Source organism: Callorhinus ursinus, unplaced genomic scaffold (assembly GCF_003265705.2).
Source record: "Callorhinus ursinus isolate GAN/ISIS: 27379988/994484 unplaced genomic scaffold, GSC_fseal_2.0 scaffold109, whole genome shotgun sequence".
NCBI classification, from domain to species: domain Eukaryota; kingdom Metazoa; phylum Chordata; class Mammalia; order Carnivora; family Otariidae; genus Callorhinus; species Callorhinus ursinus.
In genome coordinates, this window is record NW_027397171.1 from 90,467 (window position 1) to 336,783 (window position 246,317).

Here is a 246,317-nt window from a genome sequence, read left to right on the forward strand (position 1 = left end):
TCACATGCTCTATCAACTGAGCCAGCCAGGTGCCCCCAACATAATATTTCTAACATTCATTCACATTATTCATCTATCAGTAGCTTCTTTTTATTTCTGATTAGTATACATTGTAAGAACATAACACTATTTGATTCTCTATTCTCCTACTGATGAACACTTGGGTTTTTCCAATTTGGGTCTATTATCAATAGAGGTGCTATGGCCTTATGTTTTCATATCTCTTAAGTAAATGCCTAGAAGAGAGATTGGTGGGTCATAATGCAGGCATTATTTAACTTCATTAAAAATTTCCAGTTGTTCAAACTAGCATACCATTTTACATTTGAACTAGCAGTGAATAAGAGTTCCAGTTGCTTCATATACTCACCAGCACTTGGTGCTGTCAGTCATTTTAATTTTAGCCATTCTAATGGATATGTAGTGGTTTTAATGTTTTATTGTGATTTTAATGTTATATTTCCTTATATGTTGTTGAGTACCTTTTCATGTGCTTATTGGCCATTCAAATATCTTCTTTTGTAGAGTGTGTGCTCAAATCTTTTGCCTACTTATGTTAGTTACTCTTCTTATGATCGAGTTGTATGTGTTCTTTACATATTCTGCATACCAGTTATCAGAAATATATATTCCAAATATTTTCCAGTCTGTAGCTTTCTCTTTTCACTTTCTTAAAGGTGTTTTTTTATTGAGCAAAAGATTTAAATTTTGATGAAGTCAAATTTAGCAGTTTTATCTGTTATCATTAGTGCCTTTTGAGAAATCTTTCCTTAGGTCATGACACTATTTTACTTCTAAAATACCTGTGTGTACAACTTTGATTTAAAAAAATTATTTTTGTAATGTAAAAAAAAGAAACTGAGAGCAGATTTCTAGTCTTTTGCCAGCTACCTCCAGTTACCATCCCATCTGGGAGACAAGAGCTATGAGGTAAGGAGCAAAAATAAGTGTCTTGAAGGATTCTAGAAACATTGTAACTTCTCGGTGTTTAGTGTTATTTGTTTCAATTTTAATGATTGCATAAAAAAAAGCCTAAAAACTACTAAGATTTGGTTCTCATGGGTGGACAAAATATTTTCAGGTTTGGGTTGATAACTGGATAGAAACATTGGCGGGGGCTATTGATGTGAAAATGTTGGGGTTTGGGAGTGAATGGTCACAAAAGAATTCTTGAGATGTCTTTGGTGCAAAAAGGTGGTTTTACTAAAGCACGGGACAGGACCCTTGGGCAGGAAGAGCTGCACCGGGGTTGTGAGGAGTGACCCATTATATACTTTCAAGTTGGGAAGGGGATTAGGAATAGCATACGTCTCTAAGGAATTTTGTTTTTGTTTTTTAAAAAGATTTTATTTATTTATTTATTAATTATTTATTTATTTATTTATTTATTTATTTATTTATTTATTTATTTGAAAGAGAGAGAGTAAGTGAGAGAGCATGAGCAGGGGGAAGGGAAGAAGCAGACTCCCCTGCTGAGCAGGGAGCCTGATGTGGGGCTCAATCCCAGGACCAAAGGCAGTCAGTTTAACTGACTGAGGCACCCAAGTGCCCCTCTAAGGAATTTTGGAAGCAGGGTTCCCAGGACCTGGAGGGGCTAGCTGTTGTTAGAAAAGGTCATTTGTTACTGTCTAGTAAATCCTTAGTCATGAGACCCTTCAGATGTATATCAGTGGGCCCAATGCTTGGAGGATGATTGCTAACATATCTCTTGGGTGGGTAGAGAGAAAGGAAGTTTCCCAAGGGATTTTTTTATAGGATCCTGGAAGTCAGGCTAATGTCAAGCTAAGGTTGCCTTTTGCTTCTAGCAAAGTATTAACACTGTGGCAGCTGAGCTCCTTGAGGACGGTCACCCTGCCTGTCTCAAGTACTTGTCAGTGGGCTGTAAGTTGGAAGGACGTTTAATTTTTTTTTCTTTTGCCTTTGTTCTCCACATCAGCTATCAGCAGGAACAGATACAGAGGGGAAATTAAGCTGAAGATTGGAGGGGCATCTGAGAAAATAAGTGGGTGGTTAGGAAAGGTGCTGAAGGAATAAAAATGGGGAGGGGAGGCAAAACAACACAAATAAGACATTTTCCTCAACCCCCACCCCCCAAATCCTATTTAGTCTGAAAAGTTAAAACTTTAACACAACGGAGATATAAAGTGTGCACTAACACCTAAGTAGGTGACTAATGTCAGCCTTCTGTGATCATCTCAAGTGACCTCAAAGAGATCCCCAAACAGGAAGAACCAGAAAACCAGTGAAGCACAGGCCTGCAAGGCACTAGTTTTGAACAATCCAATATAATAGAAACATAATGCATTAAGATGATGTGTAAATTAAGATTTATGTCTGTGGAAATCAGTAAATCTTAATTTTTACAACCGAACAAATTATACCTTCTGAGTCAAGGATTTGGAGAGCTGCTGGCTAGCATGCATACTCTTCCCGTTTTTGCATACAAAGCTAACAAGCTTGAGAGCAGTTCTTCAGAGCCATCTGAAACACTGTCTCCTTGGCAAGAGTCCTCAGTAACCTACTGAGATCATATATCTGCTTCCCCAACTTAGTGGTGTGAAAACTAGGGTCTACTAGCGAAGCGTCCCTCACAAATTGAGCATTCAAAAAGCTCAGCCGCAAAGCAGGTTTTGTAAGAGGTTGCAATTCAGTAGGATAGGAAAGGGCTGAACACATGTAATGATTCGCTGGGAATTTATACTCAATCACCATGATTTTTTTAACAAGACTATTACTCGGTGCCAAAGGGGATTCCAAAGGCTATGAACTGTGGCTGGCAGGAATTCCTCAAGCAACTGGCAGTCTATGCAGAAGCCCTGGAGGACAGCAAAGTGCCGGGGTCTCCAAGCGCTTGCAGGACCCGAGCCTGCACCCACCTTCCCCCTCCCGCCCGCGGACAGAGCGGCGCGCAGGCGCCGGCGACCCGGAGCCCTCAGCCGGCTGACCATAGAGCTTCCAGACCTCCAGGATTCCTAGAGAGCTTCCGGAAGTGCCTCGAGACAAGATGCGCGTTGGTCCATGTTGCGCCTCCGCGGGTTTGGAAGTTAGGGGCTGGAGGTCCCGGTCGGCTTGCCGCTGTCTGCGGGTTTCCTCCCCGCCCTTCCCCCGGGCGCGTCCGTCCTCTGCAGCCCGCCTTCCCCACCCCGGGCCGCCCCTGGAGCTCGCGGTGAGTAACGGTTCGGGCTCCGGGCGGAGGAGGGGAGCGCTTTGTGGCCAGACTAGGCCGCCGCTGGGGACGGGCCGGAGGGTCTGCAGAGGGGCCCAGACGCGGTGCGCCGCGGGCTGCAGGGGCGCCGGGGGTTGGACCCCCGCGGGCGCAGGCCTAGGCCGCGGCCCCAGACTCTCTACCAGGACTCGCTCCTGGGGGTTCGCTTTCTTCATCCCGCTGCTCTTTTTGTGCTGTTATCTGTCTTAAAATGGGAAACCGCCCCCACGTTATCGTTTATCCAGCTGCTTCCACCGCCTGAACTGTTTTTACTTAGCAATTTTGCATTTCCTTCAAAATACGATTTTCTCTTTTTTTTTTTCTTTAATATTTTGCTTTTGGAAGCCCTAATTATCCTTGGAAACCTACTTTTGCTCCTCTGCTCTTTGTAGTGTATTCAGAAAATGGTGGTGTATTGACTGGATAATTGTACAAAACACAGTTTTCACAATTTGGGGGTAATATGGAATTCAGCCTTACTCTAAATACTTACCTTGTTTAGGAAGGGTTACTGAGGTAGGTGCCTGGGAACTTCTGGAGGGGCCCCGTTTCCAAAACTCAAGTCACTCACGAGTCATTCTGTCGGGCCACAGGAAGACTGCCACTACCACCTCCGAGAACAATCCGGATTTCTGTGGTTTGGTTAGTTCAGTTAAGTGTATTTATGCAGTAATCATAGTTTTTACAAATGCATAAGTATTTTGAATTTGTGCTGTGGTTGAGTGTGAAATGTGGTCGATATTAAAACCGGCTTCTGCTCTTTGAGATAACTCTAAAGGACAATTTTTGCTTCATTTATTTTTTCTTGATCTTTAAAGCCTGAAAAATCACTTTCTTGTTTTATTTTCAGTTCCCAGACATCCCAGAGTAGACTTACTTAGTCCTAAGGAAGAAAACATTCCTTCTTACCTCTTAAAAAAATAATGCTTTAAAATATCTGAGTTGTGGGGCACCTGGGTGGCTCAGTGGGTTAAGCCTCGGACTCTTTTTTTTTTTTAAGATTTGATTAATTTATTTGTCAGAGAGAGCCCACAAGTAGGGGGAGCCGCAGGCAGGGGGAGAAGCAGGGAGCCGGATGCAGGACTCAATCCCAGGACCCTGGGATCATGACCTGAGCTGAAGGCAGACGCTTAACCACTGAGCCACCCAGGCGCCCCGAGAATTATTTATTTATAAAGATTTTATTTATTTATTTATTTGAGAGAGAGGGAGAGTGTTTGTGCGCACACACAAGCAGCGGGGAGGGGCAGAGGGAGAGAGAGAGAAGCAGACTCCCTGCTGAGCAGAGAGCCCTTTGTGGGGATCATGACCTGAGCTGAGGGCAGATGCTTAACTGACTGGGCTACCCAAGCACCCCTATTTATTTATTTGAGAGAGAGAGCTCATGGAGGAGGGGCAGAGAGAGAATCTCAAGCAGACTCTATGCTGAGTGCAGAGCCCTCCCCAGGCTCAATCTCTCCACCCCTGAGATCAGGAGTCCCACACTTAACTGAGCCACCCGGGTGCCCCTTGACCTGGTATTCTTAAAAGAGGATGTAAGAAGCAGTCCTTACCCATAAGGTGCTTACCAATTTAATGCAGATGTGTATACATGAAACTGAGAGGAAGGTAAATAATAGACTAATTTTTGTAGTCTGTATCTTTGTACTTGATTAGTTATAGGTTGTAATTGTCAAAAACTTGATTGGAGAGGGAAGAGACTAAAAAGTGGAAAAAGAGCTACTAAAAAGAATAATCAGGGTGGGGAATGGACAAGACTGGTTGGCTGATTTGGTGTAAATTATGAACAAAGCTGGTAATTAGATGACTTCTATCGGTCTCACTATTGAGACTATTTAATATCATTTAATATGTTAATTATTTAATATCTTAATATAAAGTTCTTGAATGGTGCACACTTAACATTGAAGTATTTTTTAGCTAGTGTTGATAAGGATTGATTATAAGACGGAAGATGGCCAGTTTTTCAGTAAAGATGAACGTTGGCTTTAAGGAAATTCAGACAACATGGGGAAACTATGCAGCATCACATTCTAAACAATTAGAACTTAAAATTAATGTCCCATGGTAATGATCTTTTAAGTTTTTAAAACATAAGTAGCTATTTTAAGAACATTTAAGAATTTATTAAATTTTAATTGACTTAAAAAATAAATTAATTTAAAACCATGGATATTGGGCGCCTGGGTGGCTCAGTTGGTTAAGCCACTGCCGTAGGCTCAGGTCATGATCCTGGAGTCCCGGGATCAAGTCCCACTTCTCCCTCTGACCCTATCCCCTCTCATGTGCTCGCTCTCTCTCTCATTCTCTCTCTCAAATAAATAAATAAAATCTTTTAAAAAAAAATAAAACCGTGGATATTAATCCTGGCTGTTCAAAACAAAATTGATTACCCCTTGTCTCAAACTCTCCAAAAAATCTCAACTTCTTGCCCAGATTCACTCTTCCCTCAACTCTCACTATTCCAGGAAATTTCCCCACTTCTCTACAAAATTGCAGATATTTTTCACATGGTCCAAATATAGGACTTACCACACTATGTAGAGTACTGTAAATGTGTGCCCATGGCCATGGTTTTCTTGCAAATGTTTGTGGCAGTGACCTTTTCCTCTGTATGTCTTTTTTTTTTTTTAAGATTTTATTTATTTGACAAAGAGGGAGCGCACAAGGGGGAGCAGGAAAGGGAGATGCAGGCTCCCTGTCGAGTAGGGGTCCCAACGCAGGGCTCTATCCCAGGACCCTGAGATGACTTGAGCCAAAGGCAGCCACTTAACTATCTGAGCCACCCAGGCGCCCCCCTCTGTATGTCTTTTTAAGCAAGAAAGTTGCATTACTTATATGTATTCCAGAAAGATCACAATGGCAGCCCTGCAGACGGTGGAAAAGAGCACAACCAAAGGCAGCTTATCCCAAAGCAGTTGGCAAGAGACATGCAAGATAAAACCACAGACCTATGGTCTACAAAGAAAGAGGAGAGACAGGCCCTTAGAAGGAAAATCAGAGTACATCTATATACTTCCTGACATAAGTCTTCAAAGCAGTGGCTTTTTCAGGAGTATATTTTTTTCTGGAGGAGGGGAAGGGTGGGGTAGGGTTTCTGCGATCACATGAAAACAGAATTTCTCTCTAGAAAAAAGTCCATAGACACAAAAGTTTATAGTCAATTTCAGCAGAGTTCACAGACCTGACACCCATCCAATAACTTCAGGAACATTAAGAACCCTTACTTAGAGGGGGGCGCCTGGGTGGCCCAGTCGTTAGGCGTCTGCCTTCGGCTCAGGCCATGATCCCAGGGTCCTGGGATCGAGCCCCGCATCAGGTTCCCTGCTCCACAGAAAGCCTGCTTCTCCCTCTCCCACTCCCCCTGCTTGTGTTCTCTCTCTCGCCGTGTCTTTCTCTGTCAAGTAAATAAATAAAATCTTTAAAAAAAAAAAAAGAACCCTTACTTAGAGGGGTGCTTGGCTGGCTCAGTGGGAAGAGCATGAGACCCCTGATCTCTGTATTGTGAGTTTGAGCCCCATGTTGGGTGTAGAGATTACTAAAAAAATAAATAGAAACTTAAAAACAAAAACAAACCCTTACTTAGAGAGTGTGGACAGAAGAGGAAGAAAATTTCTTTAAAATTAGACAAGGCTGGGCGTCTGGGTGGCTCAGTTGGTTAAGCGACTGCCTTCGGCTCAGGTCATGATCCTGGAGTCCCGGGATCGAGTCCCGTGTCAGGCTCCCTGCTCAGCGGGGAGTCTGCTTCTCTCTCTGACCCTCTTCCCTCTCGTGCTCTCTATCTCTTCTTCTCTCTCTCAAATAAATAAATAAAATCTTTAAAAATAAATAAATAAAATTAGACAAGGCTGGGGGTTGCCTGGGGGGCCCAGTTGGTTAAGCTTCTGCCTTTGGCTCAGGTCCTGATCCCGGGGTCCTGGGATCAAGTCCGCATCAGGCTCCTTGCTCAGTAGGGAGCCTGCTTCTCCCTCTGCTTGCCTCTCCCCCTACTTGTGCTTACTCTTTCCCCCACCCTCTCTCTCTGACAAATAAAATATTTTTTTAAAAAAGAGCCTGCTTCTCCCTCGGCCTGCCGCTCCCCCTGCTCATCCTCTCTCACTCTCTCTGACAAATAAAATCTTAAAACATATATATATATTTTGGTAGCACCTTAATCTGCTTGGGGTGGTGGAGTACAGAGTGGGGGTGATAGGGAAGACCTCATGAAAAAGGAACTAGGTAAGCTCAGACTTTTAAGTTAGAGTTGAATAGTCTCAACTAGACCAGGATTTATCAACCTTGGCATTGACACGGAGCCAAATCATCCTTTGTGGGGGGGGGGGGGTCTCTGTTATGCATTGGAAGATGTTCAGTAGCATCTCTGGCCTCTACCCACTGGATACTAATAGCGTACCTTCCCTTCAGTTGTAACGTGTTTTCAGACATTGTCAAATATCCCTGGGAGAAGGGAGCAAAATTGCCCCCTGTTGAGAACCACTGAGCTAGAGTAAAGAGCTCTGTAGCAGAATGGAGGTTTAAGAAAGCCATGTTTGGAAAAAGCTATGGGAAGGTGAGCTTATAGCAGATAAAGGTAGGCAGGTTTACGTACCATAAAGGGCCTTGCATATTGTGCTGAAGAGTTGGGTTCCCAGTTGAAAGATTTTAAAGTGATGAGTTGTATTACATATTTGTTAAAACAGTCTCTCTAGCAGAGTATTAATTTCATAGGGTAACATACTATATAACAAAGTATCACAAGCTTGGTGGCTTAACAGCAGAAATCTATTCTCTCTCAGTTATGGAGGCCAAAAGTCCAAAGTCAGGGTGTTGACAGGGCCACGCTCTCCTGGCTTCTGGTTGTTACTGGCATTCCTTGGCTTGTGGCTTTGTAACTCCTGATCTCTGCCTCTGTAGTCACATAGCTCTCTTCTGTGTCTGTCTTCACATGACTCTCTCTTTGTCTCAGTTTCTGTGTCTCTTCTCTTCTTAAAAGTACACCAGTCATACCGTATGAAGCCCTGCTCTACTGCAGTGTAACCTCATCTTCACTTGATTACATCTGCAAAGACCCTACTTCTAAATGAGGTCACATTCACAGGTATCAGGGGTTAGGACCTCAGCATATCTTTTGGGAGGATGCAGTTCAACCCACAACAGGCAGCAATGTGGAACACAAATGGGATACAAGAATAACCAAAGGCAGGGAGACACTTAACCACTGCAAGTGCAGGCAAGAGGTGATGTCTGTGACCAAAGATAAAGGCCACAGGACTTATCCCACAAAGAAATAGGACCCTGTTACTGAACTCTTTGGACCTCCAGGTTTATCTAAACCTTGCTCTTTAGCAAATACAGATATATTCTGTGTTAGGTATTATAAATAATAGTTTTTGAATGTTCGTCAATTCCATCAATAAAATAAAAGACATAGATCTATACTCATGGGGAACATACAGTTAAGTTAGGAAGTCAAAACTTCTTTGCAACTAATAATATGTAACTACAGGAAAAGTATCATTAATAAACACTTTAAAAAAACAAGTTATAAATCTTTTGTTCTATGAATATGGTGAAATGAGAGAATACATTTTCCAATTTTGTATTAGCATTATATTCCTAAAATAAAAATCACTTGAACATCACAAATAAAGTGATAAGCATTTATGCAACAGAGATATAGAGTAAGAGGGCAGTCACTTCCAAATGGAGTCATCAGAAAAGGATTTTACTTTTTACTTTTTTTTTTAAGTAAGCTCTACACCCAGTTTTGTGCTTGAACTCACGACCCTGACATCAAGAGTCACGCGCTCTTCCGACTGAGCCAGCCAGGCTCAGTCGGAATCCTAAGAAAGGATTTTCAAGGAGAAAACATTTTATTTTGTCCTTTAAGAATAGATAGTAAAAGGCGAAGATTTATATGATCTGAAGAGAAAGAATAGGTAGTTTGGGCACTAATGAAAGCAATCAGAGAAGACTTGAATAAATGGAGAGACAGATTGTGTTTATAGAATGGAAATTAAAATGTCAGTGAGCTATAGATTCAGCACAAATCCTGTTCCAGGGTTTCTTTTTGTAGGAATTTATATCAAAAGTCAATGGAATTATAAAAATCAAAACAATTTTGATAATATACCATAAAGTTTCAGGGCTCTTAGTACTTGATTTCAAGATTTTGAAAGCCACAATAATCAAGACAGTTTTGTTTTGGTGAAAGGATAAAGGTATAGATCAATGGAACAGAATAGAGGTTCCAGAAATAGACCCACACATATATGGTCAATTGATTTTTGACAAAGATGGGCAAAGATAATTCAGTGGGTAAAGAGTAACCTTTTCTGCAAACAGTGCTGGAACATTTTGGTATCTTTGTGCAAAAAAAAAAATGAACCTCTGTCCACACTTCAAACTCTGTGCAAAAATTAACTCAAAATTTGGGGTGCCTGCCTGGCTGACTCAGCAGGCGAAGCATGCGACTCTTGATCTTGGGGTCATGAGTTTGAGCCTCAGGTTGGGTGTAGAGTTTACTTAAAAAAAAAACAAACCTCAAAATGGATCATAGATCTAAGGTAAGACTAAAACTATAAAACTTTTAGAAGAAAACAGGAGAAAATCTTTGTGACCGTGGATTAAGCAAAGGTTTCTTAGATATGACACCAAAAGCACAATCCCTAAAAGAAACAAATTGACAAATTCTATTTCAAAAACATTATGAATTTCTATTCTTTGAAAGGCACTTCATTTCTGTTATGAAGAGGAGGAAATATTTGCTAATCATATATCTTATGAAGGCCTTGTATCTAGAATATGTAAGGAATCCTCAAACTCAAAATAGAATCTAATTTTTTTTTTTTAAGATTTTATTTTTTTATTTGACAGACACAGCGAGAGAGGGAACAGAAGCGGGGGGGGGGGGGGGGGGGGGGGGAGAAGCAGGCTCCCCGCCGAGCAGGGAGACCAATGCCAGGCTGATCCCAGGACCCTGGGATCATGACCTGAGCCGAAGGCAGACACTTAACGACTGAGCCACCCAGGTGCCCAAAATAGAATCAATTTTGAAAACAGGCAGAAGTTTTGAGCAGATACTTCACCAAAGATCTACGGATGGCAAATAAACATGTGAAAGGATGCTCAACATTATTGGACAGAAGGAAAATGCAAATTAAAACCATAGTGAGAGAGCAGAGAGTGGTTAAAAATAAAAGCAAATAAATAATAAAACCATAGTGAGATACCATTACACATTCAGATATCTAAAATTAAAAATAAAACAATATTAAATGCTTGTCAGGAAATGGAGTAAGAAGCAATTCTCACATATTACTAGTGGAATGCAAAGTGTTACACCCACTTTAGAAAACAGTTTTGTAGTTTCTTATAAAGTTATACATATACCTACCATATGACCCAGCAATTTTACTTTTAGACATTTATCCAGGTAAAATGAAAACATGTTCAAACAAAAACTCATATGCAGATGTTCATAGTGGCTTTGCTTGTAATCATCAAAAACTGAAAACGATTTGAGATATCTCTCAACTGAGAATGGATAAACATACATCCATATAAAGAATAAACTACTGATACATGCAACAACATTGATGACCTCATGTATTATGCTAAGTGAAAGATGCCAGACTCAAAAGACTACCTACTGTATGATTTTATTTATAAAACACTGTGGAAGGTCATTAGTGTGTGGGAATAGACTTTGGGGTTGCAGGTGTGGTTAGGGCATTTAGGTTCCTTGGAGAGGCAGGATCAGTGCTCCAAAGAGAGTTGTAGAGGGAGGTAAGGTGCACAGTGGAAGTGATTAGCCTTGAGACAGGAGGGAAGATGGAGAGCACAGTAGGATAATGACTTACGTGGAGAAGAGCCTTTGGTGTTAGGACAGTTCTGGACAATACCTTGAACTAGATTATATAGAAATTAGTCTCAGGGCACCTGGGTGGCTCAGTCGGTTAAGCATCTGCTTTGGCTCAGGTCATGATCCCAGAGTCCTGGGATTGAGCCCTGCATCAGGCTCTCTGCTTGGCCGGGAGCCTGCTTCTCCCTCTCCCTCTGCCCCCTGCCCCCCAGCTTGTGCTCTCTCTGTGTCAAATAAATAAATAAAATCTTTAAAAAAAAAAAAAAAAAAAGAAAAAGAAATTAGTCTCTGTTGAGTGTGAGGGTTAGGTTGAGAGCTGAAGTGTGTAGAAACAGTATAGATGGTGTAGCAAATGCTGAAAGAGTTAAATCAGCATCACTGAGGGCCAGCTGAGGTTAAATGCAGAACTTTAGTTAGACCCGGTCTACATGGTTTCTTGACTTTGTGTGCTGTATTCCACATCCCCAAGGAGAGGAAGCAGAAGGAAGGGAATATTCCCCAGATGGGGGTTTGGCAGAAAGCTAAGGAGGTAAGGAGTTACTTCTGGAACAGTGGAGAGGATCACTTAAATGATTTGAGCCATGAGGTACATGTTGTGGTAAGGAGTTTGTTAAGATGTCGTAATGTATTACTATGATCTTTGACTTGCTTTAATATTGTTTGACAGTTTCTCTACCCCAAGAATTGCCCTTATTGAAGGCTCCGTGGAAGGTTCTTAAGAAGATAAAGAAGGTAGTGGAAACAAGCCTCCTGAGCTTTTCCAGCCCTAAATGGCAGCAGAATCAAGAAAGTCGTTAGCCCCATCCCCACCTGACCAAGCTCCTGAAGAAGACCTTGTAATTGTCAAGGTAGAGGAAGATCATGGCTGGGACCAGGAATCTAGTCTGCATGAAAATAACCCTCCTGGCCAAGAGCTGTTCCGCCTGCGCTTTAGGAAGTTATGCTACCAGGAGACATTAGGACCCCGAGAAGCTCTGATCCAGCTCCGCGCACTTTGCCATCAGTGGCTAAGGCCAGATTTGAACACCAAGGAGCAGATCTTGGAGTTGCTAGTGCTAGAGCAGTTCTTGACCATCCTGCCTGAGGAGCTCCAGACTCTGGTGAGGGAACATCAGCTAGAGAACGGAGAGGAGGTGGTGACCCTGCTGGAGGATTTGGAAAGGCAGATTGACATATTAGGACGGCCAGTAAGTAGAAGGAGGTGTGCGTGCTGTGACTGGGAGGTCTGGAAGCGGGCTGGAGGGACACTAGCACCACAGCAGAATAAATTCTGGGCGTCCGTTTCTGTTGTAGGAGGATGAACATAGTTCTAGTGCACTGTGGCTTGTATTTGTGGAGTTCTTTTTCCGTGAAGGCTGGGTGTACGTTTTTTATCCTAATAACATCCTTTGCAGCTATTACTGTTCCTGTTTGCCAGATGGGAAACCAATATGTAGAGAGCTTAAGTTACTTGAATTACTCTCAGCACTCATAATTAAAGGTAGATCTGAAACCAGAGCTCAGGTTTCTTCAGTGTTACCAAAGTTTTTTCTACCAAATAGCACTGCTTTAAGTTTCTGTTTATCATTCTTCCCATGCCTTGCGAGTGCAAAATGGCAGGAAGGGCATCAGCAGAAATGATGCCTTTCTGTTCTGTGCTAATGAGCTCATTTGTGTTCTCACTGCCTGTGGGAAGTAGATGAAATTCTACTTCTTCCTTTTAACAAGCACATATCCCTAGAGATGTGCTCTTGATCTTAATGTTGTTTGCTTCCTTTCATGAAGGAGTTTCTTGTAATGCATCTGTCCCATTGTTTTCAGGTCTCAGCCCGTGCACATGGACATGGACGTGGACTCTGGGAGGAGGTGGTGCATTCAGAGTCTGCACCAGAGCTTCCAAATACTCCGCTCCGACCTGGGGCAACCCAGCACAGATCTCCAGTGCCCCAGGGGCCACAAGAGAGAGGTGAGGGGCCAGATTTCATTGATGAGGAGGGAGAAGGAGAAAAGAAAGTGCCTGTTGAGTTCCTGGAGAACTAGGAAGTAGAATTTCTGTTACAGACCAGTCCTAAGATCTGCGTTTGAATGTTTAGGCTTCAGATACAGACTGTCCGTCCCATTGGTAAATTCACGAACAAATTAAAGACTTTGGGGATTTTTACATCTTCACACATTTCTGTTATCCCAGTGTAGTAACAACATAGGCGTTTTTGAGGTTTTGCTGGTATCATGCCACTTTGTAACTTTCAGTACATAATTCCTCACACAAGAACATTTTCTTGGATAGCCACAATAAATGCATCACAATTAGGAAATGTAATGCTGATACAGAAATACTCTGGTCCACAGTTCATATTTCTGTTTTGCCAGTTGTCCCAGTAATGCTCTTCCAGAGTCCAGTCCAAGATTACCCTCTGCAGTCAGTTGTCATGTTTCTTTAGACTCCTTTAATTTGGAATAGTTCCTCAGCCTTTCTTTGCCTCTCATGACTTTGACATTTTTGGTGAGTACAGGTTGGTTATTTTATAGAATGGCTGCAATTTGGGTTTGTGTAATGTTTCCTTATGTGTAAATTCCAGTTGTGCACGTGTGGCAGGAGCACCCCAGAAGTGCTGTTGCCTCCTCCGCCGTGCCAGAGGAATTTGTCCTGTTACTGGTGTTGGTATCTTTGATGACTTGGTTAAGGTTATTCTTGCTAGGTTGATCACTGTAAAGTTATACTGTTTTTCCCTTTATAATTAATAAGTAATTTGTGGAGAGATACTCTTGAGTGTGTTTATTATTGTTTATTTATTTTTTTTAAAGATTTTATTTATTTGACAGAGAGATAGCAAGAGAGGGGAACACAAGCAGGGGGAGTGGGAGAGGGAGAAGCAGGCTCCCCGCCGAGCAGGGAGCCCAGTGTGGGGCTCGATTCCAGGACCCTGGGATCATGACCTGAGCTGAAGGCAGACGCTTAACGACTGAGCCACCCAGGCACCCCTTGAGTGTGTTTAAATATCTGGTCCTCATCAAACTTCTGTTGCTAAAACACTGTTTTGTTGTTTTTTTTTTTTAAGATTTTATTTATTTATTTGACAGAGACACAGTGAGAGAGGGAACACAAGCACAGGGAGTGGGAAAGGGAGAAGCAGGCTTCCTGCTGAGCAGGGAGCTCGACGCGGGGCTCGATCCCAGGACCCTGGGATCACGACCTGAGTCGAAGGCAGACGCTTAACGACTGAGCCACCCAGGCGCCCCTAAAACACTAGTTTTAATATTCATTGATGCTTCTTGACTGATTCAGTGATTACTAAGACAAAATGATGATTTTCTGTGTCATGCCTTCTACATTTATTTGTTATAATAGAGAGTGTTCCCTCCTCCCCATTTTATTAATTTGTCAGTATGGACTCATAAGTCCAGAAATAAAATATCTGTATCTGTCTTTATTTTGTTACCATCTTTATTTTGGTGCTTAAATTGTCTCCGATTTGGTCAGAGGAGGCTCCTTCAGTTTGGCTCCTCCGTCCTTTTGACATTTCCCCATAATTTTTTGAGAACTTCTTACCTTCTTGCAGAACAAGGTGTTCTAGCCTCATCTCGTACTTGCTCTGCATTTATTTATTTTTTTCACTTATGTGGTTTATAGCAGTTTGTTCCATATAAATGGATTTTTAATATTTCTAAAGAAGAAGCATAGAAACAGTTTCGGTTAGTAATAGGATTCTTGTCTAAAGTTCTAAAGCCTATTGTTAATTTTGGTATTGCAATGTCTGGTATTTGTAGGAAGCAGATAGTGGCAGTCATGGTAGACACTTCAGAAAGGTAATAGAGTTAATAGATATAAATTGGTTCTCATACTCCATTTGCCAAGAGATCAGGACCTAAAGAAACACCGTACAGAAGCACAAGGATTGAATGTAGCTTTGGTGGGAGAGAAAAAAATTGTAAAGCAATTCCTGTTAGGAAACCAGTACTCTATTTTTGACATGTAACTTCAGGCTGAGCAGGACATCAAAGTGCAGATGTCTTGTGGGCAGCCATAGTTATAGACCCAGAGCCCTCCCCCTGCCAAAAAAAGATTTTTTAAAAAGTTTGTTTAAGCAACCTCTGTACCCAACGTTTGAACACACGACCCTGAGATCTAGAGCTGCATACTCCACCTACCAAGCCAGCCAGGGGCCCTTCAGCATCTTATGTGCAAAATCTCTGAAATGCATATGTTCTGAAATACAAGCGTCTTTGGAATGGGTTAGTGCTGGCTGCTGCAACTGTGGGACAGGGCTAGTCTCACTCAGCTCCTTTCTCCTCTCTCAGCCATCTCTGCTTCTCAGAGTCCTACCCCTTCCCAGAAGGGAAGTCCTGGAGACCAGGAGATGACAGCAACACTTCTCACAGCAGGGTTCCAGGTGAGTTGTACTGCTGCTCGCTGAAACCCCGTGGCCCTGCTTGGCAGTGTGGGTGGCATCCCCCTTTATGTCTGGACTCTCTGTAGCAGTACTGGCCAAGAACTTGCTCCAAATTCTTTTTGCATGATTCTTGATTATCCCCCAGTAAATCTGGTGCATTTCCGTCTTCTTCCCAGCTTCTTTAGATCCCTTTACACAGTACGTTCCCCCCTCTCAATCCTCTCCAACCCTGGCAGATCTCTGGCACTGTGGGCTGGAGCTGTGGAACAGTCCCAGTCCCACGTGGGGATTTTGTTTTGTTTCAGACTTTGGAGAAGATCGAAGACATGGCTGTGTCCCTAATTCGAGAGGAGTGGCTTCTTGATCCATCACAGAAGGATCCCAGCAGAGACAATAGGCCAGAGAATTACAGAAACATGTTCTCCCTGGGTAAGGAGAGCTCTGGTTATTGTTATCAGTTAAGGTGTTTCATTTGTTATGTGATAGTAGCTCTGAACTTTCTGAAAGACATTGTTGAGTTTAAACTCAGGAACTAACAGAGAGAAACAGTGCTATAAAATGGACTTCAAACTTCCAGTCCAGGACTTACTTTGGGTACTATTCTGTATGCAGTTGGAGTCATTTCTTCTGCTCCCGGTCCCATGGGATCTTTACCTAGATGTTATCCTATTAGGCCTTTTGTGCTCCGCCCTTTTAGTGACTGCGGCTTTTTTCATTTCTGTCCCATTAGGTCCCTCAGCAGTTCCATATTCCTTCCCACTTCCCTGCTTCTTGTCAGGTGATCCCTTCCTTGCTTTAGTGCCCTCCCAACATCCCTCTTTCTTCATGGCACTTCTTCCCCATTTGGCCTGTGGTACTTCTGCTTGACCCTGCTTTCATCTCTCTCTCTATTATGGCAGTATTTGGAGACAGATGGAAGTTTTGTGTTTACTGCTAGTTTTCCATGTATATTTCCCTTATGTTCAATTTCTTTTTAACATAGAGAATGGAAAGTGACATTGGCTTAATGATTCTCACATTTTCATTTCAGCTGGTGAGACCAGGAATGAGAACAGGGAATTATCTTCGAAACAGGTAATATCTCCTGGAATCCAACCACATGGAGAGACAGCTGCCAAATGCAACGGGGATGTTATCGGGGGTCTTGAGCATGGAGAAGCCCGAGATCTTCTGGGCAGATTAGAAAGGCAGCGGGGAAATCCCACCCAGGAGAGACGACATAAATGTGATGAATGTGGGAAGAGTTTTGCTCAGAGCTCAGGCCTTGTTCGCCACTGGAGAATCCACACTGGGGAGAAACCCTATCAATGTAATGTGTGTGGTAAAGCCTTCAGTTACAGGTCAGCCCTTCTTTCCCATCAGGATATCCACAACAAAGTAAAACGCTATCACTGTAAGGAGTGTGGTAAAGCCTTCAGTCAAAACACAGGCCTGATCCTGCATCAGAGAATCCATACTGGGGAGAAGCCGTATCAGTGCAATCAGTGTGGGAAGGCTTTCAGTCAGAGTGCGGGCCTTATTCTGCACCAGAGAATCCACAGTGGGGAGAGACCCTATGAATGTAATGAGTGTGGGAAAGCTTTCAGTCATAGCTCTCACCTCATTGGACATCAGAGAATCCACACTGGGGAGAAGCCCTATGAGTGTGATGAGTGTGGGAAAACCTTCAGGCGGAGCTCACATCTTATTGGCCATCAGAGGAGCCACACTGGGGAGAAACCCTACAAATGCAATGAGTGTGGGAGGGCCTTCAGTCAGAAGTCAGGCCTTATTGAACATCAGAGAATCCACACTGGAGAAAGACCCTATAAATGTAAAGAATGTGGGAAAGCTTTCAATGGGAACACTGGCCTCATACAGCATCTGAGAATTCACACTGGGGAGAAGCCCTATCAATGTAATGAGTGTGGGAAAGCCTTTATTCAGAGGTCAAGTCTCATTCGGCATCAGAGAATCCACAGTGGAGAAAAATCTGAATCCATAGGAGTTTAGGAAAAAAACCACAATCATAGTTTGGGCATTATCCAACTTTAGAGAAACCACATGCTGGTGAGAGGTCTTTCAGTGTAGTAGAAAGTTTGTCATCATTGCAACCTCACTAGGGTCAGAATCGATAGTGGTGGTGGAGTTAGAATAGCTCTTCAGTAGTTTGGGCCAGTGCCTTGATGCAGGTGGATTAGCTTGACTGTCTTGGGAGGTGTCTGATGGAGTGGAGCTCCTGATGGTTTAATGTATCCTTTAGAAATAAAATAGCATTAGAGCAAGTTGCTTGTCGTGGAGGCACTTAATTTTGTCTTTTGGGTGAGTAGCTGTAGGTTTGAGAGAGGCTACTCCTCCTAGTTCCTCTGCTTCTTCCCATCTCCTGTGACCCTCTTCCCCCATTCATTCCCCTGAGGGTCACTTGTGCTCCAAATGTGATTTGAGAAGCTACTTTAGAGTTTGAAGCAGCCTCTGTGTGAGACTTATTTTGTATTTAGCTTTCTAAGAACCTAGTTATAGGGAAATTTTTAGACACTTAATGTATTTATGCTTAAGTGTGTGTTTTGTTTTATTCTAATGTTCCTGATAGTCAGTGGAAAACCGTATTCCCACGCAAACTCAGAATGCTATATTTTTAACAGCACTCCAGCATTTTTCTTCATATATCACCTTCACTGACTCCACTGAGTCATTGAACATCCATACGTATCCTTCACCACCCCCAGCCCCAGTACCTGTGTCAGCAAAGGAAGTGATGGTTGTGGGAATGAAGCAGAGAAAGAGGTGAGTGGAGACTCAGCCTGGCTGCTCTTGAGCTCGGGTGGTTGTATGTTCTGGTGACTTCTGGCTCTCCTTTCCACCTTCCCACTGAACACTGTGGTGGCACAGAGGTGGTAACATTATCCCAGTTACAGCATCACGTGGGAGAAAGGGGAGACAGGGGTGCTTGAAGAAGACCTAAAAATCCTTACAAAGAATGTATACGCAGCCCTCTGGCCCATTATAGTACTGCCCTCTCAGGTTCTTACCAGTCTGCGCAAACCCCTGACCAGATGGTCTGTCACTCTTGTCATTACCCTGGTCCCACCTTGTTAGATGGCCTTAGCACCTCACCCTTCATTCCTCATCTGTTTCTTGCCATGAGCTTTCTGTGTCCACAGTGGTAATCCGTCCAGTACTTCACCTCACAGCTCCTCATCCTTCTGAATTCTGGTGTGCTCCATCTGTAATCCAGCAGAGACACAGTATTAACTCGTCATCGCTGGGCACTATCTTTCTTGGAGGCTTTCAGTATACCAAGGGATATTATTATATAAGGTGATGAGGCTGGTTTAAGGAACACACCAGAATTTATGCATCCAGACATGGTTTGTCCTTTAAATTCGGCACTTCTGGTTATTCCATTAGTGCTACTGCTCCTCCAAATATTTGGAAGACTTTTACCCTTGAATAACATCTCATTTTTGACTATTACCCACTTGTTCATCACATTTGGAATGGAGTTACTTTTGGCTTTTTTCCAAAATCAGCTTTCAAAATTGGAATTGATTCCATTAATCCTGTTCAGAAGAATAGGATACATGCCAAGAGAAGTTACACAATTTCACACTGTTCTAAACAGGAACAACAATTAACACGTATTGATGGTTTTCAAAAGGTCATAAAATCTTTTAGCATAAAGGTCTGCCTTTTGGATCATAAATTCCTTCTCTGTAAAATCCCTTCTCTGCCCCACTGTGGCCCACCCTGATCACTAACAACATCAAAGTTACTACCCCTGTTTCATTGAGTCATTAATACCCACCTATCATTTGCCATCCTGGTTTCCTTGGTTAACTTTTTCAAAACAGTGCTTTCCATTATCTTTTGTTTTCTTACTCTCTCTCTTTTTTTCTTTTGGCCTGTAGATTCCCTTGTACTCAAAGGGAATTCCATTCTTCATTCCCTTGTACTTGAAAGTTCAAGAAACCAGAAACAAATCTGGTTGTCTCCAGATCCTTGCTCTCTGCTTCAGTTGTGCCTTACCCTCTGTAAGGTACCAGTTCTGCCTGAGGCCAGTGCTGCCTGTGTGCAGATACTATATATGATGGGTACATCGTCAGAGGGAAAATATGTGCACACATACACATAGTCCTCCCATGTAGTTCCGAGGAACACTTGTCTTCTATTCCAGTGGAAGCTCTCAGAGCAACATGTGAAAATGACTATAAGTATACCAGCTAACATCTCTCTACTCACGGTAATGTGTAGCCACATTACTTAAATCTATAATTACTGAGCATCTGGCAGAAATTCAAAGAAAATAATATATGCCCAGAAAGATTAGTGTGATCCTGGGATGAATGAGGAAAGACCGTGACTTGAAAGAACTATCGAGGTTAGTTCAGCCCACATGTAGAAATAGCCACGTAGTGTAAGAGTAGAAAAGGCTGTTGTTTCTTTGGGGGCCTACGTAGAAGTCCATTCTTGGTCTCCACTTCTCACTCTTTGCACTAGAGTGTTATTGATCCATCTTTATGACCTTGAGCTCCTGACTGAGTGATGTGTGCTAAGTTCCTTTATATCCTGCAGACTCTGTTTTTATGCTCTTAATCTGAAATGAACTGTTCACCAGTACTTTCTCCTCCCATCATGATCTCATTTTAGGGCCCAGCATGATAAAGTGGTTCTTCTGTAACTCTGCTGCCATCCAACTTAGTCCTAGAAGACGCATCTTAGGTTTCAAAGATTTCCGCCATTGAGCAAGGTGGCAGCGCTAGAATGTGGTGGATGATTCCCACACAGAGCAGTTAGCTTTACTCTTGGTCCTGAGACTCTAAATAGTAATAGCTGACATTTATTAAGCACTTACTGTGTGCCAAGCCCTATGCTAAGCATTTTTCATGGTTTGATAGATAGTATATCCCGCATTTTATAGATGAGGAAATAGGCTTAGAGGGGTGAGTGAGTTGACCAAGGTTCTGGAGCTGGGAAGTGACAGAGCAGGGACTCTGCCCTACAGGGTCAGATTCTCGAGCCTGTGCTGCTGACCCGTGTGCTACCATGTCTCTAATGAACACCCTGACCCTGGCCAGCCATCTGGAAATTCTGAATCCCTGGCCATAAGAGCTACTGGGGAAGGGAGTGCACAGTATAATATAGTACAGATCCATTGCAACTATTGGATAATTGGTTGAAAATGTTATTTTAGTTGATACTTTTGATGCTCTGTAGTACTAGAAAGCTAAATGGTACAAGTAAAACATGTTTAAAAGAGTAACTGAGAGGATAAAGCAATAATGTACAGATTCAAGTACATTTCTCTCTAAAAACTGCCCCAGGGAACTAGAATTGTGGAGGGAAATGAAATATCCATGTGCCGTGCCAGGCCAGGCATATGGTCAGTTGGGATGACAGTAAAATTTACCTACAGCATAAAATGTGGAAACCCTTCAGCTTCACTGCCCATTCCCAACTGCCATTCTGTTTTTCTTCCGTCATTCATGGTTTTTCAAATGTACCATCCATCGCTCCATCCCATTTTCTCATTACTATACTCTTGAAACTTCTTACTGGCTTTTGTACTCAGTATTCCACTGAAGTGTCCTGTGGATCAATATCAATGCCTTTTCTTAGTTCTTGTCCTTGATCTGTATTTCACCCTGTTGAGTTGACCCTGCAACTCAGGAATTCTCTTCTTTGGCTTGTGGGATCCTTTTTGGTCATTTTCCTCCCAGTTTCTAGCTTTATTGGTCTTTTTCCTCCTCTCCACGGAAAATAACCTTCATGTCTTGATTTTTCCAGTATTTTTTCTGTACTCACTTCTATTCATTTTGATTGTTTATGCTTCACTGTATTTCAGTAACTTATTTCCCACCCTGGGGTCAGACACCGACACGACTTGGTATTCGAAAACAGACCTCATCACTCTTGTCCCCCAGCTGCCATTTTCCTTTTAAATAGGCATTATTGCTTAACTTCTTTACCCTGAATAGACTCACTGCCCTTCAGATTTCTTTTTTTTTTTTTAAGTGGGCTCCATGCCCAATGTGGGGCTCAATCTCAGGACCCCAAGATCGAGTCCTGAGCTCTCCTGACTGAACCAGCCGGGCGCCCTGTCCTTCATATTTCTTATTCCCGTCTTGTAGTTGTCTTTGTCTTTTTCTGCTCTCCACTTGACATTCCAGGTCTTAGTTTTCTCCATGAGGCTGGATCTTTTACATTTCTGCCAACCCCTTATAGCCTTCTGCAGATCCATATCATCCGACGCCCAGGAAATTGTAATTTCTGTTTTCCTTGCTTTCAAGATCCCCATCCTGTAATGCTTCTAAGGTGATCCTCCTCAGAATCCATTTTTAGTCCAGAACACTCAGCAGATGATTCTTATCAGAGCACTGGTATTCCAAGTTCTCTCATTATTTTGCCCTTCATGCTTAATCTGCCTCTGCCTCGTTCTCTGGCGTATTCACCTCGACTCATCTTCCTCACACTGTTGTCTTACAAGCCCTTGCCTCTGTGCCTTTCTCATGCAGCATCTTTTGCTTAGATTGTTTTTGGCCCCAGCTCTTGTTCATCACTCCCTTCAAGCCTAGCTTCTTTGTATCTTCTGAGTGAGCTCTCTCTGACTTCACTTCACACTGAGACCTCCCTTGTTCTGTGCTGCCTCAGCACTTATCCTTTGAGTTTGTACTGTGGTCCATGCACTTACTAATATGTTGCTTGTAATTATTTTCTAGCACTCTGTATTGTAGTTCACATTTGTATTTATTTCCAAAATTAAATTGTAAGCTCCTTGAGGGCAGGAATAATGACTTCTCCATTTGTATCTCTGCACCCCCTAGTGCCTAGTACAGTGCTGAGCACACAGTAGGTGTTTAATAAATGCTTGTCGAATCATTGTGTGGATTATTTATGGAGTTACCTACAGAAAATTTTAAGCTGTCTTCAAGGCTTATATGTTTCTTACCACTTTGTATGCAGATCTGTTTCTGTAGTACAGCTATAACTGCCTGTTCCTCAAACTAAGAATAAAAAAATCCAACTTCAGGGGCACCTGGGTGGCTCAGTTGGTTAAGCATCTGATTTTGGCCCAGGTCATGATCTCGGCGTCCATGGAATCAAGCCCCGCATCCATTGCAGCATTGGGCTCTGCGCTAAGTGGGGAATCTGCATCTCCCTTTCTCTCTCCATCTGCCCCTCCCCCTGCTCGCTCTCAGGCTCTCTCCAATAAATAAAAAAATTTTTTTAAAGGTTTTGTTTATTCATTAGAGAGAGAGACAGAGAGGAAACAAGCAGGGGGGAGTAGAAGAGGGAGAAGCAGGCTTCCCACTGAGGAGGGAGCCCGATGCGGGGCTTGATCCCAGGATCCTGGGATCATGACCCGAGCTGAAGGCAGACGCCTAACAACTGAGCCACCCAGGCACCCCTCCAATAAATAAAATCTTAAAAAAAAAAAAATCCCAACTTTAGGAGAATATATGCAAAAACTGAAATATGAAGCTCTCCATTTATTTGGCCAAATGTATTTATTCATTAAGGAAGAAAATAGGAATAAGAAACTAGAGACTACTGTGTTAAGATTATCATTGCAAAAGTGCTTGAGAATAGGCTTTTGTAACTGAGGCTTTTATATCTGAGGTTATATCCAGTGGTTCTCAACTGGAGAAAATTGGCAACCTCTGGAGATATTTTTGGTTGTACCATCAGTGGACAGTTGGGATGCTACTGACATCTAGCAGATAGAGGCTAGGGATGCTGCTAAATATCCTGCATGCCCAAACAGCCCTCACAACAAAAGACCTATCTGGCTCCGTATGTTTAATAGTGCCATGAGAAACCCTGGTCTAGATATATTTAAGGTATACAGGAGAAAGAAAAGAGATGAATACCAGCAGTGCGATCAGAAAAGTTAACTGGCAAACTTTAAAAGAGCCCTGTGTATATGTTTTATAGTATGTAAGATTAGAAAAGAAAAAGCCTTAAATGATGGGAGTTCACAGCAATATACAGGTTGGGGTGATGGTAAACCATAAAATGGTTGATGACGTTCTAAGGTTGCTTTCAGCATCAGATCTGCCTCCACTGTTGTTCCATCATTCTACCAAGTGAGTGTTCTAGGACTACAAGTCTAGTGCTAGCCTTCCCCATCTTGGTTCATTACATAGAACCAAAGATAAAATTTCGGCAGGGGGCCTCTAACTTATAAACGATTTAGCTTTGGGGACAACACAATCTTCAACAGCCCCTTGGGCAGTCCCTCTAGATAGAATTAACTATTCCAAGGAAGCCACAAGCCAGAAAGAGTTTGCCAAGTAAAACACCCACTTACAAAGGTTTTAGCAGACTGTTAAGGAGAAAATGTGATTTCCTATGGTTTAAAGGATCAAGAATATTCATCTTTTGTAGCTCTTTGGCACCTAAACAGGTTTGAAAAGGATCAACTTGAGATAGTTGGTTTCAGTGTGTAACACACCAAAGAAATAACTGCGTTTCTCTGTTGTGTTGAATTATTCATGGTCTATAGAATGCTAGGCTTGGAAGTGACTTGAAATTCTGTAAATGGAGATCCAGAGGGGCCTGTGGCTTGCACTGGGTCACCCGTTCAAGTTAGTGGTACAGATAGAGAATCTAGGCTTCCTGATGCTTTGCCCATTTCTTTTCCGGCTGTTTATACCCTCAGGTCTGACCCTTGTAATATGTTCTTAATTTGTACTCTGCCATGGGATGGATTCAGACTTAGTGCCTCCAACTGTAATGTTTCGTTTTAGGAACTACTTTTACCAGCTTGTATGTCCATACAAGTATGCTGACTGGTGTCTTGAGTTAAATTCTTCCAGAAATGGCTAGTTCGAGGGAGTTTGCGGTGTTATCACGGTCAAGTTTTGAAAGCCCTGGTCCCTCATCTTAAAGCACAGAAGATTTGCAGCTCTGGCTTTCCGAGCTCCTGCGGTCCCGCGTGTCGGTTTTAGGGATCCTGTTGGGCCCACCTCGAGATGTTCCAAAATTCAAAAGTCGTCCGTCCTACACTGGCAAAATCAGGACGCCCAAAGCTCGTTAAGGAGAGGCGCCACACAGGTGCCCGAGGCCGGAACCAGGTTGGGGCAGCTAGAGGGCCCGCCCGGAAGTTTTCGGGGGGCCGCCCCGGAAGTGCCGGGACTTCCGGTCCGTGTGCGGCGGCGTGGCGGGCGCTGCGCGGCGGGCACCTGCAGGCTGCCTCCCTCTCTCCGGGACCCAGTACGCGGGGGCCGGGCCGGCGGTCTTTGGGGCCGCGGGTGACGCCCAGGTGCGGCTGGCCAGAGGGGTTTTCTCGCGGTTCGGAGCTGCTTCCTCTCGGGGTGGTAAGCCTGGGCTTTGCTACGGCCTCCCGAGCTTTATTGAGTCCCCGCAGCACCGTGCCTTCCTGGTAGACCCTCAGCTCGCCTTTCCGGACGGAAGGGGGACGCGGCGGACGACTCGAAATGAGTATAGGAGGGGCTTCCCCTCCACTTGGCGTGCCCAGGGCGAGTCCTTCCGAATGCGGAGCACACGTCTCTTGCAGCCTGGCGGTAGTCAATCGCCCGTGCCCTTGAGCAGCCACCTCTCCGTCCACTGCCGCGCTGCCCTCCTCCCGGCGCGGGAGTGCAGTGGGACGCTGTCGGGGGAGAGTCCGTGGCACAGGCCACGCGGGCTACCCGGCCGGCGCTGTCACAGCCTTCTTAGCAAATTAGCGCCCCGTTTGCCTTCTCTCCCATCCCTTCGGCACTTTGTGTAACACCTATGGCAGTCTTTGCCTTTTCTGAGTAAAATAACGTTTCTTTCACAGAAGAAGGGTAACGGAAAAAGAGGCCCTTAAGAGGAATCTTACCGGCTTGCAGACTCCAAAACTGTGTGGCAGAAGTAGAGGGCTTGTTTTTGCTGGTTTTAAGAATTCTGTTACCAGAAAACTCCTGTCTCTCAGCTGGCTCCAGCAGCCCGGTTGACAGTGGCTGAGGCCAGTTTCTAACCATTAGGCCTGAGGTGGGCCAGGCGGCTCTGGGAGAGGGGCCAGCGTGGGGGCGGGTCGTCGCCGAGAACGTGGCTGAGTTGGATGAACCCAGACAGCAGCAGGGGAAGGGAGAGGTATTAAGTCCTCATAAAACGTTTAGTCTCTTACGTATGTGTCTTCTTTTTCTTCTATTTTTTGGGACATGTACGTCTAAACCTGTGATTGTGGCCAAATCATTTTAATCTCTCTGTGCCTGCATTTCCTCGAATGTAAACGAGGATGATAAAAAGCACCTGCCTAGAATTGTTATCAAGATTACATGAACAGTTTGTGATACATAAGTAGTATCTAAATATTTGTTGTCATTATTTCTTTTTCTCCATATCTCCCTGGGATGGGTCTGCTCTCTTGATTGCTTTGTTTATACAGTGATATATTCATGATTTCATGTGTTTAATTTTTTTCCAGGTCCCAGCTCTTGCATGCATTTAAGAAGTAATCTATCAAGAAATACCAGCCCCGGGAGCAAAGGGAGAACCACTGTCCCTCCAGCTCCTACCCAGGAATACACCATTGAAATATCAACTACAGGGACTCTTTACCCCGCAGGAGGGTAGTAAGTGTTAAACTTTGACATTCTGTGGTCTTCTGAAGGCTCTAGAAGTAAGGGACCTCGGGAGAAATTTTTTTTTTTTTTTAACTTATATAACAAGATCAGGGTAAGGGTGTTGTTATGAATTCAGAATCTGATTCAAAGTGAGGGTGGAGCAAGAGGGCACCCAGTGCACTGCTGCCATTTCCACAGTATGTTATTGTTCGAGAGTTCCATGTTTACTGCCTGTTGTCTGAGACATAAGTTGTGTATGTGTGCTCCATTTTTTACTTACCTTTGACTGCTTGTGGTGGTTTGTTTGTTTTTTTATCTTGCAGGAATTTTGATTCTCTGTATGGACCCCCAATGTATCAATCTTTTCATTCATTGCCTCTGGATTTGGGTTCATAATTAGAAAGGCTTTCTTATACTGAGGGTTTAAAAGACCTCCCACATTTTACCTCCCACATTTTCCTCTGGTACTTTTTATAGTTTACATTTTAACACAACTTCAATTTATTTGGAATATTTGCCTGAGTATAGACCAAGGAAGAAATCCAGTTTAACATTTTTCCAGATGATTACCTAGTTCTCACCATACATTTATTGAGGAGTCTCCTCATCTTTTTCTTACTGATTTAGTACCTTTATTCTATGCTAAGTTTCTCCCTCTGAGTGCATCTATTTCTGGACTTTCTATTCTGTACCATTTGTGTGTCTCCCTCACAGTAGGACACTGTACCACTGAGACTTTATAATCTGTTAAAGATCATTTAGAACAAGTGCTCCTTCATTACCCTCCTTTTTCAGTTTTCCCAGAGTCTTGCTTGTTTACTTATCTGTGTGAGTGTTAAAATCTACTTCTAAAAAAGTTTGTATTTTTATTGGAATAGTGTTAAATTTACAAATTAAGAAGTAATTTCTGAGTGCTAAGTGGAAGGATTTGGGAGTGCATAGATCTAGGTTCAGATTTCCTCTCTGCTGTGTGGTTACTTGTCCAACCTCGAAAAATCTGTCTCCTTTTCAGTTTTCATATATGTGAGAGAAGGACTGTAACGTCATCTTTGCGGGAGTAAAGGAGATAGGTATACAATGCCTTGTTTGAAGTCAACAGAACCCCGTCCGGTGCCCGGCTCAGGAACCACCGAGAGGGAACCTGCGGGGCCCTAGAGCGGCCCGTCCGGTGCGCGGCGCGGGTGTCTCTGTTCCCGCCCCGACGTCCGTGCTCCCAGAGCCTGGAAGGTGCAGGTGGCGCGTCGTCTCGTCCTTGCTCTCGGGTTTTGGGTGCGCCCTGAGGCAGCCCCGTTGGCTCAGCCGCGTGTCCTTTGCCGCCTCCGCCCGCTCCTCCTCGGCTCGGGGAAGGGGGGGTGCGCGTCCCGGCGACGTCCCCACGCCCCCGGCCGCCGCTCCTCTGGGGCAGCCGACCCTGCTTGCCCCTCTCACGGGGCTGAATTGAGGGTGCGGGGGGGGGGTGTCCTCAGGGGCCGTCCAGTGCGTGACAGCCCTCATAGCCGAGGGGCACTTGGCAGTTCTCTTGAGGTGTTCTTGAAAACTCTTTTTGCCTCAAAGAAAAAAGTTAGCTGAAACGCCTTTCTTTCGCATTTTTGGTGCATTTTCCCTCGCCCCGCGCGGCCCCTTTCTTCCGTTGAAAAGATGAGCGCAAACGCCTCTCCTTCTCGATAGCTTTTCTTCGGAGCTAAAAATGTTAACCCAAAGCTATCTGGTAACGGAAGGGTATTTGACACACATCTTTAGCTTAAGGTCATTTATTCAGAGAAAAAAATATGTTTGTGCTTTGTAGTTGCCTGAAGTGTCCGCAGTTTGGAGCTGGGAGGGGAAGAGGAGGCACCTGGCGGCGGGGCCGGGAGCCGGTAACTCCGGTGTGAGAAGCGGCAGGCCCCCGGGGCTGTGGGGAGGACCAGGGGTTCTGCACGTTTTGCTGATGATAGCAGCTTAGCCACGTGCCTCCCCGGTACCATGTCTTCCGGATTCTGGGCCAGAGTCCGAGTGTGTGAGCCCGACAGCAGCGAGGCCTTTGTCCGGGTTGCCCGGAAGCCGCTGTTCAGGGGACGTGACCCGGCAGCGTCACTGAGAAACGGTTCAGCCCCTACGCCGCGGAGGGCGGGGTGCGTGCGCCACACTTGTGGGGAAACCTCCCTACCCGCCCACGACGGGAAGGCAGCCAGACGCTTAAAAAATACTCGTTTGCGTAAAGAAACATTCGGAGACACAACCAACGAGTAAAAGTGCTTCCTTCCGGGGGTGGGAATCAGGAGGGTCATGGTGGAAATAAGACTTCCTGTTTGTCTTTTTAGAGAATTTTGACTTTTCAGTTGTATATTACCTATTCAAAAACAGACTCATTTTTTAATTTTTATTTTTTAACTCTTATTTAAATTCCAGCTAATTAACATACAGTGTTATAATTTGATACTCATCATGACAAATGCACTCTTTAATCCCCATCACCTATTTAACCCATTCCCCACGCCCCTCCTCTCTGGGTTCTTTGTAATTAAGGGTCTGTTTCTCGATTTGTCTCTTTCTCTTTTTTTCCCTTTGTTTTATTTCTTAACTTCCACCTATGAGTGAAATCCTATGGTATTTGTATTTCTGTAACTTACTTCACTTAGCATAGTACACTCTAGCTCCATCCCTGTCTTTACAAATGGCAAGATTTTGTTCTTTTTCTAGCTGAGTAATATTCCATTGTGTATATATGCACACACCATTTCTTCTTTACCCATTCATCAGTCAACGGATATTTGGGCTCCATAGTTTGGCTATTGTAGATAATGCTGCCATAAACATCAGGGTGCATGTATCTCTTTGACTCGGTGTTTTTATATTCCCCAGGTAAATACATAGTGCAATTGCTGGATCATAGGGTAACTCTGTTTTTAACTTTCTGAGGAACTACCATACTGTTTTCCAGAGTGGCTGCACCAGCTTGCATTCCCACCAACAGTGTAGGAGGGTTCCCCTTTCTCCATATCCTCATTAACATTTCTTGTTTCCTGACTTGTTAATTTTAGCCATTCTGACTGGTGTGAGGTGGTATCTCACCGTGGTTTTGATTTGAGTTTCCCTGATGATGAGTGATATTGAGCATCTTTTTTTTTTTTTAAGATTTATTTGTTTATTTTAGAGTGACAGCACAAGCAGGAGGGGCAGAGGGAGACGGAGCGAGAACTTAAGCAGACTCCACGTTGAGCAAGGAGCCTGACCCGGAGCTCAATCTCATGATACTGAGATCAGGACCTGAACCAAAACCAAGAGTCAGACGCTTAACTGACTGCGCCACCCAGGAGCCCCTTGAGCATCTTTTCATGTGTCTGTTGGCCACATGTGTTTGTTTTTTTTTTAAGTTTTAATTTTTTAAGATTTTATGAAGAGAGCAGGAGCTGGTGGGGAGGCAAAGGGGGAGGGAGAAGCAGGCTCCCCAGTGAGCAGGGAGCCTGATGTGGGTCTTAATCCCAGGACCCTGGGATCATGACCTGAGCCAAAGGCAGATGCTTAACTGACTGAGCCACCCAGGTGCCCCATAGACAAATTTTTTAAAGTTGTTTTTTTTTTTTAATTTTTTTTAAAGATTTTATTTATTCATCAGAGAGAGTGTATAAGCAGGGGGAGAGGCAGAGGGAGAAGCAGGCTCCCCGCTGAGCAAGGAACCCGATGTGGGGCTCGATCCCAGGATCCTGGGATCATGGCCTGAGCTGAAGGCAGACGCCCAACTGACTGAGCCACCCAGGCGTCCCTGAAGTTTATTTTATTTTTTAAAAGATCTTACTTATTTGAGAGAGCACAAGGAGTGGGGAGAGGGAGAAGCAGGCTGCCCCCTCAGCCAGGAGCCCGACATGGGCCCAAGCTGAAGGCAGACACTAACCCACTTAGCCATCCAGGTGCCCCTTAAGTTTATTTAAAGTAATCTCTACACCCAACATGACCCCAAGATCAAGAGTCGCATGCTCTTGTGACTGAGCCAGCCAGGCTCCTGGCATAGACAGATTTTTAAATAAAATTTTTAGAATAGTTTCTGGGTACTCTGGACATTTTAGAGTTATAGAAAGATTTTGAAGATAGTACAGAGAGTTCCTATATACCCCACACCCAGTTTCCCGTATTAATACCTTACATTAGTTTAATATACTTATAAATACTGAATTACTGTTGATTATTATTAAAATCCATACTTTATTCATATTTTCCTCATTTTTATCTAATGTCCTTTTTCTGTTCCAGGATCCCATGTAGGATAGCGTATTACTTTTAATTGTCACATCTCCTTAGGCTCCTCTTGGGTGTGATGGTTTCTCAGACTTCACTTGTCTTTGAGGACCTTGACAGTTTTGAGGAGTCCGGTTTTTTTGTAGAATGCCACTCATTTGGGATTTGACCGATGTTTTTCTCATTATTATACTGCCATTAAAGGTTTTGGGGAGGAAGACCTCAAAGATGAAGTGCCATTCTCATCATATCAAGGGTACATACGGTCCACTTGCTACTGCTGAGACATAAAACAATTTGTAAAATGAAAGAGGCAGAGAGGAGATAATTTATGTAATTTGAGTTTGCGGCAGAAGTTTTATCAAGTTTGGAGACAATTGGGTTTGTTCCCAGGGGTAAGAGAGAGGTCACAATCCACCAAGCTTCTGCATGTTGGTCTGAACTGTAAATATGGAACGGGCCAAAGGAGCCCCGTTCTTTGGAGAGGTGAGGGGTCTGTTGTGTCACAGTTCCACGGGAGACAGAGCATCCCTGCTGGCCAGGTGTTGTCCTGCCCCATCAGCTACAGCCGTGGTGTAGCAGGTGGAGCTGCTTTTACCCCCGGTTTCTCTGACAGCCTGCATAGTTGGACTTCCGTGAGTGGTAAAAACACAGCTGTCAGCGATGTTACCAACTTATTATCTGTTGGATTTCTGCTGCTTTTGCTTTCTCTATCCTTCATCTGCTCTACTGTCTACAGATCTCTTCAGTTCCTGTCTTGTGTCCCAATTTAGTTAAATATGATAAAAAGTCTGTCTAAGTAGGAACTATGTATTATTTTTATATTCACTTATATTTCAGATTCTGTGCTTTAGATACCTTTATGAAGGGTAAATTTTAAATAGTTTGAGTCAGATGTTCATTCTGTTAGTTTTGTGATATGTTACGGTATAGAGACTAAATAAAACATTTGATCTGGCTGTCATACAAGTGGTGTGTCCTGGGTTTATCAAACATGTTTGAGAGTTCTAGTTAAGTCTGTATCCTGCCCTGTTGCTTTAGCAGCAGGGAATAAATTACAGTTGAAAGTTTGTTCGTTATTATTTCAGGAATCAAGGCCAGAGGTATGAATAAGGTGGCGATTCTGAAGGGAAGATTTTTGTAAGGATGGACCCACACCAGCAGATTGCCAGCATATATAAGAGGGATACATTTCAGATTCCCAAGTATGAAAAAACCTCTCAGTATATGAACCAGGTACAAAGGCCTGAGGACAGGCCCACAGACGAAAGACGGTATACATGTAGTGAATGTGGAAAGAAGTTTGCTCAGAGCTCAGGCCTTGTTCGACATCGGAGAATCCACACTGGAGAGAAACCCTATGAGTGTCATCACTGCGGAAAAGCCTTCAGTGTGCGCTCAACCCTCACTGTGCATGAAAGAATCCACACTGGTGAGAAGCCCTATACTTGTAATGAATGTAGGAAAGGCTTCAGTGTGAGGGCACACCTGATCATCCATCAGAGAATCCACAATGGAGAGAAACCCTATGAGTGTAATGAATGTGGCAAAGCCTTTAGCGTGAGCTCAGACCTTATCAAACATCAGAGAATACACTCTGGTGAAAAGCCCTATGAGTGTGACAAGTGTGGGAAAGCCTTCAGCGTGAGCTCAGCCCTCATCAAACATCAGAGAATCCACACAGGAGAGAAGCCGTATGAGTGTAAGGAGTGTGGGAAGGCCTTCTACGTGAACTCCGCCCTTATTAATCATCAGAGGATTCACTCTGGAGAAAAGCCCTATGAGTGTGGAGAATGCAGGAAAGCATTCAGCCAAATCTCCACCCTTATCCATCACCAGAGAATCCACACTGGAGAGAAACCGTATGAGTGTGATGAGTGTGGGAAAGCTTTCCGTGGGAGTTCAAATCTTACCAAACACCAGAAAATACATGCCAAAGGAAAGTGTCTTCAGTGATTTATGTGGTGAAGATATTCCAAAGGCCTTTTTTGTATCAGAAGTTAACACCAAAAGAAGGGTATGGTAAAAGTTAGTGTTTTAATTGATACTTGGTCCCTTAGAATATTGAAGAAGTGAGAAGTCAATGAAAATGACTCCAGAATGGTGACTAGTTAAAGTTCTAAAATCACATCTACTGAGAATGCCACTTTACAACTCATAAGGTAAAGCCATTTAAATATATACTATAATGTAGTTTGTTTTGGTTTAGTAAGAGCAAACGTCAGTAATTCAAGCATTGTTTTTATTTTTCTCATGTACAAGCCTTTTGTTTTTGCTGCCAGTATTATGGGTGAAACCTATTAAGTTTTGAAATCAGAAGTAGTGTTGATTGGTGGGACAGGAACCACATATTCTCATTGTTTCTGGAAATACTAACCAATTGGTTTTCCTTTTTTTGCCTTGGATGTACCTCTGTTCTCTCAGGAGTGATTAGATAGTTGGGTTAGTAACTTCCTTGGCAGAGGGTACACTGCCTCTTTTTAGGTAGGAATCCAGTAGGTAATTCTTCAGGGTCATTCTTGCTTTGCCAACAAAATCCCAGGCATTTTGACTTACTGATCCAAAAAACCCCTACACTTGACGGAGCTTTCTGAACTAAAAACAAAAACAAAAAGCCTTTCTAAAAGCTTCAGGTGCTCCAAACCCTTGCATTTGGTGTTTCTCAAAGTGCAGTGTGGCATCTGCAGATTCAAGAGGGTATGAGGATGGGACTAACTTGGAAACTGTTGAGTTGGCATTGGTTTTAGGATGACTTTCAAGGATCTATTTGAGTGACTCCTTGAAGCTTGATGCCTCGTATCAACCAAGAGTGTGGTAGATTCGAGAAGTGGTAGAAAGTTATTGAGTTTACTTTGGAAAATGTCTTTTTTATGTCTGTGGAAATCCCAGAAGAGCTGTTCATCAAACTATACCCTAGCTTTCTAACCCCATCCCCAGGCCTAAAACCCAGAAGTTATATATGCACATATGAAACTCAGGAAAGAGATCTGGACTTTAAAATTACTTTGTTACTATTTTTTTATATTAATAGTGATTTCTAACTCCTGGGTAACAGGCCTGAAATTCTTTTGGTCCCTGAAACTAAATCCCTCGAGGTTGAAGATGAATACCAAATTGATGGAAAATGCAGATTGATTTGGTCCACAGTGTGGATAGGCAGAAGGAAACATTCTCTGGGAAGGTGAAATGATGTTCACTCCTCAGAGTAGGATGACTCTGTGTTGTAAAGGGATGCACAGTTCCCAGGATTTCTCACTTCAGTCCAGTCAGCCCATAGATACACTGGGGTCCATGAAGCTTTGCACCAACTTGTGCCATCAATCACTGAGGTCCAAGATGCATGTGGAAAAGCACATCACAAAGTCTCTGGTATTGAGATAGTGCTTAACCCCTCTGCCCGGGTAACTGTAGACATGGACATGGGGGCTGAACACAGAAGGTCATGGTTATGGCGCTCAAATTGAGGAAACAGGACCTCACCTGGGGCATGGGGCATGCTAGAGAGAGTGAGGCACATACCTAAAGGCAGAAATTGAGGGCCTCAGCAAAACTCTAGGAAATTGTCTTTGCTATGCTGGATTGAAAGTGTGAATTCCTTTGCCCTGCTTCTTTCTGCCTTTTGACAGTTGAAGGAGACTGGTTGCTCCTTGCTCTGCCCTAGAGAGAGTTCCCTGCCACCCTGTTTCTGTATTGTTATCATTAGTGTTTTTAGTGTTTACCTCTTTGGCCCCAAATGTCTTGGTTTGTCCCTAGGGTGGAGGTTTGCAGACAGACTCTTCAGGGATCAGCACTGAAGAGATGCTATATCCCACCCCAAACCAGCACAGCTGAATCCTAAGCAATAAGTGGTGAGTATTCTGAAGACTTTGAAGGAGCAGATATTCTGGAGAAAAAAAAAAATTTCTTTTACTGAAGAATATAGTGTTAGGAGATCAGGATGCATGTAACATGGTTATTTCTTGTGAGCTCAAATTAAGGTGTTAATGATCATCTGTTGTGGGTTGGGCCTTGTGCCAGGCACTAGGAATACAAAGATAAATGAAAAAATCACCCTGCTGTCCCAGGGCTTACAGTCGGTTTGGGGACAGGGGGAAGGGAGCAGATAGGAAACAGTAATTACAGTGATAAAGCCACTAGGTTTGTACAGAGGGCTTGGCACTGAAGGTGTAACAACCACTGGTGGAAGGGTTGAAAAGTCCTCAGAGAAGGGAAGAAATCTTAGAGGAAGAGTGAGTTCTTCAGCCACAGGAAAAGGGACAGGAAGATACATTGGGAATCACATGCTAAAAGGTACGTGTGTGTGGGCACCTGCGTGGCTCAGTCGGTTGAGCGTCTGCCTTCAGCTCGGGTCATAATCCTGGGGCCCTGGGATCGAGCCCCGCACAGGGCTCCCTGCTCAGTGGGGAGTCTGCTTCTCCCTCTCCCTCTGCTCCTACCCCCGCTTATGCGGTCTCTCTCTCTCTCAAATAAATAAATAAAATCTTAAAAAAAAAAAGGTATGTGGGGGGAAATGAGGGAGGTTTTCACTGATTATAGAATACAGTAGGGAAATAGTGACAGATCACACTGAAGACAGCTGGGGGCCAGACTGTGAGATTCCTTGTTATCTATGCTTGAAAGTGTGAAACATCCTCTCTGGGCTAGTGTTGAAATGTAGTGAGAAGTGCATTTTACCTTGTAACTCTATGCCATTGTTGGGAGGAGACAGCCCTTGTTGGGCCTCTTGCACTCCTGCATGTCCTGCTGGCTAGCACGGCAGGACCCTGGCCACACTCTTACCCAGGCCGCTTGTTCGTATTGTTTATGCCCCTGCTAGCCTTGAGAGATGAGGTCATCTCTCTTGGACAAAAAGTAGATAAGCTCACTGTGTGCTTATTGGTTGGTTGGTGTTCTTTATGGAAAATTCATGGATAGATGCCTATACATGTTGTAGGAATTATTTACATATTCTTAATGAGAGTCCCTTTCACAGAAAATACAAATACCCTTTTCAACTCTATGGCTTGCCTTTTAATTTTCTTAATAATGATGCCTTTTGATGAGCATTAGTTTTTTAAATTTATTAGTCCAGTTTATCTTTTTCTTTGTATCTTTTTGTTTGGTGTATCTTTTGAAGAATTCTTTCTCTGCTTGCGATCATGAGGCTGATCTATATTTACTCCTTAAAAGTCTTACAGTTTTGGGGCACCTGGGTGGCTCAGCTGATTAAGCGTCTGCCTTCAGCTCAGGTCATGATCTCAGGGTCCTGGGATCGAGCCCCATGTAGGGCTCCCTGCTCAATGGGGAGTCTGCTTCTCCCTCTACCTCTGCCTCTCCCCCCTACTCATGCTCTCTCTCACTCTCTTGCTCTCAAATAAATAAAATCTTTAAAAAAAAAAAAAAAGTCTTAGTTTTGCTTTTCCATTTATATCTATAACCCATTTAAAATTGATTTAAAAAAATTTTTAATTCATTGTAGTTAACATGCAGTGTTCTATTTGTTCCAGATGTACAATATAGTGATTTGGCTGAAATTGATTTTATGTATGAATGAGGTAGTTAAATTTCATTCTTTTCCCATGTGAATATCCAGTTTATCTTGCATCACTTATAGGAAAGACTCTCTTTTTCCCCCACTGTTGTACAGTGCTCGTTTGTCATATATCAATAGTCCATATATGCGTAGATCTGTTTCTGGTTTCCCTGTTATGTTCCATTGGTTTATTTGCCTTTCCTTGCATGAATACCACTTTTTCCTAATTATTGTACCTTTACATTATGTTTAGGTATTCAGTGGAACAAATCATCTTACCTGAGGAGTCTAGCTTCATTTCTGTGTGTGATTTTTTAGACCTGATTATAGGCAATTATAAATGCTTTACCCCTCGTAAGGGGAAAGCTGCCCTCCCACACTAGTCTTTGAGGCACAGCTAATGCATGCAGTCTGAGTTGCACGCAAGGATTCAAGACTGCCTGGACAGTAGTGCTCTTAGACATCTCTGTCTAGCCCAGGCACCTCCATCTGGAGGCCTATCACTGGGGGCCTTGCCTAAGCAACTCTGCCAAGACTCCCTTATTGGGGTAAAGGGAACTTGAAGACACTTTTCCCTACTCGGACTCAGTAGTCAGTACTTTTCCATTCCCAGCCTTTTCCCCTCTTCTTCCTCCTGGCCCCCAGGTCCATAAAATGACTGGACCCTTTTGTTTAGTGCTCTCTTGGCAGTGAGACAGTCCCCACACCTGTGCTGATTCACCTAACCCTCGCCTGGCACTGTTCATGGATTAAGAAGGGAACACTGCAGCTGCCAGCACTTTGTCTTGTGGAGCGTCTTGCTAACACCAGTGCAGTAAGTCATGAAAGGCTTAGCTGTTACTTTCCTGTTTGCCTGTGTTAACTGACCACTGCGACACCTGGCAGCTGGTGCGCCGAAGTGCTGTGAAATGGTACAAGTTGACTTAGGCTACTTATGACCAACTAGATTTGTATTATGTTACCAAAACTGCCTCCCCACCCTGCCCTGTTACTGCCCCAAATCTCAGTTACTTACAGTACAAAACATTTTCTTGTTTATGTTGTGTGTCAGCTATGGGTCAGTTGCAGCTCTGCAATACATTCTCTCCACTCCGGGATCCAGGCTTAAGGAGGGAAAGAAAAACAATGGTAGGGCCACACAATGGCTTCTACAGCATATACTCAGGAGGAGTGTATGTTGTTTCCACTTATAGTTCATTAGCCAAAGCAGGTCAAATGACCAAGCTTCTTAACTATATGGTGGGGGAAAAAGATCCTTACAAAGATGGCAATAAGTAACTAAGAAAATCTTCCATGGAGATAGTATATCTACCATGATGGCCAATATTTATGGAATACTTTCTATGCCAGGGCTTTTTCTGAGTGCCTTATATGTATTTTTTTCTCAATAAAAAACAATGATATGAGATACATACTACTATACTCCCATTTCACAGCTGAAGAAATGGAGGAACAGTGACATTAAAAACTTGGTCATTCAGCTAGGCAATGATCGAACCAGGAATTGAAACTGGAAGTCTAACCTGACAATCTGTTCTCTTAACTACTAACTGTAAAATGAGAGTTTTAATATGAAGGTTGTTTATGTACCACATTGGGCTCTAAGAGCCAGTGTCTTACACTGGTAAAAACTTTAAAGGTGAGATCCAAGAGCCCCGTGAGATCTAAGAGCCCTTGGTCTCAACCTGTTTTTAACCTCTAAGTAACTGTATTATACTAGACAAACACCACCTAGCTAGGCCTCAGTTTCTATATATAAAGGAGACAGGCTAAATAGTCTCTGATATCCCTTCCAGCTTTGAGACTTCTATAATCTCTCCAGAGAGAAAGTAAAATGCTTTGTTGATGTGATGGCCTCTCTAATCTGCTTTATATGTTGTTATGTTCACAGGGGGTCTTGAATAAGTGTTGCGTCTCCTTCCCAGTCCCTTCCTCCTATTTTACTTCTCCTGTTTTACATTAGTGATATCATACTAACAGTAATAGCTTCCATTTATTGAGACCTAGTCTGTGCCAGGTACTTTTTTAAGCTTCTTAGGTTAATTATTTCATTTAAAAAATATAGATGCTATATTTAGAAAAGAACAAAAGCTGAAGAAAATGCTGTAAACATCCATTTTTGAGAACTTTTAAAAAAGCACAGGAAAGGGGCTCCTGGCTGGCTCAGAGGAGCATGCGACCCTTGATCTTGGGGTCATGAGTTCTACCCCCATCTTGGGTGTAGAGATTACTTTAAAAAATTAAAAAAAAAAAAAAGAACAGGAAAATAACCCAAAGAAAGGAAAAAGAAGAAAATACTAAAGAGTAGAAATTAATGAAAAAGCAAGTATATACTCTTATTTAGAACTTCCACATATAAAAAGCCATGTTTTAGGTGATTTCTCTCTGTAGGCTGCTCTCATTTGTTACATTTGACTTCGTTCTGCCTCTAGGGAAAAAGATGCTAATTTCATGATCAACCGGTTCTTTCAGATGGTGACTCCTGGCCCTAAACAAGGAGTCCATTTCAAAGCAGAGTTTTGCAGAATTCCACCGCCAAGTGAGGGAGAAGCCCCTTGAGGAATCAGCTTACGGTGCTTCAAGCCAAGCCAGAGTATCTCTCTGATAAAGGGACCTAAGACACTTGGGAGAATTTGCCCTGGAATTCACTTCTGTCACTGCTCTGGGAGTGGGAAATATTCCCTTACCTTGTGTACAATTTCTACTTGTAATAAACTAATAAAAGAAGCAGCTGCTCAGTCTAAAATGAGTGATCTAAAAATATCTCTCCCTAATAAACCATGGAACACCAGTGGTCCTGACTAAGCACCAGCATGTCCAGACTTGAGGAAATCCTATGAGTATTCTCAGCCTGAAAAGACCTTCAGTGTAAACCTAAGGCCCATTACACTACACAACAGAGAAGCCATTCCTGAAGAAGAGTCCCACCAGAGTAAAGAATGTGGCAAAGCCTTCAGATACTGGACTGGTCTTGTCAGATAGCAGAGAACTGTTGGGGATATCTTCAGTGTCATAAACATTCCATGTGAGCTCAAGTCTCATTAAACATAGATTCCCTTTGGATAGGAGCAAGTAGGGAGGTCTTCATTTGGAAGCAGTGCTTATTACCAGAAAACCCATAAATATAAAAAAAGTGGGAAGGCCTTCACTAAAATCAGTCTTCTGTATCGGTAAATCCACATTGCAGCAAAACCCTGTATGTGTGACTGCTTTGGGGACACTTTCAGCATTACCTCAATTCTTAAAGTGTATTAAAGATTCCATACAGAGAAAAGCTCTTTGAGTGTAAGTGATTTGGAAAAGCCTCCAGTCAAAGTTCAGATCTTACCAAACATCAGTCTGCATTGGAGAGGAGCCTTATTCCTGGGACAGGTGTGGGAAAACCTTTCAATGAACTCATCTCTTACCCGACATCAGAGGATACAGAACAAATAAAAACCTCAATTGTGAAATAATGTGGTAAAGGTACAGGACTTTTTCAACATAAAGCATCACCATTAAGAAAAAACTCAATTGGGGCACCTGGCTGTCTCTATTGGAAAAGCATTTGATTCTTGATCTCAGGGTCGTGAGTTCGAGTCCCACATTGGGTATAGAGATTACTAAAAAAAAAAAAAAATTGCATCAATCATTTTAGCATTATTTTATGGAATTACAGATAAGTGCTATTAGAGACTGTCAGGTCACTTCATGGGCAAAGTTGAAACATATCTATGACAGATCTCCATGGGATTTAACTGTCTTTGTCACAGCTTTCATTTTCTGTAGTAAAGGTAGAGAATAGGGAGAAGTCTTTATAACTATTCACAACCTTTGGTGATTGAAACATTATTTATTACATTTATTTTCAGTTTGGAATTTATGATGCTAATTAAAATAGTTTTTCTACAAATGATTTTGACATTGATTCCTCTGATGCATCAAGTATACCATTTGTACCAGACTTATTCCCTTTCATTTTTATAGTGTTCATAGATCTAGGAAATGCTGCAAATATCTGTGGTTAGGTAAATCGTTTCACAGAATTTCCTACCCCTTTGGGAAGAAAAAAGAGAAGTGTGGGTGGGCCACGTGAACTTATTTGCTAAATAATGGACTATATTTACCTCGTTTGCTTTTGCATGTCTAATATATGGAATAGTGACCGATACGGAGAAGGCTTGGAACATATGCTCCTTGAAGGACGCCTTGAAGTGGGTGGTTATCAAGTCAACCTGAAGAGGGAGCTCTAATAGTTGGTCATAGGATCTGCCCCCTTCCCAGGCCTGGTCCACAGATAAGCTTGGGTACTCATTATGGATTTGTTATGAACTCAGTTCGTGGTGCATCATAATCATTGGTCTGTGTATGGCCTTTCGTTTTTATACATTTTACTTTTATCTCTACTCACATTCCAATCCCATTTCTCCCAGTTTCCTCCACTCACCCTTATTTAAAAAACTGGTGTGTTCTATTTCATTCTGTGGCCATTCTGCTTTTTGAAATCACTTAATTATGAATTCATTAATTACTATATGCAGATCTAATCCTTTAACTGCTCTGTAGTGCTTACTTAGTCATTTGTTCATTCTTTTAATGAAAGCTATTTAGGGTTTTAACCAACTTCGGCTCTGAACACCTTTGGGGGTGTTTTTTCTGGGAAACAGGAGTGAAATTGCTGGGCCACAGGTTATGCACAGTGTAAATCTCACTAGCATGTATTGATTCCTGTTCCTTGTGAACTAAGGGACTTATCTGGCATCTTAATCTGATCGTGATATCACCTTTTCCACATGGGTTTTCAAGAGCTGCAGACTTCCAAACCAGGTAGGCACCTTCTCATCTGGTGGCAGCTTGGGCTGAGGCAGATTTCCAAAATAGGAATAAAATGAAATTTCAACTTCAAAAATAATACCTGACTTCTCAGGATCTGGTGATGCAAAACTTGATTCTGCTACTTAAAATACAGTGTAATCAAAAGAGCTACATACCAGACCATGCTATGGGCAAAGGGGAAATAAAATCTTTTCTATCTAAGAACATCCCAGAAAGGGAGTGTAGGAGATGCAAAGGTGCTGACATATTGGAGGAACAGCTCGGCTGATAAGAACAAGAAGAAACATGGGCAGAGATAAAGAGAGGGCCTATAGCAATGAACTTGTAGGCCAATTTATAGACTTTGGTTTTTACCCTGAGTGAATTGGAAGGCTTATTGCAGGATTTTGAGCAAAGATGTGGCATAATCTGTCTTAGGCTTTGAAAGGATTCCTCTAGCTGCCTTGTGAAGAGTATACAGGGACAAGAGTGGGAACTAGAACAGTTAGGAGCTATCAAGGTAATCTAGGCAGAAACTGTGTCTTTGGACAAAGGTTTAGATAAGCAGAGGTGGTGAGAAGTGATGGATCCTGATTACACATTGAAGATCATGCCACGAGGATTTTGTGAATGGATAAGATCAAGGGAAAGAAGAAACAAGAATGACAAATGGGATTGGACAACTGGAAGAAGGGAGTGGTCTTAGCAGTGATGAGTAATTACCACTTAATTTTTGAACCAATTAAGTTTGGGGTATATATTAGTACCTCCCAGAAATTTTGATGTTTGAGAAAAGAGGAGGAACATTCTCAGCACAGTCTGCCTCTCAGCCCAGATCAATCTTCAGCCACACATGGCTGAGTCCCAGGTGAAAGCCTTTTATCATAGGCAGTTCCCCTCTCCTTCCATCCAGACACTCCTAAAGACCAAGGGCTTAAGAAAGCAGTATTTTCTCACCCACATTTTAGAAAGGACTTAGACTTAAATTGCTGAATGACAGACATCCTGAAGTTGTCTGATTTAAACCTATAGCATGAGATAAACTACCAGCCTCAGAGTTATGGCAGATCAGTTCTAACCTCCAAGTCCATGGTTTCTTAGGAAATATTACCTGTGGTATATTCTTGTCTTTTTGAAGGACATTTAATCAAATTAGTTATATGTAAATGTTCTCTTAAGTTAGAATGTTAAAATAGGAGTTGGAATGGAAATCACCTAACAACTATTCACCCTGCAAAAACATGCACGCAGAATTCTGCTTCCAGTAATGGTGGACAAAGTAATATAGACCTATTCTCCCAACTGAGAAGTGGGAAAGCTGGGCAAAATGCTTTTTTTTTTTTTTTTAACATTGTATTTATTTATTTGAAAGAGTGTCAGAGAGATAGCGAGAGAGAGCACCAGTGCGGGGGGTGGGGGGGGGGAAGCTTAACCGACTGAGTTGTCTGCCTTCAGCTCAGGTCATGGTCCTAGGGTCCTGGGATTGAGCCCCACATCGGGCTCCCTGCTCAGCAGGAGGCCTGCTTCTCCCTCTGCCTGTTCTGCTGGCAGCTCTCCCTGCTTCTGCTCTCTCTGACAAATAAAATCTTAAAAAAAAAAAATCTAAAGACATCAAAGAACTAATTTGAGAGTAAAATTATGGGCAAGAAGATATAGATTGAAGGAGATTATCCCTTCTTTGGGCATCTTGATTCTGCAAGGGGTACCTGAGAGGGTGAGTCATACTTTTGATAGGTTCACAGAGGAAAAAAAAATTGGATTCTGGGTACTGCCAAGGTGGGGGTTAGTGCTGGCAAATGCGCTCACTCTCGTGTGTGGGACCCCTAGAGACTGCACTCAAATTATAACCCCACAGGGGGCTGCTGCTCTGCTCTGAATCTTAATCTATACAGTGGATTTAAGTGATTCCATAGTGCCAGTGCCCTCAGGTACCAAGAAGTCCTCTCTATAAGGACATGATATTCTCTTTGCTCTCAAATTATTTCTACAAGCAATTGTACAAAAACAATTTAAAAAACCAGGCACATGAGAAGAAAAATGACACAAAGAAAATCCAAGAGAAGCAATTGCTAGTAGAAACACATCTGGGAGTCCAGATGGACTGGACAGAGATTTTAAAATGACAATGCATACAATGTTCAAACATGAAAGATAAGATTAAGAATTTTAACAAAAAATGGGGGACAATGAAAAAGAACCATAACAATTCTGAAATTGAAAAACAATAGCCGAAATGGATACATATAACAGATAAAACATAGCTGAAGAAAAAATTAGTGAAGTACATAGTTGAGAAGAAAATATCTTGAATAAAGCATAAAGGGACAGAAAGAATGGTCTACATAGGAAAAGGTTGAGAGAGAAAACAGAGATCCAAAATATTTGTAAGTAAGTTTGAAGGAGACATGAGTAAAAGTGGGGGAAGACAGTATTTAAAGAGATAGTAGGTAAGAACTTCCTAAAATGTAATATCAAACACAGATTCAAGAACCATATGAAACTCAAAAAGGATAAATGAAAATACTATTTATATACATCATAGTAAAACTGCTAAAACTAAAGACAAGTATCTTAAAGGTAGCAAGAGGGAAAAAAAGAATCTTAAAGGAGCAACAATAGCTTATTTCTCAACAAAAGGATTTGAAGCCAGAAGACACTGAAATGACATCTTCAAAGAGCCGAAAGTAAAAAAAAATGCTACATAGATGTCTCTGCTTAGCAAAAAGTTCATTCAAGAATAAAGGTAAAAGACATTTTCAGAACAAACAGAAGCTGAGAGGAGTCATCCTGACAGGCCCTTATAAAGAAAATATTCGAGAAAGTTCTTTAGGCAGAAGGAAAATATTCCTCCTTGAAGGGTTGAAGATGCAGAAGTAATCAAGAACAAGAAAATGGTAACTATGGGTAAAGCTAAACAAGTACTGACTGTATGAAACAAAAATATAATGTCTTGCAGTATTAAAAACTAAAGTATACCAGAAGAAAGGTTTTTTGTTTTTTTTTTTATGTTGAGAGAATAAAGGACTTAAATATCCCTAAGGTTCTTACATTAACTGGATAACTATAAAATTACCAATTAATATTTTTTAAAGATTTTATTTATTTATTTGAGAGAGAGCACATGAGAGGGGGGAAGGTCAGAGGGAGAGGCAGACTCCCTGCCGAGGAGGGAGCCTGATGCAGGACTTGATCCTGGGAATCCAGGATCATGACCTGAGCCGAAGGCAGTTGCCCAACCAACTGAGCCACCCAGGCACCCTTACCAATTAATTTTAGATTAGTCAGTAATGCATGCTGTGATCTCAAGGTAACCACTACAAGAACAGCCAGGGAATATGTAGAGAAAGCAATAAAGCAAAGAGAAACAGAGCAACTAAGTCAAAAAAAAAAAAAACATTTAGTAAATGGTAGGTTTAAACTGTAATATTAAATGTATATGGACTAAATGCTCCAGTCAGAAGATAATTGTCAGGTTGGCTTTTTAAAAAATCCTGCTTGTACGAGGCACATATAAAACATAAGGATATAGAAACTTTGAAAGTAAAAAGCTATATCATGTAAACACTATTTCAGTATCAGATAAAGTAGACTTTAATGACCTAAATTTATTTGGTCATTAAATGCCAAAACTGACAGAAAAAAGCAAAATAAATGATCATTTGTGGAGGAAAATCTTTCCACACCTCTCTTGCTGACATAAAAAATAGAAAAAAATTTTTAAAAATCACTAAGTATTGTTTCAGGGTTCTCCAGAGAGAACCCACAAAGATATACATATATATATATACATCCAAGAACGAGGAGCTTCAGTGTCCAAGGGCAGGAAAAGGATATTCCAGTTCTAGGAGAGAGAATTTGCCCTTTTCCTTTTTCTGCTCAGGACCTCAATGGAATCTGGACGATGTTTGCCTACATTGGTGAGGGCATATCTTTTTTGTTCAGTCTGCTGATTCAAATGCTAATCTCTTCCAGAAACATCCAGACACATCCAGAAAGGATACCTTACTAGGTAGCTGTGCATTGCTTAGCCCAATCAGGTTGACCCATGAAATTAACCATGGATGGCTCAGTTGGTTAAGCATCTGCCTCAGGTCATGATCCTGGGGTCCTGGGATCGAGCCCCATGTCAGGCTCCCTGCTGCCTGCTTCTCCCTCCGCTCCCCTGCTCCTGCTCTCTCACTTGCTCTCTATCTCAAATAAAGTCTAAAAAAGAAAAGAAAAGAAATTAACCATCACAAATATATATTTGAAAAACACCATTAACAGACTTGCCCTGATGGAGAGAGGGAGGGGGGATATAACTCTGCAGTGAACAGCAGCAGGATACGCATTCTTTCCAATTACAACTGAAAAATGCACAAAGCCATATACTAGGCCATAAAGCATATGTTGATAAATTTCAAAGGATGGAAATAATACAGAATAAGTTCTCTGACCACAGTGCAATTAAGTGAGAAATTAATGACAATAAGGTAACTAGGAAAAAAAAATTATGTGGAATTTAAGAAATATCCTTCTAAATAACCTAGTCTCAAAGAAGAAATCACAATGGAAACTAGAAAATACATTGAATTGCAATTTGTGCTTCTGACAAAGATGGAGTAATTGGAACTGGATTTACTCTCCCACCAGGAAAAAAAAAAAAAAAACTGGAACCAAATTAATAACCTTTTTTTAAAAAAAAAAGATTTTATTTATCCGACAGTGAGAGACACAGCAAGAGAGGGAACACAAGCAGGGGGAGCGGGAGAGGGAGAAGCAGGCCCCCCACGGAGCGGGGAGCCTGATGCAGGGCTCGATCCCAGGACCCCGGGATCATGACCTGAGCCGAAGGCAGACGCTTAACGACTGAGCCACCCAGGCGCCCCAATAACCATTTTTAAGACATTTTATTTCAAGCAATGAAGGATGGTGGTGATTTAAAGTGGGAAACAAATGAAATGAGTGCTAGGATTGCCCCAGAGAAAGAGAATTTTGACTGTTGCACAGGGACAGGGAACCAGGTAGAGCTGGCAGATTCTCTGAGTTGAGGGATACAGTTGAGCATGGGAAGAGACCAACGTGGCTGCAGTTCACAGGGCAGAATAATGGAAAGGAAAGTGCTGTACAGAGAACTCTGGAGATAGGCAGAGTCCGTCTCCTATCTTTAGAAGTTGAGGAGCATGCACTAAAGAAGGTACCCTCAGGGAAAGAACCATCCGAAAGAATTAAAGGGAAAGGTACACAGCATTACACAAGGCCAAGAACAGTACCTCTTCCCACCAACAAGACTGAAAAATGTTGGAATTCACAAAGCATTAGGTGAAGTACTAAGAAGGAGTCGGCCTCAGTAGTGAGGAATAGTTAGCTATATATAAATAGTTTTCTGTTGCTGCTGTAACAAGTACCACAAACACAGAAGCTTAAAACAACAGAAATTTATCATTTTATAGCTCTGGAAGACAGAAGTCCAAAATGAGCCCCATTGTTCTAAACCAGATGTCAGCAGAGCTGCATACCTTTTTGAAGGCTGACAGGGAGATTTGTCCATTTCCTTGCCTTTTCCACTTGTAGAGGTCACCCATATTCCTCAGGTTCTGGCCCCATTTCTCCATCTTCCAAGCCAAAATCAGGTTGAGTCCTTTTCATATTATATCACTCCAACTTCAGCTTCCCTCTTCCGCCTTTTTTTAAAAATTTTTATTGTTATGTTAATCACCATACATTACATCATTAGTTTTTTATGTAGTGTTCCATGATTCATTGTTTGCGTATAACACCCAGTGCTCCACGCAGAACGTGCCTTCTTTAATACCCATCACCAGGCTAACCCATCCCCCCACCCCCTCCCCCCCTTCCACTTTTAAGGACCCTTGTGATTACATTAGTCTCATACAGACAATACAGGATAATCTTCCTATTTTAAGGTCAGCTAATTAGGAACCTTAATTTCATCTGCAACCTGAATTCCTCTTTGCCATGTAGCCTAACATATTCATATATTTTAGGGATAGATATCTTTGGGTAGGGAGGAGAGATTTTTACCTACCACATTAGTCTATGCTAAATGTTGCTTGGCTCGCACCTAACAAATACTAAAAACAATACCTGAAAGGGGCACCTGGGTGGCTCAGTTGGTTAAGCACCCGACTCTTGATTTTAGCTCAGGTCATTTTCTCAAGGTCGTGAGACTGAGCCCAACTTTGGGCTCTGTGTGGTCGTGGAACCTACTTAAGATTCTCTCACTCCCTCTGTCCCTCCCCCACCTCGCTCAAAAAAAAAACACAAAAAATAAAAAAATACCCGAGTGGAACTGAATTCTGTTGTCAACCAATGAACTTGGAGGAGTCGTCCAAGCATAAGATGAGAACTGCAGCCCTGGACAATACTTTGATTGTACCTTGATAAGATTCTAAACAGGGCGCCTGGGTGGCTCAGTCGTTAAGCGTCTGCCTTCGGCTCGGGTCATGGTCCCAGGGTCCTGGGATTGAGCCCTGCATCGGACTCCCTGCTCAGCAGGAAGCCTGCTTCTCAAACTCTCCCACTCCCCCTGCTTGTGTTCCCTCTTTCACTGTCTCTCTCTGTCAAATAAATAAATAAAATCTTTTAAAAAATAAAAAATTTAATAAAATTTAATAAAATTTAATAAAAATTTAAAAAAAGATTCTAAACAGAGGGTCGAGCCACACTGTGCCCAATTTGTCATCTATGGAAACTGTGAGATTATAAATAAGCATTGTGTTTAAGTAACTAGGTTTTAAGTAAGTTTTGAGTTGGCTGCAATAGAATACTATTGACAAAGACACCAATAGGGTAAAAGCATGGAAAAACATGTGCCATGCTCACATAAATAGGTTTCAGTGGCTATATTAATACTGGACAAGGAAGATTTCACAGGTAAGAATGTTACCAGTAGTAAAGTTCTTTCATAATGATAAAGCAATTCCTGGAAAGGACACAGTTCTTAACATTGAGGCACCTAATAACATACCTTCAAAATGTCTGAAGCAAAAACCATTGTAACTTCATGGAGAAACGGAAAAATCCATAATGTCAGAGATTTTACTACCACCCAATAATTTAAAAAGTAGACAGAAAATTAGTAAAGATATAGAAGATTTGAAGAACACTCTCAACCAATTTGACCTAATTGACATTTCTAGAACACTCTATCCAATAATAGTAAAACATATTTTTTTTAAAGTTTTTATTTATTTAAGTAATCTCTACACCCAACATGGGGCTCGAACCCACAACCCTAAGATGGAAAGTTACATAATCCTCTGACTGAGCCAGCCAGGTGCCCCAGTAAAATATACTTTTAAAAAATCTATTCACAAATTTAGAGAAAACCTGAGATGTTAGAAAGTATTTTGAACCAAATGATCATGAAAACACAATATATCAGAATTTGTGGACACCACTAAAGCATTAGTTAGAGGGAAATTTGTAGCACTAAACATCTATATTAGAAAAGGGTCTCAAATATAGCTTCCACCTTAAGAAACTAGAAAAAGATAAGGAAATTAAACACAAACTAAGCAGAAGAATTAAAGAACAAAAAATAGATGAAATAGAAGAAAAATAAACAACATAAAACTAAAAACTGGTTCTTTGAGAACAGCCATAATATAGATGAGCTGTTAGCCAAATCTGGAAAAACAAAGGAAGGACTCAAGTAATGAATATCAGGAATGAAGGAAGGGGGTACCTGGCTGTCTCAGTTGATGGAGCATGCAACTCTTGATCTCGAGGTTGTGAGCTTGAACCCTACCTCGGGCATAGAGTTTACTTAAGAGGAAAAAAAAAAGGAATGAAGAAAGGGAATACTGATTCTACACATATTAAAAAAGATAATACATGAATGTTACAAAAAACCATCATAGTAATAAATTTAACAATCTAGGTTAAATGGAAAATTTTTTTGAAAGACAAAAAGGCTCATTCAAGAAGAAATCAGTAACTCCAATAGCCCTTTATTTTAAAAAATCTAAATTGTAATTTAAAACACTTCTCACAAAGAAAACTGCAGGTCCAGATGGTTTCACTAATGAATTCTATCGAACATTTTTGGAAAATATACTATCAATTCCACATAAAATCTTTCAGAAAATTGAAGAGGGAATTACTTCCCAGCTCTCTCTGAAGCCAACATTACTGTGATACCAAAACCAAAGGCATAAGTCTGTAGACGTATATCCCTCATGAACATGGATACAGAAATGTCTTAAAATTTTAACAAATCTAATTGAAAAATACATAAAATGGTAATACATCATGACCAAGTCAAGTTCATCTCAGTGATGCAAGGTTGGCTTAATATTTAAACAATAATTCAATTAGGCACGCTTGGGTGGCTCAGTTGCTGAAGTGTCCGACTCTTGATCTCAGCCCAGGTCTTGATCTCAGGGTTGTGAGTTCAAGCCCCTCGTTGGGCTCCATGTTTGGCATGGGGCCTACTTCAAAACAAAACAACAAAATAATATAATTAAGCATTAATAGCCTAAAAACCATAGCATCTCAATAGACACAGAAAAATCATTTGATAAAATCCAAGATATATTACTAATTAAAAAACTCAGCTCTTGAGAAAAAGAAAAAAGGGGCACCTGAGTGGCAGAGTTGGTTAAGCATGGGACTCTTGGTTTCAGCTCAGGTCATGATCTCAGGGTCGTGGAATCAAGCCCCGTGTGGGGCTCTGTGCTCAGCATGGAGTCTGCTAAAGATTCTCACTCCCTCTCCTTCTGCCCCCACCCCGTGCACACCCTCACACTCTCTCAAATAAATAAGTCTTTAAAAAAAGCAAAACTCCGCTCTTGCAGGAGATGCAGTGGCAGCTGCAGTGAAGCTCTGGTTGACCTGCTCTCCGCTGCTCCTGTGCCTCACCACCTGCCCCTCACTCCCAGCTGTTCACTGTCACTGAGGAACAAGCCTCACCGCAGCCAGGGCTTGAAAGATACTGGTAGAACCAGAGGTGATGATTCACTGAATTAGAACTACCCTAAGCAACCACAGACTAAAATCTTTGGAGGTGTGTGCTGACTTGATCAGAGGTTCCAAGAGAAAGAATCTCAAAGTAAAAGGATCAGTTCAGATGCCTACCGAGACTCTGTGGTGAAGACTCCAAGACGGGATCGTTTTCAGACGAGAATCCAGAAGCAACCCATGGACATTCACAGTCCTTCTGAAATTGTTAAGCAAATTACTTCTGACATTATTGACCAGGAATGAAGGTTGAAGTCACTAGTGCCATGTTTTAAGTCAACTATTTTAATAAATTGTCAGTTGTAAAACAACAACTCAGCAAATTAATAACAGATGGGAAAATCTCAACTTGATAAAGGGCATCTATTGGAAACCTACAGCTAACATATTTAATGAAGAAAGAGTGAATACAGGGCACCTGGGTGGCTCAGTCAGTTAAGCTTCTGCCTTTGGCTCAGGTCATGATCTTGGGGTCCTGGGATCCAGCCTGGCATCCGCATCAGGCTCCATGCTCAGTGGGGAGTTTGCTTCTCTCTCCCTCTGCCTCTGCCTCTCCACCACTCCCCTCCTCCATTCCTGCTCTTTCTCAAATAAATCAATAAATAACCTTTAAAAAAAAAAGAGTGAATACTTTCCCTTTAAGAACAAGGCAAGTAGGGGCGCCTGGGTAGCTCAGGTTCCTGGGATTGAGCCCCGCATCGGGCTCCCTGCTCAGTGGGAAGCCTGCTTCTCCCTCTCCCACTCCCCCTGCTTGTGTTCCTGCTCTCGCTGTGTCTCTCTCTGTCAAATAAATAAAATCTTAAAAAAAAAAAAGGCAAGCATATCTGCTCTCACCATTTCTATTTGACACTGTACTAGAGGGTCTAGTCTATACAGTAAGGCATGAAGATGAAGTAAAAATATTAAAAAGGAAGAAATACAACTCTTTATTCTTAAATGATATGATTGCCTATGTTGGTAATAGGCTTGAATCTATCCCTGAAAGCTACCAGAACTAGTAAGTGAGTTTAGCATGGTTGCAGAATTCAAGGTGGATATACAAAAACCCAACTGCTCTTTGTATATACTGTGACATGAATATGCACACACGTATACACATATATTGTGTCATGTTGTGTAATTGTAAAATCAACACCCATATATATGTATGATTCTTTTTATCATAGAGCATAAGTATACATGTGTATATACAGACTTTTGCACAAGACCACAATAGAAAACCATAAGACATTGAAGAAATCGTACTTTTAAATAAATGAAGTAATGTGTCACGTTCATGAACTTGAGAACTGAATATGATAACGATGTTAATTTCCCAATCCTTACTATATATTCAAAGCCATCCTAACCAAATTTCTGACATCATTTTTTTGGCTAAAATTTATATGGAAATGCAGAGCAAGAAGTAACTAAGATAGTTTCTCTTTTTTAAAGAATTTATTTTTTTTGAGAGGGAGAACATGAGCAGGGGGAGGGGCAGAGGCAGACGGAGAGAGAGAATCTCAAGTAGACTCCACGATGAGTGCAGAGCCCGACACAGGGCTTCATCTCATGACCCTGACATCATGACCTGAGCCAAAATCAAGAGTTGGGATGCTCAACCAACTGAGCCACCCAGGTGCCCCCAAGATATTCTTAAAGAAGAAAAACAAGGTGGAGGACTAGCTCTACTAGGTATTAAGACTTATATATCTAGGGCCGTTAAGACTGTGACATTGGTGTAAGAATGGACAAATAGGCCCGTGGTGCTTGATTAAAAGGATATCAATATGGAGGTGGAGAAAAGAGACACTTGGGCCCTAGCTCATACATAAAAATAATTTCCTAAGAGATGTATATCCAAATCTGTAAGACAATATAATGAAGTTTCTAAAAGATAATATGTGAGAATATCTTCATGAGCTAATAGCAGGAAAAAATGTTTTGTTTTTTTTTTAAGATTTTATTTATTTGACAGAGAAAGACAGTGAGAGAGGGAACACAGGCAGGGGGAGAGGGAGAGGGAGAAGCAGGCTTCCCACTGAGCGGGGAGCCCGATGCGGGGCTTGATTCCAGGACCCTGGGATCATGACCTGAGCCGGAGGCAGACACTTAATGACTGAGCCACGCAGGCGCCCCAGGAAAAAGTGTTCTTAAGTAGGACATAAAACACACTGATCATAAGGGTAAAGATTATTGCTTTTGTAATAAAATTTATACTAAAATTAAAATGTGGGTGATATCAGAGGAAATGGTGGAGTAAGAACCACCATGAAAATCTGCATAGAACCAACAAGAACACTGGCAAAATATTAGAATCAACTTTTTCTGAACTCTGGAAATCAAGGGAAAGCATGCAGCAACCCATGGCATGTTTATTCCAGAAAAATGGCCAAATCAGTAAGAACAGTGACCTCTGTGGCATTTTAACTTGTGCTGTTTCCATTATTCACTCTCCCTGCTCAGCACCACAGTAGCCTTGGAAACCTATAGCTTTCATCATGGTGAAAACTAGCAGCCCTGCAACTACTGGAAGGACATAAAGTGTTGGGGCTTCTACAAAGCACCATTCCCAGACATTATTATTTGACCTGTCTGATGGTTCCCTGGAAGACTCCACTGTCAAAGTTAAACAAGCTTTTATTTGACAGTTGAGTGGCTATCTGTGTTAGCCAATTTCCTTTATCCAAAGGGAAAAGAAACTTCTCATATCTCTGACAAGCAAGTACTTAGAACTTGGAGCCAGGCATCTAGTTAAACTACCACAGAATGGGAGATGAGGGTTTGAAAAGGGAGAGAAGATGGGAGTATTTACATGTCAAAGAGATGGACTCCAGGGGCACCTGCGTGGCTCAGTCTGTTAAGCGGCTGCCTTCAGCTCAGGTCATGATCCCGGGGTCCTGGAATCAAGCCCCGCATCGTCGGGCTCCCTGCTCAGTGGGGAGCCTGCTTCTCCCTCTGCCCTTGCTGCTCCCCCTGCTTGTGCTCTCAAATAAATAAATAAAATCTTAAGAAAGAGAGAGGGAGAGATGGAGTCCAGAGCATTAAGAAAAAATATTACTGGGTCTTAAAATGGGAGAGTCTTATTTAGCTTTTAAAAATTGTACATAATCTCAAAGGGACAGAGAAAGATTTTATAATTATACAAGTTTTCAAAATGAAATGCTGTAAGATTTTCTTTTTTGTATTGGATTATATTAAATATTTTCTTTTTAGATTCATATTTCCTCTTACAACTAAAAACTACAAAACATTCCTTAAAGAAGTTGAGGAATACCTAAATAAATGGTAACATACCTTGTGTTCATGGATTGGAAGATTTAATATTGTTAAGATGGCAATAGTCTCAAACTGATACAAAAGTTTCAATACAATCTCTTTCAAAATCTCAACTGTTTGGGCACCTGGGTGGCTCAGTCGTTAAGCTAAGTCTGCCTTTGGCTCAGGTCATGATCCCAGGGTCCTGGGATTGAGCCCCACATCGGGCTCCCTGCTAGGCAGGAAGCCTGCTTCTCCCTCTCCCACTTCCCCTGCTTGTGTTCCTTCTCTCGCTGTGTCTCTCTGTGTCAAATAAATAAATAAAAACTTAAAAAAAAAAAAACCTCAACTGCTTTTTTTTCTGCAAAAGTTAAAAAGCTTATCCTAAAATTTCATACGGAAATGTAAGAGACCCAGAATAACCAAAACAATCTTCTTAAAAAATAAGAAAAAAGTTGGAGTACCCACATTTGATTTCAAAACTTACTGCTAACAAAGATACTTTCCTTGATCAAACTTTAGTTAGGCTCCTAAACCTCCTAGGCCCTTCTGTGCATTTCCTTTAAAAATCTAGTTTTAGCAAGAACCCTGCTAAGTCATTTTAACCAGAACCTCATCACTCTGCATATATGATCATTCTTGACAGCTGATCAAGTTTCTCATCTTCCACCATATATCCCATGTAATGTCTGATCACCTTGACCTCTCTTCAGCATGAATTCTGGTAGGTCATTTTAGCCAGAACCCTCCTCACCCTTGATGATGTTTCCTCTTAGTAATTTTCCATCCACTGACCCCCACCTTACTCCTTGGCTGTAATTTCCCACTTGCCTGTTTTGAGAGTTGAGCCCAATCTTTCTCCACCACAGTAAAATCCCATTGTAGTGTTCCCTGTACTTACTGCAGTGGTCCTGAAGAAAGTCTGCCTTACCATCTTGAACAAGGGTCACTGAATATTCTTTTTCTTTAACAATAACCAAGACTAAGAGGTAGTAGCATAAGGACATAAGGATAAACGTGTAGATCAGTGGAATAGAAATTAGAGTGTAGAAATTCACCTATGCATTTATAGTAAATTGGTTTTTTTGACAAGGTGTAAAGATAATTCAGTTGGGTAAAATAGTCTTTCAAGAACTGGTGCTAGGACAACTGGATATCTACATGCAAAATAATGAAATTAGATCCCTACCTAACAGTATATTAAAAAAATTAACTCAAAATGGATTAAACATCGAAAGATAAGAGCTAAAACTTTAAAACATTTAGAAGAAATCAGGTGTAAATACGACCTTGGGTTAAGGCAATGATTTCTTTAATAACACCAGAAACCCAAGAAACCAATTTAAAATAAAGAAATTGGATTTCATCAAATTAAAAACCTTTGTGCTTCAAAGAACACTATCAACAAAGTGAAAAGACATCCCATGGAATAGGAGAAAATATTTGCAAGTCGTATATCTTATAGGGGTTTAGTACCTAGAATATATAAAGAACACTTACAACTCAGAAACAAAAAGACTGACAACCCAATTTAAAAATGGCCAAAGGATTTGAATAGACATTTCTCCCCAGAAGATATGCAAATGGACAATAAGTACATGAAAATCATCTATTCTACCTTAGGAAAATGCAGATCAAAACCATGCAATACCCCTTCACACCCACTAAAGTGACTATAATCAAAAAGACAGTAACAGTTGTTAACAAGGATGTGCAGAAATTAGAACCCTCCTACATTGCTGATGAAAGTATAAAATGGTGTAGCCACCTTGGAAAATCCTTTGGAAGTTCCTCAGAAAGTTAAACATAGAGTTACTATAACCCAGCAATTCCACTCCTAGTTATATATCAAAATAATTTGAAAACAGGTGTTCAAATAGAAACTTGTACATAAATGTTCATAGAACTATTCATAGTAGCCAAAATGTAGAAACAATCCAAATTTCTGTCAATGAATAAATGAATAAACAAAATATGACATAATCATACAATGGTATATGATTCAGCCATAAAAAGGAATGATACTCCCCCTGTTTGTGTTCCCTCTCTCACTGTGTCTCTCTCTGTCAAATAAATAAGTAAAATCTTTAAAAAAATAAAAAAGAAGAAGAGGAGAATACAACTGGAATAACTATACATCTTAGTTCTCTTTAAGAAGTCCATAGGGAAACCCAGAAGCAAAAGGTAAGGCAAAAACATGGACACCAGACCAAACTTTAGCTTCTGATACCTACAGCTATAGCAAAAAATAAATACCCAATTTCTACCTACAAAAACATAAAACCCCACACTATTTACCTAAAGGCCTATTTACCTCAGTTCCTTTTATCTACTATGTCTGGTTTTCTTTCTTTCTTTCTTTTTTAAGATTTTATTTATTTATTTGAGAGAGAGCACGAGGGGGGGGCAGAGGGAGAGAGAAAAGCAGACTCCCCACCGAGCAGGGAGCCCAAAGCAGGGTTCAATCCCAGGACTCTAGGATCATTACTTGAGCAGAAGTCAGACACTCAACCAAAAGAGCCACTGAGGCGCCCCTTGTCTGGTTTTCAAAAACAACATACAACAACAAAATAAAACAAAACAAGGCATATTAAAAGACAAAAAACAGGGGTGCCTGGATGGCTCAGTCGGTAATGCAAGCAGCTCTTGATCTCAGGGTCATGAGTTTGAACCCCACATTTGGTGTAGATTACTAAAAAAAATCAAAATAAAAAAAATGTTTAGAGACAGAGCCATAGTCAGAACCAAACTCAGATATAGCAAAGATGTTGGAATTATCAGACCAGGAATTTAAAACAACTGTGGTTAATATGCTAAAGGCTCTAATGGGAAAAGTAAAAAACATGAAAGAACAGATTTGTAATGTAAGCAGAGAGATGGAAACTTTAAGAAATAATGAAAAGGAAATAGCAAAAATAAAAAACACTATAACAAATGAAGAATACTTTGAAGGGCTCATCAATAGACTGTGCAATGCCAAAGAACCAGTGAGCCTGAAGAAATGTCATCAATAGAAACTTAGCAAACTGAAATGCAAGGAGAAAAAAAAGAATGAAAAGGAGAGAAAAGAATATCTAAGAACTGTGAGACAAAAAAACAAAGTATAATTGATATGCTAAGGGAGGGGAATGAAATCAGATAAAATGCTCAATTAAAACCAGAGAAGGCAGAAAAAAAGTGGAAGACAAAAATAGAAACAAACAAGAGCAATGAATAGGAAACAGTAACAAATATTGTAGCTATTACTGAACTATATCAATAATCACCTTATTTTTATAAGTTTTATTTATTTAAGTAATCTCTGCACCCAACATGGGGCTCAAACTCATGACCCTGAGATCAAGAGTTGCATGCTCCTCTGACTGAGCTGTTCAGATGCCCCTCAATAATCACTTTAAACATAAATGGTCTAAATATAACAATTAAAAGACAGAGACTGTTAGAGTGAATTAAAAACAAAGAAAACACCCAACACCCAACTTTAAGTTCTCTGCAAGAAACCCTCTTTAAATGTAAAGACACAGATTAAAAGTAAAGGGATGAAGAAAGATATACCATGCTAACACTCATCTAAGATAGCAACTGATAGAACTGTGAAGAGAGAAGATCTAAATGAATGACATATTCCATGTACATGGACAGGATGACTCAATATTGTCATGATGTCAGTTCTTCCTAACTTAAATGATAGATTCAGTGTAATCCCAATCAAATCTCAGTTATTTTGTAGACAACAACAAATTGATTCTAAAGTTTATGCCCCTCCATATGGCACCTGGGTGGCTCAGTTGGTTGAACATCTGCTTTCGGCTCAGGTCATGATCCCAGGGTTGGGGATCGAGCCCCGCATTGGGCTCCCTCTTTGGTGGGCAGCTCCCCCTGCTTGTGCACTCTCACTCTGTGCCAAATCAATAAATAAAATCTTTTAAAAAATTAATAAATAAAGTTTATATGGAGAGGCAACAGACCCAGTATAGCTAACTCAATATTGGAGAAGAACAACAGAGGACTGACACTGCCTGACTTCTAGACTTACTGTAAATCTATAAAAAGCAAGACATGTGGTATTGGCCAAAGAATACATAAAGAGATCAGTGGAACAGAATGGAGAGCCCAGAAATAGACACATATATAATCAACTGATTTTTAACAAAGGAAAAAAGCAATCAATGAAGGATGGATAGTCTTTTAAACAAATGGTGCTAAGCAACTGGACAACCACATGCAAAAAAAAAAAAAAGAGAGAGAGAGAGAGAGAAAGAAAAAATCTAGACACATCTTACACATTTCACAAAAAAGAACCCCAATGGTTTGTAGATCTAAATATAAAATGAGACTATTAAACTTCTTTTTTTTTAAAGATTTTATTTATTTATTTGACAGAGAGAGATAGCAAGAGAGGCAACACAAGCAGGGGGAGTGGGAGAGGGAGAAGCAGGCTTCCCGCCGAGCAGGAAGCCCGATGCGGGGCTCGATCCCAGGATCCTGGGATCATGACCTGAGCCGAAGGCAGACGCTTAAAGACTGAGCCATCCAGGTGCCCCTAAACTTTTTTTTCAAGTTTTATTTAATCTCTGCACCCAACGTCGGGCTCAAACTCATGACCCCAAGATCATGCTCTACTGACTGAGCCAGCCAAGTACCCTGAGACTATTAAACTTCTAAAAGATAATGTAGGAGAAAATCTAAGCGACCTTGGATTTGGTGATGACTTTTTGGACAAGAGTATGATCCATAAAAGAAAATAAAAGTAATTCTACTGCATTACATTAAAAACTTAAAAAAGAAAAGATTTTATTTATTTATTTATTTGATAGAGCAAGAGAGCACAAGCAAGGGGAGCAATAGAAGGAGAGGGAGAGGCAGGCTCCCCACCAAGCAGGGAGCCCAATGTGGGGTTCGATCCCAGGATCCTGGGATCATGACCTGAGCCAAAGGTAGATGCTTAACCATCTGAGCCACCCAGGCACCCCTACATTAAAAACTTCTTTTTGGTGGGGCACCTGGGTGGCTCAGCCAGTTAAGCCTCCAACTCTTGGTTTCAGCTCAGCAGCCCAGGTCGTGACCTTGGGTCTTGGAATCAAGCCCCATGTGGGGCTCTGCACTCAATGCAGAGTCTGTTTCAGATTCTCCCTCTCTCTCCCACTCTCTCTCTAATATATAAAATCTTTAAAAAATAAAAACTTCTTTTTGTGAAAGACACTGTTAAGAGATAAAAATCACAAACTTGGAGAAAATCTTTGGAAAACACATATCTGATAAAGGACTGGTATCTCCTAAAACTCAACAATAAGAAAACCTCAATTTTAAAAAATGGGACAAAAATCTAAATAGACACCTCACCGAAGAAGATATACAGATGGCAAATAACCATCTCAATAGATGCTTCACATCATATGTCATTAGGGAAATGCAAATTAAAACAATGAGATACCACTACATACCTATTAGAATAGCTAAATTGCTGAACAGTGACAACATCAATTGCTGGTGAGGATGTGAAACCCTGGGAACTCTTTTGTTTCTGGTGGGAATGCAAAATAGCACAACCACTTTGGAAAACAGTTTGGCAGTTTCTTACAAAACTAAACATTCTCTGACTCTATGATCCAGCAATTGCATTCCTTGGTGTTTACTCAGATGAACTGAAGACTTACGTCCACACAAAACCCTGCGTAAGGATGTTCATAGAAGCTTTATTCATAATTGACAAAACTTAGAAGCAAACAAGATTTCCGTCAATAGGTCAATGGATAAACAAGCTGGTATATCCAGACAATAGAATATTATTAACCAATAATAAGATATAAAGTATCATGCCTTGAAAATCCATGGAGGAACACTAAATGCATTTTGCTAAGTGAGAGGGGCCAACCTAAACAGGCTTTAAACTCCATGAGTTTAACTATAATTCATTCTGGAAAAGGCAAAACTTGTGGAGACAGTAAAAAGATCAGTGGTTGCTAGAGTTGTGGGGCACCGGCAGTGGGGATGATGAACAGATGTAGCACAGGGCATTTTTAGGGGAGGCAAATTTTTAGTGTGATATTCTAATGGTTGGTCCATATATTTTCCAAAACCCACAGAATCTACAAGAGTAAACCTTCATGTATACTGTGGACTTTAGTTAAAAAACGCCGTGTCAGTATTGGCTCAGTAATTTTAACAGAGATACCATACTAACACAAAATATCAACAGCACCCGGAAACTTGGTGGAGCGAGTGGTTAGGAGGTGACGTATGGGTAACTGCACTTCTTGATCCTTCTTTTCTGTAAACCTGAAAGTACTCTTAAAAAAATAAAGTCTATTAATTTACAAAGAAAAAGCTACTATTCAGCAAAGGCATCATTAATTGAGTAAAGAGGGAAATGGGAGCCGAAGTTTGGTGTTCCCGCAGCAAAGAGCTCACACCCCAAATGCAGAGAGAGCGTCGACCCGTCCCTGCACGAGGGCTGAGCGGGAGGCTAGCATCCGGAGCGCGCGAGTCTCAGCACCTGGCGGGTGATGTCCGTGACGTCAGCTGCAGCGGAGCTTCACACGCGCGGCCGGACGGGCGGAGGCCTGAGGCGCAGAAGCGCCCCCGCCCAGCCCGGCGACCATAGAGAGGACGGGCCTCCGGATTCCTAGACGGGCGCCGGAAGTAGCCTGGCGACGGGGCGGAGAGCCCTGAGCCGCGCGCCGCCTGCGCTCGGGGTTAGCCGGAGCGGTGGCCCCCAGGCTTTCCCTTCCCCGCGGCGGCCCCGCCGCTCCGGTTGCTCGCACGCGCGCCGGCTGCAGCACCCCGGCCCTGTGGCCCAGCCGGCAGAGGGAGGGCGGGAGCGCGGGCCGCTGAGGCGGTGTCCCGGCTCCCCCGCACGTGAGCGCGAGGGCGGTGACGCGCCTCCGTGACGCTTTGTCCCTCGTTTCGTATTTCGACAGTGAGACACACCAGAGCGGGGTTCTTCCGTGTCACCCCGCGGGGACTGCCCGCACCGACAGGTGCCCAGTGCTCTGCTCCCCGGGCGAACCCTGTAGCCACTTCGGGGGGCTTTCGTGTCTCCGCCCCCTGACGAGTGACAGGAGTCTCCTAAAGGTCCCAGAGCTTTTCCGGGGACACTGCGGACACTCCGCGCCCCGCTACGTCGTGGGCGTTCGAGAGTGGGACGACAGCCCTTCCCTCGCGAGGGGCCTGGGGCGGCCCGACACCCGTCCCGTGGGGCCTGGCAGCCCAGGAGCCAATGGGCGCCCTGGCGCGTGGCTCACGTGCTCTGCTCTTCGTTCTACGTTTGTACCGTGTCTTTCTGAGACTGTGGCCTTCTTCCCACACGATAGCAGTTCTAACACTGCGGTTTATGTCGCTTTTTGGTTTTTGTGTATCAGCAGTCAGGCCCACGTTCTCAGTGACTCACATCTCCGTGCCGGGGATGTTAGCGGGTTGTTCGTACACTGCTCGGGAGTGTTCTCACCCTGCTGGTGAGTCGGCCCGAAGTCGTGCAGCTCCTGACTGCCCTGGTTACCTTGCGGTGTTAGGAGCGGGTGCTCCTCCCACAGGACTACCCCGATCCTGAGTTTCTTCCTGACTCCTGGGATGTAAGACAAGTGACTCCGGTCCTGAGCGATTGTCGTGCAAGATGTCCACCGAGCTGAGAGAAGGCGCAGCCTCGACTCCTGTGCTCCACACTGCAGAGGAACAGGAGGGGCTGAGTGCAGTGAAGGTGCACGACGAGGAGGGCCATTCTTGGGAGCAGAAGCCTAGGCAGCTAGGCAAGGTGCACCTTCATCAGGAGCTTTTCCATCAACGCTTCAGACACTTCTGTTACCAGGAGGTCCCAGGACCAGAGAGGCCCCGAGCCGGCTCCGGGAGCTCTGCCGTCAGTGGCTGCGGCCGGAGACGCACAGCAAGGAGCAGATCGTGGAGCTGCTGGTGCTGGAGCAGTTCCTGACCATCCTGCCCGAGGAGCTGCAGGCCCGGGTGCGAGGATGTCGTCCGGGGAGCGGGGAGGAGGCGGTGACTGGGCTGGAGGACCTGGAGACAGAACTCGGAGGTAAAAGACAACAGGTGGAAAAAGGTTAATCCATTGTTCATTTATTAGCGCACCAAGGGTCTACCAGCAAAGAGTGGGCATATGTAAGCAAGGGGATTTTTTTTAAAGATTATATTTATTTGTGAGAGAGAGCACAAGACGGGGGAGGGTCAGAGGGAGAAGCCGACTCCCCCTGAGCGAGCAGCCCGATGTGGGGCTCAATCCCAGGACCCTGGGATCATGACCTTAACCGACTGAGCCACCCAGGCACCCTCTTTTTGTTTTTCTTTAAAGCTGTGCTACTTATTTATTTTGTGAATCGATTAAGACACTGGTTTCTTTATTCTGTTCCCTGTATCCATAGAAATTTTTTTTAATCAAATTTTGAGGTTTTAGCTATTGCCTGATATCTCTGATCCTTTTATAAACCCAGCTCTATTTGTACATCCTTAGGTTCAAGCCAGTGCACGCTACAGACAAGAAGTGCTATGGAAGGGAGCAGGACTCGTAAGCCTTGCAGAGTGGCTGCTGACTCTCCAGCCAAAGTGCAATCCTTGGGAGTACAGTCCTGTGCAAGAGAATGGTAAGCCTTAAAATGTGAATCTTCTGATTTTTTTTTTTTTTTGAAAGCACTGCATATATAGCATCTGCTAGGAAGGAGTATTTCTGGTGAGAAAAATGATGTCTGGGGATTGAATAAATTTAACACCAAAAGGTTGTTTAGAAGTGAGCATATCCAGAGCAGATTTAATTTTTTTTTTAAGATTCATTTATTTATTTTAGGGGCTCCTGGGTGGCTCAGTTGGTTGAGTGTCTGCCTTGGGCTCAGGTCATGATCCCAGGGTCCTGGGTTCGAACCCCACACCGGGCTCCCTGCTCTGTGGAGAGCCTGCTTTTCCCTCTCCCTCCGCGTGCCACTTCCCCAGCTTGTGTTCTCTCTCTCCCTCTTTCTCTCTGTCAAATAAGTAAATAAAATCTTTAAAGAAAAAAGGTTTATTTATTTTAGAGCAGGGGAGGGGGAAGGCGCGAAGGGAGAGGGAGAGAGAATCTCAAGCAGACTCTGCACTGAGCACAGAACCCCACTCGGGGCTCCATGTCTCGACCCTGAGGTATAAACCTGAACTGAAACCAAGAGTCAGAGGCTTAACCAACTGAGCCACCCAGGCACCCCAGAGCTGATTTAATTTTGAATTGGGATATGTGGTTGGTTTTTTATTGGTTTTTACTGGTTATGATAGTGGTCTTCAATTCTAACTGTGAATCCAAAATCACCAAGGAGCTGTTTAAAAATATAGATGCCCAGGGTGCCTGGGTGGCTCTGTTGGTTAAGCGACTGCCTTCGGCTCAGGTCATGATCCTGGAGTCTCGGGATCGAGTCCCACATCGGGCTCCCTGCTCTGTGGGGAGTCTGCTTCTCCCTCTGACCCTCTTCCCTCTCGTGCTCTCTGTCTCTCATTCTCTCTCTCTCAAATAAATAAATAAAATCTTTAAAATATATATATATAGATATAGATGCCCAGGGGCACCTGGGTGGCTCAGTCAATTAAGCATCTGACTTTGGCTGAAGTCATGATCCCAGAGTCCTGGGATTGAGCCTCACGTCGGTCTCCCTGCCCAGTGGGGAGCCTGCTTCTCCCTCTCCCTCTGCTACTCCCCCTGCTTGTGATCTGTCAAATAAAAAAATAAAATCTTAAAAAATATATATATATATTCTCATTATTCTCATTCGCTCCTCCTGTGTGTGTATATATATATATAGATAGATAGATAGATGCCCAGATCTACCACAGATTTACTATAATGGGTCCTAGTATTATATTTTTTAATTAGTTATTAAAAGTGCTATTATAGAACAATAGTAGTGGTTTATATGTTTAAAATTGTAGTAGGTAGAGAAGGACATAAAATGAAAATAAAAGTTCCATTCCCATGAGTTAACCACTGTTAACATTCTCTAATATATATTCTAAAATCATTCCATGTGTTTTTCAAGCCCCTGTCCCTCTTTTAGGTCAAGTAGTGTTATACTGTATTGACTCTTCTTATTTTCTATATTCTTGATGCCCTGGCATTTGGGGCCTTGATCCTGGTGAGACTGCCCCTCCCAGGGCTAGCTGTTTCCTAGAGACAGCAGAGAACCCCTCCTGCAAGCACCCCTTTCATATACAAACCAAACAATCCAGAGCCCACTCCCTAGCCATCTCCTTTATCAAACGCTCACACGCCAAGCCCCTATTTCCCCTGCTGTAAATCACCCCAGGGCCAGGTATTGGACCATTAGAGAACATCCCTACAGCCCAGAGCCGGCCAAAATTATTCAAACTATCCAATCCTAAGCCATCTCAGCATACCTACCCTACCTTGCCTATTCCTTCTTGGGAAAACTCCAATAAAGGCTCTAGACCATCTCCCCTCCCCATTCTCCCCTTCTGCCTCCTGACCGACCTTTGCGCTTTCCTGCATAGCCTGCATGACATGTCACAGCTGTTGCTAGGGATCTGTGAAACTAAAAAGCTTTCTTCAGGATAGCGTTTTCCATGCCTCCCTGATTAACACAAATGTGGGTACATCTTAACACACATACGCATCACTTTGTATTTTGCTTCTTTTTTATTAACCTAATGCGAGTATTCAGGACGTTATTCATTCATGCATCAGACATTCATTGAGCATTAACTGTGTGTCCAGCAATATGGCAAGCACTGCAGCCACAGCGGTGCACAAGATAATCCTCTCTGCCGTCCTGCCTTTCCGCTGTAGTTAAATCTGTGGATGCCATGGTCTTAGTTCCTTCACTCAGTTGCAGTAAATGTGTGTGGCCTGGATACAGCCTGAAGAAACAATACTGCTCTTATCCATAGAACTACTTTATTCTTTAATACGTCTTTAGTTTTGTGTTGCATGCATACGTTATAATTAACTTACTAGTCTTCTCCTGATGTACATTTAAGCTGTTTCAAGTATTTTTGTTATTATGAATGATGCTTCAGTGAGTGTCTTTATGTAAAAATCGCTGGCACTTGTCTGAAAATACTGGGAGAAAAAAAGTTCCTATAAATGCAGTCGCAGATTGACAGCCGCTGAATGAAGAGTAGGAGATGCGTTACACAGACTGCGAAGCTGCCATGGTTACTGCTGAAGAAAGTGGAAGGGAGGACATAGGGTGGTGGAGAAAGATAAATGAGGATTTGGACTTTTTACTTTCATACCTTTTGTACTGTTGACATTTTTACCAGAAGTATCTATTCCTTTGTAGTAAACAAAGAGCACAGGCTTTGGATTCCCACAGACCTGTGTTCTAGGCCAGACTTGACTGCTTACCTGCCATGTGATCATAGGCCACTTATGTAAGTTTTCAGTTTCAGTTTCTATATCTATTACCTAGCTCATGGTGTTGTCCTATCACCAAAGGCTGGCTGATCAGCTGTTTATTTCCATGTACCAAACCACCCCCAAAACCTAGTGGCTGAAGGGAACATCCCTTATATTCTGTCCTGCGGCTCTGAGGGTGACTACAAGAAGCAGGGTGATGTCTCTGCTGCTTGTGGTGCCGGTGTGAGCTGTAGTTAGCCAGGGGCTTCCTGGACCGGGATGCCCAAAATACTTTACTCCCTTGGCTCATACCTGAGCAGGAGACGGCCAGAAAATTGCACTTAGTGAGACTCTGGGGCAGCTAAGCCTCAGGTTCTCATTCGCTCCTCCTGTAGTCTCTCTAGCCGACTGTCCACCCTTCTCACACGGTCGCTCAGGGATCGCAGAGATGCAAGTGCACCTGTGTAAAAAGTCTCTGTCTTTGAGCTGACACAGCTTTTCTTCCACCACATTCTGTTGAATGAAGTAGGTCACAAGCCAGCCTAGATCCTGCATAGGAAGACTACACGGGGGGGTGAAAACTGGAAGGTATATAAACATTGCGGGACCTTTTGAAGATTCTTGGGAAATTTTCATTTCCTACCATTTTGAGTTTTTAGATCCCAGTGAGGGCTCAAAAGGCTTTTACTTATTTATTTTTATTCTCTATGACTCATAGGTGCAGTGAGTGTCAAAAACCATTAGGATGATGGTTCTTGATTATTTACCCTAATCTTCCATTAAACCCCTTATATGGGCATGTGGCATTTAAGTAATTGACTTGCTCTTCCAGCAGGAGATGAAACCAGGACTGTGACTGGTGAATTAGCTCCAAAGCAGATTTCTGCAGAAAGGAATTCATTGAGTGTTTTCCAGGATGCAAGGTATGGAGAAACTTTTCAATATGAAGGTAAATCAGAACAGCAAAAGGTCAACCCCACGGGAGTAAAATGACACAAATGTAAGGAGTGTGGAAAGGCCTTTGCTCAGAGCTCAGGGCTTGTTCATCACTGGAGAATCCACACTGGAGAGAAACCTTATCACTGTAATCAATGTGGGAAAGCTGTCAGTTATAAATCAGCCCTTCTTTCACACCAGGAAATTCATAATAAAATAAAATGCTATCAATGTAACGAATGTGGGAAAGCCTTCAGTCTAAACACAGGCCTGGTTCTTCATCAGAGAATTCATACTGGGAAGAGACCCTATGGGTGTAAAGAGTGCGGTAAATCCTTTAGTCAAAGCTCCCACCTTATTGGACATCTGAGGATCCACATTAGAGAGAAACCCTTCACATGTGATGAGTGTGGGAGGGCCTTCAGTCAGAGGTCAGGACTCATGGAACATCAGAGAAGCCACACTGGGGAGAAACCCTACACACGTAAGGAATGTGGGAAAGCTTTCCGAGGGAGCACCAGCCTTACTCAGCGTCTGAGGATCCATAATGGGGAGAAGCCCCATCAGTGTGAGGAGTGTGGACGAGCCTTCATTCAGAGTTCAAGCCTTCGTCATCAGAGAATCCACAGAGGGCAGAAGTCTGTGTGTGTACCCTAATTGTAAGAAAGCCTTTAATCATAAATCAGGACTTACTGAACACTTCAGAAAGCTATGATGAATAGACCCTATCTATTGATAGACCCTATCACTGTGTAGTAAATTCAAGAAATCAGGAATGTGGTATATCCATTTCATTATTATTCTAGGCAGTCAAATTGGAATGGATTGTAATGTCATACATCAGATTGAAAGAAGCTGGTAACATCATGGGACCAGACTGCTCACATACTGCTGGTGTCTGCTCTGAAAGTTTCTCTTTCTCTTGGTCTTCCAGTGTCCTTTGCGGTCCGTCTGTACTTCTTCTTGAGGTCACTATCATCACACCCTAAATATCTTGATGATACAGTGGCTTCCATGTTTTGGACAGAGGACCACTGAGACTGTTAGTATGCATGCTTGCAAAGGAGAACTTAGAAGGATGAGTGGGGAATGTGATGTTGTTTTTAAAGTCTTGTAAATGAGGGGTAAGCTAGGGAGTTAGTTGTGGGTTTTTTTAAGTTTTTATTTAAGTAATCTCTACACCGAACGTGGGGCTCAAACTGATGATCCAAAGATCAAGAGTCGCCTTTTCTTCTGACTGAGCCAGCCATGTGCCCCAGGAATTAGGTTTTAAAATGACTATTGGGTGGCTCAGTCAGTTGATCATTCGACTCTTGATTTCAACTCAGGTCATGATCTCGGGATCATAGGATTGAGCCCCACTTGGGCTCTATGCTCACCGCAGAGTCTGCTTGTCCCTCTCCCTCTGCCCCTCCCTCTGTGCATGCTCTCTCTTTCTCTAAAATAAATAAATAAAATCTTTAAAAAGAAATAAAAAATAAAATGACTATAGCTTGCCCTTTTGTCTCTCCTTCCCCCTGTTGGTGAGGGGGTAGTCCACCTCAGTATTCTGAGGATGGCCAAACACAGGACACCTGACGCTGGACAGATGGGCTTGACAGTAGCTTATCAATCACACAGCCCAGGGCCATTTGGGAGCCCAGTGAACAAACAGGGGCTTTGGGATTCAGGCTTTTGTAGAAACAAGAGGATGAGGTGACCCCTGGTTTTCTTGGGAGGATGTCATTGTTTGAATAATTTTCTGTGCAGGCAAGGAGGTGAAACCTCTTAGGTTGAGGATGAGCTGGGGTACAGCTAGTCTAGTTGATGTGGAATAGTCAGGCGGGGAGCACTTCCTGCTGGGTGGGAGGCATATCTAGCGAGAGCAGGAGAACCCATGGTTATGCCTCTGGGTCCCCTCAAGGCTCAAAGATACCAAAGCAGCACATGAAATTTTAGTCCTTGCTGTGCACTTTGTCAACTTCGGGGAAAGGCACAGTTTTTGGCAAAGAGTTATGATGTATATTTGTATCCTTAACTCTGTACTTTATTCATATGTCCTCTTTTTGTACTTTTAAATCTCAGTGATACACATTTCTTCTCTGGGGGAAAAAAATCCCAGAATTTCCTTTGGCCATCCAGTACTCCCGCTGAACTTGACCACATACTGGTAGTGGGATTGAAGAGACATCAGGTACCACAGTCTCTAAGGCTTCTCCTGCATCCTTGTGATTTTCTTATGCTAAAAACCAGTAGATGTTTCAAGCTCAGCTCCCGCACGGTCCACTCTAATCATCTGGATGCTTCTGTCCTCATTATGCATTAGTTTATCTTTTCAACCTTGGAATAAACAGTCTGAGAATCATTGGTGTTGTCTTCTACCTTGAATGAAATATACTTCTCACTATTAAGATGAGAAATTAAAAAGTTTATAAATTAGAAAATATATAAAAATTGGGTATTTCACTATATTCTTATTTTTATGGGGATGGTATGAATAAATACCAACCAAGAAAACTCTGGAGGTGCTAATTGTTCATACCTACTGCCATCAGAGTACTTCTATTGTTTCGCCCTGTTTCAAGGCTTAGGTAGGAAATACTTGGGAGGTTGAAGTTTCCAGGCCAGAAGGAAGTCAATAAATATGACAAAAATAAGAGATAAGTGGATACAACGTTAAATCTCCCTGAAGTTAGACACCTTGAAATTTAAAATATAGGCTTTCACAGAAGACCTGTATATTTGAGGAATTTTCAACCAACTGGAGGAATTCTCCCATGAAATGTGCTGATGCACTGAGCTTTTTGGCAGTCGGAATTATGCCAGAGATGAAAACTGGCAGCCAAAGGTTCAGATACATTTGGCAGACACTTGTGTAGCTCATTGGTTGTTTTTAAGAATTGAATTTGTTGCCAACTTAAAAAATTTAGAGATTTTATGTAAAAATTGGGATTTCCATTTTATTTTGACAAATTAAGATCTGGCATTATTGGGCCAGACCTCATTGGCATCACCCTCCAGCTCATTATGTTACTGAGCCATGGAGATGTGAATTTGCTTCTCTGGAGAATGACTTCAGAAGGCGTTTATGTTTAATAGCAGAGAAAATAGAAACAAGGTGAAGTCAACTTTTACCTTTAAAAAGATTTATTTATTTGAGAGAGCCAGTGTACACGGTGGGGAGGGGCAGAGGGAGAGAATCTTTACGCAGATTCCCCGCTGAGTGTGGATCCCATCGTGGGCTCAGTCTCACCACCAAGAGATCATGACCTGAGCAAAACCAAGACTGAGAGGCTCAACAGACTGAGCCACCTAGGTGCCCCATCTTTGGCCTTTTTGATAGGTTGCTTGCAAAACAATGGGAAACCATAAATTGAGGAAGTTTTAAAAGTAGGATTATTTCTTGATGTAGCTTAAGTGAAAATAATAAGTACATACTGTAAATGTCAATAATTTGACCTTTGCAGCCAAACATTTTCAAAAAGTAGAGAGAACAGCTCTCTGCCTGGTGATTTAACTAGTACAGATTTCTGGAGATGTTACATGTGCAAAGAATGGTCATTGCAGGGGCGCCTGGGCGGCTCAGTCGATGGGCGTCTGTCTTCGGCTCGGGTCATGGTCCCAGGGTCCCGGGATCGAGCCCCGCATCGGGCTCCCTGCTCAGCCGGGAGCCTGCTTCTCCCTCTCCCGCTCCCCCTGCTTGTGTTCCCTCTCTCGCTATCTCTCTCTGTCAAATAAATAAAGTCTTAAAAAAGAAAAGAATGGTCATTGCATACATATATGTCATGCATTTTAAGGGTATATACAAAAAGTAAAATATGGATTCACACGATGTATTATAATCTAATTGGAAAGATAAATGAGCAAAAATCAAGGAACAATTCTGCCAGGAAGAACTGGTACGGTATATAAAGAAAATGGGTATGGGCATTCGTAGGACTTTAAGGATGAATTTTATCAGTAAAGGTACTCCAGAAAAATAGAATATGATTATTTATTTATTTGTTTGTTTGTTTATTTATTTATTTAGGAATTGGCTCAGGCCATTGCGGGGGTTGCTAAGTCTGAAACCTGCTAAGCAGGTTGGCAGGGTGAGAACTCAGGCAGGATTTCCACGTTATAGTTTTGGGGCAAAAGTCCTTCTTGCGGATCTGTTTTTTTCTCTTAAAGCCTTCAGCTGATTGGGTGAGGCCCACCCACCGGTGAGGCCCACCCAGCAATGCGCCCAGTTCACCAATCCCAGCTGTTAGTCCCATCTAACCATGTCCGTTCGCGGCGGCGTCCACCGTTGCCCACGCCCCGGGCGCCACCGCCAAGCCAAGTCGGAGCTTGAAGCCGCCCCGGCGGACGCACAGGTAGAGGCCACGAACGCTGTCTACGCCATGCGCCTGAGCGGCGCTGTCCGCTGGCGTCCCACGAAATGCGTTCCGAGGGCTGTGGCGCGCAGCAGGATCTACCAAAGCGTGTTTCTCCCGGATGTTCGCGTCGAAGTGATGTGGTCCTTGCTTCCGTGCGCGTCGCGGAGAAACGCGGGGGAAGGGGCCGGGCAGAGCCGGGGAGTAATCCACCTGGGTCCGGGGGCCACAGGCCGGGCGCCAGCCTGCCCTCAAGGAGAGACCGGGTGCGCGCGGGGCAGGTGGCGGGGCAGGGCGGGCGGCCGGGCGAGCGGCTCCGAGAACCCGAGGCAGGCGTGGGGACCGCGACGGCGTGGGCCGAGAGCGCAGATCCTAGACAAACCCAAACCTCCAGGTTCTTACACAAAAGGAGCCTCTCGGGGACCCGGTTCCTCGGCGATCGACGGCGTCTAGCTGCGTGCTCGCGTCCGCTCGGCCTGCGGCGCTCAGGCTCTGCTCTCCCGCTCCGGCGAAGACCCAGGGCTCCGCAGTGCATCGCCGACAGAGGACGGACGCTGGAGTCGGGGCGAGGGATGTGGGGCGGCCCTCTGCTCCGCCTGCCCAGCCCCGGCTGCCGGGAGCGCCTCACCCCGCGGACCAGAGCCCCGAGTTCTTGTAGGCGCGGGAGAGGGGCGCGCTGCGTTTCTCCGGCTCCTGGCCGCCCGCAAAGACTTGATTCCGTAGCCTTGGCAACGATTTGTCCCTAAACTGTGCAGCTTGGTTTATCGCTGCCATCATATAAAGTTAACGGGCTTAGCTAAGTTCTTCGCTGCCCGGATTATTCTGTTTACAGTACGTTCTGATGTCCCAGAGCCTTCACCCCAAATCTACCGTGAGTCAAGTGAGTTTTCTCTTGAGCCTTCGCAGCCTGTAACCCTGACTCCTGTCGTCCACACTCCCTAGGAACAGGAAGATTTGCACATAGTGAAACTGGAAGAGAAGTACATGCTTGGGAGCAGTCTAGACTGGGAACGTGCATCTTCTTTGAAAACTCTCGCTAGCATTTCGGGCGCTTCTGCTACCAGGAGGCCCTTGATCACCACGAATTTCTAAGCGTTGCCATCAGTGGATGAAGCCAGACGTGCATACAAAGGAGCAAATCCTGGAACGGCTGGTGATGGACCATCGTCCCCATGCAGGGCAAGCCAGAGGGCTGTAGAGGGGAAGGCATGGGGAAAGGGAGGGGGCTACGTGGGGAGAAGCAGGTGTCCAGGCGGTTACTCATATGTGGACGTGACCTTGAACAGACTTGCTGGACTCCATGGCTATTTTCGAATGCAGCTAGGCCTTATCTTCTGGGAAGGTCTAGTCCTTCACGCCTCAAGGCCAGTGGTCTGCAAATCCCAAGGGAAGTCGGTTATTTCTGCTACAGACTCAGGTCAGCAAGAAGGAGCGCATAAGCTTGACGCAAGTTAACCCCTAAGACGGGTTGGAGTGTGCTTACACCCTGAAGAGTACATCAGCTGAGGACAAGATCTATTCACTGAACTCGAGCTTTTGTTGTCATTTGTTTTTAGTATATTACAGACCACACAAGGATAACCTGTTTTTATTAGATGGGCTCAACAATCAAATCATTTTCCCTCTTCCATCCAGGATGTTCCTGGAAGGCAAGCATTCTTGTCTCAAATGCTGGATTCTACTTATTTTCTAATATTTCAGACAACGGACGGAAATAGAAGTGTACGTCAATGAAAATGACTTCCTATTTTCAACGGCATAGTGTGCTCTTCCAACCTGTTCTGTGTGTTCCGGGAGGCGCCGGAAGTGACGTAGGGGGCGTGGCCTCCAGGAGCCGCCGGCCGCTTCCGGGAGTCGGGCTCCGGCCCGGCGCGCTGCGGAGGGCGAGGCGACCGGGAGGCAGGACGTGTCCCTCGCGCTGCGGTGCTGGGTTCGGCCTCGGAGCCCAGCGGCGGGGGCTCCGACGAGCTGGGAGGCGAGGGGGCCCCGGCGTGAAGGCCCCGCGGAGGCCCGGCCTCAGGGCCGCCTACGCAGGACCCTGCCCGGCTGCCGGGCCTCTCCGGGGACCCAGCCCGGGCCGCGGGCGCCGTGGGAGCCGGAGTGCGACTTCGCCCTCCGTTCCGCCAAATTCGCATGAGAAAAGGGCACGGTTTTTCTGACGGGGATTCCTGACTGCTTCTCTCCCGGCAGTGGCGGCGGAAGTACTCGAGTCCGGAAAACCCGGCGCCCACAGATAAGTCTTGGAAGTTTTGCTCTGGGCTGGGACCTCATTGGTGTAATTACTGTCGGATTTGCAGGCTTCTCGCGCGCAGCTGGTTTCCTCGTTGCACCTGCCCCCACCTGCCAAAACGTAGCGCCGTCTGACCTCGCGTATGCTGTTCATACTTGTATCTGCTGACCGCCCCAAGTGCAGCCGACCTCCAGGATGGCAGGGGGCTTTGCTTTGGGCTCGAATGTATTTCAAGAACGTAGAACACTTTCTGCACAAGGGAGGCCTCTATTAATAAATACTTGTGGATTTAATGAATGAATAAAATTAGTTACTCCGGTTACAGGTCCTCCTTTGTGGGTTCTTCACAGCTTTGCCATTTATCTCCTTAAATTCTGTTCGCTAGAATGCCCTCAGAAGTCTCCAGTTTACACTCCAGCAGAAGCCAGGCAGGATGGCTGTGGACACAAGAAAGTCTGCTGGCCAGTTGTTCGAAGCCGGATGGGTCAGCAGGGGCCTGAGATGGTGAAGGTGGAGTTGGAGGAGGACCACCCCAGGGATCAGGCTCTCAGCTTTCCGGAGGACCAGCCCCCCTGCTTGGGAGATTTTCAGGCAACAGTTCAAACACTTCTGCTACCAGGGTTCCCTTGGACCCGGTCTGGCCCTGAGCCGGCTCCGGGAGTTCTGCTGTCAGTGGCTCAGGCCCGAGACCCACAGCAAGGAACAGATCGTGGAGCTGCTGGTGCTGGAGCAGTTCCTGACCATCCTGCCCGAGGAGCTGCAGGCCTGGGTGCGGGAGCAGCATCCAGAGAGCAGAGAGCAGACAGTGACCATGCTGGAGGATCTGGAAGGAAAGAAATGTACAAGTAGGAAGACACTGGTCTGATACGGTTGTGGAAAGCTTGGAACAAAACTTTCTCAGTTGTGGAACTCAGAGAACAATGGGAAAACCCAGCATTCAGCAGGGAACTGAGCTTCTTGCTAAGCCAGCCCAGTAAAGAGGGAAAGTGGGGAACAGCAGATTCTGGGATGGTGAGCAAGGATACTGAAGGCATTCTGTATTTCAGATAGAATGAGGAGCATCATGCTCCTTACTTTACAGGTCACTCAGCTCACAGCAACAAAGAAGTAGGTGAAATCATTCCCAATTTGCACACATGGAAAACTAAGTTCAGAGAGGTTGGGTAACTTGGCCAAGACCACACGGCCAACAGTGAAATGACAGAAACAAGACCTGATCAAATTTTGCTTTCTGGCCGCTTCTCAGTGCCCCAGAAGGTAAATAAGGCCCTGGTTTCTCACATTTTTTTCCTAGTCTCTTGGAGAATATTTCTTGTGGACTCCTCCAGAGGTTCAATCTCTGTTAAATTCTTGATATCCTTAAAGCTTAATGATTTGCTTGTCTCTAGGTGTAAGCCCATGCTCTGGAACAGGAAATCCTTTTGTAGACAGTGACCCTTCAGACACTAGATGAAGGATCTTCATACACATGGGTTCAGCCCCCAGTGATCCAGTTCAAGGGCAAAGGACCTGAGCCCCAACCATCAGAGGAAGGAGGTGAGGCAAGAATTTCTCTAGGGAATTTGGACTGAAATGACCTCTTGAGTTGAAATTTTTTTGGCATGTGACACTAATTCCTTTTGACAAGGGTTATTGAAGAACATGACAAAGGTGACATTTAGGGTAATAATGATTAAAAGGTAATAAGTCCTTTCAGAGCAGCCTCAGTAGTATGGTCGGTTTTAAATATCTGTATTTGAAATTTCTACATATGGTTTAGTAGCAAATGTTATTTCAAGTATTTTGATGCTTACATCCTTCAGTAGATACAGATAGGATATTAACACTGTAAAACTGTACTGACTTTTCTGAAAGTTACCCTTTATTATTACCAGAGAAGTATATATGCATTGTACAAAGTTAGAAAATACATAAAAGCAACATAAGAAAATAAAGCACGATGTTCTGTCACTCAGAGATTGTAATTGATGGCTTTTTATTCTATATCTGTATCTTTTTATGTGCATAGGTATTTATGTGCATATATGTGTACACATGTGCATACACACTACCTTTTACCAAAAGAAGATCATACTCTCTGCTATTTTATAACCAGATATTTTGTTAATGATCTTTCCTCAGTCAGTACATTTTCATGTTATCTAAATTCAATCCAAATTCAGATAGTCTCATTTTTTCTTAAATGTATTTTTTAAAGATTTTATTTATTTATTTGAGAGCACCATGGGCAGGGGTGGAGATGGAGAGCACCAGTGGGGAGACGGGGGAGATGGAGAAGCAGACTCCCTGCTGAGCGTGGAGTGGATCAAGGATCCTAGGACCCTGAGATCATGACCTGAGCCGAAGGTCACTGACTGAGCCACCCAGGCGCCCCTCCAAAATGTATCTAAAGCTGATTTGTCCAACTCAGGTTAGAACCCAGGGGAGCATGATGTATCTGGTCATTATGCCTCTTAATTCTTTTCTACTTTAGAACAGTTCCCCTATCCTACTTTTTTCCCATAGCCCAGACTTCCAGATGAGCGGAGGCCAGTTTCCCACCCTCTGGAGTTTTCTGATTGCTTCCTCATTGTATCACTTACTGTGCTGCCCACGTACCTTGTATTTCCTATAAACTGGAAATTAGATCTCAAGGCTTAAAGGATTCGAGTTAAACATTTTTGCTAGAATTAATATTAGATAAGAGGAGATATTAATACCTGGGTGGCCCACTATTAAATCTCTGGCTTGGCATGACAGTGTGATCCCTTCATTGTTTTCCCTTGTAGCTAACGATGTGGTGTCACTTTGGCACTATGTGAATGGTTTCCCATCAACAAATGAGAAATGTTTGATAATCCTTGTATGGGTCAACCATTTTATTAAGGGTTACAGGATGACTTTATAATTCTTTACTCCTTCTATTTTATTAACTGGCATTCTTCATCCTGAAGCTTTCCTTCATCACATCTATTTGGTCACTTCCTTCTAAGCGGTCATGCATGATTGATGCTTTGTTTTTCCCCCTTTATTTACCAATGTTCAAATTCAAGAAGTGGGTTATTAGTCATCTTAAATGGCGACTTGAGATTTTAGGACGTTTTCTGTGTTGGTATCATTATGAACTTAGGAATTTATTTTTTTAAAGCTTTAATTTATTTGAGAGAGAGAGCACGGGAGGGGAGGATAGAGGGGAAGCAGACTCGCTGATGAGCAGGGAGCCCGACATGGGGCTCGATCCAGGACCCTGGGGTCATGACCTGAGCCGCAGGCAGCCGCTTCACCGACTGAGCCCCCCAGGCGCCTCTGGACGTAGGAATTTTTACTGAGTCGGTGTGTTTCAGCCCCCTCATTAAAAATCCATGCCTTATTCCACACATCTTCGGCTTGTGTGGATGTCTTCAGTCTTGCTCCTATCTCTGTTTTGCCATGGCTCTATTAATTTTGACTGCTTGCTTTTGCTTTTTGAACAAAATAACTTGTTTTAGGCTCACCTTGTACCTTCCCTGTACCCAGATCTGGTATCACCCATTTCTGAACGAGCCTTGGTTCTTGTTAATAGAGAATGCTATTGGAGAATAAAGTCTGGGTGTTAGGGGTGTTCTTTATCACATAGGTAACCCTGCTTCTAGGACATTTCGTGGGCAGAGCTAGGTAGACATTTTTTCCTAACAAACATGAATGTGTATTGATGTATTCATTCTGCTTTACCATTACGTTCCATCACTGTTCTGTATTGCATTTGGTTTCTTCATTTTTTTAAAATTCCATTCTTGTGTTCTCCTTTGGTTTGTTTATTCACTCAGTCACTTATTTACTTATGGTTTTAACAGTTTGTATAAAGGGGATCCCAGGAAGCACAAAGAGAGCAGGAACTGACACACTAAAGGGAGAAAAGCCAATAAAGTGCATAAATGAGCAGGCTCTCTTGGTTTTGTTTTTTTGTGGTATTTTTTGTTTTGTTTTAAGTAGGCTCCACGCCCAGTATGGAGCCCAATGCTGGGCTTGAACTCATGACCCTGAGATCAAAACCTGAGCTGAGATCGAGAGTCAGACACTTAACCAACTGAGTCACCCAGGCGCCCCATTTTCCTAACTTTTGAGCTGGGTTGATTTACGTATTTTCATTCTCCTGTTTACTAATATAAGTATTTGATGCTATGAATATTTCATTGAACACTGGTTTAGATGAATTCCAAATGTTCTGAAATGTGTTTTCATTATTATTTTCCAGAAAATCTGAAAGTTTGCCTTTGAACTAGCAATTGTTGGAGTTTAAAATTTACAGATGAAAGAGCTTGTTTTCTGATTTTGTTTTTAATTTATTGTGATCAGAGAGTGTTTGTGTTATTATTCCTATCTTATAGAATTTACTGTGGTTTTCTTATGACCCAATAGGTAGCTTTCATTAATGTTCACTGCACATCTGAAAAGTTGTTTTATTTTCAGGGTCAGACCTTGACATACATATGTATCTATAAGATTGAATTTATTGATTTCATTTTGTAAATCTTTTTTTATCTATATTTTTCTGGTCCATTTGGTGTTTTTCAGACATAGAAAGGACAGTTAAAGTCTATTCTTTGTTTTGTCTGTTTCTTTTTATATCACCTATAGTTTCTGCTTCAGGAAAGTTGTCACTGTGTTGTTTTCTGCATAATTATTCATATTTGTTACATCTGCATTGCACATTGTGTTCTTTATTTTAGCATTTTTAAGTAGTCTTCTTTGTCTCATTTCATGCTTTTGGCTTGAATCCCCCCTTTCTCTGAAATTGAAATCTTGATGCCTTCTTTCCTTTTATTTGCATTTGCTTAACATAGCCTTATCCATCCTTTATTCATAACTTTTCTCAATCAGTATGTTGTATATATGTCTCCTGTATGTATAATATTGGTCTCTGATCAAATCTGATGTTTTTTTAATGAGTTAAGCCATTTGCATTTATTGATATGGCTGTTAGGACAAGTACATTTGATGTTAACATAATTTTCTTATGTTTTTTGATGTACATGTCATCTATACACATATAAATATATAAATACAAGTACAAACATGCATACGTGCATAGCTGCGTATACGTACACACACATATATGATTTTCAATGTATGGTTTGTTTTCCCTCTTTTTTTAAAGATTTTTTTTATTTAGAGAGTGGGGGGAGGGACAGAGGGAGAGAGAGAATCTCAAGCAGACTCCCTGCTGAGCATGGAGCCCGACAGGGGACTGATTCCAAAACCCTGAGCCAAAGTGAAGAGTTGGATGCCTAACTGACTGAGCTACCCGGGCACCATACTTTTTTTCTATTTTTTTTTAAGATTTTAATTTTGGGACAGTTGGGTGGCTCTCAGTTAAGCGTCTGCCTTCGGCTCAGGTCATGATCCCAGGGTCCTGGGAGCGAGCCCCGCATCGGGCTCCCTGCTCGGCAGAGTCCATGTCTCTCTCTTTCCCTCTGTCCCTATCCCCACTTATGCTCTCTCTCTCTGTCACTTGCTCACTTTCTCAAATAAATAAAATCTTTACAAATAAATAAAGATTTTAATTTTAAGCAATCTCTACATCCAACATGGGGTTGAAACTCACAACCCTGAGGTCAAGTGTTGCATGTTCTTCCAACTGAGCCAGCCAGGCATCTCTCTCCTTTTTTTTTAAGTGTAGTAGTTCCTATACTAAGGAAGCTTTGTAGTTCATATCACTGGTATATTAGTTCTCAACTGCTGCTTAACAAATTACCACAAAGTTAGTGGCTTCAAACTACACATATGCTTTATCTCACAGTTTCTGTAGATGGAGAGTCTGAGTTGGCTCAGCCAGGCTCTGTGCTTCTGGGTCTTTTACAAGGTTGCAGTCAAGGTCCCAGGGCTGATGTCTCATCTGAGTTGTGATTAGGGAAGGATCCACTTCCAACCTCACATAGCTGTTGGCAGGACTCACTTCTCCGTCAGACAGAGGGTCTCAGTCCCTTGCTGGCTGCTAGCCAGAGGCCCCCCTTAGTTCCTTGCCCCATGGGCTTCTCCATATGGTGGCTTTCTTCATCGAAGTCGGCAAGCCAGCAAGGACGAGTGTCAATAGAGAGTCCACTAGCAAGTTGGAAGGTACAGTCTTATGTAATCACAGAAGTGACAGCCTGTCAACTTTGCCACACTCTGCTGGTAACTCAGCCATGCTTTTTTCTTTCTCACTTCCACACTGTATTACTACCATTCCTCCCACCTTGACTAACCTCTTTCTCTGAACCTCTAACACTAAGAGAGGAAACAATATCATCTGTTAACATCAACCTAAAATAAAGATTAACCTTTCCAGCTGTCTGTCTCTTAAATTATTTTTGAGTTATCTTTGCTCCTCAAGTTGTGTGGTCTGCGTTCAGATGGTGGTGTGAGGACTGACAACATGACAGGCATGAAGCGGGAACTTTGTGAAGAAGCAGAACCATGTGGGAAGGGGTCTGATGAACGTGATGGAACTCTGTCTCAGCATGCCTAATGCACAGGAGACAGCCTAATGGAAGTTTGGAAACGCAGGATGGCGGTGCCACAGGTAAGAAAATAAATACATGTGAAGAATGTAGGAAAACCTTCACCTGGATAAGAGGCCTTCACATGCATAGGAGGATCCACACTGGGGAGAAACCATACTCATACGGAATGTGGAAGGGCCTTCATCAGACATGCAGAACTTAGCCAGCACCAGGGGCTTCGAAGCATGGAAAGGCTTATCACTGTAAAGAGTGTGGCAAAGGTTTCAGTCAGAAAGCAGGCCTCTTCCAACATCTCAAAATCCACACTAGAGAAAAGCCATATCGGTAGAGTATATGTGGCTGGTGTTCCCATCAGAGATCAGTTCTTAGAAAGCATCAAAGTCTCCACACTACAGAGAGACCTTTTGAATGTGCAGACTGTGGTAAAGCCTTCTGCCACAGTTCAGACCTCACTGAACATCAGCGATTCCACAGCAAAGAGAAACCTTACAAATGTAATGAGTGTGGGAAAACCTTCAGGCAATGTTCACACATTATTGAGCATCAGCAAATTCACAGTGAAGAAAAACCCTATAAATGGTAAGTGTGTGGAAAAGCCTTCACTCAGTATGCAGGACTTAACCAACACCAGAGAATCCATACCGGAGAGAAACCTTCTGAATGTCCTGTATGTGGATGAGGCTTTAGCCTCATTATGAGCTCAGAACTCATAATCCATCACAGAGTCCACTCGGGGGAAAAACCCTACGAGTGTGCCGAGTGTGGAAAAGCCTTTAGCATGAGCTCAACCCTGATCATACATCAAACAAGTCACACTGGAGAGAAGTCCTATAAATGTGAGTGTGGTGAAGGCTTCAGTCAGTGCTCATAAACACAGGTTGGGAGGGAAGCACGGGAACACCCCCCCAACCCCCCGAACCAAGAAAATGTAAGTGTGACGAGTGTGGAAAGACCTTTACTCGGTCAACTGGCCTGCAGAACCATAAAAGAGTCCACACTGGGGATAAAACCTACCAGTGTTCTGAGTGTGGGAAGGCCTTCACAAGGGGAGAGCATCTTATCAAACACCAGGGGATTCACAACAAGGTGAAGCCCTGTCAGTGTAGAGTGAGGCAAAGCCTTCTGTCAGAAGACAGGTCTGAGTCACCATCTCAGAATCCACACAGGAGAGAAACCTTTTGAGTGTTCCACATGTGGGCGGGCCTTCAGTTGGAAGTCAGACCTCAATAGACATAAGAGAGTCCACTCTGAGGAAAAACTCTTATCAATGTGAAGAGTGTGGGAAGGCCTGCAGGCAGAGAGCAATGCTGTTCCAACATCTGAGGGGCCACACTGCTAAGCCCCAACAGCAGAGTGAGCAGAGTGGAGCCTGCGTGGGAACTCGGCCCTGATCAAGGGCCAGAGAATCCACAGCAACTGGACACCTTGCCCCGGTGTTAGGCAACAACTCCAGGAAGAATCCAGGACTTTTTTTTTTTTAACTGAAATGTTTCTTGGACTTCATTATTTAAAGAAAATCAGAGATGCCACATCAAAGAGTTTTTATAAAGGTCATAAATGCTAGAAAAGTTGAGAGTTTAGAAAAATGTCAACAAGAAATTTACCTGTGATTACTTTTACTAAATGCAATGAAGTATTAGTTAATATGATGAAAAAATACACAAAGCAGCTATAAAAAATATTTTTCTACTGAATTCATGAGTTTTTATGTTGTTTTTTCAAACCATTTTGATTTTTTTTTTAAGATTTTGTTTATTTGAGAGATAGAGACAGAGATAGCAACAGAGATAGAAGAGAGCATGAGCGGGGAAGAGAGGGGGAGCCCGACGCGGGGCTCGATCCCAGGACCTGAGATCGTGACCTGAGCCACCCAGGTGTCCAAAACCATTTTGATTTCTAACTAGCATTAGCCATTCCCAGCATTGAAATTACTACTCTGGGGGCACCTGGGTGGCTCAGTCAGTTAAGCGTCTGCCTTTGGCTCAGGTCATGATCCGAGGGTCCTGGGATCAAGCCCCACGTCGGGCTCCCTGCTCAGCGGGGAGCCTGCTTCTCCCTCTCCCTCTGCCTGCCTCTCTGCCTACTTGTGCTCTCTCTCTGTCAAATAAATAAAATCTTAAAAAAAAAAAAAAACTACTCTGAGTACCAGTCGAGGACACTAGAAAATCCAAGTTTGGGATATGTGAGGTGAGTTGTCTGTTTCTCTCCCTACCTAACCAAGCCTTTGACCAGAAGTGAGTGGTCTGCAGACCCTTCCTGATCCCCACCCCAGAATTAGCATTTCCTGGTGAATAAAGGATGTGTTAAAGTCCTGATACGGAGAGCAGAAGGGCATTGGCCTCCAGAAGCTCAAAATCTCATGGGGCCTTTATGGCGAAAGCCCAGGGCATACTTTTCTCCTTGTGAAAATGCTCCTTGAGCTCACAATTGAGAAGGACAAAAGGGAAGAGGGAAAACCGAACCTTCCAGTCCAGCATTTTCACCCTCCTACAAATTACATTTACACAACGGAAGCCTCTTTCAGCTTCAGCACTACCCATGTTGTGAGGGATATGATATGAAGCCCAGGATATTTTTCAAACCCTGGAAGAGTGTTTTCTCATTTTTTTGTGTGCTACCCACAACGTAACACTATAGATGTGACACGTTTTGAAGTGTAATGTGCATAATTAACATTTTCTTCAACACCTTCTGAAGGCTCTAGACAGCCAGCAAAGGAATAATCCCTGCTTCTTTTCTTTGATGTTTGCATGATGTATCTTTTACCATCCTTTTACTTTCAGTTTACTTATATCATTAAATTTGAGGTGAGCTCCTTATAAACAGCATATGCTTGGGTGATGTTTTTAAATTCAAACCCCCAATCTTTGTCTTTTATTTGGAGGATGGAAATGATTTCCATTTAATGTAATTATTGGTATTTTAAGGCTTAAGTTTGCTATTTTTTCCCTTATTCCCTGTATTGCATTTCTGTGGTTTCTCTTCCTTGCCTTCCTGTGGGTTACTTGAATATGTTTTCAGAAGTCTGGATTTGTTGATAATGTTTTTGGATGTATCTCTCTATATAGCATCATTGTCCTTGGTAAAAGCTGTTACTTTGAACTGGCTTTCAACCCACATATATTCTACACATTTCTCTCCAAGAAATACATCAGCTTTTGTTAACCTTAATTTGAGAATAACCCTAGACAATAATACAAACATTCTAAACAGATATGGGGGATTAAACAGAATTGTCTTCTTACCAAAGTCTGTGTTAGTTTTTTGTTACCTGTTAAGTCCTATGTCTAATGAGACCCAGCAGGGGGAGCCCTCCAGAACATTTTGAGCTAAGAATGGCAGGAAGCCGGACTCTTGTTTTATTCTCAGTATATCTCAGCACTTTAAACAGTACCTGACAAGTATTAGTTGCTCTGTAAATATTGAAGGAAGGGGAGGAGGTTCCTGGGCCCTGTGCAGCTCTGAGTTAATTACCAGTGGCTGAGGCCAGAGATACACAAGGAGCTGATCCTGCAGCTGCTGGTGTTAAGTGGTTCTTGACCATGGCCTAAGGAGCTATCTGCCTAAATTCAAAAACATAATCCAGGCGAAATGATAGCTTTGCTGTGGAGAAATCTGGCAAACAACACCTTAACCAGGTAATCAAACAACAACTAGAAACAGGATGAACTGATACATGACTTCTGATATGATTGCTTCACTGAGGACACATCATGACTTCTGTGGTATTTCTGGCGAAAATGTGTAACCCGAATCTAATCATAAGGAAACATTTGAGGGCGCCTGAGTGGCTCAGTCGTTAAGCATCTGCTTTCGGCTCAAGTCATGATCCTGGGGTCCTGGGATGGAGCCCTGCATCAGGCTCCCTGCTCAGTGGGAAGCCTGCTTCTCCCTCTCCCACTCCCCCTGCTTGTGTTCCCTCTCTCACTGTGTCTCTCTCTGTCAAATAAATAAATAAAATCTTAAAAAAAAAAAGGAAACATTAGACAAACCCAAATTTGGGGTAGAGTGTTGGCCTGTGTTCTTCAAAAGTATCTACGTTATAAAAGAGAAGCATTGAGGAATTGTTTTAGATTAAAGGAAATTAAAGAAATATAATAACTAAAGTCAATGTGTAAGCTAAGGTTGGATCCTAGATTGGAATAAAATTTATGTAAAGAATATCATTGGGACAGTTGGTTTAAAGTAAACACGGACTATACGTTCAATAACAGCATTGCATCTGTTCAGTTTCCTGAGTCAATCATCGTTTTGTGGTCACAAGACAGAAGGTCTCTTCTCTCAGAAAGTACTTGCTGAAGTGTTTAGGGGTGAAGGTTCTTTGTACTGCAGCAAGTTTTTGTTTTTGTTTTGTTTTGTTTTTAGATTGCATTAATTTGAGAGAGAGACAGCAGGAGCTGGGGAGAGAGGGAGAGGGAGAAGCAGACTCCCCACTGAGCAGGGAGCCGGTTGAGGGGCTTGGTCCCAGGACCCTGGGATCATGACCTGACCAAAGGCAGATGCTTAACCAACAGCCACCCAGGCGCCCCTGCAACACATTTTCAAGGGGTTTAGTGGATTAGCAGGTAATAGCAGTAAAGTATATATGAAGGAGAAAACAAGTGGCAAGCATTAATAATAGGTGAATCTAGGGAAAAGGAATATAGTGCTCATTCCATTGTTCCTACAATTTTTTAAGTAAAGGTCAAAATAAAAACAATACTTAACACCAAAACAAACCCAAAGAGTGAATATGAGGTATTGATTTTGATTGGAGAATTGTAGAGGGTAAGTGAGGTATATGCTGTACATATCTCAGTATAGTGAAGGTTGGGGTGTTCTGAGACAGTATCAGTCTTCTTTATATTCTGCACTGAATTGATAGCTACACCGTAACACGTAAAATTGTTCACATTTAAGGAATTCTCTCATTGGATCTCTTCCCACCAGAGGTCAATTTGTGCTGAAGTATTTTATTGTAGCATCTCCATTTTCTACTGGATGATTATCAAGCTTCTTTCCAAACTCAGGTCTCCTCTAAGATGAACTCATACGCCACTTACTTCTTAGATACTGAAATTCTTCTAGCGACAGCTCGCCTTGCTGGACATAAGCTCTAAAATAATGCAGTTTTAGAACTGGAAGAGATCCAGAACAAAATGCACTCATTCTTTTCTCAAGCCTTTGTTAAGTGCCAACACTGTGCCAACCATATAAAGGAATATGATAAAAAAAAAAAAAGTTTAGGGGCGCTTGAGTGGCTCAGTCGGTTAAGCGTCTGCCTTCGGCTCTGGTCCTGATCCCGCGGTCCCGGGATCGAACCCCGCCTGGGGCTCTCTGGCTACCTCTGTCGCTATCTCTTTTTCTCTCAGGTAAATAAAGTTTTTAAAAAACAAAAGAATACTGAAAAAGGTTGAAATGAAAAGGTCGAAAAACAAAGTGAGCAAATGTTGAAAGTGGCGCCAGGAGACTCGCTTGATGCAGGGCTGTCATATGTGCAGGGGAAAAAGGCAAGTGCAGTAAAGTGAAGTATGCCCCGACCAGACATGTGGTGTGTAAATATTTTCTCCCATTCAGCGGGTTGCGGGCCCTGCCTCCCCAGCGCCGAAACCCGCCCCGCAGTCCCGGGTTTTCGTGCCGAGGCGGCGGGACCTGGGCCCGCGGAGACGCTCGCCAGCAGGTGGGAAAGGTTCGGGCTCCGGGCAGCGACGTCCGCAGGCCGGCCGGGGAGGGCCTTCGGAAGCCCCCGGGAGTCCGGGTGGGGCCCTGCGCGCCCCGCGGACCCAGATCCTGGGGTTTGGCAGGTGGGGTCCTACGGTGGCGTCTGCCACTCCGACGCGAATGCATCTTTCGATCCGTTGTCTGAATGTTGGCGTCCCACGCTGGGCGCGGAGGTCAGGAGCTGGGCTGCGGACACCCGGCGCCCCCCCCCTGCAGAGGTGACCCTGGGGTGCCCGGGGTCAGGGCGGGAGGGGGACGCCGTGGGGGCTTGCCCCCGTCACCACCCAGCTGTGGGGGCTTCAGAAGACAGGCCCCAGGAATTACGGAAGCCTGCGGAAAAATATTATATATAGAGAGGGAGAGGTTAGAAAAACATTGCTAAATCTTGCAGCTGGGAGACAAGACATATGAGGCTTTGTTATTTACCTTCTTTGTGTGTGTTTAAAAATTTCTGTAATGAAAGTAGCAGATGTTTGGCTGGCTCAGTCAGTAGAGCATAGGACTCTTGATCTCAGGGTCATGGGTTCGAGCCCCACATTGGGGGAAGGGTTTACTTAAATATTTTTTAATATCCATAATAAAAAGTTATAATATGTTTGACTTTGCTTCATTGCATGAATATGCCAGATGTTATGGTCCCAGCACAAGCGGAATTAATAAAATGGTCATGGAAAGTATAAGTAGATAAACAGAGATATATAACTTTGCTGACAAGAAAAGGGAGGGGTTTGACACCCTTTTTGTCGAAATTCCTTACGGACAACCTAAAGGCGTGTGGATGAAACCAGTAAATTGGACAAGCCCGCGGGGCGCTCCAGGTGCGCAAGTGCCTGGGCGGTGCTCACCCGGCTGCGGGCCCCATGCCTCTGCCCCGAGACCAGCAAGGGGCCCCCGGCTGCGAGCCTCAGCTTGCACCTTATTCCTGGGAAAGCGCAGAAGGTCGGGGAGCACAAGCTGGTGTCGAGGCCACTGCGCCTGACCGGCTCCCAGACGTTGGGCTCTGTTTTGCCTGCTTTAAAAAAAAGTTATCTAAGTATTCCATTTGGTGGGCATTGGGTAGTTTCTAATATTTAACTATCAGCAGGAGTGCCCCACTGTACTATATGTAACGTATGTGTGTGTGTATATATATATATTTTTTATTTTCACCTAGCATTGGTATTTCTCTAGCATAATCTACTACTAGTGGTTTGACTTCTGGGTTAAGGAAGGGTATGAACTCTGTAAATTTTAATAGGTCTTTTGCAATTTTCCTTCAGTGTGGTTGAGCCAATTAACACCTGCATGGACAGCATTTCAGAAGTCTAAAGTGGGAGTCCGGGAGGGAGAGTAAGATACTATTGTAAGTGGCTTGTCCTTATGTGTAAGTTAGGTGGAGCATTTCAGTTATGCTCATTAACCATTTGATTTTCTTCTGTGAATTGACCATATGTGGTGGGTTTTGTTTGTTTATTTTTGTTTTTTCCTACTGGGTTTTGTTTTCTTGTTGAATATAATTTCATAGAATTAATCATTAGTTTATTTTATTAGTCATAAACCAACTACAGTGTCAAATGACTTCCACAGCAATTATTATTTGCAAGACAATTTTCTAAGCATTTTACTGATATTATCTAATTTAATAATCATCACAGCCTTATGATTTTTTTTTAAACTAGGAGTATTAACCCAAGAAGTTTAATTAATTGAAAATATCCTTTCTAGGTACCTTGTCTCTGAGGCTCTGATTTTGTATTAAATCCAGAACATTTCATCCCTTCATTTAGCAATAGTTACTGTCTGCTTACTCTGGCCTTGGTGTAATATGATGATCAAGACAAATATACTATTCCCTGCCGTCCAGCCGAGGGTGAGTGAACCCAACTTCAGTGAAACTCGTACTTAGTTAATAGCACGCCCCCCGCCCCCGCACCTGCTTCCGCTGGGACCGGTCCTGAAGTTACTGGGTTCGCTCTTGAGTCTCCGCAGGTGAGTGTGTGTGGTGGTGGACGCGTTCCCCTCAGAGGAACACGCATGATTGTAGCGCGGATGACGTAGCCCAAGTGGTAGTTTCGTGCGGACCGAAGGTATCTTGAAATTCGGTGAACACAGGAGGGAGAGGAGTCCCTGGAACGCAGTTGAGAACAGAGCTAAGGGATTTCACAGGGAGGCAAAAAGCACCAACATTTTGGTGGGAAAGAAAATGTCCCCCTCCAAAATTCTGCAGTCACTATCGAAGAGCACACGCACTCTCACGAGTGGAAGGGGTGGCGGTTACTCAGTGCGGCTCCCAAGGCGGGGGTCGCGGTTACTGACGCTGCGCGGGAAGGAGCCGCGCGGGGACCGTGCGCCCCGAGTCCCGCGCGGGCTTGCACCCCGGCCGCTCGGGACCTGGACGGCGCCCGGGAAGCCCGCGGGGGCAGCGTGCACACACTGCCCAGCGGGGCGCTCGCTCGTCTGCTTTCCCCCAAAGTCGTTCTCACCTGCCGCCGAGGCACTGTAGGCCACTGCCGAGGCCTGGAGTGCGGATATGCCACTTAAAAAAGGGAATCGCAGAGCCAGTGCGATCGGAAAACAGGAATGCGCGGCGAGTTCCGCTCAGGAGGCGGGGAATCCGTCCCGGGAAAGCGGGGTGCACGCGTGGGGGTGCGCGTCCGGGGCGGGGAGGAGCAGGTGTCTGCGGAGGAACGCACCCACCCCTCCCGTGCGGTCGGTTTTGGGGAGTACTTTCGGACACCTGACTGACTGTGGTTGTGACGAGTAAGCCGCGGAAAGGGTGAAGGGACGTATTGCTGCACACCTTGTGGAGGACAGCAGGGAGGGAGAAATCGGGCGACCTCGGCTACCGTGTGACGAGGTGGCCGAGTGGTTAAGGCGATGGACTGCTAATCCATTGTGCTTCGCACGCGTGGGTTCGAATCCCACCCTCGTCGGCTGGTTCTTTTGCTCGGTGAGTTACTGCCTCACTCTCCGCCCAGTTGGGTAATTCCCTCGAATCCTCCCTGTTCTCTGCTTCTTCAGTAGCACTTACTGTACTGGAACTTCATTCGTTGATTGATTTCCTTCATGTTTCATTCCCACATCAACTTTTCATTCCCTTGTAAGTTTTGCTTTGCACGGATTCCCCACTGAGGAAACAACTGAAAAATTGAGGACCATAGAAAAATATTGCCTAACAAAGAGGAACTGATAAGATTGTCTACAGAGTAATATACACAAAATTGTCTATATTAAACCTCACAGGTTATTTAAGTCATTTTCAGACTAATGTTACCTCTACTGCAGTTTTCGTCTATTATCTTTTTTTAAAAACATTTTATTTATTTATTTGAGAGAGAGAGAATGAGAGATAGAAAGCACGAGAGGGAAGAGGGTCAGAGGTAGAAGCAGACTCCCCGCTGAGCAGAGAGCCTGATGTGGGACTCGATCCCAAGACTCCAAGATCGTGACCTGAGCTGAAGGCAGTCGCTTAACCAACTGAGCCACCCAGGCATCCTCGTCTATCATCTTTTATTCTAGCTTTAAAAGCAACCGTTATTTCCTAAGGATTCTTGTCTTTGACAAGGAGAAGAATGTATTCTTAGAGGTATGACAAAACTAAAAGTGACATTGCCAGTTAGGGCTAAAGATTTCTTCCTGAGGAAAACAAAGAAAAATATTAGTATTGTGTAGTTTCTACTTGTAATTTCTATCTTGGCAGACATTTTGGGGGAAAAATAACATATTCATTTTTTCCAAGACACCTGCTTTTTATTTATTTTTATTTTTAAAATTGATTAATTTAAGGAAGCTCTATACCCAGTGCAGGGCTTGAACTCACAACCTCAAGATCAAGAGCTGCATGCTCTACCAACTGAGCCACCTGGGTGCCCCTATTATTTCTATTTTTGATAAGTTCTACAGTCACATGATTCAAAAACTATAAAAAGCTATACAGCAAGTTTTGTTTTGTTTTTTAAAGATTTTATTTATTTACTTGACAGAGAGAGAGGGAACATAAGCAGGGGGAGTGGGAGAGGGAGAAGCAGGCTTCCCGGAGAGCAGGGAGCCCGATGCGGGGCTCGATGCGGGGCTCGATCCCAGGACCCTGGGATCATGACCTGAGCCGAAGGCAGATGCTTAATGACTGAGCCACCCAGGTGCCCCTATATGGCAAGTTTTGTCACCAGTTACCCTCCCCACCAGGAGGACACTATTAGCCCTCAAGTATTCTTCCAGAAACAAAGTATGTGTATATAATATTTAGCTCTCAAGATATATCATTAAATGAAAAAGAACATAATGCAAGACAATATGTAGATGGTACTTATAAAAAGAAGTAAACATATCTACATTTGAATATATACACCATTTTGCGTGTGTGTGTCTGCATCTGTCATATAAATATCTAGCAGCAGTGTGCTGTATTCTAGGGTATATTCATTTGTGAGATATTGCCACATTTCCTCCATGGGGGTTGTATTGATTTACAGTCCCCACCAAAGTGGAAAGACCAGACCACACCAGCTTGTGCGACCCTCTAAGGGGGAGTATTATTTGACCTAATGGTTGTCACATCATCTAAATGGAGGAACAAGAAGGAAATGATTAGGAATCCCAAATAATGTTATAAGCTTGGTAGTCTTGGTTTATCACAGAGTTTCTGAGTAACCACTGGCAGTTTATAAATTGGACTGATTAAATATTTAAGATTTAATTGATTTCAGGGATTGGTGTGGTTGAACCCGTGTTTGCCCTGAGGGTAAAACTCGTTTGATTGCTTTATTAGAATGAAATTTTGAAATGTCTAAGTTAGAAGTCTGGATGGACCATTGGATTCAAAGCTTTAGATCTTATGCAACACGTGAAGGCACTCTACTTCCCTAGTTCTCAAAAGTGTGTTTTTCCCCGCCCAAATAGCATCATCATCACCAGGAAACTTGCTAGAAATACAAACTGTAGGGCTGGGCGCAACAATACGTGCTTTAACAAGCTCCAGGTAATGCTAATTTATACTACAGTTTGAAACTACTACTTCTGTTTTGTTTCAAAACATGGCTGACCTGGTTTCTCTTCTCTCCAGTACCCGCGTTTACCCACGTGTCTCCCATCTTTCCAACATCCACATGATGAGTGTTTGTCTGGAACCTTCCCGGCTCTGCCTGGAGCAGTGTCTCCAACCCCTACGCCGTCCAGGTCTAGAGCTGGGACCCTCGGGGCAAGCTCAGGTGGGTGTGAAAGACGTCAGCCCACATCGCCAGGAACAAACCCGTAGAATGACAAAGTCCGTGTATGGAATCGATGCAGCGACGGGAGACCCCAGAGTCATGGAGGTGCGGCTCCGCAAGGCGGGGAGACGTGGCCTCGTGGAGGAGTGAGTCCCCGGGGAAGCACTCCGAGGACACGGGGGACGAGGGGGTCCGGGCGCTGGCTGTTTCCAGGCGGGACCGGGAGAATCGAGGGTTGTCTGGGGACGGGGCGCGGTCATCACAGGGCGGCGGGGCGGGGCGGGCCGCAGGGGGGCGGGGGGGGAGCGACCCGGTGTTCACACTCTCATCCGGCAGCCCTTGCCGGTGGCCCCGCGCGCTGGCGGGCGGCAGGGAGGCCCCCGAGGGTCCCCGGGACTCTGGGCTTCCGCGGGACTCACAGACATGGTCGCTCCCTGAGGCTGAGTGAAGGCGGCCGGACCCAGAGCCCAGACCCGAAGTCCTCAGCGCCCACCCTGCCCAGTGCGACGATCCTCTCCCGTCCTCCCGGGGATGCTTGGGACGGATGCACCTGCGCTTCTCCTGCGGTTCGCGACTCAGCGGGGCGGCGGCGTCAGCTCGGGACCCTCCGAAGAGCTGGCTTTGGGCCAAGGCAGGGGAAACCGGAGCGCAGGTGCCACAGTTTGTTCCTGCAGAAGAAGAGGCAACGGAGCGAGTGACCTGGGGTCCGGCCGTGAAGTCGCTGTCACGCACGTCTGGTGGGAGAAAAGCCTTTGCGGGGGGAGGGGGCGGCAAACTGGCGCGTTATCGCCATTTAAAAAATAGGTACCAGACTTCAAAAGTAGAGTCACACATGTATGGTCAACTGATGTTCATCAAAGATGCCAAGGTGATTCAGGGAATTCTCTAGACGGAGAAGGAGAGTCTTTTCAACAAACAGTTATGCAGCATTTGGACAGGCAGCTTGGGGGGGAGGGGGGAGGATGAATCTCCATTCTTAACTCACACCATATACAAAAATTAACTCACAAGGGCGCATAGACATAAAACCTAAAACTGAAACCTAAAACTGAAATTTCTAAAAGAAAGCATAAGAGAAAATCTTTGTGATGTGAGTTTGGTAAATATTTTTAGAATAAAACACAGAAAACAAACTATAAAAGAAAAATAGATAACTTGGACTTTATCAAAATCAAAAACTTCTGTTCTTTGAAAAGCACTGTTAATACAAATGAAAGGACAAGGCTCAGACTGGGAGAAAATATTTGCAAAGCACATATCTGATATATATATAAAAAAGGCTCGTATCCAAAGTAAAGAACTCTTACAATTCACAATAGGAAAAAATCCCATATTCCATTAAAATGGGGGAACAATTTTAATTTAGACCTCAGCAAAGAAAATATATAGATGGCAAATAAGCACCTGAAAAGATCTCAATATCATAGTTATGAAGGAAATTCAATTAAAACCACAATGAAATACCACTACACTCTTACTATAATGGCTAAAAAAATTATTTTTAAAGATTTTATTTATTTGTGAGAGAGAGAGAAAGGAGAAGAAGTGGCAGGCAGAGGGAGAAGCAGGCTCCTTGGAGCCCAATGGGGGACTAGATCCAAAGACCCTGGGATCTTGACCTGAGCCAAAGACAGACCCTTAACCAACTGAGCCACCCAGGCACCCCTAAAATTTTTCTTTTAAGTAACAATACTAAATATCAATGAGGATGTGGGGCAAATGGAACTCTCATATCTTGTAGTGGGAATACAAAATGGTACAGTCACTTGGAAAAATCAGTTTGGCAGTTTCTTAGGAAGTTAAACACAAACTTGACAACCCAACAATCTTCCTCCTAGGCATTTACTCAAGAGAAATGAAAACATATATCCATCTGTAAGTGAATGCGTATAGCAGCTTTATTCATAATCACCCAAACCTGGAAACAACCCGAATGTCCATCATCCGGTAGATGGATAAGCAAACTGTGGTACATCCATGCAATGGAATTTTAACTCAGCAATGCAAAGGACAAACCGCTAATACACACTACAACATTAATTAATCTCAAAAGTAGTATGCTAAGTGAAAGAAACTAGAAACCAGACTCAAATGCTTAAGCTGTATGATTCCATCCCAGAAAAGGCAAAAGATATGAGTGAAAAATCTGATTAATGATTGTCAGAGCTGGGGTTGGGGGAAAGATTGATTATAAAGGAGCAAGGAGTGGGGTGCCTGGGTGGTTCAATTGGTTAAGTGTCTTACTCTTGATCTGGCTCAAGTCTTGATCTCAGGGTGGTGAGTTAGAGCCCCATGCTGAGCGTGGAGCCTACTTAAAAAAGGGAGCAAGGGGGATCCTGGGGTACTGGAGGTGTGTGTCTTGGTTGTAGCTCGTGGTCTTTACAGGATGATGCATGCTTGTCCAAACTCACCCAACCGTGCACATAAAAAGGTAAATTTTACTGTATGCAAATTATATCTTAATAGATCATCACTCAGAATTCCACTTCTAAAACTCTATCCTATAGAAATACTTACAGGGAGCCTGGGTGGCTCAGTTGGTTAAGCAACTGCTTTCGGCCCAGGTCATGATCCTGGAGTCCCGGGATCGAGTCCCACATCAGGCTCCCTGCTCGGCAGGGAGTCTGCTTCTCCCTCTGACCCTCTTCCCTCTCGTGCTCTCTATCTCTCATTCTCTCTCTCTCAAATAAATAAATAAAATCTTTAAAAAAAAAAAGAAATACTTACATATGCTCATCAAGGTATTTGTCAAAGAATGCTCAAGATAGTAGTGTTTGAAATAGAGGGTTAGTGGAAGGTTGATTTAACAAATTTGGTGCATCACTTAATCACACTACCACATAACCATCAAAAAGAATGAAGTAAGTAGTAACTGATCTAAAAAGTACCACAGAACACTAATGTATAGCAGTTTCCATTTTTGTAAATATAATTCTATAAGTACACATAAATTATATATTCATTTATAAATAGCTTGGAGGAATACACCCCAAAATGTTGGCATGGATTTTCTTTTTAAAGAATTGACTTGGGAGTGCAAGGACTTTTCAATTATTACTGAATTTGCTGTTGCAATGTTTGAAGGGGGTGGCTGGTGGAGGGCATGTAAGCTTTAACATTTAAAAAAATTCCATCTGTATAAACAATGATCATTCACATAGGACTCAGGACTCAATTCCTGTTTGTGCTGACCACCCACCACACCGAGCTGAGTGGAAAACTATGAAAGAATTAAAAGGGGTGGGGGGAGCGCCTGGGTGGCTCAGTCGGTTCAGCATCTGCCTCGGCTCAGGTCATGATCTCATGATCGCAGGACCCTGGAATTGGAGCCCTGCATGGGGCTCCCTGTTCAGCGGGGAGCCTGCTTCTCCCTCTCCCTCTGCTGCTCCCCCTGCTTGTGCTCTGCTCTTTCTGTCAAATAAATAAATAAAATCCCCCCTTTTTTTTAAAGAAAGAATGAAGAGGTATAATCCCTGACTGCAAAGGACTTGTCCTTTTGCCTGATGGAAGTGCCAAGGGGGCACTAAGTGGCCCTGGGGGGGGGTAGGTGGTGGATGGGTAGGGCATGTTAGTAGTGACTGGGCAAAGGGATGGGGAGACCCTTCCCACTGCAGACCCAGGGATTTTCAACCGTTTGGGGTCACCCCTTTAAGGATGTGAAGAAAGACTCTCAGAATTCATGATTTCAGGGATTCTCCGGCGACCATTCAAGAACCTCAAGGCAGGACACTAAAGTGGGGGGCTGGGATCTCAGAGCAAAGAGCAACTCGGGTGCTGGCTGCCAGTCTTTGCTGGATGAGTTCCCAGGTCCTTCCAGGCTGAAGATGTTCTGAATCAGAAAGGTCAAAATTAGGAATCCGTGGAGTCCAAACCAGGAAGAAGCACAGAGTGGGAAAGAAGATCTACCTAGTAAATGCTCCCCTCCCCACCTGGTAGGCGTTGCGCTCTCTCGAGCCGCAGGGGGCCGGGCCTCGCCTAGCACTCTCTCAGACTCTCGTTTTCGGCCCCAAGTCCAGTTCCTTGGGTTCTTCATCTTCCTGCACCTCCAGCTCCGCTGACCTTTGGCCGCCCAGGCTGCCAGGGTGCGCAGGTGGTGAGCTCGGTGGGAGACGCGTCGCCCTGCACTCAGCCTGGACTCTGGGCTCTGCTACCCTCTCAGGGGTGACTGCCCACCACGCTCGCGGGCGCCGGGCACAGCGGTGGCGGCAGGAATGTTTGCAACTGCAGATATAGGTGAAACTAAGAGGACACTTTATTCAACGCTACGCAAAAATAATTTAAGAACATTGTTGCAATGTATGTCTAGAAAGTATAGCATCCCAATAGAACCTTAGAAGAAATAGAAAGTCCGGGTGCACCTGGCTGGGTCAGTCGGTAGAGCCTGTGGCTCTTGATCTCAGGGTTGTGAGTTCAAGCCTTACGCTGGGCCTTGAGTTTACTTAGAGAACAGAAAATCCAAACAAACCATTTACAATGGAAGGCATAAAAGTTGTCAACTACTCCCCCTTCAAATATCAGACAAAACAGTTTCAAGGGTGAATTTTAACCAACCGTTTACAGAACAAATAATTCCAATGCATTTAAAACTGTTCCAGAACATAGAAAAAGAAGGGAATAGTCGATTCTGGGGGGAAACAATACAAATATTAATCTGGAAGCTCAAAATTGATTACCAATGAGAAAGCCAAAAGCCATCTGATACTCATTTATACTTAATCCTAAATAGGAGTAAACAGAATCCAGAAGCACATTAAAGGAGTAAATAATTAACTATGGCAAAATGATGATGAGCATAAAATTGTTTAATATTAAGAAATCTTTAGGGGCGCCTGGGTGGCTCAGTTGGTTAAGCGTCTGCCTTTGGCTCCAGTCATGATCTCAGGGTCCTGGGATCGAGCCCCACATCAAGCCCCACATCAAGCCCCACATCGAGCCCCACATGGGGCTCCCTGCTCAGTGGGGAGTCTGCTTCTGCTGCTCCCCCTGCTCATGCTCTCTCTCTATCCCAAATAAATAAATAAAATCTTTAAAAAATATATTAAGAAATCTTTAAATATAATTCACCATATTAACATATCTAAGGAAAAACAGCATATAGTCATTTAAATAGATGTGGAAAAGCCATCTTATTAATATACATTTTTGATATTAAAATTTTAATGAAGAAGAATAGATGGTTCCTTAACATGATGAAACATACCTAACTTACACCAACAGTCATTCTCCTTTTCAGATAAATATTAGATGCCTTTCCTTTGAAGTTAAAAATATGTTAGAAAAATGTCCATTCTCACTACCATTATTTTATATTGTTCTGGAGAAACTAGATAATGCATTTTTTTAAAGCAATCTCTCCACCCAATGTGGGGCTCGAAATTACAACCCCAAGATCAAGATTCACATGCTCTATGGAATGAGCCAGCCAGGTGCCCCTAAACAATGCATTTAACCAGAGAAATAAGTAAATTGGAAGGTAGTTAAAATTATCATCATATTAGATTTATGATGGTATCCCAGGATATGCTTATAAAATTAAATATTTTTATAAAAATAAACAAGAAAAATCAATTGTCTACACACACACAATGGGAGAAAAGACATCCATTTACAGTAGCAGCAAAACATAAAACATTGAGATATAAATTTAAGAGGAAATTTAAGAGGTATTTCATACAATGCTAATAAAAATTAACATAGAATTTTGTTTTCAAACTCCATAAATTTCTTCTCAAGTTTATGTGAAAAGTAAACAAGCATTAGTAGCCAGAAAAATTCAGAAAAGAATAACAAGGAAAACATAGGCCTTTGGTGTCGCCCTCAGAGAGTCGGGGACCTGGGGCGGCGAAGGAACCGAGAGACGACAGTAGAGCGAGGCACAGGGGACCCCGAGCAAACAGCCCGAGGTGCCGAGGTTTATTTTCCATAATCTAATGTACCTTCTACAGCGATACAGATCTATAATGATTTACAGCAGGGGCTTAGTAAGGCACATTCGTCCACGCACACAGGGTGAGTCAAGTGAAGCAGTGGGAGTGGAGAAGGAATAAAGAAATCTGTAACTGGCTGTGATCAATTAATTGTAAACACCACTGTACTCGGACCTTAACACAGGATAAGAGAACAACGAAGGGAATGCACAGTGTGCTGCTTACAGCTGGCCTCCCATCTGCAAAACATCTTGTCCATGCTGTGTACTTTAGAACAGACCACACACATCCCAAGGGCATTTTACTCTGGTCCTTTCGGGTTATTTTTAACCCTGCAATCTCGAGTTTTCTCAGAGATCTCGGAGTCTGAGGGAACATGCACCAGTGGTCGTTGTGGCGTTCTGTTTCCCACACTTTGGGATTTTAAAACATATTATAAGCTACAATGAATAAAACATTGTAGTATAAACAGGATAGAAAAATCCAGAAGTAGGCCCAAATATTTAAGCATTTGATTAATATGGCGTTTCAAATTAGTGAAGAAATGATGGCTCATTCAAGAAATGGTACTATGGGGCGCCTGGTTGGCTCAGTTTGTTAAGCGTCTGCCTTGGGCTCAGGTCATGATCTCAGGGTCCTGGGATTGAGTCCTGGGATCGAGCCCTGCATTGGGGCTCCCTGCTCAGCGGGGACCCTGCTTCTCCCTCTCCTGCTCCCCCTGCCTGTGTTCTCTCTGTCAAATAAATAAATAAAAACTTTAAAAGAAAAGAAAAGAGGGGGTGCCTGGGTGGCTCAGTCGGTTAAGCGACTGCCTTCAGCTTAGGTCACGATCCCAGGGTCCTGGGATGGAGCCCCGCATCGGGCTCCCCGCTCGGTGGGAGGCCTGCTTCTCCCTCTCCCGCTCCCCCTGCTTGTGTTCCTGCTCTCGCTCTTTCTCTCTCTGTCAAATAAATAAAATCTTTAAAAAAATAGAATTAAAAAACTTTAAAAAAGAAAAGAAAAGAAAAGAAATGGTCCTGGGACATCTGGGTAAATAACTGGGAAAAAAAAAGTGTAATCCACACCTCACATCTTACCACTGTATCAGTTCCAGGTTCAAAATTTTAGGAAAAAAGTAAAACTATAAAAGTACTAGAAGAAATTACATGAGAATTTTCCCTTCCAGTTTTGGCACAAGGGAGGCCTTCTTATCACAGAAAGCATAGAAGATTAGTAAATTTAACTAAAAAATTAAAAATTTCTGTATACCTAACTAAAGCCACCATAAAGAAAGTCAAATGAAAAAATTCCAAATTATCACAAAGGGCTAATTTCCCTAATATATGATGATTATGATTATACAAGTCAAGAGAAAGACCATCACAAATAGGAAAAAAGGGAAAGGATGTGAACAGAAAGGAATTGTACATAAATATTAATATATCAATCTCTTTCATATTTAAAGAAACACTAATTAGTACTAATTAATACTAATATTAATGATATACCATTTTTTGCCTATCAGGTTGGCAAAAATAAAAAAATTTGGTGAAGATTTGGGGTGGCATCTCTTTTAAATATCGTTAGAGAGTTGAAAAGAATTTTTTAAAGATTTTATTTATTTGAGAGAGAGAGTGTAAGGCGGGGCAGGAGGGGCAGAGGGAGAGAATCTCAAGCAGACTCCCCAATCTCGGGTGCCAGACTCAAGGCTCCACCTCTGGGCTTGATCTCATGACCCTGAGATCATGACCTGAGCTGAAACCAAGAGGTGGGCACTCAACTGACTGAGCCACCCAGGCACCCTAGAGTTGTAGATTTGTACAACTACTTCTTTTTATTTATTAAAATTTTTTAATTCTGGTGTAGTTAACATAGTTATATTAGTTTCAAGTGTATTTTATAACTACTTTGGAGAGCAATTTAGTAGTGTATATCAATTTCATAAATGCATATATTCTTTGGCTCAGCAATTCTACTTTTAGGAATGTATCCTAGAGATTTACTAACATGTGTAAGATGTTGTAGGATACTATTTAGTTCATCATTGTTTATAAATAGAAAATATTTGGAAATAGCTTAATTGCTCATCAGTAGAAGACTAGGTAAATAAATCTGTGTAATGGAATCTTTTGCACCTGTCAAAAATAAAAAGGGAGATCTGTGTGTCCAGCTCTGAGAAAATCTCCAAGATTTATTGTTAAATTAAACAAACAGAATAGGGAACTGTAGGCATCATTTTCTACTATTCGTGACAATAATGGGGAGAAGGTATGTATAAATATATGCTTCTTCATGCGTAAAATATCTCCGAAAATCTACATAAGAAATCGAAGGTTTTGACTGTTTCTACGGAATGAAATTAGGTGGCTTGGGGGTAGGAGTAAGATGAAGATTTTTAATTAAAGTTTTTTGTTTTGAAAATGTGTAAATATATAAAGAGAGAGACAGAGAGAGAGAAAGAGAGAGAAAGACTAGTACATATCCAAGATCCCTTATCCAGTTTCAAAAATCCATAAAATTCTGAAAACTCTTAAAACTGGTAAGTCATCTTCATCTGGGGCAAATCTCTGTTATTGTTCTCTTTTTAGAGACTCTAGCTCTGGGAACCGGTGGCCTGCGCGGCGGCCCGGCCCTAACACCCCCCCCCACCCCCGCCGCAAGGCCTGGGTGCAGGTGGCCTATTGACCGGCCCACGGCGGGGACACCCCGCCGCCTCCCGGCCGGCGCGCACCCAAAACCCCAAAATAAGTTAGAGCTGGCGACATGGTGGGAGCGGGCCTCCATCCTGCGGAGGGTGGGGGCTGTAAGCATGGCAGCGGGGGCCACCCGTAGTGGTCTCTAACCACTAGACACAGAGCAGCGGAGCAGGGCGGGCTCCGGCGTCTGAGAGGCCGCTCTGGATCTGGTCCACCCACTGCTGGGCTCAGAAGTTGTAAACGCGACGCGTTTTCACGTCACAGAGGCCTCCTTGCCCACGGTCTTGGGGAGCCCATGGTGGGGGTGCCAGGTCGGTGGCACCCTTGCACTCCGTATCCACACGGTGGTCACCGCGGCGCAGCTGGTGCTCAGGCTTGGCCAGCACGAAGGCCCCCTTCTTGGACGGGGTGCCCTGTAGAACCTCTCTCTCGGCTGTCTGGAGCTGGCTCTAGTGCTGGTGCTGCGGCTGGCTGTGCGGCGGGAACCGGACGCGGTTGGGCCGCGATTCTGGGCGCTTCCAGGCTGAGGCTCGGAGTGGAGGCCCGGGGCCTCCTGCAGGTGCGCACCTAGCGAGCGGCGGTGGTGGGCACACTAGACACCAGCAGGGAGCTGGGGGTGCCACGTCCGTCTGGCCGGCCTCGCCGCCCCCTCCCCCATCCCAGGGGTCGGCCCAGCTCGGTCTTCCAGCCGCGGCGGCTCCTCCTGCTGGCGTGGGGTGGCGTCAGGCGGGGCTGGGGCTGTTGTCGTAGCAGGGCCCCCCCACGCGGCCCCTGCTCTGGGGAGTACCCCCCTGCCACGGCCCGCGTGCAAGGTCGAACGGGGATGAGGGTAAGAGAATGAAACATAAAAGTATGGGAACAGGAGGGTTGCCCACGGGGGTGCCGCGAGCAACGACTTTATTCTTTCTCACACACTTTATATAGGCTTAGGTTATATAACAATAAGACATAAACAAGTTCCACAGGTTCCTCCCTGCCCTTCTCCTGGCTCCGTCCCGTGTTTCTGATTCAAGGCCAGATTCCTCAAGCGCATAGTTTCTTCCCAGTTTTGTTTACGCGGTATGCCTTTAAAGGGCCAGGTGCGCTATCTTTCAGGGTCTATTAATAACACTGTGGTTTTCTTGGCCTATATACAACTCGGGCTAGCCAGTACAACATGTTTTTGTATGGGGGCAGTTAGGTGGCCATGGTTCAAAGGGATCAGGGAGCCTTTGCTCTACCCGATTAACCCCTTTGTTGCTCATGGCTCCCGACACCCCCCCATGCCCCTCTGGGAGCTCGGGGTGGGGGGAGGCTGGGCCCGCTCCCAGGCATAGGGGAGTCCTCCCGGCCAGCGTCTCGTCGGTGCAGAAATCCCACACCTTTAGGTTGGACCCGTTGCAGTAGGGCCGCCAGACCTCCGTGTCATCGGGTGCGTAGTGGTGGAACACGCGCATCCTCCCGCTCGGCTCGTGCACGCAATCCCACACGGGCCTGCACGCCTGCTGACCCTGCGCTCCCCCCTTCTCCTGGTGCAGCAGCCCCGGCTCCGGGCGCTCCCAGTCCCGGTCCAGCAGGAAGGTCCGGAGGCGGCGGGAGTAGCCAACGAACCTGAGGTAGAAGGGGTTGAACTCGAACTCCAGGGGGAACTGCAGGTGGACCTGGAGCACGCAGGCCGGGAACTGCAGGACCCCGGGTGTGGAGCCGCTGCTCTGCGGGGCCGGCGTGTGCGCCCCGCGGAGGCTGAAGCCGCTCCTCGTCTACCAGCGGCCGGAAGCCCCCCTGAGTGTGGTGGAAGGGGTCCGAGAACAGCCGCGCCAGGGCTAGCAGCTGGGTGCTGATGTCCCAGCCGTCCACCAGGCTCACCAGGACGGAGGAGCCTGAGATCAGGAGCTCCACCGCCATCCACACCCGCGGCGGCTTGTGGATCTGGATCCACTCAGTCCTGCAGCGAGTGCGGGGAAGGAGGCGGGGCCCGACTCTGCGGCCGGACAGCCTGGAAACAAGCCTTCAGCAACATTTTGAGGCTGGTCTTCACTTGCCGCGCCTCCATGGGCACCAGCTCCCCGTGCTGCACACCTTTGAGATGGGCTTTGTCCCCAGTGATGTAGAGGGCTGTACGCTGGGGCGCGGAAAGCCCCGGAGTGTGTGTGTGTTGGGGGGGGGGGCTCGCGCGCTGGGGGCGTTGGCCAGGGAGAGGGTGAAGGTAGCATTGTCACTGCCCACGTCATTGCGAGCCGACCCTGCGCCCACTGCTCAGACGCTGCCCCATTGACCTCTGGGCGTGGTCCGTCTGGAGGCCAAGACGGCCACAGGCTTGGACAGCGTGGTGACCCTGGCTCTGGGGCTGGGCACGTGGCTGTCCGTATGGGAGAAGGAGAAGCCGTTGGGGTTCTGCGTCCCAACGCACCGGTCATCTGGGGCGTATCTTGAAGTGGATTGAAATTCGTTAGTCTTAAGAAAATCTGAATTCAGAAACCCAGTTACTTGCAAAGGTTTATGTGTAATATAGAATGAACACCATGTACTCACCTACATTTATAATTGTTCATTTTGCCATATTTGCTTTGTTTCCCTCTGCTGAAGTATTTCGAGGTAAATTATAGACATTACACATAACACTCTTGAACACTTCAGTATTCATCTAAAAAATAAGGATATTTTCCTATGGAACTACAATATCATTATCAAACTCAACAGAAGAGAAAAATCAGAGGGAGATTTTTCAACGTATGCCCTTTTGAACTTTTTGTAAAATTTTGAATCTGTGGCTATATAACTTATTCAATAGGTAATAAATTTTCAAATTAAAAATAAACTGAATGGGATCTTTGATACTTAAAACTGACCAGAAAGCTATGGGATCTGCCCAAGATATCACTAAAGGACAGGAAAGAAGGATTATTTCAAGGACCCAGTTGAAAGTACAGATTGGGGTGGGGGGGACATTTCATTTTAATGCCCAACTAAGTTAGGGCTGGTGTGAGTGGGTGGGACTTTCATCCAATCAATACTGATAGCATGGTAGGCACGGAAAGCCAATCGAAGTTCAACACAAGTGTCTATTACTTTGAAGCAATGTTTTGTTCTCTCCATCATAGACAGGGTCCAATGTAATCAACTTGCCACCAGGTGACTGCTATTCCCACTGGGATATTATATCATACTTAGGGTTTAGAATTGGTTGGTGACATCCACAGGGCAGATCACTTGCCCACTTACTGAAACTATCTTGGGTTAGTGAAGATTCATATGGGACATAAATATTTTTAGACTTGGGTCTATCCACATACCAGCTAGTTCCCTCAGGCTCTTTGTTAACAATTCTCTTAATTCTTCTCCCTCCATCCCTTCTCCTTTTGTTTCTCCCTTTCCTTCTCCTCCTCCACCTCCACTTCCTCCTCCTCCTTCTTCACATTTTTTAAGCTCATGACATAACTTGCAGAAGAGTCGCAATCCCAGTATACCTGTTTCCAGATTCAGGTAACACTCAATCTTTATAGTTAGTCTTGTAGTCAGCATTTCTTCTTGTCTGAGCGGAGTGGTGTTTGAAGTATTTTCAGTAGAGATTCCCAATTCTAAGTAAAAAGTAATCCCTTCTGTCCCAAGACAATCATCAAGGTACTGCTATTGCTATAGGGGAATCTCCCTCCACACAGACAAGGGGGAGCCTGTCTTTCCCAGAGCTGTTTAACTACAGGGAAGTCCAGTGCACTATCCACTGGATCCTAGGGTGGAGGCTGCCTGAGTGCTATAGTTGACCTACTTAAGGAGCACACATGATCCAGTTAGAGAGCCTAATCAACTATCAGTGACACGTTTGAGAGTTTCATGCCAATAGAAACGGTTTACTTGTCACAGGTGGGCATCCAAAATGTAAGAGAATAACGTATTTGAATGGTATTCCAGTTAAAGAAAAGCTGAAAATTTACAATCATTATATAGTTTGTTGGGAAAGTTTGTACTGAGGGCTTTGGGAGTGTGTTGAAGAAAGTGATCAGGATTTTGAGCATATTTTCTTCATGCTGGTAGATTATACACTTATTGGATATTTAGAAGAAATTAAAATAAAGGATGAAACTTGACCTTATTTAATGCCCTCAGATGGCCAGTTTGAGTAAAACAATCACAGAAATTTACAAAGCTATGGTTTTGGAGTTAAAACACTGCATCAAAGAATTTACATTAACATGCAAGATATTTTCCTACTGCTGTGATAAATCATGAGGTTCTGTTAAAAACAAAACAAACAATTTATGCAATACCATCATTCTGGTTGGCATGATAAAATTGATGGATGACTAACAGTACTAATTATGCTCTTTTGTACCAATAAAGCTAATTTAGTTGATTTTGGATTCCCACCAAAATTCCAAGAGATTTCTGTATAGCAAAAAATGAAGGAAGGAAGGAAGGAAAGGGGCAAAGGAGCAAAGAAGGAAAGCAGAAGGAAGGAGGGAAGTCTACCAAGACCCAGGGCCCGGACAAATACATTGCAGTACACGTGCTTGATGTACTGTTATGCAGCCACCAAAGGAGCTAGACCTACAAGAGCAATAAAGAGGTCTAAGTACGTGAAGTGAAAACGTTAAAATAAGTGGAGAAAAAGCTAAACGTCAAATAGCTTCATGCCTGTCTATCTAGCTGTGAGGGAGAGATGGGAATTACACGCGCGAACCCCCAGCTCACCCCGCCCCAGGGAAGTGGGACCAAGGAGGGACAGGATGGGATTTCACCTTTCGCTTTATTAATTTTGGCCTTGCCTGAGAATTTTAAAAAATCATAGGTAATGTTTTAAAAATAAGCATTTTCTTTTCTTTTTTTTTTTTTTGAAGATTTTATTTATTTAATTGACAGAGAGACAGAGAGAGACAGAGAGAGATGGAACACAAGCAGGGGGAGTGGGAGAGGGAGAAGCAGGCTCCCCGCCAAGCAGGGAGCCCGATGCGGGGCTCGATCCCAGGACCCTGGGATCATGACCTGAGCCGAAGGCAGTTGCCTAACCAACTGAGCCACCCAGGCGCCCCAAAAATAAGCATTTTCAAGTTAACGGCCGAGGCTGCACGCGTTCCTTCCCTTTAAACGTGTCCCGGGCGCTCCCGAGCGCGAAATTCCAACCACGTGCCCCGCCGCGGGCGGCGGGAGACGAGACGCGGGATCCTAGAGCGGCCCGGAAGTGCTCCCGCCCCGAGCGCCCCGCGCGGCGGGCGGCCTCCTCGCTGCGGCGCATTGTGCCGGCTGGCGCGCTCCCGCCGACGCCGCGCCGAGAGCCTCCGCCTCCGGGCCTCGTCCCGCTCCCGAGAGTCGGCGCCGGGACCCCGGGGCGGGCGGGCGTGGCAGGGAGAGGGCCGTGGAAGGTAAGCCTCCGCCCGCGGCGGGCGCGTCGTCCCGGCTTGGGGACATGGCGCGGGCAGGGCCTGGGAGGAGCGCGAGGCTGGAGGGCCGTCCCCGGGGGTAGCGGCCGCAGGTCGGCCTGGGCCGGAAGCGCCTGGAGTCCGACAGCCTCGGGCGCGGGGAAGTTAAGCACAGGGTTCAGTCCCTCAGGTTTGGTTCTGAGAGCGGGTTACGGGGCTGTGAGCGGACTGGCTTTCGGGTGCGGGACCCTGGAGCCCTGGCGTGCGCGCACTCACGGGGAGCCTGTTGGAGGTCCTGTCGCCAGCCCGCGTGCCCGGGTGCCCACTCCCTGCGAGGCCGCCACAGCGCCTGTCCCGCGGGAATTCAGCGTCAGGGCTGCACTTGCTGACACTGTGCAGACGCACAGGTCTCCTGGGTCGCAGGCACCGCCTGCGTTTCTGCCGATTCTAAGGACTGCCCTCATAAAGAACTTGACCTTAGGCGGCCTACCTGAATTCCCCCGACAGCCGTTTCTTATCTCCTGAAGTAGCGGTTGTCATCAAACCTCAGAGGGTCACGTGAACATTAACTGTGGTCCGGTGTTGAAAGCAGGAGTCCCAGGAAAGTAAGTTCATTCATTAATCAAGGACAAGAACAGTTTCTATCTCTTCTTTGTCTAATTTCACTTTTACGTAATGAGTCTGAGCTTTTTAACCATGCTGAGTGAACTGTGTGGCCCCTAATTTCTCCATGAGCGCTGTAAGGTATTTTTATTGCTATTTCTTCACATCCAGAGACTGAGATTGAAAGGTAAGAAGTTGGCTGAAGATCACACAATTAGTAAACGTTAGAGCCAGAATAAAATCCAGTTCTGAGTGACTTGAAAGTGTATGCCTTTTGCACATTACGACCTTCTATTTCCCATTCTTCCCACATCCTTTGGTCCCCAAGCGACTTGACTTTCAGTGAAGAGCCTGGGACCTGTGACAGTTGCTTATATAATCAGTGCCTATCATTAGCTATTGCCATTTTTCTATGTAAACGGTGATTTTTACTGCTTAGGAGGGAATCTTCAAAGGTGTTTCTAAAACGTAGCTCCAGCTGGAGGGTGCTTTTTAAACTGTTCAAGGACAAGATGAATGCGGAGTCAAAGGAGGTTTTACCCCTGGATGTGCAAGCTCCTGAGGTTTGGGAAGAACTTCTGACAGTGAAAATGGAGATGGAAAGTCGCCTCCAAGTGCAGGAATCCAGGTTGAAATGTAGTAATCCCTTGGCAAGGGAAATTTTCCGAAGGCGCTTTCGACAGCTGTGCTACCAGGAGACCCCTGGACCCAGGGAGGCCCTCACCCGACTCCAGGAGCTTTGCCACCAGTGGTTGAGGCCACATGTGAGCACAAAGGAGCAGATTGTGGAGCTGCTGGTGCTGGAGCAGTTCCTGACCATCCTGCCCGAGGAGCTGCAGGCCTGGGTGCGGGAGCACTGTCCAGAGAGCGGGGAAGAGGCTGTGATTTTGCTGGAGGATCTGGAGAGAGAGCTCGATGAACCTCAACATGAGGTAGGAAGGGAGATTTGCCAGGAAAACGTATATATGTGTGACCCTTGAATCCTTTGTTTTATACTCCCTTGACTATAATCCTGCTTTCTGCTTCTTTCTGGGAAGTGTTTCTTTAGACAGTTTCCTCTTCAAAAGTCAAATCTCATCTCTCTGTTTCCAGGTGGTAGCCCACACGCAGGGGCAAGAAGTCCTCCCTGAAGAGACAGTGCCTCTGGGAGCACAGACATCACTGAGCCTCCAGTCCCGGCCTGAGGAATCCCTCACCTGTGACACTGCTCGGCAGCCCCACCCTATTGGAGAGACAGGTGAGGGACAGGACTTTTCTGGTGCTGAACATATGAGCCCCCCTTGTCAAGCAAAAACAAAAAGCCCAGACCTGGGGAGCCAGGGGGTCAGGAGTCCCTTTGCCAGGTGACAGCAATGCTCTGGGTTTCCAAGTGCACAGTGTGCTCACTGTGTCCCTTTGCCCCACACTCAGGCTCCCCCCGAGTCCCCTCCTGGAGGCTCTCTGGTCTCCTGGCACGTGACACCTCAGGGAGACTTCCAGGAAGCACTGTGGGCAGCGGCTTTAGAGGATCGGTGTAATAGGGTCAGATCATGGCTTTGCCTCCGGAAGCTGCTTGTACGTGGGCGGGTCACTTAACCATTTGCTCTCAGTTCCCTCATCTCCAGAATGGGGTTGATCATAGCATTGCCTTAGTCTGCTCGGGTTCTCATGAAAGAACTAGCACATGCTGAGGGGCTTACACAACAGACATTTATCTTCTCACTGTTCTGGAGGCTGGATGTCCAAGATCAAGGTGCCTGCAGGGTGGGTTGTTGGTGAGACCTGTTTTCCTGGCTTGCTCACGGCCACCTTCTTTGTTCTCACACGTGCCTTTCTCTGTGCACGTGCTTATTGGGGCGAGGGAGAGAAAGAGGGAGGGAGAAAGAGAAAGCTCTGGTGTCTCCTCGCCTTATAAGGACATCAGTCCTTTTGCATTAGGGCCCACCCTTAATTATCTGAATTACTTTCCTAAAAGGCCCTGTTTCTAAATACAGTCAGGGCTTCAACACGTGACTGGGCAGAAGAGAGATGACACAATTCAGTCGAGCAAGTGTGCACCACAGAAGGCGGTTGTGAGCAGTGAACGCGAACAGCCGACGGAAAGCACTTGGCAGGCTGTCCCTCAGGGTCGCCTTTGCCAGTCTGGCCGACGTTCGCAGGGCAAAGCTGTGAGCGCACTCAGTAGGTGGCAGACTGGCTGGGGGAGTCCGGTAGAACCAGCCTTTGCCCCTTCCTGGCAGGTGACGTCGTGCTGGGTGCCGTCCTGGGCACGTGGGGCCGAGCCGGCTGCCTTCCTGTCCTGGCCCCCCCGCCACAGCTGGCCCAGCTTCCGTCTGATTTCTCACACCACACCTCATCACCTCTCACTGCTGGTTAGCCGTCTCATAGTCGGCGTGCAGCTCTTGCCGTTCTCACACCAGCCCCATGTGGCTTGAAGCCAGACTTCCCTTGCTGCCCTGCCTCCTGCCTGTGTTTATTCTGCCTGCCCTAGCAATCATACGGTTATCCTGGATTTCTGCCACTTGGAACACAGCTCTTGACTTAAATTAAAAAGATGTTTTTGAGTGACTTCTGTTGCTCTACAGACCTTCCTCTGGCTTCTGTGACCTCATCAGATTATAAGTCCTTTGGTTTCTGGGCCCCTGGGTGTCTCAGTCCATTAAGCATCCAATTCTTGATTTTGGCTCAGGTCATGATCTCAGGGCTCCATACTCAGCGGGGAGTCTGCTGGAGATTTTCTGTCCCTCTCCCTCTGCCCCTCCCCACACTTGTGCACTCTCTCTATATAAAATAAATATGTCTTTAAAAAAAAGTCCTTTGGTTTCATTTTCCTCCTTCATGAACATCTTTGCAATCTGTTCGTTTCTTCCTCGTCTCCCTGTGAACTTGAACTTTTATATTCCAGCCATCTTTTCCTTTCTTCTGCCTTCCAAGCTGCAGCTAGAACCCTACTGGGAACCCCTTCTTTCAGGAAGCACATCTGAGCCAGTCCTTCCTCCTGTCTGTTCATCGCTCCCTCCCTCCATCCAGTCATCCATTAAGCATTTCCTGTGGCCCCAGGAGAGTAACCTGAAAGCGTCTATAAATCAGAGTTCTCTTAGTGGGACTATCACTGCAGGTATGTGTCTTCAGGAAAAGCCAGTTTTGCAAAGCAACATAGTAAGTGTTTGAGGTTACAAGGACTAAATCCAAGTTCCAGCTCTTCAATTTTTTTTTTAAAGATTTTATTTGACAGAGAGAGACACAGCGAGAGAGAGAACACAAGCAGGGGGAGTGGGAGAGGGAGAAGCAGGCTTCCCTCAGAGCAGGGAGCCCGATGTGGGGCTCGATCCCAGGGCCCCGGGACCATGGCCTGAGCCGAAGGTAGATGCTTAACTGACTGAGCCACCCGGGTGTTCCTTCAATTTTTCTTTTTTAACTAAGGAACATTTAAGGTTACTTTGTATCACTGAGTTTGAGTTTCTTTCAGAACTGCTGATGGTAAAAAAAAAAAATTCCAAATAACGTAGACGTTTATGTATTAAAACATGAAAGTTTTCCAAATTTTATTCCCTAGGAGTAACCATTCTTGTCAAATGGCTGTGTATTTTCCAGACTTTCTCCACATATGTACAGAGTCTGTCTAGCTATTTGTCTATCTTTTATTTGCTATTCACTTCTTTCAAGAGGTGGGGTAATAACATCAGGGGGTTTTGTGGTGCATAGTTTGATAACATAGGTGACAGTGCTTCGTTAGTCACGGACGGCTGTATAAATGGTCATTATTAGAAGGTGAGAAATGTCTTTGTTTTTATATTCTACCCAGTTCTCTTGTACATTTCAAATATAAGTGTGAAGTCTGGGCAGAAGGGCAGTACTGATCCCACTCGTGGCCCGTTTCTTCTCCGAAGACGCATTTCTGTTTTCCAAACCTGTTGTCATCCCCCAGCTAAAAGGAGCGGGAAAACATGGTCTAACAAGAGAGGAGTCCGCAAAGGCTCCTGTTCAGGTGCGTGAGGGACAATAATCAGATGTGGGAGAAAGAGCTGGATGTTCTGGTAAAAAGAGGAGGGCTGGAGGCTGATCTCTTTGGGCTCTCTGGTTGCAAGGAGGAAATCTGTTGGTGTGCAGGCTCCTTGGGAGCTGCCCAGGGGTAATCTGAAACCAGCCCCCTTGTGTGGGGGCAGGGAGAGACTGAAGACAGCGGGTAGGTGGTGGTTTTAATAAGCAAAGGAGGCTTACCCGGGAGGCTCTTCCTGGGTAGCAGCAACGTGAGTAGATCTCCACACCCAGCTGCCAAATCGTGAAAGTTTATACAGACGCCTTACCTGCTTCAGTTGTGTGTACTGTCCAGATGGTGTTGGCCCCCTGTCATTGTCACTGACCTTGGGGTGGCTCCTGGAATGGGGCAGGCAAGTGGAATTCACATTCCAGGGACAGAGGAGGGGGCGAGGCGCTTCCAGTGGTCAGGGTCCAGCTCACGGGTCACTTGGCAGTCATGTTTTCTTGCCGGCTTCCCCGAACAGTCCTATCCGCAGAGCCCGAGACATCCTGAGGATACCACAGGGCTGCTCCCTAGTGTTTAGACAGTTTGGGTCTGTTTGTCTCCATTCTGTCCTTCAACTGCTCCAAGTCTGATGGGGTTGGTTGGACAACTCTCCAGTATGGGCCGGCTCTGTCGGGAGTGTTGGCCTCAGGTGCCCGTCCCTGGGCTGTCATTTGAGGCCATAGTAGTGGATTGGTTTCAATGCTTTCTTTTATTCATTCAACAAATATTTATTGAAAACTGCCTTGTGCCATCTGTGATTCAAGGAATAAAACAGAAAGATCCCGCTGTCATGGAGATTAGATTGTGGCGGGGGGGGGGGGCGGACAAAGAGGGAGGTGATGCAGGGTGTGAGAAGGTGGTAAGTTGTGGAAGGGGACAGAACAGGAGCAGGGGAGGGAGATTGTGAGTGTGGTGGGTGGTGAGGTGCTCGCAGTAGTAAGAAGAAGTAAGGAAGTAGGAGCTGAGGGAAAACTTGAAGGAATGAGGGAGGGAGACTTGCTGTCATCTGAGCAGAGCCCCTAAAGGTCTGTGCGGGGAACCCACCGGGGGTGGTGCTGATCTCACAGTTGTCGAGTACTCCTGAGACCCCTGGTTGGCAGGATTGAACACTTGTCCCATAAAGGAATGAATGAGTACATGGGGTGAATTCCCTTGGTCACTGTGAGGCTCCCCACCTCAAAAGGGGGAGGGACTTTTTTTTTTTTTTTTTAAGATTTATTGTTTTTTAGAGAGTGTGTGTGCGAATGGGGCTAGGGGCAGAGGGACAGAGAGACTCTCAAGCAGACTCCATGCTGAGTGCGGGGCCTGATGTGAGGCTCAATCCCAGGACCCTGAGATCATGACCTAAGCCCCCAGGCGCCCCATGGTGAGGGAGTTCTAAGGGAGACCTAAGAGCAGCCACCCTGATCTTGACCCGCCCCTCCCCGTGAAGAGGTAGAAGCAATTCTTTCCAGGCTCAGACCACGTAAGGCTGGACTAGGCGCATTTTGCCTAAGAGGCCAGGCTTCCTTGTTACCTGGAGGAAGGCGTTAGCATGCCGACCCTGCTGTTCCTAAGCTCCTTGCTGCTCTGTGATGTGGGGTCACATCAGGTTAGAAGCATCCTCTCCTTTTGCACACGCAGTGACCCTCCCGTAGACTCAGGGAACAAGTGACATGTGCCTGGTCTTTTCTGTTTCAGATGGAATGACCAAGGCTGAGGACAGAGAGCTGGTGCTGAGGAAAGACTGTCCTAAGATAGTGGAGTCCCATGGGGAGATATTTTATGGACAGACCTGGGGGGAACCCCCCCAGGACCCCCGACATGGAGAGCTCGGGGACCCTGAGGGTTGGGCAGTGGGGCACTGGGGCAGCCCCCGAGGGGAGGGACGGCACAAGTGTGACGCGTGTGAGAAGAGCTTTGCCCGGAGCTCAGGCCTTGTTTGCCATCAGAGAGTCCACACTGGGGAGAGACCCTATGAGTGTAGTGAGTGTGGGAAGACCTTTAGTCGGAGCTCTGGCCTTTTCAATCACCGAGGGATCCACAACCTACAGAAACGGTACCGCTGTGCGGAGTGCGGGAAGGCCTTCAGTCAGAGTGCGGGTCTGATCCAGCATCAGAGAACCCACAGGGGAGAGAGGCCCCATCTGTGTGGCCAGTGTGGGAAGAGCTACAGTCGGCGCTCGTTCCTCATCGAGCACCAGAGGAGCCACACGGGTGAGCGGCCACACCAGTGCACCAAGTGTGGGAAGAGCTTCAACCGCCACTGCAACCTCATCCGCCATCAGAAGACCCACACGGCGGCCGCACTGGTCTAATCGTCGCTGGCTGCAGATTTCCTGGATCACTGGCCAAGTCGCCGGGGGAGGCTAAGGCTAGAAAACGTCTTTCTTCATGTCCCACTAGGTGCGTTTTGGAACAAGTACTGACCTGAGGCCTGGGCACATCTGAAGAGGAAGGTGCAGGTGTTTGAAGCTGCTGCTTTCCCTTTGGTTCCTTTAGCTGTTCCCGGGTTGCCGTGCCCCCATCCCTCGTAGGTACCGGCTTTGGGACGGCTGCACAACTTTCCCCATCACATAGTCAGTAGCGCTGCCATGGCCACACGCCTGAAGGTCTGTATCTGTTGAGTTCCTTAAGAGCACATAGAGGACTGCTGATGGTTTACAGTAAATGGGCCTGTGGTGTCCCTGTGACCAGTACCTACGGGGCCGACCCCCTTCCCACTCGCTTCTCCGGTGCCCGACCAGCGCTGTTTGCAGACTGCATCCATTTCTGAAGCACAGCTGGCGGGGAAATGGCGCCATCATTGTCCATCTTAAAGACAAGGAAGCCGTGAGGAGTCAGGGTTTAAAAACCTGGACTTTTGGGGCGCCTGGGTGGCTCAGTCATTAAGCGTCTGCCTTGGGCTCGGGTCATGATCTTGGGGTCCTGGGATCGAGCCCCGCATCGGGCTCCCTGCTCCGCGGGAAGCCTGCTTCTCCCTCTTCCACTCCCCCTGCTTGTGTTCCCTCTCTCACTGTGCCTTTTTCTATCAAAAAAAAAAAAAATAAAATAAAAAATAAAAACCTGGACTTCTGTTTTGGGATAATTTAAGCTAATAGAAATGATAGAGCTTTCATATGCTCTTCATGTCCCACCCGTGTTTTTAGTTAAAGCCCCGGCTTTGGGCTTCACTCCCCAGGAGTTTACGGTGCTGTCCTGCTTCACTGGGGTCGTCAGGCTATGTCTGCGGAGCTCGGTCACCCAACAGTCCCTTTGTGCTCGTCCGTCACATCTGCAGCTTTGCAGGCCATCTGTGTCCCGAGTCCAAGGCCACCCTGCGGAGTTGGGTCACCAGCCACATAAGGTGCTTATATTTTTATTCATTCATTCATTCATTCATTTATATTTTTTAAAGATTTTATTTATTTACTTGACAGAGACACAGCGAGAGAGGGAACACAAGCAGGGGGAGTGGGAGAGGGAGAAGCAGGCTTCCCGCGGAGCAGGGAGCCCGATGCGGGGCTCGATCCCAGGACCCTGGTACCATGACCTGAGCCAAAGGCAGACGCTTAACGACTGAGCCACCCAGGTGCCCCTTTATTTATTTATTTTTAAAAATTTTATTTATTTGACCTGAGCTGAAAGTAGCTGCTCAACAGACTGAGCCCCTTTTGATCCAAGTCTCCCTCTCCTTTTTCCCATTTCTCTACTGAGTGGGTGGCCCAGGAAGTCTTATGAACAAAGGTCTTACGAACAGTTTCCCGTCACAGAGATAAATTACCGAATGCACAGCATTACCTACAAATTCCACACAACGCCATCTTGAGGCAGGGCATCCATTTCCCACGCTGTGGGGGAAAGTTCTACCTGCTGCGAGAAGCCCAAGATGAATTTCTGCATCCTAGCAGGCTTAAAGATAGGCCCTGGGATCATCTGATAGAAATGTTGGGCATGAAATCCAGAAATGGTCCGAGGATTGGCTGTTGCTGATTACATTAGGGCTCCCTGCCTTGAGTGAGTTGAGATTCAAAAGTTCAACTCTGAAAGTTGCCTGTCCTCATGCCTTGTTGTGTCTCCAAACCGTGTGGTACAGCGGGACATTAAGGACCAGGAGCCAGGTCGCCGGGGATGGAGTTCCTGCCCAGTGAGGTCTGCAGGGTGGGGCCTTGGAGAAGTCACCTGGAGTGCATTTCCGAGAAGCAGAGCCTGGGCAGGGATTCAGGTCCGGGGCATTTACTGCAGAGGGGCAACTGCAGGGCAGCAGGGGAAGCAGGACGTGGAGGAGAGGGCTGAGCAAGACGTGGTCTCAGAGTCTAGCTGTAACCTAATTTGGGGGAAGGGTGTCTGGAACAAAACTCACCTTGGAGGCCAGGGGCTGGCCTTGTGTGTCCGCACTCACACGCATGAATCGAGGGCGGCCCAGAGAGCCGGGCAGCTGCCCTTGTCCAAGGCCAACTGCCGAGAAGCGGTGGCTTTGAGCCTTTAGCAGCTGGCGCTCACGGTGGCCAGGGGAAGGGAGCGCTGGCTGGGTGCGGGGCAGGGCACAGGACACGGGCAGCTTTCACCGAGCTCAGCCTCTCTGGCCTGTTCCTGTGCTTGCCTGCCCACTTCTCACAGTTTTTCTGAGGAGCAGCAGATAGCAATGAGAGGAAAGGACACTGTGATCTCCAGAATACACATCAAGTGAAGAGAAGGGGACATTATTACTAACTTTGAATATGATCTGTAACAAGGCAAAAGGAGGGTTGGACAGCAGTGAGAGACCTCCTAAGTTAAAGTGTTTGGGGGACTTTTACCTCAATTTTTTAAGAAAGTATATTACAGACTGCTGTCACGTGGGCTTTAGAAATAAATTAATTTGGATCAGGGGAGCAGAGAGAAGAAAGTAAGTTAATATTAAAAAGTGAAGACGTGTCCTGAGTGGAATTCCCTGTTTTCCCTGAACTGGGAGCATTTAGTTCATGCGTAACATAAATGTGCTCTGCAACAGTCTGTCCATTAAATTGGTGTAGGAGTTCTCCCCTCCCAGTGGCTTTCCCCTCCTGCTCATCGCCCCGGGCCTGGCAGGCTGGCACAGGGCTCGGGCTCCATCACGGCACAGGGCAGGCGGGCAGCTCACACAGCAGCCATGTATCTCCCATAGTTCTGGAGACGGAGAGGTCTGCATCCAGGCACCAGCTCAGGCTTAGGTGACTGCACCTTCCTTTGTGCTCACGTGACCTCTCTTTTGTGTGCCTGGGGGAGGGAGGGAGGGAGACGGAGAGACAAACCAAGAGTCAGAGACAGACAGGGGCAGACAGACAGCAAGCTTCTTAAAAGGGCACTAATCCCACCGTCATGACCTGACCTGACCCTAATTACCTCCCAAAGGCCCCATCTCCAAATACCATCACATTGTGGGGTTAATTTTAACATATGCCTGTAAGGGGGGGGGGGACACACAAATAGTCCATCACATGACCCCACTGCTTCCAGTGGCTGCTCTCAACAGGTCTCCATCTGTTTTTTCAGCTCTGCCTGAGAACTAAACATACCTGCATCTTTATATAACCCTGTTACTGTGAATAAGGAGTTTATTTCTTCCTTTGCTCATTTCTCTTAATTGTGATGCACTAGCCAATCTCTGCAGCACAGTGTGGAGCACAAGTCATACTAATAGTCATCCTCCTCTTATTCCTAATTTTGAATGGATGTATCTGATGATTTGGCAAAAAATCACATTTTCTGTGTGTTTCTGATAATTATCCTCATAATATTAAGAATATTCCCTACTCATTTGCAAAAATTCTTTATCATGAATGATTTCTTTTAGAGAATATTAGTCTAGTACCTCTTTCCCATCCTTTACTTTCTAAAAAATTATTTCCTTTGGATATCCTATGTACAGAATTGGATTAATTACAATCCTTGGTATGATTCATGACACACTGTCATCATTGGTCCTTGAATGCCATGATTTTGATTATTTGGTTGGTAACTTAGGTAGTTGATTTAGTACCTAGCACTCATTAATGTGTCATTAAACACAAACAAAACAAAAGATGTTGAAAAACACCTGTATGGCCAATCACTTGGCACCCCTCATCTTTGCCACCCGAATTTCCCGATTAAAGGACATCATCTTGAATCCTGATTTTATAATTTTTTGCTTTCCTATTCCTAAGAACTATAATTTTTAATTGATTTTAATAACTATAAAATTTCCTATGTTCAGTCTTGTCTTTTAACTCATCAATTAATCCAGTTGTGTTTATTATGATTATCAGTTTATTGCTACCACCCAATTTTGTCTTTTCTATTTTCCATGATCTTTCTTTAATTTTTTTCTCAGTTCCTGTTTTATGTTGGTTAGTTTATGTTTTCTTCTCTTTCCCCCATTTACATGTTTGAAAATTACACATTTTTAGTCTTTCTTTTCACTGGTGACACATGAAATTTCAATATGCCCACCTGACTTGTGAGATTATGAAACTAATCTCTGTGTGTGCCCATCTGCATGATATTGCACAAAACTTGAATGCCTCCCAGGAGCCTGCTCCAACTGTTGATTAGTATTTTAGTTACACTTGACCTCAAGTTGAGCTTGTCATTATAATTATTGTTATTAGTGGGTTTTTATAATCAACGACTAATTAGATTTTCACGTATGTGTTTTAACACATTGGTTTTACTCACCTAGGCTTTCTTGAAGATTCGCTTTTGTTGTCACTGGAGCCCGCTTTTCGGTGGTTTGGCATTGGCAAGCTCCGTTAGGCTTTGTGTGAACATGTTTTCGTTCCACTCTCCCCCTTGAATATTGGTTTCCATGTATTTGCAGTGAGAGAGCTCTCATGAACTCAGTCTGCTCAGAAGGCTGACTATTCTTTTCTTTCACCACTTTGAAGTGTTTCTTCCAACTTGAGATTTAGGTCATCCATCAATTCCTGCAATTCTCACTCAACCTCTCCCTCAGAGTTCTCTTGGCTCTCCTGTTACTTGTATGGATTGGGCTTTCTCGCACTCTCGGCCAGGTCTCTTGCTCCCATCGTGTTTTGCTGATCTTCATCTCTCTGTGATATATGTCTTCAGATCAGTCTTAGAATTTACTTATTCTCCATGAGCCATATTTAATATGTTGTTTATTTAACATAGATTTTCATCTCAATGCTTATATATTTCATTTCCTAATGTTTTATTTGATTCTTTTCCAAATCAGTCTGCTCTTCTCATTTTATATCATGTTCTTCCATTTATGGCTTCTAGGCGCCTAAAACATATTTAAATGTTCTAAATACAGCTTCCCGTTGCCTTCAGACCATTATATATCTGAAGCTCTTAGGGAGCCAACTCCGCTGCTCATTTCTACAGACTTTTTCCAGGGTAAATGCTTACTCCTGTGGTCCATTATTTTCTGCCATTGCACATTCTCAAGACGGATATTTTTTTATCTGTGGCAGTGCCCTTGTTGTAGGGCATGGAAGCGTCACTATGGGGTTGTTCTTTTTTTAAATATTTTATTTATTTATTTATTTATTTATTTATTTGAGAGAGAGAAAGAGAACGGGGGAGGGAGGGGAGGAGGAAAGGGAGGGGCAGAGGGAGTGGGAGTGTGGGAGAAGAAGAACCCCCATGGAGTAGGGAGCCTGATGCGGGGCTCGATCCCAGGACCCCGAGATCATGACCTGAGCCCTGAGCTGAAGGCAGAGGCTTTACCAACTGAGCCACCCAGGTGCCCCTGTTTGTTGTGGTTTTAACATATATCCACAAATTCCCTTACACTCCTGCCTTCCAAATTCAGAGTCTAATTCCATTCTTCTTGAGTGTGAGCTGAATTTATCCTCTGGTTCAGAGATTCCCTCGTCTCTGTGCCCAGTTTTCTAAAAAGCCCATCAAAGGCACTCTTCATTTTTGTTACAGTGCTTTTCATGTCTAGCGCTTCTTTTTTGGTTCTTTCCTAAGATTTCCATCTGTCTGCAGACATCGCCAATGCACCTGTTCTTGCACACTATCTGCTTTATCTGTTAGAGCCCTTAGCATATTTTTCGTAGTTATTTTAAATTCATGGTCTGATAATTTCAATATTCCTGCCATGTGTTGTTCTGATGCTTGTGCTTTCTTTTCAAATTGTGTTTTTTCCCTTTTGGTATGTCTTGTCATTTTTTTCTTGAAAACCAGACAAGATGTACTAAGTAGAAGGAAGTGCTTAAAATGGCCTTTAGCAATGTGGTAGCAAGGTGTGGAAAGCATTCTATTTTTATTTATGTATGTGTGTATGTATGTATTTGTCTTAGAGCATGCATGTATAAGCAGGGTAGGGGAGAGTTGGGGGTGGTGCAGAGAGAGAATCCCAAGCAGACTCTACACCCAGCACAGAGCCTGAGTTGGGGCTCGGTCCCACAACCTGAGATCATGACCTGAGCCAAATCAAGAGTTGGGCACTTAACCAACTGAGCCACCCAGGTGCCCCCAAAGGATTCTATTATTAAAAACAGGACAGGGGCGCCTGAGTGGCTCAGTCTGTTAAGCATCTGCCTTCGGCTCAGGTCATGGTCCCAGGGTCCTGGGATCGAGCCCTGTGTTGGTCCCCCTGCTCAGTGGGGAGTCTGCTTCTCCCTCTACCTGCTGCTCCTCCTTGCTTGTGCTTTCTCTCTCAAATAAATAAATAAAATATTAAAAAAAAAAACAAACTATAAGACAGCAGGCCCCACATGCAATCACTTATGCTAAGCCTCACATCATCAAACTGAGATGTAACTTAAATACCGTTTCAGCTCTCCTGGAACTGGAATCATAAACCAGTCGATCAGGAATCAGCTGGTCAGCACTAGTTAGGGAACGTGCCTGGTAGGTGCCTGTTGCCCCTACAGGAAAGTGGCCTTGCAATGACCAACCTGATTTTTCTGCCCAGAGTATCTTCCTTGTTCCCAGACCCTTCTGCCTTTAAGTCTTTCAGTTTGTACAGCTTCTCTCCATCTGATAGATGGGGTGCTGCCCAATTCACAAATTGCTGAATGAAGCCAATAAGATCTTTAAAATTTACTCAGTTGAATTTTGCTGTCAGTGAGCCTCTGTGTCTGGACTGAACTTTGCAAGTGTTCCCCAGTGCCCCCTTGTCTTCGATGGAACGTGGTGGCTGAAACTGGTGATTCCTTTCTCCCACAAGAAAGGCTAGAGCTGGCTGAATTGGGGATTTCTCTTCCCCCAGGTCAGTGAGGATCTGATAGCACCCTAGCAGATTAGGCTCAGGATAGCTAGTCTCTCCTGGAAGGCAGGCCTTATTAAAAAGAACAGAGTGCTCTGACATATCTAAATGGTCCCCTTTCCTCTCCTCCAGCTGGAAGCACAAGGGCATTTTTCTCTACTATTTCCTATGGAAATCTGGTCAAGCTCCTGGAGGTAAAACACACAGTATTGTGGGGGCCTCCCTGTGACCGGAGCTCCCTGGAGTGTTCATCTCTCAGGGTTGCCCGCACTGAGCCTCCAGCCATTCCTCCATTCGTATTCGGGCTTTCCTACCCTCGCCTGGTAGCAGGCAGTTACTACTCTGGAGTTTCTGCTTCCCACACCTTCCCTTCCTGGATTCGTCTGACTGTCCAGTCACGGGCCTGCGGTTCGTCGCGTCCTCCCCTCTCCCTGCATCCAAAAGAGCTACTGGTTTCTCAGTGTGTTCAGGACAGACTGGCAACTCGCAAGCTCCTCACATGTAGAACCAGGAACCTGACGCTGTGTGTAAGCAGAGGTCAGCCACTCGCTTCTCACAGCTAGACTGGGGGGGGGGGGGGCTGTGTAACACCTGACGCCAGATCACTGAAGAGCGGGGTGTCCAGCTGCCTCGCAGGCCGTTCCCGGGAGGGACGTCAGCCACCATATGCCATCACACTCAGTGAGCTGGGTGGATGGGCCCTGGGAGACCTGAGGCCTCCTGCCGGCCAGCCATGCTAATGAGCCCCGTTGGAAGGAAGTCCTCCAGCCCCAGTTCAGGATGACAGCAGCCTTGGTTGAGCCTTGACTGGAACCGCAAGGAAGACCCTGAGCTAGAATTACCCACTTATCCTGAGTTCCTGAATTACAGAAATTGTAAAAGATAATAAATGTGGTTTCAAGCCACAGAGTTTTGAAGTAATGAGTTATACAGAAATAGGTAGGGGCGCCTGGATAGCTCTGTCAGTTAAGTGTCTGCCTTCGGCTCAGGTCATGATCCCAGGACCGAGGGATCCGAGGACCGAGTCCCGCATCGGGCTCCCTGCTCAGCAGGGAGTCTGCTTCTCCCTCTCTCTCTTCTGCTCCCCACCGCTCATGCTCTCTCTCTCAAATAAATAAGTAAAATCTTAAAAAAAAAAAATGAAAGAGCTAGCTCAACACACTGCCTTACTGGTGGCCTATATCAAGTGTAGTATCTCTGAAGGTTTCTTTAGCACCATTTCATAACCGTGCCTGGTACCTGCATGTTCCCTCCTCATTTCTGGCACCTGGGAAATTTCCTGTTCTTTCTTTGAAGCTCAGCTATTTAAATTTTCTGTTGTTATACTTTATCATTTACTTGTGCCAGTTGGCCATGCTAACATGATTTTCTGTAAAATTATAAATTACTAAAATTAACTCCAGAAAAGATAGAAAATTTAAAGAGACTACATATTTCTTAGAATCAAGTTTGATTAAATATGATAACATAGTTCAAGTAATGGCTTAAATAAAACTTCATTTATCTTTTTTATAAAAGAAATATAGAGACAGATAGTTTAGGACTGGTATGGCAGCTCCATAATGTCATACATACACACACATATTGTTTCCAGGGATATAGGCTTATACATTTCTGTTAAACCACTGTGGTATCTGCTGACATTTCTCATGATCAACTTAGGATCCAGTGAATCTGCTAGATCTCCAGCAATCACATCTGCAATATAAGAGTAAAGGAGTAAGGAAAGCAGAATGAAAAATAAAAGTCCAGCCCTAGCTGAGTCAACTCCCTGTAGGTCCTTCTCTGAAAGCCCCACAGAGCACTTCCACAGGTGCCCCATTGACTTGAACATAGTCTCGAGGCTACGATCAGCTGCTTGGGAGACTGTAAAAAGTTGTCCCATATTCCAGTGGTGCTGCATTCAGATAGAATCAGGATTATGGCTCTGAGGAGGAAAGGGAAAATGGATGTTGGGTGGACAGTGAGCAATCTCTGCCGCAGACTGAGAAGAAACAGAAAAATTATCAAAGTTCTAGCCCTAAGACAGTGCCAGGTTCAGTGAATTTCACAGTAAAATCTATAAAAACTCTAAGGAACATAAAGCTGTTTTTATTTAAACTTTCCTGGAGCACAGAGAAAAAAAGGAAATTATTCCAAATAGGGTTTTTTTTTCTAGTTTTGTTGAGAAATAATTGACATACATCACTGTATAAGTTTAAGCCAAGTTCTTTTATAAAGTAAATATTACATTGATATTAAGACCTGTCAAAACTAGCATAGAGAAAACTACCAATCAAATTTACTTATAAATATTCAAAACTCTTAAATAAATACTAGCCCAAAAGGTCCAGAGCACATTGAAAGAAGGATGGACTATGACTGATAAAAATTTAATACCCATTATTAAACTAGGAATAAATAATTACAAATTAAATCTTAAAAATAACTTCCAAATTGGCAGCATGAGGAGCTCCAAGGACCCACTCAGAGTGAAACAGTCATAACTGGTGAACACTACCACTGACAGTCTCTGGAAATTGTCCTAAGAGCACACAGCAAATAAGGAAACATTTGTTCAAGAAAATCTACTAAATTTTGGTAAGAACACGATCTGTAGCACTTGTGCCGTGAACTGCTTCCTGTCCGATCCCCATCCACGGGCTCAGCGTGAGGGAAGCTCCAGTCTGGTGCTTATGTCTAAGAACATGGGGCTCCCAGTTCCCCAGGCTCAAGCAAAGCCTAAGGCACCCCCCTCCCCCAAGAGGGACAAGGTACCAGCATGTTTTTAATCCCTTCAAAGCTCTATTTTTTCAGAGACTAAACTCCAGGCAAATATGACCAGTAAGTCCAGAAGAGCTCTTTCCCCGACCCAGCCCCCGTTCATGGGGCAGAGGGTCTATGAAGAGCTCTTTCCCCCACCCAGCCCCCGTTCATGGGCAGAGGGTCTACGAAGAGCTCTTTCCCCTACCCAGCCCCTGTTCACGGGCAGAGGGTCTATGAAGAGCTCTTTCCCCCACCCAGCCCCCGTTCATGGGCAGAGGGTCTACTTCAGGCATGGCAGGCTGAGAGAACTGGAGCCCCAAAAGCCCTCACAGAAGCTATAGGGCCGAGGTTCCATGCTGGGAAGACTAGAGGCTACACTCTAATCATAATGCAGAAGTGTCACTGAGAGAAGTGGGTCACTGTCCCTGTCCTCAGCTCTGGAGCAGTGACTCTTATTTTGCCCCGGTGAAGGGGCGGGTGTAAGAGCAGAGTGCTTTGAGGCTCTTCCCAATGGAACTGACTGTACTTGGAACAGATTATGCGAAAGGTCAAGCCTAAAGGTACTCTCTGAAACAGTGGAGATTTTGGTATTAGGCAATTTAAAGGAAGCTGATAACTCCATGAAAGCTAAGTAATAAATCTTAGGCTGGCTAGTTTACCAAGGAGAACCAGGAAAAAAGACAAGTAAGAAGAACCCTCTTGGAGTCAGAGAGAAACCTTATACATACTGGCCCTCAAAACTATCCCTACACAGGGGTTTAAATTTAATTGTATCATACTTGAATATTTTATGGCACAAGGTATTGTTGAAAACAATAGAGCAATCAGCTACCAATTAATGATGCCGAACTGCTGGATGTGATACCAACAAAGACAGGTTCCTAAACAAAGAGGGCCAACGGAGATAGCCCTTCTAAACCACTATCATATCATATCCCATTGTGTATATATACCACAGTTTCTTTACCCACTTATCCATCAGTGAGCACTTAGCTTGTTTCCGTATCTTGGCTATTGTAAATAATGCTGCAGTGAACATGGAAGTGCATATATCTTTTTGAGTAGTGTTTTTTTGGTTTTTGTTTGTTGTTTGTTTTGTTGTTGGTGGTTGTCTTGATAAATACTCAGAAGTGGAATTCTGGATAATAGGGTAGTTCAATTTTTAATTTTTTGAGGAACCTCCATACTGTTTCCGTGGCTGCACCAAATTTACATTCCCACAAACTGTGCATGAGGATTCCCTTTTCTCTGCATCTTTGCCAACATTTGTTATTTCTTTGTCTTTTTTGATAATAGCCATTCTAACAGGTGTGAGGGGATGTCTCATTATGGTTTTGATTTGCATTTCCCTGATGATTAATGATGTAGGGCATCTTTTCATGTGTCTGTTGGCCATCTGTATGTCTTCTTTGGAAAAATGTCTATTCGGATCTTTTGCCCATTTTTTAGTAGTTGGATTTTTGTTTTTTTGTTTGTTTTGTTTTGCTATTGAGTAGTATGAATTCTTTATGTATTTTGGATATTAGACATTTATCAGATAATGTGATTTGCAAATATCTTTTCCCATTCCATAGGTTGCCTTTTCATTTTGTTGGTGGTTTCCTTTTTTGTGCAGAAGATTTTTAGTTTGATGCAGACCCACTTGTTTACTTTTGCTTTTGTTGCTATTGCTTTTGTTTTTGGTGTCAGATTCAAAAAATCACTGTCAAGACCTACATCAAAGAGCTTACTGCCTGTGTTTTCTTTTAGGAGTTTTATGTTTCAGGTCTCCCATTCAAGTCTAATCCATTTTAATTTTTGTATATGGTATAAGATAGTGGTTCAGATTCATTATTTTGCATGTGACTGTCCATTTTTCCCAACATCATTTATCTAAGAGACTGTCTGTCCTTTTCCCATTGTATATTCTTGGCTCCTTTGTCATAAATTAATTGATCATATATGGGTGGGCTTATTTCTGGGCTCTCTATTTTGTTTCATTGATCTATGTGTCTGTTGTTATGTCAATGCCATACTCTTAATTACTATAATTTTATAGTATAGTTTGAAATCAGGGAGCATGATGACTCCAGCTTTGTTCTTTTTCAAGATCGCTTTGGCTATTCAGGGTCTTTTATGGTTCCATACAAATTTTAAAATTGTTTGTTCTATTTCTTTGAAAAATGCCATTGGAACTAAAATTTTTTTTATTTAAATAAGGAGAATTCTTTCAGATGAAAAAAATTCCTGTCTTTGAAAGGAGAAACAACAGGTACTGATCCAGAGGGAAGAGCAAAGGGCAAGTGTGCCACCATGGCATGCTGAATCCATGATTCCATTTCCCATCCAAGGCGAAAGCTTCCCAAATCATTGGAATTTTAATAGGGATTTCATTGAATCTGTAGATTGCTTCAGGTAGTATGGACATTTTAACAATATTAATCCTTCCAATTCATGAACATTGAATATCTTTCCATTAATTTGTCTTCCATTTCTTTCATTAATGTCTTATAGTTTTCAATATATAGATCTTTTACCTCCTTAGTTAAATTTACTTCTGGGTATGTAAATCTTTTTGGTATAATTATAAATGGGATTGTTTTCTTAATTTCTCTGATAGTTCATTATTAGTGTATAGAAACATAACAAATTTTTGTGTATTGATTTTGTATCCTATAACTTTACTGAATTCATTTAGTGGTTCTAACTGTGTGTGTATGTCTAGCATTTTTTTTTCTTTTCTTTTTTAAGATTTTATTTATTTATTTGTCAGAGAGAGAGCACAAGCACACAAGCAGGGGGAGTGGCAGGCAGAAGGAGAAACAGGCTCCCTGCCGAGCAAGGAGCCTGATGCAGAACTCAATTCCAGGACCCTGGGATCATGACCTGAGCTGAAGGCAGATGCTTAACTGACTAAGCCACCCAGGCGTCCTGCATTTTGTTTTGTTTTGTTTTGTTTTGTTTTTGGCATCCTGCATTTTCTATATATCATACCATGTCATCTGCAAATAATGACAATTTCATTTCTTCCTTTCCAATTTGGATACCTTTTTATTTCTTTTTCTTGCCTAATAGCTCTGGCTAGGTCTTTCAATACTATGTTGAATAAAAGTGGTGAGTGGGCAGCCATATCTTGTTCCTGATCTTAGAGGGAAAGTTTTCAGCTTTTCACTTTTGATTATGATGTTAGCTGTGGGCTTGTCATATATGTCCTTCATTATGTTATATTCTCTCTATACCCACCTTGTTGAGAGTTTTTATCACAAATGATGTTAAATTTTGTCAAATGCTTTTTCTCCATCTATTGAGATGATCATACAATCTTTCTCCTTCATTTTGTTAATGTGGTGTATCATATTGACTGATTTGCAAACCATGGAAGGCCCTACTGTTGTTGCACTGCTGTCTATTTCTCCCTTTATTACTTTTTAAAATATTTAACATACAGTGTAATATTGGTTTCTGGAGTTATTTCTCCCTTCGTGCCTGTTTAGTATTTGCTTTACGTACTTAGGCACTCCTAAGTCGGGTGCATAAATATTTACAAATGTTAAGATTTTATTTATTTATTTGACAGAGAGATGGAGAGCACAAGTAGGCAGAGCGGCAGGCAGAGGGAGAAGGAGAAGCAGACTCCCTGCTGAGCAGGGAGCCCGATGCGGGGCTCAATCCCCCTGGGATCATGAACTGAGCTGAAGGCAGATGCTTAACTGACTGGAGCCACCCAGGTGCCCCCAAATGTTATATCCTCTTGTTGGATTGACCCCTTTATCATTATGTCATGTCCTTGTCTTTTATTAGTCTTTGTTTTAAAGTTTATTTTATCTGATATAAGTATAGCTACTCCAGCTTTCTTTTGGTTTCCATTTGCATGGAATATCTTTTTTCATCCCTTAACTTTCAGTCTTGTGTGTCCTCACATCTATAGTGACTGTCTTGTAGGCAGCATATAGGTGGGTCTTGTCTTTGTATCCATTCAGCCACCCTATGTCTTTTGATTGGAGAATTTAGTCCATTTACATTTAAGGTAATTGATAGGTAAGTGCTTATCGACATTTTGTTAATAGTTTTCTGTTTTTGTAGTTCCTCTCTTCTTTTCTTGCAGTCACAAAAATTGGGGCACCAGACTGGGTATGAGCTCCTTTTGGAGGTGACGCCAAATACTACAGTCCCATGAGACCAGGAACATAAGCTTCCCTGGCCTCCAGAGCCAGATGATCCAGAAGCATCCCCTAGGTGGCAGCCACAAAAATGGAAACACCAGAGGCATGTAAAAGCTTGTTTATGAGAGATACTGGTGCTCTAGAGCATGGTAAAGGGAGACTGCAAAGATGGCACCTGCCAGTTTCCTCTCTGGAATGTTCCAGCAGGCTCCTAGGTATATATTCAGTTAGATGCTTGCTCCTCAGGCCAGTGTTTTAATAGAAGCAGGTGAGCCTCCTTCACCTTTGATCTGAGTGCTATCAGCTGCCTCTGAGCCCTGTAAGAGCAGTTTCTCAGATCACATCAGTCTTTCGGGTCTTGGGACGCAGGCCCCTGTTGGTCTTCAGGTGTATGTTTTGAGGAGTTGTCTCTCAAGTGTATGTCTTAAAAGTTGGTATACCTGATGTGGGTTTGAACACATTGCTCCTCAGGGAGAAGCTCCAGGTTTTGAGTTCCTTCCCACTTGTGGGTCACTGTGCCAGGGGTGGGCTTTATTGTGAAATTGTGTTCCAACTCTTATATGCCTCGATGTGGTTTTCTTCTTGTTTGCCAGGTGTGTAGTTGTCACTCAGCCAACCTTTGTTTTTTAAGAGGAAATTGTTCCATTCTAGCTGGACTCAATGTGTCTCTGGGTGGAAGCAAGTTCAAGGTCTCCTATGGTGCCACTTTGAACCTGAACTTCCCAGCACTTGTTTGTATAAGTGGTCCTCACAACCCTGTGGGTAATCTGTCCCTTTTTTTTTTCCTTCTGAAGGAGAAAACAGTGTTTCATAGGGTTATATACTTCACCAAAATTAAGAACACATCTAGGAGGGCTATTCATCAAAAGCTCCTTTCCTAATAACTCTTCATTCTACCCAAATGGAAAAAATGTTATAACCAGCTACTTACTCATGCAAAGGGAGAAAAAATAAAATGGAGCTTTTCTGCATTGCAGCAGTTGGAAAAATGAAGTAGATGGCTGACTAATCAACACTAAAATTCATAAAAACAATTTTTAAAACAGCACAAAAGTGGCATTTTATTCTACTTTAAATACTGGCCATATCTTAACTAAGCAGCTTATTTTCCTGGATTTAATTTCATCTGGAAATAATTTTTTGACCACACTATTAAATAGGCTAGGTTTGAAGCCATTTTCTAATTTACTTCATAAACATACATTTGCTTTATACAAAAGCAAGATTTCCAAGACTACAAGCAAAGTAATTTTTTAAGTTGAAATTACACAATACTGCCAGATGGATAATACTTTGATCGTGTCAGTGGCTCCCTGGTACTTACTGAATACAATTTAAACGCCTTGCTCTGGCACTGAAGACCCCTACAATGTACCTATTTCAAACTTGCCTTAGTTCCTAAATCTGACAAACTCCTTTAGTAATCCCAGCTCTTTCACACATCACCCTATCCATGTGCTAACAGCTCACAGCCAGAAATAACCTTTTCCTGAGATTCCTTGTCTTTCAGCTCACCATTCCCAAGGCATTTCTCATGGCACTGTCCAATTTATGTGCATGTCTTATCAACTTTAGTATACTGAAACCCTAAGCCCAAGTATGTATGTGTGCATATGTTTTATCTTTCATTATCAGACATAATAAGCACTTGGAAGTATTTTTCTACAATATTTCCTCCTCTACAGAGAAGGCTTTAAGGCTGGGAAAGAGCAGAAAGAGTGAAGGAGGCACAGCGGTCCCGTTAATCCCAGTTAAGTTACACGTGTATAATGCTTTCTGGTTTATAAAAAGCTTTCACATGCATTTCTCCCCATGACATAAAAAAAAGTACCGAAGAAAAATGAACAATGTTTAAGATCAAGGCTATGAGCCAATATTTAGGAAAAATAGAGAAAAGGAAATTGCTAGCTTTGTGGAAGTTAACAAAAGATTAATTTAAGGAAATGTTAAAAGGCTAAAAAAGAGTAAGTGGAGAAAACCTGTAAAAGTTTGGAAAGCTATAAAGCTTTAAATTAGACTGCAATGAGGGGAAATGAAGGCAATGAAAGACTGCAGGAAAGTGATGAGGGAAAGCCCCAGAACCTGCAAAGTCTCTTGTTAGCCTGTGTTGCTTCAGAGTAGGAACCCAGAAAGGGTACTTGAGAGCACAGGAAACACTATGCTGGTGACTGAACAAAACATGGCCCTGAGATCCATGAGAAATGGAATCCATTCTTGGCACAGCCTGGTAAAGTTGGAAGCTGGTGATACCAGGAAGATGTCAGCCTTTGAAGAACTCAGTAGAAGGTGATTTGGGTGAAAACAAGAGATATCACAAAATTCTTATTGTGGCTTCACATGTTGATACTCTGGACATTGTCGAGTACGATTCCAATGTAATTCTGAACAGATACATTTTCTCCTACTGCCCATACTTGGGTTCCCATCCTCATTGGCTGCCTCTGACTTTATCTTCCTATCCTGACGCATCCAAGGAGCAGTTCTGAAAACATGAATGAAGCTTGTTATAAATATCTGGTGTGAATCCTCTCACCTGGAGGAAATCATAAGCTGTGATTCAAATTGGCTCGAAGTTGGGAGGGAGGGATACAGATGGTGTCTTGGCAATTTGTTGGGCCCAAGATAACTAAAAGGTGAGAAACAAGCTGTTGAACATCAAAGAATTTACATCAAAATTCATAACCAGTTGGATCTGACTTGATCAATTCACTTTTTATTTACCTGAATGTGAAAGGTTTCCCACTAAAAAGTAGCAAAATTAATGTGAACAAATATATAATTAACATTGAAGAATGGAGTTCTCTGGATGGAGAGGTCTCACCACATCTGAATGACCAGCGGCTTAAGGCATTCTTCTACAAGTACTATGCTGATGAAGAAATACGGATTCCCCCACCCCAACTCTGACGATCTTATGTACGTGGCAATAAGTACACAACTGACCCACAATCTCCAAGAATTATACACAAAAACAAGTGGCCTTAGTTAGAAAGGCCTCAGAAATCTAGACCACACTAGATTTTCAGAGCTATGGAGGTCACTTCACTGGTATATTTAATGTTTATAAGCACCTATATGAAAGGCACAGTGGGGAGTGTAAGATGTCATGGATCTGACCAACTGATGGAGGATTCTTTATAGGCAAAATGGTCAGAGCAGCAGCCCCCAGCCTTCTGCCCACGAGACATCATAAAGTGCTGGCTGGAGGTGGTGAGCCAGTCTGGAAGCCCGTTTCAGTCCAGTAGGTGAGAATAAACATTTCAGGTCCTACCCCTTCCAGACAACTCTCCTGTAACCTCCTATCAAATAAGCTGTTCCTCAGCCACCCTCTAGAATGTAGAAGAGAATCCATCTCAGCCAGACTCTGTGTCTTCTAACACAAGGTGACGGGAATGGTCAGTAAAGCCCAGCCCAGTTTCTGTGGTCAGGAAGGGCTGCGGGTGGCTTCGGTTCAATGAGGAATGAGCACGAACTCTGCCACATAGGACGTGGGTCACTGCGATAGGACTTTTTTTCCGACGTGGCTTCTCTGATGTTGAACAAGGTATGAAGTTCGAGTGAAGCCTTTTCCACAGGTTTCGCACTGATAGGGTTTCTCACCAGTGTGGATTTTTTGGTGTTCGATAAGGCTTCTGTTCCGAGTGAAACTTCTCTCACACTCGTTACATTTGTAAGACACGGGAGCCTCGACGTTTTCCCACTGGCCTTCCGCCCTCCCCTGGCTCTCCCAGATCTCTCCATGTTCGGGATCCTGCACATTTCTATCGCCATGGATCCTCTGGTGTCTCAGGAGGTGTGAATTCCGCCTGAAAGCTTTACCACACATGCTGCACTGGTAGGGTTTCTCCCCCGTGTGGATTTTGTGATGTTCTAGGAGGCTGCAGCTCTGGCTGAAGGTCTTCCCACAGTCCTCACACTCATAGGGCTTCTCCCCAGTGTGGGTTCTCTGGTGTTTGATAAGGTTTGAGCTGTGACTGAAGACCTTGCCACATTCTTCACACTCATAGGGCTTCTCCCCAGTGTGGACTCTCTGATGGATGACAAGGGCAGAGCTCCCGATGAAGGTCTTGCCACAGTCCTCACATTCATAGGGTTTCTCACCAGTGTGGATTCTCCTGTGTTTAGTCAGGCCCGAACTCTGAGCAAAACTCTTTCCACATTCGTGACAATAGTGCCGCCTACTTCCTGTGGCATTTTTCTGCTTTCTTGGTAACCTGCCCTCCTGTTCGCCAGCTTCTAGACAGGCAGGAATCTGGGCAATGTCTTCACGCAAGTGGCACGGTACTTCCCCAGGCTCTTGTCTTGGATGTTGCTCATCTGGGGGCAGGTCCGTGATCTCAGCCTGCATGTTACCACCTGAAATAACAAGTGGCCAGACATGGTCACTTATGCCCTGCCACAGGGTTCCACAGACGCTGGGATGAGGATTTCCGTGAAAGGATAAGGGTGGGAATAATGGGGGACAACGGGTGCTGGGGAGGAAGGAGACCGGAGAATAGGCATGGGGCCATCGGGAGCAGGGTGCACACCGGGAGTGGAGGAAGGTGGTGAGGACTGTGCTGGGGACACACACAGAGGCTCCAAGTCCTCAGGACGAAGGCAGGGCCCTGCACTGGGGCTGGACGCTAGGAGGGCTGGGCAGAAGGCAGCAGGAAGCAGGCAAGTGTAAGGACTTGCAAAACGTTCTGTAAGAAACGGGGCAAGTGGGAACTTAGAAAGTGACCCCTAATCAGGGATACGAGCAGTCACTCTGATCCCAGACAAGGACTGGCTTCGGTGCTGACAGATGTGAGCTGGAGCTCCCACTGTACCGGACGGAGCGGCGTGAGCTCAGACGAGTCAAGCTGTTGCCCTGTGCCCTGTCCCCTGATCTCTAGGTCAGCTCTGCTATCCATTCCAGGCCGCTTCTTGCTCTCCTGCTGTGTGGGCCCACGGCCCATTTCCTGAAGAGGACCCAGCTCTCCTCTGTCGAGGCTGGCAATGGGGAGGGGATCAACACTGCGCACCTCCTGGGAGCGAGGCCTGTGCTGGGGGTTGCATGGGCTGCATCCCACTTCACCAGAACACTGGCAGACGGGGAAGGAGGCAAGGTCACAGGGGGGTTAAGGAGCTGGTCACACATGTGGGTAGGAGCTGGGGTTCAGAAATGGTGGCTCTGAATGCAAACAGTTCAAACAGGTTCTCACAGCCCGGTAGGTTCTGACTGATAAAGGAAGCCCCGAAACCCTAGGAGAAACCAGCACCCCTCCGTCTTACCCAGGGGGGTCAGGCCGCCACAGTTCTCCTGCCTTTCATCTCTGTGGAAGCTCCCCCGAGGTGAATCCAGCTGTGTCCATGCAGGGGAGAAAGCCAGGGCCACATCTTCTGTTTTCAGCAAGCCCTGAAACGGTACACGATCCCACCTAGCTCCTCTTCCCCAGTGTCACGCCCACAGCTGGGCACAGGAGAGTGAACGTCCCCTTCTCAAGGGGCTCTTTAAAAAGACCAAGTGTGGTGCACTATACCTATTTACCCCTATCTCTAATAACATTTTTTTCAAAAAAATATATATAACCATTAAGGAAGAAATATCACACACATTTGAAAAATACTTTCATATAAATATCTAAATAGTTCAGAACGTAAAAGGGTTTGGAAAACAAGGGACAGTACAGGGCAAGGAAGAGAAACATACCCAAACCTTTCAAAATATTTGTGCTGTGCTTTGGCAAAGTGGCCTGGGGGCTTATTTATATTAACGATTTTAAATATACAATGAAATCTAGGTCTAAAGTGGAAAAAAAAAACAGGGAAAACATAGATATTACAGGGCCTCAAACACTGAGATCTTCCAGCAGGACATGAAAGACAGGGTAAGGTATTAAAGTGAAGAGGTTAAGTAAAGAGTGTTGAGACTGCAATATTAAACCTTCGACTAAAGAGCACGTCTCATCTGTTCCTTCAAGTTTAAGTCCCTAGAGGGCAGAGGCCATGTGCTTATAACTCGCACTAAGAGCACAATTTATGAATCTTTAAAAAACAAAGCTAAATGTTCATTACAACAAAGCGTTCGGTTTGTATTTGCTAAATCGCCTTGTGGAAGAAGAAAATCCCACTGATAAAGAAGCTGACCAAACAGATGGGGCATGAAGACTGGGGAATCAGATAGCACCCCGCGCTAGGAGTAAAACAAAAAAATTCTTGTAAAATAAAGGCAGATAATAGTAAGCAACCTTGGGATTGATGAGAAAACTCCAACTCCATGTGGATGTAGGATGAGGGAGGAGGAGTGGGAGAAAGGGACCTAACGGGAAGCCCAACAGCAGTGAGGAGTGCTGGGGAGGGGGCTCCAGCTCACCTGGGCCTCGGAGGGCAGCCTGGCAGCCACCACTGCGTCTCGTCGGCAGCGCCCTCCCGGGGCCAGCCCAGGAACCTGGAGAACTAAGAAGGAAAGACGCTCTGGATGAGATGGACCCTGGCACCCAGCCTCCCTGACCTGTGGATTCCAAGTTCAAAAACTGGGCTAGTAAATTCCTGCCAGGAAGTTCATACAGAATGTGCTCCGTTCCCCAGTGCCTGGTCCCTACCAGCTCCAACCGTAGGGCCTAGAGACGTGTGGTGTGCTCCTGCAGATATGCATGACATGAAAGCAACATCGAAAGAAAACAAAGCTTGGGACACCTGGGTGGCTCAGTTGGTTAAGCGACTGCCTTCGGCTCAGGTCGTGATCCTGGAGTCCCGGGATCGAGTCCCGCATCAGGCTCCCTGCTCAGCGGGGAGTCTGCTTCTCCCTCTGACCCTCTTCCCTCTCATGCTCTCTATCTCTCGTTCTCTCTCTCTCAAATAAATAAAAAAATCTTTAAAAAAGAAAGAAAACAAAGCTTTCCATTTGAAGATCTTCAGTCTTGAATTTTGCTGAGAGAATGGATAAGAAGATTTTTGATGTTAAAACAACTCTACTAGCTCTTAGGGTGTTTCTGCTTTAGTTTTAAAAAACTAAGAGTCAGATGGGGTTAGGCCTAGAAAGAAGAAAATGAATAACGCTTACATGGAACTTGCTTAGATTTGAGAGAAATAAAGGGTCACTTCCAGTTTTCCTGGAAGAGCTGAACTTTGCAAGGGGCAGAGAACAAAATAGTTTAGGTCAGAACCTGTGTGGAGAAATAAAGACTGCGTGTTGGCTGGTGGGTCCCAGGGCTGTGTGTCTTGGGAATACACCCAAATGTGCACAGCATACAGGGGACATATGTTGCTTTCCCATGGAGTGATTCTCACCCTGTTCTACTTACAGACCAAGGGTTTAGAAGATTTATACTCTTTGATTTGCAGCAGTCCTACAATGTCTGGGATTTACATTTCTTGCCTTATATTCTTCATAGCACTTACCAATAACTAAAATCTCATCATTACATTCTTTGCCATCTTCCTGTTTAGAATGTAAGCTCCAGCGAAGCAAGAAATCTGTCTTACTGACAGCTCTATCCCTGGTGCCAGAACACTGGCTACCACACTGGGCGGGGGGAGGGTCCTCCATAAATTCATGTTAAATGAATGGAGGTCACTCTGTTATTAAAAAATCAATTCTTTCCAAACACCAGTTTTAATAGTCTTATATTTACTAGGTCCAGGTTTGGTTAGAAAAGCTTCCCACCATTGTTTGAAATTTCCCTATCATCTGAGTCTAAAAGTAAAGTAGATCTGTGATGGGCATATAAAGCACCTGTCAACAGATCTGTCTTTTAAATGAACCTGGATGAAGTCTGTAGAATTCTTACTGCCCAGAAGATAACACTCACCTCTATCTGCGGAGGCCTGGGATCCCAGAGATTCGTGCTTGAGCAGAGGCTTCACTGGCTGCAACTGGGTACTCCATGGCCTCTGAGCTGGCGTCAACACCGCCATCTTGCAACAGAGTAGCTGCCTCTGGTCACCACCTGGGACCTGGAAGTCATTCACGTATTGATTCATCAAAACTTCTATTATGTTTTCTATGTGCTAGTAACTTTCTATTTTCCAGGCACTATTTCTAAGAGCCTTATGAATATTCACTGAATGCTGATAACAATACTATGAGCTAGGGACTATTATTATCTGTATTTTTGTAATGAGGAAACGGAGGCCCAGAGCTGAAGCAACTTGCCCAAGGTCATCCAGCTAATAAGTGGTGATGCTAGGATGGGGGGTCAGGCAGAGGGAACCCAGAGTCCATGCTCTTAACCACTACCAATGCTCCTTCATTATATACATTGTGCTCTTTGGGAACTAGTGTTAAGTTCTCAGAATATTCATAATTTTTATTACTGAAAATAGAAATAATACTTTCTAGCTTACAAGGTCTGGAGGACTAGTAAATAAGATGTGAAATAACCTAACAAATGGCTTGGTACATGGTTCATCCTCATTAAGTGCATGTTTCTTTCCAGGCATTTGTAATTAGTTCTGAATCCACTTTCATGATCATTAGCTTATATGCAGCTTAGAATTCCCAAATCCTCTATATATAAACGCACAACCTGATACTAAGATACTTGAAGTTTTCACTGTTATAGGGCTCGGAGGCACTACTGCCAATTCAAGTAGTAATGTCTCCTAGTCACCAGTTACTCTGGTTATGTGTTCCCTGAAAGGAATGCACAAAAATACAGGCTAATGCACAGGGAAAATGGTCTACAGGGCACCTGGGTGGCTCGGTCGTTAAGCGTCTGCCTTTGGCTCAGGTCATGATCCCAGGGTCCTGGGACTGAGCCCCACATTGGGCCCCCTGCTCTGCAGGCAGCATGCTTCTCCCTCTCCCCCTGCTTGTGTTCCCTCTCTATGTCTCTCTCTGTCAAATAAATATTTTTAAAAAATAAATAGTATCTTTTAAAAAGTGGTCTACAAAAAGCAAGAAGATGCAGATAAAAATGAACCCAGGAGTTCTTAACCTGTGGTTCATGGACTCCCTTCCAAGTGTTCCATGAATTTAAGTAGGAAACATATTTCTATTTTTATTGGCGTCTAAGCAAAATTTAGCAATTCCTTCAATTATGAGCGGAAGCAACAAACCAAAGTGTTATAATCCTAAGTAGGCACAACCAGGCAAACACTATCAAAGTCATTCAGCACCACTTTGAAACTCTACCAGTTACTGGGCCTGTCCCTAGGTCTTACTATTTGGTGCATTAATTTTAAAGAACACATAGATAATTTTATCACTAATTTGTTTCATGCTGTTAACCGTGTTTCAATATAATTGAGTTCTTTGGTAATCCTTCATGTTCTTAAAAATACTAGTATGAGGAGGGGTCCAGGGACTTCTCCGGAGGGGCAAAGAGGTTCATGATACAAATAGAGATTGAGAACTTCTGGATCTTACAGAAACGCCCCTCACCCCGATCTTGAGGCTTCAGGAAGAGACAGAGCTCGGCTCTCAGATACTAAGCCCTTTGCCTCTACCTGCGGCCCTGGCTCCTCCAGCTGCCTCTGCAAATACTCTAGGAGCACCACCGCCTGCTCCCCGGTCTCGGGGTGCTGCTCCCGCACCCGGGCCTGCAGCTCCTCGGGCAGGATGGTCAGGAACTGCTCCAGCACCAGCAGCTCCACGATCTGCTCCTTGCTGTGCGTCTCGGGCCGCAGCCACTGACGGCACAGCTCCCGGAGCCGGCTCAGCGCCTCGCGGGGCCCGTCGGCCTCGGGGTAGCGGAAGCCCCGGAAGCGCCGGCGCGAGCGCTCGGGGCCGGGGGCCGGGCTGCCGCCGGGCGCACCCGCCTCTGCCGCGGGCGCGGGCGCGTCCTCCTCCTCCACCTTCACGGTCAGGACCCCAGGCAGGAGCCGCGGCCGCTCCTCCGCAGAGTGGGCGTCCAAGGCCGCGCTGGCCTTCGACTCTCTGGCCATCCCGGGCCTCGCGCCGGCGAGCGCCCCTACTTTCCGGGCGGATCCTCGAGCGTGGAGTCGCTGCCGGCCGGCACGACGGCGGGCTGCACGGGGCACGGCTTTCCCGCGGCCCCAGGCCGGCCGCGCCGTCCTCCGCTCCCGCCCCGAGGCCCGCCGCCAGTGTCCCCGCGGCCGACCGGCACAGGCGGGCGCCCCGAGCGCAGGAGTGCCCGGAGCCCAGGCCGGGGACGCTCCGCACCGGAAGCCGGGGGCGCGCGCCCTGCCCGCGGCTCCTCTAGGACGCGCCTCTCGGTGGCGGCGCCGAGTTAACCCTTCAGCTGCCGGGCCCGCCGCGGACCGAGGCCGGCTCTGTGGAGGCAGTAAGACCTCAGCTTTAAATCCCGGGGCTCTGATGTAAGCTTGGCTAGGGAGCTGGCGTGCATCGGACACTAACGTCCAGAAGGAGGTCCGCTTCCTCGGCGAGCTGAGCGCTCTGCAGGAGGGCCTGCACAAGAAGCCGGAGCCATCACCAGGCGCCTGCTCGGGAGAGAGCAGGGGCTGCCCCAGGTCCTTGCCGGCCTCCGGCTGTCACTATCCTGCCCTTTAAGGTCAAAGGCTTGGAGGAACGCCCTCCCTATCCCCGTCTAGGCGGCTTCCATTCATCCTTCCCACGTTGAAGGCAGCAAACCGCCAGCGAAGCCATTCCGACCCCTCTAGCCGAATTAACTAGAAGTCCGCGCCCTCCCCCACCAGTTACCACTTTCCATTTTCCAGGGCCTCCTTTCAGCAGCCAGGCTTATGCGGCTCCCTACTTCGCGGAACTTTGCTGTCCCTGCTTTCGGGACCCGATTCTCTCCTGCTTGCTTGCTTTTTGTTTCTTCCCAGTTTCCATTCAGAGTCTAGCTCAGTGAGTAGATCCACGGACTGACGTCAAGATACCTGGGCTCATAATCCAGGCTTTATTTACCACTTACGAGGTGGGTGACCTCCGTTAACTACATAACCTCTTTGTGCCTGACTTTTCCAATCTGAACTGGGGGTAATAATAGTAGATAGGGATGTTGTGAGCAGTAAATGAGTTTTTTGTGTATGTAAAGTTCTTAGAATAATGGCTGACCTATAGTAAGCTAGGCCTTCACCAAAATGGAAGGAAACCCTGAGATTCCTTTGAGCCAGAGGGGACGAGATTTAAGCCAGAAGTGACAGCAGTTATTTTGCTGGACTGAGATGTCCGTAAGTCCCCTTTCTACTCAGTGGAATGCAAATTTGGTATAGAAGTTTATAAAGTGGAAAAATACCATGCTGGTACCTTCCTGAGTTTTTATTCCTCAGTCTATCCCTCTGCAGTTCAAAGGGTAGCAAGGAAGGGATAGAACTTAAGAAAATGAGAGGTCCCAAAGGCTGTTACAAATGAAAACTACTAGAAAATACTTTTCTCTTGATGAGCTGCCACAAGAGGTACAAGGCATTGCTATGAAGTATTGTTGGCAAAATAAGTGAACCTGAATCAAATTAGATTTCTAGATCCTAATAGTTGCATATCGGTGAGATTCAGAAGCAGGTTAGCGTTTTTCACACTGCATGGCACATTAGAATTATTGGGGAGCATTAAAACAGCTTGATATCTTGGTTGCAACCAAGATCAATTCAATCAGAAGGTTGAAGGATGGAACTTAGATGTGCATAACTATAAAATTTTCATGGGTAGTTGTGATATGCAGGTACGTTTGAGAATTAATGAGCTCAATGGTACTTAAAAGAAGCAATAAATAAAATTCAGAATGTGGGATATTCCATAGGACAGAAAAACCTGGATCCTCAACAAATAAATGGCATTTTTTGAAAAGGCAGCAGAGAAACGGGAACTGTTTTAGATTAAAGGAGACTGAATAGATGTATCAGCCAAATGCAAACCTTATTTGGAACCTGATCAGAGCAAAACAGCTGTAAAAAACACATTTGGGACAACTGGGAAAACTAAAACACAATGATATTAAGAAGTTACTATCAATTTAGTTGCCATAATGATATTGGGGTTATGTTAAGGAAAAAAGTCCTCATTTGATAGAAATTTATACTGAGGTACTTGTGGGTGTACTGATATAATGTCTGGATTTGCTTTAAAATAATCAGAACTAGGGGCACCTGGGTGGCTCAGTTTAGCCTCAGACTCTTGATCTCAGCTCAGGTCTTAAGCTCTGAGTTTGGGCCCCACGTTGGGCTCCACACTGGGCATGGAGCCTACCTAAAATAAATACATAAAATACTCAGAACTAGAGAAAACACACAAAGAAATGTACCACGATAGCTGTTGAAGTTGAGCGAGAGGCATAGGGGTTCATTGTAATATTCTCTTTACACTTGTACATATTTGAAGTTTTCCACAGAAATTTACCTTTTAAGTATACGAAGTCCTACTTCTTTCTTGAATAATTCAGTCCAAAAGCCTTTAAGTGGTGCCAGGACGCTGGGATCATGACCTGAGCCGAAGGCAGATGCTTAACTTTAACCGACTGAGCTACCCAGGTGCCTCACTGTAGACATATTTTAACCGCTACACTGCTTTTACCTGTTGAGGAGCAGTCACCTTGCTGCCAGAGAAGATTAAAAAATGATAGTATGGCTATATGACCTTTTAAAGATATGATCAACTTTTTTTTTTAAGATTTTATTTTTTAAGTAATCTCTACACCCAACATGGGGCTCAGACTCACAACCCCAAGACCATGAGTCCCGTGCTTGCTGACTGAGCCAGCCAAGGACCCCAATATGATCAGCTTTTAAAGCTCCCTAGAAACTAAAAGACTCACTTCTCTGCTGAGCACAGAGAAATTTAGGGGCTGGTCAAGTTCCTCACCTAATTGGTAGCAAAGTTAGGACTAGAAGCTTTGTTATTCAGAGCTTCAGTTATCCAGTGAAATTTTTACCCATTATTGTTTCTCATGAACTCATGAACAGTGCCCCTCACCTATACTATTCATCAGTCACTGTCCAGGTAACAAGGGTTACTCTCTCAGCTCAGGGAATTTAGAGTCCCATGAATAAGACTGGAATTTCAGTCATACCTGAAGAAGCAGATTCAGGAGAGTAGAAAATAGAATCTGAGAACATGGGAAAGAAGTACATTACACCAAGTGCTTATATTTCCCCCATTATATTCATTATGTTGAAAACTATAAGTAGGTATCTTTGATTTAATTCTGAGGTCTCCAAAAGTCCCTCAGATGGTATATTTCTTCTTGTTTATTGCTTACAGACATAAAAACTTAATCCTGACACACCTTAATGGTAATATTAAGATCAAATTAAGTGTCCAAGTAACAGTTGCTTTAACTGTTAGAGGCAGGTCTGACCCTTCTAGGCATCAGTATATAGAAATCTTCAGAACAATGGAGAAGAAACAATTCTCCAACCTGCACAGAAACCTTAAAAATGCCTACGTGTTAGGTATTTTGCCATCCTTTGTATTAAGGGAATCAACCATATAGATTCTTACGAAACTGTTACAACATGAACTGTACTAGTTCCAAAATTATACAGTATTTTTCCTAATTCTGTATCCTCTGTGTGAGACTATAGATAATTCAACAGAGTTTCTTTTATATGTTGCATCAGGAAAAATAGGATGCTCCTTTGTCTACACCTATCGTTTATAGAGCTGGGAGTAGGGTGAGGTGAGAGAGGCACTTAGGTCACAGAATTTAAGAGAGTGGATGTGTCCTTAGATTTGGGCCCTCAGTGCCTCTCTCACTTCACCCTACTCCTGGCTCTGTATAGACACAACATTAGAATCCATTAAGCATTTTTATATTTATCTCCTCCGACTTCCATTGGTGAGGAAGTGGCACTGCTAGGAGTCTCCCTCATGTCTCTTCACACTCTATTCCTAACTTCCACTACCAGTCTCTTTCCTAGAAACTGCACGTCTAAGCAAGAGTCTTGTTTCTACAGTGAGAGGGTCCCTGATTCATTCATTCATCCAGGCGTGTTTATTTTATTTCACCCCAGATACAAAGTGGAGTTTGGGAGAAATCACAAAAGAAATGAAAAGTGTGATTCTTGACCTTGCGATGCCTAGAAACGTATCAGGGAGAAAGTAAAAGGCAAAACCTAAAAATACAGAAAGTAACACTACAAAATGATAATGTGCAGAGAAGAGGTTGAATACAGCTTTAAAACGGCTGTAGGATCGCCCCTTCAACAGCACGGTGGTTAGGAGCGCTGGCCCAGGCGTAGTCCACCCTTCACAAAATCGTAAGAAAGAAAATACATTTACAATACTGCATGTGCATTTATTGTAAAAATAAACAAACAAATAAAAAAACCCAGACTGTGGGCAGCACTCTTCCCAGGTGGTTTTCCCCTTCCTGGAGGCTTGGGCTCAGCAGCCACCACACCGGGAAAATTTATGGAAAACAATTTTGAGAAAGATCGTAAAATATTACCTGTGAGAACAATTTCATTTTAGCTGAGCTTTCAACATCTGGTGCTTTTCTTTTTTCTTTTTTTTTTTTTAAATGTTTTTTTTTTTTATTTATTCATGAGAGTCAGAGAGAGACAGAGAGAGAGAGAGAGAGAGAGGCAGAGGCAGAGGGAGAAGCAGGCTCCCCGCCTAGCAGGGAGCCCGATGCGGGACTCGATCCCAGGACCCTGGGATCATGGCCTGAGCCGAAGGCAGACGCTTAACCATCTGAGCCACCCAGGCGCCCCCATCTGGTGCTTTTCTTAATGATTAGAATGTATTGCTATTTCAAAAACTACCTATTTTCTTTTTTTTAAGATTTATTTATTTGAGAGAGAGAGCAGCCACATGTACAAGCAAGCCTAGGGGCAGAGGGAGAGGGAGAGAGAATCCTCAAGCAGACTCCCCACTGAGCATGGAACCCAACGCAGGGCTTGATCCCAGGACCCTGAGATCCTGACCTGAGCTGAAATCAAGAGTTGGCCACCTAACCGACTGAGCCACCCAGGTGCCCCCCAAACTACCATTTTTTAAAAAAAAATCTTCAAATACATTTTTGTGCTCTATCCGAATATTTGCTCATCTATAAATAAAATTAAGAAAATAAAAGCCCTTCCCCCAAAAAAGGTATGGTAGGCATTTATTTTTATTCCTATCAGCATATTTTTTGTCCCACTGCTTTCTCTACTAAATCAGGGGTCAACAAACTACTGTCTACAGACCAAAATTGGCCCACTGCCTGTTTTTATATGGCATGAGCAAGAAATTATTTTATATTTTCATATTGTTGAGGAAAAATCAGAAGACTATGTGAAAATTGCAGAAATTCAAATTTCAGTGACTGCAGTTTTATTAGAACACATTCATGTTCATTTACATATTATCTATGGCTGTGTTTGTCCTATAATGGTAGCGCCCCAATTAAGAAAAATGTTATTCCTCAATTTTTTTATTCTTCCCGTTAGAAAACCTGTCTTACAAAAAATGTATTAATTATTACTTTCCTGTGTAATTTTTATTAAATTTCTAATCAAATACTATAATAATTTATTTCCTTTCATTAAAAGACTTAAATATTTACAACATTATCAGTTTGGGAAGACAAAGAGTAAAAATGGAGCAAAGTGATCAAAAGACAAATTCAGAGACAGAATAAATGCAGCCTATTTAAATGTCTGCCTGGCCCTGGTGGCTGCTGCCAGAGTGCTGGTTCTAAGCCTCAGAATAAGTAATAGTTCAAAATCTCCTCCAGCTTCAACATGTCCCAGGGAGAGATTTTGGTGACTTCAAAGAAGACCTGGTGACAATACTTGGAATGCACAGTCTTGAGCCTATTACAAAGAAGCAAAATCAGCAGGATGTTCAACTGCTTGCCCAAGGGGTGAAGATCAGAGGTCTTGTAGCCACTGTAATACTCCAGGGTAGGAGCCCAGTGTCTGAACTTTTTCAGTAGAGGGTCAGGAGGAAGGAGTCAGCAGCTAGCTTGGAGGCCCCCTCTACTGGATATTCAACTTAACTAAAGAGAACCAAGATGATGGTATATGCCTACATACATTTTAAGATCAAAGAAAAATGATCTTGCATGAAACGCAAATGGTCACATTTCAGAGAGTGAACAAAGTGTGTGCAGAAAGTGGTTCCCAATCACAAAATTTCTGGAGAAATTAACCAGGTTAGGAGACATCTACAAGACTGGGTTGGATGCCTCCCTGCATTTCAGGGGTAGAAAAGTCTGTGAATTTAAGAATTAAAGTCACACTTGATCTTAGCCAAAAGGCCGAGAAGCGATTAAAATCGTTAACTCTGGCCTTCACTTGGCTCAGAGGCTGAGCTTAAACTTCGATTCCAAAAGAAGTTCTGGTTCTTGCCTCCAGTAGGCACAAGTGGGGTTTGCAGTTCACTCGAAGTATTTCCTCCATGAAGATGGTGGACAGGTTCCTTTCTGAGGACCAACAAAAGGAGCGTGGGAAGTAGGAACCCTCCACCAAGGGGCAATGATAAAGAGGGCCGAGGGGAGCAAGGAGGAGCGAAGGATACCAAGACGGTTGAAGGCGACTATCCAAGCAGCGACGACGACGTTGGAGCAGCAGGGGCGGGTCACCGGTACAAACCCCTCTTCTGCGACCGCGGCTCAGGGCACAGACGCAGACCCGAGGCGCGAGCTCCGCCTCGCCCCCCCCCCGCCCCCGGCCCCAGCGCCGCCTCCAACGCCGGCGTCTCCCGTCCCCGCCCGCGCGGCGGCCTCGCCGAGCAAATCCGCCGGAAGCGGAAGTCGCGGCAGCAGCGGTGCTGACGCGCCTGAGTGGCGGGCGGTGCCGGGCCGCCGCTGCATCTGCGGGAACTGCCCGGCGTTGGTCCTTTGATCGCCGGTGAGGGCGTGCGTCATGGCCCCGGTGTCCCGGGCCCGTTATCCCGAGGACACCGCGGGCTCTCGGGGGTGGCGACGCAGCTCGTCGGGGAGCCCGCCGTCTGCGCAGGCCAGACGCTCCCCGTTGGGAGGCCGTGCCCGCTCTCACTCCCGCGGCCTTGAGGGCCTCCGGCCTCCGTGGGGAGGGTCGGGCGTTGGCGCCCCTTGCCCGCCCGGCCGCCCTCGAGAGCAGGCCCCGGCGTCCCGCAACTACGCATTCTCCTCCTCTTCCGTCTCCTGTGGCGGGTACCGCTACCATCACCACTATGTGGGCGACCGGCAGAGGAGGCTGAGAGAGAGACAAAGGATTGGGGAGTTGGGAGCTCCGGAGGTGTGGGGGCTGTCCCCAAAGTTTCCTGAGCCGGATTCTGATGAGCACACCCCCGTGGAGGAGGATGAGGTAAAGACTCAGAAGACCAGCAGTTCAGACTCCAGCTCCGAAGAAAAAAGGAAGAAGAACAGTCGTTCAAAAAGCAAGAAAAATAAAAAGTCCAAAAGGAAGCATAGGAAATATTCTGATAATAGTGATAGGAATTCAGACTCCGACACGGATTCTAGCTCTGATGATGATAAAAAGAGAGCCAAAAAAGCCAAGAAGAAGGAGAAGAAAAAGAAACACAGGGGGAAAAAAAACAAGAAAAGGAAGACTAAGAAGACTAAAAAAGAATCCAGTGACTCAAGCTTCAGAGATTCAGAAGGGGAGTTGCCGGAAGACACCCGGGTGAAGCGGTCGGAGATTGCCGGTCCCACGGATCTGATGGGTCCAGAAGCACCTGTAACATACAGCTCCCAAGATGAGAAGCCTCTGAACTATGGCCATGCTCTGCTCCCAGGGGAAGGCGCGGCGATGGCTGAGTACGTAAAAGCTGGAAAGCGAATCCCACGAAGAGGTGAAATTGGGCTGACGAGCGAAGAGATTGCTTCATTTGAATGCTCAGGTTATGTTATGAGTGGTAGCAGGCATCGCAGGATGGAGGCTGTACGGCTGCGGAAAGAGAACCAGATCTACAGCGCGGATGAGAAGAGAGCCCTTGCATCCTTTAACCAGGAAGAGAGACGGAAGAGAGAGAACAAGATTCTAGCCAGCTTCCGGGACATGGTGTACAGAAAGACGAAAGGGAAAGACGACAAGTAAGGACTTTCTGTTGTTCAGCAGGACTTTTGACAACAATTTTACATGACCAAAGTAGTGTGAAAAGACTTCATGGTGCTACTGTATCGACTATGTTAGAAAGTCCGTGGAGAAAAAGCTGCCGTTTGAGATCTCGTTACCAATTTATTTTGTTATTTTTAATTTAATATGTGCACATGGCTTAAATACTCAAATACTGCAGTCGGAGAGTTAATAAAAGGTCTTTCATCGTAGTCCCTGATTCTTCTCCCCAAAGAGATCTCTGTTTGATGTCTTTTATACACGTAAGTTCTGTGTACATACAAGCACATTGCAGGATAAAGGTTGGAGTTACTAACCTGAAGATTATCTTCCCTGTTGACCCTGACCTCTCTCTCTCTCGAGGAGCTTCATGGAGCCCTTCACATGCCCCCAGGAGGACCAGAAGAATCCCAGAAGGAACAAAGGATTCAAATGAGTGTATACTTCTGGTTGCAGTTAACAGATTGAGTTAAAAAATAAAGGAAGTTTATTGGTTCGTGGAACTGAAAAGCCCTGCAGGAAAATGGGTTTCCCGCATGGCTTTATGGGACCTTCACTTTTTTCTTCTCCATGGGTCATTTTCCTCCGTAGCCTGGTTTCCAAAAGGGTTGCCAAAGGTCCTGAGTTTGGTTATATACTTCCTGGTCCACCTCTGAGGAGCAAAAACATTTCTGTCTTGGCATTCCAAACAAGAATCCCGAGATTGACCCAAATTGGATTAGCTTAGGTCACATGCCCGCTCTCAAAAAAGGTACTGTTGTCGCGAGATAGGCCTCCTCCTGGAGCTGTGAGTATAGTCAATTTATAGGCTACATGGGGAGGAAGTGGATACCTGAATGTCAGGGTAATGCTGGGAAGGTGTATAGGCAACCGACAAATGCCCACTATAGTTTTGAAGGATTTCTAAAAAACACAGTTCGTGTGCTGAAAGCCAAAATTTTCCTGAAGCTTGCTTTTGACTATCGGGGAATACCTGGCTGAAGGGGACATAGGGTTGATCCATAAAAATAGATCTAAAAAGTAAAGACGAAGGTCCATTGTGCTTGGGTCTTCCAAAGAGTAGACCAGGTGCCACCTTAGACTAAGAAGAGACAGAAAAAAATGAGAAGGTATAAAGAATGGAGTTGGTGGAGTTCCCGAAAAGGTCAGATCAGGAGGGACCCCATGGACAACAAAGTTAAGCATTGAAAGCCCGGCTCCAGCTCCGGCGTTAGGGCTTTAGAGTGACCTCCGTTCATGGTCCGTGACAAAGGCTTCATTGTCATCCAGTGACATCTGCCTGAATCCTAAGACTTCATTTCATCGCTAAGCAAACTATCTCATTTGAAAAAGGGAGCCCCTTTTCAAGGCTCAAGACCCTACGGAGCCCCACAGAGCTGAGGGTGAAGGGGTGGGGTTCTAGAATCTCACAGGGCAGTATGAGGTGGAAGGGCACCTTCATCCTAGTAGATGACTTGATTGGCACTGGACCACACTACCTTGAGAATTTCCCCAGAGTATTGGGGAGCACTGGTAAAAGCCAATATTACATATGTATATTTCTATCTTTAGAAACAAACCATACCACATTTCACCCATGAACTTACACCTTGCCTTTTTCACTTAGTACGTCTTGGAGATGTTTTAATCGATGCATATAAATCTTATTCTTTTTAACGACTTTATAATGTTCTACTGAATGAAAGGACCATATTTTATTGGATGTTTAAGATGTTTCCTATATTTTGCAATTACACAGTACTGAAGTGAAAATCTTTGTGGATATGTGAGAATATTATCTGTAGCATTGTCATCTAGAAATAGAATTATTGGGTCAAAAAGAATTCTTTGGATCATCTAAAAATGGCCACCTATAAGTGGAATTCTTGGATTAAGTGGAAAATATTTATTAGGTGCTTTTTATATGCTAGGCACTATGGCAGGTACTGGGTATAAACCAGAGAGCAGGTTAAGTTTGATCCTTGCCATCACACAGAATTTTACATTCTACTGGAGGAGATAGACCTTTAAAAAACTACCAGACAAGTACGTATTAACTGCGGCATGCTATGAAGAAAATAAGGGACTAGAGACAATAATAGGGGGAGGTTTTTGATAGGGTGGTCAGGAAAAATCTAAGAATGTCACATGTTCTATGTGCTTTTACATTTTAATAGATTTTGCAACATTGCTTTCTAAATAAGCAGTACCAGTTTACACACTGGTACGGCTTTGTAAATAAGATGTACCAGTTTACACACCTACATCACCAACAACATTGTACTTCTAAACCTTTTGATCTTTGCCAATCTAATAGGTGAAAAATGGCATTTCATTTTTTCTTTCTTTTTTTTTTTTTTTAGAGAGAGCATGAGCGGGTCTGGGGGAGGGGTAGAGGGAGAGGGAGAGACAGTCTTAAGCAGACTCCCGGCTGGGTGCAGGGCCCAACACGGGGCTCAATCTCACAACCCTGAGATCAGGACCTGAGCTGAAATCAAGAGTCAGATGCTTAACCAACTGAGCCAACCAGGCGCCCCTAGGATATTTCTTTGTTTATTCATATGATGGTTTAAAGTTATAGATTTCCTCATATAAAACTATGAGTTAAGTTTATTGGACTCATTTGTAGGTTTTTTATTGTTTAGAAAAATCACTGGTCACATAATTTTCTATTTAAAATTCAGAATAATGAATAATATTTTGCTGAATGTGTGGAAGCAGAGAGAAAAGCAGAAAGCATCATTACAAAAAGATAAGAACGGCTATCTTATGCTATAGCATGGTAGCATGACTTGTAATGCAGTAGTGCCTCTACAGATCCTATAGAAAAAGCAGCTTTCATTTTGAATATCTTAAGAATGGACCTGATGAAAACATACGGCCCACCATTTTGTTTACAAAAATAAAGATAATCCTGTAAAATGATAATCTCAAATTTGAAAATTGATTTTTAAAAATTAGCAACATGTAGTCTGTCCTGTAAGATAGCATCTTTATTCTTACCTACCTCTACCCCTTCCAAAAGTACAGACTACTTAAAAATGCAGATCTTGAATTTTTTTTAACTCTGTGTGTTAAACTACATTTTGACGTTTCTTTTCTTTTTTTTTTTTTTTTAAGATTTTATTTATTTGACAGAGAGAGAGACAGTGAGAGAGGGAACACAAGCAGGGGGAGTGGGAGAGGGAGAAGCAGGCTCTCCGTCGAGCAGGGAGCCCGATGCAGGGCTTGATCCCAGGACCCTGGGATCATGACCTGAGCAGAAGGCAGAAGCTTAATGACTGAGCTACCAAGGTGCCCCTACATTTTGAATTTCATGGGTTATTCAATACAATGCCAATAATCTAAGCCTTGATACTATGAGTGACGTTTAAGAAGCCAGCCATGGTAGGGAGTTTGAAAGGGGCAGTCAATTAAGATATATTTACTTCCTTTTTAAATTAAATTTTATGTTTATCTCTTACATAATTTTTGAAAAATATATAAGCCCTTCTTTTGAAAGAAAGAAAATCAGACATATGAGTTTTCTATCAAAAAAATGTTAACTTCTAATTAGTAAAGTATTTGCATTGACTGCATTTGTTTGCCTAAGGAAGTTTTAGGGTGAATATATTTAATCGCTATTTCTAAAAGATACTTCCAAGCTTCTGGTACCCAAGGAGGAAATGTTAACTCTCCTTGTTGTTGTAATGAAACGTGTTTTTTTCTTTTGCTGTGATAATTTCAATGCTGAAAACACTGAATAAATTACCTGTCATAAAACAATGATTAGTATATTTAATGATATTTCAAAACTATCAACTAATTAAGCAAGTTGTTCAGATTTTTAAAAGGATTTATTTTATTCAAAGACTATAAAAAAGTTTTTGGTAAGGTGAATAAGAAGGAATATTTCTCTTTTCTTCTGTAGAATTATTTTGGTAAAGTGATATGTTTTTTTCCCCTTGAAACCTACATTCTCTGCAAAGTATTGCTGATTATACTTTTATAGTAATCTACTTAATTTTTCATTACCTTAAGTATTTTTTTTAAGATTTTATTTATTTATTCATGAGAGACAGAGGAGGAGGAAAGAGAGAGAGAGAGAGAAGCAGAGGGAGAAGCAGGCTCCCGGGGAGCCCGATGCGGGTCTCGATCCCACGACTCTGGGATCATGACCTGAGCCGAAGGCAGACGCTTAACCATCTGAGCCACCCAGGCGCCCTACCTTAAGTATTTCAATACAAATATATTTTCATTGTTCAATTTAATCTTCAATTCTTTGATACTACAAAAAAAAAAAAAAAAAACCACACAAAACGCCAAAACGCTGACATTTATTTTTGCTGCTGTGTTTGACGACTTTTTAAATTGGGGAGAAATGGAAAGGTACGCGTCTGTGTTTAATTTGTGAGTGAGCAAAGTAGAGATGCTGGTTCTTCACGCTAACAGTAAACCGAGCTGGCCCGTTCTCACTCTAATAAAACCAAGTTCGGCGTGCAGACGAGGACCGCCCGCGCTCGCACCTGCACGCCGCCGGTGGGCGGAGCTCCGCCCCCAGCCGCGCGCCGGAAGCCGGACACCATCGAGCCGCGGTCCTCCCGCGTGCCTAGAGCGGAGGCGACGGTGCGCGGGGAGGCGGGCGTTTGGGGCTGGGCGAGGGTCGCGGACCGTGCTGGAGCGCGCCTGGCCACCGCTGAGGGTCGGAGCTGGGTGCGTGGTGTGTGCGCTCCGCCTGGGAAGGCCCTGCAGACCCGGGCTGGGGAGCAGCTGGTGCCCTAGGTGCTGCGACAGAGGGCCCGCAGGCCGGGGCTGGGGCCGGGGGCGTCCTGAAGCTGCCGATCTGCTGACCTGGGCCCAACTTAGGCTGCACTTGTTCATCCATTGAGCGCAATTTTAAACACGTGTTGGAAGGTAAGCCTTAGAAGGCAGTGCTTGAGCAGAAACCTGAAGAACCTGGAAAGACCTGTGTGGCCTTTGGGGGTACGCGCTTTCAGAGGGAACAGCAAGTGCAAAGGCCTCCGAGGTGCTTGGCATTCTCGAGGAATAGCAAGGAGACCGGGAATGTAGACCCGACCGTCAGGAGCGGGGGGCGGGGTTTGTAGAGGACCGTATTGAGAGGTTGGGGAGCGGGAGGAGGTGTGTAGAAGTGGGCGTTTTATTGTGGAAGTAATTTGGTCGTTTCTTGGTGTGAAGAATTTTTGGAGGATTTTAAGCAGAGGGAAAACATGATCCGATTCATGTTTTAAAGCATCTGTAGCTGGGAACTCACGAGGAGATAAGACCGTAAGGCCGCAAGAATGGAATCAGGGAAACTATTGCAAGTAATTCAGGTAGGAGATGAGGCTATCTTGAACTTGTATTATTGTAGAAGTGGTTAGTCCTGGTCGGATTAGTGATCTACGTGGAAGGCGGAGCCAGCAGGCTTTGCTGTTGGATCACATGTGGATTATGAGAGAGAGAAGGCAAAGTTAAGTCCAAGGGTTTAAGAGCTCTTGGAGGAAAGATCTGAGGTTGAGCTTTGGGGTCTTGTGTAAGTTATTAAACTCTCCACGTCTCAGTATCCTTCTCTGTGCAGTGAAGTTGGCAACTGTGTCTTGATACAGTTGTGTGAAGATTAAATGCATTGACACTCAAAGTACATAAAACAGTTGTGTTGGCTTATTGTTTTATTCTGAGACATGAAGGGTATATGGGCACTAAGGAGAAAAAAAACTGGGGAGTTGAGTGTTCGATGTGGAAGGACCCAGGAACAGGAAAGAGTATCATAAATTTGAGGACCTGAAAGTTCATTAGATCATAAAAAATTTTAAGCCATATTAGATGTCTTTAACTTGATGCTAAGGGAAGTGATGAGTCACTAAATGCAGTAAATGCACAGCAGAGATACAATGCTATCTTCTCTTTAGAAATATCACTGTTTGCAGTGTGGGAAATAGATTGGTGAGTCAGAAGACCAGTCACAGTAGTCTGGGTAGGAGGAGATGGTGGCAAGGGGGATGAAGAAGGGAGGATAGACTTGAGAGCTATTTAGGCAGAATCAATAGATCTTGATTGATCTGATGCACAAGATGTGAAAGTAGGCTGGAAGGGTCCGTTTATCATATTATTTATTATATATTGTGTTTGATGCATTTAGTCATGTCATAGAAATGACCACCACTAATTCAGCAACCTATGCTATGTATCTGTATTAGAGTTCTCCAGAGAAGCAGAACCAATAGGAAATACATAGACATAGACACACAGAGACAGATTAATTATGAGGACTTGGTTCATGGAATTACAGAGACTGGCAAGTCCCCAAGATCTGCAGGGTGAGTCAGTGAGCTGGAGACCCAGGAGAGCCGATGGTTTAGTTCCATTCTGAGTCCAAAGGCCTGAGAACCAGGGGATCCGATGGTGCAGTGACAGTAAGAAGAGGAAGGCCAGCAGTCTTGAGATCCAGGAAGAGCCTGTGTTTCCATTTGAGTCTGAAGGCAGGAAAAAAGCTGATGTCTCCGTGTGAAGGCAGTCAAGCAGGGAGAATTCTCTTACTTGGGGGAGAGTCAGCCTTTTTGTTCTATTGAGACCTTCAACTGATTGGACGAAGCCCACCTACATTATAGAGGGTGTCTGTTTTACTCAGTGCACTGATGTAAATGTTACTCTCATCCCAAAACACCCTCACAGAAACCCCCAGAATAATGTTTGACCAAATATCTAGGCACCTTATAATCAAGTTTTCACATAAAATTAACCGTTGCAATACCAAACTTTTATTTCTGGCTAATAACCATCACTTTCTTTGACTTTTTCATTTCTGTTAAGAACAGTAGGATTTGACTTTTTAAATTTTAAGTCCATTTTTTACCTATATATGTATGTGTGTGTGTGTGTGTGTATCTATATTCAGCTCAGGTCATGATCCCAGGGCCCTGGAATATATATGTGTATATATATCAGGTGGGAGTTACCATCTCCACATCCGGGACTATATAACAGCAAAGCTGTATTTGGAGCCCAGCCAGGTTTTATAGTGTTTTTAAAACCAAGAGCCAATTTTCACAGTTCATTTAGGTGTCTGTTTAATCCAGAACAATACCTCTTTTTATTTTTGTGAAATTGACTGTTGTAGATGAGCTGCATTCAGGATTTATCGGAAAGTCTCCTCATTATTAGATTCATATGAAACATTTAGTAAAAATGCTGCATAAGTGATAAGGCACAAGCTCAGTTGTCTGACTGTTGGTGTTGCTGGGCTTGATCATTTAAGTTTGTGGCTGCCAGATGTCTCCATTGTTTTTTTGTAATTAATAAGCAGTCAGTATGGTGGTTCTTGGAGACTGTGAGAATGTCCTTTCTCCCCACTCCTTTTGCCCAGTGACTTTACCCATTTGTGGTCTTTGATTCAGTTACTTATTTCACCAAGCTGCAAAATGGTGATCTTTTCAGATTTGTTATTCCTGCTCTGTCAGCTGGCAGTCTTGTGTAGAACAGAGTTTTCTCCTTTTGTATGTACTGTTTTTAGGAATGGTTGTTGCGGAGAGAAAGAAATTGATAGTAATTATTGGAATTGTATGAAGCCAACAAAGGTGTATTGCTGTGGTTACTGTTACTACTACTGCTACTGTTTCTGTGATTCTTTTTTTGGGGGGGGTAAAGATTTATTTATTTATTTGAGATTGGGGGGAGGGGAGGGGCACTGAGCAGGGCACCCGATATGGGGCTCCATCCCAGGACCCTGGGATCGTGACCTGAGCCGACGGCAGACGCTTAACCAACTGAGCCACCTGTTTCTGTGATTCTTGTTTTTACTTTTTCAGGAGGAGACCGTGAAAAGGAAGTTCTCCAGGGCAGAGAGCACAAGCCGGCTGATGCTGGGGATGGCGACAGCACTGGCTAATGCCCATTCCCCAGCTCCTCTGAATCTGAAGAAGGAGGGGCTTCAGACAGTGAAGGAGGATCCCTGCTCTACTTGGGAACAGGGATTCAAGCTGCCAGGAAACAGCACCGGCCTTGGACAAGAACCGCTGTGCAAACAGTTCAGGCAGTTGCGATATGAAGAGACCACAGGACCCCGCGAGGCGCTGAGCCGGCTCCGGGAGCTGTGCCGTCAGTGGCTGCGGCCCGAGACGCACAGCAAGGAGCAGATCCTGGAGCTGCTGGTGCTGGAGCAGTTCCTGACCATCCTGCCCGAGGAGCTGCAGGCCCGGGTGCGGGAGCAGCACCCCGAGAGTGGGGACGAGGTGGTGGTTGTGCTGGAGGATTTGCAGCCAGAGCTTGGAGAAGCAGGACAACATGTGGTAAGGAGCAGATTCGTTTTCTGTAGAAAAGTGGGAGCTGAGACCTGGGCCGGCGAGGTGGGCATGAGCTCAGTAACAGGAGAACTGCTAAGCTTTGGTTCGGTTTCTTTCCAGTCTGGCTGCTCGTAGCTGTAGGTCAGCCTCCCCTGCTGTCTGCTGGGATGAACTGAACGTACTGATTCCCTAGCCGCTTTTCTCCGACCCCCGGTTTCTCTTGACTCCTTTCTCACGTAGAAGTGTTTCCTGAACAGTTTCCTCCTAAGCCCACATGTCCCTAACTGCCCCTACATAACCGTCCCTAGGGCCCAGACCAGGCAAAGAAGCAGAAGATGCTCGCAGAGGAGGCAGCCCCTGTGGAAGCAGCGCGGGAGCCGCAGGTCCAGCCTGAGCGTGACGTCCCAAAGCCTGAAGAAGAGAAGGGTAAGAAACAGCTGTGTCTTCTCATGTGTGACAGCTGGGCTTTGGTGTCCCCTCCGGCGGCCCAGCTTTTGTGTTTGTTTTGAGTCAGGTTTATTGAGGTGTAATCTACACATGGTAGAAATCACTCTGTAAGTGTCCGGGTCAGTGAGTTTTCACAAATGTGACCAAACTCTGTCATCTAATCACCACCACAATCTAGATCTGGAAGATTACCATCACCCCAAACATTTCCCCCCATCCTTTCCTTGGTGTTTCTGTTCAGCAGAAACCAAAGGCCCTTCCTGTGTCACGCTTCATCTCCTCCTTCTTCCAGTTACCATGGGGGTGAGCAAACAAGCTTCGCTAGTTTCTCACCCGAGGCAAAGAACCTCAGCCACATGGGCCAGTGCCCATTTTCTCTTGTCTCCTTCAAGTTATTGTAGTATTATTACTGTCTTTTGTTTCTAAATGTTACCTAAATTCCTTTTTTATTATACTGTATTTTCTTTGTCACTGAAATTCCTCTTTCTTTCTGTCCCTTACATTTTTTTTTAAAGATTTTATTTGTTTATTTGAGAGAGAGCACGCGAGAGCATGAGCAGGGTGAGGAGCAGGGGGAGAAGCAGGCTTCCGATGGAGCAGGGAGCCCGATGCGGGGCTCGATTACCCTGGGATCATGACCTGAGCCGAAGGCAGACGCTTAACGACTGAGCCCCCCAGGCGCCCCATGATGGGCTTATATTTTAAATATGACAAGTAAATGTATTCATAGTAGATCCTTGACACTGTCTCTTGCCTTCCTGGTCTGTTGAAAATGCCGTTTTACACTCAAAGTTCAGGTCGTTTTCCAGTTTCAGAGCCGCCCCCGCTTTTTAGTTGTTTATGTCATTAGATCATTGCTGGAAAAGGATCTCTCTTCCTTTAAGCCCTCCCTCCCCTGTGCGTGGCCGCAGGAAGATGTGCACAAGGTGCCTCGCACAGGATTCGCTGTCTCTGGCTTCTCCTTGCGAGTCGTCCACTGTTGCCTTTGGCTCTCGTGTGCTCTCCCTTTGCAGTTGATCTGCTGCCTTTATGCGGCTCACACTCATGAACTTGTGCTAGCTTGTTATTGGTGCTGCTGAGGACCTCTCTCCTGCTTTCTGTCTCATTCCAACTTTGCGTTTTCATTCAGGTTCCTGGCCTTGGAAGGCCCATTCTACTGGCCCACCTGTCCCTGTATGTCTGAGCTTAGGTTTTATTCATCAGACATTGCTTACGCTTTTTCACGTACCAGACATACGAGCAAATTATTACAGCATCAAGATACTCGGTATCTGTTGAGCCACACAGGAAAGCAGCTGCTGCTGTCCAAGGAGATCGGGAAAGTTCAAGACATTTTTGTGAACTTCATGTTACCCTTGAGGGTAAAACCCAGTGGTTTTGATCTGTTGGTGAGGACAGTGAACCCAGAGGGTTTTGATTACATAGCCAATCAGTGATAAAATGGGCTCTGTGTCTGCATTTCTTCATTTCCAGTACTTTCTCTTTCTTATTGGCCCCAGGGCCCTCAGTTGACCACGCTTTTTCATACTCCAGCTGACAAACCATTTTCAAGAATGTACAGCCATGCCCTTTGAGACTGTTTGCGTGCTTGCTAACTTTGTGTGCTCTGTGTATGTCACGTGATCAAGTTCAAACCATTTTTTTTTTAAGATTTTTTATTTATTTTTGACAGAGTGTGTACAAGCAGGGGAAGAAGCAGGGAAAGGGAGAGGGAGAAGCAGGTTCCCCGCTGAGCAGGGAGCCTGATGGGGGCTCAATCCCAGGACCCTGGGATCATGACCCGAGCTGAAGGCAGACGTTTAACCATCTGAGCCACCCAGGCGCCCCAAGTTCAAACCATTTAAGATCAGCTGCCTCCTACCACAGTCCCCATCCTCCCCCGAGCAGCCGCTGTTAACAATTTCTTGTGTACCGTTGCGTGTATATTCTGTGCAGATGCAAGCATCCACAGCATTTCCACTTGGCACACATGGCTTGATTTAAATTTATTCCTCCTAATTGCAGATTCCCTTCCCTAAGCATTAAAAAACAAGTAATTGGTAGTATATATTTAATGTTTCAGGTGAGGAGACAAAGACTGAGAATAGGAAGACGGTGGTAGAGCCAGATTCTTGTGGAGGAGTGGAATCATCTGGGAAAATATCTGAACCCATAGAACCTCGTCATGAGGACCCTAACTTGGAAGGGCAGCAGGTCAAGCCCAAGGAGAAGACTGAATATAAATGCTCAGACTGTGGGGAGGGATTCACCCAGCGCTCAGAGCTGATTAGACACGAAGGGACACACACACAAGGGAGGCTCTGTGAATCTGAGGCTTGTCCGAGTCCTCGTCCTACTGCACATCAGAAAATCCACTCTAGAGAGAAAGGTCATCAGTGTCACGAGTGTGGGAAAGCCTTTCAGAGAAGTTCTCACCTCGTCAGGCACCAGAAAATCCATCTTGGAGAGAAGCCTTATCAGTGCAAAGAGTGTGGAAAGGTCTTTAGCCAGAATGCAGGCCTTCTGGAACACCTTAGAATCCATACTGGAGAGAAACCTTACCTGTGCATCCACTGTGGGAAGAACTTCAGGCGCAGCTCCCACCTCAACCGACACCAGAGAATTCACAGTCAGGAGGAGCCCTGTGAGTGCAAGGAGTGTGGGAAGACCTTCAGTCAGGCCCTTTTCCTCACCCACCACCAGAGAATCCACAGCCACTCCAGAAGCCATCGCTGTAACGAGTGCGGGAAAGCCTTCAGTTTGACCTCGGACCTCATTCGCCATCACAGGATTCACACTGGAGAAAAGCCTTTTAAGTGTGCCATATGCCAGAAAGCCTTCCGACTGAACTCCCACCTGGCTCAGCACGTGAGAATCCACAACGAAGAAAAACCCTATGAGTGTAATGAATGCGGCGAAGCCTTCAGGCAGAGGTCGGGTCTTTTTCAGCATCAGAGATACCACCACAAACACAGTCTGGCTTGATGGGGCATCCTCTCTGCAAGGAACACGACGGACAGTATGTTGACAAGCAAACAGCACTTTAGGAAGAGTCACTCCAGCCAATTCTAGCCTCAGAGAACTCCAGGGGGCCAAGTGGGAGGCTCTGTCCCTTCACTTGTGCTCAGCCTTGGACCACAGTGATTTGATCCTCGATGGGACTGTGGGAAAAAAGCAAAGCCGCATTCTTCACTGCAGAACTTCTCTGAGCCTTTAACATGGTAAATGCATGATTGCACGCCTCCAAGTAGTAGAGAGCCTCATGATTGAGCGAGGGCTTTGAAGTCACCAGTGAGTCAGTCAAGTATCCACAGATTTATAGTCTTGACCAGAACAAGAGCAGGTCAGTATTTTTGCATCTGCTACAGCAGCAGCTATAAAATAAAACTAAAGATGTTTGGAAATACACCACTCTTAAAGTGCAGGTTAATGGTGGGCATTTTCCCCCACTGGTTTTACTAACCACCCCCTACTGGCATCCGCCACTTTCCCCACGCCCAGTCAGCAGAAGCATTTTGGAAAGCAAAGAAAATTTAATTTGACCACTTCCCACCCCATTCTTGCCACAATACTTCACTGATTCAAGCTGGAAATCAAGGTTTTACTTAAAGTATGGAAGACATTTCCTAAGTCATTTGAATGAATTCAGGTAGCAGCTGTCTTACTTGATACCTCCGGTGCGAGGGTAGTTGGCTCCTGCATAGGCACTGTTTAGTAAGTGGGGAAAGAAATTGGACTTTTTCCTTTTAATACTGATAATGCAATTTTATTTTATTTTTTATTTATTTTTTAAAGATTTTATTTATTTGAGAGAGAGCATGAGCGGGGGGAGGGCGGAGGGAGAGAAGCAGACTCTCTGCTGAGCACGGAGCCCGACACAGGGCTCGATCCCGGGACCCTGAGATCATGACCTGATCCAGAATCAAGAGTCAGATGCTTAACCGACTGAGCCACCTAGATACCCTGATAATATAATTTTAAAATGTTGCTTGTTCTGGAATTCTTTGGAAGTCAAGCAATAAAGTCAGCTGGGAGGAGATCATGATTTTATACTGTGAATACCAAAATGTTATGGTAATGGTGAAGAGTATTGAGCTTAGGGGAGTCCACTCCTGAACCATCATTGCTTGCTGATTGTCAGTAGCTGCATAGGGTATTGTGTCTGGAAAAAGTGTCTCAGTCTGCCGTGAGAATGAACCCTCGTGCATTGTTGAGGGTTTGGTGCATCTGCACATAGTTTAGAGACAAACGAGGAGTGACTCCACAAAAGCTTGTTTTTCTCTCAGGTGGAAAAATCTGGAGACAAGCAGTCCAGGACTGATACAGTGTTTCCTTGACACCACTAGGGATCCTGCTTCTGCTCCAACATCCTAGTGCACACCATCAGTCCTGAGGTTGTCACATGATCCTTGGTGGCTGCTTAAGCTCCAGCCATCACATGCAAAATGCAGACAGAGGCAGAAGGACAAAGATGCCTCCCAGCTCAGCCAGCCCTCTGTGAGCAGCCTCCCAGAAGTCACTTCCACACATACTCTACAGGCCAAAACTTGGGAAAGGGAGTTGGGAGAGTGTGTCTTATTCTGGTTTGCGGAGTGCCCAGCCAAAAACTAAGCTGCTGTCACTAGGAAGAAAGGGGAGCATGAAGGCTGGAACAGGCACTTTGCAGTCTTTGACCCACTTCCCACCTGCTGCGTGTGGTGTGACCAGGTGCCACCGTTAATACCATTTCCTGGAGGAGGACCAAATCTGTGGGAGAAGCAGTGCAACTTTTTGTGGCTCTAAAGAATTTCATGGAAACAGTCATGTTCCATTCCTTAGGAAGTCGTAAAGCTATCTGTCTTTCAATCTGCCGATGAATAAAATTAAGTTGATATCAGGAATTTTCTCCCAAGTGTTTTGACGGCTGTGCTGAGGTCAGTACCTAAGCATTCAGCTCTGTGTCATAGTTTAAATCTGTTCGATTCTGTTCTATTTTGGAAGGAAAGAACAGAATGTCTGTTTGCTTCTCTGTTAAGAAGGAAAAAACAATTCTCATGAAAAAGCAATGACAACAAGAGTTACAGTATGAAGAGTGATATAGCCTTAAATATTTGGAAAATTTAGCTTTCTTTGTGGTGATTCTGTAGTACACACATTATAAAGTTTTCTAAGTTTGTTGATACCTTAACCAACCTAATCCCTCACACAGTCCCAAAGGAAATGGTGTTCTCATCAGTACCCTGGGGGCATACCCATAATGACTTGGACATAAATGTTGGATACAGGTATGTTTTATTTATTTTTTAAATTTTTTTGAAAGAGCATGGGGGCGGGGAGGGGAAGTGGGAGTGGGGGCAAAACAGTCTCAAGCAGGTCCCACGCCCAGGACCCTGAGATCATGACCTGAGCTGAAATCAAGAGCCAGGTGCCCCTGGAAACAGGTATATTTTAATAACATGCTTTTCTTTTCTAGAAGAATATAGAAACATTGAACAAACGGCAAAATGTTATAACAGATCTTGATGAAGGTTTTGCTTGCAGTGCAACACATGATAGAGGCTCTAGAAGGAAAGCTCAAAGTCTATTCAGAGGGCAGCAACCCAGAAAGGATGAGCTCTATTGCAAAGTATCTTCTCCTGATCAGCTTTTCTGTTGGGATAGTATCCTATAATGTTCAAAAAAGAGTGGTCCTTGTGTGTCTTCATTTCCTCTTCACTCTCCTGTTTAAAAAACTGATAAAGCTATAAATAAGTGTGCCATTATAAATGTAGTATGGAAAAACAAGAAAGGGAAAAATAAAGCACCCTAATTTTCACCTGTCAAAAATAATCACTGTTTAATGTGCATATATACACACACATACTCGAATTGTGATTTGTTGTTACTAATAATTTCTGCTTAATTTTTAATACCACCTGTCCATGTTTATCTTCATAAATTCTTAATAAATTAACTTGTTTATTATGATAGAAATTCATATATTTTGTAAAAACCTTTGAAAATGTAAAGAAAGCAAATCATCCTGCTCCATGGGCCAGATACAATCCCTTAATAAAGTATTTTGAGATACTGGTCTTTTTGTACGCATAGAAACACTTTACTTTTCTACTGGATTTCATATTGTGAACAGTTTTGATTTGTAAGAGAAAAGGACAGTCCATTTGCCTATCTGCCCCGTCCATTCTAGACCAGTTCTGCCATGATCCTGGGTGGGCAGCTTGCCACGTGACCCTTCTAAGACCACTGAGGATTGGATTGGGTGGGGGACCCCTAAGTCAGGCTTGGTCATTTGGATACCCCCAGAAGTTTGATATTGGGTCACAGATTCTCGTTGGTCTCTGTTAGACACTTGAACAAGAAACGAATCTAGAGCTGGAACCATTTTTGTGGTCACATAAAAACCAAATAGAAACAAACCAGCCTAGGGAGAAGTAAAAGAATGAAAGCAAGTCCTGAAGCTGGGACCCTATGAAGGCTCAGAGAAACTCAGGATAAACGACTCTGGCCCTCAGCTCCTGAGGTCCGCCACACTCCCAACTGGTCCTGGGAGTCCAGGGAATACCCTTGTTTCCTTCTGTCAAAGGTTTCTTTTAAGCCAGTTTGATTGGGTATCTGAACCTTGCTAACAAATAAACCCAGAAATCCCTGATTAAGACACCCGGATAACTAAAAGTCTTCATGGAAGATCATTTATTTTTATTTAAAAAAATTTTTTTAGAGATTTTATTTGAGAGAGTGAGCAAGAGTACAAGCAGGGGGAGAGGGAAAAGCAGACTCCCTGCTAAGCAGGGAGCTGATGCAGGACTTGAACCCAGGACCCTGATATGACCTGAGCCTGAGCCAGCTGCTTAACCAACTGAGCCACCCAAGCATCCCAGAGATAATTTTAATATAGGTTGCGCAATATTCTACAGTATATGTTCCCATTGTTAGTCGTTTAGTTTATAGTTTGTCACCACAAACATTTCAGTAAACATCCTTGGACATAACTTTGCTCCCTTTATAGAATTCTTTTCCTTCATTCAATTCCTGAAACTAGGATGTAAATGAGACAAAGGGGTAGGCACAATTTTTTGTTGTTGTCTAAGGTTTATTGGAGATATTACAGCACAGCAGAAAGATTCAAACGGCTCCACGTGGTGTTTTGAAATTCATCCCAACTGTAGGCTGGGTGACCTGCAGGTTGGACAGACTGCCAAAGTCAACATTTCCTTAATGTCAGGGTCTATCTACTTCAATGATCTCCTGATCCAGGGCTGAGACCTCGGGCCCGTAATTACCCCTTTCTCTGTCCTGCAGCTTGATGGAGATGCCTCGCACCGGGCCCCTCCGAATCCGCTTCATCAGGTGTGTGACATAGCCTGCGGTCTGGTTGCGGAGCTTCTTGCTGGGGATGATGGCGATCTCCTCGCACACGCGCTTGTTGGTGTGGAAGTCGTTGCCCAGGCGCGCCTAGTACCTTTCAATGATGACCCGGGCCGCCGCCTTCACGGTTTTGGTGCGGACACGGCCCATGTCGGCGGGTATAGTAAAAAAGCAGTAGGCACATTTTCTAAGGCTTTTGATTCATTTGCCAGATTGCCCTCCATAAAGGTTATGCTAATCTGTGCCTTCTGTTAGCAGTCTGTGAAAATACCCATTTTTACATACCTACATCAAACCTGGGAATTACTCTTTTGCACATCTGATAATCTGGTGCATACGAAATGAATCTTTTTAAAGGGGTTTTAAAAGAATACTTTTGCTGCCAAAGTTGAACATCTACTTGCATGTGAATTGGTCATTTATAATTCTGGTTTTGTGAACAGCCATCCTCACATTTTTCTGGATTTTTCTATTAGATTCTTTTAAACAGCAGTGCTCTTAAAAATTAATAGGGGAGCTGTATATAAAATTTTAGATGCACATGCTCTTTGACAGATCAATTCTAATGTGTAGTATTTAAGCTGGAATTATAAAAATGTGAAGATACTGTTCTCTGCAGCATTACTTACTGTGCATACATACACACGTACTATAAAACAGTAGGCATAGTTAGGTAAATTGGCGTGCATCCATACAATGGAAACTATTAGGCTGTTAAAAAATTAGCTGATATGGAAAGATCTCCAAACTATCCTAACAGAAAAGGCTGAGGTGCAAATTCATGTTGTGATCCCGTGAGTTTAAAAATATATAGCTACATACTCACTAAACAAATGTTTATTGTGTGCTACTCTGTGGCTGGTACTGTCCTGGGGAAACACACAAAATATTAACAATGGTTAACTTTGGGGATGGGGTACTTTTCATTTTATAGTTTCTAAGCAACTTGATTTTTATTGGGCATATATAATCTACATATTTAAATTTTAAGAACTTGTGCTGTATTGTAATTGTTCATTTATGTGACCCGCAACCTGAGAGGATACTAAAAGCAGAGTCTCGGCTTTGCCTTTGCTGTCTTGTCGTTAACTGAAACAATTTACAGAGGTGAGGGTCCCGCTCGGGTCTTCGGGACGCGCCTGCGCGGTACGGCGGCAGGGGTCCTCCCGGCGCACTAGAGAGGAGTGCGGCCTCGATCCTAGAGAGGCCGGGACCGCGTTCCTAGAAAAGCCGCTACTCGGTTGCCCGAGCGGCGGAAGCCGCTTTGGAGATTCAGGCGCACCGCCGCCCGGGACCTGTGGCGAGCCCGCAGCGTCTTTGCTGAGCACGTTCCTTGAGCTTTTGGTCCGCTGACCAGCCGTCGGACGCGCGCGTATCGCGCGCCCGCTTGGTGCCTCCGGGGTGCTCCGTGCGCCGCAGGTGCCCTCCGGGCCGCCCGGAGAGCAGGTGAGGGCCGGGCTCGCTGGGGCTGCGTGGACCGGGCCTCTGATCTCGGGGGACGGGAGCCGGGCTCGCTGGGGCTGCGTGGACCGGGCCTCTGACCTGGGCGGGGCGTGGGGGCGGCGGGAGCCGCAGAGGGACTGGACGGGCGCGGTGGGTCGGGCTGGCTCTCCCGCGAACGGCCTGCAGAACAGACGGGTTTCCTCCCTGTGGACGTGAGGTGTCGGGGGGCGTTTGCGCTGGGACTTGGGACATGAGCCCCCCAGAAGGGCGGTCCTGGCCGTGAAGGACAGCGTGGGTGGGAAAGAGCCAAGCCGGTCAGCATGGCAGTGACGTGAGGAGTTTGCGAAGGGGGTAGGGGCTGTGCCTTTTATTTCGGGGTTAGCGTTGTGCCTGGAAAAGAACGACGTGCTCGGTAGTTTATCGAATGACAGACAAACCAGTAAAAACCCAGAGGAGGTTTGAATCCAGTCCAAGGAGGAGCACTGGGAACCGTCTTTTTGGTGAGGGAGAGGTGTTGAACATGGTCCGAGTGGTGCTTTGGGAAATACTAACGCAGGGATGGAGGAGTGGCCTGTGGGGCAGGGGTCTCACAAAACGTTCTTGTGGTCGTGAACGTCCATGCGAATAGGGAATGAAAGGGAGGGAATGGCTGCAAGAGGTGTTTTGGAGGAAGGACTGACTGGACTCCGAATGACTGTGTAGAGAGGCTGGTTTTTGTTTTTTTAAAGATTATTTGACAGAGAGACAGGAAACACAAACAGGGGAGTGGAGAGGGAGAAGCAGGCTTCCCGCGGAGCAGGGAGCCCGATGCGGGGCTCGATCCCAGGACCCCAGGACCATGACCTGAGCCGAAGGCAGACGCTTAACGACTGAGCCACCCAGGCGGCTGAGAAGCAGGTTTTAAGCCTGAACGCATGGGGGATGGTGGTGATGCCAAGGGAAATGGGAACAGTGAGTACAGTTTTGACAGGACTCCGGTTTCAGCTTGGGATGTGTTGAAATTACGACCCAGGAGAAGCTGGAAGGCATCCAACTGGCATTTCAAGATGTGAGTCAGGAATGTAAAGGCGAGTTGGAGTCAGCCAGAGATTTGCGTATTCTTGGAATAGAGGTATACTGAAATTGGGATTAATGAGATCACAAAAGGAGAGAGTAAGGAGAGAGAGAAAAAGAACTTGGAAGTATGTTTCAGTTTTCTATTCTTATATTAAAATAAGTTGAAACCCCAAACTTAGTGCCTTAAAACATCCTCAGCTTATTTTCATGATTCTGCGGGTTGACTGGGCATTTCTACTGGTGGAGTTTACTGTGGTTGCGATCAGCTGGGAGTTAGGTGCTGCTGGACTTCAGTTGGGGCCCCCAGGTTCCAACCCACATGCCCCGTGCGTGGCCAGCTTGGGCGTTCTCACAGCGTAGCAGGCTCACGGCAGTGTGCCAAGGGCTGCTGCGCACTTCCTCTTGCAAAGCTGTTTCTGCCATGTTCTCTTGGCCAAAGCAAGTCAAAGGTCAGCACAGATTCAAGGGAAGGAGAAAGAAATAGACTCCACCTCCTCCTGATGAAAGGAGTGACAAAATCTCATCTTGAGAAATTTTAGGGGACAGGAGACTTTGGAAACGGTCTACCTCCCCAGCATTTGAGGTGGAATATTATGTGGGAAGTACACAGATGAGATTTTGTTTGGCTCTGCCATGGATAAAATTCTCTTCTCTCCAGCTGAAGTAGAGGCTGCTCAAGCATCCTTGTTAACCCTGCTTGCCTCACATGCTTTACTTTCCATCCCTTACCTCCTGGCTCAACCCCCTTTGGATTCAAGATAGATTTCTAATTAATCTCACTGGTAACGTGTCAGTTTCTGAGCATAACTTACAGTGGGGACAAAAACATGTTTCATGGAATTTTGAAGCTCTTGTAACTTACATGTTACAGATCCATTCTTATGCCTCCGATGTAGAAAACCATTTTTGAAGTGTACACCTGGGCTAAGTGAACCTTTTCCTTTAAGCCAGCATGGACGAAGCTTTGCCAGGCCGCACACCTGAAAATGGAGACAGCCTTGTCAAAGTGAAGGAGGAGGACCCCACCTGGGAGCAGACGTGGGGCTCATGGGAGAGCAGCCGCCAGACTCAGGAGCTTTGCCGCCTGCGATTCCGGCAGTTCTGCTACCGGGAGGTAACTGGGCCCCGCGAGGCTCTGGCCCAACTCCAAGAACTCTGCCGTCAGTGGCTGCGGCCCGAGACGCACAGCAAGGAGCAGATCGTGGAGCTGCTGGTGCTGGAGCAGTTCCTGACCATCCTGCCGGAGGAGCTGCAGGCCCGGGTGCGGGAGCAGCACCCCGAGACTGGGGAGGAGGCGGTGGCTGTGCTGGAGGATCTGGAGAAAGTCACAGGAGACGGAGGACAGCAGGTTGGGGAACATTTGTCTGTTAATTTTTAACTTTCTATTTTAAAATAATTTTTAACTGACAGAAGTATCTGGGAAAGTAGCACAGAAAAGTCCTGTGTCCTCTTCACCCAGATTCACCAGTTAACACTGTACTCTTGATACGCGCCCTCTTGTGCGAGCACTGTCCCTCAGCCTCTCCGCATATGCACAGGTCTGTGTATCACACACACACACTCATGCTTTGTGTTTTCTTCCACCATCTGAGAATTATCTGGGGACACCATACTTCTTTATGTAGGAACACTTCAGTGTTCAATATGTATTTCTGAAGAACAAGGGCATTCTTTTGTATAACCAGAATACAAAGATCAAGTTTTAGGAAATTAAAATTGTTATGTACTATCATCTACACAGTAGTCCTTGTTCACATTTTGCCGTATCATCCCAGTAGTGGGGGGTTTTTTTTGGCAATTTTATCCTGATCCAGGATATAGTCCAGCATCATATGTTGCATTTAGTTGCTTTTACTTTAGTCTCCATGAATCTAGAACAGCTGCTTGAATCCAGGACAGTCTTTCTTTGTCTGTCATATTGATATTTTTGAAGAGTACTAACCAGTTACTTTATAGAATGCCCATAAATTTGGGTTTGTCTTCTATTTTCTCATGATAGAATGCAGCTTGTGCATTTAGGCTAGAATCCCACAGAAGCTATGTGTTCTCCTTAGTGCATCACATCACAAGGCACACGGTGATGGGCTGTCCCATTACTGATGAGGTTAAGGTAGGGTCTGTCAGATTTCTGTATTACAGTTACCATTTTCCCCCTTGTAATTAATAAGTAATCCTTAGGAGAGGTTTTGAGGTCACATACATACCCTGTTCCTCATTAAAGTTCCATCCACTACTGTAAGTATCCATCTGGGTTTGTTCTGTTTTTTTTCAGGGCAGAGATTCTGTGTCTGCCTTGTCTCTTGTTTGCCATGATCACCCCAGCATGTAGAACAAAAGTCTGAGTCTTAGTACATGTGCAGTCCTTGTTTACCACATGGATGAATGTCTCTGTGTTGCTCATTTGTCTTACTCGTTGCTTCTTTAAAAGACAACATGGGGCCCATCTGGTGTTCTGGGAGATGTCCCTAACTGCTGTTCAGTCTGGTTCCCACCAGGATGCCTTTTCAAAGTGAATCTTTTGTCCTCAGGCTTCTGTCTATACTCAGGGACAGGACATGTACCCACTGGTGACAGAATATCAAGGAGCCTCTTTGGAGTGTCAGAGCCTCCAGCTCCTGCCCAGGGTAACCACCTTGAAGTGTGAACCTCCAGAGCTCTGCCAAGGGAACCCCCAAGAAGTGAGTGGTGAGTGCCGGTGGGTGTTCAGTGTGGACGTTGGCAGCAGACACTGACAGGTGCTTGTGTATCTGTGTCCTCCACTTTTTATATTTTGTTTTTTCTTTGTCTCACTCTGTATCTAAGCAAGCTTCTAAGGACATGTGGGATTGTAAAATGTTGGAATCCTTAGATCTTCTTATCTAATACCCTTCCCAGTAGTTGGGAAAACCAAAATTCAGGTTGTTTAATGACTTGTGCAGGGTCGACAGAGGCAGAGCAACATCTGGAATTCAAGTCACCTGAGCTTCTGACCAGAGTCTCTCTGCTATATACCTCTGCTCTACACCTAATTCGATACTTGTGGGTGTTTTAAGTATTTACGTGGTAGCTTTCCACACACTTACCTTTCTCCCATAGTAACATTTTCTTCAGTATCCTCCCGGCCTCTAATCTTGTGTCATTTTAAATACAGCTTTGGGCTTAAGCAGGTTCTCTCTGTTTTCCATTTGGAATGCAGTCTCCTGTGTGCAGGGCTCCCCCACTTTCCATCTCCAGGCTTCACCTCCAGGTAAACCACCCCAGCCGTTGGCTGTTGTTCAGCTCTGTGCAGGCCTCTGGCAATAGGATAAGCCATGCAGAGAATACAAAGTTTACAGTCTGCAGATGGATTGAGAACAGAAAAAGTACACAGGAAGTTCAAAGAGGAGATCTTAGAACTCCACAGTGCAGTGTTTTTTAACCTCTGGTGAGGGGTGCTACTAGTTTTTCCCCAGAAGTTGTTGAAAACTTGACTCTCCTCCCTGGAAATTGCGGGTACATGCAAAAGTATGCATACAATTTCAGAGGGCTCATAATTTACCCCAGTCGTGGTTACCGATCACCACGTTGGTAATATGTGAATACTGATATTTTGACAGTAAGTGTAGAATATATGGTTCATGTAATAAAATCATCAGAGGGAGATGAAATGTATAGGGCTCATATAACTTATGGTGTTTACCATATCATGTAGCATAAATAGGCCTTGATATTTCCCTACTTACATGGCTGATGTCTCTATCATATTTCTTCAGCTATGAAAAACCAGCATTACATAAAGCCCCAGAATGGTTTGTTTATGTGAAGTTGAGAGGTGGCAGAGAGCCCCACAGTGGGTAGACATTCCTACTTACCTAGAAGACAATGTAACATTCACATCTGCTGAAAGCGATTTCATTTTGACTGGAGATGGGCAGTTGTCAGAATGGTGATGATAATTGACCAAAAGATAGCAGCGGTCATAGGATGTGAGATTGTTTCATGTAAGTGAATGCTTAAAAGTTGCCTGAGATGGCTCATAGAACCAGACCCCGGGGCACTCTGGGCAGAGTGGTGGCCTCCTGTGGTTTCCTGCATCCCCATAGGGAGGCACCACCGCTGTCGTGTGTGTGTGACTGGGATGACAATGTTCTCTGGGCCCGCAGGAAGCATGCCTTGTCATTTTCAAGTGCTTTTTTTTTAATTGTTATGTTAATCACCATACATAACATCATTAGTTTTTGATGTAGTGTTCCATGATTCATTGTTTGTGTCAAGTGCTTTTTTTTTTTTAAAGATTTTATTTATTTATTTGAGAGAGAGAATGAGATAGTGAGAGAGCACGAGAGGGGAGAGGGTCAGAGGGAGAAGCAGACTCCCCGCTGAGTGGGGAGCCCGATGCAGGACTCGATCCCAGACTCCAGGATCATGACCCGAGCCGAAGGCAGTCGCTTAACCAACTGAGCCACCCAGGCGCCCTGTGTCAAGTGCTTTTTAAAAATATATATCCTTTTAGCTCCTCCTGAATATTCTAGAGACTCTAGCTAAAGGCCTGCCTACCAGTTATAATCCCAGCACATTTCTCCGGGTTACCTGAGACCACATGAACTGAAGACCAGTTTCCCAGGCTATTGGCATCCCCTCTTCCTGTGCTGGTATTTTCAAGGGATAGTAAATCGGCCAACATGGCAAAAGGGTAGGTCGGGTTTCTTTAGCAAGAATGTGGGGAAGAATGGGGAGATCACGTGGAAATATCTTGCAGGGTTCTTAAAATTTGGACTCTCATTAAAAAGTTGGGTGCTGGGGCATCTGGGTGGCTCAGTCAGTTGAGTTTCTGCCTTTGGCTCAGGTCATGATTTCAGGGTCCTGGAATCGAGCCCCACATCGGGCTCCCTGCTCAGCAGGTAGTCTGCTTCTCTCTCTCCCTCTGCCCTCCCCCTGCTCATGCTTTCTCAAATAGATAAATCTTAAAAAAAAAAAAACTCTTTATGATGACTTTTTGACATTTTAATTACTGTGTGTCTTGGTGTGGACCTCTTTAGGTTGATCTTTTGCCTTGTATAAGATTTTATTTGAGAGAGCAAGAGGGAGCACGAGCTGGGGGAAGGGGCAAGGGGAGAGGGAGAAGCAGACTCCCCACTGAGCAAGGTGCCGATGCAGGGCTCCATCCCAGGACCTTGGAGTCATGACCTGAGCCAAAGGCAGATGCTTAACCAACTGGGCCACCCAGGTGCCCCCAAGAGGCTGTTTTTGATTTGTTTTTTTCCTTTGTTTTGTTTTTAAAATTCTACATATGAGTGAAATCATATGGCATTTGTCCTTCTCTGAATTATTTCACTTGGCATTATACTGATCTAGAGATCCTTCCATGTTGTTGCTGATGGCAAGAGTTCATTCTTTTTTATGGCCGAGTAATATTCCATTGTAGAAACATACCACATCTTCTTTATCCATTCATCTGTGGATGGACACTTTGACTGCTTCCATAACTTGGTTACTATAAATAATGCTGCTTAAACGTAGTGGTGCCTATATCCTTTTGAATTAGCATTTTCATATTCTTTGGGTAAATATGCAGTAGCACGATTCCTGGATTATAGAGTAGGTCTGTTTTTAATTTTTTGAGGAACCTCCATACTGTTTTCCACAGTGGCTGCACCAGTTTGCATTCCCACCAACAGTGCAGAAAGGTTACTTTTTTTTTCATATCCTCACCAGTACTTGTTTTGAGTTTTGGATTTTAGCCATTCAGACAGGTGTGAGGTAGTATCTCGTACTTTTGATTTGCATTTCCCTGATGATGAGTGATGTTGAGCATTTCTTCATGTATCTGTTTGCCATCTGTATGTCGTCTTTGGAGAAATGTCAGTTTGTGTCTTCTGCCCATTTTTTTATTGGATTATTTTGTTGGGGTTGAGTTGTGTAAGTTTTTTACATATTTTGGATATGTCATTTGCAAATATCTTCTCCTATTCAGTAGGTTTTCTTTTAGTTTTGTTGATTGTATCCTTTACTGCACAGAAACTTTTTATTTTGATGAAGTCCCAATGGTTTATTTTTGCTTTTGTTTCCCCTTGCCTCTGGAGACATACAAAAAAATGTTGCAGATGATGTCAGAGACATTACTGCCTGTGCTTTTGTCTAGGATTTTTGTGTATGGTGTCAGAAAGTGTTGCGCTTCCTTCTTCTATATATGGCTATCCAATTCTCCCAGCACCATTTGTGAAGAGACTGCCTTTTTCCCACTGCATAGTCTACCTACTTTGTCGAAAATTAATTGACCATAAAATCGTGGGTTTATTTCTGGGATCTCTAGTCTGTTCTGGTGACTTATGTGTGTATTTTTGTGCCAGTACCATTACTGTTTTAATTAATACAGTTATGGAGTCTAGCTTGAAATCTGAGATTGTGACACCTCCAGTTTCTTTTTAAAGATTGCTTTGGTTATTTGGGAACTTTTGTGGTTCCATACAAATTTTAGGATTATTTGTTCTAGTTCTGTGAAAAATACTGTTGGTACTTTGATAGGGATTGCATTAATCTGTAGATTTCTTTGCCTGGTAAGGATATTTTAACAGTAAGTCTTCTCCCACTACATGAGGATGAGTATCTTTCTGATTGTGTGTCAGTTTCTTTCACCCATGTTTTATAGTTTTCAGAGTACAGGTCTTTCACCTCCTTGGTTAAGTTTGTTCCCAGGATTTCATTATTTTTGGTGCAGTTGTAAATAGGACTGTTTTATTAATTTCTCTTTCTGCTACTTCATTTTAAGTGTATGTATAGAAATGCAGTGGACCACTGCATCTTGTGACCTTAATGAATTCATTTATCAGTTCTCATAGGTTTCTGGTGGTCTTTAGAGTTTCCTCTATATAGTGTCATGTCATCTGCAAATAGTTTTCCTTCTTCCATAGCAGTTTGGATGCCTTTTAGTTCTTTTTCTGTTCTGATTGCTGTGGCCAATACTTCCAGTACTATGTTGAATAAAAGTGGTGAGAGTAGAAATTCTTGTCTTGTTCCTGATCTTAGGGAAAAGCTCTAAGGTTTTCATCATTGACTATGATGCTGGCTTTGATTTTTTTCATATATGGCCTTTATTAGGTTGAGGTATGTCGCCTCTAAACCTTCTTGACGGTTTGTATCATGAATGAATGTTGTACTTTGTCAAGTATTTTTTCTGCGTTTATTGAAATGATCATGACTTCAGTCATCAAGACTTGTTTTGTGGCCCAATATGTGATCCATTCTGGAGAGTGTTTTGTGTGCACTTGAAAAGAATGTGTATTTGCTGTGTTAGTATGAAATGTTCTGATTATATCTGTTAGATCCATCTGGTCCAGTGTGTCATTCAAAGCCACTGTTTCTTTGTTGATGTTCTGTCCATCGATGTACATGGGGTGTTAAAGTCCCCTACTATTATTGTATTACTATTAATTAGTTTCTTAATGTTTGTTATAACTATTTTAAATATCTGGGTGCTCCCATATTGGGTACATAAATATTTACAAATAGTATGTCATATTGTTGGATTGTTCCTTTTATTATTATGTAATATCCTTCTGTCTCGTTTCAATCTTTGTTTTCAAGTATATTTTGTCTGATAGAAGTGTTGCTACCCACTTTTCTTTTCACTTCCATGTGCGTGATAACTGCTTTTCCACCTCTTCACTTTCCATCTTCATGTGACTTAGGGCTGAAGTCTCTTGTAGGCAGCATATAGATGGGTCTTGCTTTTTTATCCATTCCATCACTTTTTTTTTTTTAAGATTTTATTTATTTATTTGAGAGAGACACAGTGAGAGAGGGAACACAAGCAGGGGGAGTGGGAGAGGGAGAAGCAGGGTTCCCACGGAGCAGGGAGCCCGATGCAGGGCTTGATCCCAGGATCCTGGGATCATGACCTGAGCCACAGGCAGATGCTTAACGACTGAGCCACCCAGGCGCCCCATCACTCTGTGTTTTGATTGGAGAGTTTATTCCTTTTACAGTCAAAGTTTATTGATAGGTATGTACCTAGAGCCATTTTGGTACTTTTTTTTTTTTTAAGTTCTTTTCTGCTCTCTTGCTTTCTTCTCTCATGGTTTGTTGAGTTTCTTTAGTGAGATATTTGAATTCCTCTTTGTTTTATGCATATCACTGGTTTTTGATTTGTGGTTACCTTTAGGTTTGTATATAACATCTGCATATAGCAGTCTATATTAAGTTGATGGTTGCTTATGTCTAAACCCATTCTTTACTCCTCGCCCCCTCCACGTTTTTGGTTATGGTTTCATACTTTACATCCTTTTATTTTGTGAATTCCTTGGTTGACTTTTATAGATATACTTAATTTTACTCCTTATGTCCTTCCTGCTTTTCTTACTTGTGAGTGTGGTCTTTCCTTTCCACTCAAAGAATCCCCTTTAACATTTCTTGTAATGCTGCTTTTAGTGGTGAATTCCTCTAACTTTTGTCTCGGATACTCTATCTCTCCTCCTATTCTGAATGATAGCATTTCTGGATAGAATATTCTGGGTTGCAGGTTTTTTTCTTTAAGCATTTTGAATATATCATGCTACTCCCTTTTGGCTTGTATAGTTTCTGCTGAAAAATCAGCTGACAGCCTTATGGGGTTTTTCTTTCTATGTAATGGTTTTCCTTTTGCTGCTTTTAAAATTCTCTCTTCATCATGAATTTTTGCCATTTTAATTACTGTGTGTCTTTTTTTAAAGATTTTATTTATTTATGAGAGCAAGAGAGAGCATGGGCCAGGGGGAAGGGTAAAGGGAAAAGCAGACTCCCCACTGAGCAGGGAGCCTGATGCGGGATTCGATCCCAGGACCCTGAGATCATGACCAGAGCTGAGGGCAGACACTTAACTGACTGAGCCACCCATTACCACATGTCTTGGTGTGGACCTCCTTGGGTTGATTTTATTGGGGGTTCTCTGTGCGTCCTGGATTTGGATTCCTGTTTCCTTCTCCAGATTGGGGAGATTTTCAGCTGTTACTTATTTAAAGAAATTTTCTGCTCTCTTTTCTTTCTCCTCACATCCTGGGATACCTCTACAATGTCCGTGTTATTATGCTTGATCTATCTTCATTATTTATTAATCTTTGTTCTTTCTGTTCAGCTTGATTACTTTCCATTCCTCTATCCTACAGGTCACTGATCCATTTTTCTGCTTCCTCCTCTACTATTTATTCCCGCTGGTGTATTTTTAATTTGTTTGTCATCTCTGGTTCTTTTTAGGTTTCTTGTCTCTTTAAGGGTCTCACTGAGATCCTCCACTCTGTTCTCAAGTCCAGTGTTTATCTTTATGATCACTACTTTAAATTCTATCAGGCATAATACTTCACTGTTTTATTTAGCCGTCTTGCAATTTTGTCTTGTTCTTTCATTCGGGACGTATTCCTCTGTCTCATTTTGTCTCTGTGTCTATTTCTGTGTTAGGAAGGTCAGCTACATCTCCTGCTCTTGTAAGTAGTGGCCTTATGAAGAGTTCCAGGAGTGCCTACAGTGCGGTGTTCCCTGTTCATCAGAACATGGTGCTTCGGGGGGCTCTCTATGTTGTGTGTGCCCTAAGGTTGTGGGCGAGCTGCGTTTGCCTTCAGTGTAGTCCTTCGCAGTGGCTCTCTTTGCCTGTTGTAGCCTGCTTTTGGTCCCTGTGTTAGTGGGCCAGTCTGGGGCTGCCTGGGTCTTGAGTTGAGGCAGTCCGGGTGTTTGCCAAAGATGCAGTGGCACCAAATTGCAGGGTGATCTCCCTGTGTTGTCCCCCGAGCAGCTTGTGTTGACAGGTGGAGCTGCCATCAGACCAGTGTGTGTTGTTCCCTTACCGTCTCCCTGGGGCAGGATTCACTTGGGAGTGGTGCTGGCCCCTGCCGGGGCTGCTTGCACACTGCCAGGCGTGTGGCCCAGGCTTGGATTGGCTAATGGTGCGCAGGAGGGGGCAGAGTCGTGGTGTTAGCAGCTTTTGGGTAGGTTGGCTGTGGGGGGTGGTCTAGAGCCCCCCCCCCCTTTAAAAAACTCCTGCAACAGGCTGGGATAGGGGAGTCCCTTGAGTGTGTGGACGTGGCATGTGGTGTGGCAGGGCCGTGCACGTCCAGGGCAGGAGGGGACTGCAGCTGCCCAGAACTCCTTAGGCCGTAGGGAGGGAGGGGGGGGGGCTGTAGGGGGGGGGGGGGGGGGGGGGGGGTAAGGCTTGCTGTTACCGTGTTGGGTGGGGAGTGCTGCACTACCCTGGCTCCCGTATGTCTGTGGATCTAGGCTGGGCTGAAGCAGAGGAAAGCGGAGCTAGCCAGCGCTTTTGTTCTTGAAGTCTCCCAACGATTCCTGTCCCTCTAGCATCGCTCTGAGAGCAGTAAACAAACCTCCCTCCATTTACCCCAGGCAGTTCTCAGACTGCCTGGTGTGCTCTCTCCCAGTGGGGCCGTTTGTGGTGTGGTCTCTTTAAGGGCGGGGACTCCTTTTCCTCTCGCCCTCCCTCCTCAGAGCCCAGCGGGCTGATTTTCAAGTTCCAGCTTAAGCACTGCTGATTGTATGAAATTCGGCTGCTCTGGTTTTCAAAGTGAAGTTATGGGATTCATCCCTGCCCCCTCGGGCTCCCCAGTTTGTGGGGTCTGTTTCTCTCCCCTCTCCCTCCGTCCTGCAGACAGTCGCAAGGCTCAGTTTGCCTCCTGACTTGCACCTCCGGTTTCCTGTCTTCTTTGATGCGGCCTCTTCTCTACATTTAGCTTCTGGAGAGTCTGTTCTGCCAGTCTTTGGGTCATTTTCTGGGTTCTTTACACTGAAGGGGGTTATTATCTAGTATCCATGGGACCAGGTGAGCTAGAGTCCACCCACTCCACCATCTTCCCTGGATGGCTCTTGCCTTCCTCCTGTTTTTGCACTTAGCTCTGATCCCCCTGAATCTGCAGGGGTAAATGGAGAGGAGGATCTGGACTTGGGATTATTTTGAGTTGGAAACAATCTTTTTAAGCAGCAGCACGGTACCCAGCACTGTGCAATCATCCTTCCTGTTTTATTGTGGGTCCTTTTAGAATCAGCAGCTTCCAGCATGGTGGATTGCCAGCATCTCTACCGCCTGCACAACGTGGCTTCTGTGCGTGTGAGGGGGGACATTTCCCAGAGCGCCCCGCCCACCCACTGCGTCCGCGCACAGCCGCCGCCACTTTCTGCTCCCGTTCCCTCGGTTCTCTTCCGCTTTCCTGTCTCCCCTTGCCGGGTACCTCTACTCTTCTCAAGTTTCCCTTTAGCACTAGGCGTCTTCCTCCTGTTTATTTTCATCTGTGACTTTAAAATTTGCTTTATGTGAAAGTGCATCACTATAAAGCACTTGAAGAATTTGCAAATACTCAGTCGTGAGGGTGGGAGACCCTACAGTTTTAGAACTAGGATTCTGGACAGAATGGGGACAGGTGTGGTGTTCTATCTCAGACAGTGTTTCGTGCACATCAGAGGCTGTGCAGGCTGGGTCCCCACCCTCGCCCCCAGAGGGCGCTGCTCCCGGCTGTCGTGGCTCATGCCAGACTCTGGTCTCCTCCCCCCACAGGGCCTGCTCCCCCGGGGACGAGCCAGAGGCAAGGACGCAGCCGGGTCCCAGGTGAGGAGGGTGCCCAGCTCATGGGAATGTGGTGGGTGGCAGCCCTCTTCCCGGCCACCTCCTCCTCGCCCTGCACCTGGGGGAGCTTTTCCAGCAGCTCCGCCCCTCTGCCTTCACCTTGTAACAGGTGTCAGGCCACGGATGCCTCCTGCAGGGGGCCCGTGTGGATGACGTACCGTTGCCTATTCTGTGCCGTGTGTTCAGGAGGCACAGCCACATCTCAAGTATGAGAGGGAGGGGGCAGTTAGACCCTTGCGTTCAGAAAGTGCCTCCACTCTTAGCTTTGGGGGCCTCTGTCTTGTCTCCTCTACCTGGCCTCCAGGATTCTTCCTATTCTTGGCGTTCTTGCACAGACCTAACATTTGTGATGGTAATGTTCGTTCTGTGTATCTGGCACAAAACTTCACATCACCACAAATGGACCTTTTTTCCCCTTAATCTCTCAGTGGTTCACTCATTTTCCTAGTCGTTCAGTTAAAAAATAATTAAGTCTTCCATTAAGTCCTGTGCTGCTGAATCAGTTTTCTCAAAACATGGTCCTTGTGGAGTCCTCTCTTGGTCCTTTTTTTGTGACTTCTAATTAGTTCTTAATTCTGTGAAACTCAGTGCCTTCTATTCTTAACAAATACTTTATCTTTATGAAAATAATTGCATAGAAAAAATCACCGATACATTTTTAAATCAACATAGTTGATGATGTGGGTGGAACTGTGTCCCCCTGAAACACATACTGCAGGTACGTGTCTGTAGGTGTGACGAAGGTAAGATGAGGTCATCCGGGGGGGAGGGGGGTCTGGGGGGTGGTGTCCTCAGGAGAAGGCCTTGTGAAGGCAGAGACTGGAGTGACGCGTCTACAAGCCGGAGGACATGGACTCCTGCCAACCACCAGCAGCCGGGGGCGGGGGCGGCACTACTGCTCTACAGGGGGTGGGGGGTGGCCACGCCCTTCACAACGGGACCCGCCCCCCCATCCTTACCACAGGGAAGCCGTCTTTTGCTTTTGCAGACATCAGTGAAGACTGAGGAAGAAGCCGCCCAGGCCCTTGTGGCAGAGCAGCGGCCCCCTCCTTGGAGTCTGGCTTCCAGGGACCCTTGTGGGGACTCCGCTCAGGGGAAGGTTACAAAAGTCCATCTGATGGGTGAGGGCAGCCTCTGGCGGGTCCCGTGTCTGGGCGCACTGTTTCCTTTAACGCTGACTTGGCCCTTGGGAGCCGACATTCCCCTTCTCTGTCCTCTGCCTGCGACTTGTCTCAGCGCTTGCCATTTCACATCCCTCCCGATCACGTTATCTTCTTCTGTCACTAATCAGAGAAGTTCTCTTCACACTCCGAGAAGACTGTTATCCACATATTATTTTCTTTAAATCTAGAACTTGGTAGACTCTCTCCCCAGCTAATTGACCTTTCATGTATTATCTTCCCATACTGTGCCAGACTTTGTAGGACCGCTGTGACAGCACTTCTGGGACAGCTGATGATTATGTTAATTTGAAAATCCCGTTCCCAGGGCGCCTAGCTGGCTCAGTCAGTAGAGCAGGTGACTCTTGATTTGGGGGTTGTGAGTTTGAGCCCCACCTTGGGCATAGAGCTCACTGAAAAAGAAAATCCTATTCCCTGCTCTGGAGATTTTTTTTTTCCTCTTTCTCAGTTCAGGCAACAGATGACATTTAAATGATTGTATTATTTTAGCTGAAGAAGTTGTAACTAAAGATGGATTATTTAATGCAAAGAAAGAAACTTCTCAAGAAGTGGAGCACGGTGCTGAGGCCCCAGGAATACCCGACAGGTGAGTGTCCATGGTTGTAAGTGGAACAGATCCTGCAGCTGTCAGAACAGATTAGAATGGAACCAGAGAAACCAACTGGTCCGAAGCTGCTTCCCTGGGATAATGTAGGAAAAGTAACTCTCACTTGTGTAATCACAGGAGGTCCCACGCCCCAGTGACCTACCATTATCCGCATTACACAAAACCTTCAGTTGGTGCACAGGTGCCTCCAAGAATCCTATCCTGACTGTTTACCTTGCCTGGTCACCCTTCCCTGAGCACCCTTAGGTCTTTGCGGAGCTACAGATAAGCCACAAAAGGCAGAGAATTTAGACAAGACAGCGAGGCCATCATGGCAGTGAAGAAAGACCTAGCATTAGGAAGTAGCTGATGGCACAGATATTAAAGATAGTAGTAGGTACTTAGTTAAGTGCGGGTTGTGGGAATGAATGAATGAACATGGAGCACAGATACTCCTAAAGCAGGACAGGAGGGACCCGGTCAGAGGCAGAGGGTTAGGTTTGGGTGAGGCCGTTAACTCCTCGGAGGTAAGAAAAAGAGGAGAAAGGAAACAGTGTGGGATAATTAGCCTGGCACGCAAGGCAGCAGTGGGGACATTTGTTCAGAGCAGGGAATCGGAGCTAAATCTTAGTGAAAATGGAAATGTCTTCAAGCTTAAGAAAAATGAAATTTTTCATAAAGCCCAGAGGCCTGACCCAGGCTCCCGCTAAAATAACATTTTGTGAAGTCACTGTACCGGCACAATAGGAATCTGGTGGTGTGCCTGTCAGGTACATTTAACCTTAGCGCCCAGAAACCTGCCTCCCCATGTCTTCATCCCCCCCCCGGCGGCATCTGCACACGGTCCCTGCAGTTGAGAACATTAGGGAGCTCTAGGAACGGTAGGGATCGTGCACACTGGAGACACCCAGGATAAATGCTTGAAGCAGATAACCGAATACATGTAGTATAAATTGTACTCTTTTCAGTGCTTTCCCCCCCTTGTGTCCTCTGCAACTAGACTATTTACCAATAGGACATTAGTGAGTGAAACGCAAATTTCTCAAAAAGAGAAGCTTGTGTATAACACTTTTCATCTTGGTAACTTTAGCTTGCTTCCTTGTAAACCCCATAAAAACCAGTTCAGCAGCAGTAAGTTTGAGTTTCTCTTAAGTTTCTCTCCAGAGCAGTGTGTCCACCAGATGAATGCAGAGCTAGGAAAGACTTAATCCTTCCATGTTCAGAAATTCTGAGAGAGGTGTGAGGGAGCCCAGTAAATAACCCCTTTCCTTGTCCAAGTTTAAAACCAAATGATGGAGATACAGGAGTAAAACAGATGATTCTGGAAACCTTGGCTTCATTACTGACGGAAGCTTGGCTAGGAAAGGAGCAGCACAGCAGACCTCCCCCTACACAGCCCTGCCCGATACAACTTGGGGTGTCTGCCACTTGCTTCTGAAGAGGAGGGAGGTGCTGCACAAAGATGCCCAGGTTCCTTCTTCCAGATTTCACAGCTAGTTGTCTTGAGGAGTGAGACCATGCTAGGGAGAGGCCAGAGGGTTAGGTCCTAGGAGGGAGAAGCCAAAGTCCTAGGAGTGAGAAGAAGGTCATCTCCACACAAGACTACTTAGGTGTCATCAGATTCATGTCATAGTAAGACTAAGGATTTTTATAGCCTGTTTTTTTTTTTTCATTCCTAGAAATTGTGTGCCCCAGCCACCTTGTACTTCTGTCCATACGGAAAGAACAGTTGCACATTTGAACACTCTGAAGGACCGTCACCCGGGTGACTTGTGGGCCCGAATGCACATCTCATCCTTGGAATATGCTGCTGGAGACATGACCCGAAAAGGGAGAAAAAAGGACAAAGCTCGAGTGAGTGAACTGCTACAAGGCCTTGCATTTTCTGGTGACTCAGATGTGGAAGAAGATAACAAGCTTGAGACCCACCATGCTCAAAAAAAGCTAAAGATGTCAAATGTGCCAGAGAAGAATTGGGCCAAAAGAGACATTAAACCCAGCTTCCCAAGCTGGTCGGCACTGGATTCTGGACTTTTGAATCTCAAGAGTGAGAAGTTGAACCCAGTAGAGCTCTTTGAGTTATTTTTTGATGATGAAATATTCAACATGATTGTCAACGAAACCAATAATTACGCATCTCAGAAAAATGTCAACTTGGAAGTCACAGTTCAGGAAATAAGGTGTGTGTTTGGTATCTTGCTTTTGAGTGGATTTGTGAGGCGTCCCAGAAGGGGAATGTATTGGGAAATCTCTGATGCTGATCAGAACCTGGTTAGAGATGCAATTAGAAGGGACAGATTTGAATTGATTTTCTCATACCTACATTTTGCAGATAATAGCCACCTAGATCAAAAAGATAAGTTTACAAAATTGAGGCCTCTCATAAAGCAAATGAATAGAAATTTCCTCCTGTATGCTCCCTTGGAAGAATACTATTATTTTGATAAGACAATGTGTGAATGTTTTGACAGTGACCAGTTCCTGAATGGGAAACCTATTAGAATTGGCTATAAAATTTGGTGTGGCACAACCACACAGGGTTATCTGGTGTGGTTTGAGCCCTATCAAGAAGAATCAACAGTGATGGTGGATAAGGATCTTGATCTTGGTTTAGGTGGAAATCTAGTGATGCATTTTGCTGATGTTCTTTTAGAGAGAGGCCAATATCCCTATCACCTGTGTTTTGATAGCTTCTTTACAAGTGTAAAATTGGTGTCAGCCTTGAAGAAAAAAGGAGTGAGGGCAACAGGAACAATTCGTGAGAACAGGACTGAAAAATGTCCCCTCATGAGTGCAGAACATATGAGAAAAATGAAGAAGGGCTATTTTGATTTCCGAGTCGAAGAAAATGAGGAGATAATTTTGTGTCGTTGGCATGGTGATGACATTATCAGTCTATGCTCCAATGCTGTAGGCATAGAACCAGCCAGTGAGCTAAGTTGTTCTGCTGATGAGGACGACATCCATCAGATAGCTCAACCATCTATAGTGAAATTGTATGATGAATGCAGGGAAGGTGTAGCTAAAATGGATCAAATCATTTCCAAATACAGGGTGAGAATAAGAAGCAAGAAATGGTACTCCATTTTGGTAAGCTACATAATTGATGTAGCCATGAACAATGCATGGCAGCTACACAGAGCCTGTAATGCAAGTACCTCTCTAGACCTCTTGGATTTTCGGAGATATGTCGCACATTTCTATTTGGAGCACAATGCTAATCTGTCAGATTAAGGCAGATAAAATGAACACAATGCCAGTATTAACAAGACAAAAAAATTACAGGTACAAAGCAGAGTGTACCCTTCCAAAGTAAACCTGATGTATATAATGGAATTATTAAGTAATATTTTTTAGAAGTCAAACATCTATGTAGAATTTCAAAGACATTATTATAACAAGTAATTTTAAAAATTATCTGTAAAAATGTTGAACTTGAGTGCCACCTTTCTCTATGACTAATTTTTGGTGTGAGACACGTGAGAAGTCATTTGTTAAAGTGATTAATTTGTGCCCTGGAAGAATGAAATTGTGCCTTTTTAATTTTTTGTGGAGATTTTTAAAAATGCAAGCACTGTCATAGTAACCATAGGACGATGCTGAATCTACAGCTGAAAACTGAGGCAGAGCCCATGACATAAGGATGATCCAAGAAAGACCTTAGGTGATGAGGCTGAAGACCTCAGTGTTGGTATAAAACTGGATCAGATGGTGGGCAGGAGAGAAGGGCCAGGCAGGGGCGCTGGAAAGGAGTACTGTAAAGGAGAAATTGGAAGCGAAGAAGTACCTCTGAATACTGAAATAAAAGGTGTATCCTGTTGGGACTGTGGGAGTTGGCAGAGGCAGCTAAGAGTAAAGAAAACTGAGGAAATAGGAAGCAAATCGGGTAACAGTCGCATCTTCAGGAGAAGAAAGGAAAAGTCAACAATAGGATGAAGTTGACATAAAGCCCATGGTGAAAAACCTGTATGCCAACAAACCGAATAGCCTAGAAGAAATGGATAAATTCCTAGAAACACATAAACTACCAAAACTGAATCTGGAAGAAATAGAAAACTTGAACAGACCCATAGCCAGCAAAGAAATTGAATCAGTAATCAAAATTCTCCAACAAACAAAAGTCCAGGACCAGGTGGCCTCACAGAGGAATTCTACCAAACATTTAAAGAAGAGTTAGTACCGATTCTACCCCAAAATATTCCAAAAAATAGACTACAAAGGAAAACTTCCAACAAATCATTCTATGATACTAAAGCTAGATAAAGACACCATAAAAAAAGAAAAGGGAACTAGAGGCTACAGCACAGAAACAGGGATGACTGGGCCTTGTAGCCCCTTATTCACACTAGAGGTGTTAGAAACAGGAGGGCAGCAATTGCAGGATGGAGCAACGTGCATGAGAGCTGGCTCTTCTGAGAATACAGGCAGACTGCTTGAGTGCTCTCCCAGGCTGTTGACTTCAGAGCAGTCTGTATGGGACTCGCACCCCCCCAAAACAAGCTACCTCTTTTCATTGCCAGATCTCACATAATTTTGGGGCAAATCTCACGAGATTTCAGCCCAAGTCCCATGAGCTCTTGGGCCGTATCTTGTGGGAACCTGGTAGGAGAGGGAAGTCCCTAGCTAGCCTCCTTTGTGTACGATAAGTAGGTCGTGATGAATACAGATGCAAAAATCCTCAACAAAATAATAGCAAACTGAATGCAACAGTATATTAAAAAAATCATACACTACCATCAAGTGGGATTAATTTCCCAGATGCAAGGGTGGTTTGATATTCGCAAAACAATCAACGTGACAGATCAATAAGAGAAAGGATAAAAACCATATGATCATTTCAATAGATACAGAAAAAATATTTGACGAAGTACAACATCCATTCATGATAGAAACTGTCTGCAAAGTAGGTCTAGAGGAAACATACTGCAACATAAGTAAGGCGTGATATGAAAAATCCACAGCCAACATAATACTCAGTGGTGAAAAACATAGCTTTTCTCCTCAGATGAGGAACAAGACAAGGATGTCCACTCTCACCACTTTTACTCAACATAGTACTGGAAGTCCTAGTCACAGAAATTAAACAACATAAAGAAATAAAAGGCACGTTTATTGCTAAGGAGTTAATAAAACTCTCCTTGTTTGTATATGACGGGATATGATATATAGGAAACCCTAGAGACTCCACCAAAAAAAAAAATTTTTTTTTAAAGATTATTTATTTGACAGAGACACAGTGAGAGAGGGAACACAAGCAGGGGTAGTGGGAGGGGGAGAAGGAGGCCTCCCACAGAGCAGGGAGCCTGATGCAGGGCTCAATCCCAGGACCCCGGGACTGTGACCCAAGCCAAGGGCAGATGCTTAACGACTGAGCCACCCAGGCGCCCCTCCACCAAAAAACTTCTATAACTGATAAATTCATAAGGAAAGCAGGATACAAAAGCAATATACAGAAGTCCATTGCATTTCTATACAGTTGTAATGAACTAACAAAAAGGGAAATTAAGAAAACAGTCCACCAATTGCACCAAAAATAATACGGAGGTGAAAGACCTGTACTCTGAAAATTATACTGATGAAAGAGCTAAAGACAACAAAAATGAAAGGCATTCCATGCTCATGAGTTTGAAGAACAAATACTATTAAAATGCTTAGACTATGCAAAGCAACGTACAGATGTAAAGCCTTTCTAATCGAAATACCAACAGCATTTCTCACAGAACTAGAAAAAATCCTAGAATTTCCTAAACAAAAGACCCCAAATAGCCAAAGCAATCTTGAAAAAGAACAAAATGGGAGGTATCATAATTGCAGATATCAAGTTATATTACAAAGTAGTAGTAATTAAGGGGACCCTATTCTAATCGGTCCCCTGAATTGAGCCAGGTGTCTTCCAGACCACTCTGAACACCCACAAAATCGGCGTGAGATGTAAGAAGATATATCCGGATCTCTACAAACAATATGCCAGGCAGTTGGTTTCGAGGTTTGAGGCAGGGAGCCATGATTCCGCGGACAGATATCGGAAGATAAACGGAAGAGGAAGGGAGCCTTCAGGATCCTGCACCTCGGGTGTGCGAAAACCTCCCGTGCTGGGAACGGGGCACAGGCTCGCAGACCGGTAGCGGTGGGGAAAGGACTTTAGGGCAGACCCCTGGACTGGAACCTGGAGCAGCGGGGCCATGAGAGTGAACTCAGGGTGGCTGGCGGTTTTAGAAGCACAAAGGGCAGAGATGTGCCCTGACCTGGAGGCGAGGACTGGGAGTGCTGCTAAGGGGCGCACAACCCAGGACCCTGCAGTTTATAGCAGCACAGACAGAAACGGAGATAATGTGGCCTGGAGAGCTCACTGAAGAACAGACTGAGATCTATGCTCTGAGGCAGAGGATTGGAAACGATCTCTTCTGCTCTCTCGGAAGAGATGCGGAAAGTCGCCAGGGAAAGCCGCCAGAGAACAAAAGCCCAAAAGAACCGGTTTTCAGTGAGCCCACTCCCCCCCAACAGGCGGCAGGGCAACTCTGCCCAAACAGGGTTGCCTGAGTAACAGTGTGGCAGGCCCCTCCCCTAGAAGACAGGCTGGGAAAACAAGAGGCCAACAACCCTAAGGTCCCTATAAAACAGGTGCGTCTTGCTTGGGTTGTGGTCAGTAATTTGGACTCTGTACATTCCCTCAACCACCCCTCAACAGAATGACTAGGAGGCAGCACCCCCAATATAGGAAAGACTCAGAGACTGTGACTTCTGCCACAGATTTACAAATGGATACAGATATAACCAAGATGTCAGAAATGGAATTCAGGGTAGCAACTGTGAAGACAATAGCTAGAATGGAGAAATCGATTACTGGCAACAGAGAGTCTTTCTAAAGGCAGAAAAGCAAGATGAACTGGCAGACTTAAAAATGCTATCGAGATCCAATCTAATCTAGATAATCTAACAGCCAGGGTAAGCGAGGCAGAAGAAGGAATTAGTGATCTAGAAGACCAATTGATAGAAAAGAAGGAAAAAGGGGCCTGGGAGAAACAACTGAAAATCCATGAAAATAGAATCAGAGAAGTAAGTGTCACCATGAAACATTCCAATGTGAGAATTATTGGGATCCCCGAGAGGGTGGAGAGAGAGAGTGGACTAGAAGAAATATTTGAGCAAATCATAGCTGAGAACTTCCCTAATCTGGGGAATGAAACGAACACTCATATCCTAGGGGCAGAGAGGACCCCTCCCAAGATCAAGGAAAACAGGCCAACACCCCGGCATGTAATAGTAAAACTCGCAAATCTTAGAACCAAGGAAACCATCATAAGGGCAGTTAGGGGAAAGAGATTCCTTACATACAGAGGGAGGAACATCAGAATAACATCAGACCTATCCACAGAGACCGGGTAAGCCAGAAAGGCCTGGCAAGACATATTCAGGGTACTAAACGAGAAGAACATGCAGCCAAGAATACTCTATCCCGCAAGGCTGTCATTTAGAATGGATGGAGAGATGCAGAGCTTCCAAGAGCAGCAGAAACTGAAAGAATATGTGACCACTAAGCTGGCCCTGCAAGAAATATTAAGGGGGGTTCTATAAAAGGAGAAAGACCCCAAGAGTGTTATAGAAAAGAAATTTACAGGGACAATCTATAAAAACGTCTTCACAGGCAACATGAAGTCAATAAATTCATTCATATCTTTTAGTAATCACTCTCAATGTGAACGGCCTAAATGCTCCCATAAAATGGCACAGGGCTGCAGACTGGATAAAAAGACAGGATCCATCCATATGCTGTGTACAAGAGACTCATTTTGAACCTAAAGATACATCCAGACTGAAAGTGAAGGGATGGAGATCCATCTTCCATGCCAACAGACCTCAAAAGAAAGCTGGGGTAGCAATTTTGTATCAGACAAATTAGATTTTAAGCTAAAGACTGTAGCTAGAGACACAGAAGGACACTATATCATTCTTAAAGACTCCATCCAACAAGAAGATCTAACAATTGTAAATATCTACACCCCCAACATGGGAGCAGCCATCTACATAAGCCATCTGTTATCCAAAATAAAGAGTCATATTGATAACAATACATTAATTGTAGGAGACCTCAATACACCACTCCCAGCAATAGACAGATCATCTAAGCAGAAAATCAATAGGAAACAAGAGCTTTGAATGACACACTGGACCAGATGGACCTCATAGATATATACAGAACATTCCACCCTAAAACAGAATACTCTTTCTTCTCGAGTGCACATGGAACTTTCTCAAGAATAGACCACATACTGGGTCACAAATCAGGTTTCAACTGATACCAAAAGATTGAGATTATTTCCTGCATATTCTCAGACCATAATGCTTTAAAATTGGAACTCAATCACAAGAAAAAATTTGGAAGAAACTCAAACACTTGAAGGTAAAGACCACTCTGCTCAAGAATGTTTGGGTCAACCAGGAAATCAAAAAAGAACTTAAAACAGGGGTGCCTGGGTGGCTGACTCGTTAAGCGTCTGCCTTCGGCTCAGGTCATAATCCCGGGGTCCTGGGATCGAGCCCCACATTGGGCTCCCTGCTTGCCAGGAAGCCTGCTTCTCCCTCTCCTACTCCCCCTGCTTGTGTTCCCTCCGTCACTGTCTCTCTCTCTCTGTCAAATAAATAAAATCTTTAAAAAAAAAAAAAAAACTTAATTCATGGAAAACAATGAGAACGAAAACACATTGGTCTAAAACCTATGGGATAGTGCAAAGGCGGTCCTAAGGGGGAAATACATAGCCATCCAAGCCTCACTCAAAAAAAGAGAAAAACCCTGAATTCACCAACTAACTCTACACCTTAAATAACTAGAGAAAAAGCAACAAATGATGCCTAAGCCACGCATTAGAAGAGAAATAATTAAGATTAGAGCAGAGATCAATGAATTAGAAACCAAAAACACAGTAGATCAGATCAACGAAACTAGAAGCTGGTTCCTTGAAAGAATTAGTAAGATCAATAAACCACTGGCCAGACAATGCAAAAGAGAAGAGGACCCAAATTAATAAAATTATGAATGAAAGGGGAAAGATCACGACTAACACCAAGGAAACAGAAACAATTATTAGAAATTGTTATCAGTAACTATATGCCAATAAGCTGAGCAACCTGGATGAAATGGATGCCTTCCTGGAAACCTATAATCTCCCAAGACTGAAACAGGAAGAAATTGGCAACCTGAATAGGCCAATAACCAGTAAGGAGATTGAAGCAGTGATCAAAAACCTCCCAAAAAAATGAGTCCAGGGCCTGATGGGACTCCCTGGGGAATTCTATCAAACATTCAAAAAAATAATACCTATTCTCCTGAAGCTGTTTCAAAAAAAGAAACAGAAGGGAAGCTTCCAGACTCATTCTAAGAGGTCAGCATTACCTTAATCCCCAAACCAGGCAAAGACTCCATCAAAAAGGAGAATTTCAGACCAATATCCCTGATAAATATGGATTCCTAAATTCTCAAGAAAATCCTAGCTAATAGGATCCAACAATACATTAAAAGGATCATCCACCACGATCACGTGGGATTTATCCCCGAGATGCAAGGGTGGTTCAACATTCGCAAATCAATCAGTGTGATAGAACACAGTAAGAGGAGAGAGAAGAACCATATGGTCCTCTCAATTGATGCAGAAAAACATTTAAAAAATACAACATCCTTTCCTGATTAAAACTCTTCAGAGTAGGGGCACCTGGGCAGCTCAGACGGTTAAGGGTCTGCCTTCGGCTTGGGTCGTGATCCTGGGGTCCTGGGATCAAGCCCCACATCGGACACCCTGCTGAGCGGGGAGCCTGCTTCTCCCTCTCCCTCTGCCTGCTGCTCCCCCTGCTTGTACTCTCTGTGTCAAATAGAAAACAAATCTTTTTAAAAAATAAAAATAAAACTCTTCAGAGTGTAGGGATAGAGAGAACATTCCTCAATTTCATAAAATCCATCTATGAAAAACCCACAGCGAATATCATCCTCAATGGGGAAAAGCTGAGAGCCTTAACCTTAAGATCAGGAACATGACAAGAATGCCCACTCTCGCCACTATTGTTCAACATAGTACTAGAAGTCCTAGCAACAGCAATCAGACAACAAAAAGAAATAAAACGTATTCAAATTGGCAAAGAAGTCAAACACTCTTTTTTTGCAGATGACGTGATACTCTATGTGGAAAATCCAAAAGACTCCACTCCCAAATTACTAGAACTCATATAGCAATTCAGTAATGTGGCAGGATACAAAATCAATGCACAGAAATCAGTTGCTTTCTTATACGCTAACAGTGCAACTGTAGAAAGAAAAATTAGAGAAACGATTCCATTTACAATAGCACCAAAAACCATAAGATACCTCAGAATAAACCTAACCAAAGAGGTAAAGGATCTATACTCTAGGAACTACAGGACCCTCATAAAAGAAATTAAGAAGACACAAAAAGATGGAAAAACATTCCATGCTCATGGATCGGGAGAATAAACATTGTTAAAATGTCTGTGCTGCCCAGAGCAATGTATACCTTCAACGCCATCCCGATGAAAATTACAATGACATTTTTCAAAGTGCTGGAACAAGCAATCCTCAAATTTGTATGGAATCAGAAAAGACCCCAAATCGCCAAGGAAATGTTGAAAAAACGAAAGCTGGGGGCATCATGCTGCCTGATTTCAAGCTATATTACAAAGCCGTGATTGCCAAGACAGCATGGTACTGGCACAAAAACAGACACAGAGACCAATGGAACAGAATAGAGAGCCCAGATATGGACCCTCAACTCTATGGTCAGATAATCTTCGACAAAGTAGGAAAAAATATGCAATGGAAAAAAGACAGTCTCTTCAATAAATGGTGCTGGGAAAATTGGACAGCCACATGCAGAAGAATGAAACTCGACCATTCTCTAACGGCATACACAAAGATAAGCTCAAAATGGATGAAAGACCTCAATGAGAGACAGGAATCCATAAAAATCCTAGAGGAGAACATAGGCAGTAACCTCTCTGACATTGGCCACAGGAACTTCTTTCAAGATACATCTCCAAAGGCAAGTGAAACAAAAGTGAAAATGAACTTTTGGGACTTCATCAAGATAAAAAGCTTCTGCACAGCAAAGGAAGAAGTCAACAAAACACAGAGGCAACCCACAGAATGGGGGAAGATATTTGCAAATGACACTACAAAGGACTGATATCCAAGATCTATAACGACCTTCAACACCCAAAAAATAATCAAGTCAAAAAATGGGCAAAAGACATGAACAGAGACTTCTCCAAGAAGACATACAAATTGCTAACAGACACATGAAAAAATGTTCATCATCATTAGCCATCAGGGAAATTCAAATCAAAACCACATTGAGATACCACCTTACACCAGTTAGAATGACAAAAATTGACAAGGCAAGAAACAACGAATGTTGGAGAGGTTGTGGAGAAAGAGAAACCCTCTTACACTGTTGGTGGGAATGCAAGTTGGTACAGCTAGTTTGGAAAACAGTGCGGAGGTGCCTCAAAAAATTAAAAATAGAGCTACCCTAAGACCCAGCAATTGCACTCCTGGATATTTACCCCAAAGACACAGAGGCAGTGAAAAGAAGGGCCACATGCACCCCAATGTTCATAGCAGCAATGTCCACAATAGCCAAACTGTGGAAAGAGCCAAGATGCCCTTCAACAGATGAATGGATAAAGAAGACGTGGTCCATATATACAATGGGATATTACTCAGCCATCAGAAAGGATGAATACCCAACTTTTACATCCACATGGATGGGACTAGAGGAGATGATGCTCAGTGAAATAAGTCAAGCAGAGAAAGTCAATTATCATATGGTTTCACTTATTTGTCTAACATAAGGAACAACATGGAGGACATCAGGAGAAGGAAGGGAAAGATGAAGGGGGAGAAATCGGAGGGAGAGATGAACCATGAGAGACTATGGACTCCGAGAAACAAACTGAGGGTTTTAGAGGGGAGGGGTGGGGGGATGGGTTAGCCCGGTGATGGGTATTAAGTAGCGCACGTACTGCATGGAGCACTGGCTGTTACACGAAAACAACGAATCATGGAACACTACATCAAAAACTAATGTACTGTACCATGACTAACATAACATAATAAAATAAAATTTTTGTGGGAAACAGAACACCACGATGACCACTGGTGCATGTTCGCTCAGACTCCGAGATCTCTGAGAAAACTCGAGATTGCAGGGTTAAAAATAACCCAAAAGGACCAGAGTGAAATGCCCTTGGGATGTGTGTGGTCTGTTCTAAAGTACACAGCATGTACAAGATGTTTTGTAGATGGGAGGCCAGCTGTAAGCAGCACACTATGCGTTCCCTTGTTCTGCTTTAAAGATTCTTATCATACACGGTGGACTAATCCTATGTACATGGAGGAATGTGCCTTACTAAGCCCCTGCTGTAAATCATTATAGATCTGTATCATTGTAGAAGGTATATTAGATTATGGAAAATAAACCTCGGCACCTCGGGCTGTTTGCTCGGGGTCCCCTGTGCCTCGCTCTACTGTCGTCTCTTTTCCTCAGTTCCTTCGCCGCCCCAGGTCCCCGACTCTCTGAGGTCGACAAATTTTAAAAAAACTTACAGAACTATAAAAAAGGTAGTAATTAAAATGGTATGGCACTACATAAAATTAGACATAGATCTATGAAGGGAACAGAAAATCCAGAAATCATCCCACAGTTAAAGTCAATCTTTGACAAAGGAGGAATGCATATACAATGGGAAAAAGATAGTCTCTTCAACAAATGGTGTTGGGAAAACTGGACCGCTTTTTTAAATTTCTTTTAAAGATTTTATTTTGGGGGCATCTGGCTGGCTTAATCAATAGAGCATGGGGCTCTTGATCTGGAGGCTGTGAGTTCAAGCCCCATGTTGGGTGTAGACATTACTTTTAAAAAAATACACACACACACACACACACAGATCAGTTTGTACTTCTTAGTTTGTATTTTTAAAAAATTATTTTTGAAAGCTTTTATTTTTAAGTAATGTTTACACCCAACGTGGGGCTTGAACTCACAACCCTGAGATCAAGAGCCACATGCTCTATTCACAGCCAGCCAGGTGCCCCCAGAACACTTTCCTTCACCATACACAAACATAAATTCAAAATGGATTAAAGACCTAAATGTGAGATCTGAAACCCTAAAAATCTTTGAAGCGCACAGAGGCAGTGATTTCTCTGACACTGATCATAGTAACATTCTTTTTTTTTTTTTATTTTAAAGATTTTATTTGACAGAGAGCGACTCAGCGAGAAAGGGAACACAAGCAGGGGGAGCAGGAGAGGGAGAAGCAGACTTCCCCCGGAGCAGGGAGCCCGATGCAGGACTCGATCCCAGGACTCTGGGATCATGACCTGAGCGGAAGGCAGACGCCCAACGACTGAGCCACCCGGCCGCCTCAGGAACATTATTCTCATGAGGCAAGGGAAATAGAAGAAAAATAAACTATTGGGACTACATCAAAACAGCTCTGTACAAAGAAGGAAACAAGAAAACTAAAAGGCAACCTACTGAATGGGAAAAGGTATTTGCATATGACATATCAGATAAAGGGTTAGTATCCAAAACATTATACTTATACAACTCAACACCAACAAAAGAAATACTCCAATTAAAAAATGGGCAGAAGACATGTACAGACATCTCTTCAGAGAAGATCTCTAGATGGTCAACAGACACATGAAAAAATGCTCAATATCACTTGTCATTAGGGAAATACAAATCAAAACCACAGTGAGGGGCGCCAGGGTGGCTCAGTCGTTAAGCGTCTGCCTTCAGCTCAGGTCATGATCCTGGGGTCCTGGGATCGAGCCCCACATCGGGCTCCCTGCTCAGTAGGAAGCCTGCTTTTCCCTCTCCCACTCCCCCTGCTTGTGTCCCCTCTCTGTCAAATAAATAAAATCTTTAAAGAAAAAAAAAACACAGTGATGTATTGCTTCACATCTCAGAATGGCTAAAATCAATAACAACGAGAAACAAGTGTTGGCGAGGATGTAGAGAGAGGGGAACCCTCTTAAACCCAAGGGAGTCCACACCAAGACACATAGTAATTAAAAAGGCAAAAGTCAAGATAGAATTTTAAAAGTAATGGAAGGAAAACAGGTATACACAACAGAAACCCCCTAAAGTTATCAGCTGATTTTTCAACAGAAACTGTAGTCCAAAAGGGAGTGGCAAGATATGTTCAAATGCTAAAATAAAAAAACCCTGCAACCCACAGTATTCTATCCAGAAAGGCTATCATTCAGGATAAAAGGGGATAAAAAGTTTGAGACAAAAAAAAGTTAAAGGAATTGATCACCACTAAATCAGCCTTACCAGAAATGATAAGGGGGACTCCGTTAGTGGAAAAGAAAAACCGTAAGAATAAGAAAAGGAGGAAGCTAAAAAGCAGTAAAATTAAGTATATATATAAAAATCAGTCGAGGGACTCACAAAGAAGTGAAAGAAAAAAAATAACTGACACCACCACAGAAATACAAAGGATTATAAGAGAATACAATGAAGAATTATATGCCAACAAACTGGACAACCTAGAAGAAATGCATGAATTCCTAGAAACATAACTGTCCAAAGCCAAATCAGGAAGAAACAGAGAATAGAACAGATTAATTACCAGCAATGAAACTGAGTCAGTGATTAAAAAAAAAAAAAACAAAGGGGCGCCTGGGTGGCTCAGTCGGTTAAGCGACTGCCTTCGGCTCAGGTCATGATCCTGGAGTCACGGGATCGAGTCCCACATCAGGCTCCCTGCTGAGCAGGGAGTCTGCTTCTCTCTCTGACCCTCTTCCCTCTCGTGCTCTCTATCTCTCATTCTCTCTCTCTCAAATAAATAAATAAAAATCTTAAAAAAAAAAAAAAAAACTCCCAACAAACCAGCCAGGATCAGATGGCTTCACTGGTGAATTCTACCAAATCTTTTTTTCAAAAAGGTTTATTTTAGAGAGGGAGAGAATGTGCGCAAGTGAGGTGGGGCAGAGGGGGAGGGAGGGAGAGAGAGAGAGAGAGAGAGAGAGAATCTCAAGGGAGATTCTGGGCTGAGCTCAGATCCTGCCTTGGGGCTCCATCCCAGTACGCTCAGATCATGACGTGAGCCGAAATCAAGAGTCAGACACTTAACCCACTGAGCTACCCACGCACCCCTACCAAACATTTACAGAAAATCTAACACCTGTTCTTCTCAACCACCACCCCCCCCAAAAAAAAGAAGAGGAAGGAAGGCTTCCAATGGAAGTCATGTACAGACATCTCTCCAGAGAAGATCTCTAGATGGTCACCATTACCCTGAGACCAAAACCAGATAAAGACCCCACAAAAAAAGAAGTACCGGCCAATATCCCTGATGAACATAGATGTAAAAATCCTTAAATTATTAGCAAACTGAATCCAAGAATATATATTTAAAAGCAGGCATCATAATCAAGTGGGATTTATCCCTCAGATGCAAGTGTGGTTTGATATTTGCAAATCAGTCAAGGTGATACCTCACATCAACAAGGGTAACAACTATATCATTTCAATACATGCAGAAAAAGTACTTGACAAAGTACAACATCCATTCATGATACAAACCCTGGACAAAGGTTTAGAGGGAACATACCTCAACATAATGAAGGCCATATATGAAAAAGCCAAAGCAAACATCACACTCAGAGGTGAAAAAACTGAGAGCTTTTCTCCTCAGGTCATGAACAAGACAAGGATGTCCATTTTCACCACCTTTATTCAACGTAGGAAATCCTAGCCCCAGCAATCAGAACAAAAGGAGAAATAAAGACATCTAAGTTGGTAAGGAAGAAGGAAACTTTCACTATTTGCAGATATGACACTACATAGAGAAAACTCTAAAGACACCACCAGAAAACCATGAAAACATAAATGAATTCAGTAAAGTCACAGAAAACAATCAATACACAGAAACCATTGCATTTCTATACACTTATCATGAAGTAGCAAGGAGAAATTAAGAAAACAGTCCCATTTATACTTGCACCAAAAATAATGAAATACCTCGGTACAAACTTAATCAAGGAGGTGAAAGACCTGTACTGTGAAAACTGTAAAACGCTGCCGAAACTCATGATACACATTCCATGCTCATGGAGTGGGAAAATCATTCTTAAAATGTCCATACTACCCAACGCAATCTACCCATCTAATGCAACCCCTATGGGGCGCCTGGGTGGCTCAGTCGGTTAAGCGGTTAAGTGTCTGCCTTAGGCTCAGGTCATGATCTTAGGGTCCTGGGATAGGGCCCTCTGTCCGGCTCCCTGCTCAGCGGGGAGTCTGCTTTTCCCTTTCCCTCTGCTGCTCCCACCCCACCTTGCTGTGCATGCATGTGTGCACTCTCTCTCTCAAATAAAATCACTTTTAAAAATTTTATTTGAGAGCAATTGAGAGGACAAGTGGGAGGAGGGGCAGAGGGAGAAGCAGACTCGTCCCTGAGCAGGGAGCCCGATGTGGAACTCGATCCTAGGATCCTGGGATCATGACCTGAGCCAAGGGCAGACGCTCAACCAACTGAACCACCCAGGCGCCCTAAAAAAAAATCTTAAAAAAAAAAAATCTAAAATTGTTTGGAAGCACAGAAGTGTGCGAATAGCCAAAGCATCCTTGAAAAAGAACAAACTTGGACGTGTTGAGATTTCAAGCTATACCCCAAAACTGTAGTAATTAAAAACAATATGGTACTAGCACAAAAACACACGTTAAGTCACCAGAATAGAGATTCCAGAAATAAACCCATAATTTTATAATCTTCGTTCAACAAAGGAAGCAAGACTATCCAGTGGGAAAAAGTCTCTTCACAAATGTTGTTGGGAAACCTGGACCACTCTGTTCACTGTAGAGGAAAATAAACCCAAAATAAATTAAGGACTTAAGTGTGAGACAGGAATCCATCAAAATCCTACAGAACACAGGCAGCAACCTTTGTGACCTAGGCTGCAGCAACCTCGATAGACACGTCCTTCAAAGGCAAGGGAAACCAAAGCAAAAATCAACCACCGGGACTACGTGGAGATAAAAGGCTTCTGCACAGCGCAGGACACAACCTGAGAGACAAACGTGAGACAACCTACAGAACGAACGTACGAGCCGTGCGGTGTGTTTAGTGAAGCGGCTGCAGCGCTTCCGCGCAGCAGGGACTCTTCCGGGTTTGGCTTCGGAGTATGGGGCGGGGAGAGTGCGCCTGCACCCGACGGGCGCCGCCCTGCGCCTGTGCTCGGGATTACACTCTGACGACCATGCACTCCGCGGCCGCACGGACGCCGCGCTAACCGAGGCCGGTGCCAATCCCGCCGGTGAGCACACCCCACTTCTCACGGAGGCGGACACAGGGGCATATGGGCTTTACGCTGTGCATCAGCGGCCAGCAGAGCGCCAGACCCCGGCGGCAGCAGCGTCGTGACCATGCCCGAGATGCGGGCGCTCTCCTTCCCGCTCTCCTTCCTGCTCCCGACGCGCTCTGCGCCGTCGCCCCAGAGGGCTCTCGCTGAGAGCGCACCGTGGGAACGGTGGGAAGCCGGCCGGCGAGGCAGCACGGACCTTCCGCTGCCTCTCTAGGGGCTCGGAGGCTGTTTCGGCTCTCTGGCCTACTCGCTAGCGGCCCCCCGCCCCCGACGGCTAAAAACGACCCCCTTTCCCTGCTTCCGCTCCCCAGAATGGAATGGGACGTCCTGTTAGAGACAAGCCTGGCCCTTGCCCCACCCCACTCCTCACCTGCCACGAGAATGGATCTCGTTTGGAGTCGGGCGCACCACACCGTTGTCTTCCGACGGTGGCGCAGCAGGGCAAGGCGCGCGTCCGCGCTCACTCCGCTGCCGGGGATACACGGCCCCACCGCCGTCCTCAGCCTGCCCCCCGAACGCTGCGTTGTCGCCGCGGGACCTTCCCGACGCCGCACGTCCCCCTGCGCGCCCCGCCCCTCCGGCCGCCAGCTCCGGACACGTGCGCGTGCGGCCTCACCTGCGCTGCCCGGAGCGGGAGGAAGACCCCAACTTTCCAGGCACCGGGGAGGAAACAGGCGATGGGGCCTCCGCGAGCGCCAAATATCAACCACATCGAAGCGAAGCCGAGCAGTTCACGCAGTTATAAAGGCCAGCGGGAAGTACGCACGCCTTCCCCTTGGAGGGCGATTGTGAGGTCAATCCGCAAGCCCAGAGGAAAGCTTTTCATCCTAGCCCTCAGGGCCTTCCCCCGGCCTGATCCTTCTTCTGGGAGGCGCACCCTCCACCCGTAATGAAGGCAATGTCCAGCCTTCCCTGCCCCTGGGCTCCCGGGGAAGCTCTACTCTTAACATTTACCCAGGTCGGAATGACTCAGCAGAACCTCAGAGCGTGGGCTCCATTTCTGCCCTGAGCACCATGTGCATCTCCTTCCTTAAAATAATAAAAAAGGAGCATTCTGAACACAAAGGCATCAACTTCTCTGGTTGCCATGACTCGTGCAGCCCTGCAGATATTAGAAGAGTAACATAAGCTCTGCAGCTTCCAGAAATGTCCTTTGTCTAATGATTTGTACTTTTTCTGTAAAAAACGAATATAGCCCTACACCAAATACTCCCTCACCAGAGCACTGCCTTCTTTGTGCAGATTGTGTATTCCGGGCAGCAGTCCTAACTTGGGCTTGAGTAAAAAAACTCTCTTCCTTTTTAAAAGAAATTCTAAAAGGTTCATTCTTGCGTCAACATTTCTTGGCGCAGCTGTAGGATCTCAGAGCCACTTGCCTGCAAACACCTGGGGGGGGTCCTCTGGAAATGGGTGCTTGGGACCAGCATGGGCCCCTTACGCCCCTCTGATGTCTCAGCCCCTCACAGGTGTATCTGGTGAATTCTCCGGATATACAGACCTGACTTTGACTTGAGCTGTTGAGGGTTACTGATAATGTTCTCTAGGTGGGAATAACTTAGAGGGGGTGATTTATGGATCGTTTAATTTGGAGTTACACTAACTGATGTTATTAATATAAGGCTTGAATAAAATTTTCTGGCTGGAAAAATGAAACTGAATCATTCAGCTCAGAAGAGAGGGGACACTTGCTACTTACACGCACGTGGTGCTTTCAGGTGACTGATAGCCTAGCAGAAGTGTCTGAGGATATTCCTCCAGATGCAGAGCTCTCCCATAGGAACTTCCCACCTCATAAGGTGACTAATGATTGGCTTGTCCAGGGATGCACACATAAGGACGGGCCATCCAGTGTACTGAGCACCCTCAGGGCCTTGCTGGGAGAAACCAAGACACAGACACTCACATGCAGCACCCCCTTGATCCACATCTAATATCCTTAGATCTAACTCAAGCCATAGTCTACAAATGAAACGGAAACTAAAAGGAACAGGGAACCGTGTTTCAAAACTGCTGGAAAACCAACAACTGCCCACAGAGAACTCCCGCAGGCTTTATGAACAATGGATACAAGCTTATATGTGCAAGTACTTCCTAACAGGAAAATTTAAGGATAACCTGAGTCTCAGATGGCCCAAATGGCGTTCTTTTGTCATGTCTGAAAGCCAGCTATAAGACTAAGCAATCAGAAACAAGGAAACCATTTGGTTCAGTCAATAAAGCCCCCAACTTTTGGGGGGAACCAACACTCACAGAGACACTCCGGGCTTCATGTGGTTTGTTTAAGCTGTAGCTTTTGGTATCTTTGCACCAAACAGGCCATGTTCTAATTGGAAAATGGAAAATAACTAATTAATAGATTCATGAATTATGCTATCTTACAATTAATTTTAATAAAAGGGGGATATTTGGAAATTGGGTCTTTAATGTTATCTTCACAAATATTAGTGAAACTATTAGAGTAGGCAGGGAGGCTCTAACCGGATGCCTGGAGGCCAGCAAGGAGGTGGCCATGGGCAGCTGTGGGGAAGGTCAGAGGCCTGTCCTGGCAGCATCCACGAGAAGCCGGATCCCACCACACAGGCCCACGATGGTGGCGCCACGACAGGAAACCCCTGGTCAAATAAAAAGGCACAAAATCCTGCTACCAAGAAATCCTTACCTCCAATAATGAATATCCCACCCACTTGTTAAGAACTGTTAATAAGGGGCACCTGGGTGGCTCCGTCGTTAAGCGTCTGCCTTCGGCTCAGGTCATGATCCTGGAGTCCCAGGATCCAGCCCCACATTGGGCTCCCTGCTCAGCAGGGAGTCTACTTCTCCCTCTGACCCTCCCCTCTCTCATGTGCTCTCTCTCTCAAATAAACAAAATCTTAAAAAAAAAAAAAAACCTGTTAATAAAAGGTAAAACCCAAACCCCAGGAATGCAGCTCTCTCTCAAGCTGGCATGTCCGCTTTAATAAACTTTCCTGGTTTGTGTCGCTCACCTGCTGTGCTGCATGTCTGTCCTTGAATTCTTTCTCATGAGGAGACCAAGAGCCTTTGGCAACATCTTTGGGATAGGCCGGGTTGAGACCCCAGGGCCCAGCATCTCCCCAGTGCACCAGGCAACATTTGGACGAGATCATTGAAACAGAATCTGAAAAAAAATGTAACATTCCCAAATTCCCCCTTCAATTTTCTCCTCCTGGCAGGACTGCCCTTTCAGGCCTTTCTTCCCCTAGCCCACCCCCATCTCCACTGGGAAGCCTCTCCTGCCTTTGCTCTTCTCCTTTACCCTCTGGCCTCCTGTCTGCTCCCTCCTCTGTAAGGTGAGAAGGGAGGGGGCTGTGTGAGCACGGGGGGCGATCCCCGGAGGGACGGAGCTGGAGCTCAGTGTGGTTCGTGCTGGCACCGCAGGGAAGGACGCAGTGGAGACCTCGTGTCCTGAATGCCCACGGCCCCAGGGAGGGCCGACAGGGAGGCCCGGCAGTCTGCGGTGTGCTCAGGAGCAGGGGGCAGCCCCCCATCCCCCGGAGCCCCTGCCCGGAGGGAGGACGAGGAGCAGCTTCCTCTCGGCAGACATTGCTGGGCGAAGAGCTGGCTGTATCTGCCGGCGCCTCATTTCTCAAACCCACCCGCTCCCTGCGCTCGGGGGCAGCTCACTCATCTTCCCGCGGGGAGCACGAGTTTAGGGGTTTCATGCTCCATGCTGCTGTCCGTGGAGGCTGCGGGAGCGGGGGGCGAGCGTGGGGAAGAAAGCCGCCCTGCTCGGCACCCGGCGCACAGCGGAAGGGCCGCATCTGTATTCAGGGCTGCGGGTGAGGCTGGTGCTCTGAGCGCGCTCGGGAACCAGCAGCAGCGCGGGGAGCTTGCCGAAAATGCAGATTCCTGGCCTCCATTCTGACCTTTTGAATTAGACTCTGTATTTTAAGAAGATCCCACGTGATTTGTAGATACTCTAAAATTTGATAAGCATTATTCCAGATAACCTGAATTTAGCTAATTGTTCTATTCACAAATAAAACGGTCAAGGAATTTTAAAAAGGTTCTTTTTGCTATGGCCCCTAAAGTCTAAGGAAAACCAAATATACACACACACACTTCTTTTTATAAACTTCAAGGGTAAAAGTTTAGCACAGTATACTTCTAAGCTAAACTTTTATCTCCTCTCTTTGGAAGTTCAGCTTCGGATTTTGACCTTGGGGAAAGGGATAATGCAAATATCAGAAGAGGCATTTCATATCTGGTTAAGTTCCAACCACTCCGCCTGCGCCCATCAGATGGTAGTAGTTCTTTTATAAACCAGAGTGCACGTTTACTGAGAGCCGTTGTACATGTCTTACAAGTTTGCACGCATTTACTCTCAAGCGCCCTGTGAGGCGCGCACGGTTAATCACCCCCCGTTACAGGTGGGGAGACTGTAGCCCGGGGTCCTCTGAGTAAGTCACCCAAAGCCGCGAGGCTAACACTGGGAGGGGCAGGACCCGAACCCAGGCCGTCCGGCGCCAGACCCGCGTGTCGCTCGGACAGTAAATGCCCGGCGCGCTGGTCCCCGCGGCTCCTCCTCTTCGCGGAGCCGCACGGATGCGGCCTGCGAGGGCACCGGCCTAACCTGCAAAGGGCTGCGGCCGGCGGGTGGCGCCGACAGAAAGGCTACGAAGGAAGGAGTGCAGTGTGTGCGTTTTCGAGCGGCCCCTCATTGTTTGTAACAAACGCAGGCCTTCGAGACAGCAGTGACCCGCCCCCAGAGACGGAAGCCGCGCCGCTGCGGGTTTCACGCCTCCGGGAAGAGGCCGCGTTGCCGGGCGGCAGGCCGTCCCTCCCGCCGAAAGCCCCGAGGAGGTCACCAGCACAGCCCTCGGGGAGACCCTGTGCGGACCGCGACGTTCTCACTCCCGAAACTTCGGTGCGTCTAAGGTGTGGACTCCTCCGGGGGACCGCACGCCCGACTCTCCCCTGAGCTTACCGTCTTTAACGAGTGTACACGGACACTAGTCTCGGAGGGCCCGGCGTTCGGCACCACTCCGGAACAGCCCCTCCACACCAATTTATTCCCAGGTCACTTTTGGCCCCTTTTAGGGAAATCATCAGGGCCGAAGCGAGGGCCAGGGAAGGCGGAGGCTGCTGGGAAACCGCCCGCACCCATCCACCCCGAGGCACAGCACCCGGGCTGCGACAAGCTACTCACTCCGGAGCAGGGAAAACCTGGTGAAAACAAAGTAAGCCGTGTGAAAAGCTCACTTTCCACGACGGCCCCATCTAAGCGCCTGGGGTCCATGGGAGGAGGCCAGTGCGGCATCGGAACGGATTCCGAGGCGCCTAACGAGGCTGCGGCGGGGGCGGCAGGCGTGGCCGCACTCCTCACACGCGGCCCGAGACCCCGCGGGCCCTGCCCGAGGAGCGTCCGCCGGCGACGGCGCTTGCGCACTGGCCGCGCTGAGGGGGCGCCCCCGCCGTGTGCACGCGCAGGCGCAGGGGGAGCCCCGCGTTCTGGCGGACGGCCTCGCCGCACGCGCGACACCGACAGCGCCTGTCGCCGGCGCGGGCCCTGGGGGGCCGCACGAGGTCTGAGCTCAGGCGGAAGGCTTCCCACACGCCTCGCAGCGTACGGCCTCGCCCCCGTGGGGCCCCTCCCGGGGCCGACGGGGCCGCTGCTGGCACGGCAGCCCTGGCCGCACTCCTCACACTGACAGGGTTTCTCTGCGCTGCGGCTCCGCCGCTGTCCGGTCAGGCCCGACCCCTGGCTGAAGGTCTTCCCACATTTTTCACACTCGTGGGGCTCCTCCCCCGGTGGGTTCCCCGGGGCTGAACGAGGACTGAGCGCCGAGGGACGCCGCCCCCACGCCCGCCGCCCCCGTGCCGTCTCCCTCCGGCGGCCTGCGCCCTCCGCTTTTCCAGTCTGCTCCGCTGGGCACAGGGTTCCCCGGACGCACCGTCTAGAGGAGCCTCTCCTCGGAGTCTGCTATTTTTCCAAAACGTTCCACTTCCTTCAAGACTTCCTGCCGCGGCGCCCGCTCCCGGCTTCCACCAGCTGGGAGAACGCGCACGCGGTCACCTCTCCGTCCCCTGTGCACCGGCTCCCCCCAGGGCGGGGCACAGGAAACGCCCCCGCACGCCCGGGGCGCAACGACGGCGCTGAGACGGAGCGGGGCCGGCAGCAGGGCCGCCGGCGCTGGAGGCTCGCGGGGGGCGCGCAGGTGCGGCTCCACCCATCCCGCTGTGCTAACTTCCTAAAGGTCCGCACAGCCCCGTGAGCGAGGGACTGTGCCCCTCTCCACCCCACGGACCTGTGAGCTGACGGTGCAGGGTGGCTGCCTGACCCGCCCCACGTCGCAGAGCTACCAAGAGGCAGTGTTTAAGTTCTGACCCCCGAGCCTACAGCCGTAACCATTACGCTCTGCAGAGCCACCGGAGATCCCGAATGGACCCATCAAGTCCTTACCCTGTAAGGGCAAATCTGGGGGGACCCAAAGACTCACCTCTGAGCCGTGTCACCATGCACCGAAGCTGGATGGCCATCGAGTCCTGCTTGGCCTTCAAATGCAGCACATCCTCTGAGAGCGCCTCAGAACGGCCATGTTCGTGGTCTGGGGCCCGGGTAGGGATATTTGGGTTCATGAGAGGGATTCCAGGAGCCCAGGGTAAAACTCAACGAAAGACATCACATGGAACCAGAGGACACATTCCGTAGAGAAATGGCACAGGGAGAGGCCCAGAGTGTGATCCCACACCCACGAGCAGATGGGGGGGAACAAGGTCGCCTGGCGTGCTGGTGCTGCTTTAAAGTATGCTCCTAAGTTCTTGGACACGCCTTCCTTTCAAGGGTGGAGCCTAATTCCCCCTCCTGGAGAGGGAATTGTATTTAGTGACTCATTTCTACAGAAGAGAATGTGTGGCAAAAGTGAGGGTACACAACCGGAGAGACCAAGTCCTACAAAGCACTGTGGCTCCTCTCTCTCTCTCTCTCTCTCTCTCTCAGACAGGAAGACACTCAGTGAGCCCTAGGCAGAAATCCACTTGGCAGAGAATGAACCCTCCTGCCAACAGCCGGTGAGGAACTGGGGCCCCCTCCCAGCAAGCATGGAGGGGAGCCAACCTGGAGGTGGATCCACCAGCCCGGCCAAGCCTTCAGATGCTCTCTGGGAGTGGGGTCCCCACTGCCTGGGGCTGAAACAGGCAATCCTGAAGGAGCTCTGCAACCCCAGCACTATACCTCACCTCACCGTGCCTGGGTTCTGGGTAATGGGCCCTGACTCACTGAATGGCCCTGTTGCTCTGTGCCTCAGTTTCCCTCTCCACCTCAAGAGTGGATTAGATCGCCCCACCCTTACAGGACTGGTAAAAAAGAGACGCCAAGTTAAAAAAAAAAAATCTTCACTGCAAACTCATGAAACATCCCCCTAACTTGCTTCCTAAATCCTGACTTACAGAAACCAAGAGATAATGTTTGGGTTTTTTAAGCCATTAGGCTTGGGGACAGTTGATTACACAGCGGCTGAGAACCAGCTGCAGCCAGCCCGCTGAGTCAGCAAACTTCACCCTTCGTTTAGAACTCAGCGTCTGGGAGCCCATCTTCCTCCTCTCACCTGGTTCTGAGGCTCACTAAGCTCCTTCTCCAGATCTTCAACCACAGCCACTGCCTGCTCCCCGCTCTCCGGGTGCTGTTCCCGCACCCAGGCCTGGAGCTCCTCGGGCAGGATGGTCAGGAACTGCTCCAGCACCAGCAGCTCCACGATCTGCTCCTTGCTGTGCGTCTCAGGCCGCAGCCACTGACGGCGGAGCTCCCGGAGCCGGCTCAGTGCTTCACGGGGTCCAGGAGTCTCTTGATAACAAAAGTGCCTAAAAAGTTGTCGGGAGGCCTTCTGGCTAGAAAAGTTGTTCTCTCGATGGTAGGTTTTCTGGTCCCAGATCACATCTTCCTCCACCTTCACAATCTTAAGTCCCTCCTGTTCCTCTCTTGAAGCTATTCTAGGGTTAATTTAGAAGATTCACTCCGGCCTGGGGTGAAGAGGAACCCCATTTAAGAATTCATGATGGGGGCACCTGGGTGGCTCAGTTGTTAAGCGTCTGCCTTCGGCTCAGGTTATGATCCCAGGGTCCTGGGATCGAGCCCCACATCGGGCTCCCTGCTCGGCAGGAAGCCTGCTTCTCCCTCTCCCACTCCCCCGCTTGTGTTCCCTCTCTCACTGTGTCTCTTTCAAATAAATAAATAAAATCTTAAAAAAAAAAGATTTCCTGATGTATTTTCCTTTAAGAGGACACACCTGATGATGAAACATCATGTATTAATGGAAATCAAAAAGTAGTGGGGGAAAAACTGAAGGACAGGAACAAAGACGATCATGCTATCATCTATGTTATATGTGAAGCATCTGGAGAAAAGCATATGGCAGAATACACTAGTTGCCCCGATTCTTCCCTCTTTCCTGTAGCCATGTACTTGTAGCCCTCCCCCCACCCACCAGCCCACTGTGAGTCTGTGCTTAAGCACGTGATCAGATTTGGCCAGCGTCACACCAGCAAATGTCACACGAGCAAAGGCTTGGGAAGTACTTGTGCGACTCAGTAGCTGGCTTGCCCTTGCACTCCACAACTGCAAGGGGGAGGAGATGCTTCCTGATGAAAGAGGCACGTGGGACAGAACCCGTCACCCCCAGCAGGGCAGATGGATCCTCCCGGCTCAGCTCACCCCCAGACACGTGAGTGAGTCTGGATGAGGTCTGCAGAACTGCTTGGCATACCCACAGGTCACTGCAGATACACAAGTCCGCCCTGCCCAGGTCAGCTGAACCCCACAGATTCATGTGCTAAAGAAATGCTGATTGCTGCCGGCCACCAAAGTTCTATGGCCGTTTGTTATATCACGTTACTATGGCAACGAAAAACTGAAAAACTGACACACAGGGGTGGCTACTGGGGAGGGAACTAGGTAAGTGCAAAAAAGAGAAAGGGAAATTTACCTTCACAGAATACTCTCTGTACTTTTTCTCATTTTTGTATCATTTGAAATACTTATTGCAAGAAAACAAAGAAATAGTAGTGATTGAAAAGCCTGGTAGACTATCAATATACAGTAGCATCAGGTAAAGAACAGGACGCACAAAACTAGCGATAAAATCAAATGATGATTGCTATCATAGAGGATTCAACCAGGAAAGCAAAGAGTAGAAAAAATAATTCTGACTGGGTACAGAGCAGTGAAAGCATGTGGCTTAGGAGCAAGTGTGTTTGAATTAGGCCTACAAGAACAAAGAGGAATTTTTCAGGCAAGGACAGGGCGCTGGGAGGGGACTCAACATGACAGGCCAAGCAAACAACAGGACCTCAGTTATTTTCGGTCACACTGCGCAGGGGTCCTGGTGGATGAACTGTAGGCTACAGGGTGAGGGTAGAAGTGTGGGGAAAGATGCACTGTACTAGAAAACAGCCTTGAACTCTAGGCTAAGATGTTTAGACTTTATTATATGGAAAAGTGAGGGGCATGAAGCTCTTATTTCATTGTCCCAGCATTAGATCTGTATTTTAAAGAAATACTGAGTACGATTCAGGAAGGAAATGGTAAGAGTATGTTGCAGGGTTGTGGCACTTAAGTTGGGAGGCTGAATGGTGGCTATACTGGTAGTTTACTTTCATGGTAGAATTTGAGTTTTATATATGACTTCAGCTCTGTGTTAATAAATTATTAATGTATGAGAGAATTTAAAGTTTTTCAGCTACGCTTTATTGTGGGAAAATGTATTTATTCCATTCATGCAAATGCTGTGTGTCCACCAGAAGCCTGGCACGGTGTGGGGCACCTTGGCCACAGCAGTTAAGAGGAAGCAGACCTGGTCCTTGCCTTCCTGGCATTTAAAGTGGGAGAGACAGACGTTTGTGCAATGTTCACATAAAATTAGGTTACAGGGTTGAAAACACAGAGAGTTAACCAAGATTGTGGAGCTTGCTCTTTGCCAATGTCCAAGGCCCACGACTGCACTGTTTTCACTCCTTACTGCAGCATCTGGGTGTCAGGGTTTTTGAGTCTTCAGTCCAGGAAGCCTGTAAGTCTGAGAATTCCTAACTATGAACTTGCATTGGATTTCGTTATTATTAAGTGTGGCTTCCCACGGGGTTAGATTTACAGGCACAAACTGTTCTATGACTATGGGGCTGCACCTTAATGCTACTGAGAAACCATGGAACACCACAGGAAGACTCCTCACAGCCCCACCGCCACAGGTGGGGTGGCCTCTCTATTTGCTGTGCTGCTCCCCCGACAGTTGCTGGGCTTAGGACTGACCTCCTGAAAAAAAAAAAAAAAAAAAAAAAACAAAACGGACTGACCTCCTGGTCTTGTGCCACAGTGAACCCTGTCTTTACCCCTAATGCCCGGCACGGTGCCGACCCACTGCAAGGGCTCCATGGACATTCTCGGGATCAGTAACTGAATTCTCCCTTTTCATTTCATCAAGCTGTGGCAAGGAAAGGGAAGGGAAGAAGGGTGGGCAGACAGCCTCTTTCGATTCTCCCCACACCACTCCTGCTCCCAGGATCTGTATACGTTATCCAGTGTTCTCAACCAGTCCTCCATGTCTGTCCCCACTCCAACCACGTTCCAACCTGCTACAGATCCTAAACACCTCTTATGACAAAACACCTAGAGGATTTACAAGTTTAGATTTGCCACGAAATTGTGGATGAATCTTTCTTTTTTTTTTTAAACATTTTATTTATTTTTTGACAGAGAGAGACACAGCGAGAGAGGGAACACAAGCAGGGGGAGTGGGAGAGGGAGAAGCAGGCTCCCCGCTGAGCAGAGAGCCCGATGTGGGGCTCGATCCCATCATGACCTGAGCCGAAGGCAGACGCTTAACGACTGAGCCACCCAGGCGCCCCTGGATGAATCTTTCTTAAATGTTTTGTTCACATGATTTATTCAATTATGTGCAATTTGGTGTCCTCTGATGAACCAAATGGAATGAGTTCTTTAAAATCGTCTTTAGAGAAACAGGGTTGCATAGTGAGTAATGTTCAAATCATGTGGCCTCTGTCAAGTGGGACTGACCAAAGCACCCACCTCAGAAGACTGTTGTGACAATTATATAATGTATATGAAAAGCTCAGCACAGTACCTGGCCCACAGCAACTGCTAAATAAATATTAATTACCTGGTATTCTTAGCAAAGCAGTATTAATGAGTTGAATATCCTTGTATAGAGAAAATAAGGCAAACAAGATAAAACATTGAATTCATAGACCAATATTCAGTAGATAGTTGAAAATCCTGGAAGAAATATTCAAGAAAGGCCAAGACAGACTATGACCTTCAGTGACCTTCCAAATGTGTGCTGAAGCCTAATTCTAGATCCCGAGAGGGGCATAACCCTGAAATCCCAATGGCAGCTCAAAAGCAACAAATCGAAGATCGGATTCAGATTTCCAGAGTAACATGGTACAGCCAATTATGCTTCATTACCAACTGGCTCCATACATTAGGAGATGATACATAAGAAGAAATAAAGAAAAGGACATGGCCAGGCACAAAACAAGATAAAAATCTCAGTGGACTGAAACAGACACACAGAGTAGCAAGTGCAGTGAGGCTATGGGCTAACGGGTCTCCAAACAGCTGGGGACAGCCTAGAATTCAGGATTCGAGGTGGCAGTGGCGTGTGTCAGAGTGCAGGCATCCAGGCTCACTTTCTGATGGCAGGGGCCTCAGGGGAGTTCCACACTCATGGGGGTGTGGGGGTGGCCGGCAGGAAAAAAACGACTCTGCTGCTGACCCGGCCTGTGGCTTTATCAGGAGCGACAGGCCCAGCCAGCGACAGGACCAGCCTCATTTGCAGTAATCAAGGCCAAGAGCTGCTGGCTCCATACCAGGTCTGTCCACCTAACAACCACTCGGGGCAGTGACACGAATGCCCTAGATGTAAGACCCAGAAAGGGTCTTAGATGTAATGCTGAATGAAGTGAGAAAAATCTAAAATACTTTCCCACTCAAAAGAAATTCCAAAACATGCAAAATTCTAACCCTAAGAAAAACAATCAAAAATTAAAATAGAAATTCACTTGGGATGAAATTTATTCTATCCATAGTCCAAGAAATTTAGAGAGTAAGTGATTTTGAGAAATACAGTGAAACCAAAACAGGTAAAATGTAACATCAGGTAGATATAAAAAGGAATTCGAAATCTTAGAAAAAAATTTTGACACTGAAAATGCATTAGAGGATAAACCACAGAATGGATACAGCTGAAGAATAACAGTGACTTTTAACTGTTCAGTATCTGACAACACTAAAGACTTCACTCTGAATGCAGCAAGAGACAAAAACCATGGAGCAATTAAGATGAAACGATGTATGTTGAGAGAATACAACTTTAATACAAGAGGTTCAGAAGAGGAGAATGTAGTGAATGGCTGAGAAATAAATCACGGATGATAATAAAACTAAGAATTTTCCAGAAATAAAGGCATGATTTCTCAGATCAAGAGTACACACTGAGACAGAAATATAGTGAAGCTGCAGCCTACTGAGAACAAAGAGACAACCTTAAAAGCTGACCAGATGACCTACAAAGGAAACAGCAGACTGCTCATGAAAACTGGAGAACAGAATGCAACCGGAGTGGGGAAAGGACGGCCAACTCAGAATCTGCCCCCAGCCAAACAGAAGGAAGTCATATGCTACCCACAGACCCCTCGTAAAAGTCAAGGATGCAGTTCAGCAAACAAAAGTGAACTCAGAGAGAAGGTGTGAAAAGAAGAAGTAACATAAGCCCAAGAACTTAAAAATATGACAATAAATGTAAACGATTATGGCAAAAAATCCCTAAAAAGTAATATATTCAATCATATGTAAAATGCTGTACGTACAAGCTTATTTACTGAGGCACGGCTTGTGACAGGAAAAGGCTGGGAACAACATGAACGTCCGCCAGCAGGGCACTGCAAAAACATATTACAGTAATTAGTATATTGGATTACGATGCAGTTTAAAAAAATGAGAAAGCTCTTTATGCACAGATGTGAAAGGACTGCCAAGACAGTTAACTGGAAAGAGCAACGTGAAGAACGAGTGTGACTAACACACTATCAGTTGTATACAAAATATGTGTATATGTGTATTTGAATTCCCAAGCAACATTTGTCTTTGGGATGGAAAAGGAGTGGCTGGGGGCAGGGATGACGTGCAATTTTTCAAAGAATATCCTTCATCACTTTTTTTTTTTACATAAGAATATTTTACTACACAAAAGGGGAAGGATATGAAATTAAAATTCTAACGTGTAATGACAAGATGAGGTACGTGTACAGTTCAGTTAAATGTTACAGTGTTAAGGCCCCTGTCGTCAGGGGAATAGAAATACTGAACAATGAAGCACTTCATTTAAAAAATTCTAAAGGTAAATACACCTCTTACAATTTAAGGGTAAATCACAAGCATATGGAATGAATGGAGCACTCACATAAGAATGCTGATAGTTCAGTATGTACAACCACTTTGGAAAATTCTTTTTTTTTCTTTTTTAAAAGATTTTATTTACTTGAGAGAGAGAGAGCAAGCAAGAGAGCACAAGCTGGGGGGAGGGGCAAAGGGAGAGGGAGAAGGGGGCTCCCTGCTGAGCAGGAAGCCCAAGGCAGGCTTGATCCCAGGACCCGGAGATCATGACCTGAGACCAAGGCAGAGGCTTAACCGACTGAGCCACCCAGGCACCCCTAGAAAATTCTTTAGAATTATCTACTAAAGTTTCAGAATGAAAAAAAAGTTCCCTCCTTCCCAGGAAAAGACTGCTTGGTCTGTACCCATGGTGTCAAATAGCCCAGATGTGGTTTGTTCAATCACTGAACAATTCACTTCAGAGAACGTATTTTTGCAAGTCAATCAATTAGTGACAACCCATAGCTTTTGAAAATCAGCCAATCCAGAATAACTCATTCCAATAAACACATCTGAGTCCCAACTAACTGACGACAGTCTGTTCCATGAAACCACGCTTCCACAGACGACGTCAGCCCACTTAACCCCATAAAGATCCAGCAATAGTGAACTGCATGCTTCTCAAAACTCCTATAGAAGGTCAGCAATCTCTTCTGTTCAGGACTGTACCCAGTCAGCATACATCTTCAGCTCTGTCTTCGAGTTTCAGATACTGAGTGATAGTGTCATCATTTAGTAACAAGTGGAACACAGGTGTACCCCATAACTAAGTAATTCCACTCCTAGTTACAGATCCTAAAGAAACAAGTGCTTACTCCACTAAAAGCTAAATACATGTTCAGAGCAGCTTTATTCATAATAGCTCCAAACTTGAAACAACCCAAATGTTCATCAACTGCATAATAAATAAATAGTAAGATTGTGGTAGGCAGAATTCAAAGATGGCCCCATGATCTCTGTCCTCTAGTATTTCTCTTTTGACTGTTGGTTTCCATGCCAAAAGTTATAATTAAGATGTAATTGTCAGAGTGGGCAGTTAGTGAGGCTCTAACAGGATGCCTGGAGGCCAGCAAGGAGGAGGTCATGGGCAGCTGTGGGGAAGGTCAGAGGCCCGTCCTGGCAGCACTCCAAAACAAAGCCACAAGAAGCCAATCAAACCAGCACAAAACCCTGCTTCCAAGAAATCCCCGCCCCAAGAAATGAATATTCCACCCCCTTACTGACAACTGTCAATAAAAGAAACCCAAACCGCAGTGGGCAGCAGTGCACTGGTGCTCTCACATCTCGAAAATGTATCATTACTGTGTTGTGTCTGTCCTTGAATTCTTTATGTGACGAGACCAAGACCCATTGGCGACATCTTTGGGACAGGCTGGGTCAAAGCCTCAGGGCCTGGGGTCTCCCAAGTTCACCCAGCAACATAATTAAGGTTACTAATTCATTGGCCTTATGATAGGGAGATCCATCTCTGGGTGGGGCTAAACTACTTGCATGATCCCTTTAACAGTAGAATATTCTCTGTCTGGTGACAGAAGAGCTCTGTCTGGTGACAGAAGAACATGTCAGATTTGAAGCAAGAGGAGGATCTGACGCACATTTGCTGGCTTGTCCATGGAGAAGGGAACCTCGGGTAAAGGAATGCAGGCAACCTCTACAAGCTGAGGCCAATCGCCAGCTGGCAGCCAGCAAGGTGAGGGGAACCTCAGTTCTACCAGGAACTTCAATCCCACAACCACAAGAAATTAAATTTTGACAACTGTTTAAGACTCTTGTGTTTTTTAAATATACTGTGTAGATTTGGTGCCGTTTATATTACACACTCTTAAGTTTTCCTATTTGATTTTTTCTGATGTCCTGGTTCCTGACTGTGTTCTAGACAGATAATGTTGCCATTTATTCATTCAATAAATGTTCTCTGAGCACCTATGACATACCCGGCCACTTTGCGAGGCACTAGAGACACAACTGTGAAAAAGAACCACCTCTCTGTTTGCTGGAGTTTACATTCCATTAGGAAAGACAAACCGAAAGTAACATTAACAACAACAAAAGTGGGTAAGGAGGCAGGCAAATAAGGACCAGGTGACAGAAGTACTGTGAGGAAAACCAACCAGACCCTGAGGTATCAAATAAACGGAGGACCTATGAAGATAGAGTGGTAGGAGGTGAGGTAAACATCTAAGTGGAGTCCTTAAGAGCGAAAAGGAGTGAGCCATGCAAAGACTAGAAGTGGGGACAGAAAGAGCACCTGACTCTGTTCAAAGGCCCTGAGGTAGGGTAAGGTGTGGTCAAACAAATGAAAAGAGCCTGGAGTGGATCCAGCCAAATGAGAGAAGAGTGGTAAAAATTTAGGCTGGCAAGATAAGCCGGATCATGCAGGCACAGGAGCTTGGATTTTAAGTGCAAAAGTCATGGAAGACTTTCAAGAAGAGACGTGAAAAGACTGGATTTAACTGGATTTATGTGTTAAGAAGCTCTGCTCCTGGGTGGTGAATGAGCTTAGGGAATGAAGGTGGAAGCAGAAAAGCCCAGTTGAAAGAAGAACGGGGGTGGAGGCTATTGCACTGGCTCCAGAAAGACTTCCACCTAAGTATGTTACTGTATTCTTCAAGTTAACTTTGAAAAATACTCCTGAAAGCAAAACAGCTTAATCTTTATTTGTAAAAAAGTGCTTCAGTCTTTGGACAGATGTTTCTGGAGCTGTATGAAGAGCTGGGTATACACAGGAGTTTGTAGCTCACAGAGGGAGGCAGGAAAGAATTAGAACTTGGTGAAATAAAAGCCATAATGTTGGAGGCGTGTTAGGTATACTCCTGAAGGAAGTAGGAGAGCTCATTTTAAATCCAGTATTCGGTTTCTATGCATTACTTGTAACCCACAAAAGAATTCACTTCACAGATACTCAGTGCCTATGAGGTGTCAGCCAGCAAACACATGATAAAGGGTGATACAATCGCAGAATTTGATAATGTGTCGTCCTGTTCCTTAACTGAACTAAAATCACGGAGGAAACAGCACAAAAGAGCACTTTTCCTATTAGCTTCACCATATTAGCAACAAGAGAAATAACAAAAATCGTCAACCACTTGTGTTGCAAAATAAACCCCAAAGCATAACCAAATACAATGACAAATGAATGGAGGAACCATTTAAATACCATGAGGAAACAGGCACATCCAGAATCGGCGGTCCTCTACCAGAGGAAGGGCAGGTATTCCCGGCAACAAGGCAACCGACGGGAACAGACACGGGACAGGCAGGACTGTTCTAAATTTTCAAAGACAACTACATGCAATGAATGGTCTTTAACTGGATCCCAGTTGGTGCAAATCAGTTGCAAAAGACGCCTGTAAGACAACTGAGGGAATGGGAACTAGGCGTTAGGTGGTTTTACGGACCGCTCCCGCAGTCAGTGTGGTAATGGTACTGCCGTCAGGATTCGCGTCCATAAGATGCCGATTTTTGAAGATACACACTGGGGACTATTTAGGAATGACAAGTCCTGATTCTTGTTACCTCCTTGGAAATATTCAGAGAAAAGAACACATGCAGTAAGTGCTTCATAGTGCTAACACGGGCTAAACAAAGGGGCATAGGGGGTGCGGCTGTCCACGGAGAGCAGGACCCCAGCCGCGTCCCCAGCCCCGCCCTCGGGGGGAGTCTCTCCCACTCCGCCCGGGCTGCAGGAGTGCGGGGGCCAGGCCAGCGCCCACGGCTCCTCCCCGCCTACTCCAAGGCGCGGACTTTCAATCTTTCCGGGCCGAAACTACCTTCGGTCCAGGGAAACTTGGCACCGCGGCGGGTAGCAGCACCCTGGCAACCGAGCAGCCCGAGGCCGGAAGTGCGTCAGCCACCTGCGCCCAGTCGCCTTCCGGGAGCTCTCCTGTCCTCTCTAGGACCCCGGAGGGCGCTGCGTCTCGGTGGCCACCTCGCCTCCCAGCTCCGGCTCCCGTGGGGGAGGGCCAGGCCTCGGAGTCAGGCGGCTTCGGAAACGCATTGGTCTCTCGAGTTCCACTGCTCGCCCTTGGTGTTGACAGCACCAAACGAGACGGTGGTTGTGGGGCTGAGAATACAGGGTTTTGTTGCAACTGTCTTCTGGATTCTCGGAGTCGAGGAGGAGACGCGGGCAGGTGAACAAGTAACTACTTTAAGGCTGATGGGTACGTGAAATGAAATAAATGTTTTGTGAGTCAGCCTAGGCTGTAGTTACCGCAGTGTACTTAGAACACAGATACCTGTACTAAGCCGAATTGGCGGCCAAGAACACCGAGGCGAGCTGGCGGAGCTCGCGGGGAGCATCGGAGGAGCACCAGGGGAGGAGCGCGGGAGCATCGGAGGATGGAGGAGGAGCGCGGGAGCATCGGAGGATGGAGGAGGGGCGCGGGAACATCGGAGGACGAGGGAGGAGCGCGGGAACATCGGAGGAGGGCGGAGGAGGAGGGCGGGGGCATCGGAGGATGGAGGAGGAGCGCGGGAACATTGGAGGACGAGGGAGGAGCGCGGGAGCATCGGAGGAGGGCGGAGGAGGAGGGCGGGGGCATCGGAGGATGGAGGAGGAGCGCGGGAACATTGGAGGACGAGGGAGGAGCGCGGGAGCATCGGAGGAGGGCGGGGGGAGGAGCGCGGGAACATTGGAGGAGGGGGGGAGGAGCGAGGGAACATCGGAGCGGGGTGGGGGGGGAACATGGGAGCATGCTCAATCTCACAACCCTGAGATCATGACCTGAGCTGAAATCAAGAGTCAGACACATAAATGACTGAGCAACCCAGGTGCCCCTGATCAAAAACATTTTATTTGGGTAAACCTCTATCAAGTTTCTTTCAGGGGTGCCTGGGTGGCTCAACTGGTTGAGCCTCAACTCTTGGTTTTGGCTCAGGTCATGATCTCATGGGTCATGGGATCAAGCCCTGCATGGGGCTCGGTGTTCAGTGGGGAGTCTGCTGGAGATTCTCTCCCTCTGCTCCTCCCCCCAAAAGCTCTCTCTCTCTCAAATAAATAAATCTTAAAAAAAATAAAAATAAATTTAAAATGGGCATTAGACATGAATGGACATTTCTCCAAAGAAGACATACAAATGACCAACAGACACATGAAAAGATGCTCAACGTCACTCATCATCAGAGAAATGCAAACCAAAACCATATCATGTCATATCTGTCAGAATGGCTAAACTCAAAAACATAAGAAACAACAAATGTTGGCGAGGATGTGGAGAAAAAGAACCCTTGTGCACTGTTGGTGGGAATGTAAATTGGCATAGTCACTGTGGAAAACAGTATGCAGGCACCTTGAAAAATTAAAAATAGAACTACTGGGTATTTGCCCAAAGAAAATGAAAACAGTAATTCAAAAAGATAGATGCACCTTTATGTTTATAGCAGCATTGTTTACAACAGCCAATATATGGAAGCAGCTCAAGTGTCCACTGATAGATGAATGGTTAAAGAAGAAGTGGTGTGTACACACACACACAATGGAATATCGCTCAACCATAACAAAGAATGAAATCTTGCCATTTGCAATGATATGGATGGATCTAGAGGGTATAATGTTAAGTGAAAAAAGTCAGAGAAACACAAATACCAAATGATTTCACACTCATATGTGGAATTTAAGAAACAAATGATCAAAGAAAAAAAACAAAAAAACCCCACACTCTTAAATATAGAGAACAAAGGTGGGTGGAAGGATGGGTGAAGCAGGTGAAGGGGATTAAGGATACACTTATTGTGATGAGCATTGAATAATGTATAGAATTGTTGAGTGACTACATTGTACACTTGAAACTAATATAACAATGTACAGTAATCATACTGGCATTAAACAAATAAATAAAAACCCATGGAGATCTAAAATGCACATGGAACATTCTTCAAGACAGATTTATGGTAAGTCATAAAACAAGCAGTAAATTTCAAATGACTGAAATCATACAGAGTATGTTCTCCAACCACACTGGAATGAAATTAGAAATGAATAATGAAATTTGGGGAATTCACATATATTTGGAAATTAGACACACTCCTAAGTAATCAATGAGTCAAAGAAGAAACTTCAAGGGAAATTAGAAAATACTTTGAGATGACTGATAACAAAACAACAACATACCAAAATATATGGGATGTTGCTAAAGCCATGCTTAGTGGGAAATTTATAGCTGTAAGCGCCTGTATCAAAAAAGAAAGATCTCAAATCAATAGCCTATCCTCTCAATGTAAGAAACTAGATAAAGAACAAACTAAACTCAAAGCAAGTAGAATGAAGGAAAATAGTGGGTACTCCTGAGAAGATTTGCATTTGCCTCTGTCAGGTAGGTAGGGGAATACTTTAAACTGAATTCATGATTTGAGACTTTTTGGCCCATCTTGGTTTTGTGAATTTGGAATGCAAATGAATGCAAAAGCAGGCTTGTAGTTACAATTCTCAGGCACTGTTGTGTTGTGTTGTGTTCTGTTCTGTTCTGTTCATACCAAGGCAACTTCCTTTACAGTCTGCTAGAGGTAGATGTAGGTAGGAGTAGGGTTACTTTTGGTTCACCGCTGCCACCGCCCTATGGAAGCTGGGTTTATCAAAGAAGGACCTCTTATCAGATGCTTACCTTAGGCAGGCCAGCGGTTTTGCCTTATACTTTCAGGACCATCAGACTGAAGATGAAATTGTTGTTTGGCAAAAGGTCTCAGGATAAAAATCAACTTAAGTATCTGATTGCCTCTCTGCATTTTCACTTCTACTTTGATTTTAAGTTGAGATTCCTTACTATTTTATCAGCTCTGCAATGCTTTTAAGAATTTACTTGTAAATAATGTATGCTGCATGGGTTGTTTTTACTAAGAGAATGGGTCTGAATAATTAAGATTCATGTTTCAGAAATGGAAAAATACCCCTTCTTTTATAAACCCACTGAAATCATGTGTTTATGCTTGGCGTTCCATTGAAACTTCTTGACCTCCACATTCCCAACACTAGTGATAAATTGTCACCCTAGACTCTTGGCAACATTTCACATTTTTTAATACGCCTTCTTCCTTGAAACACACTCTTCTTTGGGGCACCACTCTCATAGTTTTCCTACCTTGTTGTTTACTGCATCATTTCCATATGGATCCTATCTATATCATTTCACTCTCTAAATGTCGGGATGTTAGAGTTCAGTCATTGATTCTTGTAGTGAATCTATTGCTTGATGGTCAGTTCCTTCTGTCACAAGTGAGGCACTCATTCCCCCTGCTGCTTACAATGACTGAGAAGCTCTTGATACACGTCCTTCACCACAATGACAACTCCATAGCTCAAGATCAGGTCCCCAAACATGGCATCTCACGTTCAGTGGCCAATCATTGCTGAGGGGTATATGCAACTTTGACTCCTTGCTTTGAGGCAAGACAACTCTGAAGGACAATTGCTCTGGTTTCAGAGCTCCCTGTAGAATTAGTTGATGTCTCTGTTCAACTTCCCTCTCCACCCAATAGTGCTTCTCTACAGCACTCACTCAATAAATTTCTTGCACATACATCTCAGAATCTCTTACCTAGAGAATTGAACCTACATTTGATATTGGAAATGATCCTAGGAAGTAGTTTCAAAAATGGGATTTGGGAGTTGGAGACCTGATGTGAACTGGTGATGAGAATCCAGGGCAAGGGCACAGGGCAACACCCATAGCCCTGATAGGAGGTTGCAGTACAATTGTTAAAAACTTCAATGGTGGTGAGAGTAGGATAGAATACTTGTGGGAGGTAATAAATTTTGGGGTGCATTATTTCAGGTGAGGTGAATCTAGGATTTGATTTTATTTATCTTACAAACTAAAAACTAGCCTGTTAATGTTTCATGGATGGTCTCAAAGACATAAGACTTCAGGGTCAGAAACAAAGGACTTCATTATTCATAGAGAGCAAGCAGCATGAATATTCATACATATGCCAGTTCTACTTGCCCCCAACTCTGAAAAAAGTTACAAGATGGATCCAGATGGATGAGATGCACACAATGAGTCTATGTTGCATCTCGGGGGCGGGGGAGACCTAAGCTTAGGGAATCTGCCACCTTTTAAAATTTTTTTTTAATTTTTAATTTTTATGTATTTATTTGACAGAGAGAGACACAGCGAGAGAGGGAACACAAGCAGGGGGAGTGGGAGAGGGAGAAGCAGGCCTCCCGCGGAGTAGGGAGCCCGATGTGGGGCTCGATCCCAGGACCCCGGGACCATGACCTGAGCCGAAGGCAGACGCTTAATGACTGAGCCACCCAGGTGCCCCAGGAATCTGCCACTTTTGTAGTATGTAGTTATCTAAGTTTACACTTTGTCTAGAGGAAAATGTCACCTCATTTCTCAAAGTTACAAGCTGCATAAACAACTCTCAGAAATAGCTTGGCCAAAAGAATGGTCAGGGTTTTGCACTGGTGGCCACTGATGTATTAAAGGAAGGCAGTGAAATTCTGAGGGTGATTAACCACTAATATAAGGTAAAGTGTGAAATCCAGAGGGCTTCTTTGGCACCATATAAAGTCTTATCTCCTTCAGCCAAAAGGCAGAAAAAGCAGAGGATCAGATCCAGGACTTAATTGAAAGAGTAGCAGAGCTCCAAACAAGGATATTATCAAACCTGGTAGGTATGCTAAGCCACTGCCAGAGAGCTGACTGAGAAGGATTGTAACTCTGAGACTTCAGACAAGGATAGCTCAGTCAAAGCCTCAAGAGTCATGGATCCTCAGATTCCTCAATGAACCCTATGGGCCTGCAGAATTATTCCATTATGCCCAGTTAAAAGCTAGTGTTGCTTGAAGATGATGTCGAGGTTCTGCTCAGCAAGACATCATATGTCTCTTCAGGATCTATCCACATCCACATCGGGCCACTAGGTCAGTTCCTCGGGTTATATGCAGCAAAAGCTGGTTGGGGCAGCACTGGGGGTCTGTTAAGGAAGGGAAGAGACTATATGTCACCACGTGGGGAAATTTGTGCTTTCTACCCTCCGAGTCTGGAAGTCTCAGTTCCTGGATGCTTCTGCCTTGAGAAAGAGGGAGACTGTAAACTTAAAGGTAGGGCTGGCACCCAGACATTTAAGCCTCCTTTTTCCAAGACTCCAGCAGACAAGGAGAGGAGTAACCACCCAGGCAGGAATTGATGGTCTCATCATCAGGAGGTAGGAGTGCTGTTACATAATGAAGACAGGGAACAAAAAGTTTGTCACTCAGGTGATCCACTTGAGTGGATGTGTCTTGGTTCTTTGCTGAGCAATTTTTATAAAAAAAATGGACAAATACAACAGCTATTGCCTGAGAGGAGCGTAGTGACCAGAAGTTTAGACCTATCAGGGATGAATGTATGGGTCACCCACCAGGAATACCCCCCAGATCATCAGAGGGAGTAGTCAAGGATGAGGGGAATCTAGAATGGGTGGTAGAGGAGGGGGAAGATGAATATTCTTTATGACTTTAAGACGTGCTATGTCAGCAGGGGCTGCAATTCTTCCTACTCATCTACCCTTATAAGCTTGCCCCAGGAAGAGAGGGAAATTCTGGTGTAGTTGTTCCTACTTCTTATTATAGCAAACAAATAGATTGGAAGGTTCAAGGGTAGACTGTGGTACATGCTCTGCTTCTGTACCCAAAATGAGGCATTTTCTTCCCCAGCTGTTTGGAGAATTGATAGACAACGGCTCCTAGTTGAGTCTGTGGGAATTGCCCCCTTAAAAAGAGTTGCCTCACACAAGGGTATTCTCTACTCCCAGACACCTTGCACCAAGGCAGGGCAATTCTAAAGGACCATCCCAGCTCATGAGCTTCTGATAAGATCAGCTGGAGCCTCTCTTGTAACCATATCACAGTTCAATTGCTCTGCCTGGTCCTGTTTCCTTAATCTCCTCATGAGTCTTATTCCTGAAGATGTATTTCAGTAAAATTCCTGCATACAAATCTTGGAGCCTTAGGTCAGCTTCCCGCAAACCTGATCTATAACAATTCCCTTTTCCTCTCTCTATACTAACTTTCTATGTGATCTCACACACCTTCATGGATCTAGATGCTATCTTTCTGCTTCTGAGTCTCAAATTCATATCTCCAGCTGCCTTCGCAATATTTCTACTTCAGGGTACACTCAGAAATCAGTCAGAATACACTCAGGGAAAAGAAAGTACTCTAGGCATATCACGTACCAGTAATTTAATACAGGGATTGAGTTACAAGACGGTGATGGGAAGCTGAGGAGTTGGGATGCATTGCCTTCTCAGTGTCGGTGTGCTCACCAGCCGGGAAGCTCCCTGAACTCTACATCTGGGATGTTATGGAGGCTTCCTCGTGTAGCCATGATGAATTATCAACTCCATTTCCAATACTAACCCCATTTCTCCATTATTAACTCTCTGGAGAAGTGGAGATGGGTTGAAAATTCCAAGCTTCTAATCATGGCTTGGTCTGTCTGGTAACAAGCCCCCATCCAGGAGCCCACCCAGAATCACCTCAGTAGAGCAAGAGATGCTCCTAATGTTCTTATCACTTAGGAAATTACGAGGGTTTTAGGAGCTCTCTGCCAGGAACCAGGGGCAGAGACCAACTACCTATTATCTCACAACCCCTGGCTTCCTTGCTGTTTCCTCTACCAGGAACACTCTTATCCAGATACGCCCTCCATATCCAGATATGGCTAACTCCATCTCCTTCAGATTTCAGCCAAAAGATCGCCTCCTCAATGTGATTTACACTGACTTCTCCACCTGATATTTTATCTAGCCCCCTCCCCTGCCAGGACTTCTAATCTCTCTACCCTGATTTTGTTCTTTTTTCTTTTATCATGGTGCTCATCAGCTTCCATTTACCATTCTACTTTATATATTATTCTGTTTAAATTTTGGTTTTTGTTTGTCTTTTTTTTGGGGGGGGTGTCAATCCCCACTGGAACATTAGCTCTATGAGGGCAGGGATCTTTGTCTCTTTTCTGTGTGTGTGTGTGGGGGGGGACACTTTTGTATCCTGAGCATCAAAAGCTGTCTAGCCTAGAATAGTATTCAATAAACACTCTTGTTTAAGTTCAAAGCTCTTACAAGGTAAATACTTTGAAGCTGCTGTGCTAGTATGCATATCATTTTCAACTTTAATATATATTTCAAAGTTGCTTTTTAAGTGAGTACAGTAATTCATACCCCTACCAACTGTGTATGAGCATTCCATTTTTTTCCACAAATGTTATTGTTAAGGTGTGGGTAATATATGGTTTTAAATTGGCCTTTCCTTAATTACTAATGATTCAGCGTATTTGCCTATGTTTACTGGTCATGCAAGATTCCACCTCTGTGAATTGCCTGTGCACTTTTTTTGTCATTTTTTTGTTTGGTTGCTGGCTTTTTTCCCCTTATTTATTTATGGATATTCATTATATATTCAGTGTACTGAAACTTTGTTGGTTATACATGTTGCAAATATCTTCTCTCAGTCATTTGCTTAACTTTCCCACTAGTTTCTGGTGTTTTTAAATATAGTTTTAATTTTTAATAAGGCCAAATTTATTTATTATCTATTACTCCTTCACAGTCTGTGCATTTTAAAGCAAATCCTGCTCTACTTGAGGTCACAAAGAAATGATCCTAAGTTTTCTTTTAAAAGTATTAAAGTTTTGGGGCACCTGCGTAACTCGGCTGAGCATCCAACTCATGATTTCAGCTCAGGTCACCATCTCAGGGTTGTGGGATGGAGCCCCAAGATGGGCTCCATGTTCAGCAGAGAGTCTCCTTGTCCCTCTCCCTCTGCTCCTACCCCTGCTTGTGTTCCCTCTCTCAAATAAATACATAAAATCTTTTTTAAAAAAAAGTATTAAAGTTTCACTTTTTGACTTTTAAGACTTTACTCTTGGGGCACCTAGGTGGCTCAGTCGGTTAAGTGTCTGCCTTCCACTCAGGTCATGATCTTGGGGTCCCGAGATAGAGCCCCTAGTCGGTCTCCCTGCTCATCAGGAGAGTCTACTTCTCCCTTTCCCTCTGCCTCTACCCCTGCTCATGTGCACGCTCTCTCTCTTTCTCTGTCTTGCTTGGTTGCTCACTCTCTCTCAAATAAATAAAATCTTTAAAAAAAAAAAGTAAAATTAAAAAGAACAGTTAATTTCCATGGAACACATTCTTGGGATTTTGCTTGACTTTGCATTGAATTTGTATACTAACTTAGGAATATCATAATGACATCTTTATGATACTGAGTCCTTCTATACACAGACATGATATATAACTCCATTACCTACACTTAATAAATAAAAGTTTATAAAATGTTTCCATTAAGGTACCTCATGTATTTCTTCACTCCTGTACTAGCTGTCTTCCCCCCCCCCATTTTTAAATTTGAGTGTAGTTGACACAGACTGTTACATTAGTTTCAGGTGTACAACATAGTACAACTTTATACATGAGGCTGTGCTTACCACAAGTGTGGCTGCCATGTGTCCCCACACATCACTACTACAATACCACTGACCATATTCTCTGCGTTGTGCCTTTTATTCTCTTCGCTTACTGATTTCGTAACTGGAAGCAGTACCTCCTACTGCCCTTCACGCAACTGCTGTCTTTTACAATTGTGTTTCCTAACTTGTGCTGGGGATAGGAAATGAAATTGTGATTATACATTTTTAAAAATTACACCACCTTGGGGCGCCTGGGTGGCTCCGTCAGCTAAGCGTTTGCCTTGGGCTCAGGTCATGATCCCAGGGTCCTGGGATCGAGTCCCGCATCGGGCTCCCTGCTCAGCGGGGAGCCTGGTTCTCCCTCTGCCTGCCGCTCCCCTTGTTTGTGCTCAGTCTCTTTCTGACAAATAAAGAAATAAAATCTTTTAAAAAGTAAAACAAAACAAAACTACACGACCTTGCCATATTCTCTTATTAATCATCATAATTTGAGTATTAGATTAACTTTTCTCTGCAAACAATTCAGCGTGCTGCTTAACAATTATGTATAATTCATGCTTTCGTTACGCAACACAATCAGCTCTAAAACTTAAAATACATTAAAAACAGCAATACTCCAGGTCTCACCCTCGTCCTCCTTTTCACTCAGTATCTAACCATTCACCTCTCCCAGGTAACCAATTATTAATTTTCTTACGTATTTTCCCAGGGTTTCTTTCTGACTGCACAGGAAAATACAAGTTCTCTTTCCTTCCTTCTATTTGCCAATGCAGCCAGCTGCAGCCGGAGGTCCCTCGCGGATCGCCGGACACCGGCTTCGCGCCCGCAGCACAGCCACGGCGCGAGGCGCACAGGTGGCGGGGAAACCACCGAGTGCCGGCCCGGCGGCGGCTAGAGCGGCCCGGGAGTCGTCTGCGCAGCCGCAGCCCAGCCGGGCCGGCCCCGCCCCTGGCGCCGGGCGGCTAGTCTCAGGGCGCGTGGGGGTGTCCACGGAGCGTCCCTCGGGGGCTCCGGTCGCCAGTGCGGCGGCCCTGCGTCTGGCTCGGGGTGCGGAAGTGCCCCCTCCTCTCCCCGGGGCGGCCGTGCCCGCCTCCGGGCTCGGGCCGCCGCCTCCCCGCGTTTGCGGACGGGATACTCGGGTCACACGCACACGCCAGCCGCCAGAATGGGGGCCGCTCAGTTTGGCTCCGTCTGTGGACAAGGTCAGTGGCGAGGTCTCTAAGTTCCCCTGTGGTACTGGACTGGAGCCGCTCTTCGCAGTCGGCCGGCCTCGTTCCATTCCTGCCCCTGCCACGTCCTGGCTGTGTGGCTTTGGCTGGTCCCTTCACCTCTCTGTGCCTCAGTTGACTGCTCTGTAAAATGGGAAGAATGAGGTCACCTAACTCACGGGCTTGTGAGCATTCCGCGAGTTACTATGCGTGAGGCCCCTAAAATAGTGCCAGGCACAGAGTAAGAACGGTTTCAAGATTTGCCATGATTGGGGCGCCTGGGTGGCTCAGTCGTTAAGCGTCTGCCTTCGGCTCAGGTCATGGTCCCGGGGTCCTGGGATCGAGCCCCGCATCGGGCTCCCCGCTCCGCGGGAGGCCTGCTTCTCCTTCCTCTGCTGCTTTCCCTGCTTGTGTTCCCTCTCTCGCTGGGTCTCTCTCTGTCAATTAAATGCATAAGTAAATAAAATCTTAAAAAAAAGTTTTGCCATGATTATTACTGTGGTTCTAATTATGACAGCACATTTTTTTTTAATGAGCGGTCTTGGCTTTTCTGACGTTTCTTTAAATCTTATCTTTCATCAGTTCTCTTTGTAATGGATGATTTCTCTATTTTAGGAGGGAAAGGAGCCTGTCCCTAAGCAAAGACCCAAACTGGCTTGTGTTGTGTGTTGTGATGCTTAAGCTCCCCAAGGCCTTACAATCTGGGGATGCCTTTTCCTTGGGGCCGCCTGGATTTAGCAGGAGCAGCAAGGATTTTTTTTTTTTTTTTCAATTTTTTATTGTTATGTTAATCACCATATATTACATCATTAGTTTTTGATGCAGTGTTCCATGATTCATTGTTTGTTCATAACACCCAGTGCACCATGCAAAACGTGCCCTCCTCAATACCCATCACCAGGCTAACCCATCCCCCCACCCCCCTACCCTCTAGAACCCTCAGTTTGTTTTTCAGAGTCCATCATCTCTCATGGCTCGTCTCCCCCTCTGACATACTCCCCTTTTCTTCCTCTCCTGTTATCTTCTTCTTTTCCTTTTTTCTTAAAATATGTTGCGTTATTTGTTTCAGAAGTACAGATCTGTGATTCGACAGTCTTGCACAATTCACAGCGCTCACCGTAGCACATACCCTCCCCAATGTCTATCACCCAGCCATCCCATCCCTCCCACCCCCAACCACTCCAGTAACACTCAGTTTGTTTCCTGAGATTAAGAATTCCTCATATCAGTGAGGTCATGTGATACATGTCTTTCTCTGATTGACTTATTTCACTCAGCATAACACCCTCCAGTTCCATCCACGTCGTTGCAAATGGCAAGATCTCATTCCTTTTGATGGCTGCATAATATTCCATTGTGTATATATACCACCTCTTCTTTATCCATTCATCTGTCGATGGGCATCTTGGCTCTTTCCACAGTTTAGCTATGGTGGACATTGCTGCTATAAACATTGGGGTACACGTACCCCTTCGGGTCCCTACATTTGTATCTTTGGGGTAAATACCCAGTAGTGCAATTGCTGGATCGAACGGTAGCTCTAATTTCAACTGTTTGAGGAACATCCATACTGTTTTCCAGAGGGGTTGCACCAGCTTGCATTCCCACCAACAGTGTAGGAGGGTTCCCCTTTCTCCACATCCCCGCCAACATCTGTCGTTCCCTGACTTGTTAATTTTAGCCAGCAAGAATGGTTTTTAACAGTGAAGGTCTAGGGCCCCAGGTGTTATAAATCACGGCCCGGCCCAGTGCTGGACACGTGCCAGTGTTTGAGCTCCAGGAGAGTCCTGAGTCCTAGCCTGATGTATTTCAGGACTTAACTTCTGTGTTTCCACGTGTTACCCTAAGTGTGGGACACTGAGTTCATACTGACACTGGTAACTCCAATCCAAATTACAGGGTTCACATCAGATTGCTTTTTTCCCTATTTGTAACTCTCTTCTCTGATAATGAGCAACTTTGCTCTCATTAACTTCTATACATTTCCTTATTTGATCAACACTTCCTGTTTATAACAAGTCTCCCAATCCAGTGCCTTCTCACCCCATTCCCTTGGGCTAAAACCCCAAATAGGACAGGTGGTGACACGTGCATGGGGACATGGAATAGGTGGTGGTGGTTTTCCTGTCATTCCTGCCTCCCCACCACCATGACACCCTCCTCACACCACCTGGGCTCCAAAGTGGCTGAGCTGTGGCGCTCTCCCACCTCCCATGACCCCACCTAAATGCTTTTACGCTGTGTTATTCAGGAAGGAAAGAAGGTAGGATTTTAGTGTGGTTTGTTTTTTTAGATTTTATTTATTTGACAGCAAGAGAGAGCACAAGCAGGGGGAGTGGCAGAGGAAGGGGGAGAAGCAGACTCCCCGCCGAGCAGGGAGCCCGATGCGGGGCTCAATCCCAGGACCCTGGGATCATGACCTAAGCCGGAGGCAGACGCTTAATGACTGAGCCCCCCAGGTGTCCAGGATTTTAGTTTTTAAATGGGGTGGGAGGAGGGATTTCAAACATCTCAGCATGAACCTCAATATGCCTGTCCCTGAACTTCAACAAATACTATCTTTTGGCCATTTTCTTTCATTCTTCTATCCCCTTTCTTTCCCTTTCCCTTCTACCCCTGCCTTCCATCTTTCCTTCCCTCATTCCCCTTTCTTTTACTAAAGAAAACTCCAGCAATCATGTCTGTTCACCCCTAAATACAGATGCTTAAGTGTGAATTTCTAACAAGGTCCTTAATGTGATCATAGTCTTATTAGACTCAACAAAATCAACAGTAATTCCTTAATATCACTGTGTTCAAGTTTTCCTAATTATTTGAAATGTCTTTTTTTTTTTTTAAAGATTTTATTTATTTATTGGACAGAGAGAGACAGCGAGAGCAGGAACACAAGCAGGGGGAGTGGGAGAGGGAGAAGCAGGCTTCCTGCTGAGCAGGGAGCCTGATGTGGGACTCGATCCGAGGACCCTGGGATCATGACCTGAGCCGAAGGCAGACACTTAACGACTGAGCCACCCAGGCGCCCTGTCTTTTTTTTTTTTTTTAAGATTTTATTTTTAAGTACCCAAAGTGGGTCCAGAACCCATGACTCTGAGATCAAGAGTTGCATGTTCTATGGACTGAGCCAGCCAGGTGCCCCTGAAATACATCTTTTTACAGTTGTTTTTCCCTATTGGATCCAGATATAATTTACGATTTGCATTTGGTTGACTTGTCTACTCAGTCTCTTTTATTTATTTATTTTAAAGATTTGACTTATCAGAGAGAGGGCATGTGAGCAGGGGAGGCGGGGGAGAAGAAAAGGAAGAGGGAGAAGCAGACTTTGGGCTGAGCGTGGAGACCGTCACAGGGCTCGATCCCAGCACCCGGAGATCGTGACCTGAGCTGAAGGCAGCCGTGCAACCGACTGAGCCACCCAGGTGCCCCACCTCAGTCCCTTTTAGACTATGACAGTTTTCCTTCTCTTCCCCTCCTTTTTTTTTTTTAAACATTTATTTAGGGAACAGCTTCAGTCTTCTGTCCTATAAAATGTTTCACATTCTAAACTTAGCTGATTGCTTATTTTTAGTATCTTTAACTTATTACTTTTCAAACCCAGCTGCATGTTGGAATCATCTAGAAAGATTTAAGTTATTAAACACCCAGGCATCTCCCCCACAGACTAATAATATAATTGATCTTGGTTCAGCCAAGGTATCAGGATATTTTAAAAGTTCCCTAATGATTCTAATGTGTAGCAAAGTTTGAAAACCTGTAATTTAATTTGCTTTTGTATTTCACCTGTTTGCTGGTATTTGGATCTAGAGACTTGATGACACTGATTCACTGACTTTGGCAGTATTTGTTCACATAACAGTGCCCCAGATCTCCCTGGTAATGTCCTCGACTCGTGGGCCCGAGGGAGGCTGCTAGCACTTGACGGGTTAATAGTGATTTCCCACTTGCAGGCATCTTCTGCAGAGATACAGCTGCCCACTAGAGAGAGGCCCAAGTACCGCCTTGGCCCAGGATGGCTAGAGAATCCAAGGAAGGCACAGCCTTGGACGACCAATCTGCAGAGAACCAGATCGGGCTTCTGGTCGTAAAAGTGGAAGACGAGGCCAGCCCTGTTCAGGGTTCAGAAAACTCCCGCCGGCGCTTCCGGGGCTTCCGCTACCCCGAGGCCGACGGGCCCCGCGAGGCGCTGAGCCGGCTCCGGGAGCTGTGCCGTCAGTGGCTGCGGCCCGAGACGCACAGCAAGGAGCAGATCGTGGAGCTGCTGGTGCTGGAGCAGTTCCTGACCATCCTGCCCGAGGAGCTGCAGGCCCGGGTGCGGGAGCAGCACCCCGAGACCGGGGAGCAGGCGGTGGTGCTCCTGGAGTATTTGCAGAGGCAGCTGGAGGAGCCAGGGCCGCAGGTAGAGGCAAAGGGCTTAGTATCTGAGAGCCGAGCTCTGTCTCTTCCTCAAGCCTCAAGATCGGGGTGAGGGGCGTTTCTGTAAGATCCAGAAGTTCTCAATCTCTTTTTGTATCATGAACCTCTTTGCCCCTCCGGAGAAGTCCCTGGACCCCTCCTCATACTAGTATTTTTAAGAACATGAAGGATTACCAAAGAACTCAATTATATTGAAACACGGTTAACAGCATGAAACAAATTAGTGATAAAATTATCTATATGTTCTTTAAAATTAATGCACCACATAGTAAGACCTAGGGACAGGCCCAGTAACTGGTGGAGTTTCAAAGTTGTTATAAGCATGAATGACTCTTGACAATGTTTGCCTGGCTGTGATGTGGTGTGAAAACATCTGTAATTTCTATTGGTGACTAAGTCCTGTGGCTTATGCCACATTGGTTTGTTGCTTCCATTTACAATGGAAGGAAATGCCAAATTTCTCTTAGAGGCTAGTAAGCATTAAAATACTTTTCTCCTGGACCACTTGGGAAGGAGTCCAAGAACCTCCGGCTCAAAAACACCCCTGCATCTTCTTGCCTCGCCAGACTTTTATGAGACTGTGTCCTCTGTGTACCACCTTGTGAATGTTCCTTCAGAGGACATGTGGCAGAGCGTTCCAAGCACTGACCGGGAGCCCAGGGCTCTGGACTGGGATCTGCTGCCCACCAGCCCTTGAGCAGTCGTTTCAAGGCTCTTCGCTTCAGCCTCCTCATTCTTCACAGAAGTGGTTAAGTCTGAACTGCGTGTGAGAAAGTAACTTGGAAAATGTAGTTTAACTATAAATGTCTAAAAGGAAGCCTGCTTTTCGTGGGGACAGACCATGTACAGGGTCCTGAGTTAGGTGATTGTACATATTGTCATCTTATTGGTCCCAAAACCCTGTAAGTGAGAAATGATTGCCCGCACTTTTCAGACAAGAAAAGACACAGTATTCTGAGAACACTAGTTCCCAAAGAGTTTTCACTTAGAGCACAATGTATATAACAAGGGAGCATTGGTAGTGGTTAAGAGCATGGGCTCCGGGGTCTCTCTGCCAGACCCCCCATCCTAGCATCACCACTTATTAGCTGGGTGACCTTGGGCAAGTTGCTTCAACTCTGGGCCTCCGTTTCCTCATACAAAAATACAGGTAATAATAGTCCCTAGCTCATAGAGTTGTTTTTTTTCTCATAGAATTGTTATCTGCATTCAGTGAATTAATATTCATAAGGCTCTTAGAAACAGTGCCTGGAAAATAGAAAATACTAGCACATAGAAAACATAATAGAAGTTTTGATGAATCAATACGTGGATGACTTCCAGGTCCCAGGTGGTGACCAGAGGCAGCTACTCTGTTGCAAGATGGCGGTGTTAACACCAGCTCAGAGGCCATGGAGTACCCAGTTCCAGCCAGTGAAGCCTCTGCTCAAGCACGAATCTCTGGGATCCCAGGCCTCCGCAGATAGAGGTGAGTGTTATCTTCTGGGCAGTTTGAATTCTACAGACTTCATCCAGCTTCATTAAGGATCACCTAGTAGGTCCATTGACTGCTACTTTGGCCATCACTGACTGACTCTTAAACAGTGGTGGAAAGCTTTCCTAATCAAGCCCGGACATAATAAAAAGCTAAATAAGTAAAACTTGGTTTGGAAAGAATTGGTTCTCCATTCATTTCACACATAATTGTGAAGGCCTCCTACATGGTAGCCCAGTGTTGTTGGTGAGACCGTACTGGCTGCCACAGAGCTTATGTTCTAGTGGGGACGACAGTAGATAAACACAACAATATAGTTGCAGACAGTGGTAAGTGCGAAGAAGAAAATGACCAGAATCTGTAAAGTCAGTAGGAGTATCCCACAGATTATAGGACTATTGCAAATGAGAGTATAAATCTTCTCAACCCTGGGTCTGTTGTTAAAATAGCATGAATCACTCCACAGGACATGACCATATGTCCCGAAGGTGTGTGTGGGTTCCCAGGACACAGCACCAAGACATGGAAGCCATCACAGTCTTTATTTCTCAACACAGGTTCTAGCCTAACCCAACTGTTCTGTGCCCCCTTTTAAAGTCGGCCTCCTGCAGGGAAACCTGAAGTTCTTGCTTCTCTCTCTTGACTCTGAGCAAGTTCTATACAACCAGATGCCTGTGCGTTTCTGGTTCTAGCCTTCTTTGACTCTGGTTTTTCAAAACCAAAGAAGGCCCTTAACAACCACTAAAGGCATTTTAACCAAAATCTTATTTTTCTCCCCCTCCCAAGCAAAATTCAGAGGATCTTCAGATGAAAAGCTTGTTTTATGTTCCTTAAATTCACCATTCCTTCCAAGGATCCTGCCCTTTTTGTATAGTTTTTGTATATTGACAGCACACCACGCCTCTCTAGGCCCTAGGGTTGGAGCTGGTAGGGACCAGGCACTGGGGAACGGAGCACATTCTGTATGAACTTCCTGGCAGGAATTTACTAGCCCAGTTTTTGAACTTGGAATCCACAGGCCAGGGAGGCTGGGTGCCAGGGTCCATCTCATCCAGAGCGTCTTTCCTTCTTAGTTCTCCAGGTTCCTGGGCTGGCCCCGGGAGGGCGCTGCCGACGAGACGCAGTGGTGGCTGCCAGGCTGCCCTCCGAGGCCCAGGTGAGCTGGAGCCCCCCTGTTGTGCATCCTGTGCCCGGCCCTCCCTCCCACCCTACATCCTACACCCATCCAAGTCCTAGATGGGATTTTAATTGTCTCATGTATGCCAGTTTCGTTTGTCATGGTCTAACTTCTTGGTGCCTAGTTAAGAGCCTTTTCCTATTTTATGACTAGCTTGGGTGCTGTACTTCCCACATCCTCCCTACTCCGTCTCTCTGCTCAGCCCCTGCTTCAGTGGGATTTTCTTCAATAAGTACAATTCAGCAAATGCAAGCAGAAGTTTTTGTGATGGTGCTTTTGAAGTGGTTTTTTTTTTAAAGATTTTATTTATTTATTAGAGAGAGTGCATGAGAAGAGGGGAGAGGCAGAGGGAAAGGGAGAAGCAGGCTCCCCGCTGAGCAAGGAGCCCGATGCGGAGATCATGACCTGAGCTAAAGTTAGAGGTGAGCCACTCAGGTGCCCCAAGTTTTGTGTTTTTTTAATGCTGTTACTAGGGTATAAACACACGGTCTCTGGCTCTCAAGGGAACTTAAAAGTTGAGAGGACAGATGAGCCATGTCCGTTTATCTCAACTAATAGTACAATCCGAACAGTCTCTACTTAAACTGGATTTTACTTTTCTTATCCAGTTCTTCATGTCCTTGAGCCTCTGTACAGTCCCCCTTTCTTCCCTGACTGTTCTCACTTCAGACCTACATTTCATTGTATTTTAATAATCATTCATGTCAATGAGCCCCCATCACTACTTTGCTGAAAATCACCCCACGAATCTTCTGAGAGGTTTCGGTTTGGTTCCAGTCCTTTCACTGGGTTGGCCTTTATTTTGTCTGGATACTGACGTGAAGACACTTATCCTCATGTGTTCGCTGATGGTTTACTTCCATGGTTGTTCTGTTGACCGGGTGAAATAGGAATTAAGGTGCTGCACTGGCGTCGTCTGCAGAGCCTTTAGGGGGGACGTTCACTCTCCTGTGCCCAGCTGTGGGCGTGACACTGGGGAAGAGGAGCTAGGTGGGATCTTGTACCGTTTCAGGGCTTGCTGAAAACGGAAGATGTGGCCCTGGCTTTCTCCCCTGCATGGACACAGCTGGATTCACCTCGGGGGAGCTTCCACAGAGATGAAAGGCAGGAGAACTGTGGCGGCCTGACCCCCCTGGGTAAGACGGAGGGGTGCTGGTTTCTCCTAGGGTTTCGGGGCTTCCTTTATCAGTCAGAACCTACCGGGCTGTGAGAACCTGTTTGAACTGTTTGCATTCAGAGCCACCATTTCTGAACCCCAGCTCCTACCCACATGTGTGACCAGCTCCTTAACCCCCCTGTGACCTTGCCTCCTTCCCCGTCTGCCAGTGTTCTGGTGAAGTGGGATGCAGCCCATGCAACCCCCAGCACAGGCCTCGCTCCCAGGAGGTGCGCAGTGTTGATCCCCTCCCCATTGCCAGCCTCGACAGAGGAGAGCTGGGTCCTCTTCAGGAAATGGGCCGTGGGCCCACACAGCAGGAGAGCAAGAAGCGGCCTGGAATGGATAGCAGAGCTGACCTAGAGATCAGGGGACAGGGCACAGGGCAACAGCTTGACTCGTCTGAGCTCACGCCGCTCCGTCCGGTACAGTGGGAGCTCCAGCTCACATCTGTCAGCACCGAAGCCAGTCCTTGTCTGGGATCAGAGTGACTGCTCGTATCCCTGATTAGGGGTCACTTTCTAAGTTCCCACTTGCCCCGTTTCTTACAGAACGTTTTGCAAGTCCTTACACTTGCCTGCTTCCTGCTGCCTTCTGCCCAGCCCTCCTAGCGTCCAGCCCCAGTGCAGGGCCCTGCCTTCGTCCTGAGGACTTAGAGCCTGTGTGTGTGTCCCCAGCACAGTCCTCACCACCTTCCTCCACTCCCGGTGTGCACCCTGCTCCCGATGGCCCCATGCCTATTCTCCGGTCTCCTTCCTCCCCAGCACCCGTTGTCCCCCATTATTCCCACCCTTATCCTTTCACGGAAATCCTCATCCCAGCGTCTGTGGAACCCTGTGGCAGGGCATAAGTGACCATGTCTGGCCACTTGTTATTTCAGGTGGTAACATGCAGGCTGAGATCACGGACCTGCCCCCAGATGAGCAACATCCAAGACAAGAGCCTGGGGAAGTACCGTGCCACTTGCGTGAAGACATTGCCCAGATTCCTGCCTGTCTAGAAGCTGGCGAACAGGAGGGCAGGTTACCAAGAAAGCAGAAAAATGCCACAGGAAGTAGGCGGCACTATTGTCACGAATGTGGAAAGAGTTTTGCTCAGAGTTCGGGCCTGACTAAACACAGGAGAATCCACACTGGTGAGAAACCCTATGAATGTGAGGACTGTGGCAAGACCTTCATCGGGAGCTCTGCCCTTGTCATCCATCAGAGAGTCCACACTGGGGAGAAGCCCTATGAGTGTGAAGAATGTGGCAAGGTCTTCAGTCACAGCTCAAACCTTATCAAACACCAGAGAACCCACACTGGGGAGAAGCCCTATGAGTGTGAGGACTGTGGGAAGACCTTCAGCCAGAGCTGCAGCCTCCTAGAACATCACAGAATCCACACGGGGGAGAAACCCTACCAGTGCAGCATGTGTGGTAAAGCTTTCAGGCGGAATTCACACCTCCTGAGACACCAGAGGATCCATGGCGATAGAAATGTGCAGGATCCCGAACATGGAGAGATCTGGGAGAGCCAGGGGAGGGCGGAAGGCCAGTGGGAAAACGTCGAGGCTCCCGTGTCTTACAAATGTAACGAGTGTGAGAGAAGTTTCACTCGGAACAGAAGCCTTATCGAACACCAAAAAATCCACACTGGTGAGAAACCCTATCAGTGCGAAACCTGTGGAAAAGGCTTCACCCGAACTTCATACCTTGTTCAACATCAGAGAAGCCACGTCGGAAAAAAAGTCCTATCGCAGTGACCCACGTCCTATGTGGCAGAGTTCGTGCTCATTCCTCATTGAACCGAAGCCACCCGCAGCCCTTCCTGACCACAGAAACTGGGCTGGGCTTTACTGACCATTCCCGTCACCTTGTGTTAGAAGACACAGAGTCTGGCTGAGATGGATTCTCTTCTACATTCTGGAGGGTGGCTGAGGAACAGCTTATTTGATAGGAGGTTACAGGAGAGTTGTCTGGAAGGGGTAGGACCTGAAATGTTTGCTCTCACCTACTGGACTGAAACGGGCTTCCAGACTGGCTCACCACCTCCGGCCAGCACTTTATGATGTCTCGTGGGCAGAAGGCTCTGCCTATAAAGAATCCTCCATCAGCTGGTCCGATCCGTGACATCTTACACTCCCCACTGTGCCTGGAACACAGGTGCTGATAAACATTCATTAAATGTAACCGTGAGATGACCCTATAGCTCTGGATATGACATCATCTAGACTTCCGAAGAGCTTCTCACCATAGCCTTTTGAGCTTGTGTCTAATTCTGAGGCTCTAGATTCTGAGTTAATCTAGCACATTTTTTGCAGATCACATAAGATTGGCAGGTTGAGGGTGAGGTTACTGTGATAGAAAGAATTCAAATTTCTTGACCAGACTAGGCATTCCAATGTGAATACCTTAGGTTCTTCATCATGAAATCACTGTAAAGGTATGCCAGGCATGGAATGCCATTCTTTAATATTGCTACTCTCTGCAGAGAAAATATTCCTACGCAGACAGTGTGAAAATTAATCAAATCAATAAAATGATAAATTTGCTAATGCTTAGCATCTTGGTTCTCGCTTTCGGTCCTCTTGGGCCTAACCATGTGCTCGCTAAAGCCACATACACTATCCTGCCCACAACCCACTCCACTGGAAAGTATGGTAGACTGAATCACAACTTATGCCTGCTAAGTTCAAACTTCCTTTAGGTCAGTAGATTCATACCAAATATTTAAAGCAAGTATCACGTATGGTTTCAAAACTCCATTATTAGTGTGCAACCATCTTGGTCTTTTTTTTTTTTTAAGGTTTCATTTTATTTTTAAAAGATTTTATTTGGGAGAGAGAAAGTAAGAGAGAGGGTGCACAAGCTGGGGGGGGGGCAGAGGGAGAGGGAGAAGCAGACTCCCCCTGAGCAGGGAGCCCAATGTGGGGCTCGATCCCAGGACCCTGAGATCATGACCTGAGCCGAAGGCAGCCGCTTAACTGACTGAGCCACCCAGGTGCCCTATTTTGGTGTTACATATTAATTTCTAGGTCACCAATGTAGTACCATCTCAATTATTCATGATGACAGTTTTAGCCATTAAGTTAATTCCTCAGGCTATCTTCTTTCTTTCCTTTTTCTTTTTTAAAGATTTATTTGAGAGAGAGAGCATGAGCGGGAGGGGCAGAGGGAGAGAGAATCTCAAGCAAACTCTGTGCTGAGTGGAGCCCAATGTGGGGCTCAATCCCAGGACCCTGAGATCATGACCTACGCTGAAATCAAGAGTCAGATGCTTACCCAACTGAGCCAACTAGGCGCCCTGCTATTTACTTTTCTTAAGCACACTTTGTAGACCATCTTTTTTTTCCTTCATGATAGTCAAAGTTTCAGTTTTGTGAGAAAACTTTAAGTCACCATCATAGAACAGTGACCATTGAACAACACTGGTCTGAGCTGCACATGTCTGCTTATATGCAGATTTTTTTTCAACAAATGCAGTACTGTAAGTATATCTTATTATTAATAACATTTTTTCTCTAGTTTACTTCAAATATATAGTATGTAATACATATAACAAAAAATACATGTTAGTCAACTTTATTGGTAAGTTTCCTGGTCAACAGTAGGCTATTAGTAATCGGGGTATTCACTACAGAATTGATTTCCAGTTATTACAACTGATAGTAAAAACCTAGGAATAATGTTTGTGCCTCCCACATTAGGGAAGAGATTCTGCTTTACGCATATACCAGTTCAGATGTTAGTGTCTTCCCAAACATCCTCACAGTCACACCCAGAATATGTCTGGGCACCCCGTGGCCTGGTCATGTTGACCCATAAAACCGATCATTATAAAACTGTAGTTTCGGGTATTCACTACAGAATTGAAACTTTTAACCATGCTCCTCCCCACTCCCCCCACCTTTTGATTTCAGTTATTACAACTGATAGTAAGAACCTAGGAAATAACGTCTGTGCCTCCAGCCCCTGCTTACAGATCAGGATAGAGAAGAGGGCTGCTACGAAGCTGAGACAGAGGTGAATGACTGGCTCACTACTGTATGCTCAGCACCTGGCAGACCTGATGAATGAATGATTCTGAAGATGGGTTGATTCTACTTGCTCTCTCCTATTGACATAAAATCCCTACTGCTAGAGACCACAGTGTTCACAGCCTTATTTCCAGAAATAAACTTTTCTTCCCTATTTCTAAACAAACTCTGTTTACAGCCATTCAGTCAGCAAATCTCACAGTGTTGGGTCACACACTAAGGAATCGAAGATGAACAGTTGTCTCTTCCTTTGAAGAGCAGAACTAAACTCTCTTTTACGGTGTTCTGTCCATGCCTGTTCTCATTCTGTGAGTCGGCCTGGCAACCCCCATGTCCACACAGGTGCTGCACAGACCAGGACTCAACAGCAGCTGCTCTAGGCCTGTGGTCCACCCAGCATGTGAGACTGGGCGAGCACGGGGCGCAGCCTGTACAAGGCCACCTGCCCCTCCCCTGGCCAGCACGGAGACTGTCATGAGGGGTCTCCTCTCCCGTGGAGTAAGGCCCACTCAGCGGCAGCAATACCAGCTCCTCGGCAGCAGTCTGTTCCACTGTATGCACTGCTATCACATGGCTTCTTTGGTGCCATCCTGTGGGACACAGGGAGCGAATACATTCGCCTATTACTGCTTTTGCTGTTTACACAGATTCAAAAATTGCTGGGGCGCCTAGGTAGCCCCGTCGGCTAAGTGGCGGACTTGATCGTGGCTCAGGTCATGATCCCAGGGTTGTGAGATTCAGCCCCACGTTGGGCTCCATGCTGAGCGTGGAATCTGCTTGAGATTCTCTCTCCCTCTACCCCTCCCCCTGCTTACACGCTCTCTCAAATAAATCTTTAAAAAAAATTCTTTTTTAAATATTGCTTCAATCTAAAAGGGGCTATTTGTTTTCTGACCAAATCTGTCGGCCTTTCTTTAAAAAAATCTGGTGCCAAACATGGGGCCATTAAGGGCACAGTGCCCTTTTTTGAAGAAGGACATGGCCACACACAACAGGATAGCATATGTGGTAAGAATTCCTGGGATCTGGCAGCACACGTTCTTGACTCTGTGGTGGGCGAGAGAGTCCAAGTAAGAGTCTTCCCACTGTTGTACCGGTATTGCCCTGGCTAAGTTACAGAACAACGTAGCATGTGCTACCTGCTCATGAACGTTCAGAGGCTGTCACCAAACGTAGGACTGAATCCAGGTGCCCCATGCCATAACTGTTACTAAAGTTTGTCTCTTGAGGCTGAGTAGATAGCCACTTAAAAATGAAAGTCAGTATAAATCTAAGCTTACTGGTGTGGAGCTGATCCTTCCGTGCCTCTGAGCCTTCCCTGCCCTACACCCCAGCCTCACTTCCGGTAAGGAAACAAGGCTCCCTAATGCTCCAGCCACCTCTGCAATGGACTCGTCCACATCACTCCCGTGCTCCCTGAGCTGCCAGCCAATCACACAGTGTCCTCTCCTGGCAGTTGTAACCCTTCAAGTGTCTTGGTATTTCTATAAAAAAGAGAAAAGTGTCTAAATTCATCAGACAGAATTTGAGAAAAACTTGAGCAATGAAGAGAAGAAAGTTAAAGTAACCCTGTGAGTGAAGGTGCCTGAGAAGTGATGTGGAGCATGAATGGAGCCTGCCCGTGGTTGGGTGTTCTTCAGTCAAGTGCCTGTATGGGACTTTTGCCCAGAGCTAACTGAATTGTTTGTTGCTTGAGATTTTATGAGTTCTTCTATATTCTAGACACAAGTCCTCTGTTAGAGATATGGTTTGCAAATATTTTCCCCTATCTGTAGCTTGTCTTTTATTTTTTTTAAAGATTTTATTTATTTATTCATGAGAGACAGAGAGAGAGGCAGAGGGAGAAGCAAGCTCCCTGCAGAGCAGGGAGCCCAATGCGGGACTCAGTCCCAGGACCCTGGGATCATAACCTGAGCCGAAGGCAGACACTTAACCAACTAAGCTACCCAGGCGCCCCTGTAGCTTGTCTTTTAATCCTTAGCAGTCTTTAACAGAGCAACATTTTTAAATTTTGATGAAGACCAAATTATTAATTTTTCCTTTAATCAACCATGCTTTTGATATCAATTCTAAGAATCTTTGCCTAAATCTAGGTCCTAATGATTTCCTATCTTTTCTTCTAAAACTTTATAGTTTTAGGTCATATATTTTAGTCCATGATTCATTTTGAGCTGATTTTTGTATAAGGTGTGAAATGTAGGCTATTTTTATTTTATTTTGCCTGTGGATGCCCAACTGCGCCAGCACCATTTTCTGAAAAGACTATCCTTCCTCCACTGAATTGTTTCTGCACCTTTGTGAAGAATCAGTTGGGCTTTTCTGTGTGGATCTGCTTCTGGGTACTCCAATCTGTTATACTGAACTCTGTATCTCTGTATGTCTACACCACCACCCTCTCTTGATCACTGTAGATAGACGGTAAGCCCTGACATTGGAAATAGTGATTCCTCCCACTTTATTCTTGCTCAAACTTTAGTTTTTTCAAGGTCCCTTGCCTTTCCATATAAATTTTAGAATAAGTTTATCTACAGAAAATTCCTGGTGAGATTTTGATAGGATCTGTATTAAACCCATAAATCAGTGTAGAGAGAACTGATATCTTTACTATGTTGTGTCTTGTAATTCATGAACACAGTGTGCCTCCATTGATTCAAATCTTTGCTTTCTTTCATCAGGATATGGGCAACTTAGTGCTGAACTGAATTCCACCAACAACCTGAATGAGCGTGGAATCAGATTCTTTCCAAGTGCCTACCGAGAAGAACCCAAATGGCTAACACCTTGATTCTGGCCTTGTGGAACCTGGAGTAGAGAAACCAGCTGAGTTAACTGGGATTTCTGACTTAAAGAAGTGTTGTTTTAAACCACTGACTTTGTGGTAATCTGTTAAGGTGGCAACAGAAAATGAATACAAGTAATATTATAGGCATCACCTGGAAAATTATTTTTTTTTACTTTTTTTTAATTTATTTATTCATGAGAGTCAGAGAGAGAGAGAGAGAGAGAGAGGCAGAGGCAGAGGGAGAAGCGATGTGGGAGTCGATCCCAGGACCCCGGGATCATGACCTGAGCCAAAGGCAGACGCTTAACCATCTGAGCCACCCAGGCTCCCGACCTGGAAAATTATTAAAAATTAAGATCCATACCCATAGAATCTGAACCTACATTTAACAAGATCCCCAGGTGATATGCTTACACTCATTTTTGAAAATCACTGGTAATACTTTGCTGTGGAAGTGGGACAAAGAAAAAGAACCCATGTTTGCATGTGCTTCAAAGAAAGCCAAAGCCACAAATTTTAAGGACCAGAAGAAAAAAAGTAAAGAAAACACCACAGAGGGGGTGTGGGCCAAAGATTCTGGGTTCAGAGAGTCCTATTTTCCCCTGAATCAGTCAGAGTTCAACCACAGAACAAATGATACCTACCTACCTACCTACCATCTAGGTATCTGTCTTGTCAATAGGCTTATGCATTTGGGGGCTGGCTAACCAGTCTTCATGAGGCTCCAGAGCCCACAAGCAGGTAGTCAGGAAAGGAAGATCACAAGCCGTCTAGTACCTGTGTCCATTTCTGTTGCCTCTGACTTTTGTGACAAAGGTATCCTGTGAAAATGGAGCCCTTCACTGTGGAGTTAAACACACACAGCGGGATCAGGAGTCAAACCACAGGGAAGGTCCAGGGGAAGAGAGCAACTGCAAGCCCAGGTGCTGCCTCACACCAACCAGGTGAGCTGATGAGCAACAATGTATGTATGCTACATAATGGTTGTAACCCCCTTCTGCCCAGTAACTCTCAGGAGACAATCTTCCTGCAACCCACCCTAACTGCAACACACTAGAATGAGAATTCTGGGGAATGTAGTTCAGCTTGGGCAAGTAGGCACATCATAAGCCATCACAATCCAACCCTTGTCAACTTGGTACCAATACACATCTCCTTAACCATACTTAATCGCCTAATACAGACAGTTACAAAACTGTACTTCCGGGGCGCCTGGCTGGCTCAGTCGTTAAGCGTCTGCCTTTGGCTCAGGTCCTGATCCCAGGGTCTCCGGATTGAGCCCCGCATCGGGCTCCCTGCTCAGCGGGAAGCCTGCTTCTCCCTCTCCCACTCCCCCTGTTTGCATTCCCTCTCTTGCTGTGTCTCTCTCTGTCAAACAAATAAATAAAATCTTTAAAAAAAAACAAAACAAAACTGTACTTCCATCTAAATGATACCAGGATCCCCATAAAACCAGGACCACACTAACTCTTTTCTCAGGAGAGGATACGTCCTCTGCCTCTCATTGCCCTTCCCCCACCTTTTAAAAAATGTCTTTACTGATGTTCATTCATCTCCTACCTGATTCACACTCCTTTTGAAACCCCTTAACCTAAATACTGAAGTATAAAGTTAACTATCATTGACATATTTTATACGATAAGAGGACAAGAGAGAAAACAAAAACTCTGGTTGATATAAACATTCATATCAAAACAATAAAACAATCACAACTATTGTCCTTTTTTTTTTGCAACTAGTCACGTGGTCATAACTGTTATTTATAACAACCTTCTTTCACTATCCATTCCATATTCCCATCGATCCAGCAAGTTGTGGTTCTTTGCTTGGTGGAGTGACCCAAGCCTTCATTCGCAAAGCGTCTGAGCCATTAGCAGTCTCAGGCCTGCACTGGGTTGTCACAATTGTCCACCAGCATTAACCACAGGTACTGTAGTACTAGTAACAACCCACTTTCCCCTTGGGGTGATCAGTCACCCCCGCCAGTACAGTGGTCCTTTGTTGATTCAGGGGCATTATGGAGCCCAAAGCAGTCAGCCATCAGTCTCAACTTCCAGTTCAATGGAATCCTTGTGGTGTCACGTGGGGACATCTAGGGGGATGTCCCTCCCTAGACCAGCAGAAACTAAGCTCAGTACTGGAAATAAAAATTTTGCTAGTGGATTTCTTGTAGCGGTAAGAGTGAGTGAAGTAACTTTTATTTCTACCCCTTGATTTCTGGACTTTTGAATCCTGGCTATGGGAGAAATGGCATGATATATTAGATGTTGATTTCGAGCATATACCGCACCCTGGAAGGCAGTACCAACTCTGCACGTCCACTTAGCTGTGCCGTAACTGAGTCTCTAAGTCCACTTAGCTGTGCCGTAACTGAGTCTCTAAAGGTCATTTTACTGTTTTATCAACCCAAGTGCTTTAGGATGACGATGACTATGGCAAGACTAGTGAACTCCATGAATACAGGTCCAATGCCCGCTTCACTGGCTTTGAAAATGGGTTCCTTGGCCAGAAGTGATGCTGTGTGGAATACAGTAAATGGTAAGTCCACAGAAGGCAGTTTTGGCAGAAGCACTCACTGTAGGCCCAGAAGGCAAACCATATCCAGAATAAGTGTGTATTCTAGTGTGAACAAAAACACTTCCCCTCCCATGGTGGAAGTGGTCCAGTGTACTTCAGTCAAGTAGCTGGCTGATCACACTGAGAAATGATGCATACTGAGAGTTCACTGTTGGTTTCTGCTGTTGACAGACTGGGTACTCAGCAGTGGCTCTAACCAGGCTGGCCTTGGTGAGCGGAAGTTAGACCGTGCCTAAACTGATTCCCTGCATCCAAGGCCGCTTTGTTCAGGATCCTGTTAAGCAAGGACAGGAGTGTCTGGGGAAACGGGCTGACTGACAGCCACAGAACAGGTCATCCTCTCCACCCAATTATAAAAATCCTCCTCTGCTGAGGTCACCCTTTGGTAAACATTCAATGGCACACATGTAACTTCACATTTTTGTTTACTTGGAGAGGTCTACTCACAGTTTTCCCCAAACCTCCTTGTTTCCAATATTCTAATCCTTCCAATGGTACCTTGACCATTCAGCCAAACCAAGAGGCACAGCCTGTGAATTGTTAGACTCATCCTTCTGGCCACCTCTCTCCTAAACAAAATGAACAACCAGGTGCAATGCTTGAAGTTCTGTCTCCTAGGAGGATTTCATTTTATCACCGTCTTCCAGGACCGTCCCAGAGTAGGCCTATACTGCTGCAACAGTCTACTTTCGTAGATGTCATGCAGAATCATCTGTAAGCCAGGCCCCAGTTTATTTCTTCCTCATTCAACTGGTCATAGAGAACTCCCCCATGAGGCCATAGGTTCAGGCAGATAGGAAGTAATGTAGTAGGAGTAAAGGCCTGGAGTACTTGGATCACTTCCTCATGTAACTTAATTGTGTCTGCAAGCCTGCTCAAGCCTGACAATATATATACAACTTCCATTTATTAATGAAGCTGCTGTGCACACCCAATTTTATGGCTTGGTATACCAGACAACATCCAATTCATGATGAGCAGATCAGGTCACATGGTAACTTAATGGTCCATGGCCACACATTTATTCTCTATTAAGGTCCAGCAGCAAGCCAAAAGCTATTTCTCAAAAGGAAAGTAATTATTTGAAGAGAATGGCATGGCTCTGCTCCAAAATCCTAAGGGTCTCTTCTGTGATTAACCTACAGAGATCTGCCAATTTTCTTTTTTTTTTTTAAGTTTTTAGTTAAATTTCAGTTAGTTAACACAATGTACTACTGGTTTCAGGTGTACAATGTAATGTTTCAACACTTCCATACAACACCCAGTGCTCATCACAGGTGCACCCCTTACTCCTTATCACCTATTTAACCCATTCCCCCCACCCACCCACCTCCTCTGGTAACCATGAGCTGGTTCTCTAAAGTTGAGTCTGTTTCTCGGTTTGCCTCTCTTTTTCCCCTTTGCTCCTTTGTCTTGTTTCTTAAATTCCACACGTGAGTGAAATCATATGGTATTTTGTTTCTCTGACTTATTTCGCTTAGCATAATACTCTCTAGCTCCATCCATGTTGTTGCAAATGGCAAGATTTCATTTTTTTGATGGCTGAGTAATATTCTGTGGTATATATACACTAGATCTTTATCCATTCTTCAGTTGATGGACACTTGGGCTGTTTTCATAATTTGGATATTGTAGATAATGCTGCTATAAACATCAGGGTGCATGTGTCCCTTTGAATTAGTATTTTTGTATTCTTTGGGTAAATACCTAGTAGTGCAATTACTGAATTGCACTATATGGTGGTTCTATTTTAGCTTTTTGAGGAAACTGTTCTCCAGGGTGGCTGTACCAGCTTGCATTCCCACTAGCAGTGCAAGAGGGTTCCCCTTTCTTCACATCCTTTCCAACGCCTGCTGTTTCTTGTGCTGTTGATTTTAGCCATTCTGACTGGTGTGAGGTGATACTGTAGTTTTGATTTGCATTTCCCTGACGGTGAGTGATGTTGAACACCTTTTCATGTGTCTGTTTGCCATCAGGATGTCTTCTTTGAGAAATGTCTATTCATGTCTTCTGCCCATTTTTTAAGTGGATTATTTGGTTTTGGGGCGTTGAGTTGTACAAGTTCTTTACATATTTTGCATACCAACCTTTTATCAGGTATGTCATTTGCAAATATCTTCTCCCATTCCATAGGTTGCCTTTTACTTTTGTAGATTGTTTCCTTTGCTGTGCATAAGCTTTTTATTTTGATGAAGTCCCAATAGTTTATTTTTTTTTTAAGATTTTATTTATTTATTTGACAGAGAGAGAGAGAGCACAAGTAGGCAGGCAGGCAGGCAGAGGCAGAGGGAGAAGCAGGCTCCCCACTGAGCAGGGAGCCCGATGTGGGGCTCGATCCCAGGACCCTGGGATCATGACCTGAGCCGAAGGCAGACGCTTAACCGACTGAACCACCCAGGCGCCCCCCCAATAGTTTATTTTTGCTTTTGTTTCCCTTGCCTCAGGAGACGTATCTAGAAAGAAGTTGCTATGGCTGATGTTAAAGAAGTTACTGCCTGTGTTCTCTTCTAGGACTTTATGGTTTCAGGTCTCACATTTAGATTCTTAATCCATTTTGAATTTATTTTTGTGTGTGGTGTAAGAAAGTGGTCTGGTTTCATTCTTTCACAAGTTACTGTACAGTTTTCCCAACACCATTTGTTGAAGAGACTTTTTCCCATTGGATATTCTTTCCTGCTTTGTCAAAGATTAATTGACCTTAGAGTTGTGGTTTTATGTCTAGGTTTTCTATTCTGTTCTACTGATCTACGTGTCTATTTCTGTGCCAGCACTATACTGTTTTGAATACTACAGCTTTGTAATAGAACTTGAAGTCCAGAATTGTGATGCCTCCCGCTTTGTTTTTTTTTTTTTTTTCCCTCCAAAGTTGCTACGGCTATTCAGGATCTTTTGTGATTCCATATAAATTTTAGGTTTGTTCTAGCTTTGTGAAAAATGCTTAGTGTTTTGATAGAGATTGCATTGGGATCTTCCAATGTTTTTAGGAAACATCTCTATCTACGACTGACAGTTCTGGATATGCTCTATTATGTGGAAGGAGTTTTTACTTCCTAAACGAGCACTAAAAGGGGCTATAACCCAACCTACTCAAAGGGTGAGTCTGGAAAGTTTGGGTTGTTTTAGGGAGTTGTGAGCCAAAGCTGGATTTGACTTAGATGGCCTTTAGGTAAACATGTAAAGAAATGGCCATTGGTAAAGGTTGGGTGCTGCTAGACATCTAATGGGAAGGGAAGTAGATGAAGAGACAGGTACAATATTTATTGAATATTCTCTATGTGGCAGGCACTGTGCTGGGCTTATATTTATGGTGCTTATATTGATGATCTAATTCCTACAAATGACCAATTTTGGGCTTATAATCTGTTTACAAATGAGGAAATTCAAGTTCAGAATAGTTCAGTGGCATATACAAGAAAAAAGGAAGAAACTAAAGTTTTTTATCTTTTCTTTTTTTTAAGATTTTATTTATTTGAGAGAGAATGAGATAGCGAGTGCATGAGAGGGGGGAGGGTCAGAGGGAGAAGCAGACTCCCCGCCGAGCAGGGAGTCCCATGCGGGACTCGATCCCGGGACTCCAGGATCATGACCTGAGCCGAAGGCAGGCGCTTAACCAACTGAGCCACCCAGGCGCCCTAAAGTTTTTTATCTAAATGTAGGTCTCCAAATCCAAAATTCATATGACTTTCACTACACTTCAGGCCAAATAACTGAAGGAAAGAAAGCAGTTGTGGTCTGCAGTGAGGACTATCATTTAGGAATAACTAGATGGAGGAGGGAGGAAAGAGGAAAAGGGGGTGAAAAAGGCAAATAGGTACTAAATGAGCAAGATGGCTGCCCTTCAAGGGGTAAAAGCAGGGAAAGAGTTAAAAGGTGGTCATTGTGAATGTGGGTCTCCTATACCTATATATGTGTGTATTTTGAGGGAAAGAGAATTTTTAAAGATTTTATGTATTCATTTATTTATGTGAGAGGGGGCAGGGGAGGGCACGAGCGGAGGGGAGAGGCAGAGGGAGAGGGAGAGGGTGAAGCAGACTCCCTGCTGAGCAGGGAGCCTGACGCAGGTCTCAAACCCAGGACCCTGAGACCATGACCTGAGCCCAAGGCAGACACTTAACTGAGCCACCCAGGCGCCCCAAGGGAAATAGAATTTTAAAAAAAGTTACGCATACAAAGTTTTATCACCATAAAACTGAAAGGTGATAAATGAATCTAAAAAGAAAATCCATAAAAGGTGCTCCAAAGTATGAGATATATGTGCATGTATAGTCAGATTTACAGACACTGAATAAACAAAACCACAACGGGCACCAACAAGGATATGTCTTATGCCCTAAAAGCCATCTTTTACAGGTTTTACCCAGAGATAGAAACTAAATCATTGATATCCAGGCTCCCAAATAAATACAATTTTGGAGATAGTAAATTTTAAATGACATTAATTTTTGAGTCTTGGCCTAAATTATACTTCCTTATTTTAATATGTTCAATTCAGTTGGTATGTATTTTTTTAAACCCTCAAATTATTTATGGATACCTCACAGTAACTGGATTTATTCCTGTGAATAGAAAATGTTATGTCCTGGGCGCCTGGGTGGCTCAGTTGGTTCAGCGACTGCCTTCGGCTCAGGTCATGATCCTGGAGTCCCGGGATCGAGTCCCGCATCGGGCTCCCTGCTCGGCAGGGAGTCTGCTTCTCCCTCGGACCCTCTTCCCTCTCGTGCTCTCTATCTCTCATTCTCTCTCTCAAATAAATAAATAAAATCTTTAAAAAAAAAAAAAAAGGATTAACAGCATTCCTAACCTCCACCCACTAGATTCCAGTAGCTCCTTCCTCGCCCCTCTCAACCACTCACCTGCCCCTCCCCACTGACCCCCGACCTCCCTGCCAGCTAGGAAACCACAAGTCTCGACATGGTTAAATGTTTCCTGGGGGACAAAATCACCCTGGTTGAGAAGTACTGATTTAAACTAAGCCTATTTAAGATATTTGAAAACACTTTGAAAGACCTTGTTCACCTAGTCTTTTCCGATTTGCATCTCATGGCAACTCCTAGCCCCCAACCAGTCCAAGCAGCCCTTTTTCCCTGACCTTTCCAAATCTCGTAGTCCATATGAAATCTAAGTTACAGGTTGCCCGGGTGGCTCAGCTGGTTGAGCCTCCGACTTGGTTTCAGCTGGAGTCATAATCTCAGGTCCTTGGATCAAGCGCCGCCCTGCAGTGCAGAGTCAGCTTTTCCCTCTCCCTCTGCCCCTGGCCCCCATCCCGTGCAGGCACACTCCTGCAATCTCTCAAAAAAATAAAGAATGAATAATCTTTAAGAATTAAAAAGACTTTGGGGTGCCTGGGTGGTTCAGTCATTTAAGCATCTGCCTTGGGCTCAGGTCATGATCTCAGGGTCTTGGGATCAAGCCCTGGACTGGGCTCCCTGCTCTGTGGGGAAACTGCTTCTCCCTCTCCTTCTGCACCTCTCCCCTGCTTGTGCGTATGCACGCTCTCTCTCAAATAAAATCTTTTAAAAAAGAATTTAAAAGGACTTTTTAAAAAAGAAATCTAAGTTACCTCATTTTTAGCATGAAGTCTAATGATGTATCACCACTCTACCTCTTCTGTTATGGCTGACAGCATTGCCCAAGCATTACTGTCCTTTCCTCCAAACAAGGGAAGGCTCTTTTTTTAAAAGATTTTATTTATTTGACAGAGAGAGAGAGAGATAGCGAGAGCGGGAACACAAGCAGGGGCAGTGGGAGAGGGACAAGCAGGCTTCCTGCGGAGCAGGGAGCCCGATGCAGGGCTCGATCCCAGGATCCTGGGATGACCTGAGCCAAAGGCAGACGCTTAACGACTGAGCCACCCAGGCGCCCCAACAAGGGCAGGCTCTTATGATGAGACATCATTATTCTATTTTGTAGGGTAAAAACAGTAGAAAGAAACTACTGAATAAAATGTCAGGGCTCCAGGTCATGGATTTCCTTCATACCTACAGACCAGTGAAGAAAACTGTTATCATGAAGGGGTGTATGGAGTGAGGGATAGTTGGTCATTTCTACATGATGGCAGTAGCTCCATAGGTATTCTTGAGGTTTTAAGTTCTCTCTTCCCAATTAGTAAGTGCCCTGGAGGTTAGAAGATCATGTTTTTCTACTTGGCTTTTGCATTTAACAAATGCCTGACCCAGCACAATGGACCTATCAAAGTTGATTGACAAAACAGTACTTCTTTGAGATGGATATGCCAGAAGGAAGCTGAACAATAAAATGTAAAGACTGAGGGTTCAAAACTATTGACGTACAAGTTGGGAGGGGGTTAGGAGATTATCCGGTACAACATTCTCTAAATTATTTTGAATGTGACCTATAAAAATGGTAACTTTACAAATGACAGTTACCCATACAAATACAGAATACTGGAACAAAAGTATTGTGAAACAGTACTGTCATTATGAGTGAATTCTGGTATTTTCTGTTCTAAATGCTTCCATTTCATTTTTTGGAAAACCTACTGATGGAGGATAATGACAGCTGCTTCAATCTGTGTCACCAAACATCCTCCAAAAACAATGTAGAACAAGAAAAACAAAAACTATGCCTTCAAAATACCAGAAGACAGAAAATGCCTAAACTTTAAGTTACCTGGAATACAAAATGAGAAAACACCAGAATCCCCCTATAGCTAGGCTTTGTGGTGGGAAACAGACAGTCTGAGAAAGTCCTAGAAGAGAGAAGAGGGGAGCTAGTAGTGGCCCTAAAAATTGCTCTAAAATCACCACCAGAAGGAGGGAGTCTATCCTAAGTGTGAAAATTGGGAAAAATATACTAGGAGATGAGAACGCTAAGAAAGGGACTTAAAAGGGTGTGTCATTGACGGTGGCGTCTTCAAAAGACACACTTTGGCAGGGAGAGGAGTAAAGAAAAGAAAAGAAGTACTTTTTGGGAAACGTGTAGTGGAAGGGATACAGAGTGAGACGAAAATTTTTAGATTCCTGCAAGATATATACACATAAAGAATCTCAAAACCAGTAATCAGAGTCCGCATAAAATAATCCACTAAAGAAACTGGATTTTGTTACACAAACAGAAGGGACCATTGAATAAGGAATCCAGCACACACCCTAAGTTTATAAATAGGAAAAAACATGGAAAAGTCTAGGAAAAGGTACTACATGGAAATAGAAAATCAGAATCAATGCACCTCAACTAGTAAGAATCACCTAGACCACTTCCCCAAAAATCCTTGAAGAAAAAGAAAAATGAAACAGCACTGCAAAGTAAACTGAACATCTCAAACAAGAACTGGAGATATGAAAAATACCTTGAATCAGAAACTCAAAAATTAGGGGGCGCCTGGGTGGCCCAGACAGTTGAGCGTCTGCCTTCGGCTCAGGTCATGATCCCAGGGTCCTGGGATGGAGTCCCCTGTCGGGCTCCCTGCTGAGTGCGGAGCCTGCTTCTCCCTCTGCCTCTGCTGCTCCCCCTGCTTGTACTCTCTCTCTGTCAAATAAATAAAATCTTAAAAAAAAAAAAAGAAACTCAAATTTAAAAACAAAGACGGATCAAAAAACCAGGAGGAAATGAAGAGCGCTGATTGAACTCGGGAAAGAAATGGAAGAAAGAGAGTCACCTCAGAAACAAACACTATATTAAAATATGCCTAGGGAAGGAAACTCTAAACATAAACCATAAACTGTAAAAGGTGCACTGAGGCAGGAAAGGCAGGAAAAAAAAAAGAATGAAAGTGAAAGGAAAGAAGAAAATGGAAGCTGGGCCAATGAAGTCCCTGAAAAATAAAACAATGAAACAAAATTAATATTAAAGCCCATAATCCAAGAAAACATGACACTGTTAAAACACTGAAAATAAGGGGCACCTGGGTGGCTCAGCGGTTAAGTGACTGACTCTACCTCAGTTCAGGTCTTGATCTCAGGATCATGGTTCAATCCCTGAGGCGTGAGCTCAGAGTTAAGCTCACTTTAAAAAAAAAATTTTAAAGTGTGACTCAGGAATTTAATATTCAGCTCAATTGTCCTTCAAGTATCAATATTAGAAAAATAGTTTGAAATCTAGAAGAACTTAGGGATTTCTGTGTCCATGAGTCTTTCTGGAGGAGTCACCTGGAAACAAGCTTTATTCAACCATATGACCTGGAATACTCCAAAATTATCAAGAATATTTTAATATATATCTAAAATTAAAACAAAAGTAAAATCCCAGACTTTTTTTTTTTTAGAGGTTTTTTTTTTTTTTATTTTATTTGAGAGAGAGAGCACATGAGATGGGGGGAGGGTCAGAGGGAGAAGCAGACTCCCCGCCGAGCAGGGAGCCTGATGCGGGACTCAATCCAGGGACTCCAGGATCATGACCTGAGCCAAAGGCAGTCGTTTAACCAACTGAGCCACCCAGGCGCCCAATCCCAGACTTTTTGGTAGAAATTGATAAGCTGTTTCCAAAATTCATATGGAAATGGAAATGACCTACAATAGCTGAAACAACTTTGAAAGGTTGAAGGGCTAATGCATCCTATTTCAAGAATTACTGTAAAGATATTAGTAATCAAAAGAGAAAGGTACTAGTGTAAAGTAGACAAATAGATCATTTGAACAGAATACAAAGTCCAGAAATAGACTCAGACGAATATGAACAACATTTCAGCAAACATTTGAAGGCAATTCAGTTGAGGAAAAAAACTAAAAATTACACAGCATCTAAAAGCAATTATAGGGGCGCCTGGGTGGCTCAGTCGTTCAGCATCTGCCTTCGGCTCAGGTCATGATCCCGGGGTCCTGGGATGGAGCCCCGCATCGGGCTCCCTGCTCAGCGGGAAGCATGCCTCTCCCTCTCCCACTCCCCCTGTTTGCGTTCCCTCTCTCGCTGTGTCTTTCTCTGTCAAATAAATAAAATCTTTAAAAACAAACAAACAAAAAAATAAATAAAACCAATTATAAAACATTTTTTGTGACCTTGGGCTAGGCAAAGATTTCTCAGCCATATCACCAACATGACCATTAAAAAAAAAAACATAAAATTGTACTTCATGAACATTTAAAATTCTGCTCTTCAAAGCACACTATTAAGCCCACAGACTGCAAGAAATATTCATACATCCTTGCACTGAGAAAAGACTGGAATCCAGAATATATAAGTGTAGAAAACAAACACCCCAAGGAAAAAATGGGCAGAGTCTTGAACAGATACTTTAGCAAAAGGCTTTATAGGAATGACAAATAATCCCAAGAAAAGATGCTCAATGTCATTAGTCATTAGGAAAGACAAATTAAAATTACAGTAAGATATACACCTATTAGGTTGTCTAAAATGAAAGACTGACCTTACCAAGTGCTGGCAAGAATGTGTAGTGAAGGAAAGCTCATACACTGCTGGTAGGGATGTGAAAGGGAACAAATATAGAAAACAGGGCGCCTGGGTGGCTCAGATGGTTAAGCGTCTGCCTTCGGCTCAGGTCATGATCCCAGGGTCCTGGGATCGAGTCCTGCATCAGGCTCCCTGCTCCTTGGGAGCCTGCTTCTCTCTGTCTGTCTCTCATGAATGAATAAATAAAATCTTAAAAATATATATATATATATTAGAAAACAATATGAGTTTCTTTAAAAAAAAATATTCTTAGCAGGTAGATCTAACCATCCCACACTCTTAGGTATTTACTGAAGAGAAATGAAAGCATATGTCTGTACGAAGACTTGTACACAAAGGTCTGCACCAACTTCATTTTTAAGAGCCCCCAAATGAAAATAACCCAAACATCTATCAATAGGTAAATGTACAAACAAACTGTGGTGTATCCATACAATGGAGTACTCAACAAGAAAAAGAATGGATTATTGATACATGCAACAACAGGGATGAATCTCCAAATAATTATGGTGAATGAAAGAAGCTGGACCAAAAAAAGAGGGTACATACTGTATTCCATTCCTATCCAATTCTAAAAAATGCAAACTAAATCTATAGCAACGGAAAGCAGAGCAGGGGTTGCCTGGAGATGAAGTGGGTGCAGGCAAGTGTGGGAGAGAGGGATTATCAAGGCACACACATTAATATTTTTGGGTGATCGATATGTTCATTATATTGATTGTGGTGATTATTTCACAGGTGTGCACGTGTTAAAACATGTACAACTGTACACTTCTGCAGTTTATTGTGTATCAATTTCCCTCCATTAAGCTGTTTAAAAAAATTGTAACTGATTATATTGCAGATTCAAGGCAAACAAATTTAAAAATCTAGATGAAATGGAGAATTTTCTAAGCAAATAATATATTACTAAAATTGACCCTCATTATAAATAGAAAGCCTAAACAGACTGGTTTTGTAGAAGAAACAGAAAAAGTTACCAAGGAACTATCCTACAGGAAAGCACCCAGTCCAGATGGCTTTACGTCAGAATTCAACCTTCAAAGACCAGCTAATTTCAGTGCTCTATAAATTGTTCTACAGTATTAAAAATGAACAAAAATATAATTACTTTTATGATGCAATTAAAATGTTGAAACCTAAACCTGGAAAATATAGTACAAAAAAAAAAGTTACAGACCAATTTCATATAAACATTGAAGAAAAATGTACTAAATAAAATATGAACAAACTCATTAACACATTAAGAAAAGAATACACCATGACTAAGTAGGACTTACTGCAGGAATGCAAGGTTGGTTCAATATTAGAAAATCCTTTCACATAATACAAGACAATAATAAAATTAAGAAAAAAAAAACCCATGGTTTCTATAGATGCTATAAAGGCCTTTTACAGAATGCAGTCATTCTTCTTTTTTTTTAAGATTTTATTTGAGAGAGTGAGCAAGAGAGCACGAGTTGCGGGGGAGCAGAGGCAGAGGGAGAAGCAGACTCCCTGATGAGCAGGGAGCCCGATGTAGGGCTCGATCCCAGGACCCTGGGATCATGACCTGGGCAGAAGGCAGACACACTGAACTGATTGAGCTACCCAGGTACCCCAAATGCAGTCCGTCTTCTAAAATGACCTTTTTTTTTCCTTTGAGAGAGAAAGAGAGCACATATGGCGGGGAGGGGCAGAGGGAGAACAGAATCTTAAGCTGGCTCCATGTCTAGCACTGAGCTCGACATGGGACTCCATCTCAGCACCCTGAGACCATGATCTGAGCCGAAATCAAGAGTCGGAGGCTTAACTGGCTGAGCCACCCAGGCACCTCCTGTAATACCTATTCAAAAAAATTTAGGAATATACAACAAATACACTCAGAGTTCTGAAATAATCACTGTAGAGTTT

General features: G+C 44.8%; 7 protein-coding genes, 1 non-coding gene and 3 pseudogenes across 17 annotated transcripts; 7 read left to right on the forward strand and 4 right to left on the reverse strand.

Annotated features, from left to right (window-relative positions):
* The first annotated feature begins 2,999 nt into the window (after window positions 1-2,999).
* Window positions 3,000-38,417, forward strand: ZKSCAN8 (zinc finger with KRAB and SCAN domains 8). The gene is made up of 10 exons (XM_025858520.2): window positions 3,000-3,166; window positions 11,716-12,235; window positions 12,849-12,993; window positions 15,327-15,418; window positions 15,724-15,847; window positions 16,449-17,378; window positions 27,181-27,209; window positions 31,366-32,321; window positions 33,913-34,007; window positions 38,144-38,417. The coding sequence occupies exons 2-8, from the start codon at window positions 11,819-11,821 to the stop codon at window positions 32,113-32,115; spliced, it is 2,487 nt and encodes an 828-aa protein (XP_025714305.2). The 5' UTR covers window positions 3,000-3,166; window positions 11,716-11,818; the 3' UTR covers window positions 32,116-32,321; window positions 33,913-34,007; window positions 38,144-38,417.
* A 20,755-nt stretch (window positions 38,418-59,172) lies between these two features.
* Window positions 59,173-68,665, forward strand: LOC112813481 (uncharacterized). Its single transcript, XM_073889558.1, is given in 5 exon segments — window positions 59,173-59,279; window positions 59,587-60,073; window positions 60,404-60,692; window positions 64,819-65,564; window positions 65,566-68,665. Coding segments are annotated over 5 exon segments (1,698 nt in total). The 3' UTR covers window positions 65,635-68,665.
* A 9,323-nt stretch (window positions 68,666-77,988) lies between these two features.
* LOC112813499 (uncharacterized) lies at window positions 77,989-79,323 on the forward strand (annotated as a pseudogene).
* Window positions 79,324-86,474: 7,151 nt separating this feature from the next.
* On the forward strand, window positions 86,475-86,556 carry TRNAS-GCU (transfer RNA serine (anticodon GCU)). Its single transcript has one exon. It is a non-coding gene; the product is annotated as a tRNA-Ser (tRNA).
* A 10,916-nt stretch (window positions 86,557-97,472) lies between these two features.
* LOC141371852 (myotubularin-related protein 5-like) lies at window positions 97,473-99,963 on the reverse strand (annotated as a pseudogene).
* Window positions 99,964-102,642: 2,679 nt separating this feature from the next.
* Window positions 102,643-110,411, forward strand: ZSCAN9 (zinc finger and SCAN domain containing 9). Of its 7 annotated transcripts, none has more exons than XM_073889568.1 (6): window positions 102,647-102,768; window positions 103,273-103,370; window positions 103,808-104,300; window positions 104,461-104,605; window positions 107,276-107,335; window positions 109,055-110,411. In XM_073889568.1, exons 3-6 carry the CDS (start codon window positions 103,881-103,883, stop codon window positions 109,669-109,671), a joined length of 1,242 nt encoding a protein of 413 aa, XP_073745669.1. In that variant the 5' UTR covers window positions 102,647-102,768; window positions 103,273-103,370; window positions 103,808-103,880; the 3' UTR covers window positions 109,672-110,411. The 7 variants fall into 7 exon arrangements, with proteins under 7 accessions (XP_073745670.1, XP_073745669.1, XP_073745672.1 ...); XM_073889571.1 differs by having other exon boundaries at window positions 103,875-104,300; XM_073889570.1 differs by having other exon boundaries at window positions 102,658-102,768; window positions 103,296-103,370.
* A 15,685-nt stretch (window positions 110,412-126,096) lies between these two features.
* On the reverse strand, window positions 126,097-133,473 carry ZKSCAN4 (zinc finger with KRAB and SCAN domains 4). 2 transcript variants are annotated; one of them, XM_025858521.2, is made up of 5 exons: window positions 132,818-133,473; window positions 131,179-131,323; window positions 129,741-129,823; window positions 128,660-128,783; window positions 126,097-127,759 (listed from the first exon to the last, which is right to left on the reverse strand). In XM_025858521.2, exons 1-5 carry the CDS (start codon window positions 133,253-133,255, stop codon window positions 126,897-126,899), a joined length of 1,653 nt encoding a protein of 550 aa, XP_025714306.1. In that variant the 5' UTR covers window positions 133,256-133,473; the 3' UTR covers window positions 126,097-126,896. The 2 variants fall into 2 exon arrangements, with proteins under 2 accessions (XP_025714306.1, XP_025714307.1); XM_025858522.2 differs by having other exon boundaries at window positions 132,753-132,887.
* A 6,574-nt stretch (window positions 133,474-140,047) lies between these two features.
* Window positions 140,048-143,581, forward strand: NKAPL (NFKB activating protein like). Its single transcript, XM_025858534.2, has one exon. The coding sequence runs from the start codon at window positions 140,081-140,083 to the stop codon at window positions 141,236-141,238; it is 1,158 nt and encodes a 385-aa protein (XP_025714319.1). The 5' UTR covers window positions 140,048-140,080; the 3' UTR covers window positions 141,239-143,581.
* A 2,258-nt stretch (window positions 143,582-145,839) lies between these two features.
* On the forward strand, window positions 145,840-155,997 carry LOC112813471 (zinc finger and SCAN domain-containing protein 26). 3 transcript variants are annotated; one of them, XR_003205529.2, is made up of 5 exons: window positions 145,840-146,128; window positions 149,020-149,499; window positions 149,802-149,919; window positions 152,003-153,262; window positions 154,206-155,995. XR_003205529.2 is itself a non-coding variant. In XM_025858527.2 (4 exons), exons 2-4 carry the CDS (start codon window positions 149,071-149,073, stop codon window positions 152,902-152,904), a joined length of 1,449 nt encoding a protein of 482 aa, XP_025714312.1. In that variant the 5' UTR covers window positions 145,840-146,128; window positions 149,020-149,070; the 3' UTR covers window positions 152,905-155,997. The 3 variants fall into 3 exon arrangements, 1 of the variants encoding a protein (XP_025714312.1); XR_012377127.1 differs by having other exon boundaries at window positions 152,003-153,140; XM_025858527.2 differs by having other exon boundaries at window positions 152,003-155,997.
* A 976-nt stretch (window positions 155,998-156,973) lies between these two features.
* Window positions 156,974-157,413, reverse strand: LOC112813483 (small ribosomal subunit protein eS17-like; annotated as a pseudogene).
* Window positions 157,414-195,806: 38,393 nt separating this feature from the next.
* LOC112813501 (zinc finger and SCAN domain-containing protein 31) lies at window positions 195,807-198,421 on the reverse strand (the record flags this gene model as incomplete). The annotated part of the gene is given in 6 exon segments (XM_025858558.2): window positions 195,807-196,032; window positions 196,034-196,235; window positions 196,238-196,412; window positions 196,415-196,502; window positions 196,888-197,040; window positions 198,033-198,421. Coding segments are annotated over 6 exon segments (1,233 nt in total), but the record flags the coding sequence as incomplete, so codon positions are not given.
* Window positions 198,422-246,317: the final 47,896 nt, after the last annotated feature.

What these genes read in the sequence shown, in the direction of transcription:
- ZKSCAN8 (XM_025858520.2), top strand. Translation starts at nt 11,819, where the DNA reads ATGGCAGCAGAATCAAGAAAGTCGTTAGCCCCATCCCCACCTGACCAA. An exon ending in TTGACATATTAGGACGGCCA is followed by an intron (nt 12,236 to 12,848) that starts GTAAGTAGAAGG and finishes CATTGTTTTCAG; the next exon opens with GTCTCAGCCCGTGCACATGG. An exon ending in CGTCTCGTCCTTGCTCTCGG is followed by an intron (nt 27,210 to 31,365) that starts GTTTTGGGTGCG and finishes CAGATTCCCAAG; the next exon opens with TATGAAAAAACCTCTCAGTA.
- ZSCAN9 (XM_073889569.1), top strand. Translation starts at nt 103,881, where the DNA reads ATGAATGCGGAGTCAAAGGAGGTTTTACCCCTGGATGTGCAAGCTCCT. An exon ending in TCGATGAACCTCAACATGAG is followed by an intron (nt 104,301 to 104,460) that starts GTAGGAAGGGAG and finishes CTCTGTTTCCAG; the next exon opens with GTGGTAGCCCACACGCAGGG. An exon ending in CCGCAAAGGCTCCTGTTCAG is followed by an intron (nt 107,336 to 109,054) that starts GTGCGTGAGGGA and finishes TTTCTGTTTCAG; the next exon opens with ATGGAATGACCAAGGCTGAG.
- LOC112813471 (XM_025858527.2), top strand. Translation starts at nt 149,071, where the DNA reads ATGCTGGGGATGGCGACAGCACTGGCTAATGCCCATTCCCCAGCTCCT. An exon ending in GAGAAGCAGGACAACATGTG is followed by an intron (nt 149,500 to 149,801) that starts GTAAGGAGCAGA and finishes AACCGTCCCTAG; the next exon opens with GGCCCAGACCAGGCAAAGAA. An exon ending in AAAGCCTGAAGAAGAGAAGG is followed by an intron (nt 149,920 to 152,002) that starts GTAAGAAACAGC and finishes TTAATGTTTCAG; the next exon opens with GTGAGGAGACAAAGACTGAG.
- ZKSCAN4 (XM_025858521.2), bottom strand. Translation starts at nt 133,255, where the DNA reads ATGGCCAGAGAGTCGAAGGCCAGCGCGGCCTTGGACGCCCACTCTGCG. An exon ending in TGGAGGAGCCAGGGCCGCAG is followed by an intron (nt 131,324 to 132,817) that starts GTAGAGGCAAAG and finishes AATGACTTCCAG; the next exon opens with GTCCCAGGTGGTGACCAGAG. An exon ending in TGGCGGCCTGACCCCCCTGG is followed by an intron (nt 127,760 to 128,659) that starts GTAAGACGGAGG and finishes TTGTTATTTCAG; the next exon opens with GTGGTAACATGCAGGCTGAG.
- NKAPL (XM_025858534.2), top strand. Translation starts at nt 140,081, where the DNA reads ATGGCCCCGGTGTCCCGGGCCCGTTATCCCGAGGACACCGCGGGCTCT.